Source organism: Dendrobates tinctorius, unplaced genomic scaffold, assembly GCF_039654945.1.
Source record: "Dendrobates tinctorius isolate UK_male_01 unplaced genomic scaffold, ASM3965494v1 ptg000020l, whole genome shotgun sequence".
In the NCBI taxonomy this organism is placed as follows: domain Eukaryota; kingdom Metazoa; phylum Chordata; class Amphibia; order Anura; family Dendrobatidae; genus Dendrobates; species Dendrobates tinctorius.
In genome coordinates this window covers 8,737,301-9,025,658 of record NW_027361688.1, presented here as the reverse complement: position 1 = coordinate 9,025,658, position 288,358 = coordinate 8,737,301, and the positions used below count along the sequence as shown (strand labels likewise).

Below are 288,358 nucleotides of genomic sequence, written 5' to 3'. Positions count from 1 at the left end.
GAGAACCTGCCATAATATCAGTACAATATCATTGTACTACGGCCTCCGTAGTGGGCAATGGCCAATAAGAGATGATCCTAATAGAGCAGACCTGGGCAAAGTGCGGCCCGCGGTCCCCATCCGGCCCTCTGGCTGTCTTTGTCTGGCCCATGGGGCTGGAAACCTGAGGTCCGCGGGCCGCACCGTGCCCGCCCGGTCGCGGTCTCCCGCAGTCAGCATTGGTGGAGGAGGAGCCTCCGGACTCTTCCTCCACCAATCAACGTGTGAAACAGCTGACGCGATGATGACATCATCTCATCGCGTCAGCTGTGTACCGTCGGAGAGTCAGCGCTCTGGAGGCAGAAGCAGAAGCTGGGTGCCTGGGAACAGGACCAAAGTGAGTATGTGGTGGTTTTTTTTTCATGTGTATGAATATGGGGGTGAACATGAGCATTCTATGGGGTGAACATGGGGATTCTATGGGGGTGAACATAGGGATTCTATGGGGGTGAACATGGGGATTCTAGGGGTGAGTATGGGGATTCTATAGGGGTGAGCATGGGATTCTATAGGGGTGAACATGGGGATTCTATAGGGGTGAACATGAGATTTTTATGGAATAAATTCATGGACTTCAGTGCGCTGCTTGACAAATTCACGAATCCAGGTTATGAGAAAAGATTAACTGTTTTATTTCCCAACGCGTTTCAAAGTGTATACCACTTCTTCATCAGGGGATGACATATATGAACAGATAATTTGGACGTGCAGCAAGCTGACTACGGATCTTACATGCCTGAACCTCTCCTGGAAAGGGTGAGTGAATTTTCATTTATTCGTTTAGCAATAACTCGGGTAAGACCCTATTGCGCTTTCTGTTCCTATAGTTTATTTGCATAGGGGTGAACATGGGGATTCTATAGGGGTGAACATGGGGATTCTATGGGGGTGACGTACAGCACATGGAGATTCTATAGGGGTGACGTATAGCACATGGGTATTCCATGGGGGTGACGTGCAGCACATGGGAATTCTATTCGGGTGACGTGCAGCACATGGGGATTCTATAGGGGTGAACATTGGGATTCTATGGGGGTGAACATGGGGATTCTATGGGGTGACGTACAGCACATGGAGATTCTATATGGGTGACATACAGCACATGGATATTCCATGGGGGTGACGTGCAGCACATGGGAATTCTATTGGGGTGACGTGCAGCACATGGTGATTCTATGGGGGTGACGTGCAGCACATGGGGATTCTATGGGAAGGCTGTATACTGTCATGCAGTATATGGGAAGGCTGTGTGGGGCTCATGCAGTATATCGGGAGGCCGTGTGGGGCTCATGCAATATATGGGGAGACTGTGTGGGGCTCAATCAATATATGGGGAGGCTGTGGGGGCCTCATGCAGTATATGGGGAAACTGGGGCTCATGCAGTACATGGGGAGGCTATGTGGGGCTCATGCTGTACATGGGGAGGCTGTGTGGGGCTCATGCTGTACATGGGGAGGCTATGTGGGGCTCATGCTGTACATGGGGAGGCTCAGTGGTGCTCATGCTGTACATGGGGACGCTGTGTGGGGCTCATGCCGTATTTAAGGAGGCTGTGTGGGCTCATGCCATATATAGGGAGGCTGTGTGGGGCTCATGCCGTATATAGAGAGGCTGTGTGGGGCTCATGCCATATATAGGGATGCTGTGGGGGGCTCATGCCGTATATAGGGAGGCTGTGTGGGGCTCATGCCGCAAATGTAGTAGGTTGTGTAAGGCTCATGCCGCATATAGGGAGGCTGTGTGGGGCTCATGCCTTATATAGGGAGGCTGTGTGGGGTTCATGCCGTATATAGGGAGGCTGTGTGGGGTTCATGCCGTATATAGGGAGGCTGTGTGGGGCTCATGCCGTATATAGGGAGGCTGTGTGGGGCTCATGCCGTATATAGGGAGGCTGTGTGGGGCTCATGCCGTATATAGCGAGGCTGTGTGGGGCTCATGCCGCATATGAGGGAGGCTGTGTGGGGCTCATGCCGCATATGTAGTAGGCTGTGTGAGCCTCATGCTGTATATAAGGGGCTGTGGGGGGGGTTTAAAGAAATATAGGGGGTGTCAGCATACTTAATTCTGCTCGATATTAAGTAATACAATTAATATTAATAAATTAATATTGAGCAGAATTAATTTCAAGCTATTGGTTCGGCCCTCCACAACAGTCATGGTTTCTCATGTGGCCCCTGGGGAAAATTAACTGCTCACCCCTGTAATAGAGAGAACTGTAAAGTCAGGAGACACAACCTGTTCCCGGCCTCCTGAATAAAGAAAACCTTTAGGAATTGCCAGTTTCTGGGAAGTTTCAGGCAAGATCGGGGTCGGTTGGGATTTGCTGACTCTTCCATGAGTCCGGATCTTCTCTTCTTATTCTTCTGGTCCTGGTGTGATGGCTGCCCATGAGCCCCCTACAGCTACGCCTCCAGCCCCCACTATATCACAAGGAGACACGTGACAGAGTAGTAATATTACCGGAGGAGAGGACAGTTTATTATACCGAGCGGTTACATTAGATATAATACAGTGTGAGGATTACAATTAAAGGAAAAACACAATCTCCAAAATGATAGAAAACCAGAAATATCCCAGAAGTGACCAACACGGGACATAACGACAACCCTTGTCCTGTGAGATAGAAAGGTGGAATAAGGTTGTCACACAGATTATTGTATGATGAGCAGTTATACATTCTCCTGTTACACTTTATCTATCAATTCCTCACTATGTGCAATATGTATAGGCCACGTCTCTGCACCCTCGGTCCTATAGTACGGGCTAGTTTCTCGCATGAAAACCTGGCACTGCCGCCGGCACTCAGACCAGAGCGTGCGGCTACATGCCAGGCTTTCATGCGAGAGATTTGCACGAGAATCTTGTGAGTCTCTCGCAAGTGAATATGAGCCTTACGGCCCAGATTGTGACTGAGCTTGATAGGAAACTGTCAGTGACTGCATACAGCAATACTGAGATTATACAGTATATAGTACAAGCGAGCAAACAACTGAAAAAGAAGTATAAGGTGGAAATTTAAAAAAAAAAAAAAAAATTATGAACAAAAATGAAAAAAAGAATAATAAAAAACCCAGTTAAAATATTACAATGACAGTTTAAAAAATAAAATATTTTGTATTGCCACATCCACAAAAGTCCAACCTGTTGAAAATATAAAATTATTTCACCCATACGGTGAACATATTGAAGCAAAAAAGGAAAGAAATCAAAACTCCAGAATTTCAGTTTTTTTCAGTCACCACAATTCCCTAAATATATCAATCAAAAGTTATCAAAATATTGTATAGACCCGAAAATGGCACCTATAAAACTCATCATGTAGAAAACAAGCCCTCAAAAGGTAAAACAGATTTCTAGAAAAGGGGACACAGACCAATTTATTTTCAGGCCACGTTCACACATTGAGTATTTGGTGATTTTTTTTACCTCCCTATTTGTAACCAAAACCAGGAGAGGAACAATCAGAGGAAAAGAAAACTAGAAGCATGTCACCACTTCTGTATCTATCACTACTCCTGGTTTTGGTTTATAAAATACTGACCAAATACTGATTGTCAGTATTTGGTCAGAATTTTTTTTTGCCACTAGTCTATGTTTCCACGATGACATTTTGGTTTTGGGGGTCACAGATTTTCTGCAACATTTGTGCCCCCATTTGGTAAAATAGGCTACTTGAATATTTTCAAGAAAGGTGTGAAAAACTCAACAAAAACTCATTGTGGGAAAGTAGCGCAAGGCCATGTTCACAAGTTCAATATTTGACATCAGTATCTATAAGCCAAAAACAGAAGTGAAACAATCAGAGGAAAAGTATAATGAAACACGTAAACCAATAATACACAAGCGTATAAAAAAAAAGTCAGAGTTTTATCCACAAAAGTAAAACGATTATTTTCTCAGTTATCATCTGTGTATAATTACCGTAGTTTTTTACAGCAGCAGCTATTAACCATTTAGTTTCCTGCTATAGAATTGTAATGTATCCATAAAGATCGGACGCTATACTGTGATATGTGATTTTTTTTCTAGCACACCCATAGACATGAATGGTGGAGCCTCATGTAATTTCCGGAGGAAAATCATGGCTACGGTTTTTTTCATACAACGATTTGGTCATCTGCACTGCGCCATGGAATACGATTGGACCAAGTGTGGTTGGGTCAATATAAGATCGTATGCAGGAGCCCTGAGGGTCGTTCTCCAGACGGTGTTTTTGGTATAAGTGATATTGGTGAAAAAAAAGACGGAATAATGTTGGCAGGGGAAAAAAATAACAGCATGCACGAGTGTCTTATGTAAATCGGATGAGACTCATCCATTCAAGTCTATGGGTGCGTAAAAAAATAATAAAAATAAAATGCGATGCCATACAGCGCCATGGTGTAGGATCCGATATTCATGGATACGCTGTAGTTCTGTAACATAGGAAACTTTAAATGGTTGATATCTGCTGTAATAAATTGGATTGTACCCAGAGTACAAGTGAGAAAATAATCATCTGACTTTTCTGGATGAAACTCTGAATGATTTTTTATATGTTTTATATGCAAATTTCTTGCAACAACTATTATTCTTCAACTGCAAATTCTAATCCAGCCATCATCTAAAGCTAATGAGAAATTTACATAAAATGCAGCATGAAGGGGCTCAGAGAAGGTGACCTTGAAGGTGTATAAGTGTCTGATGGGGTCACACAGCTCATAAAAGGACAACTGCCCGGCCTCATAATCCAGACATATCCTGACTCTATATCTGGAGATCTTGCCAGGTATCCGGATCTCTTTCCTGTCATGTATCACTGAATACTGATCATTATATCTCTCCAGACTCCAGGACTTATTATTATCTCCAATCAGTGACTGATCTCCCCTCCTGTCTATACTGGGATAACACATCCCCACCCTCCAACCGTATGATCTACTGATCTTCACATCCCAGTAATGTCGTCCTGAGGTAAATCCCCTCCTGCTCATCACCTGATTATACCAGAATCTCTCTGCTCTTTCTGGACGTTTCTGCTTCTCTCGTGTCCAGCTCGCAGTTTTCAGGTCGTCTGATATATGGACATTATTACCAGCTGTGGTTACATCCAGTAATATGTCTGCAGGATCCCCCACATAGATCCCGCTCCTTATACCTGATATTACGTCACATAATGTGTGTAATGTGTGTGAGATCACAGCCACATCCAGGTCATCTCCATCATGGGGCTGTTTATCATGTCCCCCTGTGTTCTCATCACCTCCCTCCTCCTCAGGATCACACAAGTCACCGATGTCTGGCTCCTGTAGGACAGTCAATGGATCCGTGACGTTACCCAGCTCCTCAATGTGTCTCATCTTCCTGGACAGCTCGTCCTTCTTTATTTCCAGCTGATGGATCAGAGCAGACAGTGACAGTGACTTTTCCTTTTCCTGCCTGGAGATCTCACTCAGGACCTTCTTCTCCAGGTCGTCCACCCGTCTCCTGATGTCTGTACACAGGGCAGTGACTCTCTCGGCTTCTCCAGCTGCTTTTTCTTGAGCTTTTCTCCTGCGCTTTTCCAGACTCCGGACTCTTTCCTCAGTCTCTTCTCTCTTTGTGATCAGTTTCTGAAGAACATTTCTCAGTTTCTTCTTCTTCTTCTTTGATGCCTCATCCAGCATCTCCACCCGGTGTCCCCGATGTTCTCCAGCCAAACTGCAGGACACACAGATACAGATGGCATCCTGAGTACAATAATACTTTATAAGTTCCTTATGGACAGAACATTTCCTTTTCTCCAGATTAGTGCTGGGATCAGATAAGACGTGTTCTGCTGATTTGCTGTGAGCTCTCAGGTGTTTATCACACAGAGAAGCCTCACAGTGTAGACAGGATCTAATAGCAGGTACCGGAGAGTCCACACAGTAAGTGCAGCAGATCCCGGTGATCTCCTCTTGTTCTTGCTGAGTAATCAGGAAGCGTTCTGCGACATTATGGAGATTTATGTTCCTCATCAGTGCCGGACGCACCTGAAATCTTTTTCTACATTCAGGACAGGAATAAACTCCAGACCCGTCCTGTGTATCCAGCACACGACCAATACAGACCCGGCAGAAGTTGTGTCCACATCTCAGTGTTACAGGGTCCTTGAAAACAGATAAACAGATGGAGCAGAGCAGCTCGTCTCTCAGATCAGCAGACGCCATGGCTGACGGAAGTAGTGATGTGTCATTCGTGAATGATCGAGAGACGAAGAGCAGGCTCTTTGATGTGAATGACCACTGGGAGCTGATCCAATTTTTTTTATCTGCTGTTTGCTTAGCTTCTTCCCGCCTGACTGGGGCCTGGGAGGAGTGGAGGAGGAGACAGAGCAGTGTGTACAAAGTGGGGAATGATTGGCAATGTTTGTTGTGACTGGGCTCCTCCCACATGAACACATTTCTTGTGATTGGCTGCTTAGTGTAGTGCGTGCGCACATGATCTGTGATCTATCATGAATGTGCAGTCATAGAGCGGAGGCACTGTGGTGAGGCACTGGCAGCCATCTAAGGTTAATAAAAGTAGGAGGATTTCTACCTCATTAATTTCTGTAATTCCTGGCTTTCTACATTGGGAAAATAATAATATAAATCTGAGTCAGACAAAACCTGTGGACAGATTCAGGTATATGTCAAACATTAGTATAATAAGTCAGCAGCACTGACTCAAACACATGGCCTTTATAGGGAATCTGTCACCCCATTTTTGGACTATCAGCTGCCGGCACCACCATCAGGGGCTTAGCCCCGATGAAACCTGAAAGAGAAGAAAAACGAGTTCAATTATACTCACCTAGGGGCGGTTCAGGTCCGGTTTTGGTCCGATGGGTGACGCGGTCCGGTCTGGCGCCTTCCACCTTCTAACGGGGACGTCCTCCTCTTTGCTTCGCGGCGCAGGCGCACTGCTCTGCCCTGTTGAGGGCAGAGCAGAGTGACCAGGTCAGAGAGGTCCGGCGCATGCGCACTGCAGTACTTTACTCTGCCCTCAACAGGGCAGATAAAGAGCGCCGGAACCGCGATGGGAAGCAAAGAAGAAGACGTCATCGCTACAAGATGGGATGCACCGGACCGCAACACCCTCCGGACCCGAACCGGACCCGGGTTGAGTATAATCTAACTCGTTTTTGTTCTCTTTCAGGTTACATCGGGGGCTTACCTACATCATTACAGAATGCTGTAGATAAGCCCCTGATGGCTGTGCCGGAAGCAGATAGTCCAAAAATGGGGTGACAGAATTCCTTTAACTGACACGGACAATCTTTTAACCCCTTGTTAAGTGTGCAATCATGGAATGCTACTTTTTTTTCTGCTCTTTCATTTTTCCCTCCCCTTCTTTTAAGAGCTGTTAAAGGGAATCTGTCACCGCATTTTAGCCCTATCAGCTGCAGGCACCGCCATCAGGGGCTTATCTATAGCATTCTGTATTGCTGTAGATAAGCCCCCCCCCCCATGTAACCTGAAAGATAAGAAAAAAGAGTTAGATTATACTCCCCGGGGCGTCCGGTCCGATGGGTGTCGTGGTGCGGTCCGACGCCTCCCATCTTCTAGTGATGACGTCCTCCTTCTCCCTCGGCTCCTGCACAGGCGTACTTTTATCTGCCCTGTTGAGGGCAGAGTAAAGTACTGCAGTGCGCAGGCACCGGACCTCTCTGACCTTTCCCGGCAGCTACGCACTGCAGTACTTTACTCTGCCCTCAATAGGGCAGATAAAGTATGCCTGCACAGGAGCCGAGGGACAAGTAAGAAGGAGGACGGCATCGTATGAAGATGGGAGGTGCCGGACCGGACTGCGACACCCACCGCCCCCTCCCCCCGGTGAGTGTAGTCTAACTTGTTATTTTTTATCTTTCAGGTTATATCGGGGGGGGGGCTTATCTACAGCATTACGGAATGCTGTAGATAAGCCCCTGATGGCAGTGCCGGCAGCTGATAGGGCTAAAATGGCATGACAGATTCCCTTTAAATCAAGTATCTCCTATCTGCTAGGTAGCTGATAACTTGGTGATAAGTGGGTGTCCAACCATTGGGACCTGCACCAATTGGCAGAATGTAGAATTTTTTAACTCTACTACTAAATGGAGCAGCAGGTTGGATGCGCCAATCGTTCTCTATGGGGCTGCTGGAAAATTAGCTCAGCAGCTTAAGGGTGTGTGCACACTTTGCAGATTTGTTGCGGATCCACAGCAGACTTTCCGTGCGGAATCACTGCAGATCCGCAAGTGTGAGACCAAACAATGTTAACCAATGGAAAAAAAATTGCTGTGTACATGCTGCGGAAAATTCCGCACGGAATCCGCAGCGGTTTACTTTCCACAGCATGTCAATTCTTCGTGCGGATTCCGCAGCGTTTTCACACCCATTTAATTTTAGAAATCCGCAGGTGTAAAAACGCATGCCAATTCGCAACAAATCCACACAAAAAACACAAAATTCGCACCAAAAACACACAAAATCCGCATAAAAAACACGCGCCTTTTGACCTGCGTTTTCTGGCAAGAGATGCAGAATCCGCTCAGGAAATTCCTGAGCCCAATCCGCAACGTGTGCACATACCTTTATAGCAAATGTGGGTAAACGTGTGACACTGCCCTCATTGTAATGGGGTGAACACCCTGTGATCAACAAGTATCGTCTATCCTGTAGGGATAGCCTATCTTCATTTGACAGCCCCTTTAAACTTGTTAGTGGCACTGCAAGCTTTTGAGTGACCTTTTATTTTAGTTACACTATATACAACAATTGTATGCTGTTTTCTTACACATTGACATTTTTTTTTTTTTTAATTTTTTTTTTAGCAGGGACTCCATAAGCAAAAAATGACTGTTCAAACCAAGTCCCGCTCCTCGGTGCTTCAGGGCAGGGCCAATCATTTATATACACCTTCCTACCTGCTTGTTTTCCCTTAATCACCACCCCCACTTCTTTGAAAGCTTCATATGGCCAGAGAAGGGTGGAGATAGATGGAAACCAAGCAGGGAAGGTGCAGGTGTATGATTGGCCGCCATGGAGCACCAAGCTCCTCTACTTGGTTTGAACAGTCATTCTTTGCTGACAGAGTCCCTATAAAGAGGTTGTCCAAAAATGTAACATTGATAGGCTAGCCTTAGGCCTCTTTCACACTTCAGTTTTTTGCATCAGTCAAAATCCGCCAAAAGGACGGATGCTGGATCCGTTTTAGAACTGACGACAACTGATGCCACCTATCGGTTTTTTTTTTACGGATTCGCAGCCTGGAAAAGAGAGAGAGAGAGAGAGAGATTTGAGGATGGTGACGGACAGCAACTTTTGGCGGATCCTCAAAAAAAACGGATGCAACGGACAGCAATCCGTCACAATCCGCCATTAATGCAAGTCAATGGGGAAAAAACGGATCCTCAAAAAAAAATTGAGGATCCGTTTTTTTTCAAAACCTGGCGGATTGTGACTGATTGTAAAAAAATGAAGTGTGAAAGAGGCCTTAGGGTACCGGTACACTTAGCGATGCACCAGCGATCCCGACAACGATATGGATCGCTGGTGCATCGCTAAGTGGTCGCTAGTGAGCTGCCACACAGTCAGATCTCACCAGCGACATAGCAGGGGTCGGGGGTCGCTACTTACCTGTCAGACGCGGCGATCCTGACGTCCTCCCGCCCGCGTCCACGCCACAGGAAGCGCCCAACAAGAAATGGTCTAGGACGTTCTCGCGCGATCAGCGATAATCAGCGGGGGAGCCGGTCGGAGGTATCAGACATAGCGATATCGCTAGCAATATCGCTGCTACGTCACAAAATCGGGGACGTTACAGCGATATTGCTAGGGATATCGCTATGTGTAACGGGGGGCTTTAGGATAGGTGATCAATATCTTGATCACTGGTGGTGCAACAATCGGCATACTCCCTGATCCACTGTTCTGTAACTGATCAGTTCTGGCCACCGCCAACACAGTATAGCTGATCGGCAGGGGTGCCAGGTTTCACATCACCACAGAACAGACATTGATCCTAAGGCTATCAATGGTAAAGTCGTGGACACCTCTTTACACCTGTTTTACATGCAATACTTCCTCAATGATTGATTATTACTATAATTTCACTGTAACGTCAGTATGTAACCAGTGCTGCAGCCATATTCTGTTTGACTTGCTGGGAATTGTAGTGCTGTGCACAACCAGCAGGAAAAGTTGCCACCATTTAGAGATTTTTGTTTCAAGATTAAATAAACTACATTTAATCTGCTTTGCTTCCATACTTTAATCTGCATGTGTGTGGTGCAGATATCAGAGTTACTCTGTAAGATCACACAAATCACAGATCACAGATAAAGACCCATGCAGGGTCGAAACGCGTAGCTGGTATCTCAGTGCCTCATAGCGCATCCATCTGCTCTTGAGGAGTAAGCCGCTGTACTATTTTAATTTTTTCAATAAAGCAAGAAATTTTATCAGCTGGAACGCCCCTTATGTTTTTGTTTACTCTGTAAGAGCCTGGAACATGTCTCCAAGGATTTACTTAGAAGAATGAGAATCTTATCCAGCGCCGGCAGATGTCACAGCACTGACCAATATCGAAACGACGTGTACAGATATCAGATATTAGAAAATAACACAAGTCAACAATACTGACTAGGAGTGAGGGCCTGTTCCCAGGAGCTTACAATCTGAGAAAATGGCTAAAAAGATTTCACTAGACACCTGTACAGGGATATAATGAGGCCCAGGCGTTATAGTTAATGGACTGGAGTGATAAAAGTGGGAAACATAGCAGTATGTGCAAGAAGAGCTGTTTTTTGAGCCAAAAATTTTTGTTGAGCGGAGCCGAGTGAGCCGGATCACTAAAAAAGAGCCGCACTGCCCATCACTAGGAGGAGTTGAGGAAAAAGTATAACTTCCTGTCTCACTGTCTCTTGAGGGTTGAGCCTAGACTGTATGGGCTCCTTCCAGGTCTTGACTGCAGCCCATACAGTCTAGTCGGCTCACAGGTGAAGATGCTAGACTGTATGGGCTCCTTCCAGGTCCTAACTGCAGCCCATACAGTCTAGCCAGCTCACTACTGAAGATGCTAGACTGTATGGGCTCCTTCCAGGTCCTGACTGCAGCCCATACAGTCTAGTCGGCTCACTGGTGAAGATGCTAGACTGTATGGGCTCCTTCCAGGTCCTGACTGCAGCCCATACAGTCTAGCCGGCTCACTGGTGAAGATGCTAGACTGTATGGGCTCCTTCCAGGTATATTTTCTTGAAGATAGCAGACATTATGGGCTGCTGCCTGGCCCTGACTGCAGCCCATACATGACACTAGAATGTATGTGCTCCTTCAAGGTATAAATTATTAAAGCCAGCCGAATATATAGGCTCCTTCCAGGTCCTAACTGCCGCCCATACTGTCTAGCTGGCTCACTACTGAAGATGCTAGACTGTATGGGCTCCTTCCAGGTATATTTTCTTGAAGATAGCAGACATTATGGGCTGCTGCTTGGCCCTGACTGCAGCCCATACATGACCCTAGAATGTATGTGCTCCTTCAAGGTATAAATTATTAAAGCCAGCCGAATATATAGGCTCCTTCCAGGTCCTAACTGCAGCCCATACAGTCTAGCCGGTTCACTACTGAAGATGCTAGACTGTATGGGCTCCTTCCAGGTATATTTTCTTGAAGATAGCAGACATTATGGGCTGCTGCTTGGCCCTGACTGCAGCCCATTCATGACCCTAGAATGTATGTGCTCCTTCAAGGTATAAATTATTAAAGCCAGCCGAATATATAGGCTCCTTCCAGGTCCTAACTGCCGCCCATACTGTCTAGCTGGCTCACTACTGAAGATGCTAGACTGTATGGGCTTCTTCCAGGTATATTTTCTTGAAGATAGCAGACATTATGGGCTGCTGCCTGGCCCTGATTGCAGCCTATACATAACACTAGAATGTATGTGCTCCTTCAAGGTATAAATTTATTAAAGCCAGCCGAATATATAGGCTCCTTCCAGGTCCTAACTGCAGCCCATACAGTCTAGCTGGCTCACTACTGAAGATGCTAGACTGTATGGGCTCCTTCCAGGTATATATTACTGTAGATATAGACTGTACAGGCTCCTGTCAGGTATATATTATTGTAGATACAGACTGTACGGGCTCCTGTCAGGTATATATTATTGTAGATACAGACTGTACGGGCTCCTGTCAGGTATATATTATTGTAGATATAGACTGTATGGGCTCCTGTCAGGTATATATTATTGTACATACAGACTGTACGGGCTCCTGTCAGGTATATATTATTGTAGGTATAGACTGTACGGGCTCCTGTCAGGTATATATTATTGTAGATATAGACTGTACGGGCTCCTGTCAGGTATATATTATTGTAGATATAGACAGTACGGGCTCCTGTCAGGTATATATTATTGTAGGTATAGACTGTACGGGCTCCTGTCAGGTATATATTATTGTAGATATAGACTGTACGGGCTCCTGTCAGGTATATATTATTGTAGATATAGACTGTACGGGCTCCTGTCAGGTATATATTATAGTAGATATAGACTGTACGGGCTCCTGTCAGGTATATATTATTGTAGATACAGACTGTACAGGCTCCTGTCAGGTATATATTATTGTAGATACAGACTGTATGGGCTCCTGTCAGGTATATATTATTGTAGATTCAGACTGTACGGGCTCCTGTCAGGTATATATTATTGTAGATATAGACTGTACGGGCTCCTGTCAGGTATATATTATTGTAGATATAGACTGTACGGGCTCCTGTCAGGTATATATTATTGTAGATATAGACTGTATGGGCTCCTGTCAGGTATATATTATTGTAGATATAGACTGTATGGGCTCCTGTCAGGTATATATTATTGTAGATATAGACTGTACGGGCTCCTGTCAGGTATATATTATAGTAGATATAGACTGTACGGGCTCCTGTCAGGTATATATTATTGTAGATACAGACTGTACGGGCTCCTGTCAGGTATATATTATTGTAGATACAGACTGTATGGGCTCCTGTCAGGTATATATTATTGTAGATACAGACTGTACAGGCTCCTGTCAGGTATATATTATTGTAGATATAGACTGTACGGGCTCCTGTCAGGTATATATTATTGTAGATATAGACTGTATGGGCTCCTGTCAGGTATATATTATTGTAGATACAGACTGTATGCGCTCCTGTCAGGTATATATTATTGTAGATATAGACTGTACGGGCTCCTGTCAGGTATATATTATTGTAGATACAGACAGTACGGGCTCCTGTCAGGTATATATTATTGTAGATATAGACTGTACGGGCTCCTGTCAGGTATATATTATTGTAGATACAGACTGTACGGGCTCCTGTCAGGTATATATTATTGTAGATACAGACAGTACGGGCTCCTGTCAGGTATATATTATTGTAGATACAGACTGTACGGGCTCCTGTCAGGTATATATTATTGTAGATATAGACTGTACGGGCTCCTGTCAGGTATATATTATTGTAGATATAGACTGTACGGGCTCCTGTCAGGTATATATTATTGTAGATATAGCATGTATGGGCTCCTGTCAGGTATATATTATTGTAGATACAGACTGTACGGGCTCCTGTCAGGTATATATTATTGTAGATACAGTACGGGCTCCTGTCAGGTATATATTATTGTAGATATAGACTGTATGGGCTCCTGTCAGGTATATATTATTGTAGATATAGACTGTACGGGCTCTTGTCAGGTATGTATTATTGTAGATATAGACTGTATGCGCTCCTGTCAGGTATATATTATTGTAGATATAGACTGTATGAGCTCCTGTCAGGTATATATTATTGTAGATATAGACTGTACGGGCTCCTGTCAGGTATATATTATTGTAGATATAGACTGTAAGGGGTCCTGTCAGGTATATATTATTGTAGATACAGACTGTACGGGCTCCTGTCAGGTAAATATTATTGTAGATATAGACTGTACGGGCTCCTGTCAGGTATATATTATTGTAGATATAGACAGTACGGGCTCTTGTCAGGTATATATTATTGTAGATATAGACTGTATGCGCTCCTGTCAGGTATATATTATTGTAGCTACAGTACGGGCTCCTGTCAGGTATATATTATTGTAGATATAGACTGTACGGGCTCCTGTCAGGTATATATTATTGTAGATACAGTACGGGCTCCTGTCAGGTATATATTATTGTAGATATAGACTGTATGGGCTCCTGTCAGGTATATATTACTGTAGATATAGACTGTATGGCTCCTGTCAGGTATATATTATTGTAGATATAGACTGTATGGGCTTCTGTCAGGTATGTATTATTTGAAAATATAAACCACTGATACACACCCATTACTCATATAGGCAAATAAACCTTCATTGAGGATATATAAATAACCACGGAACCTCCACTAAAATATAAATCCTACAAAGAACACGGAGATATAACCCGCAAGTAAGGTAAAAAAGTCACTTTATTGTAACAGACTCTTTAGACAAAATGTACAAAATACAGACAAAAAACAAAATGCTCATGCAGGGCTCATATATGGTAACCGCTACTAACACCCTGTATATAACAGAATGGGTGATATGAAGTAAAGCAAAGAATCTCAAAGAGAGCCATTCATTACATAGTATACAGGCCCTCACTATGAGAAAACAGAGCTAACACACTCCAAATAGAAAGATTCAGTGTAGATAGATAAATTCCATCCAAAATAATAACACTACAATAAAAGGAGTCAAAATCATACCCATGTGTATCTGCAGGTGAGCGCGGCACTAAGGAGAGCAGCCCCGACGCGCGTTTCGCGTGGGCTTCCTCGGGGGGCTGTGTCTGTGTGTTAAGATTGTGGTCATTTTATGCAGGAGACCCAGGTGTGTGGAATCATCAGCGCCATAATCGGCGCATGCGCAGTGTGAAGCAGAGCGCCATGACACAACGCCCACAGCCGCCCATGTGATCGGAAGGCAGAGGGAAAACCCCTCATGACGTCACACACCTCCCACATCACTGCCGGCCGCCTGGGAGATGAGTCATAGGAGCGGCCACACTGGGCATGCGCACTCACTGAGGCCACCATCTTATATAAGGGCAAGAAAGAGGGCTGAAGAATTCTTCACTATTCTTCACTGAAGAATATAGAGTTTTTTATAGTATTTTTAGATTGCACTATTATGAGATGTAGCGATATGCATGCCCTCTTTCTTGCCCTTATATAAGATGGTGGCCTCAGTGAGTGCGCATGCCCAGTGTGGCCGCTCCTATGACTCATCTCCCAGGCGGCCGGCAGTGATGTGGGAGGCGTGTGACGTCATGAGGGGTTTTCCCTCTGCCTTCCGATCACATGGGCGGCTGTGGGCGTTGTGTCATGGCGCTCTGCTTCACACTGCGCATGCGCCGATTATGGCGCTGATGATTCCACACACCTGGGTCTCCTGCATAAAATGACCACAATCTTAACACACAGACACAGCCCCCCGAGGAAGCCCACGCGAAACGCGCGTCGGGGCTGCTCTCCTTAGTGCCGCGCTCACCTGCAGATACACATGGGTATGATTTTGACTCCTTTTATTGTAGTGTTATTATTTTGGATGGAATTTATCTATCTACACTGAATCTTTCTATTTGGAGTGTGTTAGCTCTGTTTTCTCATAGTGAGGGCCTGTATACTATGTAATGAATGGCTCTCTTTGAGATTCTTTGCTTTACTTCATATCACCCATTCTGTTATATACAGGGTGTTAGTAGCGGTTACCATATATGAGCCCTGCATGAGCATTTTGTTTTTTGTCTGTATTTTGTACATTTTGTCTAAAGAGTCTGTTACAATAAAGTGACTTTTTTACCTTACTTGCGGGTTATATCTCCGTGTTCTTTGTAGGATTTATATTTTAGTGGAGGTTCCGTGGTTATTTATATATCCTCAATGAAGGTTTATTTGCCTATATGAGTAATGGGTGTGTATCAGTGGTTTATATTTTCAAGTTTTCTCTGTGTTTTCACAGCTTTTTCTGCTGATCAGATGGATTTTAAAGCGCGTGAAAAAACGTGGCTTTTGCAGCTGGACAAAGTGTTTAACAGTGGTTCATGTGTGGTTGTTGACTCCAAGAGTAGGGACTTGACCGAATTAACAATTAAATATAAAGAATTACTCCAGAGAAGGATTCGCTTATGGTGGAATAAATCCTTTCTAGAAAGATACATCTCGTGTGGCCTTATACCGAGAGGTCTACGTGTTCAAATTTTCCCCTCCTTTAGTATTGAGAGTGACCAATTTAGAAATCAATGGGAAGAAATTGCATCCACATGTTCAAAAGGCTTTATGGGGTTATTGATTTCCAATAATGAAGGAACTCTTAGTGAGATTGATAAAGATCTCATCCTTATTCAGGATGAGATCAACAAGAATCTAACTCCCGAAACCAGTATTAGTTTCAAAAATGAGATTGATAAAGAAATTGAGAAATGGGAAAAAGATATTGTTTCTATTAAAACTAAGAAATATCAGCGTGATTCAATGGATGCCCAAAATAACCGAGTTTATAGATGGAGATCCAACTTAAACAGGAGATCCACATCCAGAGCACGATCTGTTTCATTTTCATCAGTTTCTTCTGTGGATGAGAGATCTGGAACATCTGACATAAATAGAACGGGTTCTGACAGATCTGATGGCAAAGACCGTTGGCAGAGAACGACTAGATTCAGTAACAAAAGGAAAAAAGTTATATCACCTCAGAAAGACAAGAGACCTAAGAATAATACTCTAGAGGTAATTAATTTATCTCGTCATACTCTGACTATGCCTCAGAAGGAAGTCTTGGGTCTCGGTCTTTCCTTTTCTCCATGTAATAACTATGATTATTTTACAGCATTGAAAGATTTGCATCTATTTTCACGAAAACTTGTGTTGAAAAAACTGCATTCACGATCTGCAACAGAAAACTTGAGTATTGTAGAGCAAGAAGCCATTTCTATATTGGAGGAGCTGGAAAAAGAATCTATGGAGTCACCTGCAGGTATTTCTCTTCCTCTTATTTCTGCTAAATCGACCACGTTTCCCCCTTTTTCCCTCTGTCCGCAGGTAGACATCTTCACCAGATTGGTCTCTGCTGACTTAAAAATGGTTTCCAATAAAGGGAAGAGGGATAATCTGACCGCGGTTCAGAGGGAAGCTCTAAAAGAATTAAAAGGATTACATGATATTGTTATAAAACCAGCAGATAAAGGGGGGAACGTGGTCATTTGGCCAGTCGAGAAATACGAGAAAGAGGCTTTTAAACAATTACGTAATAAAGAGACTTATGAACTTCTTTCTCAGAATCCACTCTCCCATTTTCAATGTGAATTATTGGTAATCTTGGAGGAAGCACTTGATGTGGGTACCATACATAAAAAACTGTTTGACGGATTGGTTACTAAAAATCCTGTTATTCCCACGTTTTATCTTCTCCCCAAGGTCCACAAAGACGCTTTGAATCCTCCGGGGCGTCCCATTGTCTCTGGCATAGGAGGGCTTTGTGATCTGATTTGCAAATTTATTGATTATTATCTTAGATCACAAGTTGAGACGTTGCCCTCCTATGTCAGAGACACCACTGACGTCCTGAGGCGTGTGGATGGGGTTGTCCTTGAATCTGATATGCTGTTAGTTACGGCGGATGTTGAGGCATTATATACCTCCATCCGCCATGAAGATGGACTCAAGGCAGCGTCATTTTTTCTGGAATCTAGTAATATTGATGTGGATGTTGGGAGTCTGGTGTTGAGGCTCTTGCGGTTCATTCTTACTCACAATTTCTTTACTTTCAAGGATCGGTACTACCTCCAGAGTAGGGGTACCGCTATGGGGGCGGCCTGTGCACCCTCCTATGCTAACCTCTTCCTGGGAGTGGAGCATTTTCCAGAGGAGTGTACAGTCCGCTCCCCATATTCTGGGGTGGTACCGTTACATTGATGATATACTCTTTATTTGGCAGGGCACTGTTGATCATCTACACGACTTTATGCGGGAATTGAATCGCAACAGCCTCAACATCAGACTCACATATACTTACCATCAGAAAACGATTTCTTTTTTAGACGTTACTTTGTTTGTCCAGAATGATGGTTCTATCCACACTGATGTATTTAGGAAGGAAACATCTGTGAATGCCCTCCTTCATGCCTCTTCGTCTCATACGAACTCTACAATAGGAGCAATTCCTATTGGACAGTTTTTACGAATGAGGAGGATTTGTACTGCAGAGGAGGCATTTGAACGTCAATCGGTGGACCTTGGGGAGAGATTTCAAGCGCGAGGATATAGCAGGAGGAGCATTAGGAGGGGATATTATCGGGCGAGAAATTCTAAACGAACTGAATTGCTCGCAATGAACAAAAAGGTCAAGAAAGAGGATTTAAGAATACGATTTATATCAACATTTAATCATAGGTGGGAGACTATAAGATCTATTCTTAAAAAACATTGGCCAATACTAAAAACTGACCAGGTGCTATCTAGATATCTCTCGGATTCCCCCCTCATGACGGCAAGGAGGAGTAGGAATTTGAGAGATATCCTTGTACAGAGTCACTATGTCCCCAGAAGACCTGATCCTTTCGGAGCTGGCAGACGGAAATGGGGTTTCTATCCCTGTGGAGATTGCCTAGCATGCCGAAATCATGTCCGTACCACATCCTTTATGTCTGCTGATGGCCAGAAAGATTTTAAAATTACAGATTATATCTCGTGCAGTACTACATTTGTAGTTTATGTGGCAAAATGCACTTGTAATTTGTTATATGTTGACTTAACATCACGCGAATTGAGAATTCGCACTCGTGAGCATGTTAGAGATATATCAGCAGCAAAGGCGGTGGAGGATATTGCAGTATTGAAAACTGTTCCACGACATTTCAAATTATACCATAAAAGCAATCCCAGAGACCTACAAGTCTTTGGTATTGACAAAATTAGATGTGGCATCAGGGGCGGAGACATGAAGCGCCTTTTGGCACAGTTGGAATGTCGTTGGATCACTGTTCTGGGGACTATGAGTCCTCTTGGCCTGAATGAGCAGCTCAGTTTTGCATCTTTCCTGTGAGTAATCTCGAATTGTCCCTGTTCTTGGATTTTAATCTGTGTGTTTTTTGTCTTATTTAGTATTTTTGCTCATTCCATCATTGTCTGATGTTCTTGGACATTTTGTGATTGGAGATCAGTGATTCGTGTGAGAATAACAGGCCATTCAAGATACAACAACTCTGAAACAGCCGCCTTGATACTGGGTTTAATATCCTATATGGAAGGGTGTTCTCTTTTGATTTTGTATGTGTATTGTATTTGTGTATGTCTTTATTATTATGTATTATTATACATTTTGTCACTTGTATTTTCCCTTCTGTTAGGGATTCTTATAATATTTATAGCATATCTCTAGGTTCTATCGTTTCACGAGATTGTGAGAAATATATAACAGTATTACGCTCTATATAATGTACGTTCACTTGGAGTGGATTTTCTTATAAACATAGTATATACTGTATGTTCCATGTATGTGGGTCCATTTTTGAGTCTGTGCCCTTATAATATGGCCCTTTTGGGTCATTGCCTTTAGATTCACTGAAGAATATAGAGTTTTTTATAGTATTTTTAGATTGCACTATTATGAGATGTAGCGATATGCATGCCCTCTTTCTTGCCCTTATATAAGATGGTGGCCTCAGTGAGTGCGCATGCCCAGTGTGGCCGCTCCTATGACTCATCTCCCAGGCGGCCGGCAGTGATGTGTGAGGCGTGTGACGTCATGAGGGGTTTTCCCTCTGCCTTCCGATCACATGGGCGGCTGTGGGCGTTGTGTCATGGCGCTCTGCTTCACACTGCGCATGCGCCGATTATGGCGCTGATGATTCCACACACCTGGGTCTCCTGCATAAAATGACCACAATCTTAACACACAGACACAGCCCCCCGAGGAAGCCCATGCGAAACGCGCGTCGGGGCTGCTCTCCTTAGTGCCGCGCTCACCTGCAGATACACATGGGTATGATTTTGACTCCTTTTATTGTAGTGTTATTATTTTGGATGGAATTTATCTATCTACACTGAATCTTTCTATTTGGAGTGTGTTAGCTCTGTTTTCTCATAGTGAGGGCCTGTATACTATGTAATGAATGGCTCCCTTTGAGATTCTTTGCTTTACTTCATATCACCCATTCTGTTATATACAGGGTGTTAGTAGCGGTTACCATATATGAGCCCTGCATGAGCATTTTGTTTTTTGTCTGTATTTTGTACATTTTGTCTAAAGAGTCTGTTACAATAAAGTGACTTTTTTACCTTACTTGCGGGTTATATCTCCGTGTTCTTTGTAGGATTTATAGGTATGTATTATTGTAGATATAGACTTTACAGGCTCCTGTTAGGTCTATATTATTGTAGATACAGACTGTGCGGGCTCCTGTCAGGTATATATTATTGTAGATACAGAATGTATGAGCCCCTGACAGGTATATTTTAGTGATGATATCAGAATGTATGGGCCTGTCAGGTGTATAGTTGTGCTCAAAAGTTTACATAGCCTGGCAGATTTATTGCTTTCTTGGCCTTTTTTCAGAGAATATGAATGATAAAGTCTTGATGTTTTTTCCACTCATGGTTAGTGTTTGGGTGAAGCCATTTATTGTCATACTACTGTGTTTTCTCTTTTTTTAATTATGACAACCCAAAACATCCAAATCACCCTGATCATAGTTTACATACCACATTTTTTGTAATACCATGTATAGCCCCCTCTAATATCAATTGACTACTTGAAGTCGTTTGTGGTAGTTATGGATAAGGTTCTTTATTTTCTCAGATGGTAAAGCTGACCACTCTGACCACCAAAAAGTTTTGATGTTATCATTCATATTCTCTGAAAAAAGGCCAAGAAAGCAAAAGTTCTACGGCGGTATGTAAACTTTTGAGCACAATTGTATCAGTGATGACATCGGAATGGAGTATAAATAAAGAGAGAAAAAAAACTCTGCATCACCATTAAAAAATAGAAATAAACTAAAAACTTTATTCAAAACATTAAAATCATGAAAAATAATGCCCACAGGTAACAGCTCTGTCAGTGATCTCCCGCCCACACTGAAAAAATATTGGAACATTTGTTAATAGTGAGCTGTACTGCAGGTTGTGAGTTCAGAAGCAGAGGATATACAGTGGGGAAAAAAAGTATTTAGTCAGTCAGCAATAGTGCAAGTTCCACCACTTAAAAAGATGAGAGGCGTCTGTAATTTACATCATAGGTAGACCTCAACTATGGGAGACAAACTGAGAAAAAAAAATCCAGAAAATCACATTGTCTGTTTTTTTTTCATTTTATTTGCATATTATGGTGGAAAATAAGTATTTGGTCAGAAACAAAATTTCATCTCAATACTTTGTGATATATCCTTTGTTGGCAATGACAGAGATCAAACGTTTTCTGTAAGTCTTCACAAGGTTGCCACACACTGTTGTTGGTATGTTGGCCCATTACTCCATGCAGATCTCCTCTAGAACAGTGATGTTTTTGGCTTTTCGCTTGGCAACACGGACTTTCAACTCCCTCCAAAGGTTTTCTATAGGGTAGAGATCTGGAGACTGGCTAGGCCACTCCAGGACCTTGAAATGCTTCTTACGAAGCCACTCCTTCGTTGCCCTGGCGGTGTGCTTTGGATCATTGTCATGTTGAAAGACCCAGCCACGTTTCATCTTCAATGCCCTTGCTGATGGAAGGAGGTTTGCACTCAAAATCTCACGATACATGGCCCCATTCATTCTTTCATGTACCCAGATCAGTCGTCCTGGCCCCTTTGCAGAGAAACAGCCCCAAAGCATGATGTTTCCACCACCATGCTTTACAGTAGGTATGGTGTTTGATGGATGCAACTCAGTATTCTTTTTCCTCCAAACACGACAAGTTGTGTTTCTACCAAACAGTTCCAGTTTGGTTTCATCAGACCATAGGACATTCTCCCAAAACTCCTCTGGATCATCCAAATGCTCTCTAGCAAACTTCAGACGGGCCCGGACATGTACAGGCTTAAGCAGTGGGACACGTCTGGCACTGCAGGATCTGAGTCCATGGTGGCGTAGTGTGTTACTTATGGTAGGCCTTGTTACATTGGTCCCAGCTCTCTGCAGTTCATTCACTAGGTCCCCCCGCGTGGTTCTGGGATTTTTGCTCACCGTTCTTGTGATCATTCTGACCCCACGGGGTGGGATTTTGCGTGGAGCACCAGATCGAGGGAGATTATCAGTGGTCTTGTATGTCTTCCATTTTCTAATTATTGCTCCCACAGTTGATTTCTTCACTCCAAGCTGGTTGCCTATTGCAGATTCAGTCTTCCCAGCCTGGTGCAAGGCTACAATTTTGTTTCTGGTGTCCTTTGACAGCTCTTTGGTCTTCACCATAGTGGAGTTTGGAGTCAGACTGTTTGAGGGTGTGCACAGGTGTCTTTTTATACTGATAACAAGTTTAAACAGGTGCCATTACTACAGGTAATGAGTGGAGGAAAGAGGAGACTCTTAAAGAAGAAGTTACAGGTCTGTGAGAGCCAGAAATCTTGATTGCTTGTTTCTGACCAAATACTTATTTTCCACCATAATATGCAAATAAAATGAAAAAAAAACAGACAATGTGATTTTCTGGATTTTTTTTTCTCAGTTTGTCTCCCATAGTTGTGGTCTACCTATGATGTAAATTACAGACGCCTCTCATCTTTTTAAGTGGTGGAACTTGCACTATTGCTGACTGACTAAATACTTTTTTTCCCCACTGTAAGTACAGAGATGCATTGCTATGTACTATGTATCTCTATGTTCCTATATTGTACAGTTGAAGAAAATATTTTTTTCATATAAAATAAACTTTAAAAAATGCCAATTTCAATAACCTTTTCATCCCCCCAGTATTTTTTAACTTTAATGACCAGACCACTCCTGGGAAGTTTCACCACTGTACCATGTTTTCTCCATTTGTGGATAATGGGTCTCACGGTGGTTCGCTGGAATATCAAAGCTTTAGAAATGGCTTTATAACCTTCTCCAGACTGATAGATCTGAATTACTTTCCATCTCATTTGTTCATGCATTTCTTCGGATCGCAGCATGATGTCTACTTTTTGAGGATCTTTTTGTCTACTTCACTTTGTCAGGCAGGTCCTATTTAAGTGATTTTTTGATTGAGGATAGGTGTGGCAGTAATCAGGCCTGGGTAGGGCTACGGAAACTGAACTTTGCTTTTCGAAGATGTGACAAACCACAGTTAAAGAAAAAAAAAGTAGGGGGCAATAACTTTCACACAGGGCCCTGTATTTTCTTCCCAATAAATAATAAAGACCTTCATTTACAAATTGAATTTTGTTTACTTGTGCTGTCAAATATTTTACTTTGTTTGTTACTCTGAAACATTTAAGTGTGACAAACATGCAAGAGAGTAAAAAACTAGGAGTTGTGGGCAAAAAGTATTTCACATCACTGTACACTACCGGGCCACACAGATCTTTATATGAAGATCTCCTGTATATACAGTAATGACCACCTACAAGTAATGACTTAACCCCTTCCCGACCAGTGGCAGCGTATGCGTCATGAAAGTCGGTGCCAATCCGACCAATGACGCATATGCTGTGTCATGGATTTAAAGTCCCCCTGCGGGTCGGGTGCCCGGGGTCAATGAAAGGTCACCTGACCCGCAGATACAAGGGGCTTTGTACTTCACGGGGGGGGGTGGCTTCGCCCCCACGTGGCTACGATCGCTCTGATTGGCTGTTTCACTTTTAACAGCCAATCAGAGCGATAGTAATATTTCATCAATGAAATTTGATGAAATATTACAAACCAGCCATGGCCGATGCTGCAATAGCATTGAACATGGCTGAAGACACCAATCTGACCCCCCCACCGCTGAATGACAGCGGCGATCGGCTGCCGCTGTCATCATCTGCTCCCTCCGCCTTCCGATCACCTCCCCTCCCACCCCCTGGTACCTTTCTGAGTGCTGCTCCCGGTGTCCCGCGGTCCCAGATCATGGGCACCGCCATCTTAGAAAATGGCGGGCGCATGCGCAGTGCGCCCACCTGAATCTGCGGGTGCAGATTTCATTCATTCATTTTGATCACTGTGATAAACTTTAACAGCGATCAAAGTAAAATAAAAAGTAAATAAACCCCCCCTTTATCACCCCAATAGGTAGCCACATATAATGAAATAAAGAACATATTTTTATTTTTCCATTAGGGTTAGGGTTGGAAATAGGGTTGAAATTAGAGTTAGGGTTGGAATTAGGGTTAGGGTGCAACTAGAGTTTCGGATGGAATTAGTGTTAGAATTAGGGTTGGAATTAGGGTTAGGGGTGTGTTGGGGTTAGGCTTGTGGTTAGGGTTGGGATTAGGGGTGTGTTGGGGTTAGGGGTGTATTGGGATTAGGGTTGGAGTTAGAATTGAGTGGTTTCCACTGTTTAGGCACATCACAGGGGGTCTCCAAACACGTCATGGTGCCACCATTGATTCCAGCCAATTTTGCGTTCCAAAAGTCAAACGGTGCTCACCCCCTTCCAGGCCCTGACGTGTGCCCAAACAGTGGTTTACCCCAACATATGAGGTATCAGCGTACTCAGGACAAATTGCACAACAACTTTGGGGGGCTAATTTCTCCTATTACCCTTAGGAAAATAAAAAATAGCGTGCTAAAAAATCATTTTTGAGGAAAAAAAGATTTTTTATTTTCACTGCTGTTATAAACTTTTGTAAAGCACTTGGGGTTTCAAAGTGCTCACTAGACATCTAGATACGTTCTTTAAGGGGTCTAGTTCCCAAAATGGTGTTACTTGTAGGGAGTTTTCACTGTTTAGGCACAGAGGGGCTCTCCAAACGTGACATGGCGTCCAATAACGATTGGAGCTAATTTTCCATTCAAAAAGTCAAATGGCGCTCCTTCCCTTCTATGCACCGAAACAGTGGTTTATGACCACATATGAGGTATCCGTGCACTCAGGAGAAATTGCCCAACAAATTTTAGGATCCATTTTATCCTGTTGCCCATGTGAAAATGAAAAAACTGAGGTTAAAGGAAAATTTTTGTTTAAAAAAGTATTTTTTTTTTTAAGGATCAATTTTGGAAGCACCTGGGGGTTCAAAGTGGTCACTATGCATCTAGATAAGTTCCTTGGGGGGTCTAGTTTCCAAAATGGGGTCAGTTGTGGGGGAGCTCCAATGTTTAGGCACACAGGGGCTCTCCAAACACGACATGGCAACCGCTAAATATTCCAGCATATTTTCCATTCAAAAAGTCAAATGGCGCTCCTTCCCTTCTGAGCCCTGCTGTGCACCCAAAAAGGTATCCATGTACTCAAGAGATATTGCCCAACAAATTTTAGGATCCATTTTATCCTGTTGCCCATGTGAAAATAAAAAAAAAAAAATTGATGCTAAAAGAAAATTTTTGTTGGAAAAATTAAAATGTCCATTTTTTCCTTCCACGTTGGTTTAGTTCCTGTGAAGCACCTGAAGGGTTACTAATCTTCCTGAATGTAGTTTTGAGTAGCTTGAGGGGTGCAGTTTTTAGAATGGTGTCACTTTTGGGTGTTTTCTGCCATATAGACCCCTCAAAGTGACTTCAAATGTGAGGTGGTCCCTAAAAACATTTTTTTTTTTTGTAAATTTTGTTATTAAAATGAGAAATCACTGTTCAACTTTTAACCCTTTTAACTTCCTAACAAAAAAAAAAACTTTGTTTCCAAAATTGTGCTGATGTAAAGTAGACATGTGGGAAATGTTATTTTGTAACTATTTTGTGTCACATAAGTCTCTAGTTTAACAGAATAAAAATTCAAAATTTGCAAAATTTTCGCCAAATTTCTGATTTTATCACAAATAAACGCAAAAATTATCGACCTAAATTTACCACTAATATGAAGCCCAATATGTCACGAAAAAATAATCTCAGAATCGCTAGGATCTGTTGGAAGTGTTCCAGAGTTATTACCTCATAAAGGGACACTGGTCATAATTGCAAAAAATGGCCTGGTCATTAAGGTCAAAATAGGCTTGGTAATGAAGGGGTTAAAATACAATGACCAACTTTCTACTCTGCTTTCTGTGCCAGTTTGAGGCATGGCAGGCACAACGAAGGAATGTTCTCCCATGTGGTCTGATGTCTGGCGTGTACAGTCTCGAAACGTCCTCACGTGTGGTCTGAGGCACGGTCTCGAAACGTCCTCAAGTGTGGTCTGAGGCACGGTCTCGAAACGTCCTCACGTGTGGTCTGAGGCACGGTCTCGAAACGTCCTCACGTGTGGTCTGAGTCACGGTCTCGAAACGTCCTCACGTGTGGTCTGAGTCACGGTCTTGAAACGTCCTCACGTGTGGTCTGAGGCACGGTCTCGAAACGTCCTCACGTGTGGTCTGAGGCAAATGTGAATAACATCTTATACTCACCTACGGGGCAGTCTGGTATTATGTTTGTCACTGTTCTTCTTCCAGTAGTCCTCCTTCCCATGGATGATGCATCCTACATCATCCACACAACCTCCCCCATGACGCTTCGGTGCAGGAACACGTCTCTGCCCTGCCGATCACAAAGCAAAGTACAAAGAGAAGTCTGCACCGGAGCGTGATGGAAGACACTGTGTGGATGGACTTAGGACGCGTCGTCGACTCAAAGAAGGATAGGAGGAGGCACCGGATTAAGACTAGCGAAGCCCATTGGATGGGGCTGCCCCAAGGGCAAATCTAATAAGAAAAAAACAAACAAACAAAGTTATGCAGTTTGGCATTCTAGAATGTTGTGTATATATAAGGGCATTCAGATAGTGGACGTGCTTTATAAAATGCTGTATATAGAGGGTATACAGGTAGTGGTCGTACTATATACACAGCATTCTAGAATTCTGTATATGGCAACATACAGGTAGTGGTAGTACTTTATACGGGGGGGGGCATAAACAATGCTTGAATACACTGTAGTAAACAGCAATAATGCATGAAAATATAAGGTACTTGGTTAACACGCTCGATTTAAAAAAAAAAAAATGCAGAAGCCATAAGCCATCCTACCACTTCACAGTGACCCTAATTGGGACAGTGATAACTAATATTAAAACCCTTTATATATTGATGTGGTTTCCCATTCCTGTGTGTCCACTATTTGGGCCTAATCCTTCTCAGTCCTTATCCACAAGCAAGTCACAGGACAAAGCGGTAAGGTTTTTAATATTAGTTAGGACTGTCCCAATTACGTCACCGTGAAGTGGTGGGATGGCTTTGGCTTTTTTTTTTTTTTAATAAAGAACATGGTAACTAAATCCCCTATATTATTTTCATGCACTATGCCATTTACTGCAGGGTATTCAATCATGTTTGTTTTTTTTCCGTTCAGTGGCCAGTGTGAACGTGCGCTTACACGCTCCATGCACACCAGCTTGTATCGTTTTTTATGGGGAATCCTGGTGACATGTTCCCTTTAGGCAGGCTTACATCTATGCAGCTTGTACAAGTGATCTTTACTGTCTCAAAAGTGGTTTACCTGTCTAAGGCTAGTTTCACACTAGCGTATCTACATGCAGTGCACGGCGCCACTAAGCCCCGCCTCCTCCGGTCATCTCCTACTATCGCACATCACTGCATGCGATCTGCGCACCCTACCTTTAGCATAGGGTGCGCAGACTGTGTGCTAGTAGGATTTTGCGTGCGCTGTGCTCTTTTGACGGTGCGCCGAGCGCACCATGTTGCATTTTGGGGCGCTCGGCGCACCGTCAAAAGAGCGCAGCGCACGCAAAATCCTACTAGTGCAGTCTGCGCACCCTATGCTCAAGATAGGGTGCGCAGATGGCATGCAGCGATGTGCGATAGTAGATGACCGGAGGGGGCGCCGTGCACTGCGTGTAGATATGTTGGTGTGAGACTAGCCTAACCCAGTTATTACAGTACCTTCCATGTGTTACACAGATGCATCATGGGCTTGTCCATGCATGAAATAAAAGGCTAAATTACAAAATGGAGACTTAAAGCAATGTTTTATTTACATTCAGAACCAGTTTAAGAGGAACAAATTAAGATTTCCCACAGAAATCTCAGACTTTTACTTACAGAAATATTGGCTAAATAACATTCTTACATATATAGAAACCTTTAATTTTATAAAAGTGCATTTTTTTGCATTGAAAAATTTTGCTTGTTTCATGCAATGCATTTCTATGTATTGTACAACTGTAATATGCTGTTGGTGCATGCGGGCAGGACTGATGGTAGGGTCTGTGGCTCGGCCCCCCCCCCCCATGGCCTGCTTCCGGTGTCTAGGACCAGATATCATAATACCAGCCTTGAATAGTGAAGGAGACGGCAGCCAACCCTGAGAGACATCCAAGGTGGGAACGCCCCGTCATGCCGAAGGGAGTCTGCTAGATCCAGGCGTAGTAGACCAGCGCTGATGGGTTTATGGACGCCAGGAGGGGGTTGGGCCTGAAGGAAGGTTTCTTTTCCTGGCGGGTAGGAGAGTTGTCCTGTTGGTTGCTTTTTTGGACTGAACATTTCCGAAACCACAATTGGACTGTGCACCTCTTGGGAAGCAGGAGTTTAGTCTTCTGTTGCAGAAGAAAAGTACTCTTACCCTGATAGGTAGAGGGCAGGAAGCACTAGAAAGTTGGCGTGCATGATTGTTCAGGGCGCAGGTGGTGTGGCCCGGCCACCAGAGGCTAGACGAGAGCCTGGATTTTTAAGAGTAGGGTCGCAGGAGCCTCTGTCAAACGTGGAGGCCGCATGAATAGGAAGGTTTCCCCAGGAGATGTCCATATTGCTCAGGGGAAAACTAGGACATATTTGTCTTGTACCTTCATTTTTTTAATGGAGCCCCCTCACTGCCTGGTAGGATATACCTGTCTTGAAGATTTCAAATCCTAACCTTTAGGCTATGTGCACACGTAGCGTTTTAAAACGCTTACTAAAAACCGGACTCCTTCCCAGAAATCGCGCGTTTTTTTCCGCGCGATTTTACCGCGATTTTACCGCGATTATGATCGCGATTTTGCCGTGATTTTCGCGTGCGATATTCAAGCACTTTCCAAGCGATTTGAAGCATCGCTTGGAAAGTGATTGACAGGTTGGTCACACTCGTCAAACATAGTGTTTGACAAGTGTGACCAGGTTTTTACTATTGAGGCCGCCTATGCGGCATCAATAGTAAAAGATAGGACGTTAAAATGCTAAAAAAAATGTAAAAAAAAATCGGTGTATATTTACCTTCCGGCGTCCCGCGCTGCATTCCCGGGCCTCAGCGTTCCCAGTAATGCCTTGCGAGACCTGTGATGACGTAGTCTCGCGTTGCTATAGCTATCTCGCGAGACCGCTAGAGTCACGCGAGACTACGTCATCACAGGACCTTGCCGCAAGGCATTACAGGGAACGCTTAGGCCGGGAATGCATCGCGGGACGCTGGAAGGTAAATATACCCCGATTTTTTATTTTTTATTCTTTTTTTACAGGGGTATGGTACCCAGGGCCTGGAGGACAGTCTCCTCTCCTCCACACCGTGGGTACCAACCGCACATGAGACGCTTAACTTCCCGCATGGTGGGCATAGCCACATGCGGGAAGTAAGCGATTCTCATGCATTCCTATGGGTGCGGAATCGCGGCAATTCTTTGCGATTCCGCACAAAGAATGAGCATGCTGCGATTTTTTCCGCGATGCGATTCCGCCGCGGAAAAAAGCGCAGCATTAGCACAGCATGTGCGGAATGCCATAGGAATGCATGGGGGCGTTCTGTACACGATTTTTAAGCGTTTTCGCGCCGAAAATAGCGGCAAAAACGCTTAAAAATCGCTACGTGTGCACACAGACTTTCTGGCGGCTGGCAGGTAACGGATTTGTCTTCCCTCCCTACTCTATCTGGCTCTGGGGGGCGAGAAGGTAGGGGATTAGTGGCAAGGACTGTCCGCCGGAAAACCGCAAACACTCTTGATGTGTTAGGGCCCTGCCTCGTAGACCACAGATGATATGGTAGTGACAATTCTAGGTAGGAGATCAGAGTGATAACTCCACTCTGTCGCCCTTAAAAGCCATATCTGAAAGAAAAAGGGAACTCATTAATAAAAAAAAAAATCAAGACCTAAGGCAGAAACCAGCCTGGGTGGTCCGGACCTATGTCTGCCTCCTACTGACACTAAGCGAAAACGGATTAGCTTCATGCCAGTTAGTAGTGTTCCCTCCTAGCATAAGCAGCATACAAACATAGCTTTTTGTGTGCCCCAATGAAGCATTAACCACCCCGCACACCAACCAGAGGGCCACACAGGGTAACCCCCCCCTGTCCAATCATAAACCTCCACCTCACACTAATCAGTGGACCCCACAGGATAAACCCATCAAAGCCCAAATGCCCCCTTCCACAGACCCCCATCGGACGTCCACACTCCCCCAAGCCCCCATCGGACGTCCACACGCCCCCGAGCCCCCATCGGACGTCCACACGCCCCCATCGGACGTCCACACGCCCCCAAGACCCCATCGGACGTCCACACGCCCCCAAGTGCACAAGCCCCCATCGGACGTCCACACGCCCCCATCGGACGTCCACACGCCCCCAAGCGCACAAGCCCCCATCGGACGTCCACACTCCCCCAAGCCCCCATCGGACGTCCACACTCCCCCAAGCCCCCATCGGACGTCCACACGCCCCCAAGCCCCCATTGAACGTCCACACGCCCCCAAGACCCCATCGGACGTCCACACGCCCCCAAGCGCACAAGCCCCCATCGGACGTCCACACGCCCCCATCGGACGTCCACACGCCCCCAAGCGCACAAGCCCCCATCGGACGTCCACACGCCCCCAAGCGCACAAGCCTTCATCGGACGTCCACACGCCCCCAAGCGCACAAGCCCCCATCGGACGTCCACACGCCCCCAAGCGCTCAAGCCCCCATCGGACGTCCACACGCCCTCAAGCGCACAAGCCTCCCTCCTGGGAGCCCAAGCAGACCCCACAAGCATGCATTAGTACCCCCCCGAAGTACAAGAAGTACAACCAGAGCCCACAAGCGTGCATTAACCCCCAACCAGACCCCACAAGCGTGCATCATCAACCCCCCTCTCCCGGGACTACCAGACACCCCAAGCGTGCATCATCAACCCCCCTCTCCCGGGACTACCAGACACCCCAAGCGTGCATCATCAACCCCCCTCTCCCGGGACTACCAGACACCCCAAGCGTGCATCATCAACCCCCCTCTCCCGGGACTACCAGACACCCCAAGCGTGCATCATCAACCCCCCTCTCCCGGGACTACCAGACACCCCAAGCGTGCATCATCAACCCCCCTCTCCCGGGACTACCAGACACCCCAAGCGTGCATCATCAACCCCCCTCTCCCGGGACTACCAGACACCACAAGCGTGCATCATCAACCCCCCTCTCCCGGGACTACCAGACACCCCAAGCGTGCATCATCAACCCCCCTCTCCCGGGACTACCAGACACCCCAAGCGTGCATCATCAACCCCCCTCTCCCGGGACTACCAGACACCCCAAGCGTGCATCATCAACCCCCCTCTCCCGGGACTACCAGACACCCCAAGCGTGCATCATCAACCCCCCTCTCCCGGGACTACCAGACACCCCAAGCGTGCATCATCAACCCCCCTCTCCCGGGACTACCAGACACCCCAAGCGTGCATCATCAACCCCCCTCTCCCAGGACTACCAGACACCCCAAGCGTGCATCACCAACCCCCCTCTCCCGGGACTACCAGACACCCCAAGCGTGCATCACCAACCCCCCTCTCCCGGGACTACCAGACACCCCAAGCGTGCATCACCAACCCCCCTCTCCCGGGACCACCAGACACCCCAAGCGTGCATCACCAACCCCCCTCTCCCGGGACTACCAGACACCCCAAGCGTGCATCACCAACCCCCCTCTCCCGGGACTACCAGACACCCCAAGCGTGCATCACCAACCCCCCTCTCCCGGGACTACCAGACACCCCAAGCGTGCATCATCAACCCCCCTCTCCCGGGACTACCAGACACCCCAAGCGTGCATCATCAACCCCCCTCTCCCGGGACTACCAGACACCCCAAGCGTGCATCATCAACCCCCCTCTCCCGGGACTACCAGACACCCCAAGCGTGCATCATCAACCCCCCTCTCCCGGGACTACCAGACACCCCAAGCGTGCATCATCAACCCCCCTCTCCCGGGACTACCAGACACCACAAGCGTGCATCATGAACCCCCCTCTCCCGGGACTACCAGACACCACAAGCGTGCATCATAAACCCCCCTCTCCCGGGACTACCAGACACCACAAGCGTGCATCATCAACCCCCCTCTCCCGGGACTACCAGACACCACAAGCGTGCATCATCAACCCCCCTCTCCCGGGACTACCAGACACCACAAGCGTGCATTAGCCCCCCTCTCCCGGGACTACCAGACACCACAAGCGTGCATTAACCCCTCTCTCCCGGGACTACCAGACACCACAAACGTGCATTAACCCCTCTCTCCCGGGACTACCAGACACCACAAACGTGCACTAACACCCTGTACCCAGCCAGACCCCAGGAGTGTGCATTAACACCCCCCCGGAGACCCAACCAGACCCCTCAGACGTGCATTAACCCCCCCAGGACCCAACCAGACCCCACAAGCGTGCATTAACCCCCCCGACCCAAACAGACCCCACAAGCCAGCCTTAACACCCCTGGGAGCCCAAGCAGACCTCACATGCATGCATTAGTACCCCCCGAAGTACAACCAGACCCCACAAGCGTGCATTAACCCCCACCCCCAACTAGACCCCACAAAAATGCATTAGTACCCCCCGAAGTACAACCAGACCCCCACAAGCGTGCATTAACCCCCACCCCCCTGGCCCAAACAGACCCCACAAGCGTGCATTAACCCCCACCCCCCTGACAAAACAGACCCTGCAAGCGTGCATTAACCCCCCTGGGAGCCCAAAGCAGACCTCACATGCATGCATTAGTACCCCCCGAAGTACAACCAGACCCCCATAAGCGTGCATTAACCCCCACCCCCCTGGCCCAAACAGACCCCACAAGCGTGCATTAACCCCCACCCCCCTGACAAAACAGACCCTGCAAGCGTGCATTAACCCCCCTGGGAGCCCAAAGCAGACCTCACATGCATGCATTAGTACCCCCCGAAGTACAACCAGACCCCACAAGCGTGCACTAACCCCCACCCCCAACCAGACCCCACAAAAATGCATTAGTAAACCCCCCCACCCCAAGTACAACCAGACCCCCACAAGCGTGCATTAACCCCCACCCCCTGCCCCAAACAGACCCCAGAAGCATGCATTAGTACCCCCCGAAGTACAACCAGACCCCACAAGCGTGCATTAACCCCACCACCCCAACCAGACCCCAGAAGCATGCATTAACCCCCCCGGACCCCACCAGACCCGTAAGCGTGGATTAACCCCCTGCCCCAAACATACTCCACAAGCATGCATTAGAACCCCCCCCCAAAAGTACAGCCAGACCCCACAAGCATGCATTAACCCTCCCCGGACCCCACCAGACCCGTAAGCATGCATTAACCCCCCACCCCCCCTTCCCCAACCAGACCCCACAAGCATGCATTAGTACCCCCCGAAGCACAACCAGACCCGTAAGCGTGCATTAACCCCCACCCCCTGCCCCAAACAGACCCCTCAAGCATATATTAGAACCCCCCAAAGTACAACCAGACCCCACAAGTGTGCATTATATATCCCAAGCCCCCTGCCCCAAACAGACCCCACAAGCATGCATTAACCCCCCGGACCCCAAATAGACCTTGCAAGCATGCATTAACCCCTCTGGGAGCCCAAGCAGTCCCCACAAGCATTAACCCCTCCAGACCCTAAACAGACCCCGTAAGCGTGCATTAACCCCTACCCAAAAGCGTGCATTAACACACACACCCCCCCCCCCGAACCCAAATAGAGCCCGTAAGCATGCATTAACCCCCCGACCCAACCAGACCCCACCAGCGTGCATTAATTCCCCCTCCCCTCCGGGAGCCCAACAGCTCCCAGGTAAGCCCCCAAATCCCACTAGTTAGCCCCAAGTATCAGCCCCATCAACCAAACATCTAAGAAGACACCAACCTGTTACTTACTAAACCCTCCTGCCTGTCACCGACGCGGCTGACCTAACTCCACACTGCTCACAGACGCCGGCACCATAGAGACAGTGTGTAATGGCGTCTTCTCTTCCTGCCTTTGCTGTCAGAACACGCCCCCCCTGGTATGACACGCCCCCAGAGCTGACATCACACCTGGAAGGAGCCCATACAGTCTAGCATTTACCGTCTCTTGAGACTCTCTCTTCCTTTTTGCTACCAGAAGAGATGGCAGAATCATATGTACAGCCTCTGGGAGTATAAAGGGCCTGTCACACTAAGCAATATCGCTAGCAATATCGCGATAACTTGTGACGTTATAGCGATATTGCTAGCGATATCGCTATGTCTGATACTTACCTCCGACCGGCTCCCCCGCTGGTTATCGCTGATCGCGCAAGAACGTCCTGGACTGTTTCTCGTCGTCAGCTTCCTGCAGCGCTTCCTGCTGTGACGACGAGCGACGCGTGGAGCCGGGCGGGAGGACGCAGGATCGCCTGGTGTGACAGGTAAGTAGCGACCCCCGTCCCTAGCGATGTCGCTAGTGAGATCTGCCTGTGTGGCAGCTCACTAACGACCACCTAGCGATGTACCAGCAATCCTGACCGCGTCATGTCGCTGGTCGGGATCGCTGGTACATCACTAAGTGTGACAGTACCTTAATACAGGGTTTTTTACCTCACAGAAATGATGAAACTGGACGAATAAGAAACCAACTTCAGCCTCGTTAGATAATGGAGGAGCACAATGTCTGAGGTAAAACTTCCCTCTGTATGTGATGTAGATGACACTACACTACTACATGAGGTAGATAATGGAGGAGCACAATGTCTGAGGTAAAACTTCCCTCTGTGATGTAGATGACACTACACTACTACATGAGGTAAATAATGGAGGAGCACAATGTCTGAGGTAAAACTTCTCTCTGTATGTGATGTAGATGACACTACACTACTACATGAGGTAAATAATGGAGGAGCACAATGTCTGAGGTAAAACTTCCCTCTGTATGTGATATAAATGACACTACACCAGTACATGAGGTAGATAATGGAGGAGCACAATGTCTGAGGTAAAACTTCCCTCTGTATGTGATGTACACTCCATGACAGAAGTTATGTCGCTTATCCATTTTTGGCATGTTGTCAGAGCTCAAGTTGCAGCTCAAGTGAAGGTCTGGGGGGCTGGGTTTCTTTTTATACACACCCACTAATTAACCAATCATTTACTGAGCACAGGTGAGGATGTAAACTAGGATTGGGTGCATTATATGACCAGGCAACAAAACTTTTGTCTTGCCAAAATCTGACCATTCTGTGTCCATTAAATGATCAATATTTCTGCATTCATTGCAATTTATTTTCTTAACCTAAACCACATTTCGGAGGGTTTCAGCTTTCAAAATAATAATTTATACAACCAATGGATGAATTTAACGTCAGGTTATAAGCTTTTATTTACATATTAACACGGATAAGCGACATAACTTCTGTCAGGAAGTGTAGATGATACACACTACACTAGTACATGATGTGAGAAGTGAAATTGCCCATTTCTGTACGAGGCTGAAGTTGGTTTCACATCAGGGCACCTCAGTGCATCGTTTTTTATCATTGTGTTGCTTATTTTTTGTTGTTAAACCTGTAAATACAAGAAAATAAAAAATTGCCGAATAAGAAACTGACGAATAAGAAACCAACTTTAGCCTCGTATGTAGTAGTGTAGTGTCATCTACATCACATACAGAGGGAAGTTTTACCTCAGACATTGTGCTCCTCCATTATCTTCCTCATGTAGTAGTGTAGCGTCATTTATATCATATGCAGAGGGAAGTTTTACCTCAGACATTGTGCTCCTCCATTATCTTCCTCATGTAGTAGTGTAGTGTCATTTATATCATATACAGAGGGAAGTTTTACCTCAGACATTGTGCTACTCCATTATCTTCCTCATGTAGTAGAGTAGTGTCATTTATATCACATACAGAGGGAAGTTTTACCTCAGACATTGTGCTCCTCCATTATCTTCCTCATGTAGTAGTGTAGTGTCATTTATATCACATACAGAGGGAAGTTTTACCTCAGACATTGTGCTACTCCATTATCTTCCTCATGTAGTAGTGTAGTGTCATTTATATAACATACAGACAATGGCGGATCTTAATAGGGGCGGATGGGGCGGTCGCCCCGGGCCCAAGGTTTTTTGGGGGCCCAGGGGCAGAGGCGGGCTGGGCCGGGTGTCAGAGAAGCAAATGCCCCCCGGGCCACTCCCCTAGCACCTGTACAGTGCCGGCCGTGCCCTGTGCTGTGACGCCGCCGGCAGCAGACAGCCGCCCGCGTCACATTCTATGAGGCCGGGAGCTGTGCACGGCCGTCACCTTGACGGCTGCTCAGCTCCGGCTCCCTCCGGCTGTACTTCCGGGTCAGATGTCGGGCGTGCGCGATGACATCATCGTGCACGCACCGACATGTCCCGGAGGATGCTGAAAGCAGAGGCGCTGCTGGGAGCGAGCCGGCTGTGAGGTAAGTATGGGGAACTTTATTTATTTTTTTTTATTTATAAAATGAATTAAATGGGGGAGGGGGTGAGTGGGGGCTGTACACAATGAAGGGGGGGTGACTGGGGCCTGTATATGATGAAGGGGGGTGAGTGGGGCTACACAGGATGAAGGGGGTTGAGTGGGGTTGTACAGGATGAAGGGGGGTGACTGGGGTTGTACAGGATGAAGGGGCGATGAGTGGGGGCTTCACAGGATGAAGGGGGGATGAGTGGGGGCTTCACATGATGAAGGGCGGTGAGTGGGGCTGCACATGATAAAGGGAGGGTGAGTGGGGCTGCACATGATGAAGGGGGGTGAGTGGGGCTGAACATGATGAAGGGGGGTGAGTGGGGCTGCACATGATGAAGGGGGTGAGTGGGGCTACACAGGATGAAGGGGGTTGAGTGGGGTTGTACAGGATGAAGGGGGGTGACTGGGGTTGTACAGGATGAAGGGGGGATGAGTGGGGGCTTCACAGGATGAAGGGGGGATGAGTGGGGGCTTCACATGATGAAGGGGGGTGAGTGGGGCTGCATATGATGAAGGGGGGTGAGTGTGGCTGAACATGATGAAGTGGGGGATAAGGGGGACTGCACATGATGAATTAAGGGGTAAGTGGGACTGCACATGATGAATTGGGGGTGAGGGGGACTGCACATGATGAATTGGGGGTAAGGGGGACTGCACATGATGAATTGGGGGTAAGGGGGACTGCACAAGATGTGGGGGTAAAATTAACTGCACATGATGATGGGGGAGTGGGGCTGCACATGAAGTTGGGGGGAAGGGGACTGCACATGATGAAATGGAAGGGGGGATAAGGGGCTGCAAATGATGAAGCGGCACTGCAGATGAAGTGAGTGGGTGATAGGGGACTGCAATGGATGAAGTAAGGGGACTTCAAATTAAAGTGGGGACATTAAAGTGGATCCCCTATGGCCAGGATCACTTTGGGCGATTTTGTGCGTATTGGCCGTAGGCCTACAGCTTATGTGCAACGTCTTTTTAGGCCATGTCCACACGTGGTGGAATGGTGGCGGGTTTTCCGTATGGACCCGCAGCAAACCAAGTGCTGCGGTCCGTACGGCTGTCAATTCCCGCACGGGGACCACAGCGCTCAGGTGGGAAGGGGGGTACAGGGGCCCAGGTTTTATGAACAGCCCCGGGCCCATAGTCCACTTAATCCGCCACTGCATACAGAGGGAAGTTTTACCTCAGACATTGTGCTCCTCTATTATCTTCCTCATGTAGTAGTGTAGTGTCATTTATATCACATACAGAGGGAAGTTTTACCTCAGACATTGTGCTCCTCCATTATCTACCTCATGTACTCGTGTAGTGTCATTTATATAACATACAGAGGGAAGTTTTACCTCAGACATTGTGCTCCTCCATTACCTACCTCATGTACTAGTGTAGTGTCATTTATATCACATACAGAGGGAAGTTTTACCTCAGACATTGTGCTCCTCCATTATCTACCTCATGTAGTATAGTGTCATTTATATCACATACAGAGGGAAGTTTTACCTCAGACATTGTGCTCCTACATTATCTTCCTCATGTAGTAGTGTAATGTCATTTATATCACATACAGAGAGAAGTTTTACCTCAGACATTGTGCTCCTCCATTACCTACCTCATGTACTCGTGTAGTGTCATTTATATCACATACAGAGGGACGTTTTACCTCATTGTGCTCCTCCATTATCTTCCTCATGTAGTAGTGTAGTGTTATTTATATCACATACAGAGGGAAGTTTTACCTCAGACATTGTGCTCCTCCATTATCTACCTCATGTAGTAGTGTAGTGTCGGGATCCCTCAGATTACTCTTTCATCTGAAGGACCGATGTTCTTAGGTGTGAAGCATCATATGTCTCTAATTAAATCAGCTCCGTCGAGAAGAACTACACAGACACCAGCTGTATAATACCACTCGGGATGCCTGCCAAGACGCCTCTGGCTTATCAGTTAGGCTTCCGTCTTTTATAGTAAAGAATTTAAACATTTTACAGACATGCGCAGTACAAATGATTTTACAACTTGTTTTCGACAAAGAAAGTAATTTAGGCGAAAAAGCAGAGGTATTTGACCTTGGTTCACAAGGGAGATGTCTGAGACATCTCCTCGAAGAACAGATAAGGTTTTAAACAAGAGAATGCAACATAGACAGAACTCAATTTAACTCCTTCAGTTCCTATCATTCCCCCCTTTGACATCTTCATTTTCCACAATCTGGAACACTGGATCCTGCAACAACAGCGGATAGTGGCTCGTTCACCAGGTACTATCCCAGGCCGACGGGTTGCCCAAGGGAGACAGGTCTTCTACCTTCTCCATCCCCCAGATACTGAAGCCACGTCCATCATTGCAAGAGTACGCTCCTTCATGCCAGAAATGAGATGTCAATCTAGGACTCAAAGGAATAATAGTTAAATTCTTGTTGTTTACAGTCAAACTTCCTTATCTATTTCTACATCTTTTCTTGCATACAGAGATACACCAAAAAACAAGTTTCAATAGCACATATATTACGAAGATACAGACAACAATGATTTTGGACAGCAACGGTGGTGTTCAATATATCCAATATATCCCATATTTGGTCATCTAAGTAATCTGTAGCCCTGACTAATTTATCCCACATTTGAGTAATCATAGGATAAATAAAAATAGAGCTGACAATTTTATTGGTCACACTCATCTGCACTATATGTGGTCTCCCAGAGAGGCGAGGTGTATTGTCAGCAGCTCTTTTGTACAACGTGTGTTTAGGTATGCTCTGAGTATTCAACTGGTCATTCGGAATAACAAAGGTAGCTGGAGTCAAACGACCCAGAGTACAAGCACCTTTTACCCCTACTGGCAACCATTTATATGCATTGTCTCCACATACCCAGTACATGTCACTAGGTAGGTCCCATAGGGCTGAATGTTGTAATACCAGTCTATGAACTAAATCTATGAACGCAGATACATTCTGAACCATACACCAATTTGGAAGTTGTCCTAAAGGGCTACAATACCCTACATCGGGATTTCTACAGGTGGGAGTTCCTTTCTCATATCCAGATGACTCGTTGCAAGGTATATTACCTGAAATATTAAAACAAGTTTCATTATTGCCCTGGGGAAATAAATTGGAATACTCCCAGGACGTGTTATGCAACCTTCTTTCTAGCAGTATTGGTTTGAAGGCATCAGTAGAGTGGGAAGTTACATTAAAACTAACTTGTAGGCCATACATTGGAATTTGCCCCAGGTAGGTTAAATATCTATAACGCATCTGTCCGGGATTCCACCACAACTAGAAAGGTCACAAATCTCTTGACACAAAAATGATGTGTGATGATTCATTCATACGTGCTCATTCACTGATTTTTTTTTTTTTTTTTACTCAATTACTCATCTCTCATCTTATTCAGAGGTTCTCATAGACATATATACAAGGATTCACACAGCCTGCCTATCTTGCACTTTGGATTTGATTAATACTTTTTCCAGGTTCTTTGCTGCACTACTTCCATATCTATCCTCAATTATATCACATAACCGATTTCCTTCTTCAGGTATCTTTCCCTGACTGTTCCCCATCTTATCTTTTATTCTTATCCTGTCTCTCTTGTTGTCTTCCTGTTAGTCCCCTGCCTTAGGTGGTGTATTGGGTAAGCTCAAGACTAGGCTCTACTATACCTCGTTACCTTCTTCCTAAGGTGCTAACAGGCTAAATGGAGTGTCTGTTCCTCGGTGTACTACGTGTTTCGTGTACTTATATGCTATGTAGCATCCGAACAGAAATACTCCCACAACACACAGGATTGTAAATAAAGTGTCCATCTACTGGGGTTCTTCAGTCATATCCTGTCACAGGCTCATTTCACGGTCCTGTGCTCATTCGGTCACACTCTTATCTGTCACAAGGTTTATTCGTAAAGGGTGTTGATTTAAGCTTAGGCGGTGACCTCCCCGAAAGGACGCTGTCACATGACCCAGTTAGGCAATATCACCACTCTTTGAACGAATACCTACTGTGCAGCTTATTTTTCTACTTTCCACAACCTTTAAAATCAAAGTAGCCATTCAACAACCTCCTCTATTCCTAGTGCGGAATCGTCTATTGTGAAAAACTTGTCCGTCCGGGCTGCGCAGTATGAACTGTTCACCCAGCCTTATATTCCGTAATGTCAGACCTCTCCCATTTTGATTTGCATCAGCTCTTTTTCTAAAAATAGCTGTGCACAGACAGAACCTACAGTAACCTCTCATTCGAGCAGAAATTACATATGCGTGTCACACCCGATTTCCTCAGAGTTCTTATATGGACCTGATTTTACGGCCCCCTCCTCTACTAGATTCCCCTTTATACGGACCTTAGTTATAATGATAGATTATGAAGAGCAGAGAAGAGAAAAATTGATCTCTTACCTGGCCAGGTGTTTAGGTCTGCTGTTCACAATTTCATCAGTAACTGGAGTGGTCTGTAGATCGGGTAGTCTTGGAGAGGTGCCTATATCAGGTCCCTGTTTCGGGCGCCAGGAAACTGTCGGGATCCCTCAGATTACTCTTTCATCTGAAGGACCGATGTTCTTAGGTGTGAAGCATCATATGTCTCTAATTAAATCAGCTCCGTCGAGAAGAACTACACAGACACCAGCTGTATAATACCACTCGGGATGCCTGCCAAGACGCCTCTGGCTTATCAGTTAGGCTTCCGTCTTTTATAGTAAAGAATTTAAACATTTTACAGACATGCGCAGTACAAATGATTTTACAACTTGTTTTCGACAAAGAAAGTCATTTAGGCGAAAAAGCAGAGGTATTTGACCTTGGTTCACAAGGGAGATGTCTGAGACATCTCCTCGAAGAACAGATAAGGTTTTAAACAAGAGAATGCAACATAGACAGAACTCAATTTAACTCCTTCAGTTCCTATCATTAGTGTCATTTATATCACATACAGAGGGAAGTTTTACCTCAGACATTGTGCTACTCCATTATCTTCCTCATATAGTAGTGTAGTGTCATTTATATCACATACAGAGGGAAGTTTTACCTCAGACCTTGTGCTCCTCCATTATCTCCCTCATGTAGTAGTGTAGTGTCATTTCTATCACATACAGAGGGAAGTTTTACCTCAGACATTGTGCTCCATTACCTACCTCATGTACTCGTGTAGTGTCATTTATATCACATACAGAGGGACATTTTACCTCAGACATTGTGCTCCTCCATTATCTTCCTCATGTAGTAGTGTAGTGTCATTTATATCACATACAGAGGGAAGTTTTACCTCAGACCTTGTGCTCCTCCATTATCTCCCTCATGTACTCGTGTAGTGTCATTTCTATCACATACAGAGGGAAGTTTTACCTCAGACATTGTGCTCCTCCATTATCTTCCTCATGTAGTAGTGTAGTGTTATTTATATCACATACAGAGGGAAGTTTTACCTCAGACATTGTGCTCCTCCATTATCTACCTCATGTAGTAGTGTAGTGTTATTTATATCACATACAGAGGGAAGTTTTACCTCAGACATTGTGCTCCTCCATTATCTACCTCATGTAGTAGTGTAGTGTCATCTATATCACATATAGAGGGACTTTTTACCTCAGACATTGTGCTCCTCCATTATCTACCTCATGTAGTAGTGTAGTGTTATTTATATCACATACAGAGGGAAGTTTTACCTCAGACATTGTGCTCCTCCATTATCTACCTCATGTAGTAGTGTAGTGTCATCTATATCACATACAGAGGGACTTTTTACCTCAGACATTGTGCTCCTCCATTATCTTCCTCATGTAGTAGTGTAGTGTTATTTATATCACATACAGAGGGAAGTTTTACCTCAGACCTTGTGCTCCTCCATTATCTTCCTCATGTAGTAGTGTAGTGTCATTTATATCATATACAGAGGGAAGTTTTACCTCAGACATTGTGCTCCTCCATTATCTTCCTCATGTAGTAGTGTAGTGTTATTTATATCACATACAGAGGGAAGTTTTACCTCAGACATTGTGCTCCTCCATTATCTACCTCATGTAGTAGTGTAGTGTCATTTATATCACATACAGAGGGAAGTTTTACCTCAGACATTGTGCTCCTCCATTATCTACCTCATGTAGTAGTGTAGTGTCATTTATATCACATACAGAGGGAAGTTTTACCTCAGACCTTGTGCTCCTCCATTATCTCCCTCATGTAGTAGTGTAGTGTCATTTCTATCACATACAGAGGGAAGTTTTACCTCAGACATTGTGCTCCTCCATTATCTTCCTCATGTAGTAGTGTAGTGTCATTTATATCACATACAGAGGGAAGTTTTACCTCAGACATTGTGCTCCTCCATTATCTACCTCATGTAGTAGTGTAGTGTCATTTATATCACATACAGAGGGAAGTTTTACCTCAGACATTGTGCTCCTCCATTATCTACCTCATGTAGTAGTGTAGTGTCATTTATATCACATACAGAGGGAAGTTTTACCTCAGACCTTGTGCTCCTCCATTATCTCCCTCATGTAGTAGTGTAGTGTCATTTCTATCACATACAGAGGGAAGTTTTACCTCAGACATTGTGCTCCTCCATTATCTTCCTCATGTAGTAGTGTAGTGTCATTTATATCACATACAGAGGGAAGTTTTACCTCAGACATTGTGCTCCTCCATTATCTTCCTCATGTAGTAGTGTAGCGTCATTTATATCACATACAGAGGGAAGTTTTACCTCAGACCTTGTGCTCCTCCATTATCTCCCTCATGTAGTAGTGTAGTGTCATTTCTATCACATACAGAGGGAAGTTTTACCTCAGACATTGTGCTCCTCCATTATCTACCGCATGTGCCAGTGTAGTGTCATTTATATCACAGAGGGAAGTTTTACCTCAGACAATTGCGTAGCGTGCCGTGGCAACTTTTAGGCCACGCCCCTAGCCACACCCATTTTAGTAGTCACACCCAATTCCACGCCCCAACCGCACCCATTTAGCACTGCTGATCACACTGTTTCATAAACAATAATTATAAACAGAAAAAAAAATGGAGCGCTGATGCCCCGCTGCCGCTTCTCAGTCCTCCTGCGGAGTCCCGAACGATTACCTCCTCCTGAGGTGACATGCTATAAGCTGACCGCCGGAAATGAGGTTAGCAGTCATTTCCGGCGGTCAGCTTAGGCCTGTTTCACACTTCCGTTTGTCACCATCAGTCAAGATCCGTCGATTTGCAAAAAAAGCAGTTCCGCCATTTTTCTTGGCGGATCCGTTTTTTTCCTCATAGACTTGCATTATCGGCGGATCTTGACGGATGGTCATCCGTTCGATCCGCTATTGTATGGATCCGCCAAGATTTTGCCGTCCGCTAAGTGGACAGGACGGTGCATGTAACGTTTTTTTCATGCGTGGATCCGCATTTTGCGCTTGTCCGGGAGATTTAACCCTATATCCCGGCTGCGAAATCTCTCTCTCTCTGACTGAAGGATAAAACACGATGTAACAGCAGAATATTGAGTTCAGCTCTGGAGGATGACACAATGTTATAGCAGAATAATGAGTGCAGATTCAGAGGTGACTGGAGGATAAGACAATGTAACAGCAGAATAGTGACTGCAGCTCTGGGGGTGACTGGAGGATAAAACACGATGTAACAGCAGAATAGTGACTGCAGCTCTAGAGGATAAGACACAATGTTATAGCAGAATAATGAGTGCAGATTCGGAGGTGACTGGAGGATAAGACACAATGTTATAGCAGAATAATGAGTGCAGATTCGAAGGTGACTGGAGGATAAGACAATGTAACAGCAGAATAGTGACTGCAGCTCTGGGGGTGACTGGAGGATAACACAGGATGTAACAGCAGAATAGTGACTGCAGCTCTGGGGGTGACTGGAGGATAACACAGGATGTAACAGAATAGTGACTGCAGCTCTGGAGGTGACGGGAGGATAAGACAGGATGTAACAGCAGAATAGTGACTGCAGCTCTGGAGGAAAAGACATGATGTGACAGCAGAATAGTGAGTGCAGCTCTGGAGGTGACTGGAGGATAAGACACAATGTAACATAATAGTGACTGCAGCTCTGGAGGTGACTGGAGGAGAAGACATGAAGTAACAGCAGAATAGAGATTGCAGCTCTGGAAGTGACTAGAGGATAAGACACGGTATAACAGCAGAATAATGACTGCAGCTCTGGAGGTGACTGGAGGATAGGGACACGATGTAACAGCAGAATAGTGATTGCAGCTCTGGAGGAGAAGACATGAAGTAACAGCAGAATAGAGATTGCAGCTCTGGAAGTGACTGGAGGATAAGACACGGTATAACAGCAGAATAATGACTGCAGCTCTGGAGGTGACTGGAGGATAGGGACATGATGTAACAGCAGAATAGGGATTGCAGCTCTGGGGGATAAGAGATGATGTACAGTAACAGCAGAAAAGTGTCTGCAGCTGTGGAGGTGACTGGAGGATAGGACACAATGTAACAGCAGATCTCTCTCTCCCCCTCCCTCCTCCATTCCTCGCTCACCCGACTTCCTCTATTCCTCGCTCAGTGGTGTAGCAACTGTTTGTGGCACCCGGGGCGGTCGAAAAATTTGCCGCCCCTTTGGTCGTTGATAATCTGGAAGCATCCGAAGAGCCCACACTACACTCAAAGATCTAATTTTTAGTCTGCTACTAACTCTGCTGTTATTATTTCAAAATTTCTAGACTTTCATCTTCTTGCAGTTCTCTATATATATGTATGTATTAGCTTGATGATGCTGGATGAAGACCTAATGGCTTTTTTAATAATAATTTTTAATAATGTGACAGACCTTACATATTGGATTATATAGAGCCCTGTTTTTTATTACATAACGTCCTGTCTTGTTGGCTGTATAATGCAATGATGGCTGATGGAGCATGGGAAAGCTTCCTTTCTAATGGAGGAGCTGATGGACTGGTAGTTTGGTCACCGACTCCTCGATCAGCAGTCATTTTATATCTAAAAAGAGAGGGGACTATGTAATAAAAGAGGGCACTGTAAATAACAAAATTAACAAGAATACACTATGTAAGAGACAGCACTATACATAACAGCAGAGGAATAAGGGAAGGCATCATACATAACTAGAGAGGATGGTACGTAATAAGGGATGGTGTTATACATAATAATAGAGGAAACTATGTAACTAAGGATGGTGTTATACAGAATTAGTGAGTACAATATATACTAAGGGACTGTGTTAGACATAGTGAGTACACTATATTCTAAGGGACTGTGTTACACATAATAAGCGATAATGTCTTCCTCCACCTCCCCCTGTTCCTAAGGCCATTATAAGTCCCCCTTCCTCCCATCCCAATCCCCCACACCCCTCATTGTCCTCCTCCCCTCGCATCCCATTATTGCCCTCTTCACCACCTCCATCATTTTCTTCTCCCCCACCACTATCTTTGCTTTCTCCCCCACCACTCCCATCATTGCCCATTCCACTACCTCCATCATTTCCTCCTCCTCCACCACCCCCATTTGTTGCTCTTTCCACCACCACCATCATTGCATTCTCCCCCACCACCCCATCATCATTTATTTTTCCCCCACCACCCCATCATTGCCCTCTCCATCACCCCCATCATTGCCTTCTCCCCATCACCCCCACCCTTGCCTTCTCCCCATCACTCCCATCATTGCCTTCTTCACCCCATCACTGCCTCCTCCCCATCACTCCCATCATTGCCTGCTCCATCACCCCATCATTGTCTTCTTCCCATCATTGCCTTCTCCATCACCCCATCACTGCCTTCTCCCCATCACTCCCATCATTGCCTGCTCCATCACCCCATCACTGTCTGCTCCATCACCCCATCATTGCCTGCTCCATCACTCCCATCATTGCCTTCTCTGCATCACCCCCCTCATGGCCTTCTCCCATTACCCCCTCATGGCCTTCTCCCATTACCCCTTCATGGCCTTCTCCCATTACTCCCTCATGGCCTTCTCCCATTACCCCTTCATGGCCTCCCATTACCCCCTCATGGCCTTCTCCCATTACCCCTTCATGGCCTTCTCCCATTACCCCCTCATGGCCTTCTCCCATTACCCCCTCATGGCCTTCTCCCATTACCCCCTCATGGCCTTCTCCCATCACCCCAGGCATCATGGCCTTCTCTCCCCATCATGGTCTTCTCATGTCCCCATCTCCTGCAGGGCCAGGCTAACCTACACACACACAAAACTACACACAGACATACACACACATACATACACACACAGACATACATACATACGCAGACATACATACACACACACAGACATACACACATACACAGACAGACATACACACACACAGACACCACCTCTCTCCTCTCACCTGTCCGCAGCATCGCCCGCGCTTCCTCGCTCACACAGCAGCGGCCGCTGAATGATGATGTCATTCAGCGGCGCTCCTCTGTGTCAAACAGGAAGCGCGGCCTCCGGGCAGGAAGCAGGACGGACCCTTGCAGCTCCGCTCCTGCTATTCCCTCTTGCAGGCAGCGGAGCTGCTGTGATTGCTCCCTGCCCGCCGCTGCACTGCACTGTGCCTCACTGCCTCCGCGCTTCTCCCACAGAGGAGAGGAATTGCTGCTGCTATCGCGCCGCCCCCACACGTGCCGCCTGGGGCGGACCGCCCCCCCCCGCCCCCCACGCTACGCCACTGTCCTCGCTCACCCGACTTCCTCCGTATCTTCTCCGCCTCCTCCATTCCTCGCTCACTCGACTTCCTCCCTATCTTCTCCGCCTCCTCCATTCCTCGCTCAACCCGACTTCCTCCCTATCTTCTCTGCCTCCTCCATTCCTCGCCAGATCGCGGTCCCATATCGCAGGATAAATAGCTTCCCGGCCGGGATGGGGGGATACGGCCCCGAAATCGGGACTATCCCGCGAGAATCGGGAGGGTTGGGACCGATGCATCTAGATCACATTCAGTAGCAGGGTCGGACTGGGGTGTCTGGGGCCCACCAGGGGAATGGAATCTAGGGGCCCACCCTACAGCTATATACAAATATCTGTCAGTCGTTATCCCCATTATAGTGGAGCATCGGCTGTAAAACACAGGCGACTCCTGTACATCTACTGTGCACCACCACAAATGGGATGTATAATTACAGTAGTTTACATTAATGGGGTTCTTTGGTTAGAACAAGTTATCACTGATCCATGGGCTCCACAGGATAGGTGATCGCTTAGGTCTGACCATTAGAAACTTCACCGATAGGAAGAATGAAAAAGTTTTATCATTGATAGGACACTTATACCCATTTTAAAATGGAGCGGCAGGTGGGACTTCTGACCGCAGCTCCATTCATTCTCTTTGGAGCGTCTAGAAAAAAAACAAGTGGAGCCACTGAGGGAAAGAATGGATCAGTGGTCAAGTCGGACATGCCACTCCAGTCTAATGGGGATAAAAAGTTCCACAAGTAGTCAGACCCCCACCAATCAATACATTATCACTTATCCGGTGGAGAGATGATTACTTTTTTTCCACAGGAAACCCCCTGTAAGTGCATCTCTGCCGCTGTGTACACAGTATTTAATCTCTAGTTGAAATAAAGAATCTTCTCCTAAATAACATCAGAGAGAACAAATGACTGCCATACACAACACAATCCACTATACCGAGACCAATACCATCACATACAGGAAGAAATACCAAAACACCATGATCAGACCACATGGAGACCGAATAATACTACATACAAGGGACAAATACCACTACACCATGACCAGACCACATATTACCACCACATAGTGACCGAATAATATGACATATTACCAGCATATAGGGACCAAATAATGCCACATACAAGGAGAAATACTGCCACACCGTGACCAGACCACAAATTACCACCACATAGTGACCGAATACTACAATACTGATTATGAATACAAACCACAATACTAACAACACTTATTACCACCAGTGACATTATACACAGTACCTCTGTATAAAGTGTCAGCGTACAGGTAATACAGTGATCACCAGTGACATTCTACACAGGAGCTCTGTATATAATTTCAGTGTACAGGTAATGCAGTAATCACTGCTGACATTATACACAGGAGATCTGTATATAGTGTCAGTGTACAGGTAATACAGTGATCACCAATGACATTATACACAGGACCTCTGTATATAGCATATAGTGTACATTAATACCAGGGCCAGACTGGGACTAAATTTCAGCCCTGGCATTTGAAGTTACACAGGCCCACTAGTCACATGGTGACTATATAATATCTTTGTACACTTGTAGGTTACAAGAAGTGAGCGGAGATTAACACGGCTATATAACATGTAATCAGAGCTGTGCCCAGTATTTCAGCTCAGTCCTATTTATTGCTTTTAGGTACAGTACTCCTCCCAAACCTCTGTCCCCTTTTGTACACACGGTGACAGAGTTCCTGGCAGAACTGCTATCCATTGGGCAACCAGACCCCCTGGTCATAGCCGCCCCTATCATACCTCCCAAGTTTTGAAGAAGGGAAAGAGGGACAAAGACTGCGTCGCGCGCAGCGCGCCGCTGCAAATTTTAGGCCACACCCTGGCCACATCCATTTTGCAACTAGTCACACCCATGTCCACACCCAACCGCACCGATTTAGCACTGCTGATCACACTGACTGGTACTGAGGGCACAGTGGCTGGCATTATGGGCACACTGACTGGCCCTAAGGAAGAGAGAAAACAGAGCGAGAGAGAAAAAAGAAAACAGACGGAGAGAAAGAAAGAACAGGGAGAGAAAGAAGAAAGAACAGAGACAGAAAGAAAGGGGAAAGAAAGAACAGAGAAAGAACAGAGAGAAAGAAGTAAAGAAAAGAAAGAAAGAACACAGAGAAAGAAAGATAAGAAAGAAAAAGAAAGAGGGGAAAGAAAGAACAGAGAGAGAGAAAGACAAAAGAAAGATAAGAGAAAGAAAGAACAGAGAGAGAGAAAGACAATGAGGGAAAGACAACAGAGAATCAGAAAGAAAGAACAGAGAAAGAAAGAAAAAGAGAGAAAGAAATAAAGAAAGATTCTATAAAGATACTGTAGCAGCCCACCTCCCATTGTAGTGTCCACCTGAGCCTCCCGATGCAGGACATATCATGATCCACTCACATGGCCGGCATCCCCGATTCCAAGGCGATCCTACTGTCCGCGCTGTCGGAGGAGGACATGGTGATGGATCTGAAGCATTCCTAGTTCCGTCACAATCTCCTCATGAAATTATCTCATTTCCGGTCACATTCCAGCACATCACTTCAGCTGGCACGTCATGTGTGAGTTTTAAAATGCTCCTCAGGGCTCCACCGTGTACTCCTGTGTCCGTGGGAAAAGCCCGCTTTGTATGCTTCGAACACACTTGGCTCCGCTCCGTACATCCCGTACACATATGGCTCCGCTCCGTACATTCCGTACACACATGCCTCCGCTCCGTGCATCCCATACACACGCGGCTCCGGTCCGTACACCTCGTACACACGCGGCACCGCTCCGTACACCTCGTACACACGGCTCCGCTCCATACACCTCGTACACACACGGCTCCGCTCCGTACACCTCATACATGCAGCTCTGCTCCATACACTTCGTACATACACGGCTCTGCTCTGTACACCTCGTACACATCCGGCTCTACTCCGTACACCTCGTACACACGGCTCTGCTCCGTACACCTCGTACACGCGCGGCTCCGCTCTGTACACCTTGTACACGCGGCTCTGCTCTGTACACCTCGTACACATCCAGCTCTGCTCCGTACACCTCGTACACACAGCTCTGCTCTGTACACCTCGTACACATCCGGCTCTGCTCCGTACACCTAGTACACATCCGACTCTGCTCCGTACACCTCGTACATACGGCTCTGCTCCGTACACCTCGTACACACACGGCTCGGCTCCACTCCATACACCTCATACACACACGGGCTCCGCTCCGTACACCTCATGCACACACAGCTCTGCTACATCTACCCTGTAAACCCTGCCTGACCCCACACATACTTCCCTCATCCAGCACCATGACAACCAGCACAGCAGAGTCCTGCAGACACCAAGAGGCAGGGCTGTGCGCACAGGACCTGTGATGAGGTCACAGGAGTGGCGGAGTCAGGGATCACATGATCAGGGGTCTGGACAAAGGCTCCTGATCATGTGACCCCCTGACTCCTCCCCTCCTGTGACCTCATCACAAGTCCTGTGTACAGAGAAGAGAGCAGCCAAGCGAAGCTGTGAGTGGCTGCGGGGGGGGAGGTCTCATGCTAGGGCGAGGATGGGGTGCGTGGGAGGGGCGTGGTGGCTTATCTCCCTGCAGTGTGGGACAGAAAAATCCCGGGAGGGTTGGAAACTATAACCGCAAGCCCATGCACGCAGAGGGTCGGTGGCAGGAACAACAGCCAGGCCAGTGGCCGCATCAGCTGGCAAGCGGCCAGATGAGCAGGCGCTGCCGCCCGCAGCCCACATGACAGCGGCCCAGCGGGGAAATGCCCAGTTGGACATATTACCAATCCGGGCCTGATTAATACAGTGATCACCAGTGACATTATACACAGGAGCTCTATATATAGTGTCAGTGTACAGGTAATGCAGTAATCACTGCTGACATTATACACAGGAACTCTATATATAGTATCAGTGTACAGATAATACCAGTCACATTATACACAGGAGCTCTGTATATAGTGTCAGTGCACAGGTAATACAGTAATCACTGGTGACATTATACACAAGAACTCTATATATGGTGTCAGTGTACAGATAATACAGGGATCACCAGTGACATTATACACAGGAGATCTGTATATAGTGACAGTGTACAGGTAATACAGTGATCACCAGTGACATTATACACAGGACCTCTGTATATAGCATATAGTGTGCAGGTAATACAGTGATCACCAGTAACATTATACAAAGGAGCTCTGTACACTGTATATAGTGTGTGTGTGTGCATGTAATACACTGACTCACCAGTGACGTCTGTAGTTGAAGTCCTTCATCTTTGCTTTTCTTCAACCAGCACAGACCGCCGTCACTTATTCCAGCCAGGACTCGTCTCTGCAAACAATAACACACAGTCATCAATAGCTGATCGATTCCAGAGCATGTTCTTACTTTTCCCTGACTTCTACACTATGTCAGATGAAGAAGAAAAGCAACATAGTACCGCCCTGCACAGTAACAGGATCCCATTTTGTTCCCTCCATGGAAAACCGTTTCCTAAAAAGTAAATTATATTACAGTAGTAATAATGTCCCTAATTGGACCCTAAAGAAATTATATTCCCCACTTGTCACCATAAACTAATATAGCATGTTCCTCATTCTGGCCCCCAAACAGTAATAATAACTGAACCTGTCAAAGACTGAACTCCCTGTGTTTCCTCCCGCTACTAATGTACCTATACCCGACATTGCCATTTCCGTGTGTGGTTCCACTATTACTCCCCATTAACATGCCCGCTGTCTTGGGGTCATACTTGACTCCGAGCTTTCCTTTGTCCCCCACATACGATCACTGGCTCGCTCTTGTTATCTGCACCTCAAAAACATTTCTAGAATTCGACCTTTTCTTACTTTTGACTCCGCAAAAACTCTGACTGTTTCTCTTATTCATTCTCATCTCGACTATTGTAACTCCCTTCTAATCGGTCTCCCTCTTACCAAACGCTCCCCCCTCTAATCTGTCTTGAATGCTGCTGCCAGGATCATATTCCTCGCCAGTCGTTACACCGATGCCTCTACCTTGTGCCAGTCATTACACTGGCTACCCATCCACTCCAGAATCCAGTACAAACTTATTACCCTCACCCACAAAGCTCTTCATGGCTCAGCACCACCCTACATCCCCTCCCTTGTTTCAGTATACCATCCTACCCGCGCCCTCCGTTCTGCTGATGACCTGAGGTTAGCATCCTCAATAATCAGAACCTCCCACTCCCGTCTCCAAGACTATACACGTGCTGCGCCAATTATTTGGAATGCACTTCCCAGGTCAATACGATTAGTCCCCAATCCCCACAATTTTAAGCGTGCCCTGAAAACGCATTTATTCAGACTGGCCTACCGCCTCAACACATTAACCTAATCTATCCCTATGTGGCACAGCCAAAAGTTTTTACCATAACCAGGTTCTCCGCATTATGTTCCCACATGCTTTATGCATCCAGTAGCCCTCTGCATCTGTACTGTTACACAGTTAACATTATGGCTGGTCCATACAGTCAGGGCAACTGTTACCACCCACCTTTCGTGTCTCCCCTTTTTTCCTCATAGATTGTAAGCTTGTGAGGAGGGCCCTCATTCCTCTTGGTATCTGTTATGATCTATGTGATTATTGTTATGCTGTAATGTCTATTGTCTGTACAAGTCCCCTCTGAAATGTAAAGTGCTGCGGAATATGTCGGCGCTATAGAAATAAATTTTATTATTATATTATTAATAAAGTCCCTCATCCTGGCCCCCTTTATTTAATAATCTCACCCAGCCTGAACCCCTATGTCCCTTGTCCAGACTGGCCCCCAGATATCCATCCCGCTTCCCCAGGTATACATACTGGCCCTCTTATGTCCCTTGTCCTGCCTCACGATATATCTCTCCTGGACCCGCATATATCCTTTCTGGTCCCTCGTCCTGTCCCCCCCCATATAGCCATCCTGGCCCCACATATATGCAACCTGCCCCCCATATATATAACCACCCTGGCCCCTCTCCATATATCTGCATCTTGATCCCTTGCCCTGCCCCCCTCACCCATAAATCTATCTCGTGCCCCCATATATCCGCATCCTGGTCCCTTCCCCCCATATATCCATCCTGGCCCCCAATATATGAATTGTTGCCCACTCATATATATCCATCCTGCCCCCCCTCCATATATTCATCCTGGCCACCACCTTCCCCCATATATCCATCCTGGCTGCCCCATAAATGAATCCTGGCCTGTCATTTATATGCATCCAGGCCCCCCTATATATATGCATACTGGTCCCTTGTCCTGCCCCTCCCCCATATATCCATCCTGGCCCCCTCCCCCATAAATGCATCCTGGCCACCCCCCCATATATCCATCCAGGCCCCCCATATATATACATCCAGGAACCCCCATATATATACATCCTGGTCCCTTGTCCTGCCCCTCCCCCATATATCCTTCAGGGCCACCTCCCCCATATATCCATCCTAGCCGCTCCATATATGCATCCTGACCCACCATATATATGCATCCTGGTCCCTTGTCCTGTCCCCCATAAATCCATCCTGGCCCCCCACATATATGCATCCTGGCTCCCTCATACAGTACAGACCAAAAGTTTGGACACAAAATTGTAGATTCACTCTGAAGGCATCAAAACTATGAATTAACACATGTGGAATTATATAATTAACAAAAGTGTGAAACAACTGAAATATGTCTTATATACTGGGTTCTTCAGAGTAGCCACCTTTTGCTTTGATTACTGCTTTGCACACTCTTGGCATTTTCTTGATGAGCTTCAAGAGGTAGTCACCGGAAATGGGTTTCACTTCACAGGTGTGCCCTGTCAGGTTTAATAAGTGGGATTTCTTGCCTTATAAATGGGGTGGGGACCATGAGTTGTGTTGTGCAGAAGTCTGGTGGATACACAGCTGATAGTCCTACTGAATAGACTGTTAGAATTTGTATTATGGCAAGATAAAAGCAGCTAAGTAAAGAAAAACGAATGGCCATCATTACTTTAAGAAATGAAGGTCAGTCAGTCTGAAAAATTGGGAAAACTTTGAAAGTGTCCCCAAGTGCAGTGGCAAAAACCATCACGCGCTACAAAGAAACTGACTCACATGAGGACCGCCCCAGGAAAGGAAGACCAAGAGTCACCTCTGCTGCGGAGGATAAGTTCATCTGAGTCACCAGCCTCAGAAATCGCAGGTTAACAGCAGCTCAGATTAGAGACCAGGTCAATGCCACACAGAGTTCTAGCAGCAGACACATCTCTACAACTGTTAAGAGGAGACTTTGTGCAGCAGGCCTTCATGGTAAAATAGCTGCTAGGAAACCACTGCTAAGGACAGGCAACAAGCAGAAGAGACTCGTTTGGGCTAAAGAGCACAAGGAATGGACATTAGACCAGTGGAAATCAGTGCTTTGGTCTGATGAGTCCAAATTTGAGTCCAACCACCGTGTCTTTGTGCGACGCAGAAAAGGTGAACGGATGGACTCTACATGCCTGGTTCCCACTGAGAAGCATGGAGGAGGAGGTGTGATGGTGTGGGGGTGCTTTGCTGATGACACTGTTGGGGATTTATTCAAAATTGAAGGCATACTGAACTAGCATGGCTACCACAGCATCTTGCAGCGGCATGCTATTCCATCCCGTTTGCGTTTAGTTGGACTATCATTTATTTTTCAACAGGACATTGACCCCAAACACACCTCCAGGCTGCGTAAGGGCTATTTGACCAAGAAGGAGAGTGATGGGGTGCTACGCCAGATGACCTGGCCTCCACAGTCACCAGACCTGAACCAAATCGAGATGGTTTGTGGTGAGCTGGACCGCAGAGGGAAGGCAAAAGGGCCAACAAGTGCTAAGCATCTCTGGGAACTCCTTCAAGACTGTTGGAAGACCATTTCCGGTGACTACCTCTTGAAGCTCATCAAGAGAATGCCAAGAGTGTGCAAAGCAGTAATCAAAGCAAAATTTGTCTACTTTGAAGAACCTAGAATATAAGACATCCAGTATTTTCAGTTGGTTCACACTTTTTTGTTAATTATATAATTCCACATGTGTTAATTCATAGTTTTGATGCCTTCAGAGTGAATCTACAATTTTCATAGTCATGAAAATGAAGAAAACTCTTTGAATGAGAAGGTGTGTCCAAACTTTTGGTCTGTACTGTATATCCATCCTTGTCTCTTATCCTGCCTCCCATATAGTATCTATCCTGGCCCCCCATATGTATCCATCTGGGCCCCCCACATGTATCCATCCTGCCCCCCTGAATGGGTATCCATCCTAGCCCCTTGTCCTACTCCTGGCCCCCATGTGTATCAATCCTAGCTCTCTCCCGTATGTGTATCCATCCTGGCCTCCCCCGTACATTCATCCATTCTGGCCCCCTTGTATGTGCATCCATCCAGGGCTCCCCCTTCCCCTGTATGTGCCTGCATCCAGGCCCCCCTCCCCTGTATGAGCATCCATCCTGACTCCGCTCCCCTGTATGTGCATCCTTCCAGCCCCCCTCCACCCCTGTATGTGCATCCTTCCAGCCCCCCCTCCCCTGTATGTGCATCCTTCCAGCCCCCCTCCATCCCCTGTATGTTAATCCTTTCAGGGCCCCCCTCCCCTGTATGTGCATCCTTCCAGCCGTCCTCCATCCCCTGTATGTGCATCCTTCCAGGGCCACCAATCCCCTGTATGTGCATCCTTCCAGGGCCCCCCATCCCCTGTATGTGCATCCATCCAGGCCCCCCATCCCCTGTATGTGCATCCTTCCAGGGCCCCCCATCCCCTGTATGTGCATCCTTCCAGGCTTCCCCCTGTATGGGCATCCATCCAGCCCCCCCATCCCCTGTATGGGCATCCAACCAGGCCCCCCCTGTATGTGCATCCATCCACCCCCCCATCCCCTGTATGTGCATCCATCCAGGCCCCCCCAGTTATGTGCATCCATTCAGGCCCTCCCCTGTTATGTGCATCCATCCAGGGCCCCCCCCGTTATTTGCATCCATCCAGGGCCCCCCCCGTTATTTGCATCCACCAGGCCCCCCTGTTATGTGCATCCATCCAGGCCCCCCCCGTTATGTGCATCCATCCAGGCCCCCCCGTTATATGCATCCATCCAGGGCCCCCCCATTATTTGCATCCATCCAGGCCCCCCTGTTATGTGCATCCATCCAGGCCCCCCCGTTATGTGCATCCATCCAGGCCCCCCATTATGTGCATCCTTCCAGGCCCCCCCCCGTTATGTGCATCCTTCCAGGCCCCCCCCCGTTATATGCATCCTTCCAGGCCCCCTGTTATGTGCATCCATCCAGGCCCCCCATTATGTGCATCCATTCAGGCCCCCTCGTTATGTGCATCCTTCCAGGCCCCCTCCCCTGTTATGTGAATCCTTCCAGGCCCCCCCCGTTATGTGTATCCATCCAGGCCCCCCCGTTATGTGCATCCATCCGGACCCCCCCGTTATGTGCATCCTTCCAGGCCCCCCCGTTATGTGCATCCTTCCAGGGCCCCCCCATTATGTGCATCCTTCCAGGGCCCCCCCCCGGTGGCGTCCTCCTCCTCTGCAGGTCGGCGGCCAGCGCGCTCATTGCAAAATGGCCGCCGACATAGCAGAGGCTAGTGGTGGATGTGTGCGCCCATTGCATGAAACTGACGTCATTCGCCGGGCGCACACATGCCACTATCAATCAGAACGCGCACCGCAGCGGTTCAGGTAATGAACGCTGTGTGCGCGCCCCCCTGCTCTTTTAAAGGGCCCGCGCCCTTTTTTTTTCTTTACTTCTCCTCTGGCTGGCTCCTCCCACAGCCAAGGGGAGGTCCCACCGGGGGCTTCCCCGGTACCCCGCCAAGCCAGACCGAGCCTGTACAGTAGGAAGTATTAACTCAGACGTTGTGCTCCTCCATTATCTTACCTCATGTAACAGCTTCACACATTGCCCCTGTATTCACACTGCAGACATGGCTGACATCTCATATAGTGATGGTATTATACTCCACATGTGATGTCTGCAGTTTCTCATAGTCGTGGTGTGATGGTGACTGTGGGGAGTGTGTGAATAATGGGCTCCATATAATGCTCCATACAGAATGGGCCCCATATAATGCTCCATACAAAATAATGGGCCCCATTTAATGCTCCATGCAGAATAATGGTCCCCATATAATGCTCCATTCAGAATGGGTCTCATATAATTCTCCATACAAAATGGGCTCCATATAATGTTCCATACAGAATAGTGTGCCCAATATAATGCTCCTGACAGAAGGGGCCTCATAAAATGCTACATACAGAATAATGGACCCCATATAATGTTCCATACAGAATGTGCTCCATATAGTGCTCCCTACAGAATGGGCCCCATATAATGCTCCATACAGAATGGGCTCCATATATTGCTCCATACAGAATGGCGCCATGTAATGCTCCATACAGAAGAATGGTCCTGATATAATGCTCCATATAGAATGGGCCCCATATAATGCTCCATACAGAATGGGCTCCATATATTGCTCCATACAGAATGGCCCCATGTAATGCTCCATACAGAAGAATGGTCCTGATATAATGCTCCATATCGAATAATGGGCCCCATATAATACTCCATACAGAATGGGCAACATATATTGCTCCATACAGAATGGCCCCATGTAATGCTCCATACAGAAGAATGGGCCTGATATAATGCTCCATGTAGAATAATGGGCCCCATATAATACTCCATACAGAATAGGCAACATATAATTCTCCATACAGAATGGGCCCCATATAATACTCCATATAGAATGGGCCCCATATAATACTCCATATAGAATGGGCCCCATATAATACTCCATACAGAATGGGCCCTATATAAGGCTCAATACAGAATAGGCCCCACATAAATAATCAAATACTTGCCTCGTCATTCCCTGCTGGCTGCTGCTCCAGTCTCCTCAGCATCTTCTGACTTTTTGCACTGCTCAGTTGAGTGCGCGCTGTAGTGACGTCAGCGTGCCCACTGCCCTGAGACAGTCAGAAAATGTGGAAGAGACCGGAGCTGCGTAGGAACAGGGAGAGGTAAGTATTTCAAACAGTTTAAAGCATAATGGGGGGAGCACCGGTGCCAACACCTGCGACTCACGGGCTACATAGTGTGCCGGTGTCCCTCACCGCTTGCTCAGGGCCCCGACACTTGCCCATGTGGTGATGCAGACCCTGCATGTATGTGCGCACAAGATGTAAAGATTGGTCTTAAAAATGTACATGTGTAGATCTCCAATTGCAGTCTATAGAGAGCTTACACTACAACATTAGGACTCCCAGCATTCATATGTTTAATACATACTCCGCAGAGAGTTGACAGTTTTTTTTCTCGCAAGGTGAACCCTCTTGACTGTAATTTTCAAAGCCGGTCTTACTATTTTCATTTGTCAGTATAATAAAGCATGTGTGCACCGGCTAAAATATATTGTCAGAAATCTCCTTTATTGTAGCAAACATCATGTGAACAGTTCAGGTGCTCAAATTATCTAACAGTGCGCCCCCATTTTGTACTAACTAGAAATTAACACTTTTTTTTGTGTAAAGGTTCCCATAAACATTAGACATGAAACTTAACTCAACCAAAACAATCACTCTTTGTGTCAAACTTATGAACAAATGGTAATTTTCAAGTGACCGATCACAGAATGCCATTGCTTAACCCCTTAACGACCAGGTTTGTTTTTTTTTGGTTTTGTATTTTCATTTTTTGCTCCCTTTCTTCCCAGGGCCATAACTTTTTTATTTTTTGGTCAAAGTGGCCATGTGAGGGCTGGGTTTTTTTGCTGGTCGAGTTGTACTTTTGAATAACACCATTGGTCTTACCATGTCTTGTAATAGAAAATGGGAAAACAATTCCAAGTGTGGTGAAACTGCAAAAAAATGCAATCACACACTTGTTTTTTGTTTTGGCTCTTTTACGAGGTTCACTAAATGCTGAAACTGACCTGCCACTATGATTCTCCAGGTCATTACGAGTTCATAGACAATAACATGTCTAGGTTCTTTTTTAAGTTGCCATTTTCCGAGACCCATAGTGTCTCCATTTTTTGTGATCTGTGGCCGATTTAACATTTTTATTGACACTATTTTGGTGTGTATACAATCTTTTGATCGCCTGTTATTGCATTTTATTGCAATGTTGCAGCGACGACCAAAAAAGCGTAATTCTGGCATTTCAATTTTTTTCTCGTTACACCGTTTACCGATTGGATTAATTCTTTTTTATTATTGATAGATCTGGCAACTCTGAACGCGGCATTACCAAACATGTATATATTTCATTTTTTTTATTGTTTTATTTTAAATGGGATGAAAGGGGGGGTGATTTGAACTTTATTTTTTATCTTTTTAATATTTTTAGAAACATTTTTTTTTACATTTAACTTACTTCAATAGTCTCCATGGGAGACTTAAAGATGCACTTGTCTGATCGCCTCTGCTACATAGAGCAGGGCTGCAGTCCTGCTCTATGTAGCAGATACGCTCACTTGCTATGAGCGCCGACCACCAGGCTGCGCTCATAGCGATCCAGCAATGACAAAAACAGAGTTCTCCTGCTGAACCCAGGTTGTCATGCCAACCCGTCGGCGACCCACAGTCATGTGACACGTGCGCCGATGGAAGAAGGTAATGACGCGCTTCCTGCACGTGCATGTTAAATACTGCTGTCAGAGTTTGACAGCGGCATTTAACATGTTGACAGCCACAGGCGAATCGCGATTCCACCCGCGGCTGTTCTGTTCATATGTCAGCTGATCAGATCAGCTGTCATGTGTTGGAAAAGGTGCGGGCTCATCGCCAGAGCCAACACTAAACAGGAGGATGACGGACTTTGTCCGTCATTGGACAGTAAGGAGTTAAAATGAAGTCGATTGTGTTTAAGCTTTTTGACCCAAAGTACTGCAGTGCGCAGGCACTGGGAAAGGTCAGAGAGGCCCAGCGCCTGCGTACTGCAGTACTTTACTCTGCCCTCTACAGGGCAGATAAGTACGCCTGTGCAGGAGCGCGATGTCGGGGGCCATGACGCAAGCAGGAGGGCGGCATTGCAAGAAGATGGGAGGCGCCGGACCCGGACCTGCGACACCCATTGGACTGGACCGCATCGGACCGCCCCCCAAGTGAGTATAATAAAACTTATTTTTCTTTTCTTTCAGGTCAGATCAGGGGCTTATCTACAGCATTACAGAATGCTGTAGATAAGCCCTGAAAGGCAGTGGCCAAAACTGCTGACAGGTTCGCTTAAATTAGGATTTTTTTTCTTGATTTTAAGGGAAGATTCAAAAAAATGATTACACAGAATAAAATAATTAAGGTCATCAATATCAGAATAGTAAGTATCCGACACTCGGTACCCCCATAATAAGCTAAACACAACTTTTTAGTATAGCTCTGTTCATTGTTTACATGCGGCTGCCACTGAACCAAATAACTGGCCTATGCAGGTGCCAGATGTTGGACTCTCTGCTATCTCGCTATTTTCACAGCTGTGTGAGATTTCATGCTTCTGAGATAGGACATAGCAACATTTGAGGAAAGGGTAGCTGGGAGTGTGCAGTATAGAAACACCAGTGAGTTCTGTGTAGTTATCTTCATACTGAATGTATGGTAGTTATGCAAGAAGAACTGTAGAATTGATTCCTGAATATTATGAGTAGGTGAAGAAGGCTATAGAGGTAAATCCTGTCACAACTTCTCCTTAGTGTATTGTAGCTGTTTTTGTACAGTATGTAGCCAGAAGCTCAGATTAACCATTTACAAGCAGATGATTCCTTCTTTTGCAGATTAACCCTTTATAAGCAGCTATGTTCTCCTCATGCCGATTAACCCTTTAGAAGCAGCTGTATCTTCCTCTTTTATCTGGGCTGCATAATACACTGAGACATTACAACACTGAGACATTACATAACTGGGATGAATTAGTGAATTAATTCATCATGTTTGTAATCTTCTTTTGCTTAATTTATAAGAGACATTGGTGAATTGATTCTCTCTTATGTTCTCTGAACCAGTCAGTCAACAAAACAGGCCAAATTCTGATCAGATCTGAGCACAAGACTCCACCTTGACATTCAGATTCTAAAAAGAATCAGGTACCCTCCTCAAAAAAATGTATACTTGCTCTGGTAAAGTCGTAGTAAACGTGCATCCTTGTAATGCTGCTCATCTGATTTCCTTATGACAGATATTTGTGAAAAGTCTTATAATTTTATCTACATTTACTTGTTGATTCATAAAGGGATTTTCAACAGTTGTTTCATGTAAATAATTTCACATTTGAAGTTGCACAAAAATTTTACAACTTTTGGTACTTTTACGCAAGTCCTGGCTAGCTTTGCCAAGGTGGGTGAAATATGGGTGCGATGGAGAAGGGATAAGCCTGACTGTCCAGTTAAGATATTGTTCTGCCTCTTTGGTGACATCAATTTTGCCAGAAATGTGCTCCAGTCCCTGATTAGAATAACATTTTTGCCTGAGGCACACACCAGTTGTAGGATGTCCCTAATTCATTAAGTGGAGTGCGCCTCTTAGTGAACTAGGCTCATCTCACTCTTTGGTCCTGAACATTAGGACTGCCATTCACAATGCTGGTATTAATGAATTGGGCCGTTTATGTTTTACTTATGCTTGAGAAAGGCTTTCAGCAGCCAATACATGAAGTGACTGTTTTTAATGGTTCTCTAACAACTGTGTGTTGCCTTTATTAGGTTCTTTATTCTATATCAGTTTTTCTCAAATTCCAGTCCTCACGGCACCCAACAGGCCATGTTTACAGGATTTCAGTAGTGAGAAAATTCCTGATATCTTGATACTTCCATCACCTGTGCAATACTAAGTAAATCCTAAGAACATGACATGTTTGAGGCCGAGAGGACTGGAGTTTGGGAAACACTGCTCTATAGAATTGTAATAGCCACTACCGCAATCCTGAAGCCACTGTGACTACAGACTACCGATTGACCAAATGATAATATCGAAAAATATGTTCTCTACACTGTGCTGATGTCTGTAATTAGACGTGTAAATTGTTCGTGAATCTGCCTACTTGTCTCCTTCTGAAGACTGTTAGCCAGAAGAGAAGTGAAGAAGCCAGAAGAAGAGAATAATGGAGAGGTAATAAGTACTTATGTATTTCATTTTTATGCCCCACTAATGCTTAACATACACTATGGGAAGCTCATGAGAAATTTGTTTTTGCTTGAGATGTTTTTAGCTGCAGATTTTTAACCAGCTACCTACTTGAAGAAATCCAGATAATGGGTCACCTACACATACTGCAGCATGAAGGGGCTCGGAGAAGGCGGCAGTGAAGGTGTGTAAGTGTCTGATGGGGTCACACAGCTCATAAAAGGACAACTGCCCGGCCCCATAATCCAGACATATCCTGACTCTATCACTGGAGATCTTGTCAGGTAACCGGATCACTTTACTGTCATGTATCACGGAATACTGATTGTTACATCTCCTCAAACACCAAGACTTGTTATTATCTCCAATGTAGGATTCATCTCCCTTCCTATCTACACTGGGATAACACATCCCCACCATCCACCTCCCTGATCTACTGATCTCAACATCCCAGTAATGTCGTCCTGAGGTAAATCCCCTCCTGCTCATCACCTGATAATCCTGGAATCTCCCTTCAGTTTCTGGACGATTCTGCTTTTTTTCTGACCATATTGCAGTTTTCAGGTCATCTGATATAAGGATATAATTAGCAGCTGTGGTTACATCCAGTAATATGTCTGCAGGACCCTCCACATAGATCCCGCTCCTTATACCTGATATTACGTCACATAATGTGTGTAATGTGTGTGAGATCACAGCCACATCCAGGTCATCATCATGGGGCAGTTTGTCATGTCCCCCCCTGTGTCATCACCTCCGTCCTCCTCAGGATCACACAAGTCACCGGTCTCTGGTTCCTGTAGGACAGTCAGTGGATCCGTCATGTTACACAGCTCCTCAATGTGTCTCATCTTCCTGGACAGCTCGTCCTTCTTTATTTCCATCTGATGGATCAGAGCAGACAGTGACAGTGACTCTTCCTTTTCCTGCCTGGAGATCTCACTCAGGACCTTCTTCTCCAGGTCGTCCACCCGTCTCCTGATGTCTGTACACAGGGCAGTGACTCTCTCGGCTTCTCCAGCTGCTTTTTCTTGAGCTTTTCTCCTGCTCTCCTCCAGACTCCGGACTCTTTCCTCAGTCTCTTCTCTCTTTGTGATCAGTTTCTTGGGAACATTTCTCAGTTTCTTCTTCTTCTTCTCTAAGGCTTCACCAAGTATCTCCACCTCATGTCCCCGATGTTCTCCTGCTGAACAATAGACACAGATGCAAGCAGCATCCTCGAAACAGTAATATTCCAGGATCTTCTTATGGACAGAACATTTCCTTTTCTCCAGATTAGTGCTGGGATCAGATAAGACGTGTTCTGGTGATTTGCTGGGAGCTCTCAGGTGTTTATTACACAGAGGAACTTCACAGTGTAGACAGGATTTAACAGCACGTACAGGAGAGTCCACACAGTGAGTGCAGAAAATCCTGTTTTTTATCTGTTTTGGTGGAGTAAACAGGAAATTCTCCATTATTTTACGCAGAGCTAAGTACCTCATCAGTGTCGGCCGCTGATAAAAGATTTCTCTACATTCAGGACAGGAATAAACTCCAGTCACGTCCTGTGTATCCAGCGCCTGATCAATACAGACCCGGCAGAAGTTGTGTCCACATCTCAGCATTACAGGATCTGTATAAGTGCTCAGACAGATGGAGCAGCCCAGCTCTTCTCTCAGATCAGCAGATGCCATGGTTGATCTACTGTAAAAAGAAAGAAATGAAACTGAACGTGCATGACATTCTATAAATAGCAAAATTGTAGTTATATAAGGAACAAGCAGATGTTGACACTGAATCTTAAGGCCTCTTTCACACTTAAGTTTTTTCACGTCAGTCATAATCCGCCAATTTTTGAAAAAAACGGATCCGCCAAAAAAGGGGCGAATCCGTTTTTTTCCTCCATAGACTTACATTATTGGCGGATTTTGACTGACGGTCGTCCGTCACCCCCCGGGCGGATGAGATGGACAATGCAACGTTTTTTCCTCTTGATGGACCGCTATTTTCATGTGCGCATGCCCGGAAGCTTTGCTCCGGGATCATTTTTAACCCAGTAATGCCGTTCCGGGACCGTAAAATATATTCTCTCTCTCATTTCCAGGCACGGGTTCCTTTAAAATTCAACCTTCGCCGGATCCGTCATAACAACGGTCCGGTGCCACACGTTGCTGTCAATCCGCCGACGGATCCGTTTTCCGCCATTTTCGCGGATTACAACTGATCTGAAAATCGGATGTGTGAAACAGGCCTAAGGTGCCTAAACACATTAGGCCAAGGGTGTTGACAATGGACAATTAAAAAAATAGACATAACATAGCAGCGCAACGTTTCCCAACATTTGTAAACAAGCCCTTCATTTTTCTTCAAGCAAGGAGTTTATCTTTGAAAGGTATAGCAACCAGGGGTGGAGATGGAGGGAAAAACGTTTTGGATGGCTTCCTTAAGACCGCCAGGTTGCAGATAGCCTCGACAAGCAGTATCCACACATTGTTGTGTAAGCAATGGTCATGGGAGGGCAAAAAGACAGGCCCAGCATGATGGGTTAATGATATATAGAACATCACAGTCGGGGAAATCGTAGATGCCACTTTGATGCAACGGAAGGTGATCTCTTCCAACAGTTATGCAGACATGTCTTTATTACTCCTTCATAGAGCTTACATTACTCCACATATTAAGTCTAAGATGTCTCCAGTGGGCACATTCACATGCTCCAAATGCGGGATAGGAAACACAGACATATTTCATCACATGTGGGGATGTCCCAAAGTGCAAAAACTATGGCAGTCTATCCACACCCAACTACAGAATCTTGGTTGGATATTATTTCCTTTGACGCCACAATGGGCAATATTTAATATTTTAGACAGCTCTCAACACAAACTCCCAAAACATCTTAAGGCCATGTTGATAATATGGGTCTCAGCTACCAGGAAAAGTATTTTGCAGCACTGGCTAAATCCATTGCCACCACCCAAATCTCTCATATACTCCAAAAATAATGTATATTTTTCGAATGAACTGGCTAGACACCCTGACAAATAAAGAGAAATTGACTGGGAAGTTTTTAAGTACTTGGTCATTGTTCATCCCATCACTGTCTCAAGACACCAGGGACAAACTAAGGACACATTTTGAAAATACCCAGTGGTATCTTCTTCAGAAAATTAGCGGACATAATCCTATTCCTTAAGCTTGTTGATCGTTAGTCAATTGCAGAGTTGCTTAAGGGGTTTATATGTTGGGGGGGAGAGTTAAGGGAGGTGGGGGACAGTTATGAGTATTATGCCTGTCAAACAAGCATCAAATAAGCTTGATTCCTTCAAACCTGTATGACTTACTTTTTGGTAATGTTCTTTAAACCAATATTCTGAGTTTTACACCTGTCAAATAGCTTGTTACTTCAAGACTTGTATGATTATCTTTTATTGTAATGCTCTTTAAATCAATATAACATGTTGGAGAAAAAAAATAGACATTGTTTGTGTGAAATTTTAAGTGTATCTTCCACCAGGTTTTTACTTCCACATATGAAAACAGCATAAAGTACAGATAAGAACTATGAGTCCAATACTGTCACTCTTGCTGTAGTTTTGATAAAATTACTGTGTTATCTGCTGAAGCTTTTCTAGTACGCTTAATGATGAGCTCTATCTATTTATCCACACACACCACTAATTGGTAGATTTATACCTACACTGTGCATAGACAGAAAATTACCATTCAGTGGTGGTAGGAGGGAGATAGGTAGAGCTGTGTTTTTTTTGTGTTTTATCCTTGTGTAGGCTGTAAGTTTCATGTGTGCAAGGGTGGTGGGAGTTAATTGTAGGGCCAGCCCATAATTTGGGGAGGAGTAAGTGTGCACTAGGAGTTAAGGGCCTGTCACACTAAAGCTGGAGTCACACATAGCAACTTACCAGCGATCCCGATAACGATATCAACGTGTCAGGATCGCTGGTAAGTCGCTATGTGATCGCTGGTGAGCTGTCACACAGACAGCTTCACCAGCGATTAGCACAGCGATGCCGAGCGCGCGGCATCGCTGTGTTCGTTAGTGCTGATGCCATATTCATGTCAAAACTAGAATTAAAATAAAAAATATTGTAATTCTCACCTTCCGACGTCCCCCGCAGCATTCCCGCCTCTCTCCACGCTCCGGTCCCAGTAATCCTTTGCGAGAACTACCGCAATGACGTCCGTTCTCGTGGGATCGCGAAGTCTCGCGGTTATTCTTGCAAAGGATTACAGGGACCGGGAGCGTGGAGAGAGGCGGGAAGACTGCGCGGGATGCCGGAAGGTGAGAATAACAATATTTTTTATTTTTTTTATTATTTTACAGCTGATCGCTGGTCTCCCGCCTGTCACACACAGCGATGCGTGCTGGCCAGCGGGAGATCAGCGACAAAAAAATGTCCAGGGGTTTCTTGCAGCGATCAGCGATACCGGCAGGGGGGCCGGTCGCTGATCACTGTCACACACAGCGATCTTGCTGGTGAGATCGCTGTTGTGTCACAAAAGTTGTGACTCAGCAGCAATCTCGCTAGCGAGATTGCTATGTGTGACGGGGCCTTAAGCGTCACTGGTTTTTGTGACATTATAGCGTTATTGCTAGGGATATCGCTGTGTCTGATACTTACCTCCAACCGCTCCCCCGCTGGTTATCGCTGATCGCGCGAGAACATCCTGGACCATTTCTCATCTTCAGCTTCCTGCTGTGGAGACGAGCGACGCGTGGACGCGGGCGGGAGGACGTCAGGATCGCCTTGTCTGACAGGTAAGTAGCGACCCCCGACCCCTGCTATATCGCTGGGGAGATCTGCCTGTGTGGCAGCTCACTAGCGACCACTTAGCGATGCACCAGTGATCCTGACCGCGATCCTGCACCACCAGTGATCAAGATATTGATCACCTATCCTAAAGCCCCAGTTACACATAGCGATATCGCTAGCAATATCGCTGTAACGTCACCGATTTTGTGACGTAGCAGCGATATTGCTAGCGATATCGCTATGTCTGATACCTCCGACCGGCTCCCCCGCTGATTATTGCTGATCGTGCGAGAACGTCCTGGACCATTTCTCGTCGGGGGCTTCCTGCTGGGCTTCCTGTGGCGCCGACGAGCGACGCGTGGACGCGGGCGGGAGGACATCAGGATCGCCGCGTCTGACAGGTAAGTAGTGACCCCCGACCCCTGCTGTGTCGCTGGTGAGATCTGTCTGTGTGGCAGCTCACTAGCGACCACTTAGCGATGCACCAGCGATCCTGACTGCGTCATATCGCTGGTGCATCGCTAAGTGTGGCAGTACCTTTAGTTCCAGTTTAAGTTGGGCTACAGTGAATAACCCACACCCTCAGTTAGTTCTAGCCATATTTGTGTGTGCGAAGAGCAGACCTACAGTACGTTTCAGCATTCAAGTAACACTGGCAGCAATCCTACATACCACAGACAAGTGGCACCTAATGCAAGCAAGTTTTTAGTGTTTTTCAGATTTGGAGGTTTTTGTGAAGAAAATCGGAATCAGCCAGGCTTAGGGACATCCGTAAGGTTTGCCAGCTGGAAAATCTAGTTTACATATTCCACAGAGTGTATTCTGGGTGCGTTGGTCATAGCAAAAGACATCGACCCGCGTGGCCCTCTATTGGGAATATGGAGGTCCTCAGCGTAGTCTGCTGTTTGTTTGCAACGTCCTACACAAGTAATGTGCCACTGTCCGCAACTGCTAAGTGAGTAGCTCTGTCATGCAATACAGATGGACACGTTAAGCAATATTCCTGCTACCTCTTTTTATATCAAGAGTTTATTTTCTTAACCATGCCTATTTCCTTCATCGCGGAGTTAGTCTTCGTATTTCACAAAATGGGGCAGAACATGATCCAAAGGTGTCGTCAGATGTATCAACAATATGTGCACACACCCAGGGACCCCATATAGGGTGCTTGGGGGCGCAAAACTAAATGTTAGTCAATCTCGTCCATTACACCTCAATTAACATAGTCAGCAGGATGTGGTTTCCCTGCAGGAAAATTTTTTGGGCGGGAAGATATGTGGTGCAAGCAAACTATGTGTTCTAAGATGGCCCTCAGAGACATGTGTTTTAAGATGGCGAATGATGGCCTAGGAAAAGTGAAAACCGCCTTTTGTAGGAGTGGAAGACGCCAGGGGGAGCAATAGAATGCCCAGTCCACTGGAACACCAGCCCTGAAGAGGGATTGCCCTGATTCGACGACTCGGCTGGAGATGGGAGGAGCACACCAGAAGAGGGTGTGATGGAAGTGAAAACCCTGCTCACCGAAGCAAGCACAGAGAGCTCAGGAGAAGTGGTCAGAGGTGGAATGACCAGGAGTGCCGACTGACGTGTGTGCCATGCCACAAGAATGGCCCCTGGAAGGGTGGAGCCTGTGGAAGAAGTGTGAGGGGAAGAATAAACTGGCGCCATTATACTACAGCGTATACGTCCCAGCACAGAGATGGCATCTGGTGCATTAAGCAGCAATAGCAAGGAACTGCAGTAATCCACCTGGTGGAGATGTGGTGGAAGAGCTCCAACACATAAAGACTCCTGGAGCCATGGTGGAAATGAAGTCTAAGAGGAAGCTGACAAGAAGTGTGCAACACACAATCAATTTCTGCTGCAGTGGTTGACCATTTCCCATCCAGAGGTAGGCCCACTGCTGCATGAGCTTCGGGTGTGGTGCTTGAGCCAAATGACGGAGGGCAGAGGAGCACCGAAGACCAACGCTGCTACAGCTACTGCAGCTCCAGCTACTGCCGCTCCAGCTACTGCCGCTCCAGCTACCACCGCTGCTCCACAACCCTCTGAGGTCCATGACCTAGAACCACATGGGAAAGGGTGCATAAGAAAAAGGGGATAGTGGAGTGATATGGAAGATGAACTCTCCTAAGCAGCATATCCGTCGGAGGAAGATGTACAAAATGTCCCGACTCCTGCTGCTGCCTGGGAAAGACATACACATCTTTGAAGTTAGGGCGAAGTGTTGGAAGCAGAATGCGGTGAAAGACCAAAAGAGGGACTAAATTCTGGGTTAGGAGTAGGTGTCGGGAAAGCAACATTTTGAGACTGAGGACCAGTGTTCCATGGGCCGCATGACACGGTTTGATATGGCCCAGGGGTTCGGCATCTTCTAGGAATTTAGGACCGGAGACGAGGTATATAATCAGCTGAAGTGTAGTGAAGAAGTACCTACCTCCCTTTCTCCATAACCTCTATGTTGAAGAAGTGGTATCCTTTCTGAAGATGTGGTGCCGGAAGGGTAGTATGCAGCCAAAGTGACCTAACCAGTTACAATAGCTGATGACGAGGAATGCACACATGAAATAGTGAGGGCCAAGGAACAACATGAGAGGTACCGTGGCAAGCAGTCGGGGTTCACCATCAGTGTCGAAGTAGCTTGGGAGGAGAAGAATCGTTAATCAACATAGCAGCGCCACTGCACCCCCGATGTGAGAAGCACCCCATCTGGATTCTTAAAGGGGTTACGGTAGTTAGGCAAACTCATATGCAGACTGGTGGTCTGGTTCATCAGAATATATGGGTGTCCATGTTTGGGCCTTCCATGGTGAACCTTGTTGGTCCAACTAAGAGACCCAGTGCAGACGAGGTACAAAGACCAGCCCTGGAAGTGGAGAAGATCACTTTCCCTTACCATATGGAAGAGTTTGTATGGGTATGATAAGAAACTCTCTGGAAAATAGCAGTGAAAGTGCTGACAGAACTGCACATTCACACATCTAACTCCCTTTGTAGGTCGATAGGCCATGTTGAATACAAGGAGGGGGGTCTGTTGTGAGTTCATTTTCCCCTTCGTCACTGAGGTCTGGTGAACTCCATATTCTGGTAAAGGAAGGTAATGAGCCTGATTATCAGGCACCTGAGCCTAATGATGATGACTGGCTGAGTGGAGTCACTGACTGGATATAAGGCTGCCGACGCCCTTCTGCCCTGCGGGTGATTTCTCTGTGGACTTCTAGGACACCAGTCTGATTCCTGCTCCTCTAAAGCTAAGTTTTCTGCTTTGCCTTTTTGCATTTGTGTTTTGTTTTTTGTTTGCCTTGCTTTTCTGGATTCTGCCATTCCCTGCTGGGGTGAGCTGAATCTCCTTTTGCCTGTTGCTCTGTCTTCAGAATATTCCTGAGTACTGACATAGTCTTTTTGAAGCCTAGCGTCTTCAGGGCCTTTTTCACTGTCAGTCTGTTGGCTCTTATTTTCATAGGGTTTTTCACGGATTGCAGACAGCAGCCTTCCTGTCCTTTCCTATCTAGTTAGCTTGGGCCCCGTCTTTGCTCAGTCTATTTTTCTGTCTGTGTTGTGTTCTTTCTTCTTGCTTCACCGTCATTATATGTGGGGGGCTGCCTTTTGCTTTGGGGTCTGCTCTGGGGCAGTTTAGATTTCCCTTTCTGTCTTTAGGGTATCTAGTCCTCCGGCTGTGATTGAGGGGTCTAGGGCATTGTAGGAACCCCCCATGGCTACTGCTAGTTGTGTTGATAGGTTCAGGGGTCTGCAATCCGATAGCTGCCAACCTCTCTGGTTTTCTGGACTTAGCTTGCATTTCTATTTTTGCCTCCTACGGTGACTCAATCATAACAGAATCACCCGCCATACCGCAGATCCTAGGGTACTCAATAGCAGGAAAGAATTGTGTTTAAAAAAAAAAAAGAGTGTGTATATTCTTTCCTCTATATCTCTGAGTCCATAAGGGGAATTTTTTTTTCTCTCAATGGAGATAAAACAATTGTCTGATCGTGTGGAGCAGCTTGCTGCGGAAGTGCGGGGAATTTCCGCCTACCTTGCTCGTTCACATGCTGTTGAACCAAAGATCCCTATACCTGATGTATTTTTTTTGGGGATCGATCTAAATTTTTGAGTTTCAAAAATAATTGTAAATTATTTTTTGCCTTGAAGCCTAACTCGTCAGGGAACTCCACGCAGCAGGTTAAAATTGTCATCTCTTTGCTGCGTGGCGATCCCCAGGATTGGGCGTTTTCTTTGAAACCAGATGATCCTATTCTGACTAATGTGAAGGCATTCTTTCAAGCCTTGGGGTTGTTGTATGACGAACCTAATGCTGTTGATCAGGCTGAAAAGACCCTCTTGGCATTGAACCAGGGTCGAGATTCTGCAGAGTTGTACTGTCAAAAGTTCCGAAAGTGGGCGGTCCTTACTACCTGGAATGATAATGCCTTGGCTGCTCTCTTTCGGAAGGGTTTGTCAGAAGCTGTAAAAGATACTATGGTGGGATTTCCTGTTCCCTCTGGTCTGGACGATTCTATGTCATTAGCCATTCAGGTTGATCGGCGTTTACGTGAATGCAGGATTGCACGAGAGGTGTTGCCACCGGTAGAACAGACGTCTGAACCTATGCAATGTGATAGAGTTTTGTCTAAGGCGCAATGTCAGGAGTTCAGAAGGCGTAATAAGCTGTGCTTTTTCTGTGGAGATGCCTCGCATATTATTTCTGTTTGTCCTAAACGAGAGAAACGCTTTGCACACACGTTTTCTGTTGGTGGTGTTCAACCTAAGTTTCTTCTGGCAATTACTCTGATCTGCTCCCTGTCCACATTTTCCGCCAAGGCTTTTGTGGATTCGGGAGCAGCGCTAAACCTAATGGACTTGGATTTTGCTAAACGTTGTGGATTTCCGATGACACCTCTGCAGACGCCTATCCCTTTGAGGGGGATTGATGCTACTCCTTTGGCGAAAAATAAACCTCAGTTTTGGACCCAGGTGGTCATGCGGGTCGCCCCAGGCCATCAAGAAAATTGCAGATTTTTGGTGTTGCATGGTCTGCATGATGCCGTTGTTCTGGGGTTTCCCTGGTTGCAAATTCATAATCCAGTTTTGGATTGGAAATCTGTGTCTGTGGTGAGTTGGGGTTGTCGGTGTGCCTTTAGTGAGGCTCCGGTTTTTTCCACCTCTCCTCAGTCGCATGATGTTCCTGACTATTTGGCGGACTTTTATGATGTATTTAGTGAGAATGAGTCTGCGTCCTTGCCTCCTCATAGGAGTTATGACTGTGCAATTGAACTGAGCCCGGGGTGTAAATTTCCCAAGGGTCGGCTCTTCAATTTATCTGTACCCGAGCACGAGGCTATGCGGTCCTATATTAAGGAGGCGTTGGAGAAGGGTCATATTAGACCATCCTCTTCACCCTTAGGTGCCGGGTTTTTTTTGTGGCCAAAAAGGATGGTTCTTTAAGGCCTTGAATTGATTATCGTGCCCTCAACAAAATTACTATTAAATATCAGTATCCGTTACCCCTGATTTCGGATCTATTCTCTAGAGTTAGAGGTGCTTGCTGGTTTACCAAGCTTGACCTCAGGGGGGCGTATAATCTTATCCGCATTAAGCAGGGGGATGAATGGAAGACGGCGTTTAATACTCCGGAGGGACATTTTGAGTACCTGGTGATGCCTTTTGGGCTCACTAATGCCCCTTCTGTCTTCCAGTGCTTCATGAACGATATTTTCCGAGACTTTGTCGATAAATTTTTGATTATCTGTCTGGATGATATTTTGATCTTCTCCAAGGATTGGGATTCTCATGTGGAACATATTCGGACTGTGTTCCGGATCTTGAGGGAGAATTCCCTGTATGTCAAAGGATCGAAATGCCTTTTTGGAGTACAGAGGATTTCATTTTTGGGATTTATTTTGTCTCCGTCAACTATTGAAATGGATCCGGCCAAGGTACAGGCCATTTATGATTGGGTTCAGCCCACTTCTTTGAAGGCCCTCCAGAAGTTTTTGGGTTTTGCTAATTTTTATCGGAAATTTATAGCAAAATTTTCTAGTATTGCCAAGCCATTGACTGATCTGACTAAGAAGGGTGCTGATGTGTTGAATTGGTCTCCGGAGGCTGTTGCTTCCTTTCAGGAGCTGAAGCAAAGATTTACCTCTGCCCCGGTTTTGCGGCAACCTGATGTCTCACTCCCGTTCCAGGTAGTGGTGGATGCTTCTGAGATTGGTGCAGGAGCTGTTTTGTCCCAAAAGGATCCTGTAACATCTAAAATGAATCCCTGTGCTTTCTTTTCCCGAAAGTTCTCTCCATCTGAACGTAACTATGATGTGGGGAATCGGGAACTGTTGGCCATGAAATGGGCATTTGAGGAGTGGAGACATTGGTTGGAGGGAGCTAAACATCAAGTTGTAGTCCTCACTGACCACAAGAATTTGATTTATCTAGAGTCGGCTAAACGCTTGAACCCTAGACAGGCTAGGTGGGCCTTGTTTTTTACACGTTTTGATTTTGTGGTCTCTTTTCTTCCTGGAACTAAGAATGTCAAGGCAGACGCCCTCTCTAGGAGCTTCTTTGCTGATTCTCCTGTGGTGACGAAGCCTGCTACCATCTTAGGCGAAGGGGTAGTTCTTTCTGCCATCTCGCCCGATTTGAGACTTGCTCTGCAAGAGTTCCAGGAGGACAAACCTGAGCGTTGTCCCAGTGGGAAGTTGTATGTTCCTGACCAGTGGAAGAAGAGAGTGATGTCTGAAGTTCATTGCTCTGCATTGGCTGGTCATCCAGGTATTTTTGGTACTAGAGATCTGGTGAGTCGCTCTTTTTGGTGGCCCATCTTGTCTCATGATGTCAGGAATTTTGTGCAGTCCTGTGGGACTTGCTCCCAGTCTAAATCTTGTTCTCGCTCTAGTGGGTTGTTGATGCCTTTGCCGGTCCCCAGGAGGCCATGGACCCATATTTCAATGGATTTCATCTCTGATATGCCGGTCTCTCAAAGAATGACTGTTATTTGGGTGATTTGTGATAGGTTCTCTAAGATGGTTCATCTTGTACCACTCCCTAAGTTGCCGTCTTCCTCTGAGTTGGTGCCCCTGTTTTTGCAACAGGTGGTTCGCTTGCACGGGATTCCTGAGAACATTGTATCTGACAGAGGAGTTCAGTTTGTGTCTAGATTTTGGAGGACTTTCTGTTCCAAGCTGGGAATTCAGTTGTCCTTCTCCTCTGCTTTTCACCCTCAGACCAATGGGCAGACAGAGAGAACAAACCAGACCTTGGAGTCGTATTTGAGATGTTTTATTTCCGCTGATCAGGATGATTGGGTTTCATTTTTGCCCTTGGCCGAATTTGCTTTAAATAATAGAGCTAGTTCTGCCACTTTGATGTCACCTTTTTTTTGTAACTTTGGGTTTCATCCTCGATTTTCTTCAGGGCAGGTGGAGCCTTCTGCCTGCCCAGGTGTTGACTCTGTGGTGGAGAGAATGCACCAGTTCTGGGACCAAGTGGTGGATAAGTTATCTCTCTCCCAGGAAAAGGCCCAGCGGTTTTCCAATCGACATAGGACCATTGGTCCCCAGTTTAAGATTGGTGATATGGTGTGGTTATCATCAAAAAATATTGCTATGAAGGTGGCTTCTCCTAAGTTTAAGCCTAGATTTATTGGACCTTACAAGATTTTGGAGATTATTAATCCGGTCTCTTTTCGTTTGGCTCTTCCTGTCACATTTAAAATCCATAATGTGTTCCATAAGTCCTTGTTGAAGAGGTTTGTTGAACCAGTTGTTCCTGGGGTGGCACCTCCGGACCCTGTATTGGTTGAAGGTAACATGGAATATGAGGTAGAGAAAATACTGGATTCCCGTCTGGCTAGACAGAGACTCCAGTATTTGGTTAAGTGGAAGGGTTATGGTCAGGAGGATAATTCCTGGGTCTCTGCCTCTAATATTCATGCCAAAAGATTGGTGCGTGCCTTTCATCGGGCTCACCCTGATCGCCCTGGTGGCGTGGTTGAGGGTTCGGTGACCCCTCCTCAAGGGGGAGGTACTGTTGTGAGTTCATTTTCCCCTTCGTCACTGAGGTCTGGTGAACTCCCTATTCTGGTAAAGGAAGGTAATGAGCCTGATTATCAGGCACCTGAGCCTAATGATGATGACTGGCTGAGTGGAGTCACTGACTGGATATAAGGCTGCCGACGCCCTTCTGCCCTGCGGGTGAATTCTCTGTGGACTTCTAGGACACCAGTCTGATTCCTGCTCCTCTAAAGCTAAGTTTTCTGCTTTGCCTTTTTGCATTTGTGTTTTGTTTTTTGTTTGCCTTGCTTTTCTGGATTCTGCCATTCCCTGCTGGGGTGAGCTGAATCTCCTTTTGCCTGTTGCTCTGTCTTCAGAATATTCCTGAGTACTGACATAGTCTTTTTGAAGCCTAGCGTCTTCAGGGCCTTTTTCACTGTCAGTCTGTTGGCTCTTATTTTCATAGGGTTTTTCACGGATTGCAGACAGCAGCCTTCCTGTCCTTTCCTATCTAGTTAGCTTGGGCCCTGTCTTTGCTCAGTCTATCTTTCTGTCTGTGTTGTGTTCTTTCTTCTTGCTTCACCGTCATTATATGTGGGGGGCTGCCTTTTGCTTTGGGGTCTGCTCTGGGGCAGTTTAGATTTCCCTTTCTGTCTTTAGGCTATCTAGTCCTCCGGCTGTGATCGAGGGGTCTAGGGCATTGTAGGAACCCCCCATGGCTACTGCAAGTTGTGTTGATAGGTTCAGGGGTCTGCAATCCGATAGCTGCCAACCTCTCTGGTTTTCTGGACTTAGCTTGCATTTCTGTTTTTGCCTCCTACGGTGACTCAATCATAACAGGGGTCAAGTTCCGGAGTACTCCTTACTAAAAGGCTGGAGACGAGATGGATTTCAGAATAGGAGATTGAGTATACGACTGGACCAGGGACGGACTGGAACTGAATTTCAGCCCTGGCAGGCCAATGGTGTTCCCGCCCCTGAGCACCAGATGGGAATATATTACTAATATTGCCCTGCCTGGAGAAATCAAGATTTACTACAAGACTAATATTTCTAATAATACCAATAATATTGATATATAAAATTAAATAATTATAATATCGAAATAATAACATTGCAATATTACAGACAAATACCAACAAACAATAACCAAATATTCCCAGTATATACAATATTGATAATACCACCATACTGATCGTTAAAGGGGTTGAGGTTAAAATCTATGTAACTTCAGACTTCTGAATCCTCATAGCGCACACTGAGAGGATTCTCCAGTGCTGGTATTGGGAGCGGCCGTCATGCGACCACAAGTATGCGATTTTCACACCTCCGGCCACATTCCAACTAAGTGTACTCGGCTTTGTGTGTTTCATTTGTATTGAGCGAGGCCGTGCACGTCTAGTTAGCACGTGACCGCATGTACGCAAATTGATTGCATAATTACAGTAGATGCAAGGGTTGCAATTGCACCCAGGTCCTGGAGCCTAGAAGACCCCAAAACTTTGGACTTTAATAGCATTGGTCTTTTTATACAGGCCAAATGATCTTTTGGGGTCCTCTAGGCTCATTATATAGTATGATGGTACCACTAACAATCCCCCATATATTATGATGTTTTACCTCATAGCCCCCTATATAGTATGACAGTCCACATCACAGCCCTCTATATAGTATGATGGTCCACCTCAAAGCCACTAATATAATATGATGGTCCCTCCAACAGCCACCTATATAGTATGATGGTCCCCTTAACAACAGCTCCTATATAGTGTGATGGTACAACCCATAGCTCCTTATATATTATGATGGTACACATCTCAGCTCCTATGTAGTATGATGGTTTACCTCATAGCCCCCTATTTAATATGATGGTCCACCTCACAGTCCTCCCCATTTACTGTGTTGGTTCACCCCATAGCCCCTTATATACTATGGTGGTCCAACTCACAGTGCTCTATATAGCGTGATGGTCCCCCACAACCATCCAAAGGTTAAAAAAATCCCTATAATCACCTAATTCAGACATGTCATCCTCGGTAGCGTCTGACTCCTCTTCTATCCATTCTCGCAGTGGATGCTGGCAGCGCGGTGCAGTGACATTATTGCAGTGCCGGCGTCACCTGTTGGTGCTGGCCTCCGGCAGGTTGCAGACAGGAAGGAAACCAGCGGCCTGCTGAGGCAAGTGACAGAGCCAGCAACTTTATGCTACGTCAGAACTGTTAACGGTAATGGCGTCTTGAGGATGTAGATTCTGATACAAGGTAACAGATAAGGCGTCCCATGACCAGACAGGCCATTTGCCAGAATTGCCAGATGGCCAGTCCCGGCCCTGGACTGGACGTATCTCTGACTCGCAGATAGCTGCTGGGAGTATTACTCCACTTTTACAGACAATAAAATATACAAAACGGAAGATAGTTTTTCCTGTAAAATCGATTCTATTAGGAAACATTCTATCCTTTATAATGACTTGTATAGTAAGCAAAATTAAAGAGAGAAAGAAAAGCCTCCTCCACCCCTTAATTGCCAGGCCATCTCTCACTGTATTTCTCCCTTGCCTATGACTATAGTAGATGACATAGCAGATGGGGAAATAAAGCTACACACAACAGTAGTCACCGGTAAATATCAATTTAACGTTTTGCTACCTTATCTGAGCATATGGTGTGTGTGACATAGTCAGACAAATCCTGTTTAATTTATGAGGGACTCACAGCCTATGCGAACAATGCAAGAAGTGCCAAAAATTATGAGGAAGAAGGACAGATACACCCTGTATTAGACATAAAGGAGGGCCACATACACATTCTGTTACAATAGTTAGGAAGAGGGACTCCTAAACTCATAAAGCCTATGCACTAAGTGCAAGGGCTGCCAAAAATTAGAAGGAAGGACTGCAATACACTGTAGAAGACACCATTTTTAAGGAATGGGACTCCTAGGCTGGTAAAGCCTATGCACTAAATACCCCTGGGGAGTGTATTGTGCTGCTTTTCCTAGGCGCCGGTATGTGTCACACAGACACATGTATGGCACATGTATGTGTCCCACGGACACACGAATTTCACACGGGTGTTACATAAGTACGTACATATGACACACGGACACTGATTTCACCACTTCTGTTTTTTCCTATACAGGAAGCAACAGGACATGTGAAGGAGGCCTTACACAGTATGATGACCCCACCAAACAGTATCATGGCCCATACATGGTATGATATCACCCAAATTCCGAACAGACAGTATCATGGCACCCAAAACTCCCAACACAGTATCATGGTCCCTACAATCACTCCACTCAGTATCATGGCCTCTAACCACAGTATAGTACACCCACAAGTCCTGGACAACTACGGACAGCATTAAAAGTAAATAAAAACTACTCAGCTCACCTAATCCCTAATACAGATGGACAGGTTGAATGGTGGGACACCCTATTCTACCTTTGTATTCAATTATATTTGCATCCACAGGATGCAGATTCCATTGAAACTTCCGGGCGGAAGGAACCCAGGCACCCTGACTCAAGGGCCCCATAGCAGCTACAAGGTCTGCCACTCAAGAAACTCCTTAAAAAAGGAGCATTTCCTGAAGCAGTTTAAACTTTAAAAACTTGTGGTTTTTGAAAGCCTCAAATAACTCCTTGTGAGCATAGCCTAACACTTCAAGCATTCACAGATGTCTTGAATTAAGACTGAGTCCTGTACCTTCTTCTATGATGGACACCAACTTTTCTTTACTTAGCTGGTTGCAGGCGTCTCAATGTTTTTTTGTTTTACGCTACTTTCTCCTTGGCCTCACACCGACTTCCCAGAAAGATGGATTCTCCAACACGCAGTAAATGCTTCGTCCACATAAGCCTCTTTCTGCAAGATGCTGCCCAGATATTTAGTAGTCACCTGGGGAGACGTCTACACCACTGATCTCTATGTAGTTTCTTCCTGCAGACTCGCCCTCTCTGCTTTCCACACTCCTATCTCCATTTGGGACACATGCCAGGGCCCATCCTATTTCCCTATGTACCATGCGCACAGCAGTCTGAGCATTAAACCTTCACCTATTTACATAAGCCCTTAAAATCACATAATTTTTTTGAGCATTCCAAAAGACATAACTGATTTAGTTTTAATCCATGCTGCAGCCGTAAGAGAGCATTTTTTTAGGAAGACTTTTAACAGGATTAGACCACTCTAAAAACTTGGCTGTAATAGAACGCATATGAAAAGGATGATCAAAAGGAAATACATAGAAAAATACAAACTTTTATTAATGCACAATTAAAATCACATAGCCAGATAGTGGTAAGAAATGGAAAGGTGTAAGATGCATTCACCACTCACGATTCTCAAGGACACGCAGGTCCAGGAAAAACATCACAGATGTAAAATGAAATAATACAAATATTTATACAGCAAATGACTTTGTATTGGGCAATGGAAAATGGGCATTCAATTTGGAGCCAATACCTAGACACACTATTTCAAAACATCATCTGATATATAATATATGATGCAAAATTGGGACGGTAAAGAAAACCAGATTAAATATAAATAAATAAACAATCCCCTATAATGGGGTTTAATACCGCAACAGTATATCCCAATAGAGCAGCATGTATATGTCTCTGGCGCCATAAAATAGACAGAACATTCAGGCAAATAGCATCCGGTGAATATTTATATCATAACAGTGTTGGTTCAACGGAATAATTAAAATATTAGCAATCCCTTATAATGGGGTAAATGCCACCATGTTATGTCCTGATACTTAGTATTGCACAAGTGATGGAAGTATCATCAAGGTATCAGGAATGCTCTCACCTGTGCAATACTAAGGAATTCCTAAAAACAAGACATGTTGGGTACCGTGAGGACTGGAATTTGGGAAACCTGGTCTATAGCAACATTCACATATCCATCATTGATCGCGAACCCGGTGGTCCACAGAAAATCACAAAGATATGCCTGATGTAGATTCGAGGTTTAGGTCAAAATCGTCAAAGCAAGTCTATGGGTCTGTGGAAAAATCAGACCACATGCAGGTGACATCCGAGTGCGTTCCGATTTTCGCGGACTGTCAGAAAGGAGAAAGTGGAGAAACTATTTTTTTTATTTCTCCACGTACAAGAAAAATTGATGATCTCGGATCAAAAAATTCTGTCTATTTTTCTCATACTTTTGATTTTTTGTACGAAAAATTGGCCATCTAAACAAGCCCTAGTACAGTACCTGTGAAATAGATGAGATTTCAACTAATCTCATGTACTTGTTGCGGAAAACATCTACACTGAAATATATTCAAATTCTTTGTGGCAAATTTACATTACACTACATTATGGAAGATCATGACAAAAAACATACGCAGCTCAAACATATAATGCGAACAGATCCCAGAGGATGAAATCAGGAGCTAAATCGACAACAAAATCTGTAGCAAATTTTCAAAGTGTGAACGTACAGCAAGATTCTAAAACTAATGCTGGGGGGGGTTGTTGCTTCACGACAGCAGAGCAGACCACTGGCCTAAACTGATTGCTAAACTCAGCCGATTATTACTATAAAAATTTGCAGGAACCAAAAATAAGGCGTTCTTCCAAGTCCAAAAATAAGGTTTTGTTACTCAAAGATCTTATTATTCTGCGGAGGTTTGTGATCCCTTACAGGCCTCACAGCCTTCCTCCCATGTGTCCTTGTTAGGAAGCTGACATGGTGCCCCCTGACCCATCCCCTTCCCTCACCCGCTGCTCTATTGGTTAATGATAAGCTAGAGTATCTGTGTTTGGAATACAGGACAGTATGGAGGAGGAACCTGTGACGTCCCCACTGTACTGTGACAAGTAGCGTGGGTGCCTGCAGGTAAGATTAGCCCCAAATCAGCCCCATAAGAAACCTGCCATATTGCCTTCATTCATTGTCCTCCTCCGCTATATGGGGAACTTCACGCTGAGTTGAAAACTTTTTGCATTTACTAGAAGTAAACGTTTCACCATTGTAAACCGGAAAGTGTGATGCCATTTTTGCCCATTTTGTTGACCAGTTTTACCACTTTCTTCACTGTACCTATTCACCGGTGAACCCTGTTGATAGCACTTACACTGGGATTATTGTTGGCTTATTAGGAGCAATTAGGAGTAAGTGCCACAGAAACTGGACACGTGACTTGTCCAGTGGGGGGCGCTCAATATCTACTATGGGGGTAGGATGGATTTATATGATGGGGTCCAGGATACGGTCTATTGTGGCAATATGGATAGTTTGTACGGGTAGGTATCTATTATGGGGACATTATGGCCGTCTATTATGGATTGCTGTGGCTGTTTATTATAGGAGCATGATGTTGGCCTTTTGGGGAAATGTGGTAGTATATTATGGGGCCTTGTGGTTGTCTTTTATGAGGTCTTGTGGCAGTATATTTTCGGGTCCTGTGATAGTCCAACATAGGATACTCTTACACTCTAGCAGTTTATAAGGGTACGTGCACACAACATATTTTAGACAAGATAAAGACACTTCATGAAAACATCGGCAGTGTTTTTCTTGAAGTTTAATTTTGGTGTCTTTCATGCTGTTTTTTTGTGGCGGTTTCAAAGGAATTTTTTCCTACATTATGTTTACATTAGTGATGGCTTCCAAGCGGAAGAAGCCTGAAGAATGGTCTGGCCACTTCTTTTAAGGGGGCTTTACACATAGCGATATAGCTAGCAATATTGCTAAAGCGTCACCGATTTTGTGACGCAGCAGCGATATCGCTATGTGTGATACTTACCGCCGACCGGCTCCTCCGCTGTCTGTCGTTGATCGCGCGAGATTGTGCAGGTCCATTTATCGTCGGGCGCTTCCTGCTGGGCTTCCTGCTGGCGCCGACGAGCGACGCGTGGACGCGGGCAGAGGACGTCAGGATCGCCGCGTCTGAAAGGTAAGTAACGACCACTGCTGCGTCGCTGCATCGCTAGTGAGATCTGCCTGTTTGGCAGCTCACTAGCGACCATTTATCGATGCACCAGCGATCCTGACCGGGTCGTATCGTGGTCGGGATCGCTGGTGCATTGCTAAATGTAAAGGGGCCTTTAGATTCTTCATGACTTCTGAAGCCTGAAGTGGTTAAAATAAACTTGAAAAGATTGATCCTGTGCACAGCGAGTCATTTTGAAATTGCAGAGAGCATATCAGTTCTTTTTAGCATCTTTTAAGTGCTTTTTCAGGTGGGATTCGGACCATACCCACCTGAAAAAGATATAGTTTGCACATACCCTTACGAGTCACTATAAGAATCTATTATGGGGCCCTTGCCAATTTTCAGAACGCCTATAAAAATGAACAGAAGAAGCCGGGAATGCACAGTCACCTTTTCTCTGACAGTGGCACTCCGTTTTTGAGATATTTGAGGGTTTTTGGTCCAGATATGGGTCTTGTGCACAAGCCATAAAAGTAAAGCATGAGAATAACGCTTTAATGCCCCGTTCTTTAGGGCAACCTATGTCAGCCTTAATTCTTTCCTCCATCTCCTAGACGTGGAGCTATTTTAGGGTATATGCACACAACATTTTTTAGACGCCAGCGTACCCCCCTTTATTTTTAAGCAGAAAACGGTTTGAAAGACGTATCCGTGGTATTTTCCTGGAAGCGTCTTTTCGGACGTCTTTTGTGACTTTTTTTTTAATTCCATATATAACATAGTGGCGACTTTCAAGAAGAAACCGCCAGAAGAAAGGGCCAATCTCTCCTTTTAGTTACTTCACGCCTTTCGAAGCCTCAAAAGGTGGTCCTGTTCAATCCTTCTGGTGTATAATCCCTCGTTATCATCCGGGATCCCTCCACATCACAGTTTTCTGATTTTTCTAGCATAAACTACAACATGATGGCAACCTCTGGATAAAGTCTACCAGGACGCAGGTTTATAAAGACACTTGCACGTTTCTCACAATATTTTGTCCATTAGACGCTAGTGTCGGTGTCATCTGTCCCAGTTCTGTGTCACTTTACATTGAAAGAGCAAGAAATATGGTAGATTTTTGTGCACTGTGTTTAGTACTGTGCTTCTATTTCCTGCTTTATGCTTTCCGGAAGGAGATAACATTTTGAGTGCTTCTTACAGTTGTGGTCGTAGATTGTTCTATCAGCAGGTTTGTTAATTATTCACTTTTTGGTGTTTGTAACTTTTGATGATTATGTTATAGAGGTTTTATACATTATATTGGACGAGCTAACTTAGGGCTAAGTATGGCTTTTTTAAGATAAGATTTGAGTGCTATAACTTACACATGGAGACCCTACATTCCCAGCTTATAGGTGAATGCTGTACACAGATTTTAATGTGAGAAGCAGACCCATAGACTCTGGGTGGATGTCAGAAGAGACAAGACTCTTCCATATAGTCTCACCCAAGGGCATCTGCCTGATAGATGCAGACCCAGCAGCTGCTCTTGCGCTCTCGAGTTGTCCTATTTCTCTAATTTATGCAGTCCCAGCAATCAGACATATTTTTATGGTGCAGGCGCGAGAGTTGTACCAGCACCATAATTTGTAAGTGCCAACTGTATTATTCTGCTGACACCCTGCTTCAACAGAGTTCAATCCTGACATTTTGGCGTTTTAGATGCTATTGCCAATTTGAACCGTACCATCTAAGTAGTTAGACAGAGGGAGAGAGCTCCCTCTGTTGCTTCATCAGTCCAGGACTGGCGCAATTGTGGAGAACCGATGAATTCCTCCGGCAGCTATGGGACTAACACTAGCCTCCAGGTTTACCATGTACAGAAGCCTTAAATGCCATGCCTTTCTTCAGGCAGACACAATACTCTGCAATATTGGCAGTATTATATGAGAATTCAGAGGATCACAAGTTCCATGAAGTTGAATACCACTTATGAAAACTACAAGCCGTTCTGCAAAATCAAGCACTAGTTCTAACAAGAGTGCAAAATTTTCAGAATACCCCCACTTTTCCCCCCAACTATCATGGGCGATTTATAATAACTGAGTCTTTATACAGCTCTGGCAAAAATTAAGAGACCACTGTACAGTTATTCCATTGTCAGTTGATTTCCTACCAGAGTACACCTCATTCTACTTAATGTGCTTCTGGTTAGGTGATCACCTGAACCAAATCTTATTTAACAAAGGAAAGTATAAAATACCCTGCTGTGGTGTTCACAATCCTCTTGCAATAGAACAAGCTGGATGGCAAAGCAAGAGCTAGTAATATCCCAAAAGTGATAGGAATGAAAAAATAACTTTTTACCATTCCAAAGGAGATGAAAAGAAAAGTCTTGAGTGAGGAAAAGAAGGGTTCAATTCTGGCTTTACTAGCAGAGGGATACAGTGAGTGTCATGTTGCCTCCATCCTTAAAATTTCTAAGACGGCAGTCCATTACAACAAGGTCAAGCAGCAGAAATTGGGGACAACAAAGCTACAGACCGGCAGAGGGCGAAAACGACTCAACTGACCGGGATGACCGTCATCATATTCGAATGTCACTCAGCAACCGCAGGATGACATCAAGTGACCTACCAAAGGAATGGCAAATGGCAGCTGGGGTGAAGTACACGGCAAGAACAGTTTGTAACAGGCTCCTAGAGAAAAGCCTTTCATCAATGAGAAGCAAAGGCGAGCCAGGCTGAAGTTTGCCAAAAACCATAAGGATTGGACCATAGAGGACTGGAGTACGGTAATCTTCTCTGATGAGTCTAATTTTCAGCTTTGCCCAACACCTGGTCATCTAATGGTTAGACAGAGACCTGGAGAGGCAGTGCCGGACTGGGACTAAAAGTCAGCCCTGGCATTTGAAGTTACACAGGCCCACTAGTCACATGGTGACTATATAATATCTTTGTACACTTGTAGGTTACAAGAAGTGAGCGGAGATTAACACAACTATATAACATGTAGTCAGAGCTGTGCCCAGTTTTTCAGCTCAGTCCTATTTATTGCTTTTAGGTACAGTACTCCTCCCAAAGCTCTGTCCCCTTTTGTACGCACGGTGGCAGAATTCCTGGCAGAACTGCTATCCATTGGGCAACCAGACCCCCTGGTCATAGCCGCCCCTATCATACCTCTCAAGTTTTGAAGAAGGGAAAGAGGGACAAAGACTGCAGCGCAACTAGTCACACCCATGTCCACGCCCAACCGCACCCTTTTAGCACTGCTGATCACACTGACGGGTACTGAGGGCACAGTGGCTGGCATTATGGGCACACTGATTGGCACTAAGGAAGAGAGAAAACAGAGAGAGAGAAAAAAGAAAACAGAGAGAGAGAGAAAGAAAGAAAGAAAGAACAGGGAGCGAAAGAAGAAAGAACAGAGAGAAAGAAAGGCGAAAGAAAGATCAGAGAGAGACAGAAAGAACAGAGAGAGAGAAAGAAAGAAGTAAAGAAAAGAAAGAAAGAAAGAGAACAGAGAGAAAGAAAGAGAGGAAAGAAAAAGAAAGAAAGAGGGGAAAGAAAGAACAGAGAGAGAGAAAGAAAAAAGAAAGATTAGAGAAAGAAAGAAAGAACAGAGAGAGAGAAAGAAAATGAGGGAAAGACAGAACAGAGAATGAGAAAGAAAGAACAGAGAAAGAAAGAAAAAGAGTGAAAGAAATAAAGATTCTATAAAGATACTATAGCAGCCCGGCTCCCATTGTAGCGCCCACCTGAGCCTCCTGGTGCAGGACATATCATGATCCGCTCACATGGCCGGCATCCCCGATTCCAAGGCGATCCTGCTGTCTGCGCTGTCAGAGGAGGACATGGTGATGGATCTGAAGCATTCCTAGTTCCGTCACAATCTCCTCATGAAATTATCTAATTTCCGGTCAGCTTCCAGAACATCACTTCAGGTGGAACGACATGTGTGAGTTTTAAAATGCTCCTCGGGGCTCCGCCGTGTACTCCTGTGTCCGTGGGAAAAGCCCGCTTTGTATGCTTCGTACACACTTGGCTCCGCTCCGTACATCCCGTACACATATGGTTCCACTCCGTACATTCTGTACACACATAGCTTCACTCCGTACACACGACTCCGCTCTGTATACACCATACACACGCGGCTCCGCTCCGTACACCAAGTACACACACGGCTCCGGTCCATACACGCGCGGCACCGCTCCGTACACCTCGTACACGCGCGGCTCCGCTCCGTACACACGTGGCTCTGCTCCGTACACCTCGTACACACGGCTCCGCTCCGTACACCTCATACACACACGGCTCCTCTCCGTACACCTTGTACACACGGCTCCGCTCCGTACACCTCGTACACACGGCTCCGCTCCGTACACCTCGTACACACGGCTCCGCTCCGTACACCTCGTACACACGGCTCCGCTCCGTACACCTCGTACACATGGCTCCGCTCTGTACACCTCGTACACACACGGCTCCTCTCCGTACACCTCGTACACACGGCTCCGCTCCGCACACCTCGTACACACGGCTCCGCTCCGTACACCTCGTACACACGGCTCCGCTCCGTACACCTCGTACACACACGGCTCCTCTCCGTACACCTTGTACACACGGCTCCGCTCCGTACACCTTGTACACACGGCTCCGCTCCGTACACCTCGTACACACGGCTCTGCTCTGTACACCTCGTACACACACGGCTCCTCTCCGTACACCTCGTACACACGGCTCCGCTCCGTACACCTCGTACACACGGCTCCGCTCCACTCTGCTACATCTACCCTGTAATCCCCTCCTGACCCCACACATACTTCCCTCATCCAGCACCATGACAACCAGCACAGCAGAGTCCTGCAGACACCAAGAGGCAGGGCTGTGGGCATAGGACCTGTGATGAGGTCACGGGAGAGGCGGAGTCAGGGGTCACATGATCAGGGGTCTGGACAAAGGCTCCTGATCATGTGACCCCCCTGACTCCTCCCCTCCTGTGACCTCATCACAGGTCCTGTGTACAGAGAAGAGAGCAGCCAAATGACGCTGTGAGTGGCTGCGGGGGGGGGGAGGTGTCATGCTAGGGCGAGGATGGGGTGCATTGGGGGGGGCGTGGCGGCTTATCTCCCTGCAGTGAGGGACAGAAAAATTCCGGGAGGGTTGGAAACTATAACCGCCGTGCACTCAGAGGGCCGGCGGCAGGAACAACAGCCAGGCCAGTGGCCGCATCAGCTGGCAAGCGGCCAGATGAGCGGGTGCTGCCGTCCGCGGCCCACATGACAGCGGCCCAGCGGGAAAATGGGCATATTACCAATCCAGGCCTGTGGAGAGGCATACAAGCCACAGAGTCTTTCACCCACAGTGAAATTTGGTGGAGGATCGGTGATGATCTGGGGATGCTTCAATAAGGCTGGAGATGGGCACATTAATATTTGCGAAGGACGTATGAATCAAGCCGCATACGAGGTTATCCTGGAAAAACAGTTGATTCTTTCTGCTCAGGCAATGTTCCCCAATTCTGAGGACTGTTTTTTTTTTACCAGCAGGACAATGCACCATGCCACACAGCTAGGTCAATCAATGTGTGGATGAAGGACCACCACATCAAATCCCTCTCATGGCCAGCCCAGACCTGAACCCCATTGAAAACCTCTGGAATGTAATCAAGAGGAAGATGGATAATCACAAGCCATCAAACAAAGAACTGCTTACATTTTTGTACCAGGAGTGGCATAAGGTCACCCAAAGCAGTGTGAAAGACTGGTGGAAAGCAGCCAAGACGCATGAAAGCTGGGATTAAAAATCATGGTTATTCCACAAAATATTGATTTGTGAACTCTTCCTGAGTTAAGACAGTATTGTTGTTTCTAAATGATTATGAACTTGTTTTCTTGGCATTATTTGAGGTCTGCAAGTACTGCATTTTTTTGCTATTTTGACCATTTCTCATTTTCTGAAAATAAATACAAAATTTATTGCTTGGAAATTTGGAGACATATTGTCAGTAGTTTATAGAATAAAAGAGCATTTTACATATAAAGAGAAAAACCAGACAAACTGAAAATTTTGCAGTGGTCTCTTGATTTTTGCCAGAGCTGTATATGGCAAAAAAAAACCTTTTGGCACCAAGATCTAAGTTGCAGCTGCTACCTCTGTACCCTGTATAACTATGCCTCTGAGTACAGTTTTTCCATCATGGGGTTCTTGGAGCTGTACCACCTGAAGTATAATGATCCCTGTTTTTGTATTAGATCAGATGACCTGCTATGCTGGTTTCTGCCCTGAGAAGATGTTCTACAGGAGTGCAAAATACAATGGTCCGGGTGCGGGGCGCCGTGGCCCACAGACGGTTGGATAGCCAAAGTAAGTTCACAATTTGAGTTATTTAGATTACTTGGAAAGTTGGCTGGAAATTATCAGCAAATTTGCAACAATTTGACCAGAAAATTAAATTCTCATCAAATATATTAAATGTTAATCGACTCAACATTATTCTGCTCTCTAGATGCCAGAGCATTATGAACTCATGTTGAGTAAAAAGATTCATGAGACCCGGCCGGTCCAGCAACCAAGTCGGTAGTTCATGGTCACCAAGGCAGAGCCCAGCGAACCTCCTATGACCTTCCGACATCTACGAGTCCTCTTTTGATAAGTTGGTCAAGCGCAACATGATCACAGGTATGTCGGGTTGACTAGTCAAAAGAGGAGCCATGATGTCGACAGGTAAGATGTGTTTTGTTGGGCTCTGGCTCGGCCCACACATGTCCTACCTCTGCGGTGCTGCTCTGGCCCAGTTGTACCCTTCTGTATGATCATTTTTCCAATCGGAAACTTATGTAACAGGATTGTATTTTTAAGCCTTGACAGAAGGGATTACACTTAAATTTCGTGTCCAGGTTCTGCATTCAGAATACATCCCAGTGTGGAGGAAGCGCTGGCGGAGGGTCGGCCAGTTGTGGCTCTGGAAAGCACCATTATTACACATGGGATGCCCTATCCACAAAATATCAGGTGAAGACTTATACCTTGTGTCATCTCTTCTCTATGCTTGTTTATGGTCTGTAACCATGAAGACAAATTGATCTGCCTCAAACGTTTTTTCTGAAGTTTGTATGTGGCTGTTTAAGTGGATTCATATATATGTATACTGACAGTATGGCCAGTCAAGTGGAGGAAATAGTCCGGACCAACGGCTCTGTACCAGCGACAGTGGGCATCATAGAGGGCAAAGTGCATATTGGCCTCCGCGAAAAAGAAATCCAGTTTCTTGCCACCAACAAAGACTGTGTGAAGGTGTCGAGGAGAGATCTTCCCTATGTGCTCAGCCAGGTTTGTCATTAAGTATTAGATTACATCATAATATATTATACAATACTTGTATAGTTATAGCCTGACGATAGGCCACATGGCATATTTAAAGAAGTTCTTGAGTGTCGGCAAATAAAGATTATTTTTTAGTAAAATGACAAGTTATACGATTTCTCAATATACTTTCTGTATCGATTCATCACATTTTTAAGATTTTTGCTTGTTGTTTTCCCATACCAACCTGGTCATGTGACGGACACAGGAGAGATCAGAGCTGTATCTGGTAGGGAGTCGTGCACCTGTGTGTCCGTATGGGTCATGTGATGGACTCAGGAGAGATCAGAGCTGTGTCTGGTAGGGAGTTGTGCACCTGTGTGTCTGTATGGGGCATGTGACGGACACAGGAGAGGTCAGAGCTGTGCCTGGTAGGGAGTTGTGCACCTGTGTGTCCGTATGGGGCATGTGACGGACACAGGAGAGGTCAGAGCTGTGTCTGGTAGCGAGCTGTGCACCTGTGTGTCCATATGGGGCATGTGACGGACACAGGAGAGATCAGAGCTGTGTCTGGTAGGGAGTCGTGCACCTGTGTGTCCATATGGGGCATGTGACGGACACAGGAGAGATCAGAGCTGTGCCTGGTAGGGAGTCGTACACCTGTGTGTCTGTATGGGGCATGTGACGGACACAGGAGAGATCAGAGCTGTGTCTGGTAGGGAGTCGTGCACCTGTGTGTCCATATGGGGCATGTGACGGACACTGGAGAGGTCAGAGCTGTGTCTGGTAGGGAGTCGTACACCTGTGTGTCTGTATGGGGCATGTGACGGACACAGGAGAGATCAGAGCTGTGTCTGGTAGGGAGTTGTGCACCTGTGTGTCCATATGGGGCATGTGACGGACACAGGAGAGGTCAGAGCTGTGTCTGGTAGGGAGTCGTACACCTGTGTGTCTGTATGGGGCATGTGACGGACACAGGAGAGATCAGAGCTGTGTCTGGTAGGGAATTGTGCACCTGTGTGTCTGTATGGGGCATGTGACGGACACAGGAGAGGTCAGAGCTGTGTCTGGTAGGGAGTCGTACACCTGTGTGTCTGTATGGGGCATGTGACGGACACAGGAGAGGTCAGAGCTGTGTCTGGTAGGGAGTTGTACACCTGTGTGTCTGTATGGGGCATGTGACGGACACAGGAGAGATCAGAGCTGTGTCTGGTAGGGAGTCGTACACCTGTGTGTCTGTATGGGGCATGTGACGGACACAGGAGAGGTCAGAGCTGTGTCTGGTAGGGAGTTGTACACCTGTGTGTCCATATGGGGCATGTGACGGACACAGGAGAGGTCAGAGCTGTGTCTGGTAGGGAGTTGTACACCTGTGTGTCTGTATGGGGCATGTGACGGACACAGGAGAGATCAGAGCTGTGTCTGGTAGGGAGTCGTACACCTGTGTGTCTGTATGGGGCATGTGACGGACACAGGAGAGGTCAGAGCTGTGTCTGGTAGGGAGTTGTACACCTGTGTGTCCATATGGGGCATGTGACGGACACAGGAGAGGTCAGAGCTGTGTCTGGTAGGGAGTTGTACACCTGTGTGTCTGTATGGGGCATGTGACGGACACAGGAGAGATCAGAGCTGTGTCTGGTAGGGAGTCGTGCACCTGTGTGTCCATATGGGGCATGTGACGGACACTGGAGAGGTCAGAGTTGTGTCTGGTAGGGAGTTGTGCACCTGTGTGTCCATATGGGGCATGTGACGGACACAGGAGAGATCAGAGCTGTGTCTGGTAGGGAGTTGTGCACCTGTGTGTCTGTATGGGGCATGTGACGGACACAGGAGAGATCAGAGCTGTGTCTGGTAGGGAGTTGTGCACCTGTGTGTCTGTATGGGGCATGTGACGGACACAGGAGAGGTCAGAGCTGTGTCTGGTAGGGAGTCGTACACCTGTGTGTCTGTATGGGGCATGTGACGGACACAGGAGAGATCAGAGCTGTGTCTGGTAGGGAGTTGTGCACCTGTGTGTCCATATGGGGCATGTGACGGACACAGGAGAGGTCAGAGCTGTGTCTGGTAGGGAGTCGTACACCTGTGTGTCTGTATGGGGCATGTGACGGACACAGGAGAGATCAGAGCTGTGTCTGGTAGGGAGTAGTGCACCTGTGTGTCCATATGGGGCATGTGACGGACACAGGAGAGGTCAGAGCTGTGTCTGGTAGGGAGTCGTACACCTGTGTGTCTGTATGGGGCATGTGACGGACACAGGAGAGATCAGAGCTGTGTCTGGTAGGGAGTTGTGCACCTGTGTGTCTGTATGGGGCATGTGAAGGACACAGGAGAGGTCAGAGCTGTGTCTGGTAGGGAGTCGTACACCTGTGTGTCTGTATGGGGCATGTGACGGACACAGGAGAGATCAGAGCTGTGTCTGGTAGAGAGTCGTGCATCTGTGTGTCCATACGGGGCAGGGATACTCGCTTGGAGACATTTTTTATTGCCGGGGTCACACTTGCGAGTGCAATGTGAGAAACTAGCGCAAGTCTCTCACATCAATGCCCGGCACTGCCGCCGGAACTCGGAGCCCAAGCGTTCAGCTGCATAGAAATACATGCAGCCGCACACTCCGGTCCTGAATGCCGGCGGCAGTGCGGGGTATTCATGCGAGAGACTTGCTCGAGTTTCTTGATCTCTGCTTCTTACAGGGTCTTTCCGGAGGCAGCACCGTGTCTGGAACAATGGTGGCTGCACATCACGCTGGGATCCCTATCTTTGTGACCGGAGGGATCGGAGGAGTACACCGCGACGGAGAAAACAGTACATTTTTTTCCACCTCATTTTATAGCGTTCTAGAACTATCTCTAGTATTTAGTGAATTTAAAGGGAAACTCCATATTTTCCCCTTTGGCTTCAGCTATGGATGTCAGTGCAGATCTAACTGAACTTGGGAGAACACCAGTAGCTGTTATTTCAGCCGGAGTAAAATCCATCCTGGACATTGGCCGCACCCTGGAGTATCTGGTGAGTGAGGCAAAAACCGTCTAAAAGAAATACTGCCTTTGTTGCGTATAGCAACCAATCACAGCTCAGCTTTCACTTTTGAAACAGCTCTGGTAAAATGAAAGCTGCGCTGTGATTGGTTTCTATGGGCAACAGACCATTTTTCTTTTAGACAGGTTTAATAAATCTGCCCCAGCATTTAACAGGCCTTATTGGCAAAACTCAAGCATGACTTGTTGCCGATAGTCCTGAATTTGTCGAAAATGCTCCAATAATTCAAAAACAATCCCAGCAAATTCGGACATGTCCAGTGCAAACTGCTCTGCATAAAACTGTTTCGGTCTAGTAGTCCTTATCTGAGCAAGATACAAAGCCGTCTATGGACGTAGGGTCTTAGACATCCGCTTGCCACCTAACATGGATTAAGACCTCTTGAAGGGATTGTCCAATTTCTCTTGTTTCTCTCCTCACAAACTGACCAGCTGCTATGTCCATAAAATGGCCACTGATGGAGGAGCATGTGACTAGATCAGCCCATCAGTCTCCTCCAATAGAAAAGCAGTTTTTACTATTGGAGAAGGCTGATCTGGTCACATGATCTTTTATCGTCGACCATTTTGTGAGAAAAGTGGACGACCCCTTTAAACCCTACTTCCTTATCTCCATAATAATAGGAGACCCAAGGAGTCTGCGTTTCCACATTTGGAGATTCCCGAGAATTCCCAGCTTTCTTCACCCCACGTAGCGGCTACAAGGCCCCGTATCATGTCCGCAATGAGGAGGAGGCTGCAAGACTTATTGGTAAGATGGTAACATTTAAGACGTGGTTTAAAAGGTTTATGCTGAAATAAAAAAAAAAAGATGGCTGCTTGAGAAACAGCGCCACACCCGTCTACAGGGTGTATGTGGTAAGGCAGCTCGACACCCTTCACTTTAAGAGTTGCTGCAATACCAGACACAACCTATCAATGGGTGTGGCGCTGTCCTCTAAGAAGGCGGCTGGGATGAGCAGTTGTCGGACATCACTGGTGCCAGTTATTGGGCATAGTGAGATGAGTATGACAATCAAAAGACGGAGGATCTATTCAAGAACCAAAGACTAATTTGTGCTTGTGTGTTGGGAGGACGCGGAACATTGACCAAATCGTATTGGGGTCAATATATGATATCACATCCTTCTCCCTCAGCCAGTTCTCTGGAGCTCGGACTGAACAGTGGTGTCCTGATCTCGGTCCCTATTTCTTCGGAGAATGCTTCATCTGGCCAAATGATAGAAGAAGCCATTCACCAAGCACTGGAGGAGGCCAGGTAATAAGAAGGACCAGGGACATGGGAGAGTTGACCCTGATGCCATGGCATTTTGGGCGAAGAGGTGTGGGTCAACTTGTTGGGTGGACATCTTGGCGCATTGAAGATAGGCTTACGCCTGTCAAGTGTGTGACAATCTCTCTAGAGCACAAAGTATGAGCTAGAGGCAGACACATACATTCTAGGTAGGAGCTAGACGAAGACACAGACATTCTAGGTAGGAGCTAGACGAAGACACAGACATTCTAGGGAGGAGCTAGAGGCAGACACAGATATTCTAGGGAGGAGCTAGAGGCAGACACAGACATTTTAGGGAGGAGCTAGAGGCAGACACAGACATTCTAGGTAGGACCTAGACGAAGACACAGATATTCTAGGGAGGAGCTAGAGGCAGACACAGATATTCTAGGGAGGAGCTAGAGGCAGACACAGATATTCTAGGGAGGAGCTAGAGGCCGACGCAGACATTCTAGGGAGGAGCTAGAGGCAGACACAGATATTCTAGGGAGGAGCTAGAGGCAGACACAGATATTCTAGGGAGGAGCTAGAGGCAGACACAGATATTCTAGGGAGGAGCTAGAGGCAGACACAGACATTTTAGGGAGGAGCTAGAGGCAGACACAGACATTTTAGGGAGGAGCTAGAGGCAGACACACATTCTAGAGAGGAGCTAGAGGCTGACAGACATTCTAGGGAGGAGCTAGAGGAACACACAGACATTCTAGGGAGGAGCTAGAGGAACACACAGACATTCTAGGGAGGTGCTAGAGACAGACACAGACATTCTAGGGAGGAACTAGAGGAAGACAGACATTTTAGGGAGGAGCTAGAGGCTGACACACATTCTAGGAAAGCGCTAGAGACAGACACAGAAATTTTAGGGAGGAGCTAGAGGCTGACAGACATTCTAGGGAGGAGCTAGAGGCAGACACAGACATTCTAGTGAGGAGCTAGAGGCAGACACAGACATTCTAGGGAGGAGCTAGAGGAAGACACAGACATTTTAGAGAGGAGCTAGAGGCCGACACAGATATTCTAGGGAGGAGCTAGAGACAGACACAGACATTCTAGGGAAGAGCTAGAGGCAGACACAGACATTCTTGGGAGGCACTAGAGACAGACACAGACATGCTAGAGAGGAGCTAGAGGCAGATGCAGACATTATAGGGAAAAGATATAGACTGACCCAGGCATTCTAGGGAGGAGCTAGAGACAAACACAGGCATTCTAGACATTTTAGGGAGGAGCTAGAGGCTGACAGACATTCTAGGGAGGAGCTAGAGGCAGGCATTAAAGGGAGGAGATAGAGGCAGACCTAAAATCTACTAAAACGACAGTTACAGTTCTCCGTAGAACTTTATAAGCGCCAACTATCATCTCCTTTCTCATTAATGGGAAAATCTGTATTTACTCAGGACGGATTTTACTCATGAATTAAGAATTTTGAGAATGAAATATCAATCCAGGAGGAGAAAGAAGCAGATTTCTTTGATAGGATATATTACAAAGTTTCTTATTTTCACGTGTACTATTGATTTATATATATAAAAAATTAAAATGACGGTTCCACTGTGTCCTGATTTTGTCTTTTGGTAGGCTAATGTCAGTGACAATAGTACTGTAACACGGTTTTATTTTCTGTATTTAAATCAGAAAGCAAGGCATTGTGGGAAAAGAGGTGACCCCGTTCCTGTTGAGCAGAGTAAATGAAAAAACCGGAGGGAAATCCCTAGATTCCAGTATCCTTATCGGTATTGGTACCAATTTTTGGCATATTTATCGTTACAGATGGGTTGTACACTGATCAGTGTTACTCACATTCCCATCTTCTGTATGTTTTATCACTCTCCTCTCTCCTTACCTTTAAAGGGGTACTGTACTATGTCTATCTGTTAGAAGGATTCACTGCTGAGAGACGTGGCGATCACCTGTAATTGGCAGGAATACCCTTTAGCCAAGTGCATTATCTCCCTGCAGTGCCTCCGCAGGAGAAATGATGCATTGCATGATAGCTATAAAAATCATACCATGAAATGACGCGCTGGGGTCTTCACAGAGAGGGACATTCTTTTAAGCCACTTTCGGTCCCATCTAATATATAAGGTTCCTAACCCATGGAACCCCATAAAATAAGCTAAAAAATCATCCAATGCCTACTATTCAGTTCATGTGAAGGTAATAATTCTATAAAATCAACTGCAGATATTTTGCTTTAAGAAAGGGTAAAGTTATTGTTAAGTTTTCTTAATGGACCTCAAGATATTGCTCTGATAAAGAATAACGCCGGAGTCGGAAGTCGTATCGCTGTGGCCCTGAGCAAGATCCGGAAACCTAAAGGAGGCGGAAGGAAGGAATTACGTCATCGCAAGAAATCGGAGGAACAGACGTCTGATTCCGGGCCGGTGAGATAATCCTACAGACAGAACTGCTTCCTAGGACATCTAGAAAGATAGAAACTAGATAAATAATCGATTCATTGATAGATGGAAGGATAGATAGATCTAATATCCATCTATATATTATCTATCTATTATCTGTCTATTATCTATCTATCTATCTATCTATCTATTATCTATCTATTATCTCTCTATTATCTATCTATTATCTATCATCTATCTATTTTCTATCTATCTATTATCGATCTATCTATTATCTATCTATCTATTTATTATCTATTATCTATCTATCTATTATCTATCTATTTATTATCTATCTATTATCTATCTATCTATGATCTATTTATTATCTATCTATTATCTATCTGTTTGTCTGTCTGTTTGTCTGTCTATCTATCTATCTAAAAAAAGCACAGCAGCACCCTGTGAATGCCAAGACATATGATGTCAATGGAAATAAAAACTTCCAAACGCTCCGTCCTCAGCCAGATGTACTTACAAAAGCGAAGGTTCTTAGCGCATGATTTGGCCAATTCATGTGTGCCTGTCAACCGCGGCGGCAATCATGCGCCAAGAACCTTCGCTTTTGTAAGTACATCTTGCTGAGGACGGAGCGTTTGGAAGTTTTTATTTCCATTGACATCATATGTCTTGGCATTCACAGGGTGCTGCTGTGCTTTTTTATATATGTTTTGCAGTCACTGCAGCTTGCACCTATTCACACTTGGAATGTGCTGGTCAGGTTTTTTTTTATCTATCTATCTATTTATCTATCTATCTATCTATCTATCTATCTATCTATCTATCTATTATCTATGTATTACCTATCTATCTATCTATCTATTATCTACTTTATATATCTATTATCTATATATCTATTATCTATGTATTATCTATCTATTATCTATATATCTATTATCTATGTATTATCTATCTATTATCCATCATTTTATCTACCATATCTTCTCTGATTTTCAGGTTGTTATTGGAGGTATTAATGTTGACTTCATTGCAAAAGCAGCTCAAGACAAGATGGAGGTAAAGTTTGGGCTGATACGTTGTTGTTTTAAATGGAAGGATCCGTTTTGAGGTTTCTTACAATACACATTCACGGATTTTCTATTCTGGATACAACTGTAGCAAACATCCAGCTGTGATTATTACTAATCTGGATGTTTTCTGTCTCTGGATGTAAATAAATAAATAAATACTTTTTCTGTTCACTGACAGCATACGGGGATCTTGAAAACTGCAACCATTTAAAATAAAATGCACTTTAAGAAGGATGCAGTTTCCTGAGTGTGCCACATGGGGGCGAGCAAGAGCTTCTCCGTGTTTTCAGTCCTTAGATTACCTTTGTCTTTGCATTCTGCATACAGTTACGGGGAGCTCCACTTTTATGATCTCTTTTTTATCATTAGCCATATTATTGCCACTGCAGACAATGGTGATCTGCAACAAATATCTAAAGATGGTCATAGACCTGTGCCAAATTGTGATGTGGACAAATTTCTCTGTATTTCCCCATGTTCTCACTTTTTTAAATCTGTGCGCAATTCTGTTGCCAATTCTGTGCTGATTAATTTCTTAAAAACAGCAATATTTTTGTAATACAGAGCCCCAATTTCCTTCAGATTGACAGCACTAGATAATATAATTCAAGCAGCCACCACTAGCGGGAGCTCAGGAGCTTACTGCAGACTGCTTATCTATAGAACTCAATACTAACACTGTATGCAGTATACTCCCTCTAGTGGTGACTACAGGAATTGAGCATTTCATCATTAAAATTGAAGTCTATGCAGAGGATTTGGAGCTCTGTATCAGAAAAACTGTGTCCCCGCCTGCTATAAAGATATATTACTAAATTAATCAGCAATGAAAGCTGGACCAAAAAAACAACATGATGATGAAAGGTAAATATCTACTTTAAGTTCCCATATTGGGAATTCATTTATATTACCCTGCTGTATGTTTCCAATTATAACTTGCAGTAACTAAATAGTTTTGTTTTGTTTTGTAAAATCTGCTCAACTCAACTGATCTCAGTTAGAAATCCCATAAATTTCCCATAAACTGTTACATAAAAATAGGAAACTAATAAAAAATGATTGGAAACATAAGCGACCAGCTGAGAAGTCCCGCAAAGTTTATTTATAACGCTCGGATGGCGTAGAATTCAGCTTTTTATGATGGGCTTTGTGACGTCAGCAGAGGAGTTCGCCTTATGGGACCGTTTCTGGCCCTAAAATGGGAAATCCAGAACATTCTGATAATTCACGTGGCAGTAGGGGAACTCGGAAATTCACTTTTAAAAAAGCCATTAATCCTATAATTTGTCTTATTTCCATTATGGTATAATGTTATTACTTTCTGTTATCAGCCATTTAGTTTACCATTCTGGTTTGTGGCTTACCATTGCAGTTTGGGGGACAGACCAATCCGGGTCAAGTCCACCAGTCCTTTGGAGGTGTTGGCAGGAACTTGGCAGGTAAGAAGGGGTATAATGATCTTATTTTGGCATACATATATGATCTTTCTGTGATCTTTCACGGTTTACTGATACAAAGCTCAGAATTCCCTAAATAGGTTGAGTTAGTTAATATTTTTTATTTATTTCCCGTAGTCATCACTAGGGGGAGCTCAGGAGCTACCTGCATACAGTTTTTGTATTGGGTTCTATGTATAAACAGTATGCAGTAACCTCACAAGCTCCCCCTAGTGGCAGCTGCAGGTATCCAAAATGGGAAATTATAATTTGGGACAATTTCCCTTTACTACTAGTGCGTTCTCTTCATCTTCAGATTGTCTGAGCCGCCTTGGTGTCAGCCCCCTGTTTATCTCGGCTGTAGGGCAAGATGACCTCTCTGACTCAGTCTTCCGGTACTGTTCACACATGGTGAGTCCGCCTGATGCACAACCATGTAAAATTGAATTACACTGAAAAATTAGAAAGAAAGAGTACTCGAACTCTGTAGCGCCACCTGTTGGAAGTAGCGATCCAGGTTCCAACAGGTGGCGCTATAGAGTTCAAGTCCTCTTTCTCTCTGAAGAGGCAATTTGCATGTTAAATTTCCCAGAGGAGCATTGCACGGAGCTTTCGGTCAGGTTCACCAGGGCCTGAGAGGTTTTCTGGAGTCCGGGGAGTCTCCTATTATTCCAGAAGAGTTGGCTGATAGGATTTTTAGGTTTTATGGATTTTGCCCTTTAATCAATTGTAAGGTTTATACTTGTTTTGCAGGATATGAGCGGGGTGGCACATCTTATGGGTCACAACACGGCCACATACTGCGCAGTCATCTCTGGCAGTGGAGAACTGAACCTCGGACTGGGAGACATGGAAATTCACCAGCAGATAACAGAGAAACACGTGAGAATTTGTGACTCCACTTATGCTTGTGACCTACAGAAACTTAAAAAAAAATGGAGATGGGATTAGGCTGGTCTGTCGTTGTCTATTTTTTACTAAATTAAGCCACATCTCTTATAGTTAGTCACACCTTGTAGAACTGGATGGGCAGCATGGATCTGAGGCATTGGTGCAAACGGAAATGTGTAACTGGATATGTTGGACAGCACCTGGATCAGCGTGGAACAGCAGAGCTGAGGGTGCAGATAGTTCCTTAGATGTGGTACTGTGGGGCTGGATGGGCTGGAATGCAATTAGGATGTGGAACAGCAAAGTTGATTTTGCTGGATGGCACATGCTCGTGGTAGAGCAGACCTGAATATGCAGAGAGCACTATGAAGGAAGGAGCAGCAGAGCTGGGAATGAAGAGGGCTCCTAGGATGTGGAACAGTAGAGCGGAAAGTAAGGACGGTTTCTAGGATGTGGAACAGCAAAGCTGACAGTGAGAATGGCTCCTAGAAATGTGGTACAGTTGAGCTGAGAGTAAGGATGGCTCCTAGGATGTGGAACAGCAGAGATGGGAGTGGAGACAGCTCTTAGAATGTAGAACAGCAAAGCTTAGATTGAGGACGCTACTAGGGTGTGGAACAGCAGAGCTGAGAATGAGGATGGCTACTAGGGTGTGGAACAGCAGAGCTGAGAATGAGGACGGCTACTAGGCTGTGGAACAGCAGAGTTGAGACTGAGGACGGCTACTAGGGTGTGGAACAGTAGAGCTGAGACTGAGGACGGCTTCTAGGGTGTGAAACAGCAGAGCTGAGAGAGAGGACGGCTACTAGGGTGTGGAAAAGCAGAGCTGAGACTGAGGACGGCTCCTAGAGTGTGGAACAGCAGAGCTGAGACTGAGGATGGTTCCTAGGGTGTGGAACAGCAGAGCTGAGACTGAGGACGGTTCCTAGGGTGTGGAACAGCAGAGCTGAGACTGAGGACAGCTCCTAGGGTGTGGAACAGCAGAGCTGAGACTGAGGACGACTCTTAGGTTGTGGAACAGCAGAGCTGAGACTGAGGACAGCTCCTGGAGTGTAGAACCGCAGAGCTTCAGTGAGGTTGGCGCATAACACATGGAACTGCAGGGCTGGATATGCTGGATAACTCCTCTGTCAAGTAACAGCTGAGTCAAATATGCGGCCAAACGCCTTGGAACATCAGGGCCCAGTGGTGTAGCAGAGCTAGGTAAGTTAGGAGGGAAGTTAACAGAGTTTAGAAACATAGTGGTGTGGATACCTAACTATCAAAAATAGGTGAGTTAGCCAGCCGATAAGACCTTAGCCTGTGACATCAGAGGTGCGCGCCGCATGAGCAACAAACATGGGTGCAGACAACAGAGAGAATCATTCACTGGGAAAAGAGGATGCAAAGCCCGGTGCTGGAGCCGGGACATGTGCATAACATAACCCCAATACAAGTGCCTCATTAATTACCACCAATCCCCTATTCTCTAACAAACTAGCAAAACCAACTAATCATCAGCTCCACGCTCATCAAAAAGAGTGTATCATATCTCAGGTTTTCAGGGTCTTATTAACCTTCTTGCCCCAAGACCCTGATTGCTGATACCGTTATCTGACCTCCTCGGTTATATTAGGCAGATTGCGCTGCAGACATCAGATCTTTGAAGAGTGAGGGGAACATAAATAGTTACAGACCCTCAACAATAGTCGTGTTACCAAGAAGATTTCACTAAGTCTTCCGATGACAAGGTGATGCCGGGGGTTATTGTTACTCAAACCGACAACATGGAAAGAGTGAGAACAGGGATCATGGAAGGTCAGGAGATCGGCGAGGATCAAAACAGGGCTTAGCGGTATGAAAGAGAGAATTTAGGTTCTATGTCAAAGCACCAAATGGCTGGCCCGCCCATGCCTTGTTACCACCAACAGTCCCATAGTAAAAATGTGTCCCAAGGATGAAAATTCAATATCAGCAAAATAGGTTTTACTTTGAAAAATCTGATTAATAAAGCAGGTTGAGAAAAAAATAGGATAGAGAGTAACTGCTTCCAATGGCTATTCTTTAGTTGCCTACATTCGGGTGTCAAAATTGACCACTTGGCCATCCATATACTGCTCGTTAGCCCAAAGATATCGGGGGCCCATGATCTGAAACCCAAACTGTGCACCATAACAGCCTAAATCCATGTTGGTATAAACAAATGAGTATGTCAATTCACTGAGAGATCAGATTACAGCTGCTTATTAAAGTTTACAGAGAGAGAGGGGAGGAGCCAAGTGACAAGAGAAAGGCAGAATGTGCTGCTGGTTTCTTGTAAATCTCAATGCTGGATTCATGACTACACCGCTCGGTACTGAACTTCTGTGTATATGCTACATAGTGACAGGAGATATCAGGAGCTCCTCATGTATGTGTGTGCTGTGGATGGGAGACATCATAGGACATCCTCCCACTAGCTCAGAGACAACTGAAATTTAAAGAGAGCAGAAATTGGGTTATAAAATGGTCGGATATTGTGTTATTCCTCATGTACACACATATGACAACTTATTCCGAACAGTCAAATTAATTTTAACGGGTCTAAATATATTTGACCACGCCCATTTAAATCCAAGCCATGCCCATTTTTTACAGCAACCCGCTTTTCAAATATCCTGCTTTAAGGGACTGTCATTGGGCCAGAAACAGTAATGTCAATATATAATTTATTATGCTATATAATATATTATGCATTTTGTTTATTTTTATAGACTTAAGTGCAGGATTGCCGTGTATCCTCTCGTAATCCCTTTTCTCTCCACTAGGTGTCTCAGTTCGCAGAGCGTCTCCGCAGTTCTCGCCTATTGTGCATAGACGGGAATGTTCCCGTGTCAACCATTCAGTATGTGTGCGAAGTCGCGCGTCGGAGCGCTGTGCCAGGTCAGTGTGCCAACATATCTGTGCAATTAACACCTCTAAACTGCGCAAGCTGAGACTCGCGGCAAATTGTTTATTACATTTACTTGTCACAAAATATTAAATTATGATGTGAAGGTGTAAGGTCACATTCTAATTACAAGTTCTGCAGTTTCCTTACATACTTGTTTCATTTTTCACTTTTTCCTTCCAAATCTCTGCTTGCTGTTATCGTCAGGTTTCCTTTAATTTGGCCAAGTTTCTTAAAATCCCTTTTTTTAGTATAACTTTTTCTGATATTATGATATCCTTACTCTTAGGAACCCCTAAAATCAGCTGTTACCTGTAAAGCAGCTCATCAACAAGTGTTAATTTAACCTACAGCACTCCCGCAGGTGAAATGAATTATTGCACAGCTTATATTGAAATCATTCTCTTCTTTGTGTAGTAAATGGACATTCTGAGTCCCCAGCGAGACAGATACATTTTTGTATTTAGTTCCCCTTCCAGATAAAAGAGCATTTGAAAATAAAATTCTAAACCAGACATACTCTTTAAGTGTGAAAAGTTATTGTATAATGTTTTGCAGTTTGCTACGAACCCACAGATATAGACAAAGCATCTAAACCCTTCACCTCAAACAGCTGGAGGGCTTTGACCTACCTCTCTCCAAACATAAAAGAGCTCCTAGCCATCAATAGGACCTTGGGATATGTGGAAGACATCGGTAAGCGACGCCAAGATGGTGGGTAGGTAGGTGGGCGACATAATAAATCCTAATGAGTTCACTTTTAACGTTTCACAATTTTTGGGAATTCGAGATCTCAAATTTGAGACTGTTTTCTCTGAGGATTATGGGGGATATGGGTTAGCTGTCGATAATTATGATTTCTGATTCCCCATTGAGATGTCAAATACCTTTGTGAAAAAAAAAATCCTTTTAAAATGGGCAAAACAGCATTTTATGCTCAGGATTTTAACGACCCAAGACTGACAAACCCGTTCTAACAAATACAAAATTAGACACAAAAGGTTATATTACCCTACTAGATTACAATTAAATTACAATATCCAATATAAATTCTGAATGTTTCTTCTTGTGAAATTTTTTTTTAAAAGAAAACCTATCACTTCCTATAAATATGTATTTTTTTTAACTTGTTGTAATTGTCGCTGTTCTCCTGATTCTGGCGATGTTTTTCTTTTGTTTCTGCACCTCTCTGTTCCTGAGATATGGCCCCTTCTTGTTTAGCCAATTAGGATTGATTCTCAAGATCACACCCCTGAAGAGCCGAGGCCACACCCCCTAGGTAACAAGATTATATTTATATACAGGGAAGAGGAGGCCATATCTCAAGAATGGAGAAGCGTAGGAACAAAAGAAAAATATCATCGGATTCAGGTGAATGGCAGTATTTACATTAGCTAAAATAACTTCATATTTATGGGAAGTGACAGGTCCTCTTTAATATTTCATCCAGTTTTTTCTGAATTTACTCTATCTCCTAAACAGTACATAAGTGCTGGTAGACTTCACTGCTAGCAATTATGATCCAATTAGGACGATTCCTGTCCGTCTGTGCTATATGGAAATATTGAGGTTAATGGTGCCATTGGTGGGGGATGGGGATTCATAACTACAGTTGAGCAAATTTTTCAAAATTCCATTCCGATTATGATCGGTGGCGAATATTGTTTTTGCATTAAAGCCGAACGTCATTGGCGTCAACGGGAGTAGAAATGAGCGAATATGTTCAGAAATGTTCGTCAAACATAAATACGGCACGAATAGGGTACCAATATGGCGCAAATATGGCAAAATCAGATTCGGCGACCGATTCCAAACATATTCGCCTCACAGAACCTCTGCAAATGCATTTGGTGCTATGTAAGACTCAGACTTCTTTGAATAGTCACCATGCAGTACCATTGTTCTCCACCAGCGGCCACTGCAGCAAATCCTGCTGATTACAGTAGCAAGACTGGTGGCAATCAGTTGATCACCAACTGGTCCTCCTCATCTAGAGAAGCTGTTTTAACGGACTCAATTAACTTTACGTAGACGTGCGCAATTCACGCACGTATAGGAGAACTGGATGCAATGTTATGAGACTTCACACTAGAAGAGACATAGCATAGATGGATCACGTCAGATTCTAAAGGATAATGAGACACATTTTCCAGACATCGACTGTTGAGCTTTTAGATGATGGACAGGTGTAAAGCTAAATTCTCAACATCTCTCATCACGGCTTCATCAGTGGAAACAAGAGTAATACCATCGGTGAGGGTGGCAGTCGTTTACCTGACACGTACGATGCGGTATGTTTCTTTCCATGACACGTGTCTCCTTCCCTAGATATTCCGTGTAAATTAGAAGATCTAGTAGATACGGCCATCAGCCTCTCGATACCTCTCCTGGAGAACATACATTGCGTCATAGTCACTCTGGGGGCCCACGGCGTCCTCTTGTGTGGCCACAGGCGTGACAGAACCGTTTCCCTTCTTGCTAAAGACAAGGTATAGAATATCCACAATTGACAAGCATTGATTATATGGATTTGAGGTAGATTCTACATTCTTAGGTCAAGATGTAGTGAAATATTTTCCAAGTTTTGTCGACAACAACCCGTCGGTCTGAACACGTTCGTCAAGAACTGGAACTCATCCGACAGCTCCGTTATCATTTAAAGGGACCCATGCCTATAATTCTTCATTCTTCAGCCTAATTATCTAGATTTTTCTTTATTTGGTATCTCCAATAAATAATTCAAATCACCATTTTACTGTGGAATGAAGAAGAAAAGTAGAACGTGTTAGTGGGTAGTAGTGGAAAAACTTTTGAAAGACTGGAAACCAAAGAAAATGACCTATTGATTAAAAAAAAGTGTGTTAAATGTCTATATATTTTCTTCTGCAGTAGTTTTTTTCCCCATTTCACAATCTGTATTAAAAAATAACAATTAGAAATCTTGAAGTTCTCATACTGGTCATTGGATTTTTTTAAACTCTACCTTTCTGTTGTTTCAAGGAATGCACACATACATTAGCAGCAGCGAACAGACTCCTCCCCTATCTGGTGTATTGAAGCATTTCATGAGCATGTGCACAGATCACTGTAAAGAAGGAGGTGAGCTGTGACATCACCTCTTGTGAATGGTGGATCATGCATTATCTACTGTATATAGAGGTGTTATCAGTCATTGTACAGGAGGAGGAGGTGAACTGTGACATCACCTATTGTGAATGGTGGATCCTGTGTTATCTACTGTATATAGAGGTGTTATCAGTCATTGTACAGGAGGAGGAGGTGAGCTGTGACATCACCTATTGTGAATGGTGGATCCTGCATTATCTACTGTATATAGAAGTGTTATCGGTCATTGTACAGGAGGAGGAGGTGAGCTGTGACATCACTAATTGTGAATGGTAAATCCTGCGTTATCTACTGTATATAGAGGTGTTATCAGTCATTGTACAGGGGGAGCAGGTGAGCTGTGACATCACCTATAGTGAATGGTGGATCCTGTGTTATCTACTGTATATAGAGGTGTTATCAGTCTGTACAGGAGGAGGCGAGCTGTGACATAACCTATTGTGAATGGTGGATCATGTGTTATCTACTGTATGTGGCAGTGTTATCAGTCATTGTACAGGAGGAGGTGAGCAGTGACATCACCTATTGTGAATGATGGATCCTGTATTATCTACCATTTACAGAGGTGTTATCAGTCATTGTACAGGAGGGGAGCTGTGACATCACCTATTTTGATTGGTGGATCCTGTGTTATCAGCTGTGTAAAGAGGTTTTACTTATTGTAATTCTGCCTCTGCTGATTAGAGCCTGATGAAAACTCTTCTTGAAAAGACAGAAAAGTCTAAAACAAAAGCCCTAGTGGCCAGTGTGACTATTGCAAGATTACATAGTAACATAGTAAGGCCGAAAAAAGACATTAGTCCATCCAGTTCAGCCTATAAAATTCTGTCAGAATAAATCCCCAGATCTACGTCCTTCTAAAGAACCAAACAATAACTGTAAGATACAATATTGTTACCCTCCAGGAAGACATGGCCTCTCTTGAACCCTTCGACTGAGTTCGCCATCACCACCTCCTCAGGCAGGGAATTCCAGATTCTCACTGCCCTAACAGTAAAGAATCCTCTTCTATGTTGGTGGAAAAACCTTTTCTCCTCCAGACTCCCCTTGTGACCGTCACCTTCCTTGGTATAAACAGATCCTGAGAGATATTTGTATTGTCCCCTTATATACTTATACATGGTTATTAGATCGCCCCTCAGTCGTCTTTTTTCTAGACTAAATAATCCTAATTTTGCTAATCTCTCTGGGTATTGTAGTTCCCCCATCCCCTTTATAAATTTTGTTGCCCTCCTTTGTACCCACTCTAGTTCCATTATATCCTTCCTGAGCACCGGTGCCCAAAACTGTACACAGTAGTCCATGTGCCGTGTAACCAGAGGTTTGTACAGAGGCAGTATAATGCTCTCATCATGTGTATCCAGACCTCTTTTAATGCACCCCATGATCCTGTTTGCCTTGGCAGCCGCTGCCTGGCACTGGCTGCTCCAGGTAAGTTTATCATTAACTAGGATCCCCAAGTCCTTCTCCATGTCAGATTTACCCAGTGGTTTACCGTTCAGTGTGTAATGGTGATACTGATTCCATCTTCCCATGTGTATAACCTTACATTTATCATTGTTAAACTGCATCTGCCACCTTTCGGCCCAAGTTCCCAACTTATCCAGATCCATCTGTAGCAGAATACTATCTTCTCTTGTATTGACTGCTTTACATAGATTTGTATCATCTGCAAATATCGATATTTTACTGTGCAAACCTTCTACCAGATCGTTAATAAATATGTTGAAGAGAAGAGGTCCCAACACAGACCCCTGCGGTCCCCACTGGTCACAGCGACCCAGTTAGAGAATATACCATTTATAACCCCCCTCTGCTTTCTATCACTAAGCCAGTTACTTACCGATTTACACACATTTTCCCCCAGACCCAGCATCCTCATTTTGTGTACCAAAAGATTATTAATTTTGATTTTTAATAAAGATTATGATAAAATAAAAAAAAATAAAAAGCCAATTTTTTTTTAAATTCAAGTACCTCAAAAACCTTATTTAAACAATGGGTAATTTGTTACGAAATCTTCCCTTTAAGATGATGTATATGTGTTCACGCCCTGAGATGAAGATGGGGCGGCACGGTGGCTCAGTGGTTAGTGGTTAGGTCCTGGGTTCCAATCCCACCAAGGACAACATCTGCAAGGAGTTTGTATGTTCTCCCCGTGTTTGCGTGGGTTTCCTCCGGGTTCTCCGGTTTCCTCCCACATTCTAAAGACATACTGATAGGGAATTTAGATTGTGAGCCCCATCGGGGACAGTGATGATAATGTGTGCAAAACTGTAAAGTGCTGCGGAATATGTTAGCGCTATATAAAAATAAAGATTATTATTATTATTATGAAGATGAAAAGTAAATAAATAGAAAATCTAAGAACACCCTCCCCCCCTCCAAAAAAAAATCTTTCTTGTGTGAAACAGTATATTGTAGATGTTGCAAGAGGGATACAGCTGTAGTTTCTATCTCTCTCTGAGACTGTGCGCTGTGAGAGGGGAAGAAGAGCTACAGAGAGAGAAAGTCATTAGCTGGACACATCTCTGGCATCACAGGAAGAGCCTGCCTAATCAGAGGGAAGAGACCCAAAATCTGCAGGTTGTTCATATTTTTAACTGTATTACATCGGCAGGGAGTGGTTATATTTTATGTTTCGTAGAAATGTTTTGCATTTTCATTCATTCCGGGAATTATTGCTGCTTCCTCTGCTTCATTAGGTATCAAGGGATGATCTCTGCGCTGTACATTATCCAGCCGCTCCCATTCCTCCAGAGGAAATCATCAATGTTTCTGGAGCTGGAGACAGGTCTGTTATACTAAGACATTCCGGCAGTTTTATATTAGACTTTTTTTTTTTTTCACTGAATCCATTTGTGAAACATATCAAGAATAGAGTTGAGTGAAGCTATTGAAATTTGAATATTCCAGATAAAATTCATAGCGAATCTAAAGTGCTTCAAAGCCCTGAAAAAAACTTGTATGACATAGAGGAATCTTTTCTCTCCTTACGAATTAAATCTGTATTATTCTCTTTCCCTCACACACCAATATTCTTCTCTGCTGTACAGTCTGTCCACTATTTTATGGCTTTTTCTCCCTATCTCCATGGCGAAGCTGTGCGCTGAGACGTTCTCTCACTATCCAGATTCACCACAACGTAGCTGCTGCATTCCCTGCCTCTGCTTTTATACTGGCTATAATAGTCCCTCCATATTGACTGTGTTATACTATGTGATATGATGGCTGCAAAGCGTTATAGGGTCTTCTGATCAGTGTAAGGAATGGGGCGCCAAGGGCTTCTTATGTAGGTGCAGTGGAGATCCGATTTCTGCATGAGGGCCCACCGGAGGATTCTCCTGTTCTCCTGTGGGCCAGTCCGAGCCTGCTTGTGATCCTTCTGTGGCAGATGCAGTTTTCTGCTATGTTTAAAATGGATTCACCCAAAGCAAATCACATATTGTAGGGTTCGGTGAATTCCTAAATAGTCAAAGCAAATTAAATTGCCATCGAATCGATTCGTAAAGAGTACATGTAGAATATATGTATCCCTAGAAGATCAGACATTTCCTTCTCTTTCTTTCGCCTTCTGTCTGGCTGTAAAGTAACTAACTGCAGCAGAAGCCCTTCCCTACTGTTGTCCCTGCAATATGACAGCAGGAATTCTGAGCCATGTCCTCTTGGCAAAAATGATTTTTCCTGCAGTTTCACAGAAAAAAAAGGGGTTTTGGCCATTTCTGATGATTCCTCACTCAGAATTTAGAGTGTAAAGTTGTATGAAGCAGCATGTAACCCGTTCTCTTTCTTCCTCGCAGCCTCATGGCAGGTCTCCTTACAGGGGTACTAGCCGAATATGACACAGACACCTGTGTTAGGATGGGTCTCCTGGCCGCCCGTCTCTCCCTCCGTTCCCGCGGGCCCATCTCTCAGCTCATCTCACCCATCAGCGTCAACTTGCGGCAAGTAACGGAGGAGAAGTGGCCGCCTCCCAGAGTGTGGAGCGTCTCACCATCCAATGGGAAGACTATCCTCCAGACCAGACACTAGAGGATTGTGTCCTAAACACCCCAATCATGAAGAATATTAGTAAAATTCACAGCGTGCCAAAAAGTTCCAACCGATTGTTTTCATTCTTCACCTCTGTCAAGATGTCTGCTATAATCTTTATTGTGGGTGTCCTGATGTCGGGCAACAGTAACATTGAAAAACACCTTAAAAAAAAGGCGAAAATGTATGGCATATCCCCAAAAATATGACATAACTGTAGAATGAGATGTGGTTCCCACAGAGACCTCTCTCGTGATGCCAGGAAAGGCGAGGTGGCTGCGCAGCCTGGCGCATGCACGGCCAACTCTCCATTCCCAAACAAACACAAGACAAGGTCCAGTTTTCCAGATCGGTCTGAGTCGTACAGGTGGGAACCAAACCAACCTCAAGAACCGTGTTCTATTGTGTGCTGAGAGATGACTGCGCATGCGCGAGTATGCGCAGCCGCCTCGCCTTTCCTGGCATCGGGCCTTTTTCTATTTCTTCTCTAAGACCGCAGTAGCTTTTTCTGTGGATAGGCCATAATGAGCTCATTAACAGGCATGAAAAAAATAATCCCCAACGGTGGACAACCCCTTTATCATCTTTTCAACTCAGAACGTTCAATGTCATTACTTGTCCACCAGGTGGCGCCATAGTTTTTAGCTGCTGTAGATTCACGTGATGTTAATCATTGATCGCTCTTAAATCTGATCATTGTCATGTCCCTGAATAATGTGAAATGTATTTTATTTGCCATTTTTTTTATTTTGTAAGAAACTTCGCCAAATGTTAAAAACGTACTGCACAGTAACCCATGTGTTTAGTGTCAAAGAAATACCTGATCCAATATGGCAGCCAATTTAAAGGAACAGTGCGCAACATAACAACTATACTGCAAGAAACCCTCCTGAAGACATCTACCAAGAGGTTCCTACATGGAAATCTCATTGGTGATGGTATCTGAAGCTCTGGCAAGTAGATACAATGTTCTTTTTCGATCTCTCCAATGGACCTCATTGACACTATGAAAAAAAATAAAATAATAATAATAAAAATAATAATTAAGAAAAAAATGCCGAAAAATTCATTTGATTTGATATGTGGACATCAGGAATTTAAGGTATGAAAATTTACCAGCAACAGTTTCCAGGATAAATAAACCAATTAGTCTCTTCGCTGATGATAGCCCGCCGCCCCCCCGCTGATCTCATCACATTGTTACCAGGTCTCAGATGTTCTTCAGACGTAATAGGTGGGACAATCTCCTTATAGATGTAGAGGAGGGGGGTAGAAGACAAGTCCTGGGATGTAGATTTTTTCTTTTTTTTTGGGAAAGTTGATGTCACGACACGAGAAAAGTTTCCATCCAAGGGGCAAGTCCACATGTGCCTCAAAGGTGAGGAAGGCAGGGCAAGGAGGAAAGTGTTATTTAAGGGTTGAGCATCTTCAAGAAGCAGATGGTAAGATCTCAAGAAGGTTTCCTGGAGGAAGGTCAACAGGAAGCAATGAATTTCTTATCTCGTACCTTACTTGCCATCTTGTTGGTTGGATCCTTGGTCAACAGTACCACTGATGGAACCACAACGAGGACCCAGATAGTTAGGAAGGCCAGACAAGGTCCCAGTGAAATAGGTACACTTGTGAAGCCGTTGCCTCTGGTCAAGATGAGGTCTACTTTTAATGAGAAGACCCTAGATGAGAGATTTCCGCTCAATGTCTTCGATGGTAGAAGGAAACGTCAAGCCTTCCGTGATGTGTCTGGAGATCCTGGTCTCATGTTCTTCCACCACCTGAGTGAACACGGAAAGTTCAACCAGGACACGGTAAGATCTGACTTAGAAACTCATTGTTTTAAGACCTCCCCAGTAATCGGTGACCACTCCAGACCTCTCTTACTCTGGAGAACCACCATTGTCACCCACTTTCAGTAGATGCTCTGGAAGTGTGAATTTAGACAACATGTCAGTCCTGACTTCAGTTGTCGGAAAGGACATCATGGCCAAGATAAATGGCCAAGACAAGGGATAGGCAGAACAGGCAGCCGCCTAAGATGCAAGTGATCTTCTAAAGGAACAATCTATTTCCTAGATGGTGTGGAAACATGGAGAGGGGGTGACCGTATGGTTGCCCTCACGGTCTAGCACTGTATGTGGGGACACTTATTGATTAAGTCACTGTATATGGGAGCACTGTCGGGGTCACTATATATGGGAGCACTGTCTGAGTCACTGTATATGGGAGCACTGGAGGAGTCACTATATATGGGAGCACTCGGCGTCACTGTATATGGGAGCACTGTCTGAATCACTGTATGTGGGGGCACGGTCGGAGTCACTATATGGGAGCACTGTCGAGGTTAATGTATGCGGGAGCACTGTCTGAGTCACTGTATATGGGAGCACTGTCTGAGTCACTGTGTGTGGGAGCACGGTCGGAGTCATTATATATGGGAGCACTGTCGAGGTTAATGTATACGGGAGCACTGTCTGAGTCACTGTATATGGGAGCACTGTCGGATCACTGTCGGAGTCACTGTATATGGGAGCACTGTCGGAGTCACTGTATATGGGAGCACTGTTGGAGTCACTGTATATGGGAGCACTGTCGGATCACTGTCGGAGCCACTGTATATGGGAGCACTGTCTGAGTCACTGTATATGGGAGCACTGTCGGATCACTGTCGGAGTCACTGTATATGGGAGCACTGTCGGAGTCACTGTATATGGGAGCACTGTCGAGGTCAATGTATACGGGAGCACTGTCTGAGTCACTGTATATGGGAGCACTGTCGGGGTCACTATATATGGAAGCACTGTCTGAGTCACTGTATATAGGAGCACTGTCGGAGTCACTATATATGGGAGCACTGTCGAGGTCACTATATATGGGAGCACTGTCGGAGTCACTGTATATGGGAGCACTGTTGGAGTCACTGTATATAGGAGCACTGTCGGAGTCACTATATATGGGAGCACTGTTGGAGTCACTGTATATAGGAGCACTGTCGGAGTCACTGTATATGGGAGCACTGTTGGAGTCACTGTATATGGGAGCACTGTCGGGGTCACTATATATGGGAGCACTGTCTGAGTCACTGTATATAGGAGCACTGTCGGAGTCACTATATATGGGAGCACTGTCGAGGTCAATGTATACGGGAGCACTGTCTGAGTCACTGTATATGGGAGCACTGTCGGAGTCACTATATATGGGAGCACTCGGTGTCACTGTATATGGGAGCACTGTCTGAGTCACTGTATATGGGAGCACTGAGTCACTGTATATGGGAGCACTGTCGGAGTCACTGTATATGGGAGCACTGTCGGAGTCACTGTATATGGGAGCACTGTCGAAGTCACTATATATGGGAGCACTGTCGAGGTCAGTGTATACGGGAACACTGTCTGAGTCACTGTATATGGGAGCACTGTCGAGGTCAGTGTATACGGGAACACTGTCTGAGTCACTATATATGGGAGCACTGTCGAGGTCAGTGTATATGGGAGCACTGTCGGAGTCACTATATATGGGAGCACTGTCGGAGTCACTGTATATGGGAGCACTGTCGAAGTCACTATATATGGGAGCACTGTCGAGGTCAGTGTATACGGGAACACTGTCTGAGTCACTGTATATGGGAGCACTGTCGGAGTCACTGTATTTGGGAGCACTGTTGGAGTCACTATATGGGAGCACTGTCGGGGTCACTATATATGGGAGCACTGTCTGAGTCACTGTATATGGGAGCACTGTCGGAGTCACTATATATGGGAGCACTGTCGAGGTCAATGTATACGGGAGCACTGTCTGAGTCACTGTATATGGGAGCACTGTCGGAGTCACTATATATGGGAGCACTCGGCGTCACTGTATATGGGAGCACTGTCTGAGTCACTGTATATGGGAGCACTGTCGGAGTCACTGTATATGGGAGCACTGTCGGAGTCACTGTATATGGGAGCACTGAGTCACTGTATATGGGAGCACTGTCGGAGTCACTGTATATGGGAGCACTGTCAGAGTCACTATATATGAGAGCACTGTCGAGGTCAATGTATACGAGAGCACTGTCGGAGTCACTGTATATGGGAGCACTGTCGGAGTCACTATATATGGGAGCACTGTCGAGGTCAATCTATATGGGAGCACTGTCTGAGTCACTATATATGGGAGCACTGTCGGGGTCACTATATATGGGAGCACTGTCTGAGTCACTGTATATGGGAGCACTGTCGGAGTCACTATATATGGGAGCACTGTCAAGGTCAATGTATACGGGAGCACTCTGTGAGTCACTGTATATGGGAGCACTGTCGGAGTCACTGTATATGGGAGCACTGTCGGGGTCACTATAAATGGGAGCACTGTCGGAGTCACTATATATGGGAGCACTTGGCGTCACTGTATATGGGAGCACTGTCTGAGTCACTGTATATGGGAGCACTGTCTGAGTCACTGTATATGGGTGCACTGTCTGAGTCACTGTATATGGGAGCACTGTCGGAGTCACTATATATGGGAGCACTGTCGGAGTCACTATATATGGGAGCACTGTCGGAGTCACTGTATATGGGAGCACTGTCGGAGTCACTGTATATGGGAGCACTGTCTGAGTCACTGTATATGGGAGCACTGTCGGAGTCACTATATATGGGAGCACTGTCGGAGTCACTATATATGGGAGCACTGTCGGAGTCACTATATATGGGAGCACTGTCGGAGTCACTATATATGGGTGCACTGTCTGAGTCACTGTATATGGGAGCACTGTCGGAGTCACTATATATGGGAGCACTGTCGGAGTCACTATATATGGGAGCACTGTCGGAGTCACTGTATATGGGAGCACTGTCGGAGTCACTGTATATGGGAGCACTGTCGGAGTCACTGTATATGGGAGCACTGTCTGAGTCACTGTATATGGGAGCACGGTCTGAGTCACTGTATATGGGAGCACTGTCGGAGTCACTGTATATGGTAGCACTGTCGGAGTCACTATATATGGGAACACTGTCTGAGTCACTATATATGGGAGCACTGTCTGAGTCACTGTATATGGGAGCACGGTCTGAGTCACTGTATATGGGAGCACTGTCGGGGTCACTATATATGGGGCACTCACAGGCTAGGGCATTATGTATTGGGTTTTTTCTAATTGGGGCACTGTATAGTGATGTACTCCAGTGGGGGTACTGTACTCTGTGGGATTCTCTGGCTGGGTTACTGCATTGAGTTAAAGGAGTAAATGAAGAATATGACCCAATACACACAATGCCACAACCGAAACATCGCTCCATTGGGGCATTCACAACTATGGCACTGTGCAAGGAAGCACTGACTGACTGGTGCCAAATACACGGGGCCACACACTAGCTGTGGCACTGTCTATGGGGACACTCACTGACTGTGGTACTGTCTATGGGGACACTCACTGTGGCATATGAGGACATTCACTGACTGGGACTGTATATGGGGACACTCAATAGCTATGGCACCATATATGTGGACACTTGCTGACTGTGGCACTGCATATGGTAATAGTGACTAGCTGTGGTACTGTGTATGGGGACGCTGGTTTGGTAATGTATATGGGGTCACTCCATAATAGAAGCACTGTATATAGGGTCACTTTTTGAGTTCTTGTTTCTGAGAACAGTCTTGCTGGGGAACTATATACATTTGTTGGGATTTTTTCTTCTATGTCTTGACGGGAACTTTAGGTTCCATCACTGACATATGTTTGTCGTGTGTACAGATGGAGGTGGGTTTAGTGCAGCAGAGTCCTTACTGTTTTTTCTAACATCTTCCGCATTAGTGTACAGGATAAGCACATGCAGAGATTCCAGGGACCAGCGACTGAAACCGGGGACTATTCCGGGTCCACAACACTTGGCCTAATTATTGGGGTTTTTTTTGCACCTGACAGATGTTGCTATGACAATCACTTATAGTAGATGACATCATCACTAAGATCAGCATTCTCCTATATGTTATACAGGTTTAAAAGCAGCCCCCCCCAGTGGCCAAATCATAGAATTTTCGCCAGCCTCATAAATATATATTTTTTTAATTTCTTTCTAGCATTCCTGTGAAGAAGTCATGTCACGTCCCTGTAAGAGACCATCCGACTGTCATGGCTGCCTTGGCTTATTTACATGCAAGATGCCACAGGGCAGGTGTGATTTCAAGAGTGTCTCCAAAAGGACAGGTAAGCACATGGTCAATATTGAGAACGTAGTGGGTTTAAATTAATTTTACGAGGTCTAGAAAGTTTTTCTGACACAAAGCTCCAAATCCCCTGTATAGATATCAAGTTAGCGCACAATTTTCTTTGCCACCACTAGAGGGAGCGCTAACGGCCTTCGCATTAATAAAAAAGTATACAATGTGCTCCCTCTAGTGGTGACTGGAGGCAGCCAGAAATCATCTATGTGCTTTCTTCACAACCCAATTTTTCTTTCTTTTTTTTTTTTCCAATGGCAGGCATGTTCTACCAAAGTTTACAGAAGGACGAGACGTCAGATGTACACACGCCTTAAGGATTTACTGAAAAGGATTCTGGGAATTGTGCAAAGTTAAAGCCCCCCCCCGTGGCCCGAAGTCTCTAGTTCTGAAATATAGATAATATATTTATTACAGAAATAATGATAATAATGAATATTAATGTATTTTTTTTTTGAATCAGATCTTTTTTATTAAACATTCAGGAATCAATACAGAAAGAATATGACATCTTAATATTAATGTATGTAATTCACAAAAATAAATAGATGATCTGATCATTGTGTATTATCTGATGCATATTTAAAGTGGCGGCAGTGGCACGCGGGCCCCAGAGGCTGATAGTACCCAAAGGCTGAGGGATGTACTTTCCCATAGGCAAGAAAGTTATAGCTCCAAAATTTCTGCTTCGGAGTGAGTATAGTAGACGATATTGTGCTTGCTGTCAGTGACTGGAAACATATACATGGCTTTAAAAATATTGACCTTCTCATATTGGCCCCCCAAAAAACTTTTGGGCCCCACTAGGCTCACTGAGATTGCCACCTACACCCACTAAAGTTTAGCGCCTAGATAAGTGACAGCAGAGGGTTTGTTACAATGGGACATCAGGAGCAGAAAACTCTTGCCTTTATCAATGGCTACCATCAGTAATGTGATCCCCCTCCAGTGACCTATGTAAAAAGATGAGAAAAAATGAGTACCCCCTCCCTACTGTGATGCCGGGTTTTATTGTATTTTCCCCTTGGACAAATTTTCTTCCTATCTCTTTCATAGAGGGAAGTCCAGCTGCCACCAAGTAAGAAAAGGTATAGGACAAACCAGGTCTGCCACTATATTTACACCCCTAAAATTAGGGCATCTTGATGGCATCCTATCAAAAATAAACTAGGAGGTGCAATTAAGGAGAGGCTTAAATCAGAAAGGAGGGGTTTACTTCTCACCAGTCAGAAGAATGTCAATCCTTCTTTATAAACTCTTAGGAGTACAGAGAAGTAAAATGCGACCCCCTTGAGAGTGTATAAAGTAATGCGATTGTTAAACCATGGGGCAAAAAAAATAAACTAGGAGGTGCAAATAAGGAGAGGCTTAAAGCAATCAGAATAGAGGGGCTTATTTCTCACCAGTCAGGAGAAAGTCTCTCCTCTCTTACAAACTTTTAGGAGAATAGAGAAGTAAAATGTGACCCCCTTGAGACTTTATAAAGTAATCCGATTGGTAAACTATGGGGCAAACAAAAAAACTAGGAGGTGCAAATAAGGAGAGGCTTAAAGCAGTAAGAATAGAGGGGCTTACTTCTCACCAGTCAGAAGAAAGTCTCTCCTCTCTTATAAACTTTTAGGAGAATAGAGAAGTAAAATGTGACCCCCTTGAGACTTTATAAAGTAATCCGATTGGTAAACTATGGGGCAAACAAAAAAACTAAGAGGTGCAAATAAGGAGAGGCTTAAAGCAATAAGAATAGAGGGGCTTACTTCTCACCAGTCAGAAGAAAGTCACTCCTCTCTTATAAACTTTTAGGAGTGCAGAGAAGTAAAATATGACCCCCTTGAGACTTTATAAAGTAACCTGATTGGTAAACTATAGGGAAAAAAAAACAAAAAACTAGGAGGTGCAAATAAGGAGAGGCTTAAAGCAATTAGTATAGAGGGGCTTACTTCTCACCAGTCAGAAGAAAGTCCCTCCCCGATTATAAACTTTTAGGAGAACAGAGAAGTAAATTGTGATCCTTGAGAGTGTATAAAGTAATCCGATTGTAATACCATGGGACAAAAAAAAAAGTAAAAATAAATAAAAGGAAAATGCAAAATTAAATAACCCAGAAACAGATAAAATAATTAAAGAAATATTTATTTCTAAAATAGGAAAAAAACAAAAAAAAATTCGAACAAATAAGAAATCTCATTATAAACCACAGGCTCATTTTATTGGAATTTTTATACATTTTATATATCATTATATTTTACCAGTTGTGCACAGCGTGGCCCACAGAGGGCGCTCTCTAGCTTTGTCTAACTTGATCACAGGCTTTTAGATTAGTGGTTTCAGTATTCCGCCGGCCCCACCACAGACTCATGGGGATCAGCCTTTGCCCTGCAGTCAATGACTTGTAAGACGTTTTTACAAACTTTTCTTTTTATTCTCCATCTTTGGTATCTTCCTAAGGTGCAGTCATCGCGAGCTGAAGGCATTAAGGCTTGCAGTGGGCCCTCTACCCGTCCCCCTTAATGCCAAACATTCATGTACAAGATGCAAGAGTCCGACAGCTTCTTCATCGACCACATACAGCAATAAGACACATGTGGTTATAATCACTGGCAGTGGGGAAGAGGCACAACATCTGCTGCTTCTTACAGAACTTTGTGTCATGTCTCCAAATACTGCCCACAAGTCACATTGGAAGCAAAACTTTAAAAAGGAAAACTTCACAAAAAGTTAGGGTGGAGTTTTTTACGTTTTTAACAAAAGCGAGAGAGTCCCATCGGTTAAGATCAGAAATAGCATGTAGGAAATTGAGAAAAAAAAATAAGGTACTGTCTCTTTAAAAGGGTTAATGTCCACTTTGGATAGAAGAGTCATCTAATAATAAACTGGAAGACCCAGTGATCAGCTTTGATCTGTATGGGAACCTGAAAGCACCTGTTTCATTTGCCTACAGCTCCCCTGCAGGGAAAATGAAGTATTACACAATATTAATGGAATTCAATAGGCTGTCTGTGTTGAGTCCTCCAGAGACGCTCCACACTTTAGAGGCAGCATATGAAAATGTTTTTCTAAATTTGACAACCTCTTAAAGGGTTATTCTCAAGTTTGATATGAGATAGAGGATTATTTTCCGATCGCTGGGGGTCTGACCACTCGGATTCCCGAAAACCGGGGCTCTAAAGACTGTTCTTATTGGAGTGCTGAGGAAGACTAGACAAGAGCAGCCACCTCCAGTGGTCACATAGAGAATGAATACAGAGGCAGTTGTCTATTATCGACCACCTCTCCATTCAGTTTTCACGATTGGTGGGGAACCCAGCGGTCGGACCTCCAACCATCGGGAAGTTATCTCCTATCCTACAAAACTTTAGAACACCCATTTAAGGCAGTCTATAAACTCATGGGAAAAAAGAAAGGTTAAGATCCAAATCTTCTCAACTTGGAAATAGTCAAGTGGGCATGTCTAAATGACATGGGCGGAGCCTAGCCTTCCCCCTCTCTAGTGCAGCCAGACCTGTAGTGCATATGGAGGACCCCCTGTAATAGATCCATATGGCTTACTAGGGCATAGATATTTGCTGTCTACACAAAAATTACCCCCCTAGATTTGTTCTACTCAACCAGGCCATAGAAAGTTCTTGTCATGGACTGATAGTAGTCACGACTCCACCCATCCATGATTACAGCCAGGACAGGGACTTACTTTTTGCTTTATTGCAACAATGTAACTCCATAAAACAACAACAACCAGAAGTGATTCACAAAATGTCACATATCTAATTGCTCTTCCCACTTGAAAAGTATTTTAAGTTATAGAAAGATTCAAGATTGAAGGTTTCATTAAAAGTCACTTGAAAATTGATAATTGGAGCTCAATCACATATTTTGGCTACAGTCCAGAATATAAACAGTATTAACATGGCGCAAAGTACTCATAAAGTTAGAGTATTCTTAAAGGGGAACTCTACCTTTGGCAATTTTTGCTCACATGACATAAGGCAAATTTTCTGATCTCTGATCATCTAGGAATGACTTTTGGGCGCACTTAAAAATACCAGGCACTTTATTTCTCCACTATGTTGCTGAAGCTACTAAATACAGACATCACTTTTAGCTTTTTATTTAGCTCTATGTTTGTGTAAAGAGAATATCACTTTGGCTGTCGAAATGCCACTGTTCTCCTGAATCTGGCGTTGTTTTTCTTTTTTTCCTGCGCCTCTCCGTTCCTGAGATATGGCCTTTTGTTACATCTAATCTTTTTTACCCAATTGGGCGTGGTTTTTAAGAACACGCCCACAGAGTGCTGAAGGCCAGATTTAAATACAGCGAAGAAGGGGTCATATCTCAGGAAGGGAGAGGCCCAGGAACAAAAGAAAAACAACGTTGTGTTCAGGAGAACAGCGGCATTTACACCAGGTACAAATATTATATATTTACGGAAAGTGACAAATCCCCTCTAAATGACTGTGCAAACAAGGCATCTATGGAAGACACTAGGAGGGAACAAAAATGGTCAGAACATTTAGCTTGATCAAACTACTTTGGATTCTGGAAAGCCAAATCTTAGGTAGAAATTTAGATACTAGGGTCATTTCCATGAAGATTTTTTCCATTTGATTTTCTAATATTTTCTACTTCTAGTGATTACAAACATTAAATATATAACCCACGGTGCAATCTAACCTTTCAATAAAAGCAAAAAAACCCCCACAAACATACAAAAATTCTTCACACGGTCATCATAGATTATGCGTAGAACACTGTAACGACAACAGTACCACAGATATCAAACGTCAGTCGACGCGATGGACCACGGGCAGGTGAATGACGGGGAGGTGTATCGTTACTCATCACAGTTTAAAGTTGCCAGAAAGGCGCCAAGATTTACGCCCCAAATCGGGATTAGCTGGGTTGATTAGAGAAAAACACCTCTAGTTCGAGGATAATAATGGACGTAAGTCTACACGCACATCCTGTAAGTCCTGACGATCGCCATCCGATCGGCCAAAACTCCCCGGACACAGATTTCTTGGGCAGTTAAATATCCCCAATCTTTCGAGGTGATAAATTCAGTCTTTCTTCTTTTACAGAATTTTTTTTTTTTAAATCCTATTATAAATAAAAGTTTTGCAAGAAAAGAAAAAAAATCAACGATCGATCAATGATGATGATTAGGTGGCTTCAATGACAAGCTTATCCGAGATCTGTCCAGTGCATGATACAGAGGAGAGACCACCCAACTGTCCAGTATAAGTCTCCACTGGGGGAGGGGAGGGCGACTCTTCATGGCGAGGGAAAGATTTCTGTGTCGGCTCCAACTTCCTGCTCCCCTTCACTCAACAGTAACAGGAGGGACCAATCCACGGCCAGAGAGTCAGACAGCTGGCTAATAAGTTAAAAAAAAACCACGTCCATAGGGCGAGACTTATCCCCCGCGTTCTACTTTTTGTGTAAAAAACGCATTTTACTTCCTGAGAAGGAAACAAGAAACATTTTTTATAGGACACAGAAATGGTTAATATATCATAATTTACTAATATAGTGCAAAACATCACATTACTGATCCCAGTTACATCCTGTATTATACCCCAGAGCTGCGCTCACTATTCTGCTGGTGCAGTCACTGTGTACATACGTTACATTATTGATCCTGAGTTACATCCTGTATTATACTCCAGAGCTGCACTCACTATTCTGCTGGTGCAGTCACTGTGTACATACATTACATTACTGATCCTGAGTTACATCCTGTATTATACTCCAGAGCTGCACTCACTATTCTGCTGGTGCAGTCACTGTGTACATATGTTACATTACTGATCCTGACTTACCTCCTGTATTATACTCCAGAGCTGCACTCACTATTCTGCTGGTGCAATCACTGTGTACATACATTACATTACTGATCCTGAGTTACCTCCTGTATTTTACTCCAGAGCTGCACTCACTATTCTGCTGGTGCAGTCACTGTGTACATATGTTACATTACTGATCCTGACTTACCTCCTGTATTATACTCCAGAGCTGCACTCACTATTCTGCTGGTGCAGTCACTGTGTACATATATTACTGATCCTGAGTTACCTCCTGTATTATACTCCAGAGCTGCACTCACTATTCTGCTGGTGCAGTCACTGTGTACATACATTACATTACTGATCCTGAGTTACATCCTGTATTATACTCCAGAGCTGCACTCACTATTCTGCTGGTGCAGTCACTGTGTACATACATTACATCACTGATCCTGAGTTACATCCTGTATTATACCCCAGAGCTGCACTCACTATTCTGCTGGTGCAGTCACTGTGTACATCCATTACATTACTGATCCTGAGTTACATCCTGTATTATACTCCAGAGCTGCACTCACTATTCTGCTGGTGCAGTCACTGTGTACATATGTTACATTACTGATCCTGACTTACCTCCTGTATTATACTCCAGAGCTGCACTCACTATTCTGCTGGTGCAGTCACTGTGTACATATATTACTGATCCTGAGTTACATCCTGTATTATACTCCAGAGCTGCACTCACTATTCTGCTGGTGCAGTCACTGTGTACATCCATTACATTACTGATCCTGAGTTACATCCTGTATTATACTCCAGAGCTGCACTCACTATTCTGCTGGTGCAGTCACTGTGTACATACATTACATCACTGATCCTGAGTTACATCCTGTATTATACCCCAGAGCTGCACTCACTATTCTGCTGGTGCAGTCACTGTGTACATCCATTACATTACTGATCCTGAGTTACATCCTGTATTATACTCCAGAGCTGCACTCACTATTCTGCTGGTGCAGTCACTGTGTACATACATTACATTACTGATCCTGAGTTACCTCCTGTATTATACTCCAGAGCTGCACTCACTATTCTGCTGGTGCAGTCACTGTGTACATACATTACATTACTGATCCTGAGTTACATCCTGTATTATACTCCAGAGCTGCACTCACAATGATGACAAAGTTGAAATCATGAGCACGCAGAATATTGAATGCAGCTCTGCAGTATGATACATATTATATGATGATGCTGAGACTTGTAGTCTTAGGTTGCAGACCGCTATGACTGCAGTATATTCGAGCGCCCTCCATAATGGATCGTTACAGACATATTATAGAGTCGTAACATCTCACCTATCCTATTGAAAAACCTGTTGACACCGCTCTGCTCTCCGCCCGGCAGGGTCTCCAGATATTCCTGTGCTCGAACCTCAAACAGACCTGTAGAGACAAACATCCAGCGGGGTCAGGGCCGGAGCTTCTTCCGCTCACACCCCAAGACCTTACGGTAGGGAATGTGCACAGCTGCGTGCGGGGGCTTCAGAGCAGAACTCCCAGCAGAGCAGAACAAAAACAGGGTGGAGACCGCGGACAACACACAGTATGCTCCCGTCTATAAATCTATGGACAATATCGTCATCCTGTAGGGAAATCATCTTAAAGGGACGGCACAGGACGCATCTAGTGCTGACATTTTACCACTAGGGGGCACTGCAGAAAAATCCAACCTTACATACTGTTGTGGCCAAAAGTATTGACACCCCTGCAATTCTGTCAGATAATACTCAGTTTCTTCCTGAAAATGATTGCAAACACAAATTCTTTGGTATTATAATCTTCATTTAATTTGTCTTAAATGAAAAAACACAAAAAGAATTGTCCTAAAGCCAAATTGGATATAATTCCACACCAAACATAAAAAAGAGGGTGGACAAAAGTATTGGCACTGTTAGAAAAATCATGTGATGCTTCTCTAATTTGTGTAATTAACAGCACCTGTAACTTACCTGTGGCACCTAACAGGTGTTGGCAATAACTAGATCACACTTGCAGCCAGTTGACATGGATTAAAGTTGACTCAACCTCTGTCCTGTGTCCTTGTGTGTACCACATTGAGCATGGAGAAAAGAAAGAAGACCAAAGAACTGTCTGAGGACTTGAGAAACCAAATTGTGAGGAAGCATGAGCAATCTCCAGGCTACAAGTCCATCTCCAAAGACCTGAATGTTCCTGTGTCTACCGTGCGCAGTGTCATCAAGAAGTGTAAAGCCCATGGCACTGTGGCTAACCTCCCTAGATGTGGACGGAAAAGAAAAATTGACAAGAGATTTCAACGCAAGATTGCGCGGATGTTGGATAAAGAACCTCGACTAACATCCAAACAAGTTCAAGCTGCCCTGCAGTCCGAGGGTACAACAGTGTCAACCCGTACTATCCGTCGGCATCTGAATGAAAAGGGACTGTATGGTAGGAGACCCAGGAAGACCCCACTTCTTACCCCGAGACATAAAAAAGCCAGGCTGGAGTTTGCCAAAACTTACCTGAAAAAGCCTAAAACGTTTTGGAAGAATGTTCTCTGGTCAGATGAGACAAAAGTAGAGCTTTTTGGGCAAAGGCAACAACATAGAGTTTACAGGAGAAAAAAAAGAGGCATTCAAAGAAAAAAACACAGTCCCTACAGTCAAACATGGCGGAGGTTCCCTGATGTTTTGGGGTTGCTTTGCTGCCTCTGGCACTGGACTGCTTGACCGTGTGCATGACATTATGAAGTCAGAAGACTACCAACAAATTTTGCAGCATAATGTAGGGCCCAGTGTGAGAAAGCTGGGTCTCCCTCAGAGGTCATGGGTCTTCCAGCAGGACAATGACCCAAAACACACTTCAAAAAGCACTAGAAAATGGTTTTAGAGAAAGCACTGGAGACTTCTAAGGTGGCCAGCAATGAGTCCAGACCTGAATCCCATAGAACACCTGTGGAGAGATCTAAAAATGGCAGTTTGGAGAAGGCACCCTTCAAATATCAGGGACCTGGAGCAGTTTGCCAAAGAAGAATGGTCTAAAATTCCAGCAGAGCATTGTAAGAAACTCATTGATGGTTACCGGAAGCGGTTGGTCGCAGTTATTTTGGCTAAAGGTTGTGCAACCAAGTATTAGGCTGAGGGTGCCAATACTTATGTCTGGCCCATTTTTGGAGTTTTGTGTGAAATGATCAATGTTTTGCTTTTTGCTTCATTCTCTTTTGTGTTTTTTCATTTAATACAAATTAAAAGAAGATAATAATACCAAAGAATTTGTGTTTGCAATCATTTTCAGGAAGAAACTGAGTATTATCTGACAGAATTGCAGGGGTGTCAATACTTTTGGCCACAACTGTAAAGTATATATACACAACCGCGGTTGATGGCGACCATATTTCACCGACCTTTGTTGCCCTGTTTCCGCATCTCCCGCTCTTGGGTGAAGCCTCCAAACATTTGCGTCTCCATGAAAACCTCCAGGAAGCGGCGGACACTCTTTGACGAGACAGATTTCCGGAAGGCGTCACGGAGGAGAGTTCTCTCGTCTTGCTCCCCAGGAACCATGAACAAGGAGTAGTGGCCGACGATTTCCACAAAGAAGCGAACAAAGGCCTCCGAAACAATGTCATTCAGGGAGTTGGAGTCTGAGGGACACGAGACGAGGTCACCAAGAGCAAAAGTGACGGGGGCTCATTGTTACTATGCACCGTCCCTTTTGTGAATCTCGGGCTGCGGCATTTACCTTGCTGTCCGTTGGCAGAGCCCTGGATGATTTCTGCAGCCAATTCATTGCGCTGCTCCAAGATCTGCTCCAGAGCCGTCTGCAGTTTTCGGGGCAGGATGGAGTCCTCATCCTCCATCTAAGTGCAGAAGACATAGGACAGGTCATCTAAAGTTTTCAAGATTAGTCACATAAATATGAATGAGGCATTGAAATCTCCAAAGTCGTGGCCATATAATACTGCCATACAATGCCTAAGAAATACCACTATCCTGTGCTCATAGAATACTGCCACAGCATGCCTAAGAAATACCTCTATCCTGTGCTCATAGAATACTGCCACAGCATGCCTAAGAAATACCACTATCCTGTGCTCATAGAATACTGCCACAGCATGCCTAAGAAATACCTCTATCCTGTGCTCATAGAATACTGCCACAGCATGCCTAAGAAATACCAGTATCCTGTGCTCATAGAATACAGCCACAGCATGCCTAAGAAATACCACTATCCTGTGCTCATAGAATACTGCTACAGCATGCCTAAGAAATACCACTATCCTGTGCTCATATAATACTGCCACAGCATGCCTAAGAAATACCACTATCCTGTGCTCATAGAATACTGCCACAGCATGCCTAGGAAATACCACTCTCCTGTGCTCATAGAATATTGCCACAGCATGCCTAAGAAATACCACTATCCTGTGCTCATAGAATACTGCCACAGAATGCCTAAGAAATACCACTATCCTGTGCTCATAGAATACTGCTACAGCATGCCTAAGAAATACCACTATCCTGTGCTCATATAATACTGCCACAGCATGCCTAAGAAATACCACTATCCTGTGCTCATAGAATACTGCCACAGAATGCCTAAGAAATACCACTATCTTGTGCTCATAGAATACTGCTACATCATGCCTAAGAAATACCACTATCCTGTGCTCATATAATACTGCCACAGCATGCCTAAGAAATACCACTATCCTGTGCTCATAGAATACTGCCACAGCATGCCTAAGAAATAGCACTCTCCTGTGCTCATAGAATACTGCCACAGCATGCCTAAGAAATACCACTATCCTGTGCTCATAGAATACTGCCACAGAATACCTAAGAAATACCACTATCCTGTGCTCATAGAATACTGCCACAGCATGCCTAAGAAATACCACTATCCTGTGCTCATAGAATACTGCCACAGCATGCCTAAGAAATACCACTCTCCTGTGCTCATAGAATACTGCCACAGAATGCCTAATAAATACCACTATCCTGTGCTCATAGAATACTGCCACAGCATGCCTAAGAAATACCACTATCCTGTGCTCATAGAATACTGCCACAGCATGCCTAAGAAATACCACTATCCTGTGCTCATAGAATACTGCCACAGCATGCCTAAGAAATACCACTATCCTGTGCTCATAGAATACTGCCACAGCATGCCTAAGAAATACCACTATCCTGTGCTCATAGAATACTGCCACAGAATGCCTAAGAAATACCACTATCCTGTGTTCATAGAATACTGCCACAGAATGCCTAAGAAATACCACTATCCTGTGTTCATATAATACTGCCACAGAATGCCTAAGAAATACCACTATCCTGTGCTCATATAATACTGCCACAGCATGCCTAAGAAATACCTCTATCCTGTGCTCATAGAATACTGCCACAGAATGCCTAAGAAATACCACTATCCTGTGCTCATATAATACTGCCACAGAATGCCTAAGAAATACCACTATCCTGTGCTCATATAATACTGCCACAGAATGCCTAAGAAATACCACTATCCTGTGCACATATAATACTGCCACAGCATGCCTAAGAAATACCTCTATCCTGTGCTCATATAATACTGCCACAGCATGCCTAAGAAATACCTCTATCCTGTGCTCATAGAATACTGCCACAGCATGCCTAAGAAATACCACTATCCTGTGCTCATATAATACTGCCACAGCATGCCTAATAAATACCACTATCCTGTGCATATATAATACTACCACAGCATGCCTAAGAAATACCTCTATCCTGTGCTCATAGAATACTGCCACAGCATACCTAAGAAATACCACTATCCTGTGCTCATATAATACTGCCACAGCATGCCTAAGAAATACCACTATCCTGTGCTCATAGAATACTGCCACAGCATGCCTAAGAAATACCACTATCCTGTGCTCATAGAATACTGCCACAGCATGCCTAAGAAATACCACTATCCTGTGCTCATAGAATACTGCCACAGCATGCCTAAGAAATACCACTATCCTGTGCTCATAGAATACTGCCACAGCATGCCTAAGAAATACCACTATCCTGTGCTCATAGAATACTGCCACAGAATACCTAAGAAATACCACTATCCTGTGCTCATAGAATACTGCCACAGCATACCTAAGAAATACCACTATCCTGTGCTCATAGAATACTGCCACAACATGCCTAAGAAATACCACTCTCCTGTGCTCATAGAATACTGCCACAGAATGCCTAAGAAATACCTCTATCCTGTGCTCATAGAATACTGCCACAGCATGCCTAAGAAATACCACTATCCTGTGCTCATAGAATACTGCCACAGCATGCCTAAGAAATACCACTATCCTGTGCTCATAGAATACCGCCACAGAATGCCTAAGAAATACCACTATCCTGTGCTCATAGAATACTGCCACAGAATGCCTAAAAAATACTACTGTCATACGTCTATACAATAATGTCATACAATGCCTAAATAATACCACTATCCCATGTCTATATAATGCAGCCATATAATTCCTAAATAATACCACTATACCGTGTATACATTATATAATACTGCCATACAATGCATATAATTGTGCCATACAGTGTTCATTTCAAACTATGAAGGAAATCTAAAGCTGCTTTTATATCCTGTAGCATTATGTCTATGAGCAGCTCATTAACCCTCATGCCTCGTGTAGACACTCAACGCCATGATGACGCATCACTCACCTGCCTCAGGAGGCGATTATTACCCAGGTCAACCAGTAGAACCTGCAATGGGAGAAAAGATAATAATGTCACCTCTTATTTCCTGGGGTATTTCCATGCCGCGGCTGAGGCCTCCCTCCCTCCCGACCTTCCTCCCGACCTTCCTCCCAACGTCCCTCCCAACCTTCCTCCCGACCTCCCTCCCAACATCCCTCCCAACCTTCCTCCCGACCTCCCGACCAACGTCCCTCCCAACCTTCCTCCCGACGTCCCTCCCAACCTTCCTCCCGACCTTCCTCCCGACCTCCCTCCCAACCTTCTTCCCGACCTCCCTCCCGACCTCCCTCCAAACCTTCCTCCCGACCTCCCTCCCAACGTCCCTGCCAACCTCCCAACCTTCCTCCCGGCCTCCCTCCCGACCATGTGATGCCCATTCCTGCTGAGTCCACATCCTGGACTGTTAGTTGAGGTTTCCCTCGTGCCGACCAGAAATGACAGATGAGAATCCTGGAGCGCGATCAGAAATCTCCCAACAGTGGACTGACACTCAATGCTGAACAGCTCCTCTAGGGGGCGCCATATGTTACCTCTATAAGAAGGCCTAAAGCCCTGAATATACTGAGATGCTAACTCATAGAATGCCAGGATGACAGTATAGACTGACACTGATAGAAGAAAATCCGCAGGGGGGCACTAAAGGGAACCAGACAGGAAGATTTGGGCACCTAAGCCGCCACCTCTGCCTTATATACTGTGTATAAACAGCTTCTATGATTGAGAAAACAACAAATGAATTATTTGGAGTCATTGAGGCGGAGCCACTCAGGTGAACAGTCATGGGGGCTGTACTCTCAGTGCCCATTCTGGATTGATTGACTTCTCCTTTGTCATCACAAAACATTCTGGATCACCTCCGGCCGGAAGCCAGTGATTATTTCTGCCAATCACAGCCAGACACAACGTCCTTCTGTGACCAGATTTTTTTTTAAGGGGATAGAACAGAAAAATCATTTCGGAGGCTAATAGTAAAAAATCTGGCTACCTGCATCCAACACTAGGGGGAGCTCACTGAATACAGATTTATTTTTTAGCCTATTTTTGTTTTCTCCTCCCCTTCTCCTATAGCTGTAACTCTTGTAATTTTCTGCCCACATATCCGTGTGAGGGCTTGTTTTTTACAGGACGAGTTGTAGTTTAGAATGGCACAATTCATTTTACCATACGATGGACTGGAAAATGGGAAAAAATCAAAATGCAGTAAAAAAAAAAAATTACATGTAAAATTAATACAATAATAAATTGTTTTATGCTACCATTTTCTGGGACCTGTAACGTTTTGATTTTCCATCTCTGGAGCGGTATGAGGGCTTGTTTTTCGGCATGTGGAGGTGATGTTTATGTCGATACCATTTTGGGGTACGTATGATGTTTTGATCAATTTTTATTCCATTTTTTGCAAAAAATGCAGATAAAAAAACAGCAATTCTAAAATTGTTGATTTTTTTTTGCTTTACAACCTTTTTATACATTTTTATGACGATACTAAAAAGGTTAATTTTTTGCTTTTTAAAATGGTAAAGGGGGTGATTATTTTTTTACTGATTTTATGATTATTATTTATTGTTCTTGTGATTAGTTCTTATTGTTTTTATGATGATTATTATTATTTTTTATTGCTTTTATTATTGTTATTAGTTTTTATTGTTTTTAGGATTATTATATATTGCTTTTATTATTCGATTTAATCGCTTTTATGATAAAATTATATTGCTTTTATTATTATTTTTATTGTTTTTAGGATTATTAGTTTATCGTATTTATGATTATTATATATTGTTTTCACTATTTTTTATTGTTTTTAGGATTATTATATATTGACTTTATTGTTAGTTTTTATTGTTTTATTATAATTAGTTTGTATTGCTTTCAGAATTAATATATTTTGCTTTTATTATTAGTTTTTAGTATTATTAGTTTTTACTGTTTCTAGGATTACTATATATTGCTTTCATTGTTATTTTTATTGTTTTTTACATTTTATGGGAAATGTACACACTGTATACAGTGAGCGCCCCCTAGTGGTGACGACAGGAAACCAGCGTTTTACCTTTTAACTCTGTGGTTGGGGATTTGGAGCTTTGTACCGGAGTTTTGACCCCTCCATAGAACTATCATCTGTCAGTGCAGAATATTAGATCTTGTTGGCGGACCCCCCAGACAATAACAACAAACAAAAAAAAAAGGTAACCTTGACCTCACCTCCTCCACCGGCAGCTCTTTGAGACGAGGGAGCGAGCTGGACAGGAGCCCGATGAGGAACGGGGTGGGGGAGCAGACAATGTCGATCATTGATGGCGGGAGCACAGGAATGTAGGTGTGCTGCCAGGCGAATGGGTAAATTAGCGCCACCATGGCATGGCAGCATTTGGACAAGGTGCTGAAAAGAAAAAAGTAAATATGGCGTAAACTCTAAAAGGGGCATTTCTCAGAAATTAGCGAATAGAATGCCAGAGTTACAGTGCAGACTGACACTGTATAAAATATTGCACATTTTCCTAGATGGCGGCATTAAATCTGCCTAAATAAACCCGTATCGGTCCCACATCTGCTCTCCGAGGCTTCGCGGAGTCACTCGGGACGGAGACATTCCTGGCCCGCTGCCCAGATTCCCACTGCCTCTGCGACGCTCCATAATTACACGCTGGGTGACATCAGCGCCCAACGCCGTCGTGTTTACAATGGTCTCCATGACAACACAACAGGAAAAGAACACACAAAAAAAGGAATGCTGCGCACTTAACCCTTTAATTATCAGGAAACGGGACAAAATATGGTCACAGGAAAAAAAAGGTTAATTTTGGAGGAAGTTTCTGCATAGAATTATTTTTTGCGGTAATCAGGGTTAATCGATGCTTCCATCCTACAAAAAAAAATTGATAAAATTTGGGTAAAATTTTGGTCCTTCAGAAGCTACGCCCCTTCCCTCTTTCAGTTCCTCCTGGAAGTCAATGATATCAGATTTCTGTCAATCTCTTATGATTTTCAAGATCTCTGCTTGTTTTCAACAAATAGTAACCGTCATTATTTATTTTCTTTGAAGAGGTATTCCCATTTCCTATGCAGTAGATGTAATAATGATAATATTAGCAAATACCTCCAATTAGAAATGTAGTATAGTTCTCCTGATTAGCGATGTGGTTTACCCCATGTGCAGGGCATTGCAGTAGCTTAGGTATCCATGGTTACGACCACTCATATAGTGACAGTTAGTTGTTAGTGGCTGTACCCATGGATACCTAAGTTACTGCAACGCTCTGCACATGGGGTCAGAGACAAAGCTAATCAGAAGAACTATGCTACATTTCTAATTGGAGGTATTTGCTAATGTTATTATCATTACACCTACTGCGTATTGTGATAGCATCATGGAGATGGGAATACCCCTATAAAAGGAGGATTTATCTTTGCAATAAACATCAGGAGGCCTAAAGGTGTCCTTGACTTTGGACTGGAGGCCTCCCGACTCTCTTCTGACAGTGTGTCCGGGACAGAAGAGTAAGGGAAGATATGCCGACGCCACATTTATCTGGAAGCAACTTACTTTCCTTTCCCTCTCCCTACCCATGCACGCTCAGCGGACCTAAGCATGCATGTACATGTGGGGTTAGGAGGAACACATCTATTGAAGGTGTATGGGCTCCTTTAATTAAAGCCCTACAACCAAAAGGAACTGATATTTATAGTAGGGATCTACCTGAGGGTGTCCGCCATGAAAATGACCCTTCTTTCCAAGAGGAGAGAGGCGAAGACCTGTATGAGGTGCCGTACGGCGAGCGTGGAGAAAAGGGCATCGAAGTCCACGTGCTCAAGCCGAGAGTCCATGGGCCGACACAGCTCGATCACCTAGGAAGAAATCAGGATGAGGAAAAAGCGCCACTCTACTATCTGTGGCTGTGACCGGTACTGCAGCTCTTCCCCTAATCAAGTGAGTTCTCAGTGTCAATAAGGCATTCCCCGACACGGCCCGATGAGTGCTGACATATCACCATCATATATTACATACCTCCGTCCCTGATCCCGGCAGGAAATTCTTCACCGAGATCTTCCGTCCCAGGGCTGGAAACGGGGCGTCTATGATGGCTCTCATGAACGGCTGCACCAGCGCTGGAGAGATGCCTCTTCTTTTCTCCACCTCGTCCAGGATCTACAAAGATTTCATGATTTAATTTCTTTTGTTTTTTCCTCCCCTCATTAAAGAGTTTGTTAATGTAAAAAAAAGTTAACTTTCTTCCAAAACAGCGCCACCCCTGTCCACAGGTGAAACGTTGTATTACAGCTTATCCCCATTTAGTTCTATAGAACTGAGCTGCAATACTAGGCATAACCTGTGGACAGGGGTGGCGCTGTTTCTTTAAAAAAAAAAATCACTTTTTACAATCACATAAATAATTTTTCAATAATCCTAACTTCTTTTGTTCATATCATTACCTTGGAGAACAGATTAAAGCACCCCAGTCGGCTCACGATGCAGTACACCTCGGGGAGGCGCTTCCCTTTACCACTAGGCTGGATGGAAAAAATATATAATTAGAATATTATATATATTTTTATATATTTTAGTATTTATTTATTTTACATTTTTTATTATTATTTTATATATATATATATACATATAAATATATATATTTTATTATATAAGTATATATATTTTGATTGTGTATATATATATATATATATATATTTATTTATTAATTTATTTTTATTATTATTTTATACATATATACATATTTTTTATTATATATCTATATCTTTTTATTATTCATTATATTATATAAGTATATGTATATACAATACAAATGTTATATATATATATATATATATATATATATATATTTATATTTACAAGTGTTAGACATGTGACTAAAAAGTTATGCACACAAATCATGTAAGGGTGTAGTTCATGTGACCACCAGTAGGTGTCGCCATTACTGTCTAAAAAAAAAATCTAATTCAAAATAAAATTAAAAAACTTAAAATAAGTAGAATCATTGACAATAGTATGAAATCTAATTTATTGGAAAGGCCCAAGATTATTTGGTCATCATATAAAAATCAGGCTTTACACTTTAAAAAAAGATAAATGTCGGCCCCCTTAAGGGTGTGTCAATTACCAGGAGTCGCCTACAGTAGCCGAAGCGCCGACTGCCATCCTCACCGGTCAGCACGAAGGAGAAAGTCTCACTGCAAAGTAGAGAAATTCATAATTGTAGGTAAAAGTAAGTATATTTCTAATACTCCCACTAATTAAAGGGCAAGTCTAACAAAAATAAAAAAGATGATTTTCAATCCTGAATACTAGGTACAAACCCTCAGCTGCGAGGTCTGTAAAGATTTACAGCCTTTGGATGTAAACAAGAATGTTTTTATTCGAGAAGAGCAAGCGGGGATCTGATAAAGAAAAGGCCAGATTTATCGCAGCTGCCTGAAAGTAAACCTGTCTCTGTTGCCTGTAGCAACCAGTCACAGCGCAGCTTTCATGTTTCAAAAGCTCCAGGAGGAATGAAAGCCGTGCTGTGATTGGTTGCTATGGATAACATTAGAAACCAGCTGAAATGTTGATTATCGAGACCCCCTTTTAATGGCCAAAATCTTATTACGCACCAGTCCTGATGATATAATGGACGGAAGGCTTTTTTTTTTTTTTTTTCATATCTTACCTTTCGAACTCAGTGACAGGAGACCAGTCCTTGGCGTCCGGGAAGCAGAACTGGGGAATGGCTTTAAACTGGTCGCCGGCTTCTCGCATGAACTTGAAGGATCTTTCCAACTAAGGCGAAAGATCAGAAGATTCAGAGCCGCGCATCACCCGTTACAACAAACGATCCACTGCTCTGTAATTAACGCTGCGCAAACCGCAGCTCCGGATAAAAGCGGTGGTATATATGGGATTTATATGGGATCGCTCCCCTCCCCCAACCGCTATTATACTTCCCTTTTATTACGTTACAATGATTTAAAGGGATTCTCCACCTAAAATTTATTTTTTAGAAAAATGTCCCAAAATGACAGAGAAATGCCTTAAATTGAAGCTGCCAAATTTCCGTACTTGTTATACACTCCTAACGCCATGCAAATCGGTCTTGAACTTGCGTATCTAAGACAAAATGGTTGCTAGGGACATGACTTAAGTTGTCAGGCTATGGATCCCAGGCAATTAGACAGTCTCCAGGAAATAAAAATCCTGCACAAAGTTAGTTTTCCTCCTGGAAATGCAAGTATAAAGATTACGATGTATTGGAGTAAATTTTCCCTTTAAGAGGGTTGTCCAATTTTTTTTTTTTTTTAACTTAAATGGACGTAATGGGGACAAAAAAATAATTTTTGTTATTAGGTTTCGTTAAGAATATTGCATTGTTTTGACTTTTACAGTTTTTTTTATTTCCCTGATGTGGTCATAAATCAGGAGGAGCTCAGAAAACTCCCCATAAGAATGAGCTCCCTGATAAATTCTCAGTTAACTCATTCTGCAAAACAAAAGAGGCTGGACAAGGTAAACCGCAATTTTTCTTTAATGAAACTCAATTACAAAAATAATTTTTAGCCAAAATATATACATTTACAAAAAAAAAATTCCCGAAAGGTCGATCCCCCTCCCTCCTTTAAGCATTTGGAGGGGGGCATAGTTAGGGAACCATATGAGCTTACAAATGGTAGTTTTTGAAGTATACCGTACCTTCAGAGGGAACTGTTGGGTGATCTCGGGTGCGTAGACAGTTCCTGAAGGCTTCTTCTGTAGGGAGACCACCACAAAATACTCAAACAGTTGCCGTTCCTGGTACTCGATATGGTCGCGCTCGACAGTGTGATAGCGCGGTGTCAGGCTCATGCGGGATTTAACGTGTACCAGTCTCTCACTATGAGCTGGGAAGAAACAGACACGAGGTCTTAACACAGCGGCTCATTTTTACATTAGAAAATTTGCCCCTAAGAATATGTTATAAAAAATAAATTAATTAATAAGTAATAAAAATATAATAAATAAATAAAAAAAAAAATAGAGTAATAAAATAAATAAAGTTGAAGTTGAACGAATTAGTGGAATCTGAGTGATGCAGGATTATCAAACATTCTGGATTTAAGGACATTAAAAAAATATTGCTCGGACCCCAATGGTGCAGCGCCATGTATCCTGCGCAGCTGCGCTCCCGACCACCTGGCTGTTGGGAAAGCCCTCCCCAGAGTGTCTGGATTATCAAATGGCAGATAACTGGAATTGTTACTAAGAAGTCTAGACACGTTTGTACCTTTTAGTTTCTCCTCCGTGTCGCTGTCTGACTCGCTATTGTCATCTGTCACTGAAAGAGAGAGCAAATATTTATTCCTTTAATCATAATGGTAGTGACTCACAGCCGCGAAGAGCGAGGAGAGGGCGCGGGCGGCCATTCCTGAAATTATAAAACACATCTACTTTTTTTTTTATTAGCCCCCCCCCTAAAAACAGCACCACTCTTGACCGCAGGCTGTGTGGTACTGCAGTTCCGTTCAAGTAAATGAAGCTGAGCTGCAATACCAGACACAGCCAATAGATAAGGTGGCGCTCTAGAGCAGCCATGTTTTTCTAATGCTGCTCAGCCCCCCTTAAATACATTATGGCCTGATCTTGTCTATTAATCTTCTCTTACCTCGTCCCGAGTTGTTGTCGGTGGCTTGTGACAGTCTCTTGACTCTCTTCTTACCCCGGCGGGCCTCGTAAATGGAATTAATCCTCATCACAAGCTGCGGGGAGGTAAAAATCTCAAGTTATAACCATTATTTTGCGTTTCTCTAATTTGGGCGATAATGGAAGAGACCCCCATTAAATATTTTTCCCTTTGATGACCCCATATGAACTTCGAAGCCATCTGTAATTTTCTTTTCCATTCCCACCTAAAGCAAAAAAATCCTATAGCTCCGCCTCCAAAACCCCGCCCAACCAAAGCACTGCCCCAAACAGTGACATGTGACCTAAAATCTGAGCTCCCACAATGCACGGCGTAAGTTGTCTCTCTCGTTCGTGCAGCCCACCTTTGGGATTTTTCTCCTCCGCCGTCCATTCTGTTGGTCTCCCGTGCTGAAAAAGTTTTCGTCCGGGCTACTGGGAGATGACGGGGGGCTAAGTTTACTGGGGGACGCCACGCCGTCCCTCCCAAGCTTCCTGATATCCAGCAGTTTGAAACTACGACGTTCGGAGTTGTGCCTGAAGAACGGCTTCTGTTGCGCCTAAAGGGGACATATAAAAAATGGCAGCCTTAAAGGGGCGCTGAACTCAAACACAAACCCGTCAGTCTGGGAAAAGGTGAAAAGGTAGGTTCCAAATATGCAAATACGTGATCTACTATTTTTCAAATTGGAAACAGCGCCACTCTTATCTACAGGTTGTGTCTGGTATTGCAGCTCAGCTCAATTTATATGAATAGATGTAGGTTGCAATACCAGACATAACCACAAGGGTGGTGCTGTTTCAATAAAAAAACATATGCCTGTACCTTGATTTGGGCTCCGGTTGCAGGTCCTATAGTGGCTGGTAAGGCAGGAACGCACTTCTTGCTCAGACACCGGCTGTCAGTCTCGATGTCTTCATAGGGATTTTCTTTTGATGGAGGATCTAGGATAAAAACAGAAGAAAAAGTGATAGTTATTTTATACAAATATTAATAGTTATTAAATTTACTGGGAAAAAAAGGAAGGAAAAATTCTAGAACTGTCATTTTTCGTGAGAGGCGCTTATGGTTTTCTGATCCTCAGCAATCAGTTCACTGTAGAGGCCTCCTCGCCACAAGAAGGAGAAATGAAGATGAATCGTTCCAAGTGGACAAACCCCTTTAAGAAATGCTCAAAGTGATCTGCCCCTTTAAGAATTTTGCAAAATGGACAATCCTTCTAAAAAATGTTACGCTAAACAGACACAATTTCATAAGGTGCAATCCCTTTAAGAATGGACAAATAATGTAAAAAAACAAAAATGCTCCACATAGGCGCCTGGTGACATCTGAATCTTATGTCATTAAAACTTGTGTTGAGCTGGCCCTTTAAGAGCTGTCTGAAGCAGACAAACCCTTTAAGAGCTGCCCATAGTCTGCAAACATTTAAAAAAAACATAAAAAGTGGACAACCCCTATTAAACTATCCAAAGTTCACAATCCCTTTAAGGACTTTCTAAAGCAGACAACCCCTTTAAGTACTATATGAAGCAATCACTGTTTAGGAACAGTGGATAACCCCTTTAAAAACCATAAAAAGTGGACAACCCCATTATAACAGTCCAAAGTTGATAACCCCTTTAAGAACTTTCTAAATCAAACAACCCCTTTACGAACTATCCATAGTGAACAACACTTTTAAAACCATAAAAGATGGACAACCCCTTTAAAACAGTAAAAAGTAGACAATCCCTTTAAAAACCTATCTGAAGCAGACAACCCCTTTAATAACTGTCCATAGTGAACAACTCTTTTAAAAGCCATAAAAAATAGTAGGCAACCCATTTATAACAGTCCAAACTTGATAACCCCTTTAAGAACTTTCTAAAGCAGACAACCCCTTTAAGAACTGTCTGAAACAGACAGACAACCCCTTAAAGAACTGTCTGAAGGTGACAACCATTTAGAAAAGTGTCTGAATTGATCTGAAGTGGTCAAACCACTTAAGAATAGTCTATAGAAGACAACCCTTTAAAAAAAACCCTTCAAAATAAACAACCCCTTTAAGAATCATTTGAAGCTGACGAACTTTTCAAACGTTTCTGGTAGAGGTCAACCCCTTTTACACAGTGTTTGTAAATGGACATCCCCTTTAAGAATCATTCACAGTGGACCTCTCCACGGTGACCGCCGCCCGGCAGCACATCTGGCCCCTTCTGGTCACCATGTGGCGGTATATGGTGGATCCTATGGACCGTAAATCATGACATAACAGATATGAGTCATGTGTCAGCAAAGCAAGAATTCCCAGCTAAAATACAAAAAATGCCCCCCCCACCACCCCGCCTCTCTGGGGGTCACGCTCTTCTGGAGAAAACTTTTGTAAAACTTGTTTCGAAACTTTTAGCTGAACTTTCGGTTTGTTATCAGAAGTCATCGGATGCGGCACAAAGTGACACAAAGTGACAAGAGGTGACAAACTAGTCAGAGAGCAGCTCAGCAAGGTCAGGAGGCGGCTGGTAAAGGCCCCTCTAAAAAGGTCGTGTTACCCCAATAGTTTTCTAGCTCACCTTTCTTCCTTGCCATGGTGCACCTAATGCACGGGCTCGCCTGAATGTCACCTGATCAGGAAGTAAAAGCGTGAAGCGCTCAGGTAGGGAAATCAGCGGGGAGGGCCAAGGGTTAATAATATTTGTAATGGAAAGAAGGGGAGGGAGGGCGCTGCTCTGCATCCTGTTAGTACTAGGCTAGGTAACCTGCGGCTTCCCATCTGTTGTCACACATCCGCAGGTTAACCCTAAACGAGGTCAAAAGTGGGGGGTCCGAATAAGCCCCCCTGACCCAAAGATGAGCTCCAGGACGGGCGATGGTCGAAATTTTAGGCCTCTGATGTGAAAAATTTGGATTTTAGTTGAATTTCATCACTTCAAAAATATGTAAAATCATAATAAAGCGAAAAAATAAATAAAAAATAATAGTAAAACAATGGTAGAATATAATAATAAAGCTATGTAAAGTCATAATAAAGAATAATAATAATAATAATAATAATAATAACAATAAATGGTGGAATATAATAATAGAAAAATATGTCAGTCTAAAAAAATAGAATAATATAAATGGTAAAATAACGTAGATGCTAAACAAATATAACAAAAGCAATAAAATAATGGCAGAATATAGTAATAGAAAAATATGTAAGTAGAATAGAATAACAATATAATAGTAAAATGATATAAAAATGTAAAAAATAATATAGTGGTAGAAACAATAATATACTGTAAATAGTGTCATGTAAAAATAAATATAATAAAAAATAGAATGGGATATATTAATGTAAAAAAGTATAAAATAAATATAATAATGATAGATTATCTAATATATAAAGCTCAAGTGTGTATATGTCCGGGAGTGGCATCCGCACCGTCGCAGCTACAGTCACAAAATTTAGCACAGTCACACGTCTGGACCCCGAGAGCGTCCTAAGCTATGTTGTGAGGCAAAATTTTAACCCAATTCACAAAACAATTTTGCCCCTATCTACATAATGGGGAAAAAGTGTGTGTGTATTAAGCCCCGCCCCTCATTATGATGTCATAATTGTTGCCATGGCGACGCTGATGTCATCATAGGTTGCAAGCCCCGCCACTCATTATGATGTCATAATGGTTGACTATGGGATGGAGGATGTGTGATGGGTGTATGGGCACGGGACTATGGGATGGAGGATGTGTGACGGGTATATGGGTACTGGACTATGGGATGGAGGATGTATGATGGGTATATGGGCACTGGACTATGGGATGGAGGACATGTGTGATGGGTATATGGGCATGGGACTATGGGATGGAGGATATGTATGATGGGTATATGGGCACAGGACTATGGGATGGAGGACATGTGTGATGGGTATATGGGCATGGGACTATGGGATGGAGGATATGTATGATGGGTATATGGGCACTGGACTATGGGATGGAGGATGTGTGATGGGTATATGGGCATGGGACTATGGGATGGAGGATATGTATGACGGGTATATGGGCACGGGACTATGGGATGGAGGATGTATGATGGGTATATGGGTACTGGACTATGGGATGGAGGATGTGTGATGGGTATATGGGTACTGGACTATGGGATGGAGGATGTGTGATGGGTATATGGGCACTGGACTATGGGATGGAGGATGTGTGATGGGTATATGGGCACGGGACTATAGGATGGAGGATATGTATGACGGGTATATGGGCACGGGACTATGGGATGGAGGATATGTATGATGAGTATATGGGTACTGGACTATGGGATGGAGGATGTATGATGGGTATATGGGTACTGGACTATGGGATGGAGGATGTGTGATGGGTATATGGGCACTGGACTATGGGATGGAGGATGTGTGATGGGTATATGGGCACGGGACTATAGGATGGAGGATATGTATGACGGGTATATGGGCACGGGACTATGGGATGGAGGATATGTATGACGGGTATATGGGCACGGGACTATGGGATGGAGGATATGTATGATGGGTATATGGGCACTGGACTATGGGATGGAGGATGTGTGATGGGTATATGGGCATGGGACTATGGGATGGAGGATATTTATGATGGGTATATGGGCACTGGACTATGGGATGGAGGATGTGTGATGGGTATATGGGCATGGGACTATGGGATGGAGGATGTATGATGAGTATATGGGTACTGGACTATGGGATGGAGGATATGTATGATGGGTATATGGGCACGGGACTATGGGATGGAGGATATGTGTGATGGGTATATGGGCACTGGACTATGGGATGGAGGATATGTATGATGGGTATATGGGCACGGGACTATGGGATGGAGGATATGTATGATGGGTATATGGGCACTCGACTATGGGATGGAGGATATGTATGACGGGTATATGGGCACAGGACTATGGGATGAAGGATGTGTGATGGGTATATAGGTACTGGACTATGGGATGGAGGATGTATGACGGGTATATGGGCACTGGACTATGGGATGGAGGATGTGTGACGGGTATATGGGCACGGGACTATGGGATGGAGGATATGTATGATGGGTATATGGGCACGGGACTATGGGATGGAGGATATGTATGATGGGTATATGGGCACGGGACTATGGGATGGAGGATGTGTGACGGGTATATGGGCACGGGACTATGGGATGGAGGATGTATGACGGGTATATGGGCACGGGACTATGGGATGGAGGATATGTGTGATGGGTATATGGGCACTGGACTATGGGATGGAGGATATGTATGATGGGTATATGGGCACGGGACTATGGGATGGAGGATATGTATGATGGGTATATGGGCACGGGACTATGGGATGGAGGATATGTATGATGGGTATATGGGCACTCGACTATGGGATGGAGGATATGTATGACGGGTATATGGGCACAGGACTATGGGATGAAGGATGTGTGATGGGTATATGGGTAATGGACTATGGGATGGAGGATGTATGACGGGTATATGGGCACTCGACTATGGGATGGAGGATATGTATGATGGGTATATGGGCACGGGACTATGGGATGGAGGATATGTATGATGGGTATATGGGCACTCGACTATGGGATGGAGGATATGTATGACGGGTATATGGGCACAGGACTATGGGATGAAGGATGTGTGATGGGTATATGGGTAATGGACTATGGGATGGAGGATGTATGACGGGTATATGGGCACTCGACTATGGGATGGAGGATATGTATGATGGGTATATGGGCACTCGACTATGGGATGGAGGATATGTATGACGGGTATATGGGCACAGGACTATGGGATGAAGGATGTGTGATGGGTATATGGGTAATGGACTATGGGATGGAGGATGTATGACGGGTATATGGGCACTCGACTATGGGATGGAGGATATGTATGATGGGTATATGGGCACTGGACTATGGGATGGAGGATGTGTGATGGGTATATGGGCACTGGACTATGGGATCGTGGATATGTATGATGGGTATATGGGCACTCGACTATGGGATGGAGGATATGTATGACGGGTAAATGGGCACAGGACTATGGGATGAATGATGTGTGATGGGTATATGGGCACTGGACTATGGGATGGAGGATGTGTGACGGGTATATGGGCACGGGACTATGGGATGGAGGATATGTATGATGGGTATATGGGCACGGGACTATGGGATGGAGGATATGTATGATGGGTATATGGGCACTCGACTATGGGATGGAGGATATGTATGATGGGTATATGGGCACTGGACTATGGGATGGAGGATGTGTGATGGGTATATGGGCACAGGACTATGGGATGGAGGATGTGTGATGGGTATATGGGCACGGGACTATGGGATGGAGGATATGTATGATGGGTATATGGGCACTCGACTATGGGATGGAGGATATGTATGATGGGTATATGGGCACTGGACTATGGGATGGAGGATGTGTGATGGGTATATGGGCACTGGACTATGGGATCGTGGATATGTATGATGGGTATATGGGCACTCGACTATGGGATGGAGGATATGTATGACGGGTAAATGGGCACAGGACTATGGGATGAATGATGTGTGATGGGTATATGGGCACTGGACTATGGGATGGAGGATGTGTGACGGGTATATGGGCACGGGACTATGGGATGGAGGATATGTATGATGGGTATATGGGCACGGGACTATGGGATGGAGGATATGTATGATGGGTATATGGGCACGGGACTATGGGATGGAGGATGTGTGATGGGTATATGGGCACGGGACTATGGGATGGAGGATATGTATGATGGGTATATGGGCACTCGACTATGGGATGGAGGATATGTATGATGGGTATATGGGCACTGGACTATGGGATGGAGGATGTGTGATGGGTATATGGGCACGGGACTATGGGATGGAGGATATGTATGATGGGTATATGGGCACGGGACTATGGGATCGTGGATATGTATGATGGGTATATGGGCACTCGACTATGGGATCGTGGATATGTATGATGGGTATATGGGCACTCGACTATGGGATCGTGGATATGTATGATGGGTATATGGGCACGGGACTATGGGATGGAGGATAATTATAATTTGTTATAACTAACCACAGTTAGTTACTATGCCCGGGCAGCGCCGGGCTCTTCAGCTAGTATATATAAAAATAAGTAAGGTAGTGTAAGTATAAAATAGAATAGAATAAAAATACTAAAATTATTAAAAAAATGATATAAATAATAAATACATTAGTGGTAAGAATATAATATAATGCATATAGAATGTAAAAAAATATATAATAATATAAAAATATAAAATGAATATAAAATAATGGTAGACTAAAATACTGTAAATAGCTATAAAATAGAAAAATATTAAATAAATAATACAAAATAAAATAATATAAATGGTATGATACAAAAATATATAAGACACGCATAACAGTATGCTATAATGTAAATTGAATAATAATGTAAAAATGTATTGAATATATAATGATTGAATATAAACAGTATATTTAATAACAAAATACCGTATATAATATTTAAATTATATAATATAAAATACTATAATAAGCATAGACAGTATAATATCAGATTTTTGCCATAATAATAGAATAAAGAAATATAATAGTATAATAAACAGCTATATAATAATGGTTTCAACTAAAATAAAAATAATAAAAATTTTATATAATAAATATTTCTAATAAAACTCTTATATGATAATACTAGAGGGATAAAAAATACAGGACTTTAAAGGGTTAGTCACAAATTTTTAAAGATAGGTCCTAACTTTCTGATTGATGGAGGTGCGACTGCTGGGGCCCTGAGGATGGGGCTCTGAAATGCCCCATTAACATGAAGCAATGCCCCCCCCCACACACACACTGGCGGCCTCTTCAGGTTCAGGTTGTGATAGGGGAACATTTGAGTCAGCTCTCATTAGAAAACAACAGGATGTATGTCTGCAATCATCTGACTTCCAGCTATAGTATCCTCCTGACCTGCGCATGTTGTTGGGGAACCACAAGTCCCAGCATGTGACAATGAATGGGGGTTGTTGAGGATGCACATGGGGCTGATTCCTGCAGGGCACTGAGATGAAAGGTAAAACTGAACAGGTAAAAGAATTTGTGTAGTTCAGTGAGGTCAAAACATAGAAATTCCTCCCGGAGGCTGAAACAGTGGAGAATGGTCTGCACAATGCCAGGCTGCAGCTGCTGTCAGCAATAAAGCTTCAGTGTTTCAAGAGTAAGGCTGTGTTCACACGTAGCGTTTTTTCGCTTTTTTTTGTGGTTTTACCAAATAAACTGCGTCAAAAACACTTAAAAGAAGTTTACCATTTCTTTAAATGAATTCCGCAATTTTTGTGCAGATGTATGCGCTTTTTACCACGAAAAAACAGCTTTGCGGTAAAAACCGCAGCATGCTCATTAATTCGCGGAAAATTCCACATTTTTAGCTATTTTCTATGGGTCTGGAAACGCGCGGAAATAGGCGTGTTCTTCGTGCAAAAAAACGCACAAAAACCGCACAGAAAACGCATGGAAAAAAACGCACGTTTTCTGGGAAGGATTCAGGATTTTATGCAGAAATTTTCTGCATACGTGTGCACATAGCCTAAAAGTAAAAAACTTGTAAATATCAAACTAAAATCAGCACAACGATGTAGAAATACCCTGATACTAACATTACGATATCACTGGCACTACCGTACATACACTGCTATGGGCTGTACTGATGTATAGACACTACTATGTCACTGGCACTACCGTACATACACTGCTATGGGCTGTACTGATGTATAGACACTACTATGTCAATGGCACTACCGTACATACACTGCTATGGGCTGTACTGATGTATAGACACTACTATGTCAATGGCACTACCGTACATACACTGCTATGGGCTGTACTGATGTATAGACACTACTATGTCAATGGCACTACCGTACATACACTGCTATGGGGCTGTACTGATGTATAGACACTACTATATCACTGGCACTACCGTACATACACTGCTATGGGGCTGTACTGATGTATAGACACTACTATGTCACTGGCACTACCGTATATACACTGCTATGGGGCTGTACTGATGTATAGACACTACTATGTCACTGGCATTACCGTACATACACTGCTATGGGCTGTACTGATGTATAGACACTACTATGTCACTGGCATTACCGTACATACACTGCTATGGGCTGTACTGATGTATAGACACTACTATGTCAATGGCACTACCGTATATACACTGCTATGGGGCTGTACTGATGTATAGACACTACTATATCACTGGCACTACCGTACATACACTGCTATGGGGCTGTACTGATGTATAGACACTACTATGTCACTGGCATTACCGTACATACACTGCTATGGGCTGTACTGATGTATTGACACTACTATGTCAATGGCACTACCGTACATACACTGCTATGGGGCTGTACTGATGTATAGACACTACTATGTCACTGGCATTACCGTACATACACTGCTATGGGCTGTACTGATGTATAGACACTACTATGTCAATGGCACTACCGTACATACACTGCTATGGGGCTGTACTGATGTATAGACACTACTATGTCACTGGCACTACCGTACATACACTGCTATGGGGCTGTACTGATGTATAGACACTACTATGTCACTGGCACTACCGTATATACACTGCTATGGGCTGTACTGATGTATAGACACTACTATGTCACTGGCACTACCGTACATACACTGATATGGGCTGTACTGATGTATAGACACTACTATATCACTGGCACTACCGTACATACACTGCTATGGGGCTGTACTGATGTATAGACACTACTATGTCACTGGCACTACCGTACATACACTGCTATGTGCTGTACTGATGTATAGACACTACTATGTCACTGGCACTACCGTACATACACTGCTATGGGGCTGTACTGATGTATAGACACTACTATGTCACTGGCACTACCGTATATACACTGCTATGGGCTGTACTGATGTATAGACACTACTATATCACTGGCACTACCGTACATACACTGCTATGGGGCTGTACTGATGTATAGACACTACTATGTCACTGGCACTACCGTATATACACTGCTATGGGCTGTACTGATGTATAGACACTACTATATCACTGGCACTACCGTACATACACTGCTATGGGCTGTACTGATGTATAGACACTACTATATCACTGGCACTACCGTATATACACTGCTATGAGCTGTACTGATGTATAGACACTACTATATCACTGGAACTACCGTATATACACTGCTATGGGCTGTACTGATGTATAGACACTACTATATCACTGGCATTACCGTATATACACTGCTATGGGCCGTACTGATGTATAGACACTGCTATATCACTGGCACTACCGTACATACACTGCTATGGGCCGTACTGATGTATAGACACTACTATGTCACTGGCACTACCGTACATACACTGCTATGGGCCGTACTGATGTATAGACACTATTATATCACTGGCATTACCATACATACACTGCTATGGGCTGTACTGATGTATAGACACTACTATATCACTGGCACTACCGTACATACACTGCTATGGGCTGTACTGATGTATAGACACTACTATATCACTGGCACTACCGTACATACACTGCTATGGGGCTGTACTGATGTATAGACACTACTATATCACTGGCACTACCGTACATACACTGTTATGGGCTGTACTGATGTATAGACACTACTATATCACTGGCACTACCGTATATACACTGCTATGGGCTGTACTGATGTATAGACACTACTATGTCACTGGCACTACCGTACATACACTGCTATGGGCTGTACTGATGTATAGACACTACTATGTCACTGGCACTACCGTACATACACTGCTATGGACTGTACTGATGTATAGACACTACTATGTCACTGGCACTACCGTACATACACTGCTATGGGCTGTACTGATGTATAGACACTACTATATCACTGGCACTAACGTACATACACTGCTATGGGCTGTACTGATGTATAGAAACTACTATGTCACTGGCACTACCGTATATACACTGCTATGGGGCGGTACTGATGTATAGACACTACTATATCACTGGCACTACCGTATATACACTGCTATGGGCTGTACTGATGTATAGACACTACTATATCACTGGCACTACCGTACATATACTGCTATGGGGCTGTACTGATGTATAGACACTACTATATCACTGGCACTACCGTACATACACTGCTATGGGGCTGTACTGATGTATAGACACTACTATATCACTGGCACTACCGTACATATACTGCTATGGGGCTGTACTGATGTATAGACACTACTATATCACTGGCACTACCGTATATACACTGCTATGGGCTGTACTGATGTATAGACACTACTATATCACAGGCACTACCGTACATACACTGCTATGGGCTGTACTGATGTATAGACACTACTATATCACAGGCACTACCGTACATACACTGCTATGGGCTGTACTGATGTATAGACACTACTATGTCACTGGCACTACCGTACATACACTGCTATGGGCTGTACTGATGTATAGATACTACTATATCACTGGCATTACCGTACATACACTGCTATGGGCTGTACTGATGTATAGACACTACTATGTCACTGGCACTACCGTACATACACTGCTATAGGCTGTACTGATGTATAGACACTACTATGTCACTGGTACTACCGTACATACACTGCTATGGGCTGTACTGATGTATATATACTACTATATCACTGGCATTACCGTACATACACTGCTATGGGCTGTACTGATGTATAGACACTACTATGTCACTGGCATTACCGTACATACACTGCTATGGGCAGTACTGATGTATAGACACTACTATGTCACTGGCATTACCATACATACACTGCGATGAGCTGTACTGATGTATAGACACTACTATGTCACTGGCACTACCGTACATACACTGCTATGTGCTGTACTGATGTATAGACACTACTATGTCACTGGCACTACCGTACATACACTGCTATGGGCTGTACTGATGTATAGACACTACTATATCACTGGCACTACCGTACATACACTGCTATGGGGCTGTACTGATGTATAGACACTACTATATCACTGGCACTACCGTATATACACTGCTATGGGCTGTACTGATGTATAGACACTACTATGTCACTGGCACTACCGTACATACACTGATATGGGCTGTACTGATGTATAGACACTACTATATCACTGGCACTACCGTACATACACTGCTATGGGGCTGTACTGATGTATAGACACTACTATGTCACTGGCACTACCGTACATACACTGCTATGTGCTGTACTGATGTATAGACACTACTATGTCACTGGCACTACCGTACATACACTGCTATGGGGCTGTACTGATGTATAGACACTACTATGTCACTGGCACTACCGTATATACACTGCTATGGGCTGTACTGATGTATAGACACTACTATATCACTGGCACTACCGTACATACACTGCTATGGGGCTGTACTGATGTATAGACACTACTATGTCACTGGCACTACCGTATATACACTGCTATGGGCTGTACTGATGTATAGACACTACTATATCACTGGCACTACCGTACATACACTGCTATGGGCTGTACTGATGTATAGACACTACTATATCACTGGCACTACCGTATATACACTGCTATGAGCTGTACTGATGTATAGACACTACTATATCACTGGAACTACCGTATATACACTGCTATGGGCTGTACTGATGTATAGACACTACTATATCACTGGCATTACCGTATATACACTGCTATGGGCCGTACTGATGTATAGACACTGCTATATCACTGGCACTACCGTACATACACTGCTATGGGCCGTACTGATGTATAGACACTACTATGTCACTGGCACTACCGTACATACACTGCTATGGGCCGTACTGATGTATAGACACTATTATATCACTGGCATTACCATACATACACTGCTATGGGCTGTACTGATGTATAGACACTACTATATCACTGGCACTACCGTACATACACTGCTATGGGCTGTACTGATGTATAGACACTACTATATCACTGGCACTACCGTACATACACTGCTATGGGGCTGTACTGATGTATAGACACTACTATATCACTGGCACTACCGTACATACACTGTTATGGGCTGTACTGATGTATAGACACTACTATATCACTGGCACTACCGTATATACACTGCTATGGGCTGTACTGATGTATAGACACTACTATGTCACTTGCACTACCGTACATACACTGCTATGGGCTGTACTGATGTATAGAAACTACTATGTCACTGGCACTACCGTATATACACTGCTATGGGGCGGTACTGATGTATAGACACTACTATATCACTGGCACTACCGTATATACACTGCTATGGGCTGTACTGATGTATAGACACTACTATATCACTGGCACTACCGTACATATACTGCTATGGGGCTGTACTGATGTATAGACACTACTATATCACTGGCACTACCGTACATATACTGCTATGGGGCTGTACTGATGTATAGACACTACTATATCACTGGCACTACCGTACATACACTGCTATGGGGCTGTACTGATGTATAGACACTACTATATCACTGGCACTACCGTACATATACTGCTATGGGGCTGTACTGATGTATAGACACTACTATATCACTGGCACTACCGTATATACACTGCTATGGGCTGTACTGATGTATAGACACTACTATATCACAGGCACTACCGTACATACACTGCTATGGGCTGTACTGATGTATAGACACTACTATATCACAGGCACTACCGTACATACACTGCTATGGGCTGTACTGATGTATAGACACTACTATGTCACTGGCACTACCGTACATACACTGCTATGGGCTGTACTGATGTATAGATACTACTATATCACTGGCATTACCGTACATACACTGCTATGGGCTGTACTGATGTATAGACACTACTATGTCACTGGCACTACCGTACATACACTGCTATAGGCTGTACTGATGTATAGACACTACTATGTCACTGGTACTACCGTACATACACTGCTATGGGCTGTACTGATGTATAGATACTACTATATCACTGGCATTACCGTACATACACTGCTATGGGCTGTACTGATGTATAGACACTACTATGTCACTGGCATTACCATACATACACTGCGATGAGCTGTACTGATGTATAGACACTACTATGTCACTGGCACTACCGTACATACACTGTTATGGGCTGTACTGATGTATAGACACTACTATGTCACTGGCATTACCGTACATACACTGCTATGGGGCTATACTGATGTATAGACACTACTATATCACTGGCACTACCGTACATACACTGCTATGGCAGTACTGATGTATAGACACTACTATGTCACTGGCATTACCGTACATACACTGCTATGGGGCTATACTGATGTATAGACACTACTATATCACTGGCACTACCGTACATACACTGCTATGGCAGTACTGATGTATAGACACTACTATATCACTGGCACTACCATATATACACTGCTATGGGCTGTACTGATGTATAGACACTACTATATCACTGGCACTACCGTACATACACTGTTATGGGCTGTACTGATGTATAGACACTACTATGTCACTGGCATTACCGTACATACACTGCTATGGGGCTATACTGATGTATAGACACTACTATATCACTGGCACTACCGTACATACACTGTTATGGGCTGTACTGATGTATAGACACTACTATGTCACTGGCATTACCGTACATACACTGCTATGGGGCTATACTGATGTATAGACACTACTATATCACTGGCACTACCGTACATACACTGCTATGGCAGTACTGATGTATAGACACTACTATATCACTGGCACTACCGTACATACACTGCTATGGGCTGTACTGATGTATAGATGTATAGACACTACTATATCACTGGCACTACCGTACATACACTGCTATGGGGCTGTACTGATGTATAGACACTACTATATCACTGGCACTACCGTATTTACACTGTAACGGCTGTACTGATGTATAGACAATACTATATCACTGGCACTACCGTACATACACTGCTATGGGCTGTACTGATGTATAGACAGTCACTACTATGTCACTGGCATTACCGTACATACACTGCGATGGGGCTGTACTGATGTATAGACACTACTATATCACTGGCACTACCGTACATTCACTGCTATGGCAGTACTGATGTATAGACACTACTATTTCACTGGCATTATCGTACATACACTGCTATTGGCTGTACTGATGTATAGACACTACTATGTCACTGGCACTACCGTACATATACTGCTATGGGGCTGTACTGATGTATAGACACTACTATATCACTGGCACTACCGTACATACACTGCTATGGGCTGTACTGATGTATAGACACTACAATATCACTGGCAGTACCGTACATACACTGCTATGGGGCTGTACTGATGTATAGACACTACTATATCACTGGCACTACCGTATATACACTGCTATGGGCTGTACTGATGTATAGACACTACTATATCACTGGCACTACCGTACATACACTGCTATGGGCTGAACTGATGTATAGACACTACTATATCACTGGCATTACCGTACATACACTGCTATGGGCTGTACTGATGTATAGATACTACTATATCACTGGCACTACCGTACATACACTGCTATGGGCAGTACTGATGTATAGACACTACTATATCACTGGCACTACCATACATACACTGCTATGGCAGTACTGATGTATAGACACTACTATATCACTGGCACTACCGTACATACACTGCTATGGGCTGTACTGATGTATAGACACTACTATATCACTGGCACTACCGTATATACACTGCTATGGGCTTTACTGATGTATAGACACTACTATATCACTGGCACTACCGTACATACACTGCTATGGGCTGTACTGATGTATAGACACTACTATGTCACTGGCACTAAAGTACATACACTGCTATGGGGCGGTACTGATGTATGAACACAACTATATCACTGGCACTACTGTATATACACTGCTATGGGCTGTACTGATGTATAGACACTACTATGTCACTGGCACTACCGTACATACACTGCTATGGGCTGTACTGATGTATAGACACTACTATATCACTGGCACTACCGTATGTACACTGCTATGGGCTGTACTGATGTATAGACACTACTATATCACTGGCACTACCGTACATACACTGCTATGGGCTGTACTGATGTATAGACACTACTATGTCACTGGCACTACCGTACATACACTGCTATGGGGCTGTACTGATGTATAGACACTACTATATCACTGGCACTACCGTATATACACTGCTATGGGCTGTACTGATGTATAGACACTACTATATCACTGGCACTACCGTATATACACTGCTATGGGCTGTACTGATGTATAGACACTACTATGTCACTGGCACTACCGTACATACACTGCTATGGGCTGTACTGATGTATAGACACTACTATGTCACTGGCACTACCGTACATACACTGCTATGGGGCTGTACTGATGTATAGACACTACTATATCACTGGCACTACCATACATACACTGCTATGGGGCTGTACTGATGTATAGACACTACTATATCACTGGCACTACCGTATATACACTGATATGGGCTGTACTGATGTATAGACACTACTATATCACTGGCACTACCGTACATACACTGCTATGGGGTTGTACTGATGTATAGACACTACTATGTCACTGGCACTACCGTACATACACTGCTATGGGGCTGTACTGATGTATAGACACTACTATGTCACTGGCACTATCGTACATATACTGCTATGGGGCTGTACTGATGTATAGACACTACTATGTCACTGGCACTACCGGTCATACACTGCTATGGGGCTGTACTGATGTATAGACACTACTATGTCACTGGCACTACCGTACATACACTGCTATGGGGCTGTACTGATGTATAGACACTACTATATCACTGGCACTACCGTACATACACTGCTATGGGGCTGTACTGATGTATAGACACTACTATATCACTGGCACTACCGTATATACACTGATATGGGCTGTACTGATGTATAGACACTACTATATCACTGGCACTACCGTACATACACTGCTATGGGGTTGTACTGATGTATAGACACTACTATGTCACTGGCACTACCGTACATACACTGCTATGGGGCTGTACTGATGTATAGACACTACTATGTCACTGGCACTATCGTACATATACTGCTATGGGGCTGTACTGATGTATAGACACTACTATGTCACTGGCACTACCGTACATACACTGCTATGGGGCTGTACTGATGTACAGACACTACTATGTCACTGGCACTACCGTACATACACTGCTATGGGGCTGTACTGATGTATAGACACTACTATGTCACTGGCACTACCGTACATACACTGCTATGGGCTGTACTGATGTATAGACACTACTATATCACTGGCACTACCATACATACACTGCTATGGGCTGTACTGATGTATAGACACTACTATGTCACTGGCACTACCGTACATACACTGCTATGGGGCTGTACTGATGTACAGACGCTACTATGTCACTGGCACTACCGTACATACACTGCTATGGGGCTGTACTGATGTATAGACACTACTATATCACTGGCACTACCGTACATACACTGCTATGGGCTGTACTGATGTATAGACACTACTATGTCACTGGCACTACCGTACATACACTGCTATGGGGTTGTACTGATGTATAGACACTACTATGTCACTGGCATTACCGTATATACACTGCTATGGGCTGTACTGATGTATAGACACTACTATGTCACTGGCACTACCGTACATACACTGCTATGGGGCTGTACTGATGTATAGACACTACTATATCACTGGCACTACCGTATATACACTGATATGGGCTGTACTGATGTATAGACACTACTATATCACTGGCACTACCGTACATACACTGCTATGGGGCTGTACTGATGTATAGACACTACTATGTCACTGGCACTACCGTACATACACTGCTATGGGGCTGTACTGATGTACAGACACTACTATGTCACTGGCACTACCGTATATACACTGCTATGGGGCTGTACTGATGTATAGACACTACTATGTCACTGGCACTACCGTACATACACTGCTATGGGGCTGTACTGATGTATAGACACTACTATCTCACTGGCACTACCGTACATACACTGCTATGGGGTTGTACTGATGTATAGACACTATGTCACTGGCACTACCGTACATACACTGCTATGGGGCTGTACTGATGTATAGACACTACTATGTCACTGGCACTATCGTACATATACTGCTATGGGGCTGTACTGATGTATAGACACTACTATGTCACTGGCACTACCGTACATACACTGCTATGGGGCTGTACTGATGTACAGACACTACTATGTCACTGGCACTACCGTACATACACTGCTATGGGCTGTACTGATGTATAGACACTGCTATGTCACTGGCACTACCGTATATACACTGCTACGGGGATTTACTGATGTCTAGACACTACTATATCACTGGCACTACTGTATATACCCTGCTATGTTGCTGGCCTTACTTTATGTGCCCATCTGTGTGACTGTGTTAATGTGTGACTGTATATATATATATATATATATATATATATATTATGTAATCGGCACAGACCCGGCTATTTTCCTGCCATTACTTTAAGCTGCCGCTATCTGATTTCACACTGCTGTGTTACTGATATTACTCCATTATTGCGTAGGGCCGAGAGGACACATTTCAACAGTTCAAGTATATTCTCCGAACATGACATAACATGGAGACGGGAAAAAGTGAAGCAGAACTTAAATAAAGAAATATATGTTAAGCCCCACCCATATTTGTATAAGACGCTCCCCTTCGCTAAACTTCTTCCTTGGAAAAAGAAATAATAATAATAACTTAGGGGAGACCTAATATATATCTACAAGTATATCAGAGGGCAATACAGAGATCTCTCCAATGAACTGTTTGTACCAAGGACTGTGACAAGGACAAGGGGGCATTCTCTTCGTTTGGAGGAAAGACGATTTCTGCACCAGCATAGAAGAGGGTTCTTCACGGTAAGAGCAGTGAGGCTCTGGAATTCTCTTCCTGAGGAAGTGGTGATGGCCAACTCACTGAATGAATGTAAGAAAGGAATGGAGGCTTTTCTTGTGAGTAACAGTATAGAAGGTTACGAATAACAGAATATTATAGGTAGATGGTTGACCCAGCTTAGGGGAAGGAATTTTTTTCCCTATGGAGAAAATTGTCTTCTACTCTGTGGGTTTTTTGCCTTCCCCAGGATCAACAATGCAGAACAGCTGCACTAAAAATAGGCTGAACTAGATGGACATAAGGTCTTCCTTCAGCCTTCAAAACTATGTTACTATGTTACATCTGTCCTTTGGTTGAGACTGGTATTGCATCTCGGCTACATTAAAGTGAATTTGGTGAGCTGCAATACCACACAACACCTGTGGACAGAGGTGGCGCTGTTTTTTTCTTTTAAAGGAAGCAACCATGTCTTTCTTATTCTTGGCATGCCTTTTATAACTTGTCAAACAAGTAGAAGTTTCGGTAATAAGACATTGCTGAATAATTAATGACAATTAAGGAAAGTACAGGACGTCTAAAAATAAATTAAAGGGGAATTCCACTTTTAATAACCATGCGACTGTTTCTCATAAGTGTTTAAAGAAGATTCCATTGTAATCTGTGCTGAGGGCAAGTTGTACACAGCCAGGTCAAGGCACATAGCTTGTCATGAGAGCTGCATACACATATGTAGACATAGAAACAAGCACTGATTAAGGTCCTTGGTCATTAAAAATGTACTTCCCTTTTAAATCTAACAATGCTGACGAAGGCCACCAGTTCTCACCTAAGATGTCTTCGTAGACGTTCTCCTCGGATAAAGTGCGAGTAAGGGCCAACTTGGTCTGTGCGTACCAGTCTACTCGACCGTTCTCCGACGACTGTAAGAGATCTTCAAATTCGTAGGATTTCCTGTAAGGAAACAGAAATGGTGAAACCCAGTGAGGCAACGGATGAACCTCAAGTCTTCTGATGCCGCCAAAAAAGGAAATAGAACTAGTCCTACAAGAAGGACTGGTATTGAAGATCTATAGTGGGGGTCCTGGGGTGGGATCCCACTGATCAGAGACTGATGTCCTATCCTAAACGGTAATATCCTGGAAAACCACTTTAATCCGAACAGTTTTCTTATTGTGAACCTCTATCTACACCAGCTATATCTTAAAGGGGACCTGTCACCAGTTCAAAAATATCCAGTTATTGCTCCTATTTTATTCTTGCTGATCTCCTGAGTATGCCGCTTTTTATTTTTCTTGAATCCGCCTTACGGTTATAGAGATATGGACCTTTTCATTTGGTGCTAGTTTTTATCATGGAGGCGTGGCTTACAGGTAACAATGCAAAGCAGCCTAAAGCCCCGCCCCGATACTCCTGTGAGTCACGCCACCTTGATAAAGACCATAAAAACTAGCACCAAATAGAAAGGTCCGTATCTCTGGAACCGTAAGGCGGATTCAAGAAAAACAAAAAGCGGCGTACTCAGCGGAGCAGAAAGAATAAAATAAGAGCAATAACTTGACTTTTTTTACCTAGTGACAGGTCCCCTTTAAGATACAGATGACGTAAATAGAGGTTCAGCCTCTGGGGTGTATCTTTAGGCTGTATTGCATTGTTATCCTGTGAACCACGCCTCCTTGAGTAAGATCATAAAAAGTAGCACTAAATAAAAATGCCCCTATCTCAGGACGTGTATATATATATATATATATATATATATATATATATATAAATTTTAAAAAACGTGATTAATAGAGAAAATTAAGACAAACAATGGCGAGAGCTGACTGCTGCCAAGTTGCTTTTCATTTTCTCTGCTTTTCTAAGCCACCAGTTTTCCAGACTCAAGGATGAATCTCACACTTTGCACTGATGAGGGGCAGTACCCCAAAATACAGTGTCTGCAAATTGAGATTCTGGTTTTGGCTTTTATCCTATCGTATCGTATGAATTGATGCTAAGTTAGGAAGGTTGGGAGTATTAAAACCCTTTTTTTTTTTTTTAACTTTTGTAAAAAACAAAAACAAAAAAAAAAAGGAGTAGGATTGTCAGAGGGTTCAGATGTTTGGTCAAAATAAATCCCATATTCATTCATTGTGGCCTCGTAGATTAGGTGTCAACGACGAACCCTCAACCTTCCTAACTTCAATTCTATTTGCCTTATTAATTAGATTTATGAAAAAATATATATTGTAACAACACACAAGGATGTAAAATAAAAAAGAAACAAAAACAACCCAATAAACTTCATTATGGCCCTCTACACTCTTTTGGAAGCATTGAGAGGTCCCCAACCTTCCTTCTTGACTGGTCTATTCTAGTGGTTGTATCATCTATCCAACACACAAATCAAATTTATGTGAAAAGAAAAAAAAAAGATTGTCAGACCACATAGATGTAAGGTTAGAAAAAAAGCCAAAACCTAAAAAAAATAAAAAATAAAATTAAAAAAATTAATTTTATTGTAGTTTTGTAGATCTGAAAACCATTAAACTTCCTTTCTGACTGGTTCTGGAGCTTTATAAATCAGATTTACTGAATGTAAAAAAAAACCCACTGATTACAAGAGCTGAAAGGTAAAGTAAAAAACAAACGAAGAAACAATGCAGCTCAATGTGGCCTTGTAGATTACGAAACCTTCAACCTTCCTTCCTTACTAGTGTATTCTAGTTTGTATCTTCTGCTTGCTATATACGGTACATCAGATTTACTGTGTGTAAAAAAAGATAGACTATGAGAAAACACAGGTGTAAAGTGAAAAAACAAAGAACAACAGACATCAACAACATAAAAAAAAACCAATACAATTCAATGTCACCTCCTAGATTAGGGAGCAACAAGAAGCCTTCAACCTTTCTTCCTGAATGGTTCTAGAGCTTAGATCTTTTACTTGCCTTATAAATCAGATGTACAGATTTACGGTATGAAAAAAAAAAGAAATAGATTCAGAAAACACTGATGTAAAGTAAAAAAAAACTATATAAAGAAACAACAGTTTGTGGTGACCTCATAGATTAACAAGCTAAGAAGCAATGAGAAGCCTTCAACCTTTCTTCCTGACTAGTGCATTCTGGAGTTTGGATCTTCTGCTTGCCTTATATATCAGATTAACTGTATGTAAAAAGATTGATTATCAGAAAATAGACATGTAAGGTAAAAAATACAACCAAACAAAAAAACCAAACAATACACATCATTGTGGCCTCGTAGATTAGGAAGCTACGAGAAGCCTTCAAACTTCCTTCCTGACTGCTAGATCCTAGAGCTTGTATATTCTTTTTGTGTTACTAATCCGATTTATGTAACAGAATAGATTGTCAGATGACACAGATGTGAGGTCAAACAAAGACAAAACCAAAACAATACAATTCATTATGACTTCATAAAAAAGGAAGCAACGAGAAGCCCTCAACTATCCATCCTGACTTTTGTATTCTAGATCTTGTATCTTCTATTCATAGTTCTGAAACCAGTTAAAAATAAAATAAAGTACCTATGGTCTCCGTTATTTCTGTGCTTGCTATTCCAAAGTCTTCTGCTCACGGCTGATGGTGGAGGAGATGTGGGCAGAGGAGGTGGAGGTATACAAGGAAGTGGAGGTAAATCCCTTTTCCGAAGACCGGCTCTAACCGGTCCCACCTCCCCTTCATGTCGGAAAGTCCTCCTCGGTTTGGGTAAAGGGTTGATAGGTAATGTCTTCTCAGGTGCACCAGGTTCCGTGTATACATTGTCCACATTGCTGGTCCTTCTAGACGTTCTCCCCTCTCCCACCACCCCAAAAATCGGCTCGGCGTTCTCAGAATCCGACCCCCATTTTGTTTTTGACCCCGGTTTGTTCTCCTGGTTTTCAGAATCTAATAAACATTGTGGTGAATAATAAGTTCCTGGCAATTGTGGCAGCCCTTCCACCGGACCGTCTTTCTTTGAACGCTCAAACTTCTTCACTTGGCTCAATACCGTAGCTTGGTCCTTCTTGGCACTAATGACTTGCTCCTTAGTTTCCACACTCAGGCTAGTCTCTTTCTCAGCTTTCTTGTCTAGTTTTATAGAGTCTTTTCGTTCATTGTCCATTTCCCAACTGAACATCCTCTTGAAGCTTCCTTTCTGACGGTTCTTGACATCGTCCACATTCGTGTCTCCAAAAGTAGTACCAAAGGAATCCTGTCTCTTCACTTGTATGGACTCCTTCCGGCTTAAAAGAGGGGACTGCGTCTCTCGTTTTCCTTCCCACTCAGAGATTTTATCTTTGATGCTCGATGTTTTCTTCAAGGCTATCTTTTGGGGTAACGGGGAAGACTTGGTATTGGATAACTGTTTCTTTAGCAGAAGGTCTGGATCTTTGACGTTGATCTCCATCATTGGGTCATGGATGGTCATTTTGTTGCTGAGCATGTTCTGCCGTAAACCTTTTATACTTCTTGGCTGGTTCTCCAGACCTTTTAGAGGACTTCTTACCCAATGATCGTCTTGGTTATAGTTTACCGAGTCAGATTTAATTACAGTTTGACTTTTTACACTCAAGTGAAGCTGAGCAAGTTCAAGTTTTTTCCGAGTCCCACAGTTTTCTTTATCTGTTGGCGTCACCCTGGTGAGACAAAACACAAGGCACCATTAATGTAATTGATGTCATTAATTTTCAGGCAATGGACGCTAATCATTTCGGGATCACTGCGGAGCCTAATAACTGCATTAAATAGGTCTTTAAGGGACAACGATAGGGATGAGTCTCAAATAATTGCGGTCACACTCCATAAAACAAAGTTTCCTTGTAATACAGTCAAATGGAGATGACGCTGCAGTTGACATGTAAAAAGATGGTTCTAAGTAGCCACTGAAGGCCATCAGACTTGCCGAAACTACTTCCATATGATCTGTTTTTATACATTTCATTGGCTGGAAAATCCCTTTAAATGGAATCTGTTACCCAGTTTTTGCTATGTAATCTGACAGCAGCATGATGAAGGGGCTGAGACCCCAATTCCAGCGATGTGTCACTTACTGGGCTGCTTGATGTCATTTTGATACAGTTTTCTCTCGTAGATCTAGCAGAGCTTGGAATGCTGAGCTGTGTATAATCCCGCCCACAACACTGATTGTACACTGTACAATGACAAAAAGCTGCCAATCAGTGGTGGGGGCGGAGTTATATAGTGCAGCATGACTAGGAGGCATGAGACACCTAGTCCTGTAGTGATAATCTCTTGCTGATAAAACATTAATTTTTACGGAAATAGCCTAGTAAGTGACACACCTCTGGAATCATGGTCTCAGCCCCTACTTCATACTGCTCTCGGATTATATAGGACACATCTGCTGACAGATTCCCTTTAAGGACTCTAATTTCTCAAAATACAACATCAGTATATCCCCAACATAGACAAAAGTAGCATTAACAAAGCCCAACAGAGTAAAAATAAATATGTATTTGCACCCCTTATCTTGGCACATCTTGAGCCAATTATCAGTAAAAAAAGGCTGTCCATTGAGATAAAAACATTCTTTTTTGGTGTAAATACCACTATTCACTGGCATCTGTTTTTTTTGTTCCTGCACCTCTCTGTTCCTGAGATGTAGCTCTTTCTTCTTTTCATATAAATCTACCCTTGTTATCCAACTGGGTGTGGTCCTCAAGACGAGTTTTGTGGGTCACACCCACTTGCCTAACAAGACTAGTTTAATTACATGGAAGAGAGGACCATATCTCAAGAACGGAGAGGTGCAGGGACAAAAGAAAAACATCGCTGGATTCAGGAGAACAGAGACATTCACACCAAAAATTACAAATTTTGGCAAGTTATAACTCCCCTTTTACGCAACCTTCTCCAGAATCATGTCTAAGGCCTCTTTCACACATCAGTTTTTTGCCTTCAGGCGCGATCCGGCTTTTTTTGGAAAAAACGGATCCGGCAAAATGCAATGTCGGATCCGGTTTTTCCCCATTGACTTGCATTAGCGCCGGATCGTGCCGGATGGCATTGCGTTTCATCCGTTTTTTGCCGGATCCGGCAACTTGTCTCATTCCGGCGTCTTGAAAAAACGTCTACTGTAACGTTTTTTGTCTCCGGCGAAAAAGCCGGAAGCGCCGGATCCGGCGCTTCCAGCTTTTTGCTACAATGAAAGTCTATGGGCGCCGGAATGCGCCGGATCCAGAAAAAGACGGATCCAGCAACCGGATCCGGTTTTTTTAAGTCTGCGCATGCTCAGATCCAATTGGCCAGCCTCCAGGAACAGAGACGGATCCAGCAAAAAAACGGATCCGTTTCTACAGTTCTCAAAAATTTATGCCCGATCCGTTTTTTCTAAAAAAAGCCGGATCATGCCTGACAGCAAAAAACTGATGTGTGAAAGTAGCCTAATTCTTATCCAATAAAGAAAAAAGCAAAGTTACAGCTCTTGGATAAAACAACCACTTTATTGAAGTACTTTAAAATCTATTTCAAAATCCAATCCGAAAACGTGCATGGCAGAAGAAGGTAAAGCTACACGTTTCGAACGTTATCCAGCGTTTTTTTCCCAAACTTCCATGCTTATCCAATGCATTATTCGAAACAAAGCCCAAAACTTAAAACACTCTGGACTTCTTACCTCAAGGTAACCGCCACTAGTTCCACCCTCTCACAATATGGCCACAACAACTGTTCCACCAGGGTTCCAGAAGACCAAACCCAAATCACCACTTAACTTTTATGGTGTTCAGTCCATCAGAAATTTAATGGGTTCCGAGAGCCAAAAACTCTCCAGTAACGTTCAAGAACCACTTACATACTGGTTTCTATATGTTCCACCTACTTGATTGACAGCTTAAACTTTCTACGAGTTGTCTTTGCCCGAGGGTCTGAAGGGCATAGGTCAACCGCCCCTTGGGAAAAGTCATATTTTACTGTCTCATAGCCAGACTACATATTTAGTCTTAGTCATGGATTTACAATTATTGACTCTTTGCTTTCCGACACTTGAAGTTCTTCTTCAACATACACACTACTCCACCGTCATGTCGTAGAAGAAAAGAAGTCTTCCTTTTTTTTTGAGGTGAGGCCCTTTTTTATGCTCCTCAACAAGGTGCCTAAAGTCAGGAGGACTTTTAAACAAGGTGGAACGCGCTATGGAGACTTCCCCTTCAGGAGCTACAGTCCCACCTGGGGTCAACACCTTATCTAAATGGACTTTATAACAAAAAAAGGGGTAAAGGATGGAGGGAAGTGCCCCCTTCTAAATGTATTGGACAAGGGTAAGTGAGCAACTTTTGCTCTTTGTATGCCAAAGATAAACCTTAGAGATCCCTTTTCAAGAGGAACTAAAATAACATGGCTTGTCGGCACTCAGGGGACTTGTCTCGGTGGCCTCCACCCCATGCTATGCCCTATTCATAGTCTTTGATATAAAGGGTTAATGAGCTTTTCTAAACATCTACTTTTTATCACTTCCTGCGGTTCGATTCAAGCAGAGAAAGCTGAGAAAACACGAAACGCGTCGGCAGCAGATCCAATTCTTTAATATGTGTGCGAGTCAGCAAACGGTCAAAGCTAAAGAAACCGCGGTAAACTCTCACATCTCCTGGCTCCAAACTGTAAGAGCACAGTGGAAAAAGAGAAAAAAAAAAAAAAAAGTGAAAACCCTGACTCGGTGAGGTCGAGAAACCACAAGCCACAACCGCGATGGTGGAAGGGAGGAAGAGAAGATCAACAATGGGTACGGACACACGACTCGTAATCTACACTCCACTGGTGGCACAGGATGGACCATACCATTTGTACAGTAACTGGGGGGGGGGATTAGATGTTGTCTAAGCCATATTCACACTATGGAAAAATACGCAGTGTATAATGGTACCAGATGGAGTTGAGCAACAATATTTGCTGTGACTTGATGACTCCAAGGTGCCTCAATAGAGAGAGGTGCGAATATGTGGTTAGTTCTCCTCTTATAGTGAGGTCCAATCGCTAGGACCTACACCTATAGTTATGGCGTATCACGGATAGGCCATCAATGTCAGAGATGGACAACCCCTTCAAGTGAATTAATTCCTGCCGTCATATACATATATACTGTATCTATCAGCAAATCTGTACTGTACCCGAGCTCAGCTCCTGCCCCAAATACATTTTTAGGCTGGCGATTTCCCAAATTTACTATTAACCCCACCCTGCCGAAAAATGCCAAAGACAAGATGAAACCCGTCCGTGATCTAGCCGGTCCAAACGTCAGTGCTCTGGTAATAAGACACTGCCATATCCTGTATTACTATAGGTGCCAGGCATTAGGGCTCCACTCCCTGGACGGGGGGCTGCAGAGATAACAATTCCTTAAAATACCATTTCTGTTGTCAATTTTAATTTTTTTACTACTTTTTATACTAAAAAGTTCTACAATTACTTTGTGTCTTCATTCCTTTTATCAATTTCAAGATCTCTGCTTGCTGTGAGTCAATGGGAAGCGTTTTTTATCTAGAGTTTATACTTCTCGCAGCGGGGGGGGGTTTGTCACTTATGCAGGATCAGGTCTGTATTAGGGGTTTAGACTCTGAATGTAATAATGAATGTCGCCATTCAGTGACACCAGCTCCAGCGCTGGGCTCCTCGCTAGTCTCACGTTCTGACGGTTCCTGCTGTGCCTCAACCTTATAGGACACCTCAAGTGGTGGTAAAACACCTGACTACACAGGCAGCATGAAAACTACTTGGGGCATCACTGGACTCAGGTATACATTGCCAGGCTTTGCTATATCACTACGAGTCTCCTTACTCACTCAACTCTGCTACATTGCTGGGCTGTGCTACATCATTACAGTGAATCTCCAGTCCTACTGGGCTATATTGCTGGACTCTGCTACATCATTACTTCAAGTCATTTTATGTACTTAACTCTGCTACATTGCTGGGTTTTGCTACATTGCTATCAATCTCTTTACTTACATAACTTTGCTGCATTGCTGGGCTCTGCTACATCATCACAGTGAGTCTCCCGATCTACACTGCTGCTTCAAGTCATCTGATGCACTTAACTGTGCTACATCGCTATCGGTCTCCTTACTTACTCAACTCTGCTACATTGCTGGGCTGTGCTGCATTATTACAGTTAGTCTCCTGACGTACTCCGCTACATTGCTGGGCTTTGCTACACTGTTACTTCAATTATTTGATGTACTTAATCCTGCTACATTGCTGGGTTTTGCTACATCACTACCGACCTCCTTACTAACTCAACTTTGCTACTTTGCTAGGTTTTGCTATACCGCTACCGACCTCCTTACTTACTCAGCTCTGCTACATTTCTGGGCTGTGCTACATCAATACAGTGAGTCTCATGACCTACTCTACTACGTTGCTGGGCTCTGCTACAATGTTTCTTCAAGTCATCTGATGTACTTAACTCTGCTACATAGTGGGGATTTGCTACATCGCTACCAGTCTTCTTACTTAATCAACTCACCAACTCTGCTACATTGCTTGGCTCTGCTACAATGCTACTTCAAGTCATCTGATGTACTTAACTCTGTCACATCGTCACCGGTGTCCTTACATACTCAACTCTTCTGCATCACTGCGTTGTGCTACATCATTAAAGCGAGTTTACTGAGCTACCCAGCTCTGCATAATCGCTAGTCTCTGCTACATCTCTGGTTTATGCTACATTGATGGCCAAGTGGTTTTCATGCTCCACTGCTGTGCAATTATTTCTACTCTGCTTCATCGGTCTCCCTTCGCTGAGTCTTCACTTTTCCTCTGGTCGATCGATCTACCTCATCAGATGAGATAAAACACAGGGTAATTTATATGCCTTATGGATGGATTTGTCAATAATCAGTGCAACTGTAACAAAACCTCAGCTGTGAGTATTGCATCTGTACCACCGTCCTTCATGCCACATATCACTCGTAGGACTTACCTGTGGCTAGATAGTTGCACAGCGTGATTCTTATTCCTGGTCACCTCAGCAGCCCGTCTCACAGTCATGGTGTCAGCACGTGACGTTACACCCGCTCCCCTGTAACAAAACAAAAAATCCAATGTTATCCTTCTGGAGGCTCAATACAGGGGATGTAAGTCAATTCATGTTATTTTTTGGCTCAAAAGTTCACAAAAAGCAACATATAGGACAGGAAGTTGTTCAATACAATCAGTGTTTTATCAGAAGGAGATTATCACTACAGGACTAGCGGTCTCGTGCCTCCTAGTCCACAGCTCTGTGTAACTGAGCCCCCACCACTAATTAGCAGCTTTCTGTCAATGTACAGTGTGCTGTCATTCAGTGGTGTAGGCGGAACTATACAGGGCTCAGCATTCTGAGCTCTGCAACAGAGAAAACTTGTGATTGAATCAAAATGACTGTACACAGACCAGCAAGTGAAACATCGCTGGAATCAGGGCCTCAGCCCCTACATCATACTGCTCTCAGATTACATAGCAAACACCTGGTCACAGATTCCCTTTAAAGGGTTACTTCTGTCTACCCATACTGAATAGATAAAAATTGCTGGGTTGGGTCCAACATTTGGAACCCCCATTGATAGGAAGATGGTCACAGGACCGTTCACAACCAGGAGGAGTTGAAAGAAGTGAAGATTACGCATGCTCCATTCTGCTTTATTCCAAGTTGATGGCACTGACAAAGATCGCCATTCTCCACATCACCGGCGCACGCACATGTGCTTCAACGACTAATACCCTTAGTCAGGTAGCTTGATATAAGGGAGACCGATGCACATGCGAAACCTGTGGCTCCTTTTTAAAGTCTAAGGTCCTGGTAAAGATTGTCAATCCCTGTATTTTCAGTACATGAGCATTAATTCCTCCTGACCTTGGTCTGGGAGCTGGAAAAGAACTAGAGAGACAGGCGCATGTGTCCAAGCTATGACACTGAAAAAAGATAGCCAATCTTCATATCACCGGCGAATGTGCTTGAGCTCCTCCTGACCTTGGTCTGGTGCACGGAGAAGAAAGATGGACACATGCACATGTGACCTACAAAGACGAAGATAGACAATCTTCATATCACCCGCGCATGTGCTTGAACTCCTCCTGACCTTGGTCTGGTGCGTGGAGGAGAAAGATGGACACATGCGCATGCGCCGTACACTGACGAAGATAGCTGATCTTCCCATCACTGGCACATTTGCTTCATCTCCTACTGACCTTATATACTTATACCCATATAAGACCCTTATATGCTTATACATGGTTATTAGATCGCCCCTCAGTCGTCTTTTTTCTAGACTAAATAATCCTAATTTTGCTAATCTCTCTGGGTATTGTAGTTCCCCCATCCCCTTTATTAATTTTCTTGCCCTTCTTTGTACCCGCTCTAGTTCCATTATATCCTTCCTGAGCACCGGTGCCCAAAACTGTACACAGTACTCCATGTGCGGTCTAACCAGAGATTTGTACAGAGGCAGTATAATGCTCTCATCATGTGTATCCAGACCTCTTTTAATGCACCCATGATCCTGTTTGCCTTGGCAGCCGCTGCCTGGCACTGGCTGCTCCAGGTAAGTTTATCATTAACTAGGATCCCCAAGTCCTTCTCCATGTCAGAAGGACTTGGGGATCATGTGCTTCAACTCCTTCTGTCCTTGGTCATGTGGCCGGCAAAGAAAAAGAGACATCTGCGCATGCGACATACCACGTCATTCAAACGCCGACAATCTTGCCATCACCAATGCATGTGCTTGAGCTCCTCCTCACCTTGGTCTGGTGCACGGAGGAGAAAGTGGGGCACTTGCGCATGTGGCATACCACTTCATTCAATGTCTGTCAATCTTGCCAGCGCATGTGCTTGAGGTCCTCCTCACCTTGGTCTGGTGCACGGAGGAGAAAGTGGGGCACTTGCGCATGTGGCATACCACTTCATTCAAAGTCTGTCAATCTTGCCATCACCAGCGCATGTGCTTGAGGTCCTCTTGACCTTGGTCTGGTGCATGGAGGAGAAAGTGGGACACATGCGCATGTGCCCGGCCGCTCCATTCAATGTCTATGACCTGGACAAAGATAGCCGATCTTCCCACCACCAGCACATGTGCTTCATCTCCCTCTTGACCCTAGTCTTGTGGCCGGGACGCATGCGCACACACCTTGTTTAAAGCCTGTGAAACAGGCAAAGATAGCCAATCTTCAAATCACCGGCGCATGCATTTCAGATCCATGATCTGAAGACCGGAGGAGAAAGGGAGGGCATGCGCATGTGACTTTCCGATCCTTCAAAATTTGCAGCAGTTGAGGTTACTGGGGATCTCAAAAGTCGACCCCTCATCGATCTAACACTTGTCACCTATCTGGTTAGTTGATCACTTGTATAGACCGATAGACGCCTTTCGTATACCTGCGTGGTGCTATTGCACGTACGGGTCCACCCTCGTGTTAATATGTGTTTTTTTGTCAATTATTTGACCCCATGTCCTCAGCTCAGGAATAAATCACGCTAACCCTATAACTCAGCCAGAATAAAACACATAGAGTGCTCCGGTTACAGCCGGGATTCCTGAGTAACCTCAGCTTCCAGCTGGGTACACGGCTTCTGCCAAATGGATCTTCTTGCTCCGCTGCACCGTTCCACCCAATTAAGAGTGGCAGGGCAAAGCTGAAGTCAGCGCAGGAGGAGTTTACGCTGCCAAAACCTCAATTGTGCCACCTCAGTGCCTCCTGGTTACATAATCAGAGCCCTAAGCCTTATATCGATATACTGGATTATTACACCGAGGGCAGAAAAAACAAGGAATGGGGGGAGAGGGGGATAAATAAAAAGATCACGTTAGAGGACAGAAGACGAAAACAGACGTTTAAGGCTCGACTGCTTGGAAATAATGAGGGACGACTTTAGGATTACACAGCTACTTGGCTATTGAAGACCTTCGAAGTACGAGATGACTCTCCGCAAACCGCATAAAGGGAATTTCCACCACGTCCTTCCTTTGGTCTTGTATTCTGCACTGATTTGGAAATCTTCTCAGTCACCAAAAATATAAATTTAGTGTATTAATGCAGATGGAAGAGAGTGAGGAAAAGGGGTAGGAGGGAGATGCAGCTGAAGATTCTCAAGAAAACTGCATTGGAGGGAAGAAGGAGAGAGGAGGAGCATCAGAGGGAGAAAGGATTGGCCTAGAGCACACAAAAAAACTCTGATATCACTCCGGGAGAGCCACCACTAGAGGGAGCTCACTATATACAGATTTAGTATTGAGTTCAATGGGTGATGTATGAATCTGTCTCTATTATGCTTCCCCTTGTTAAGCAGAGGATTTGGAACTCTGTATCCGGAAAGTGGACTGTTTCAGAAATCTTCTCTGTCATCAAAATTTATAATTTAGTGTAGATAGTAGAGAGAGTGGGGGTAGGAGGGAGATGCAGCTGAAGATTTTCAGGGAAACTGCATGGGAGGGAGGGGAGAAGAGGAGGAGCAGCAGGGGGAGAAGATTCTCAGGGAACTTGCATGGGAGGGAAGGAGAGGAGGAGCAGCAGGGGGAGACGTGATTGGCTGAGAGCACACATAACACCTCTGACATTATACCAGAAGAGCCACCACTAGGGGGAGTTCACTATATACAGATTTAGTATTGCCTTCAATGGGAGCTGTTTAAATGTATTTGTCTTTATTAAGCTTCCCCTTACTAAGCATAGAATTTGGAACTCTGCACCAGGAAAGTGGACTGATTCAGAAATCGTCTCAGTCGCCACAAATATAATTTAGCGTAATACTGTAAATGAAGTGAGTGAAGAAGGGGGTAGGAGGGAGATGCAGCTGAAGATTCTCAGGAAATCTGCATGGGAGGGAGGGAGGAGAGAGGAAGAGCAGCAGGGAGAGACGTAATTGGTTGAGCACACAGAACAGCTCTGACATCACACCGGTAGAGACACCACTAGCGGGAGCTCACTATATACAGATTTAGTATTGAGTTCAAGAGGAGCTTCCCCTTACTAAGCAGAGGATTTGGAACTCTGTATCAGTAAAGAGAAATGCTATGAACAACCCCATTTTTCTAGGGTTCCTCCTGTGTCCCTCACACCCCCAGACTCTGGTATCAGGCCCCCATTTACACGTTTTTCAGGCCAATGCCCCTGAACTGAAGCCTCCAAACAAAATGAGGACCGAAACGCCACATTACAGACACTCGCCTTCCCAAGAGAAATGATTGGGGTTTTGTTCCATGACGAGGCGCAGTCTGCCCATTAACCCCCGAGCTGCCGTCCTACTATGTGACGGGATGTTCATGTCACAGCTGAGGTTATAGAAGGTGATTGGGGTCTCCAGACACCTAACGGTGGGCGCCCCGCGTCCTTGTGGACGGTCCTAAAGCGTTACCATCTGCTGCCTGCAGACAAGACCAGGACCGGACGGAAGGGCAGAGATGGGAACGCGAGGGGCTGAGAGTGATAACACGAAGTGAGAGTATTATAAAGCGATTACGGGCCAGAGGATCACGTGACCAACGCAGAAGTATCCGAACTGCGGTACATTCCCTTCTAATATCAAGTATTCAGTCTGTGGTTGGCGAAGTATGCTGGATCTCATGGCCCACACATTCCTGGAGACAGCGCAGCTCAGCTGTGTATCTAAGCCTGTCCCGTGTGAACACTTCTGCTCAGCTGTGTATCTAAGCCTGTCCTGTGGGATCACTTCTGCTCAGCTGTGTATCTAAGCCTGTCCTGTGTGAACACTTCTGCTTATCTGTGTATCTAAGCCTGTCCTGTGGGATCACTTCTGGATAGCTGCTGTATCTAAGCCTGTCCTGTGTGAACACTTCTGCTTAGCTGTGTATCTAAGCCTGTCCTGTGGGATCACTTCTGGATAGCTGCTGTATCTAAGCCTGTCCTGTGTGATCACTTCTGCTTAGCTGTGTATCTAAGCCTGTCATGTGGGATCACTTCTGGATAGCTGCTGTATCTAAGCCTGTCCTGTGTGAACACTTCTGCTTAGCTGTGTATTTAAGCCTGTCCTGTGGGATCACTTCTGGTTAGCTGCTGTATCTAAGCCTATCCTGTGTGAACACTTCTGCTTAGCTGTGTATCTAAGCCTGTCCTGTGGGATCACTTCTGGTTAGCTGCTGTATCTAAGACTATCCTGTGTGAACACTTCTGCTTTAGCTGTGTATCTAAGCCTGTCCTGTGGGATCACTTCTGGATAGCTGCTGTATCTAAACCTATCCTGTGTGAACACTTCTGCTTAGCTGTGTATCTAAGCCTGTCCTGTGGGATCACTTCTGGTTAGCTGCTGTATCTAAGCCTATCCTGTGTGAACACTTCTGCTTAGCTGTGTATCTAAGCCTGTCCTGTGGGATCACTTCTGCTTAGCTGTGTATCTAAGCCTGTCCTGTGGGATCACTTCTGGTTAGCTGCTGTATCTAAGCCTATCCTGTGTGAACACTTCTGCTTAGCTGTGTATCTAAGCCTGTCCTGTGGGATCACTTCTGGATAGCTGCTGTATCTAAACCTATCCTGTGTGAACACTTCTGCTTAGCTGTGTATCTAAGCCTATCCTGTGTGAACACTTCTGCTTAGCTGTGTATCTAAGCCTGTCCTGTGGGATCACTTCTGGTTAGCTGCTGTATCTAAGCCTATCCTGTGTGAACACTTCTGCTTAGCTGTGTATCTAAGCCTGTCCTGTGTGATAATTTCTGCTTAGCTGCTGTATCTAAGTCTATCCTGTGTGATCACTTTTGCTTATCTGTGTATCTAAGCCTATCCCATGTGATCATTTCTGCTTAGCTCCTGTATCTAAGCCTATCCTGTAAGATTATGTCAGTTGAGATGATGTATCTAAGTTTATCCTGTGTGATTCTTTATGCTTAGCTGCTGTATCTAAGCCTATCCAGTGTAATCACTTCTGCTAAGCTGTGCATCTAAGCCTGCCATGTGTGATCAATTCTGCTTAGCTTCTGTATCTAAGTCTATCCTATAAGATACTTTCAGTTGAGCTTATGTATCTAAGCTTATTCTGCGTGATACAGTCTGCTGACCTGATGTATCTAAGCCTATCCACAATTTCTAGAGATGCAATGCAATATTGGTGTATCTAAGCCTTACCTGTGATATACTAAAAGCTCAAATAATGTATCTAAGCCTATTTTGTGTGATACTAATAACCAGGTATATCTGAGCTTGTACTGCATAATCCTGCTTTCTGAGCGGTATCTAAGCCTATTCTGTGTGAAACTTTCTGCTTAGTTGCTGTAGGTTAGTTTATCTTTTGTGATACTGGTGTATCTGAGCTGTTCCTGTGTGATACTGTCTGTGTGACTCTGCCAGCGTAGCCAGAGTATCTAAGCCCACCTTATACCATGTATAGGTAGTCACTGTATGGCAGTGTTATGTGTGCAGTGTATGACGCTATTATGTGCAGCAGATGATCATGTATTACACTGTTCATATATCATGACACTATAGTGCAGGCAGTGTATAGCAGTTTTATGTCAGCACTGTAATACACTATGGTACAATAGATACTGTATAGCAGGTTTATATGAACGCAATATATCCCTATTATGCAGATGCCATATAGCAGTTTTATATGAGCACTGTATGACAATAATATATAGATACTGTATAGCAGCTTTATATGAGCACTGTATGACACTTATGTTGGTACTTTATAGTAGTTTTACCTGAGCACTGTATGGCACCATTATGAAGATACCATATAGCAGTATTATATGAGCACTGTATGGCACCATTATGAAGATACCATATAGCAGTTTTACCTGAGCACTGTATGGCACCATTATGAAGATACCATATAGCAGTATGATATGAGCGCTGTATGACACGTAGGTACTGTATAACAGTTTTATAGGACAATAATCTCTAGATACTGTGCAGCAGGTTTATCTGAGCACTGTATGGCAATAATATGTAGATACTGTATAGCATCTTTTCCTGTGAGCACTGTATGGCACTATTATTTATTTTGTCAGTGTTATCTCATTGACCCCTTTACTACTATTATGCACACAGCCGTACAATCATCATTCCCACCTCCGAGTATGGACCGCGGTGCACGGACCGGCTGTGGTCTCCTGACCGTTCATGAGGTTGTGAAGATGAGGTCAGGCGGCGGCCGGTGCGTGAATCACGGTCTGTATTTGGATTGGGAAACACCGATGTGTGAACAAGGCCTTACTCGGGGTCACTCATTCTATGCCGTGATGGGAACCACGTGGCCTTTTTTTTTATTTAAAGGGGCCTATGAGCAAAAACTACAAGTTGTATTTTTCGTGACAGTGAGTCATAAAATTGTATTTCCCTTTTCTGCTTCCCAAATCTTATTTATAGAAATAGTAACTCTCCAAAAACACCCGAGTGGGACCGCCGGGTCAGTGGGGTCACACGGTAGAGCTTAAGGGCATCGGACCACGCTGAGCACAAATTAGGGAACCTGGAGCCTGTGTTTCGGTAGATCACCATACTCCTATGATGGACATGTTTCCACATCATGAGTCGGATCACAAAGTTGTCAGACATTTTTTTTTTTTTTTTTGGGGAGGGGGGGGTACTTCTTCATCCATTACAAAAATCTGTCATTTTGTGTGCCCAGCTCTTATTCAAACATATGCGTCTCCATGGTAACAGACTACAAACAAACCCAGTGTAGTCAGATCTATTTTCTCAGTTTCCTCTTCTTTCTAACCTCACGCAGTCCTGAGTTTGCGGGGACCTGTGGGCTCAAACGGGATGGTGTTTCCTCAAAAGTGGGGGGTCTCGAGTGGGGCAGTAATGGTGTTCCTGGGGGTATCGGCAGATGGTAGGATCAAACTACATGGGGTTTGTTTGTAGCCGGTTAATATAGAATTGCGTAGCTCTGAATAGGAGCTGTGTACACAAAACGGGAAGGGATTTTTACTAGAAGATGCACCATTTTTCTTATTTTTGTACACGGATAGAAAAAAAAACCCAAACTTAAAAAGTACTTATACTACTCCGGTCTAGTGCCGACTAGCCGCAGCTTGTGCCATCTACATCAGTGATTGGTTGCAGCGGAGATGTGCGCTGCAGCTAAAACAAAGGCACGGAGGCAATGGCGGGCAGCCAGTGATAGACAGGGGGCGAGGGTAAAAAGTATTGCAATTTGTACAGTTATTTGAGGACCACCGTTTGGAAAGTGGAAAGCCCCTTTAAGCCATAAAAGGAATGATAACTCTAAAGAACGCCGCTGTTATGAGTACGGTACACCATGGTGACACGCGGTGATATTTGACGAGTGCGTGACAGCCGAATTATACACTTTGTGCGCTGCTGGCACGGGTAGCGGCTGCGATGGAGGGGGCTACATCCCCGACATGAAGCCTCCTTGTTTATCTTGTGGGTATTTCTCCCAGCAGGAGACGGCTCGGGGATGAGAGCGCCATTGTTGGTCCGAGAGACCATGAGATATAGTTTACAGGGGTCCAATAGGGTTTCCAGCTGATCGAGGAGGATAAAGAGGGTAGAGGGGATCCGGCAAGGGACTGAGGTCCGGGACGGGGAGGTTTACTGGGATTCTGGGACCTTGTAGTGAATATCAATGCGATGGATGAAAGGAGCTGCTGGGCACAGATGCCCAAAAAACAAGTGTAACCAGCTGTGAGAGCAGAGACGAACTAGAGTACGGCTCCCCCCCCAGCAAGAGTACGGCTCCCCCCTTAGAGCAGCGAACAATACCAGTGCTGAGTAACTATTTCACCCCCCCGGACCCACATAAAAAGTGGCAGAAATGTACCCCGGCCTGACCCCAGTACTCCTTTGCCCCCTTCATCGACTCTGGAGTACAAAATTCCAGTTTTGATGAATCATGTTTTAATTTTTCTGCTTACTCCAGGACTTTACGATTGATGGCCTATCCTTGGCTGATTGGCGGGGGGGGGTGCAGGGTGTCTAAAATGAAAAAAAAAACCATAGCAGCCAATCACAGTTCAGCTTTCATTTTTAAAACAGCTCTGGTAATGTGAAAGCTGCGCTGTGATTGGCTGCTATGGTTTTTTTTTTCATTTTAGACAGCATTAACATTTTTTTTATGTTTCGCATTTGCAAAAATATTTGATACTCCGAGTAACGCTAAAAGGAAAAAAAAAATCAAGAAGTCTTGAAAATATTGGGGTTAAAGGGTTATTCCCATCTCCAAGATCCTATCCCAATATGTAGTAGGTGTAGTAATATTAGCATATACCTTCAATTAAAAATGTAGTATAGTTCTTCTGATTAGCTATGCCGTTTAACCCAAGTCCAGGGCATTGCAGTAGCTTAGATATCCATGGTTACAGCCACTGATATAGTTGTTAGTGGCTGTAACCATGGATACCTAAGCTACTGCAATGCCCTGAACTTGGGGTAAGCGACATAGGTTATCAGGAGAACTATACTACATTTCTAACTGGAGGTATTTGCTATTATTATTATTATTATTATTATTATACCTACTACATATAGGGATAGGATCTTGGAGATTGGAGCACCCCTTTAACTGTGGTCACATTTTAAAGGTGTTGTCCATTAGTTTGTTTCTGATGACCTATACTCAGGATAGGTAATAAATATCAGATTGGTGGTGGCGGCCACATGTAAGCAGTGAACTCCACAGCTCCGTCCACTGTGTACTGGACATTCTTGGTACTGCAGCTCAGCTCCTATGGAAGAAGTGAACATAATCTGAGCTGCAGTACCTGAGAACGGCCACTACACAGTGCATGGAGATATTTACACTTCTTACATACAGCCATTTGCATATTCTCCATACTAAAGATCTCCGCTTGCTGTCAGTGAATGAGAACATCGACTGTTTCCATTTAGAGGCAAGAAATCTAATACAGACCTATTTCTTCTCACGGCTGAGGGTTTGTTACATTGGTTTAGAGCCTAAAATTCTTTATAGCGAAGCCTCAACATGCTTTTTATGTTGCTTGCGTAACCCTAGGCCAAATGTGAAAAAGAATGTTCACATTCACTGACAGTAAGCAGAGATCTTGGAATTCACCTCTCCAAGATCTTACCCCAATATGTAGTATGTGTAATGATAACAATATTAGCAAATACCTCTAATTACCAATCTAGGATAGTTCTTCTGATTAGCTATGTCGCTTACCCCATGAGCCTCAGAGCATTGCAGTAGCTTAGGTATCCATAGTTACGACCACTAAGAAACTAAGCGTCACTATATGAGTGGATGTAAGGATAGCTAAGCTGTAATGCCCTGCACATGGGGTAAGTGACACAGCTAATCAGAAGAACTATCCTAGATTTCTAATTGGACGTATTTGCTAATATTATTATTACATCTACTACATATTGGAATAAGATCTTGCAGATGGGAATACCCCTTTAATCATGCAGGGATTATGCAAAACCAGAAAAAAAAACCTTATCCATATGAAATAAATGTGATGAAAAATTGCAAAAATTTGAGAAGTTTCAACCAATCGGAGCTGGAATCTAATTTTGCAGTAATGTTGATGCATTTCCCAGCCGCCTCTCGATCGGACTTTGTTTTGCTCATCCTGACATAACCGTGCCCTTCCTCGGCGACCTCTAATTGTGACTTTCACCCACACGCCGGACGTGATGCTTTTTCTCACGATGAAGCAAAGGAAGTGACAGTGGTAATAACAGGAAGTGACACAGACGAAGAAATGCTGCAAAGATGTGTGCAAATAGTACAAACACTCAGGCGAAGCTATAGGGGGTGCAGAGATGGCAGTCACACCCGGGTCCTGGTGCTGAACGGCCCACGGCCAAGTCGGAGGACACTAGTATTGTCAATGGCACAGAATTTCCATTAGGACCCAGGAGCCTCATGATTCGCCTCCGTGTTATTCTTAGTCCCATAGACAATGAGTGGAGCAGTACTGCCAAGGGCGTAACAACCGTGGTCACAGAGATCAAGACCGCCGCCCGCCAACGCCAGAACTTTCAGCAGAAGAGTATTGCGGCACAGAGACTCGTCGGGTCCGTACACAGCAATACACACTGACAGCCAATCAGAGGCCAGCAGCTGATGTCGGCGTGCACGTGACTGTGGGCGCATGGCAGTGACGTCGCTTTCACACTGATGTTAGCAGCTGGCTTCAGAAAATGCCGCTTAGCGGTGGGGGAGCGGAGGGAAGGGGAGTATAATGGTTTATTTTTTTCTATGCATTTAAGAACAGCGGCGGAAAGTGGAACATATACCAGGATGGGGGATATATAAACCAGGATGGGAGCATATATACCAGGATGGGGGCATATATACCAGGATGGGGGATATATATACCAGGATGGAGGATATATATACCAGGATAGGGGGCATATATACCAGGATGGGGGATATATAAACCAGGATGGGAGCATATATACCAGGATGGAGGATATATATACCAGGATAGGGGACATATATACCAGGATGGGAGCATATATACCAGGATGGGGGCATATATACCAGGATGGGGGATATATAAACCAGGATGGGGGATATATATATACCAGGATGGGGGACATATATATACCAGGATGGTGGATATATATACCAGGATAGGGGGACATATATACCAGGATGAGGGACATATATACCAGGATGGAGGTCATATATACCAGGATGGGGGACATATATACCAGGATAAGGGACATACATACCAGGATAAGGGACATACATACCAGGATGGGGGACATATATACCAGGATGAGGGACATATATACCAGGATGGGGGACATATATACCAGGATGGGGGACATATATACCAGGATGGGGGACATATATACCAGGATGGGGGACATATATACCAGGATGGGGGACATATATACCAGGATAAGGGACATACATACCAGGATAAGGGACATATATACCAGGATGAGGGACATATATACCAGGATGGGGGACATATATACCAGGATGGGGGACATATATACCAGGATAAGGGACATACATACCAGGATAAGGGACATATATACCAGGATAAGGGACATACATACCAGGATAAGGGACATATATACCAGGATGAGGGACATATATACCAGGATGGGGGACATATATACCAGGATGGGGGACATATATACCAGGATGGGGGACATATATACCAGGATGGGGGACATATATACCAGGATAAGGGACATACATACCAGGATGGGGGACATATATACCAGGATGAGGGACATATATACCAGGATGGGGGACATATATACCAGGATGGGGGACATATATACCAGGATGGGGGACAAATATACCAGGATAAGGGACATACATACCAGGATGGGGGACATATATACCAGGATGGGAGACATATATACCAGGATGGGGGACATATATACCAGGTTGGGGAACATATATATAATGATGGTGGATATATATACTAGGGGGGGACATATATACCAGGATGGGGAATATATATACCAGGATGGGGCCCAGGATAAAGGGACATATACCAGGATGGGGGATATATATATACCATGATGGGGGCCCATGGTAAGGATAATATATACCAGGATTGAGTCCAAAGTAAGGAACATGTATACCAGGGTGAGGGATATATATACCAGGATGATGCCCAGGATAATGGAAAAAAAATTGTAAATGGCACATGGTAGGTGAGGGCCCTGGTTACACAATTTCCATTAAGGCCAAGGATCCTTATGTTACGCCTCGATATGAAAGGAGCCATGGTCACGCATGCGCACACATTGCCATAGACAACGAATAGAGCGGTGTTGCACATGCGCAAACATCGTGTCATTCAAAAAGCGTACTTCAGAGCCCCGACCTGAGGATCGAAGCAGTGGGACCCCAGCAAGTAATCACAGTTCCTGTGGATAGGTTGGGATAATGGTGTATCTTGATATAGCTATGCAGATATGCTATTCTGGATCAGGAAAGCTGGGTGACAACCAAAATATATCAAGCTCAATATTTGTTCAGTAGTCAGAGCTCTGCTTTTGTGATACAGAAAGTTGAATGATAAAATTAAGTCTTCCTGCAGCCACCACTAGAGGGAGCTTAGTCTATGCGGTTTTATTATTGATTTTTCTGTATAAATAGTAGACAGATTACTCCCTCTAGTGGCGGCTGCAGGTAGCTGTCATTTCCTCATAGCTTAGCTTCCAAGTGTGACAGAAGGGGATTGGAATATAGGGCTTACCTGGGGACGCATATGTAGTTTACAGATAAGATAAGAATTAAAACTTAAAGGAACAATCAAAGCAAAACTTATATAGTGTGATTTTTTTCTAAAACACGACACGCTCTTAGAATCCCTCGATGACGACCGCTACCTTGACTTTGCACTGGGAATAACACGGCCTAAAAATGTTACCTAGTTTGTCCTTTTAAGAAAACCAAAATCGTGTAGATTTCAGCACTTGTGACCAGCTCTGCATTCAGGGCCTCATCTCTATTACACCCCACTCCTCCCCTGCGCTCGTTAGTGTATGACGGCATACTTCCCCATCTGGACTGGAGCCAGGATGTGTGTATGGACACAAGCAGCTCCCATAGACAGTGCTCCTTAGATCCCTGGATTAATATAAACAGTGTCCTTATTCCAAGAGACCCGTGAGAATAGAGTCTGCAGCTGGCCTTTGCGAATCCATTGCTCCGTTATCTACACTTAATGCCTTTCCAGATACCTGCTGAGTTGGCATCACTTAAAGGGCAGTTCTATTCACAATTGATATTATCAATGGTGCAGATAACAGTCATGTAGGCTAAACATTATAAAAAAATGATAAATATTTAATTTTTATTATTAAAATCCCTCCTCTATATGAACTGTAGATGAGTTTGGGCCTCAAACCATGTGTGATCTTAATGCATTGATCAAAATTATCTCAGCAGGGTCACGCTTACCAACATTTATCATATGACAGTTAAAGCTCCTATCATTCCATTAGGGAACACTCCAAAAAATATAAATTATCATAACTCACAGCCCGTGTACAAACATATTTGCAAACTATGGTATGAAAATCAGAACTTTTGATAAGATAACAAAAAAAAAGGGTACCGCAATGGGTCTCCACTTCAGGCCTCGTAGAAAAGGTCTCTGTCTACAGTGGTGCAAGCCATGTTAGTGACCACCAAATGGCTCGGGCGTCCATCTGAATGGAATACAGCTGTACATCCACCTAACCACAAGGGTTAATACCAAAATCCTTAAGGATTACTACATCAGATTGTCCAAAATAGAACCCACCTGGGAAAATTTCACAATCGCAAAAAAGAAAAACCTGGAAACTGGAAATGTTTATCACTCCTGAAAAAAACGTAAAAAGTCAGACATTGGCCACGCTGGAAGAGGGCTATTATAATTATACAGACACCAGATCAAAACCCATTGAACTAATACTGGTCCATGACCTAAATACAGACCTCCCACACCAGACCCCTGTCTGCTGCAGACTCCAGAAACAAGGCGAGGTGAGAATTAGACCCAAACCATATTGGATTTTTGTGTATGGCCGATATATTAGCCATACATACTCCACCAGTCTAGACCTTAAAAATGAATATAGGTCCCCCAGACCAGACCCCCTACATAAAGAGTTGCAAAGCATATCCCTAAACAGTTACAGACTAAAGACCCCTTAAATACAGACTCCAGGCCAATCTCCTGTTTGCTGCAGTGCTCGGGAGTGAAATATAGACCAAGGACCATACCCCCAAAATATACACAGCTGCAGAGCTGATCCCTAAACAGTTACAGACCCTAGATCATACTGCTTACATAAATGCAGAACCCAGACCAAAACTCTATAGACACATACAGAAGCCATAAAGGCAAAAAATAGGAACTTAAACCAGACCCTCTAAAATTCACAGACACAGGCTAGATCCCTAGAAAGTGACCAAACTATAAACCATAGGGAACTTATATACAGACTCTGTAAGCAAATACAGTTCCCATATGAGGCTTTTAAGGAAAGGTAAAATAAAATAAAAAACCCTATTGACTGTCATAGTCCTTCACTAAGAAACTATAGGACATCCCATCAGCTGCTGAGCATGATGACCACTTATGAGTCCACGTCTGAACCACTAATTGACAGGAGATGCTCCGTTAAAATCCTCCAGAGCTGCACTTCTATGTATTTTTCCCACCATTTAACTCAAAACATATGATTTACTAGGCAGCATGTGGTTACCAAACAAACCACGAAGTGACCACAGTACGCCGGTCCGGGCACATAACATGAAGCGGAAAGCGGTCATGGCTGGGAACCTCCAATAGCCGGACACCAACTAGCTGAAAATATGGCTGCCAAGCTGATGGATCCAGCCATACCTGAAACTATTGTTCCCTGGTGTCAACCATAAACCGATCACAGACTTTTCTGAAAAGCTTCTACATCAGTCACCACAAGAGGGAGCACTTTTATTTCTAAGAAACACTGGATACCACTCAAAGTTGATTGGATGTCAGACAAAAGACTTTGCTTAAAGGGGCACATCATCTCGCTTTTTTTTACATGTTGATTAGAAAACATAGGGAACTGCTGCCCCTACCGACGTCAGAAATAAATGGCGTGGTGGCATCGGCAGACAGAGTTTCATAGTCTTACTGCTCTTACAGTAAAGAACCCTTTCCATGCCCCTTATTGTTGTAAAGCCAGAGATAGAAAAATGCCAGTTATGATTCTCTGATGTTTGAGTGGTTTAGCAATCACTTCCTCGGGTGGTCTAGGGTCAACGGTAATATCTTATAACCCTTAAAGGTCCAGGGTGGTCTAGTGATTAAAGTGGGTCCTCTGGATAGTCCATAAATATCAGATTGGTGGTGGTGTCAGGACCAATCAGCCGACCTGGTAAGTAATAAGGAGGGATCAGTACTTAGTGCAGCACTGTGGCACCATCAGTTGATCAGCAGTGGTGCCAAAAGTTGGACACACGCTGATCAGAAACTTTGTAGTCCCAACGTTATGTGGCTACAGTATAGAATAAACAAGGCGTTAATGGTGGTCTCCAACAGGACAGACCCCCTAAAACGTATACCGATAGTTCCAGGATTCTTTATAGGGCAGGAGCTCCTTTTTCTAGATACAGCATTAGCAATCTACTAAAATGGAAAAAAAATCTGTCTGCCTCCAGCCACCACTAGAGGGAGCTCAATGCATAGTGATGTACATTGGTTCCATTGGACTCAATAATAAACCTGTACGCAGTGAGCTCCCCCCTAGTGGTGACAGAAAAAATTTTATTATTTAATTTGTGAACCGGTCACAGAAAGTGTCAGGGTTGTAGGAACCCCCATAAATGTACTACTGAGAATAGATAAAGAGTGTTTTAAGGCCAGTCTGGTAGAACTGAGGGCTCCGGGTGTTGAGAGCATAAAATGGACACCAAAATGCACGACAGAGTGACCTAAATACCATGGATGACATCAGATGCAGTAGGACAGATCGTTCCATATGGAAGGCCCCGGCCACGGTCCATTTCTTCACTTACACTATTTCATTTGGTTATAAATTAACAAGATCCCGGCAACAACAGATCACATCACTGATTCTTATTCACCAACCATGGAAAAAAAAATGCCCGATGTGGGTCAGGAGCATGAACCATAGGCTATAACTTATGTTACGTCTGCGCTTGTCTCTTTAAAAAAAATGTCTGCGGCTGTCTCTTTAAGAAAAAAATATTAAAAAGAAAACAGTATTTTTTATGACTATTTTCTTTTAGAGAATCTTTGAACACTTAAAGGAACACGCACGGGTCATGTGATACATTGTGTTATGCCAAGTGGGGGGCCCGAGGGGGCGGAGCATGGTTTATACGTCACCGGTATTGGTCTGTGACTTGTGCTCCGCCCCCTCTGTCCCTGCATTAGGTATAGCACAGGGAGGGCTCCTTACAGTTTATTGATAGGTTTCTCTGGAACATGGCTTCTTAAAGTGAAAGCTGCGGTTTTCTGGGCAGAAAATGGAAATTCAGTGGGGGAAATCTACGTAATTTCCACAATGAAGAGATCTGCGAGATCAGTCCTAGGGAGACGTCAATTTATAATTTGGAAAAGTTATACCACAACATAGATAATAGATCGATAGATAATACTGTAGAGATAGATAATAGATAGATAATAGATACATAGATAATAGATATATAGATAGATAATAGATAGATAGATAATAGATAGATAATACATAGATAATACATAGATAATAGATACATAGATAATAGATAGATAATAGATGATAGATAGATAATAGATCGATAGATACATAGATAATAGATAGATAGATAATAGATACATAGATAATAGATAGATAATAGATAGATAATACATAGATAATAGATAGATAATAGATGATAGATAGATAATAGATCGATAGATACATAGATAATAGATAGATAATAGATAGATAATAGATATATAGATAATACATAGACTAGATAGCGGGGGGCACTCTCGCACCCTTTACTCCTGTCCTACATGTTAACCCTTTACTTTCAGGACAGAGCAGTATGGGTGCGGCGCGGTGGCCCATGTCTGTCCCTGACTGTCTCCTCTCTCGTCTCTTGCGCTCGCAGCATCAGATTTCCACCTTCCAGTGGACTTAAAAAAAAAAAAAAACGAAAAAAGAAAGAAAAAAAAAACCGTAAAAAACCCCAAGCGCCCAATATTTTGGGCTGAATTTATGACACCCTCCTCTCCTCCTCCCTCGTTCCTGGAAGAGATTTGGCCTTCCTTGGGTTTTCCACTTGGGATACTAGTTCTTGGAAAACCTGCAGGTCTTCAATCAGTCCTCAAAACAGTTCCAGATTTTTTTTTCCCCTTTGCAGGAGCCTGAGCAGAGCGATTAACCCTTCACAGGACCGCACGTTGATCGATCGCCAAAATGGCCCATCTAACTGTACAACTTCTGACTTTCTAAGAATGTGATGGAAGCGGATCCCCTTCCTGGCGAGATCCATCTACTTAGTAAATACGTAGGTCCCCATGAAACAACGATCCTTCAGTACCATTTCCCAGAAATCACAAAGCCTCCCTCCATTGTTCTTCCTGTCAGTGTATAGATAGATTGATAATTGGGAGCCACCATTATGCTTGTCCTGTCTAAGCACATCCTCCAGAGCTCGCAGTATGAAGGACACCCTACGTTTCTTACATTTCCAGGAGGAATAACAGAGGAACAACCATTCGGAATACCTCGTGTCGCAATCTATTAATATGGACATGTGGGGAATATAATACAGAGACCATTTTCCGTTACCGCGGGACTGTAGATGTCTTTGTCATGATCGCCTCCTTTACAGCATCCCCACTTCCGGAACGTTTCCTGCCCCATTATGTCGCGGCGGGGGGACGCACATTGTATTGTCTTGTGATACTTTTTTTTAGCTGTTGGGAGTGTAAAATGGGTGTAAATATAGAAACCCAATAAGACAATCAACAAAAGGATGGTCCGCTACCGGGTAACCCTCCTCAGCCCCCGATCAGTTGTGAGAACGCGGAAGCGATTATGACTATTTACGAAGGCATAGAGACCATATCAGATATCACCAAGCTTTCCCAGCCATCTGAATGGCAGATATATTTTCAATTCTTTACAGACTGCAGTACCGGGCACAACCTATGGCTAAAAGTGGCGCTGTTTCTAAAAAAAAAAAAAAAAAATACTCTAATTCACATTATAGGGACACGGACCTTCCATGATTCCCAGTCCCCACTACTCCTGAACTTGGATCTATTCAGCTCAGGAAATCTATCAATTTCCTGCTATTTCAATAAATCCAGCCAATAGGAAGTCACCTTTCTGAACCCGGTGAAGTCACAGCGTTTAGCAGGCATTTCTAATTAGCGGTGAAAGGTTTGTAACATATGGCAGATCGAGTTCCATAGGGAAGAATCTGGATCTGCTTCTCATTACGTAATGTATTTCCTCTTGTAGGGCGCCAAATATAAAAAAAAACCTGTCATATATATATACACTAAGTATACAGCCAAAAGTATGTAGACACCTGACCGCCTGTATGAGCTTGTCAGACATCCTACTACAGGTCCATGGGTGTCAGTATGGAGTTGAGCCCCTGTAACAGCCTCCATTTCCCTGGATTGACTATCCACAGGATAGGGTATAAAGGTCTTATGGTATGAGGTATAGTAGTCAATGAGTAGAGTATCAGTGCGCATGCGCGGGGTACCCTGAAATCATATACATGGCGAAAGCCAACTTGGGAATGTATCATATGACTAGGTGAAACGTTTCTGATCATGTGTAGTCCATCCTATCTCCATCAGTCTCATTGTCAATGAGCAGAGCAGCAGTGCGCATGCGCGACATAGCGCCATTTCAAATAGGGGATGGAAGACCCCCTCCTGATCAGAATAGTTGACACGTCTCCGATCATGTGGGGTAAAACCTATCTCCTATTCATATAATATACCTAAGTTTTCGATCATGGGGCTTCCATCTCATCTATGAATTGTGGGGTCCATCCTATCTCCATCAGTCCCATAGTCAATGAGTAGAGCAGCAGCGCGCATGTGCGACCAACCCTCAATTAATATAGGGGATGGAAGACCCCACCTGAACAGAATAGGTGATACATTCCTGATCATATGGGGTAAACCCTATCACCTATTCATATACTATGATCCCTAAGTTTTTGATCATGGGGCTTCCATCCCATTTACGAATTTTGGGCAGATCGTGCATGCGCATTACTGCTCTACTCGGAAAAAGAAAAGTCTGAATCCACTCGATCAGAAATGTATCACCTACTTATATGATTCACAAGTTTCTAATCGTGGGGATGTCCAACCAATGGGACCCCACAGCAATCACAAGAACGGAGGTCCATGGTCCTTCTTATGAACATAGCGCGCATGCTTCTCTATTCATCGCCTATGAGACTGACAGAGATAAGTTTCTGGTCATGTCTGGTCCATTCTGTCTCCATCAGTCTCAAAGGCGATTAATAGAGCAGCAGCGCGCATGTGCAAATTGCACTTTATTCATAGGAAGAACCTGCATTTTTGTGATTGCTGGGGGTCCAAATGGCTGGATATCTCCAAAATAAAGATAAGTATGAATCATATTATACAGATAGGTGCTAAGTTTCTGATAAGGAAAGGTCTGAACCTGAGCTATCAGTTCCATGAGAAAACAGAGCGCATGCGCAACCTGTGATCAACTCATGAAGGGGACTCAACTGGAGGTCCCAGTGCTTGAACCCCCAACAATCAGAAACTTATAGATAGGTGATACATTTTCGGATCGTGTAGGGTAGGAGCTATTTCTGTCAATCTCAAATACAATGAGAAAAGCAGCAGAGAGCTTTCCCAACCTGCGCTCCATTCATGAGTGGTCTCAGGACCTCCATTTTTGTAATTCCTGGTGGTTCCAGTTGACGGACCCTTCACAATCAGAAACGTTTGGATCATATCCTATGGTTAGGTGGTAAGGTTCTGATTGTGTGGAATCCAACTGATATCTATCTGTCACATAGGCATCAAATAGAGCTGGAGTGCCCAAGGGCAACCAAGGCTCCATTCATAAAGGGGTTTTGTGACCTCTTTCTTGTAATCACTAGGAGTCTCAGTGTTTAGACCCTCCGCAATCAGAAACTTAGGAATCATATCTCATAAGTTTCTCATTGCGGGGGGCCGGACCTCTCTCTCCATGAGTCCCATAGAAAATGAGCATAGAGTGCGCATGCACAACCTACGCTCCATTAATAAAATATCATATGGATAAATTTACATTTTGACAATGTAATATTACTCTTAAAGGGGTTTGTAGATCCGTGGTGAGTAATACAACAGAGGATAACCGATTTTTCGGTGCCAAGTGCCTCAGCACTCTGTGTCCCGCTCAGTGAGTTTTTCTGGTCATCCGCTACATGGCTCAGCTTTTGTCATGCCTACCTAGACTCATCCACTTCACAATCCTATAGCACTTACAGGAGACCGGGGCAAGTCCAGAAGATTAAGACTTTCGCGAACTAACTAGTGGATAAGATGGCATCCTATAACCGTGCAATAGTTTCCAATACCTTGCCCTACAGATGTACTTCCGATCCTGTGCTCCACAAAAGGGAGAATTTCCTGTGTAAGCATGGCTGATTGCTCGTTTCAATAACTAGGCCAGCCCCCTTCTCTGTATATGTATTGGCCGATGAAGGGGGCTGGCTCACATACTTATGGCCATTTGGTGCACATACGATAAATACAGGCTAAGTAGGTGGCACCACATAGAACTAGAGCATGAAGCTTAATAAGAGACCTTCTAAGAACATTGAGAAGATCAGAACTTTATATTTTGGTGAGAACCAATACGAAGTCCCTGTAGCTGCTGTGGAGCCGAAGACTCCACCTTCCACTGGTCTGGAGATGAAGACCCCCTACTCAACTACATCCATAACCTTCCGGGTTTTGCAATATGATAACGAGACCCACAGGGTGATAGATCCAATTACAAGGCTAGACCGACCTTCTCTTCTACAAGGGTTGGTAAAGTTGTTCCAAGTTGGAAGGATGTGGTGATATAAATCAGCACCAGGGGGTCTCTAACTTGTTTTGTTTTTTTGGTGCCCCACCTGACCACGTAAGCTCAAATCTCCATGGTTGGTGCTGACCACCTGTAAGGTCTCCATGTTGACAGATCTCCTTGATGTTGAACCAAAGAACCCAAGAGCCGGGTCATAGTGGGCCGGTTGTCCAACCCATCCAATGCTTGATAACCATACAGAATACCAATCCAGATTGGTAAAGGCCCGTCCATGCCCTGAGGCACCAGTCCAGTGTTGCCTAGCTCTGAAGTTGGACTTTCAAGAACCTATCCACTTTCACCACAGACACAAAATACAGGTCAGTTATTGAAACTGGTCTTCCACACATAGTTTTGGGGAGTTGGTCTCGCTCCCAATCACTCACACTCCTGGGTGGCAAATCGGAATAATGACCTTGACATGTGGTAACAAGGGACATATCAGCGAATAAAAACAGATTTTTCATTTAGGAGTCCTTGACTCTTATAGATATTCACGTACTGTAGCTCTTCAAGGGCTTTTCCCACTACATACCATTGGAGAGGTGATAAATGTATCACCACTGGGGGTCCAACTAATGATGAGAACGGGGTAAGTGTCTACAAAGTATCCTGTGTACATGCGCCACCACCACTCCACTCACTTCTATGGGACTTTTAGCGATAGCTGAGCCACCGGTACCATACAAGTGACTTGAATCCCCTATAAGTGAATAGTCAGAATGCTCATTTAGGACCTCCGCTATCGGGACTGGTGATGGTCCAAGTGGGAAACCCCTTTAATATCTGCTATGATGATTCACTTTTTTCAATACTTCACTGCATGACGGTAAAAGGCACAAGTATACTTAAGGCAAAGGTAAGAAATGTGAGCCAAGTCCTACGTCCACAGCCTGTCTGCCAGGGGATTATACACTGGGCCACAATAACACATGGTCTACCAGCAGGATGTTCTCCAGCGTCATCAGTCAGAGAAGAAGAGAGTCTCGTAAACGGGACGCTGTCCAATTTCAGCTAATTTCCCAAACATGTGATGCAACTCATAACTTAACACTGTAAAGCCTTAAAGGGGAACTCTACAGAAAATCCTCAGGTTTTCGCTTTTTTTAAAAAAAATAGAAATAGTAGAGTTCTTTCTCTGACCAAGGTGCAGGGGTCCAAGGAGCAGGTGTAGTAGCAATTCTGACTCCTGGGCAACAGGTAAGTGCAAAAAAGGGTTAAGGAGTCAGGCTATTTGTGAAGGCATCTTACAATGTGGAGGACTATTTGTGAAGGCATCATACTATATGGCGGACTATTTGTGGGGCCATCATACTATGTGGAGGGGACTATTTGTATAGACATCATACTATGTGGAGGGCTATTTGTAGGGCCATCATACTATGTGGAGGGCTATTTGTAGGGCCACCATACTATGTGGAGGACTATTTGTCGGGCCACCATACTACGTGGAGGACTATTTGTCGGGCCATCATACTATATGAAGGACTATTTGTGGGGCCATCATACTGTGTGGAAGGGACTAGTTGTATAGACATCATACTATGTGGAGGGCTATTTGTCGGGCCACCATACTATGTGGAGGGCTATTTGTCGGGCCACCATACTACGTGGAGGACTATTTGTCGGGCCATCATACTATGTGGAGGGGACTAGTTGTATAGACATCATACTATGTGGAGGGCTATTTGTGGGGCCATCATACTGTGTGGAGGGGACTAGTTGTATAGACATCATACTATTTGAGGGCTATTGGTGGGGTAATCATACTATGTGGAGGACTATTGTGGGGCCATCATACTATGTGGAGGGCTATTTGTAGGGCCACCATACTATGTGGAGGGGACTAGTTGTATAGACATCATACTATGTGGAGGGCTATTTGTGGGGTCATCATACTGTGTGGAGGGGACTAGTTGTATAGACATCATACTATGTGGAGGGCTATTTGTGGGGCCATCATACTGTGTGGAGGGGACTAGTTGTATAGACAACATACTATGTGGAGGACTATTTGTGGGGTCATCATACTATGTGGAGGGCTATTTGTGGGGCCATCATACTATGTGGAGGGCTATTTGTGGGGCCATCATACTATGTGGAGGGCTATTTGTGGGGCCATCATACTATGTGGAGGGCTATTTGTGGGGTCATCATACTATGTGGAGGGCTATTGTGGGGTCATCATTCTATGTGGAGAGCTATTTGTAGGGCCACCATACTATGTGGAGGGCTGTTTGTAAGGCCATCATACTATGTGAAGGGCTATTTGTCGGGCCACCATACTATGTGGAGGACTATTTGTGTGGTCATCATACTATGTGGAGGACTATTTGTGGGGCCATCATACTATGTGGAGGGCTATTGTGGGGCCATCATACTATGTGGAGGGCTATTGTGGGGCCATCAGACTATGCGGAGGGCTATTGTGGGGCCACCATACTATGCGGAGGGCTATTGTGGGGCCACCATACTATGTGGAGGGCTATTTGTCGGGCCACCATACTATGTGGAGGACTATTTGTGGGACCATCATACTATGTGGAGGACTATTTGTGGGGCCATCATACTATGTGGAGGACTATTTGTGGGGCCATCATACTATGTGGAGGACTATTTGTGGGGACATCATACTATGTGGAGGGCTATTGTGGGGTCATCATACTATGTGGAGGGCTATTTGTAGGGCCATCATACTATGTGGAGGGCTATTTGTGGGGTCATCATACTATGTGGAGGGCTATTGTGGGGTCATCATTCTATGTGGAGAGCTATTTCTAGGGCCACCATACTATGTGGAGGGCTGTTTGTAAGGCCATCATACTATGTGAAGGGCTATTTGTCGGGCCACCATACTATGTGGAGGGCTATTTGTCGGGCCACCATACTATGTGGAGGGCTATTTGTGGGGCCATCATACTATGTGGAGGGCTATTTGTGGTGACATCATACTATGTGGAGGGTTATTGTGGGGCCACCATACTATGTGGAGGACTATTTGTGGGGCCATCATACTATGTGGAGGGCTATTTGTGGGACCATCATACTATGTGGAGGGCTATTTGTGGGGCCATCATACTATGTGGAGGACTATTTGTGGGGACATCATACTATGTGGAGGGCTATTGTGGGGTCATCATACTATGTGGAGGGCTATTTGTGGGGCCATCATACTATGTGGAGGGCTATTTGTGGGGTCATCATACTATGTGGAGGGCTATTGTGGGGTCATCATTCTATGTGGAGAGCTATTTCTAGGGCCACCATACTATGTGGAGGGCTGTTTGTAAGGCCATCATACTATGTGAAGGGCTATTTGTCGGGCCACCATACTATGTGGAGGGCTATTTGTCGGGCCACCATACTATGTGGAGGGCTATTTGTGGGGCCATCATACTATGCGGAGGGCTATTGTGGGGCCACCATACTATGTGGAGGGCTATTTGTCGGGCCACCATACTATGTGGAGGACTATTTGTGGGACCATCATACTATGTGGAGGACTATTTGTGGGACCATCATACTATTTGAAGGACTATTTGTGGGGCCATCATACTATGTGGAGGGCTATTTGTGGGGTCATCATACTATGTGGAGGGCTATTTGTGGGGACATCATACTATGTGGAGGGCTATTTGTGGGGCCATCATACTAAGTGGAGGGCTATTTGTGGGACCATCATACTATGTGGAGGACTATTTGTGGGGCCATCATACTATGTGGAGGACTATTTGTGGTGACATCATACTATGTGGAGGGCTATTGTGGGGCCACCATACTATGTGGAGGGCTATTTGTGGGACCATCATACTATGTGGAGGGCTATTTGTGGGGCCATCATACTATGTGGAGGACTATTTGTGGGGACATCATACTATGTGGAGGGCTATTTGTGGGGCCACCATGCTATGTGGAGGACTATTTGTGGGGCCATCATACTATGTGGAGGGCTATTTGTGGGACCATCATACTATGTGGAGGGCTATTTGTGGGGCCATCATACTATGTGGAGGGCTATTTGTGGGGCCATCATACTATGTGGAGGACTATTTGTGGGGCCATCATACTATGTGGAGGGCTATTTGTGGGGCCATCATACTATGTGGAGGACTATTTGGTGGGGCCATCATACTATGTGGAGGGCTGTTTGTGGGACCATCATACTATGCGGAGGGCTATTGTGGGGCCACCATACTATGTGGAGGGCTATTTGTGGGGCCATCATACTATGTGGAGGACTATTTGTGGGGCCATCATACTATGTGGAGGGCTATTGTGGGGCCATCATACTATGCGGAGGGCTATTGTGGGGCCACCATACTATGTGGAGGGCTATTTGCTATTTGTCGGGCCACCATACTATGTGGAGGGCTACTTGAGGGGCCACCATACTATGTGGAGGGCTATTTGTGGGGCCATCATGTAACAGATTACTATTGCGCCCCCTATGGTAAAGAAAACGCTAGAGCTCATTGTGAATTGGCCGCTCCTGTAAGCAGGTGGCCACATAATCCCGACCCTGCCGCATACAACCTGGACCATCACATGAAATAAGAAGGTAGCACAGGTCCTTGACTTCTACTTGACTACGATACATTTACAACACTGGAACAGCGCCATCTAGTGACTAAACTATTGTGAAAATAATCAGGATCAATGGAAGCTTGTAAGATGATAATGTCAACAAAATGTAAAACGCGTCCTATTCCACGCTGACATGCTTTTCATTATGAATGGAAGGAAAGACAATGCCTTGCCATCTTCCCTTCATCTATGCCATGGGTTGATGTGGCCAAAGTATTTAGATGTAGGACTAGGGCAAGAAACTGAACCTTTGCCCCTAGGAGATAGATAGCCTAGCTACACTGTCAGATGTAGCAGAGCAGATTGTATTATGTAGCAGATCTACGACTGTCAGATGTAGCAGATCTACGACTGTCAGATGTAGTACTGGGATTGTATGATGGAGGACGTATGAAGTTCCTGATACAGTACACAATTTTCAAAGTATGCAGTTAGAGGATGGGTGTAGCAGTGCTGAGGTTGTCAGATGGGCCAGGTAAGGGCCGCTCTGCAGATATAAGACAGAGTGGTCTGGAGACTGTCAGGTGGGGCAGTTATAGGTTACAAGTAGCAAAGCAAGGGCTGTCTGATAGAGACAGTCATCTGGAAGGATGGTGAGATGTAGCAGAGCTGGTATTGATGGAGCAGATCTACGATTATCAGATGTAGCAGGGCTGAGTTTGATGGAGCAGGTATTTGATTATCAGATTGATGGAGCAGATATTTGATTATCAGATGTAGCAGAGCTGAGATTGATGGAGCAGGTATATGATTGTCAGTTGAAGTAGATCTAATGCTGCCAAAGTTTAGATTGTATATAGTTATAAGACAGATGTAGCAGAGTTGACTTTGTTGCAGAGCTGAGATTGTCAAAAGCCTAAACTGCTACAGGACTGTCAGTTATAGATGGCCTTGAGATTTTCCTGAAGTAGCAGATATGAGAATGTCAGATTTAGCAAAGCCAAGACTGTCTGATAGAGCAGAGCTGGGATTGTCCAGTGGAACAGATATAAGATTGTCAGACGGAGCAGTGCTGAGATTGTCAGATGTAGCAGAGCTGAGATTGCCTAGTGGGACACATATAAGATTGTCAGATGTAGCAGGGCTGAGATTGTCAGATGTAGCAGAGCTGAGAATGTCAGATGTAGCAGGGCTGAGCTTGTCCAGTGGAACAGATATAAGATTGTCAGATGTAGCAGAGCTGATATTGCCTAGTGGAACACATATAAGATTGTCAGATGTAGTAGAGCTGAGCTTGTCTAGTGGAACAGATATAAGATTGTCAGATGTAGCAGAGCTGAGATTGCCTATTGGGACACATAAGATTGTCAGATGTAGCAGAGCTGAGATTGTCAGATGTAGCGGGGCTGAGAATGTCAGATGTAGCAGAGCTGAGAATGTCAGATGTAGCGGGGCTGAGCTTGTCCAGTGGAACAGATATAAGATTGTCAGATGTAGCAGAGCTGAGATTGTCAGATGTAGCAGAGCTGAGATTGCCTAGTGGAACACATATAAGATTGTCAGATGTAGCAGAGCTGAGAATGTCAGATGTAGCAGAGCTGAGCTTGTCCAGTGAAACAGATATAAGATTGTCAGATGTAGCAGAGCTGAGAATGTCAGATGTAGCAGAGCTGAGCTTGTCCAGTGGAACAGATATAAGATTGTCAGATGTAGCAGAGCTGAGATTGTCAGATGTAGCAGTGCTGAGATTGTCAGATGTAGCAGAGCTGAGCTTGTCCAGTGGAACAGATATAAGATTGTCAGATGTAGCAGAGCTGAGATTGTCAGATGTAGCAGTGCTGAGATTGTCAGATGTAGCAGAGCTGAGCTTGTCCAGTGGAACAGATATAAGATTGTCAGATGTAACAGATATAATGACGCCAGAGCTCAATGGGTCACCAGCAATCATTTCCAACACTCAAAGTTACGATGACTCCAAATAACTCACCTGCAGTCCTATGTAACCCCCCCAAATCCTCCTATGTAACACAATCCCACCCGATTTTGACCCAATTTTCCTTGCTCCCACACGACGGACAAACTTTTCCCAAACTTTCCCTTCCCTTTGTAACTCCACATCCATAAAAGAGATACAAAAACCATAAAAAGGAAACACAATAAGAAACAACACAAAATGATACAAGCGTAAAATAATACAATAAAAAACAGCAGAAATACCTCTGATAAAACCCAGGGAGCCGCTTCCTTCTCTTCCTCCCTCATCTTGTGTAACTTGAGAAAAAAGCAGGGATGGGAATCAGCATCTGGATCCATCTCCTCCTCCTCCTCCTCCTCTTCGTCCCTTTTGTTAAACTTCCAAATCCCCTTAGAAGATGGAAAAAAACTTTTCCCTGCCCTGAAATCTTCTTCTCCTTCTCCTTCAGAGTAATGGCCGGGGGCTGCCTGATCCCTACTCTTCCCCAGCGGCCTCCCCTCCTCCATACATCCTGTAGCCTTTATTTCCCTGTTGATAATGGATATTTTTTTTCCCTCTGTGATTGCTGGAAATTCTTCTGCTCTCTCTGTCTCTGTTTCCTCCTCTCTCCTCCTCCTCCTCCTGCTTCCCACCCTGCAAGCCTGACCCATTCTGACTTCTTCATCTGCAGCTGGCTGGGGAAAGGTTCCATCTCTATGGCAACCGGTAGCCCCCAGAATGCAGGACTGGAATTACAGTTGTGTGTGTGTGGGGTAATTTAACCATTTTTATCCAATAGGGGAGGACACTAAAAAAAAAAAAAAAAAAAAACAATATGGGATATATATATAATTTATTTTTTATTTATTTATCTTTTTTTTTTTTTTTTTGGGGGGGGTGTTAAAGGAACCTAGGGGGTAGTTAAAAAATGATTTAACTATTTTTTTATCCAATGGGGGCACTACAAAAAAAACCTATTTGGGTCAACCCTGGGAGATAAAGGCATTTTGTATATATATTTCTTATTTTTGTATTATTTGGTTGGGGGGATGGGTTAGAGGACCCTAGAGGGTGGTTAGAAAATGATTTAACTATTTTTTATCCAATGGGGGCACCACAAAAAAAAACAGTCAGGGTCATCCCTGGGAGATAATGGCATTATATATATATATATATATATATATATATTTTTTAATATATTTTTTATTTTGTGGGAGGAGGGGAATGGGTTAAAGGACCCTAGGGGTAGTTATCAAAGTGGGGTTCAATAGTCCAACCGGCTGCCTGCTGTAGTGATTGGAAAAGGAAAAAAAATGTAAAACAAAAATAGAAACAAAATTACACAAAAAAAACCCATTAAAAGTGAATATAAAATTTCATTCATAGTTTTCGGAACTGGGCGGATTGCAAAAAAAAAAAAAGATTTTTTTTCCCCATTAAAAAAAAAGAATATTTAAAAGAAAAAAAAGTAAAATAAAAAAGTAACAAAATGACAATAGATAATGAATGAAACTTTTGTCAACTATTTATTTATTTGTCTTCGGAGCTGGGCGGATTCCCCCCCCCAAAAAAAAAGTGTGCTTTTTTTTACTTTCTCTATTTTAATTTTTTTTTTTCTTATGTGAAAATATTTTTTAGGATCGGTAAAAATAAAAAAAAATATAAAATATGCGAAAAAAAAAATGATGGAAATGGAATCATTTGAATTCCATTCAGCGCGTGACTAGTGAAGCCGGTGATTGTCTGCAGCGGTCACATGAATGATCCACAGGTGCGGTGGGGACTGATGGATCAGCTGCTCTGCATAATATTTGATACTCGAATGTCCAGAAAACAATGTGAGGACTCTTCTTTCTAAGGATCGATGGGGGTCCCAACAATAGGAATACCCCTTTAAGGAATAAGTTGCTAAGAATGGGGGGTCTCTATAAGTCAAGAGTGGACTAGAAGACCTGGAGCCTTCCTGGATTACATGCCCATTCATTTAAAGGGGTTGTCCGGGGCTTAATCTGGGCAGCGATCAGTTTCCCTGCAGCACCCCCGCAGGGGAAATGAAGTATTACACAATTAATATTTAAAGGGGTTCTCCAGGATTTTAACACTTAGGATAGGTCATCAATGTCTGATCTGTGGGGGTGCGACACCCGGATCCTCCGCCGATCAGCTGTTCCCGATGTCGGGAATAAAAGGGGTCCATATCAGAATAAAAAAAAAATAAAGGGTTTACTTTTTTCAAGGAAACAGCGCCACCCTTCTCCAATGGCAGCGTCTGGTATTGCAACTCTGTCACTAAAATACCGGTTACGGATCGCATCCATATGTAGGCTTAGGAGGGATTGAGCAATTCCGGAGGTTGTCCCCCAGAAATTAGTGGTACATGGAGGAAGGTAGCCTGAAACGAGACCCCCGCCGTGCGTCAGAGAGGGGTTTTATTGGTCAGGAAAATTTGGAAAAGGACTTCAAGAGATGGTGGAACTTTTTTTTGATGGGGGTTCTGAGATGTAATTTGACAGTGATACAGTCATCCCCTCCCAAAAAAAGGAAAATCTCTGCTGACCCCTAGTGGCAAAAATCAAGAACTACCAAAAACAATACCGGCTCCCCCAGTCATTAGGAAGGAGGCAGTGTACTCCAATATTACTAGCAGGGACCCAGTGCAACCATAGGGCCAAGAGGGGACCGGATCAGCAGCATGCATGGAGGACAGGAGGCCCTACAGTCTGCCATGGGCCGTCCTTATAGGCAGTATTCAGAAAGAGGAAATATTTCACACTCTACTCATGTTCTATTAAACTTCCTATAAAAAGTCCCAGACAATCCCTTTAAGAGCATCATTTACATATATGTATAGATCACCCATCATTATCATTCTTCACTGGATCAACACTACCCTGCACTACAGAGCCCTCTAGTAGCTAATATTTGGAATTATTTTTAGGTTGTATGTTAAAAAATTGAGTGCAGCTCTGGGGTATAATACAGGATGTAACTCAGGATCAGTAATGTAATGTATGTACACAGTGACTGCACCAGCAGAATAGTGAGTGCAGCTCTGGAGTATAATACAGGAGGTAACTCAGGATCAGTAATGTAATGTGGACAGTGACTGCACCAGCAGAATAGTGAGTGCAGCTCTGGAGTATAATACAGGAGGTAACTCAGGATCAGTAATGTAATGTATGTGCACAGTGACTGCACCAGCAGAATAGTGAGTGCAGCTCTGGAGTATAATACAGGAGGTAACTCAGGATCAGTAATGTAATGTATGTGCACAGTGACTGCACCAGCAGAATAGTGAGTGCAGCTCTGGGGTATAATACAGGAGGTAACTCAGGATCAGTAATGTAATATATGTAGACAGTGACTGCACCAGCAGAATAGTGAGTGCAGCTCTGGGGTATAATACAGGATGTAACTCAGGATCAGTAATGTAATATATGTAGACAGTGACTGCACCAGCAGAATAGTGAGTGCAGCTCTGGAGTATAATACAGGATGTAACTCAGGATCAGTAATGTAATATATGTAGACAGTGACTGCACCAGCAGAATAGTGAGTGCAGCTCTGGGGTATAATACAGGATGTAACTCAGGATCAGTAATTTAATGTATGTACACAGTGACTGCACCAGCAGAATAGTGAGTGCAGCTCTGGAGTATAATACAGGATGTAACTCAGGATCAGTAATGTAATATATGTAGACAGTGACTGCACCAGCAGAATAGTGAGTGCAGCTCTGGGGGTATAATACAGGATGTAACTCAGGATCAGTAATGTAATGTATGTACACAGTGACTGCACCAGCAGAATAGTGAGTGCAGCTCTGGAGTATAATACAGGAGGTAACTCAGGATCAGTAATGTAATATATGTAGACAGTGACTGCACCAGAAGAATAGTGAGTGCAGCTCTGGAGTATAATACAGGAGGTAACTCAGGATCAGTAATGTAATATATGTAGACAGTGACTGCACCAGCAGAATAGTGAGTGCAGCTCTGGGGTATAATACTGGATGTAACTCAGGATCAGTAATTTAATGTATGTACACAGTGACTGCACCAGCAGAATAGTGAGTGCAGCTCTGGAGTATAATACAGGATGTAACTCAGGATCAGTAATGTAATATATGTAGATAGTGACTGCACCAGCAGAATAGTGAGTGCAGCTCTGGGGTATAATACAGGATGTAACTCAGGATCAGTAATGTATGTACCCAGTGACTGCACCAGCAGAATAGTGAGTGCAGCTCTGGAGTATAATACAGGATGTAACTCAGGATCAGTAATGTAATATATGTAGACAGTGACTGCACCAGCAGAATAGTGAGTGCAGCTCTGGGGTATAATACAGGATGTAACTCAGGATCAGTAATGTATGTACACAGTGACTGCACCAGAAGAATAGTGAGTGCAGCTCTGGAGTATAATACAGGAGGTAACTCAGGATCAGTAATGTAATATATGTAGACAGTGACTGCACCAGCAGAATAGTGAGTGCAGCTCTGGGGTATAATACTGGATGTAACTCAGGATCAGTAATGTAATGTATGTACACAGTGGCTGCACCAGCAGAATAGTGAGTGCAGCTCTGGAGTATAATACAGGATGTAACTCAGGATCAGTAATGTAATATATGTAGACAGTGACTGCACCAGCAGAATAGTGAGTGCAGCTCTGGGGTATAATACAGGATGTAACTCAGGATCAGTAATGTATGTACACAGTGACTGCACCAGCAGAATAGTGAGTGCAGCTCTGGAGTATTATACAGGAGGTAACTCAGGATCAGTAATGTAATGTATGTACACAGTGACTGCACCAGAAGAATAGTGAGTGCAGCTCTGGGGTATAATACAGGAGGTAACTCAGGATCAGTAATGTAATGTATGTACACAGTGACTGCACCAGAAGACTAGTGAGTGCAGCTCTGGGGTATAATACAGGATGTAACTCAGGATCAGTAAGGTAATGTATGTACACAGTGACTGCACCAGCAGAATAGTGAGTGCAGCTCTGGAGTATAATACAGGAGGTAACTCAGGATCAGTAATGTAATGTATGTACACAGTGACAGCACCAGAAGAATAGTGAGTGCAGCTCTGGGGTATAATACAGGATGTAACTCAGGATCAGTAAGGTAATGTATGTACACAGTGACTGCACCAGCAGAATAGTGAGTGCAGCTCTGGAGTATAATACAGGAGGTAACTCAGGATCAGTAATGTAATGTATGTACACAGTGACTGCACCAGAAGAATAGTGAGTGCAGCTCTGGAGTATAATACAGGATGTAACTCAGGATCAGTAATGTAATGTATGTACACAGTGACAGCACCAGAAGAATAGTGAGTGCAGCTCTGGAGTATAATACAGGATGTGACTCAGGATCAGTAATGTAATGTATGTACACAGTGACTGCACCAGCAGAATAGTGAGTGCAGCTCTGGGGTATAATACAGGATGTAACTCAGGATCAGTAATGTAATGTATGTACACAGTGACTGCACCAGCAGAATAGTGAGTGCAGCTCTGGGGTATTATACAGGAGGTAACTCAGGATCAGTAATGTAATGTATGTACACAGTGACTGCACCAGAAGAATAGTGAGTGCAGCTCTGGGGTATAATACAGGAGGTAACTCAGGATCAGTAATGTAATGTATGTACACAGTGACTGCACCAGAAGACTAGTGAGTGCAGCTCTGGGGTATAATACAGGATGTAACTCAGGATCAGTAAGGTAATGTATGTACACAGTGACTGCACCAGCAGAATAGTGAGTGCAGCTCTGGAGTATAATACAGGAGGTAACTCAGGATCAGTAATGTAATGTATGTACACAGTGACTGCACCAGAAGAATAGTGAGTGCAGCTCTGGAGTATAATACAGGATGTAACTCAGGATCAGTAATGTAATGTATGTACACAGTGACAGCACCAGAAGAATAGTGAGTGCAGCTCTGGAGTATAATACAGGATGTGACTCAGGATCAGTAATGTAATGTATGTACACAGTGACTGCACCAGCAGAATAGTGAGTGCAGCTCTGGAATATTTTGTAGGATATAACTGAGTATTACTATAACTGGTATACTGTATGTATGGAGAGGTTATTTTTGGATCACTGGGGGTCTCAGCTCCTGGACTTCTGGCAATCATACACTATCCTGCACATAGGACATAAGTGTAGATTTTAGAATGACCTCCTTGTAATGATCTGACCGGGGTCATTTCTGGAGGCAACAGATTTATCAGCAGATCCACTGCAGCTCATAATCTTGTAATGTGACCACTTCCCGACCCCACAATATGGCATCTGTGGTGCCTGGCCGACTCCCGCTGCCCACCGGTCACCACCACACTACAGGCTGACATAGAGATCCAGCGATTCCTGGAGCAGAAGACACCAAAATCACCGGAAGGCACTAAAATATAGTGATTTATTCCTTGTCCATAGAATGCTGTGTACAGGATGTAATCATATATTACTAGGATACAACATAGAATTGTGACCTGAGTGTGATGTTACCGGAAAGAGAGAGGAGAGAGAAGAGGAGAGAGGACAGAGAGAAGAGAGAGAGGAGAAAGGAGAGAGAGGAGAGAGAAGAGGAGAGAGAAGAGGAGAGAGAAGAGGAGAGAGGAGAGAAGAGGAGAAAGGAGAGAGAGGAGATGAAAGAGTGAGAGAGAGGAGAGAGGACAGAGAGGAGAGAGAAGAGGAGAGAGAAGAGGAGAAAGGAGAGAGAGGAGAGAGGAGAGAAGAGGAGAAAGGACAGAGATGAGAGAGGAGAGAGAAAAGAGAGGGGAAAGAGAGCGAGGAGAGAAGAGGAGAAAGGACAGAGATGAGAGAGGAGAGAGAAAAGAGAGGGGAAAGAGAGCGAGGAGAGAAGAAAGGAGAGAAGAGAGGAGAGAGGAAAAAAGAGAGGAGAAAGGAGAGAAGAGGAGAGATAGGAGAGAGAAAAGAGAGGGGAGAGAAAAGAGAGGGGAGAGAAAAGAGAGGGGAGAGAGAAGAGAGGGATAGAAGAGAGGAGAAAGGAGAGAGAGGAGTAGAGAGGAAAGATAGGAGAGAGAGAAGAGGAGAGAGGAGAGAGAGAATAGAGAGAGAAGAGAGAGAATAGAGAGGAGATGGAGGATAGACTAGACAGACAGAGAGATGGAGCATGGCGAGCAGAGGCTGGGGCTCCTGTATTAGGACGATGTTTGGGCCCTTGCAGTCCGGTGGCCCCTCATTATGAACACTCCCAGCTGCTTTGGAGGCTCCTGTGGCCCCTTGCACTTCTTGGCCCCTGGATATAAGCATTAGCTATAGACAGTTCCTCACCTCCCCTCTCTCAGACTCTGCAGCCCCCCAGTCTCTGATTAGTGGGGTCCAGGCTACACTTGGGCAGCACTAATGGTGACTGACAGAGCGGTGACTCCGGGCCGGTCATTTAGCTCTGGCTCCTGAGCGCCCCCTGGTGTCGTCTCCTCCTCCCCTGTACACAGAGCTGGAGCGCTGTTATTTCCTCCACCAGAGCTAATAGGAGCACTCTGGCGACGTTAGGGTTAATGGCCGCTCTGACGTCACCGGGAAGGGGCGTGCCCGGGCTGGCGCTCGCCTCTCAGAACGTTGTGTTGCTGCCGGACTGTCGGTCACGTGACCTGCGCCCTTGGCTGACAGCCGGGGCTCGCGGCAGCTCTCTTCTGTCCTGGGGAGCTGTCGATCTGATCGCACGTGCTCAGGGTCGCAGATCACAATGGAGCCTGCAGAGGAAGCAGAACCGCTGCCGATGTTCTGATCTGTGTGTACCTGGCCCTACAATGTCGCAGTGCTTCTATCTGAGAGCAGGAGCCTCTTTCTGCTCCAGGATTTGCTTTTGCAGGGGATCCAGGGATCTGACTAAATGGAGGGACCTGGCAGTGCTGAGACTCAGGGGTACTAATGTCAGGACCCTGTCCAGGATCACCTTCTGGTGCTTTGGTGTTAGATATGTCACAACCACTGGACAATGTGAGTGGCTGGTCCGGGAGGAAGACCCAGGGGAGAAGCTTCTGAGCTTAGGACCTTCAGTCAGTCCACAGAAGCCACCAGAGACGTTCCTGAAGAAGATCCACTTTGTTATCCAAGTGGGGGTCCGCGCTTTCATCCTATTTTGCAAATTCGGACCCCTCTTAATAGTCTATCCCCTCACCTACCTTTCGGGAAGTCTGAATTCTCTTTGGCTTTGTCTTTTGTTGAAGGCCACGGAGTCATCGGGACCAGCGTGCATCAAGCTTGGCCAGTGGGCTAGCACTCGACGAGATCTCTTCTCGGAGGAATTCTGCCATCTGTTTTCCAAATTACATGTTAAAGTGTCTCCGCACCCCTGGGAATACACTGACCTCTGTCTGAGAAGAGCCTTCGGGGACAACTACGCTCACGTGTTGAGGTTCTCCAGCAGAGATCCCGTAGGATCTGGTTGTGTGGCCCAGGTCTATAAGGCCCGTGCCGACCTATCGGGGATTCACAATGTGGAGTCCCAATCTCTGGTAGAGAGTATGGAGCAGGGTTGGGCTTATGAAGCGTGGGAGGTGCTGGGACTTCATGGAATTATTGGACGTCTCAGGAACTGGAGGAATCATAGCCAAGGTTCTCCAAAGGACCGTAAACCACTACATTCTCCAATAAGAGGATCAGAGGAAGATTCTGATCACCTTGTCCCCGTGGCGGTAAAAGTAAGGTATCCATTAAGGTCAGTGGAAGCTGTATGAGCTTCCGGAACTTGAAGGCCCTTATTACCCAACAGACCTAACTAAGTTGACGTTCCTCTTATGACTGTTCCTGTAATTCCATCACTTTCGGTTTTCTTCTCCTATGAAAGACCAGTAACTGAGTTGTAAACTCTTCCTAAACCCTTAGGAGCCGTCTCCCTCTAATCTTGGCTCCAGGTGACCAGAATTTTAGCATTGAAGGGAGCCCATCAGATTTCACCCTACTAAACCAATGTCAATGCTGGGTAGTCAACGGGGTTGTCCACTTTTAGGAATACTTCCTCTAATGTAAAGTAAAACCAGATAGTATTAACCCTCCGTGACTCCAACACCCGTCTCGGTGACCGGCTGCAGTGGTGACCTTACGTCCACAGTGAGCTCAGCTGCTCATGCCATCTACATCTGACCGATGGGAGCTATGGATGTCATGTCAGCTGTCAACGTGAGGCCACCACTGATGCCTAAACACAGAAACCAGTGCACAACAGTGGCGTTGGAGACCAGGAGGGTGGATACACTCATGACTAAGCATTTGTAAAAATGGAAAGCTACTTTAAGGAATCTTGCGTACGTGTAGATCACTCACGGGTCAGCACATGCTCAGTAAGCTTCTGTCCGTGGGCAGCAATAGTTCATGCGCATGTGCAGTAAGCTCTTAGCTGTGAGCATCAACCTTCTATACAGTTGTCGAGCAAAGCCATTGGCCACGGGCGACCGGCATCCTAAACCGAGATAAAAGTGGAAATGTTGCCAAACCAGAGTACTTGCCAGTCTTGGGACTGCCCACTGGACACTTGAAAGCTCATTTGCATACAGATTAACAGTTTGTTTTCTTAGAACTGGTATATTGATAAGTAACAAGATAGGTATCATGTTTTAAGTGGACTCCCTGGTATTGGTTTTATCATAATGGAGACTAAGGGGTAACGTTTCTCCTTGTGGAGAGTGAAAACCCAAGCTTGGTGTGTCAGAGTGAGGAGACTTATAAGTCATGTATGCTCCTCTGGGTGGGAAATTATATATGCAAATTGTCTCTTCAGCGTGAAAAAGGACTAGGACTGTGGCGCCACTCAAGACCTCTTCCTTTCTGACTAGACAACCGGAATAATGAGGAGAAACGTACATTTACCAATACTTGACTTCTCCCACCTGACCATCTGACATGGAGAGATACTTTGTTGATATGGGAACAGTACCACTTGGGGATGATATCGTGCATGGGTCTAATTCTAGTTTTCGGGCCTGTGTATGACACTCTCCAGGGATTACCCGGCCAGTAACATTTTTTACCAATGGCTTAAAATAAGTAGAAAAAATTGAATCCTCTGATCTTCTGTGGCTCCTGTTCCCGTACTGTTGTGGTCTTTAGCCAGTCTCTGTTGCCTTGTCCCGCCTCAGGATCGGTTAGGAAATGCCTTCTCGGCCAATCACTGGTTGGGTCTTAGCTACTAGTTGGCCTAGTGGTATTTCTTAGTGTCTCCTACACGTCAAGATGGGACCATTAAGTAGAAATTGGTGGGATCAGATGACTTTGATGTTGGGAGGATTAGTTTTCATCCAACCAACCACTACTCTGCCGGGTACTGATGAGGGCCAAAATCTTTGTAGATGGTGCTGGGCTTGGCTGGTCTGAGTCAGTTTTCTTACTTTTAGAGCTAGGAAACTTTGCATATTTTTTTTTCCTGGAGCATTGCCTGTATATTCTTGTAATTGGGGCCCTCACCCCAGAGCAATGATCTTCTGTTCTATTTTGCTGGTGTGCTTTTTTGGAAAAGCTCTTTTAACATCTAGTGACTTGTCAGAAGATTACTTAAAGTGGTTGTCTTGTATTGCCTCTGATATAGAGGCGTCCCCTCTTCAGGAGTCATACAGAGGGGAAATGTCAACACCCTCAGAGATGAATCTCTGTCGCCCACTTGGCCTTCTCATAACTTAGAAAAGCTAATTTTTTTCCCAAGGGTGATGAGAAAATAAAAAAAAAGTTTTATTCATCTCTACAGCCGCTATTCCATGATTTGGCCAGTTTAACATGCTAGAAACTGGTGAAGGGTTCTCTTTAAGTCTCGACTTGTTACTAGGTCCTGCATCCAGGTCTTGGCCAGCAAGTGAAGATGGACCTTCTCATCATGAAGACCTGGAGCAGACTTCTTAGTCTGATCCCCGGATTCAGGTGGTTGAGTCTGACGGAGATTGTGGAGGAGTTTGGAAAATTAATGACCCAACAAGTAAGTATATTATACTAGATTTCCTATGTAATGTGTGACTTTGATAGATATGGGTCTCAATTTGTATTAAGCCTGGGTGGCCGGGTGACCAGAGACGTCACCCGGCTCCTCACAGTCTTCAGTATAAAACAGCCCTATCATTATTTCTTTTGGGAGAATAATTAATTGCTGAGGACCAACCATATACCCAAACCAAAAATTCTCACTGTAGCTTTTATTTTTTGGCAGATAGATCTGCGTTTTGAAGCCAGGAACTTAGAAACGTTTCAAGAAAAATTTGAGAAGATGGATTTTATAAAGTTTCCCACTCCTCTACGACCCTTTGTGACGAGGAACATCTTGGTGGAGACCTTTGAGGTGGGCAGTCATTGGAGGTCATGTATCAGTCATGTCATTTTTACTACACGTTTGGTACTAAAATTGATGATGTCTATGTATCTGCAGAAATCAAAAGTGAAAGTTGGTCGACTACAGCGAGGTTCGTTCATAATTCCAATCAGTTAGAGAAAGGAGATGCAAAAAGTGCCTTGACTTGGTGGATCTACCATGTTTTTGTATTACATGGACAGTCCATTGATTCTAAGGAGTATTGTATAATACCTCTCTTCCCCTCCAGTAGTGGTGTAGAAAAATTGGTCATGTTTGATCACTGGAGGTTCCAATGTCGGGACACCCTTAAAGAGGTTCTCCATTTTGGACACTATACTAACTTTCTGGTTTAGAAGTTTTCCTCGACAAGCTGAGATCAGGGTGTCCCGCTGGTGTAAACTACGATAATCTATGTGAGTTCTCAGTGGCAAGTGTTCAGTTTCCCTCTAGTGCCTCCAAAGGAGAAGTGAAGGATTACACCCTCCAGAGGAAGACACTCTTAGAACCTGCAGTCTTTACTGGGGCATTAGAAAATAGGTTTAGATGGTGGTTGAGTTATGTTCCTGGATTTTTTTGTTTCTATCCATTAGGACGGAGAACCGTTATCTCTTTACCTGCAGGAGGCTGGGTCTTCTGAGATCAAACATCGGATCGCAGCAATGGGAATGGACATGTTACTGAAGATGGTAGGAACTGTCTTCATTGGTAATTTAGATCTCTACTTTTTGAAGTCTTTTTTTTTTGCAATGATTGAGGTGTGGACAGTGTTCTCAGTATGTGCTAGTAAGGTCATAGTTGGATGGAACAAGGGTCAAGACTGGCAGGGATGTTTCATAAATGGAGGTCAGACTAAGGCAGCTGGCAGAACGAGGCCTAGAAAATCATGTGAGCAGGAAGGACTAACGTATATCAGCGCAGACTGGGAGCCAAATGGACCTATTTACTCGGGCACAGAGCACTATGGAAGGACTGGAGCCATTTAGGAGTCACTGACCCTTTAAGTGGCTGTTTGTGTCCTAGGAGGTTGTAGGGCATGCACCTAAAGGGGTTTTTTACAGAAGGTAGAAGTGATAGATATGGATAGGGACATATGGCAAGGGATATCTGCATAGCAAGGCCAGTGGCAAGGAGGATGGTTACATGATAAGATTCTGTCTCTTTGCTGCCACCACTAGGGGGAGCTCAGTGCATACAGTTTTATGACTGAATACAATGTATAAACAGTATGCGGTTCGCTCCCTCTAGTGGTGACTGCAGATAGTTTAGACTTTATCATGTTACTTTGTCTACTCTGGGGCTTGGGAGCTCTATAACAGAAAAATGCCTGTAAAGATGGTTCAAAAGGTGGTGATTATTGGTACATTGAAATTAAGGTGGTGACTTCTGTAGTTAGAAACGGATTGAGATATGATAATCCACCCATGATTCAACAATCGTATGATTTGCTAAAACCAAGATGACTTGAAACTTTGACATCTCACAATCCTGCCTCAAGTGGCCAGGATGATATATTGCAGGAATGGTTAGAGTATGGATTCTAACTCATCCCCTAATCTTTCCTCTCAGGTATTTGTGGATAATTTTGTCCACGCTGATCTCCATCCCGGTAATATCCTTGTTCAGGGGGTTCCGGAGTTCTCCCCTGCGCACAGTGATCTGACCACCCTAGTGGACATGTGTGACACCCTGATTGTCGATGTCCGGCCAAGCCGCTGCCCTCTCAGGTTGGTCTTGCTGGATGCTGGCATTGTGGCTGAGCTGCAGGAGAATGATCTTGAGAACTTCCGCTCCGTCTTTACTGCGGTGGTTCTAGGGCAGGTGAGTGGGATGTTGTTCAAGATTATGACCAGTTTGCTTCTTTTCTGTAGAGATTCCCTTTATCACATCTTCTCCTTTCACCAAGACTAGTGGTCAGTGAAGGGCAAAATTTTAATTTGGTGGGCTCTGATTGGTTCCCCCAGGGAGAGGCGGTGGCAGAGTTGATCCTACATCACGCCAGAGCCAATCAGTGTGTTGACGTGCAAAGCTTCAAGTCACAGATGGCGGAGTTGGTGAACGAGGCCAGGACAAATACAGTATCGCTTGGGAAGGTGAGGACATAATGACTGCTAGCAATCCGTTATGATCAGGGGAAAAAGCTGGGAGAAAGTATTTAATTTCTCTGCAGCTCCTCCACAGGAGAAATAAGGCATTACACACTTCAAAAATCTGTAAAAATGTGATGGATCCTCCAGAGGGAGAGATGCTGTTTACGGCCTTTTTCTAGAGGAAGACTTTAAACGTTGTATTCCTAAAAGGGTGTCTATAAAACAGGCATCCCCTTAAATGGACTGTGTTATAGAGCCGTCATCTGCCTGTCTTTACCATTTACATGCCTTTGTCAATCACTGACCGCAGCATTAGTCCCTGGTTTTGGAGAGATGATGGGTTGCCATGAACCCTAGTGGCTTCCATCATTATGATTTTGGTCTTCCCATATATAAAATTATTTATCTTGTGCAAAAAAAAAAAAAATGGAAGTGTCAGAATTGCCATTTTTCATGTCACTGCACCTCCCGCAAAAATTGCAATGGAAAGTGATCGAAACAACTACAGTCATGTCCAACAGTCTTGTCAACCTTGAAATTGTTCCAGAATATTAAGTATTTCTCCCAGAAAATTATTGCAATTACACGTTTTGTTGTACGCATATTTATTTCCTTTGTGTGTATTGGAACAACACAAAAAAAAACAGAGAAAAAAGGGCAAATTTGAGATATTTTCACCCGAAAACCCCAAATATGGGCAAGACAAAATTGTTGGCACCCTCCGCTTAATATTTGGTTGCACACTCTTGGGAATAAATATCTGCAATCAGTTGTTTCCTATAACCATCAACAAGCTCCTTATACTGCTCAACTGGAATTTTGGACCTCTCGCCAGTGCTTTGTTTCCATTCATTCTGGGTGCTTCTTGAAATATGTTTGGGGTCATTGTCCTGCTGGAAGACCCATGGCCAAGGTCGCAAACCCAGCTTTCTGACACTGGGCACTACATTGTAACCCAAAATCCTTTGGTAATCTTCAGATTTCATGATGCCTTGCACTAAGTCAAGGCACCCAGTGCCACAAGTGCAAAACACCCCCAAAACATCTTTGAACCTCCACCATATCTGACCGTAGGTAATGTGTTCTTTTCTTTGTAGGCCTCATTCCGTTTTAGGTAAACCGTAGAATGATGTGCTTTACCAAAAAGTTCTATCTTGGTCTCATCTGTCCACAAGACGCTTTCCAGAAGGCTTTTGACTTGTGTACATTTTTGCAAACTGAAGCCCAGCTTTTTTCTGTCTGTGTCAGCAGTGGGGTCCTCCTGGGTCTCCTGCCTTAGCATTTCATTTAATTCATATATAAACAGACAGTTTGCTCTGACACTAATGGACCTGAGCCTGCAGGACAGCTTGAATTTCTTTGGAAGTTTATTGGGGCTGCTTATCCACCATCTCGACTATCCTGCATTGTAACCTTTCATCAATGTTTTTTCTACCGTCCACATCCAGGGAGATTAGCTACGCTGCCATGGGTTGTAAACTTCTTGATTATGTTGCACACCGTGGAAAAAAGGAACATCAAGATCTCTGGAGATTGTTGATATTTTTCAACTTCTCCACTTTTTTATCTGGTGTCAGGTGTGATATTCATATTGCCCACACCTGTTGCTTGCCACAGGTGAGTTTTAACGAGCATTACATGTTTGAGGCAAAGTTGTTTACACACAATTTTGGAAAGGTGCCAACAATTTTGGGGTTTTGTGTGAAATTATATCCAATTTTTCCTATTTTTTTCCTTTTTTCCCTGGGTTTTTTTTTGTGTTCCAATACACACAAAGGAACAGCATGTGTATAACAGAAACATGTGTAATTGCAATAATTTTCGGGCAGAAATACTTAATTTTCTGAAACACATTCAAGGGTGCTAAGACTTTCGACCATGTGTATACCCCAAAATGATTTAAATTAAAACTGCAGCATGATATGCAAGAAGCAAGCAGTGAGAACTGAAGGCCTGAAAACTTAAAAACTTACGAGTCTCAGGAAATGAGGACACAAAACAAATTTTTTTTCTTTCCAAAAAATTTTTTTTTAATCCACTAAAATAAAAAATGAAAACTTGGTATCGCTTCAATTGTACAATGTTGTCAGGTCATTTTTACCACAAAATGAACAGTGTGAAAACAAAAACGATAGTGAAATTGCACTTTCGTTTATACTTTCGATCACTGAACTCCTTAAAAAGATTGAAAAAAAAATTGTCAGGTACAGTTTTTTCTCCTTGGTCTCATTGGGGGACACAGGTACTGTGGGTGTATGCTACCGCCATCTGGAGGCTGACACTAAGTAAACAACACAAGGTTAGCTCCTCCCCCGCCGTGTACACCCTCGCCCCGATTGCGGGCGGAAACCAGTTTTTTGCTTAGTGTCTTTGGAGGCACACGTGTCTGGGTCTCTCCAGACTTCTTTTTCTATGAAGATGAGACAAGGGCGACGGACCTTATTGAAAGGGGCCGATCTCCCCAAACCAACAACGGGCGAGCACGTGTTGAGTATCTTCTCCACTTATCCTTTCCCGCACCGTGCGACATATCTGGGCCTTTTTCCCCAGACTTCTTTTTTATTTTATTTTATTTTTTTCTATGAAGATTAGACAGGGGCAACGGATCCTATCGAAAGGGTCCGATTTCCCCAAACCATCAACGGGCGAGCACGTGCTAGTATCCCTCCACGTATCCTCTTCCGCGCCGTGGGATACGATGCCGGACTTAGCCCTGGCCACCCCTAGGTATGGAAACCATGGGCTTGTACAGAGGCACAAGACTAGTCTGTGCTGCCCCCACTGCTCCACCAACGCTAGACGGCGATGCTGCAAGGCAGCGGACGGTCCCTCTCCTCAGCCTGGATGGTGACGGAGCTAGGGTGCCTGCACCGTTCTGGATATCACCCCCCTTCCCTCTACCTGGTCGGATCAAGGCAGCAGTATTCAGGGCACGGATGGAGGTACAGGCAGCGGGGAGGGCTCTGCGGCGTCCGAGGAGTTCTTGGCAGGCCAGGTGGAGCGCTTCATGCGGTCAGCAGGGTCCAGCGCTTCCCACCCCGGAGAGGCAGCTGCCCCCGTCTTGCCCCCCGGACGGCGGGACGGACGCTGTTCCAGTACAGCCCCCGCTTGTCCGAGATCATGTATAGAGCCGGGTACTGTCCGGCACCGTCCTCGGGTTGGGGGCCTGTGCACCCCCCCCCCCCCCCCCCCCCGCGGGCGGATTCTAAAAATCCAGCCCGCGGCTTCTCCCGGCATGACGTCACTTCCGCCGGGCCACCCTCCTGGTGAGGAGAGGCAGCTGGGCGGGCACCAGATAAATTGAGCCCCCGACTTCGTGTCGGGGTAGGTCGCGGTCGGGAAAAGACGGTTGGCCCGCCCCGCAGCATATCAGCGCACAGGACCCGCAGCATATCAGACGCATACGTTCCTTTACGCTGCATGCATCTCCTGTAGGGCTTCTTTTCCGCGGGCGCAGAGCAGCAAATTGTGCGAAGCCTGCGACTCCGAACGCGCCCAGGAGCCCTCCCCTTCGACTGAGCCCAGTGATTGAAATCCTCCGGAATGGGCCCTATCACTATCGCAGTCTATGGCATCGCTTACAAGGGCGATTGAGTCTCTTCGCGCCCCAGATGGGGGCAAGGATAGTGGCTCGCGTCCATCACCTCACAGGAGCCTCCGGCCTGCAGGGGCCGCTCTCATTCCAGGCAGGCGCACAGGAAACGAACCCACACAGTATCTCCCGGCCCATCCGGTGCCTCGGCATCCGTGAGTTCGGCATCGCACTCTCCTTCACCAGTTGTCGGGAGCGGACAGAGTTCAAATTGTGACTCAGATGACCCACTGGACCTAGATACCCCGGGGTGTCGAGAAACAGTGGACAGCCTCATTGAAGTGGTTAATCAGACCCTAGGGGTTGAGGATGAGGTCACCCTGGCCTCAAGCCATAAGGTATCCTTTAAGCGGGCTAAGCGACCGCACAGAGTGTTTGGCACTCACCCAGAATTTGAGGACATAGTACAGCCTCACAGAGAACGGCCGGATATTCGTTTCTCGGGCCAGAAGACAATAGAGGCGAGATATCCGTTTTCCCCGGAGCTTCGTAAGAAATAGGCGGAATCCCCAGTGGTGGATCCACCAGTGTCACGCCTGGCCTCGAAAACCTTGTTATCTGTTCCTAGTGGCTCGTCCATTAAGGACCCCACTGATCGTCTCATGGAGAGTTTAGCTCACTCCGTTTTAGAGGCGTCAGGATCAGCTCTCTCTCCCTCGTTCGTGGGTAGCCAAGGCCATGATGTCATGGTCAGAGTCATTAAATAAGATCTTGCAGGATAGAGACCTGCCTGCGGAGGTATCAGAAATAGCAAGTCAGATTGCTATGGCTGGGGATTACTTAATCAATGCTTCCTTGGATGCGGCCAATTGTACTGCACTTGCGGCCGCAAACGCAGTAGCCATTAGGAGAGCCCTATGGTTAAGAACATGGCGGGCTGATTCTATTTCCAAGAAATCCTTGACTTCCCTGCCTTATCAGGGAGACCGCCTGTTCGGGGAAAGGTTGGATCAACTAATCTCCGATGCTACAGGGGGAAAAAGTAGCTTCCTCCCGCAGCAAAAGATTAAGCAGCCATTTCGGCAGGCTCCGGCGCGGTTTCGGGCCTTTCGTTATCCCGGATGGTCGGCAGGAGCTAGCTCTGCCGCTCCAAGTCGCCCCAATCAGGATAGGGAGCGACAGGTCTCATGTAGAGCCAACCCATTGGGGAGAATGCTGGCTCGCCAGCCCAGGTTGAGGGGAACCAGGGCCCAGAAGGCCTCAGCTAAATGACTCAGAGCGCCATTTAGGCGACATCAGCAGGGTAGGTGGCCGCCTGCTCTGGTTTCGCCATGTCTGGGTCAAGGTAGCACACGACTCACGGGTGGTGGAACTGGTATCTGCAGGGTGCAAGATAGAGTTTATCAGGTATCCCCCAAAACGTTTTTTTATGTCCCGACTTCCCAGAGGGGAGCCCCGGGCCAAGGCACTGCTAGGGGCCATCAATTCACTCCAGCACAATGGAGTCATCATTCCCGTACCAGAGCACGAGAAGGCTCAGGGTTTTTATTCCAATCTGTTCTCAGTCCCCAAAAAGGACGGGACAGTCAGGCCGGTTTTGGATCTAAAAATCCTGAACAAGTTCATCAGGATCAAACATTTCAGAATGGAATCTCTCTGTTAGTTATATCGGCCATGGGGCAGGGAGAATACCTGGCCTCGGTCGACATCCAGGATGCCTACCTGCACATCCCCATATTTCCGCCGCATCAAAGATTTCTACGGTTCGCCATCAATGGCCAACATTTCCAGTTTGCAGCACTTCCCTTTGGGCTAGCCACCGCCCCCAGAGTATTCACGAAGGTTATGTCAGTCGTGATGGCCGTGTTACACTCTTGGGGCATAGTCGTCCTGCCATACTTAGACGACCTCTTGGTGAAGGGCCCCTCTTTTCGGGCATGCGAGGAGAACGTCAGCATCACGCTGGATACACTCTCCCGCTTAGGGTGGTTGGTCAACCAGAAAAAATCATCCCTTGTCCCAGCCCAGAGGATTTCCTTCCTAGAGATGATCTTCGACACCTCCCAAGGGTTGGTAATTCTCCCTCAAGACAAAGCCATAGCGCTCTGGCAAGATGTCCAGAAGCTTCGACAGCTAGTCCCTCACACCATTCGGTTCGGGATGAGGGTACTAGGGAAGATGGTGGCAGCAATGGAAGCAATTCCGTTTGCCCAATTTCATCTTCGTCCCCTACAGCACGCTCTCTTGCCGTCTTGGGACAAGAGCCCGTTCACGCTTGATCACCAGTGCCGCCTATCCTTGCAGGTCAGACAGTCACTAGAGTGGTGGACGATCAGGTCCTCCTTTCTTCAAGGGAAGCCATTTCCCTCGGATCGGTGGCTAGTGGTCACAACCGACGCCAGCCTCCTCGGCTGGGGAGCAGTGTTTCGCCACCACACGGCTCAGGGACAATGGTTGCAACAGGAGGCACGCCTCCCGATCAGCTTGTTGGAAATGCGAGCGATCCGGCTGGAGCTGCAGCATTTTCAGCACCTTCTAGGAAGACGCCCTGTTTGGATACAATCAGACAACGCCACGACGGTGGCTTACATAAATCATCAAGGGGGCACGCGCAGCAGGGCAGCCATGCGCGAGGTGGGGCACGTGCTTCACTGGGCCGAGAGGAACCATTCGGTAATATCGGCGGTCCACATCCCAGGCGTGGAAAATTGGGCGGCGGACTTCCTCAGCCGGCAAGGTCTCGCATCGGGGGAATGGTCTCTGCCTCCCGGGGTCTTCCAGCAGATGGGGAACACCGGATGTGGATCAGATGGCCTCCAGAGTGAACGCCAAGGTGCCCGTGTTCGTCGCCCTATCTCGGGACCCGTGAGCGTTCGCCGTGGATGCGTTGGTTCTACCATGGAGCCAGTTTCGCCTTCCATACTTATTTCCCCCGCTGCCACTACTTCCGAAGGTTGTCACAAAAGATCAAGACAGAAGGGGTTCCAGGAATTCTGCTGGCCCCGTCGGGCTTGGTACGCAGACGTCCCATGGCGACTACCAGAGCGCGCAGATCTACTGGCCCAGGGGCCGATCTTCCACCCGAACTCGGGCCCTGTGTTTGACGGCATGGCTGTTGAATCTTGGATTCTGACCCAGGCGGGGTTTGGGCGCAAGGTGGTTGCCACAATGGTTAGCGCCCGGAAGCCCACCTCGGCGAGGATTTACTATCACACCTGGAAGGTCTTCTTTGCTTGGTGTTGGGATCATGGTCTTTCTCCGCTGACATTTTCTATTCCTAACGTCCTGGCCTTCCTACAGTTAGGCCTAGACTCGGGTTTAGCCCCGAGCTCTCTCAGGAGACAGATATCGGCGTTGTCTGTCCTCTTTCAGCGAAAAATTGCTACCAACATGCAGGTGAAGACTTTCATCCAGGGAGTCTCCCACTTGGTACCACCCTATAAGGCGCCGCTGGACACCTGGGACCTTAACCTGGTCCTGAGTGTTCTGCAGGAAGCCCCTTTTGAGCCGCTGTAAGATATTTCTCTGTCATACCTTTCCTGGAAGGTGGTATTCTTGGTAGCCATTACTTCCATTAGGCGAGTTTCGGAGTTAGCGGCCCTGTCTTGCCGAGCACCGTTCCTCGCCTTCTATAAGGATAAGGTGGTGCTTAGACCAACTCCCCCCTTTCTTCCAAAGGTCGTGTCCTCTTTCCACATTAATGAGGATATTGTCTTGCCTTCGTTTTGTCCAGCACCCGTACATCGCGTTAGACCTGGTGAGAGCACTCAGGAGGTACGTGTCGTGGACGGCACCCTTTCGTCAGACAGACACGCTGTTCGTGCTTCCTGAAGGACGCAGGAAGGGACTCGCAGCCTCAAAATCGACCATAGCCAGATGGATCCGTCTAACTTTTCAGGAGGCCTATCGCATCAGGGGTGCGCCGATTCCATCAGGGATCAAGGCGCACTCTACTAGGGCAGTGGGCGCCTCTTGGGCACTTCGGCACTAGGCCTCGACGGAACAGGTGTGCAAGGCAGCAGCCTGGTCCAGCCTGCACACATTTGCAAAACATTATAACATCCATACTTAGGCCTCGGCGGATGCGAGCCTAGGTAGAAGGATTCTCCAAGCAGCGGTGGCGCACCTTTAAACAAGAGGTGCATGTAGCCTGGATCGGTGAGTCAATCTCCCACCCAGGGACTGCTTTAGGATGTCCCACAGTACCTGTGTCCCCCAATGAGACGAAGGAGAAACATGGATTTTTGTGATAACGCACCGTAAAATCCTTTTCTCCGAGACGCTCATTGGGGGACACAGCACCCACCCTGTTAGCCAAGTTGGCTCTGGTTTATTTAATTAATGTGCATATTTTTTGTTAATGTCAGGGTGGATCTTTGCCAGACATATTGTTATCTGCATTAAGGCTGATTTTTTTTGTTATTCTCCTACTGCTTTTTGCACTAAACTGGTTTCCGCCCGCAGTCGGGGCGAGGGTGTCTACGGCGGGGGAGGAGCTAACCTTGTGTTGTTTACTTAGTGACAGCCTCCAGATGGCGGTAGCATACACCCACAGTACCTGTGTCCCCCAATGAGCGTCTCGGAGAAAAGGATTTTACGGTGAGTTATCACAAAAATCCATGTTTTTCCACAAACAATGACTCCATAGGCTTTTTCTCGCACCATACTTTGATCCCTTTGCGTGACCTTTGGTGGATGATTTTGGTGTCATTAGATTGGTTAGAAATTAATGGACGCTGTGCCGCGATTGGCTGCTGTGGGCAAAGAAGATCTTCTTAACCGATCTTCCAAAGAGTGTGGTGGTGTCTATAGCATCCATTCATAGCACAGCTTTCATTTTACCTCAGCGATATGAGAAATGAAAGCTACGCTGTGATTGGTTGCTATGGGGAGCAAAGGCAGATAGGAGTGTTGATAAGGGTGTGGTGGTGCGCTGCTTACCATGATTCCTTCCAGTATTTGGTGGTTGTGGTGGATTAAGTTGTTTTTTCTAAACAACGTGACCGAAGTGACTACAAGGGGGTGACGTAATTCGCCTGACAACTTTTTCTACATTTGCAATTGTTTTGTAGTGAAGAAACAATGAAGGAACAATACGGGCTAGGTGATCAGGACAATTCGTGAGCTCCACATGTAGTATGTTGTTTGTGTAGACGAACTACGAGAGTGGTCTACAGGGAAGAAAGAGCTTTTGTTTTGGCGGGCCAATAATCTGGAGGGAACTGCAAAATCATAGTGATGACTGCTACTTCTCTATGTGCAACATGGAGGGATTCAACCTTAAAAATAAGAGAAAAATTTTATACCCAGACCTCCTGTCAGCGAATTGCCCTGTTCCTCACAGTCCAGGAATATCTGACCCTTCATCTCCAGAGTAACTTGAAGTTACAGTTTTGCTCAAAAGTTTACATACCCTGGCAAAATTTTTGCTTTCTTGGCCTTTTTTGAGAGAATATGATGAATGATAACACCAAACCTTTTTCTCCACTCATGGTTAGTGGTTGGGTGAAACCATTTATTGTCAAACTACTGTGTTTTCTCTTTTTAAATCATAATGACAACCCAAAATATCCAAATGACCCTGATCAAAAGTTTACATACCCTGGTGATTTTGGCCTGATAACATGCACAGAAGTTGACACAAATGGGTTTCAATGGCTACTAAAGGTAACATCCTCACTTGTGACAAATGCCAGGAAAATTGTTTCGGGATGCAAAGAAAAACCCCACAAATAACATCATGTGAAATACTGGACTCTCTGAAAACTAGCGGCGTGGCTGTTTCAAGATGCACAATAAGGGGGCATTTGAAGAAAAATGGTCTGCATGGTTGAGTTGCCAGAAGAAAGCCAAATGACCCTAATCAAAAGTTCACATACCCCATTTCTTTATACCGTGTATTGCCCCCTCTGTCATCAATGACAGCTTGAAGTCTTTTGTGGTAGTTGTGGATGAGGTTCTTTATTTTCTCAGATGGTAAAGCTGCCCACTCTTCTTGGCAAAAAAACCTCCAGTTCCTGTAAATTCCTGGGCTGTCTAGCATGAACTGTGTGCTTCAGATCTCCCCAGAGTGGCTCAATGATATTGGGGTCAGGAGACTGAGATGGCCACTCCAGAACCTTCACTTTGTTATGCTGTAGCCAATGACAGGTCGGCTTGGTCTTGTGTTTTGGATCGTTATGTTTGAACATCCAAGTATGTCCCATGCACAACTTCCGGGCTGATGATTGCAAATTTGCCTCCAGTATTTGCTGATAACATGCTGGATTCATCTTTCCTTCAATGACTAAATTTCCTGTGCCTTTGTAGTTCACACACCCCAAAACATCAGCGATTCACCTCCATGCTTTACAGTAGGAATGGTGTTCCTTTCATCATAGACCTTGTTGACCTCTCTAAATGTAGCGTTTATTATTGTGGCCAAAAAGTTCAATTTTGGTCTCATCACTCCAAATTACCTTGTTCCAGAAGTTTTGAGGCTTGTCTATGTGCTGTTTTGCGTATTGTAGGCTATATACTGTGTGGCATTTGCACAGTAATGGCTTTCTTCTGGCGACTCGACCATGCAACCCATTTTTCTACAAGTGTCTCCTTATTGTGCATCTTGAAACAGCCACACCGCTAGTTTTCATAGAGTCCAGTATTTCAGCTGATGTTACTTGTGGGTTTTTCTTTGCGTCTCGAACAATTTTCCTGGCATTTGTCACAAATCACAGATGAGGATGTTACCTTTTAGTAGCCATTCAAACCCATTTGTGTCAACTTCTGTGCATGTTATCAGGGTATGTAAACTTTTGATCAGGGTCATTTGGATGTTTTGGGTTGTCATTATGATTTAAACAGCGAAAACACAGTAGTTTGACAATAAATGGCTTCACCCAACCACTAACCATGAGTGGAGAAAACACCGAAACTTTATCATTCATATTCTCTGAAAACAGGCCAAGAAAGCAAAACTTCTGCCTGGGTATGTAAACTTTTAAGCTCAGCTATACACCTGATTCAGAACATGAAGGCCAGGATACTGATGAAGATTTTCACGCTAGTCCCAACGAGTCACAGGTTTTTTACAGCTCAGATTAAATGATTTAGTCAGGGACTTGGACCTTCCTAAACATTCTGCAGAACTTTTAGGCTCTAGACTAAAGGAAAAGAACCTGCTAGCTCCTGGTACCAGTTTTTCATGGTACAGAAGCTGAGAACAGGAATTCCTTCCATACTTTTCTCAACACGGTGATCTACTGTATTGCAGTGATGTTCCTGAGCTGATGGAAAAATGTAACATTGAGTACAATGTGAGCGAGCAGAGACTCGTTATTGATGCTTTCAAAAAATGTGTGAAGACTGTGCTACTGCACAATGACAGCAAGTATACTTCAGAGCCTGTAGGGCATTTTGTGCACATGAAGATACGCTATGAGAATTTGGACTTTATTGTTAGTCCATGCTTTTTGTGTGAATGGGACATCCAGGATAGGACTCATCACCGGAGCCAAAAAAGTGGGTCAACGAGAACATCTTTCCAACCTGGACTCAAGAAAGTAGTTGCGGAAAGTTTTTAGTTGATCCCACTAAAGTTCTTCTGCTACCACGCCACATTAAGCTTGGACTGATGAAGCTGTTTGTGAAAGTTGTACTGAAGGACTTTTAAGTTCCTGTGTACTTAAGGGACTAGCCAAAGCAAAACTGAAGGAAGGCATTTTTGTGGGTCCGGATATTGGAAAACTCATGAAGGATGGAAGCTATTGAGAAAAAAACTTGGGATTCTTTTAAAGGAGTCATGAATAAATTTCTAGGTAACACCAAAGATCCAAAATGTAAATCCATCGTGGAGAACATGCTGAAACATTTCAAAGCCTTGGGTTGTCTGATGAATTTCAAGTTACACTTTTTACATTCCCATGTGGACTATTTTCCTGAAAACCTTGGGGCTGTTAGTGAAAAGCAAGGAGAAAGATTTCATCAAGATGTCAAGGAGATGGAATGTGAATATGATGGGGGGAGGGTCTACTGCTAGATACCTCACAGAGAAGATCCACAAGCCTCCTATAAAAGAAAAGGCATAAAGAGAAGCTTTGAAGAGAAAAGGCACAAGAACTAATTTTCAATACAGCTGCAGAATGAATGTTCAATACATTTTTATATGTAATATTTTTGGCTTCAGTGAAGATTTTTCTTGTTCATCTATCTTGTACGTAATTTCACTTGTGTTTAGTGCAAAATTCATATGGGATGATTAGAAATAGAAGTGTTTTTTTTGTTTGTTTTTTTTTAAATCGGGGCATAAGAAAGCATAAAAATGAGTCATTGGATTTGAAAAAATTTTCATAAACCCAAATTTTGCATACCTGTGTAATCAGTGGGAAGTTATGAACCAATAATGGAAGGAAAAGAACATTCCAGTATTTCAGGAGATAAGTGATTCTATACTGTGGAATTTATGAATTTATTGAGGATTTATTTATAAAATTAAAATATTTTACTTCCACCCCCCCAACTCTCAGCTCCAGGTTGCAAGTTTGCTTTCTCGGGTCTTCCATCTTCTGATGACACATAAGGTACAGTGCTTACTTACATTACTTATACTATGTTCTTATCTGGTCACATTGAAAGCTGCGATCAGCATTCAGCTTCCTAGACACATAAAAGTCTGCATCCTGAGTGTTAACAGGAGGTCAGCAGGATGTCGTATGGAGCTCAGCTTATGACTGGAGTAAAAATATATATATATTTTTGTTATTTTACTTCCAGGTGAAGCTTGAGAGTAACTTTGCCTCCATCGTCTTTGCCATTTTGGTTTTGGAAGGACTTGGCCGCTCGCTGGACCCGGAGATCGATATACTGGAGGCAGCGAAGCCTCTGCTGGTAAAGAGCGCTGCCTCTCTGATCTAGACAAGACCCGGACGCTAGAGGCGTCTGGAGATTCTCATTCCTTCTTTAGACGGCCGGCGCAGAGGACGTTTTTCTAGCCCGTGAGAATTATGTTTTAATAAAAAAAAAAAAAAAATAATGAAACAGAACCGGCATCAGACTTTTTGTGACCATTACAGAACAGATTCACGCTCCTATCTCTGTGGTTCATCCAGAGCTTTCTGGTTTATATGTAGAAAACCAGAACTAAAGTAATGTAAAGCATGCTGGAAGAACGGTCAGCGAGGCGCGGCAAACACTGAGGGACGCTCGCTGACTATAGACCTACAGTCGCCTCCTATTTTATTGTGTTGACCAGAGATGAGTGGATCAGGCAAAATTCGATTTTTGGAGACGTTATTCTCCACAAATTTAATGCCCCTTATTATGTTCTAGATTTTTTTTTTCCAGACCCCAGAACATAATAATTGTCATATGTAAAATATAAAAAAAAAAAAAACACCTTTATACTCACCGCTCACCTCTCTTCACCGTGACCTGTCCGGTTCTCTCCAACTCTTCTGATCACCACTGTTAAAGATTAATGTGGCTAGGACCAGACGGGAATGTGAGGTGAGGATCAGGAATTTTTATATTTTCAATATATTTGTGGACTTTTACGGTTCTGAAAAATGCTGGTCAGCGAACGCCATTGTGCTGAATCTGCACGGAAGCAAATTACAAAAAGCCTGGAGGAACTATCAATTCTCAATGCTACATAAAGACGCTGAAAGCTCGAACTTCCGGAACCAGGGCAGAGAAGAGGACAACTTTTCGCTTGAAACATGATAATGCTGAGCCCCATACCACTGAAAACGGTGCAAAATTTGGCTGTAGTGTCCTATCACATCCACAGTACAGTCCAGATTTGGTGTCTTTAGACTTCCATTCCTTTGATAGACTTCGTAAGCAACATTTTCCAAAGATGCAATCGCTGGTGTGAAAGAGTGGATTACCTCTAATGGTTCCGAGTTTTACGACCGCGGCATGCACGCTGTTTATCATTGCTGGCGATAATGTATAACCTCCGGTGGTGACATGGTGCAGCTGAAATCTTGCTCTATTCAACTGCGTTCTTATGCTATCTGCATCTGTTGAAGTTTTCATGGTTAATAAACAGGAGGCGTTGCTTTCGGATCAACCCTCATATATGGCTTTTACTCCCTTTCCCCTTATGACAATTCTCTAAAACACCAAGTTAAAACCTGCAGCTGCATCCCCCTCCTCCAGGGTCCACTATTTACCATTTACAATAGTTGGACTTTTTGGGAAGTTCTTCAGTCTGCAGGGAGGAAAGGGGGATCCTACAAGCTCCTGGAGGATGAGTAAGATAATGCTGCAGCCTTATAAGACGTATAATACAAAACTTCCACAGATTTAAAAAAAAAACAAAAAAATCATATTGATACCCTTTAATATTACGCCTTCCTTTTTCATTTTGAACTGATGGTAAAATGTTGGCACTAGCCTCAATGTCTGAACATTTTCCACCTTTAGTGCAAATGAAGGGACGGGGAGTAAAGAGAAGGTAAAGCAGTATTACACTACACACCTTAGTTGTGCCACCCTATGTTGCCCCCTAGTGGTAAAATGTGTTACTGACTTTTTGTATTAAAGGGATTGTCCATTACTGAACAATCCCTGCTAAATCACATTAGGGCACCATGTACAATGCAGCGGAGCTTTTCCTGCATTGTCGGTGCTGCTATGTCGGCTGCAGCCATTTCTGTTTCCTCAGAATGGACGTCCGCGCTAATGGAATAATGATGAGTTACTGCTAATCGGCGCCCAATGATTGGCTGGATCAGACCCATGACACAACAATGTCATGTAACCCGTCAGGAAAAGTGCCACTGACATCACTGGAGGTGAGCATCCTTTTGTCTTTATTTTAAATGGAGCCCTGAAGTGACTGAGCTACTGGATAACCCCTTTATGGAATATTTATACCCATTAGGACATTATAGAAGAAGGGTTTCATGCTCGGGACCTTCTTTTACTAGAAAAACCAGCTCACTAAAGCGATATGTTCTCCTCTGGAGCTAAGAATAATGACCCCGCCATGTATGGAAACAAATGAGGAAACAGGAATGGATCCAGCTCGAATGGAGGAAAATCCTAAACTTTTATTAGTAGACTGTAAAATTATAATTACATCTGAGGACTGTCCATAAAAGATATCATCAACGCGTTTCTGCTGCGTGTGGCCCCCTTACTCCATTGGAGCTGGATCCGTTCCTGTCTCCTCACTTCTGTTACTATGCAGAGCTCCGGACTTGCTGGCTTAGGTAAGATTAGAACAAAGCGGCAAGGATCCGTAGACTCTGGAATAGAGTGTATGTATTACACCGGGACACGTCTGACACCGTATTCCTACAGATTACACAGGAAGATACAGTAGATAGAGAAGATATAGATAATATACAGTATCCACAGTGTATTACAGGAGCAGCCGAGAACATGAGATTTTATTCTCATCTGCCCTCCGTGTAAAACATCGGTGCACAAACTGTCCTGTGCCAGGGACTACACCACAAAACCAGAGAATTCGGACAAGTGTCACCAGCCCAGGCACTCATAGTCACCGAGCTAAAAATGTCCCAGAATCTCCGTCACTGCAGAATTTCTTGGAATAAGCACTATATCCAATATACAGTGACCCACACTTAGCTTAGGATCAGACTCCAGGGAAGGCCCTACTTGTCAGATGGCCTGGCAGGGTAAAGCAGTCTGAAATTATTCTCAGAGGACCAGCAGATCGTCCACCTCTCCCCTTCAGTAGCACACGTCATTGCTGCACCTTCTAATGGTTAGCGGAGTTTGAATAGCACAGACGACTCTGCGCCTCCCAACATCTGTCCAAAATCGTACTCTTCAGAATGTGAACAACATTAAAAGGAGAAACCCTCAAAACAATCTATGGCTTCCCAAACTTCATAACAACTTCTCAGTTGCTTCCAATGTTCACCACCAATTTCAATGGACCATAAGGATACTCTAGACCAGGGTTCCCCAACTCAAGTCCTCAAGGCCCACCAACAGATCACGTTTTCAGGATTTCCTTTGTATTGCACAGGTGAAGCAATTATCACCTGAGCAATACTAAGGAAATCCTGAAAACATGATCTGTTGGTGGGCCTTGAGGACTGGAGTTGGGGAACCCTGCTCTAGACCATCTACATTAAGCATGACTGTAAAACCGGTCATGCTGAAGGATGTTGCAGGCAGCAGATCGCTCTCCACGGCGTCTCCAGACTCTCACATCGGTCACATCTGCTCAGAGTAAACCTGCTTTCATCTGTGAAGAGCACAGGTCACCAGTGGCGAATTTGCCAATCCTGGTGTTCTGTGGCAAATGCCAAGCGTCCTACACGGTGTTGGGCTGTGAGCACAACCCCCATTTGTGGACGTCGGACACTCAGAAGATCCTCTTGGAGTCGGTTTCTAACCATTTGTGCAGACACATGCACATTTGTGATCCGCTATAGGTCATTTTGCAGGGCTCTGGCAGTGCTCCTCCGATTCCTCCTTGAACAAAGGCGGAGGTAGCGGTCCTGGTGCTGGGTTGTTGCCCTCCTACGGCCCCCTCCACATCTCCTGGTGTATTGGCCTGTCTCCTGGTAGCGCCTCCAGCCTCTGGACACTACCCTGACAGACACAGCAAACCTTCTTGCCACAGCTCGCATTGATGTGACATCCTGGATGAGCTGCACTACCTGAGCCACTTGTGTGGGTTGTAGAGTCCGTCTCATGCTACCACAAGTGTGAAAGCACAACCAACATTCAAAAGTGACCAAAACATCAGCCAGAAAGCATTGGTACTGAGATGTGGTCTGTGGTCCCCACCTGCAGAACCACTCCTTTATTGAGGGGGTCTGGATAATTGCCAATAATTTCCATCTGTTGTCTATTCCATTTGCACAACAGCATGTGAAATTGATTGCCAATCAGTGTTGCTTCCTAAGTGGACAGTTTGATTTCACAGAAGTTTGATTTACTTGGAGTTATATTCTGTTGTTTAAGTGTTCCCTTTATTTTTTTGAGCAGTGTACTTTGTTCGTGAGAAAATACCTTTAAGATATACAAAATATCATATGATCCACAAAATAGTGGCATTCAACTGTCCTTAAGGGGTTAACAAAATGGGCGTAACAACAACTCAGGGTGAGGCAAGTTTAGTTTCCTTTCCTCCTTCTTCCGTCAGCCATGGCGTCTGCTGACCTGAGAGACGAGCTGCTCTGCTCCATCTGTTTATCTACATTTATGGACCCTGTAACGCTGAGATGTGGACACAACTTCTGCCGGGTCTGTATTGATCGTGTGCTGGATACACAGGACGGGTCTGGAGTTTATTCCTGTCCTGAATGCAGAGAAGAGTTTCAGGTGCGGCCGGCACTGATGAGGAACATAAATCTCCATAATGTCGCAGAACGTTTCCTGATTACTCAGCAAGAACAAGAGGAGATCACCGGGATCTGCTGCACTTACTGTGTGGACTCTCCGGTACCTGCTGTTAGATCCTGTCTACACTGTGAGGCTTCTCTGTGCTATAAACACCTGAGAGCTCACAGCAAATCAGCAGAACACGTCTTATCTGATCCCAGCACTTCTCTGGAGAAAAGGAAATGTTCTGTCCATAAGAAGATCCTGGAATATTACTGCACTGAGGACGCTGTTTGTATCTGTGTGTCCTGCAGTTTGGCCGGAGAACATCGAGGACATCGGGTGGAGATGCTGGATGAGGCCTCTGAGAAGAAGAAGAAGAAACGAAGAAAAGTTCTCCAGAAACTGATCACAAAGAGAGAAGAGACTGAGGAAAGAGTCCGGAGTCTGGAGGAACGCAGGAGAAAAGCTCAAGAACAAGCAGCTGGAGAAGCCGAGAGAGTCACTGCCCTGTGTACAGACATCAGGAGACGGGTGGACGACCTGGAGAAGAAGGTCCTGAGTGAGATCTCCAGGCAGGAAAAGGAAGAGTCACTGTCACTGTCTGCTCTGATCCGTCAGCTGGAAATAAAGAAGGACGAGCTGTCCAGGAAGATGAGACACATTGAGGAGCTGTGTAACATGACGGATCCACTGACTGTCCTACAGGAACCAGACACCGGTGACTTGTGTGATCCTGAGGAGGAGGGAGGTGGTGAGGACACAGGGGGACATGATAAACAGCCCCATGATGGAGGTGACCTGGATGTGGCTGTGATCTCACACACATTACACACATTATGCGCTGTAATATCAGGTATAAGGAGCGGGATCTATGTGGTGAGTCCTGCAGACATATTACTGGATGTAACCACAGCTGCTAATAATCTCCATATATCAGACGACCTGAAAACTGCAACCGGGACACAAGAGAAACAGAATCGTCCAGAAACAGCAGAGAGATTCCAGGATTATCAGGTGATCAGCAGGAGGGGATTTACCTCAGGACGACATTACTGGGATGTGGAGATCAGTAGATCAGGGGGGTGGAGGGTGGGGATGTGTTACCCCAGTATGGACAGGAGGGGGCAGCAGTCACTGATTGGATATAATAACAAGTCCTGGTGTTTGGGGAGATATAATAATCAGTATTCAGTGATACATGACATGAAAGGGATCCAGTTACCTGACAAGATCCCCAGTGATAGAGTCAGGATACGTCTGGATTATGAGGCCGGGCAGTTGTCCTTTTATGAGCTGTGTGACCCCATCAGACACTTACACACCTTCACTGCCGCCTTCTCCGAGCCCCTTCATGCTGTAGTATGTGTGTCTTGGAGAAAGCTTGATGGAAGGTATGTGGATAACTGGGTGAGGATTACAGGATAGGAAAGGACACCTTTGAGGTTCCCTCTCACCATTGCAGTTGAGGACCGCACCGCTCCATATTTCATGCCTCGGCTCCTGATTTACAGTTTGGATTATCTTTGTGCCCCTGGATGATACAATCAGGGTCAGTTTTGCCTTTTCTCCATCAGAGGAGCGCAGTTGCACTGAAGCAGATCCTGAGATCAGGCATTTTCCCACCATTGCTTACACGTTCTATAGAAAAGAGCTTGATAGACGCAGTGGTGGTCGGTTTCCTAACCACCAAGCAGTAAACAATAACATTCATAGAGAATTTCAAGAAGTAAATTTCAGGTCCTTGCTTTTAAAGTCACTTTATAATTTTCACCATTTATAATGAGAATAAGACTTTAGAGTTAAGATACGGGGGGTTGTCCAACTTTAGGGACATTTTATTTCTACTGAAATGCTTGTATTTAGGGTTAAAAATATTTTTTATCAAGTGGGTTTGATTAAAAATTTTGCACCGTTTGGCTTTTACAGGCTTTTTGTTTTTGTGTTCAACTTTGATTTTGTCTGTGGCTCAGTGCATTGTTTTTTATTATTGTGTTGCTTATTTTTTGTTGTTAAACCTGTAAAAACAAGAAAAGAAAAAATTGCCAAATAAGAAACTGACGAATAATTAACCAACTTCAGCCTCGTATAAAAGAGCCACAAACTGTCAGAATGGGCTCACAGCCATAATAGTGCAGCACCGACACTATGGAGGGCAAAGGGGGCAAAAGAAGGAAAATGTTCCTGCAAGTAAGAATGTTACTTTTCTCAGGTGTCGGCACCAAAAACCACAATAGAAATCTACTCTGATTATTGTGTTTTTAATGCTTTTTATATTTTATCTCTTTTTTTAGTTTTTGGTGCAGATTTGATGCAGTTTTTATGTTGTATTTTTTTTAGTGCAGAAACACTGGGATTGTACAGATGGGTTTATTACTTGGGTTATTTCAGATTCCCAAGAGAAACGTAAAGGAAATAAAAGCACAAAAAATACACAATTCAGCAGCGTCATATATAAATGTTTGGTCCATACGGATGTAACCGTAGAGCCGCGCTGGGGTCCTCATGTGCGCTGAGGGGGATGATCTCAGATACTCATAGGCGCCATCATGCCTCAGTATATACTGCAGTATATAGTGTATGGCATCATGCGATCACAGGTTGGAGCAGGGTCTGGTTGGGATATTTTGCCTTGTGGGGCAAGCACCCAGCAGCGGCCATCTTTATTGTGTTTACCTCTGGCTGCTTTATAAGAGGTGACAAGGCTGTAATAAGATAAAGCCGGAGTAATGATGGGATGGCTGTGGTCGAATGCCGACTACATTTTCTTCCCTTCTATCGGTGTCGGTGTGCCACTGAGAGAGGTGTCTGAGACTGGTCGGCACGTGACCATAACTATTATACACATTCATACTTGTGATCACTATGCTGGGAATACAGGGGAATCCTGACAGTGTGCACAGCGCTCTATCACGATTCAGCGATCTGCAGTGTCGGAGTGACTACGAGAATTCGTCTAGAGCTCTGAGGACCGTGCTGGAAACATAAAGTGTGCAGCTGGTTAATTACATGTCGCCTTCAGAATTTATTCACATATGATTGCCTCTATTGTAAAATCGATAAATCAGTGTAATGAAGCCGCACAGTAACGTTTTCTTCTCTAAACCTGTGTAAATGTCGGTGTAGTGTATGTCAGTGTATTAATGTCCTCAGCTACTGCCGCCTTCTCCGGGACCAGCGCCATTTCGCTCCTCTTCTCAGTGACATCACCGCTCTGCAGACTCTGTGGGTCACGCTGCGCTCTGTCTGACCCAGAAGTGACTTTTACAATGTAAGTCTATGGAGCGTAAGAACGAGACTCATAACGAGGGTCCACAGACTCACATTGTAAAAGAGACTTCAAGCATAAAGTGAGGCGGAGAGTCTGAAGAGCGGTGACATCACTGAGAAGAGGAGCAGAGCGGCGCTGGACACCGGAGAAGAGGCTTGACTTTTGGATATGGGACGGACCCTACTCCATCTTAAAACCACCATCACTACAGTAAACCTAGGCACTAGAATAAATACACAACACATTATTTTGGTTGTCAAAAATGGCCACAGCTTTATTAAATCACAGGATTAAAACCATCACAGTCAGGCGAAGTGCTAGTGCATTGGGATTCACAAGTCCTGTGATATCCCCAGCTGTCTGACATCCAGCACCAGGACAGACAGCCATAAAGGGGCGGCACGCACTGGCTTCCCATTCAAGCAGAGCCAGCAAACTTTCAGGGCACCAATGACCCTATTATCCTCACTCCTGTGCTTAACCACTGTGCCCGCCCCTGACTGACGTTACCATTACAACGTCCTTGAGGCTGGCCACCAAAGCCGAGCCTGTTCACCACCATGAGGTTTTACATCCTCTATTAATTAAAATGAGTCCCCCTTAACTTGTCTGCAATTTCCACCTGACTCCTAAACCGCCACCAGAGAGGCCATTTGACACCTTAAATGGACTCGACCCCCATCAACCATGCCTAACAAAGCCATCAACCATTTCTACATGCTATGGAAAGACTGTGCACACAAGTAACAAAATTCCAGAGCTCCGACAGATTAATTTTATCAATGCCATGCTACCAAGTTATGATCGATAATACGGTAACTACTGCAAAATAGCAGTTGCTAAACATCCTGCAATGAGGATCCCATAATGGGGAATGTGGAAAGTAAACCATAATTAAGGAGGTAGCCACTATCTGAATACCTGTATAATGACATCTGTCATGCCTCAAGAAACTATAATACTGCATGTACTGTAGTCAGCTCTAATAATTCACCAATTCACAGATTTTAGTTCTAGAAACCACCATTATTTACAGTAGTTGTGCAGTAAAAATTTCTTAAACCCACTTACTATCACTACCCGAAAAGTGATGAACATATCAAGAGAAAGATATTATAAATAGGGAGTAATTAAAAGTTATACACAATATAACATCAACATTATAACCGACCATAAAATAACGTTCAGAATTTCTGGAAGTAGTAATTTTAATAAACCTATAGCAGAAAAAGTCTACAAAGGCATTAATAATAACCCTGCCACTCCATTGTTATTTGTTTTTCAGGCACTTGATAACATTTACCGTTGACCTCTCCAACTGGGTCAAAGCCATTGGGAGTAGGCATATTGCCCTTCGTATTAATGCACTTGATTACTTTACCCTTAGCCGATCCCACTGGCTCAAGGGCATCAGGAATAGGCATATTGCCCTTCGCATTAATGCACTTGATTTCTTTACCATAGTCGCTCCCACTGACTCAAGGGCACACAGATTAGGTACATTGCTCTTCAGTTTCATGCACTAGATAACTGCATTGACCAGACGACAACCTTGAAAGAAACATTATTTGGTCAGTATAAACAGTCAAAAACCGTGCCTCGGCATTCTCAAGTCACATGAAAGAAGAGAGAGGGTCCTTGAAGCTATAGATTGTATTGAAAAGCATGCCTATCATGTTCTCTTCTCCCCTCCAGCCACAGTTCCTGGCTCAGAGGAGCCAATTTATTCTGTAGGCATGCAAAATATGATTGCCATGACCCCAGGAGTAAGGACTGGGATTGCATATCTGTTTTGTCTGCTCTTGCCCTTACTTCTGATGGATTCTGCCCTTAACCAAAATGGAGTTGCTGGCGTCACGGGGGCCATCTTGTTTCCTGTCTGAGACTCCTTGTTTGCTGTATACATAAGGGAACTCTGCACACTATGCATTGCTTGTGTATCTTGTTCTTTACTTGCTGGAAGGACTAGCAACCTGTTTGCCCCTTCTACTCTTCGGGATACCCCGCTTGTTCCTGTATCTACGTACCACGGAAGGACTCTGCTGCTATACCTGCTCTGCAGCCACCTCTACTACGGTCTGCTCTCCATTAGGCCCGGATTCTGGGTCCTGGATTCCGCATTGCTGGACTGGTATTCGCACCCTCGGTCTGTACTACTACTTGTGCATACTACTGAGACTGTCTTATTGTCTGCTTTTGCATCTGTCAGCTGAAGTGCATATTTCTTCAATAGATATATACATCTTGAACTGTGATATACCGTGTCTGTCTTAATTTCTGGCCCACGTCATCGGGCTCCATAGAGTTCTAGTATAAACTTAAAACACCAGGGACTTTACCCTAACAGGGTCTTATGACATATAAATGCTTCTGAAGATCAGGGGGCCATACCGTGATGATCACCCCTCCACAGCAGGGGACCATACCCGAGATGGTTACCCTTCCAAACCCAGGGGGTCATACTGTGATGAACACCCCCCCCAAACCAGAGGTCCATACCTGAGATGATTACCCCTACTGACCAATTTATCAATAACTTCAAGGACCCACTAAAAGGAAAACAAATAAATTCTTTTTTTTTTTTTTCATTTTAATTCATGTTCTTATTAAAATAAACATCAAAGCCTAAATAACATTAACACGCTGGGAGGAGTCCTTGAAGCTCCCAAAATCTGGTGATTACCAAACATAAAGGGTACATTTTATGTTCAAACAGTTACTCGCAGCCGTTACCCCACAGGCTCGGGAGCACCATAACCACAAGGGTTCCAATGTTCACTTGAACTTCCTGGGGATCTGACAAACCCTTGCCTAATCTCCCCTCCACCTTTCACCAGATCCAGAACCATATTAAATTCCAAAAGGAGGAAACCATATCCCAATGGATCCCCCAGACCAATATTTAACAAACTTCAAGTACCCCCCCCAACCGCACAAGATGTGGGATAAGTGAGGATGAAAACACCGTGCAGGTTTACAACCAAGGTATACAACAGGTTAATAATGGAAAATATCCCATCGTAAGGTCCGGAAATAGACAGAGATGGGCAATGCTGTGTTATATGCTGTAATAATAAATGAGAAGCCGCCTGCTCCTCTACAGCAGTTACAGCCTCTAATCACCAGCTGCGCATAAATGGTAAGAAATATAAGATGTAGGTCTGGTATAAGCTGCAGCCAAAGGTGTGTGAGCAGAAAACTGCAAGTTCTGTATCCCAGTCACTCTACTACATACAATAGACGAGACAGGGCTGAAAACTGGGCCCATGATGTGTCCTCCAGAGCAAGGTGCAGCATCACACTAGGAGTGCCCACTCACTGCCCGCCATGTGCGGAGTTATTAGTGCCCACTCAAATGTGCTGAGTTACTCCCCGATTATTTATTTGACATATGATAAAATATAATCCATTCAGGCCGGTGCTATCCACATCTTAGGTAATGTAAAATAAGCACTTGTTGGGTATACACCGATCCTGCAAACATATGATGGGGACAATATACAGAAACAGGATGGATATATCCGGCAGGACAGCATGTAACATAAGAGGACTAAAGGCAGCAATAGCTACAGAAATAAAGCACCAAGCTGGAAGTCATGTCCAGATTATATGTACAGCCAGGACAATAACCTGGAGACACAGGATGTCTATACCCAGCATGATCCGCATACAGCAGAGTGAGGAGTGATATCATGTATACAGACCTGTGGTACAGGTTAAGTATACAGCACAGGAATAGAGCCTTTACACATATACCATATATAGTGACAGTAACCTGGTTACACAGGATCTGCACACCCAGCCTCACAGTATGTAACAGAGATGAGGTCACATACAGATCAGACTCCATAACTGGGAAGGGGGGATAATCCGCACACAGCAGGGTCAGTATACAGTGCACTGACATGAAGTGCAGCCTCCCATCATTATACATATACCATCCCCCGCCTGCTCCTCTCACCAGTGTCTAATACATGGGACTGCCCAGCAAAACCATAGTAATGGCAGACACTGGATGTGTCCCTGCTCTGTCCTATCATACATATACCCAGAACTCATGAAGACTCTGTATAACACAGCAGTAATGTGGTATATCAGAAATGTCTGCAGGGAGGTCACACAAAAGCTGCAATAAGTGAGGGAACATGGCAGCTACATGAATTTCTGAGGTAATCTTGATCCCATATATGATGTAGGAGCTGATACTATTATTATTATTATGCATTAATCCCATGGCACTTTACATGTGAAAAGGGGAATATAGACAAGTATAATAAACATGTGTAAGACAAGGGACACACAAGTACATAAGGAGAGGGGACCCTGCCCGCGAGGGCTCACAGTCTACAGGGATGGGTGAGGATACAGTAGGAGAGGGTAGAGCAGGTCGTGCGGTGGTTCAGTAGACCGAGGATCATTGCAGGCTGTAGGCTTGTCGGAACAGGTGGGTCTTCAGGTGTCTGAGGTGAATGCAGAGTAGTATATCAGCCATAAAATAAATACCTATATGGAAAAAGATACCAACAATAGAAAAATATATAATCAAAAAAACTCAAACTATCGAAAAGATATGAAACCAAAACCAAAGATATTCAGAGTGCTGACTTTTTATTACTATAGTACACATCCAAATAAAAGATACTAAAGACAATACATTGTCACAAGAAGTTTATTTGTATCTCACAATTTTTTATATAAAAATATAATTAAAAACCAATGCACAAATGGTGTACAGGGGGCACGAAGAGACAATATGGCCAACAACAAAACACACATAGCATTCAGTAAATGATAGAAAGTCAGTGATATGATCCAAATCAATATATATCATAAAAATAAAGTACATACATATTCACCCAAATATGCAGAAAATATGTGAAAATATATAAAATATAAAGTGTCCTGCCCCCTGCACACACCACACTCCGACGCACGTTTCGCCCTTGCTTCGTCAGGGAGTGGAAACGTGCTTTGGAGTGTGGTGTGTGCAGGGGGCAGGAGGAGACTCTGGTCAGTAACCACATGAAGTGATATTATTCCATTCACTTAATTATACCGCAACATTTGTGTTGGTAGTCAGCAGAGATCCAGCAGTGTTAAGTCATTCTTTTTGCACTTAAATATTTTATTTTATTGTTCATTTCTTATTTATATGCAATGAAGGCTATATAGCCCCTTATATATTTTCTGCACTGAGCACTTTTTTTTTTTTAAGGTGGTTGCATATTGAAATAAACATTTTCACACCATTTTATGGGATATAATTAATAAATTGTTTATGTATTTGTGCACAGGACACTTTATATTTCATATATTTTCACATATTTTCTGCATATTTGGGTGAATATATATGTACTTTATTTTTATGATATATATTGATTTGGATCATATCACTGACTTTCTATCATTTACTGAATGCTATGTGTGTTTTGTTGTTGGCCATATTGTCTCATCGTGCCCCCTGTACACCATTTGTGCATTGGTTGTTAATTATATTTTTATATAAAAAATTGTGAGATACAAATAAACTTCTTGTGACAATGTATTGTCTTTAGTATCTTTTATTTGGATGTGTACTATAATAATAAAAATAGTCAGCACTCTGAATATCTTTGGTTTTAGTATATCAGCCATGTCTGCAGGGAGGTCACACAGAAGCTGCCTCGCAGTCTGTGAGGAAAATGTAGCATGCACATGAGGGAACATGGTGGCTACATGAATTTCTGAGGTAATATTGATCCCATACATAATGTAGGAGCTGATACTACACTAGTACACGATGTCTGAGGTGAATGTGGAGTAGTATCTCGGCCATGTCTGTAGGGAGGTCACACAGAAGCTGCCTCGCAGTCTGTGAGGAAAATGTAGCATGCACATGAGGGAACATGGTGGCTACATGAATTTCTGAGGTAATATTGATCCCATACATAATGTAGGAGCTGATACTACACTGGTACATGATGTCTGAGGTGAATGTGGAGTAGTATCTCAGCCATGTCTGTAGGGAGGTCACACAGAAGCTGCCTCGCAGTCTGTGAGGAAAATGTAGCATGCACATGAGGGACATGGCAGCTACATGAATTTCTGAGGTAATATTGATCCCATACATAATGTAGGAGTTGATACTACACTGGTACATGATGTCTGAGGTGAATGTGGAGTAGTATCTCAGCCATGTCTGTAGGGAGGTCACACAGAAGCTGCCTCGCAGTCTGTGAGGAAAATGTAGCATGCACATGAGGGAACATGGTGGCTACATGAATTTCTGAGGTAATATTGATCCCATACATAATGTAGGAGTTGATACTACACTGGTACATGATGTCTGAGGTGAATGTGCTCCTGTCATCTGTCGTGTGAGGTGATAACCCCAGTATTACACTCCCTGAAACTGCAGATATGCTTCCTCCTGTGTAAGAAAGTGAGAGAGAGACAGATTTCCTGTTCTATATAAGTCCTGCCCTCCTCACAGTAACCCACCTATTTAGGCCTTTGGGGGATCCATTCATTCATTGTGATAAGGTTGTTATTCCTCAGTATTTGTCTATTTGTATATAACCACTCTCATTGTTTGGTCCCTTTGATTACGATAGCACATATGAGGTTATGACTAACTGGTTACAGGATCTATATATGATTGACTGGGTTGGATTCAGGGGGATTAAACATCTTATGGGGGCTTTTTGTCCTGATTTTAACTGTTTTTAATCTTTTTGTGGTGTGTGTTTTTCTAAGGTTATCAGAATAAAATTATGATATATTTCTTGCACAATTTGATGATCCCTGGTGTGTAGTATGTCTCTGTGATGAAGGAGCAGCCGCCATCTTAGATATGGGGCCACATGTCTGAGCTTGGCATCCATTGTGGTCTAAGTTCAGGAATTACAGGCAGCTAACATACCCCCAGGTGCTGTGTACTTAGTAAATACAAGCAGGATTTAGTGTTCCAATGCTAAATAGCCAGGGCCATTGGTGTGATAATGAGGATAGGCCCAAAACAGAGCTTCAAAGCTCAGGTATGGAGCCGTGCCAGCAGGGGGCCAGAAAAAAGCCTAGGGCTTCAATTAGAATGTACCTGCTAGCAGACACAGGAATATACGTCCCTTGTGTGTCCCAGACGCTTTGGCTCCATCCTAGGAGCATGGATTATTAGCCCACCCTCTGACACGGGGAGGAACCTAGCATGTTTAAGGACTCGCAGCCCCTGACAGACATTCATTCCTTCACACAGAAGATCCAGACGATGACTATCTAAGAAGGACCTGGGGACAGAGCTGCCGAGGGGAGCAGCGGCCCATGCTTTGGGGGTCTGTCCAGCAACTAAGATTCTTGTACCTGTGGACTGCAGAGCTCCCCAGCACCCACATGACCCTACAATTGGGTAAATTGACCTCCAGCTTAATATCTTAAGTCTTGTACCCTTATTGCTATATCTTTTCTCTGACTGCAAATTTACTGTATATTTCTGTAATTATCTAGTGCGCCCTTAAGGCAATTAAACTATAAACTTAATCTTGGGCTGATGCTTTTACTCTGATCACGAATCTTAGAACCCCCAGCAGGTAACAGGACCTCCTCCCCGGCGACCATTTGCTCTAGGTGCAGTTCCCTTACTGACCTGAGAGACAAAGGGGGCGCCGGAGAGCTGTGCCTGTGTAGTTACGTCATGGTGGTGACGTGGGAGGAACGGGTCTGTGTGCGTTCCTCCACACTTGGTGGCAGAGGTGGGATCAGAGTAATAGTGTGCGTGGGACCCCTACTCCCAGACACTAGAGACTACCAGCGGTAACTTTCACTGCTGGGGTCTTAAGGTCAGCCCAGCACTAGACGGTCAGAGTGCAAATATAATAAGATGTGTGCGAGGCCAGGGTTGCAGCTGTGTCAGTAACCAGAGGTTCCCAAGATGGTGGAAGGCACCAGGAGTAAGGCAAAGGGGAAGGCCAATGCTATGGTCTATGAGGAGGTGGTGGAGGACAATACCAATGAAGGCAAGGGGGAGCTCAGCCAGGGCTCCCCAAGGAGCCAGACCCCCATGCTCAGTCCCGCAGTGGACTGCCCACCACCTGCCCACCCCAGCCTGTCCAGATCGGAGGCCCTTTTCCAAGCGGCTATGGCACAGCTCGAGGCTGGTAACGCCGCCGCCCATGATAGACTCCTAGCGGCAGCAGAGAAAGCAGCGAAGCGTGAGCAAGCGGCGGCCGAGAGAGCAGCGGAGCGTGAGCATACTGAACGCCGTGAAGCTGCGGAGCGCCGGCACCGACTGGAGATGGCTCAGCACGGGTTCCCACTGGACGCTCCAGCCCCACCAGGGACCAAGGCTTCCAAGGTCCGGGCGGAGGACTTCCCCTTGCTTGAAAAGGATGGAGACCTGGATTCCTTTCTGCTGGCCTTTGAAAGAACCTGCCTCCAACACCATCTGGCTCTGGATCAGTGGGCAAGGTACCTGACCCCCCGTTTGAGGGGTAAGTCCCTGGAAGTTTTGGGGGACTTACCTGCCGGGGAGGAGCAGGACTACAACAGCATCAAGAGGGCCCTGATCCAGCACTACAACCTCACCCCGGAGTCGTACCGCAGGAAGTTCCGGAGCCTGCAGTGGGGCTCAAAGGACACCTGGACCGATCACATGCGGGCACTGCTGAGAGCTGCAGAGCACTGGACCTCGGGTCTAGAGCTCACCACCCGCCAGGAGGTCCAGGAACTGTTTGTCTCAGAGCAGTTCTTGTGGAACTGCCCAGAGGACCTCCAGCAGTTCCTCCATGACCGGAAACCAAAGGGGGCTTGTGCTACAGCCACCCTGGCAGACGAGTATGCCAACAACAGGACCCCTGAGCCGAAGAAGCCTGCCAGCAGCACCTGGAGAGGGGGTAAGCCCAGTCCTGCCCCTGTCCCCCCAGCCCCCAGAGTGCAAGGGGTGTACCCCCCCTGCTGCCCTCTCCAGGCCAGGAGCAGAACCCAGACGTCATCATTGCAACTAACCGGGACACTTTAAGGCTGCGTGTCCCCAGCACCATAAGGCCCCATTCCTGTCCCAGAAACCGTCCACTGTTTTGTGTGTAAGGTCCCTGGACAATTACCAACCCGTCACCATCGGCCGCTCAGCGGTCATGGGACTGCGGGACACAGGCGCTGAACGAACCCTGGTACGTCCTGAGGTGGTGTCCCCTCAAGACTTGGTGCTTGGGAAAACCCTTTCCATCTCCGGAATTGGAGGTGTTGAACCGGCGCTGCCCGTCTCAAAGGTGTTTTTGGACTGGGGCGCCGGGAGGGGAATGCGGGAGGTGGGAGTAACGCCAAATATTCCTGACAATGTGTTGCTTGGGACCGATTTGGGGCGGCTAGTGTCTCAGTATGTGGCCACTGAACCCCCAAGTCTGGCTCCCCATGAATGTCATGACCCTACTGTGACTGCCAATGCTAATGTATTGAATGTGCCTCCAACAGTGGAGGTGGGAGTAATGCCAAATTTTCCTGCCAATGTGTTGCTTGGGACCGATTTGGGGTGGCTAGTGACTCAGTGGGTGACCACTGAACCCCAAAGTCCGGCTCCCCAAGAATGTCATGACTCTACTGTGAATGCTAATGTTAATGTGTTGAATGTGCCTCCAACAGTGGAGGGAGTGAAACCTGATGGTAAGCCATGCACTGACACTACACACACAGGGCTCACAGTGAGGACAGGTGAGAAGCCTGCAGGGGAGAGCTCAGAGGTGGAGGGAGGGGCTGCTATGGGCAATGTAGGGCCCCTAAGTGAATTCAGCCTGCTGACTCGAGGGCCTCTGCAGAAAGAGGAACAGGCCATGGGGGGGAGGGGGCGTCCCGGGAGAGGAGCCATCAGGTAAGACCCCAGGGCAGGAGTTCCCCACATCCGGGATGTCAGGAGGCGAGGGAAGTCTGCCTGACCCGGTGACTGGGTCGGGGGCCGAGGGGAAGCAGGCGCTACCTGTGGTCTCAGCGGTCGTGGCCACTGTTACCAGGAGTAGGAGCGCCGGAGCCCAAGGAGCCTCGCGGAGGTCCGACGGTTCCCCTCTCTCCGACCAAGTGGCTGCCAAGTCAGACAGCGGCCAGGAGACAGATCCCGGGGAGCTGACAGAGGAGGTGGCAGTTTCGTCAATTCTTGCCACATCGAGTCAGGGATTTCAGGCAGTGTTGGAAGCTGACGCTAGCCTGAAAGCTCTCAAGGAGCAGGCGGCACAGCCTCCCCTGGAGTCCGACCGCGAGCGAGTGGTCTGGGACCAGGGACGGCTGTACCGGGTAACGGTCCAGCAGGGTTCACCGGAGGTGTGGCTCAGGGACCGACAGTTAGTGGTACCCTACCCATTCAGGGCAGAATTGTTGCGGATCGCACACGAGATTCTCATGGCCGGACACCTAGGGATCGCTAAAACCAGGGCCAGGCTAGCTCAGCATTTCTACTGGCCAGGAATGAGGACCGAGGTGATTGCCTACTGCCGTTTGTGTGACACCTGTCAGAGGATGGGGAAGGCGGGGCGGCACCCCAAAGCCCCACTGGTAACTCTGCCCATCATCGAAGAGCCTTTCTCGAGGGTGGCTGTGGATCTCATTGGACCTCTGTCCACTCCCAGCCGCTCCGGGAAATGCTTCATACTAACGGTAGTGGACTATGCCACCCGGTACCCGGAGGCGGTAGCTTTGTCGTCCATTCGGGCCGACAAAGTGGCCACTGCCTTACTGGAGATTTTCTCCAGAGTGGGGTTTCCCCAGGAAATGCTCACCGACCGAGGGACCCAGTTCATGTCGCAGCTGATGGAGTCTCTCTGTAAGCAGGTACAGGTGCAACATCTGGTAGCCAGCCCGTACCACCCACAGACCAATGGCCTGTGTGAGCGGTTCAATGGCACCTTAAAGCAGATGCTGAAGATGTTGGTTGACTCCAATGGGAGAGACTGGGAGCGGTATCTCCCACACCTGCTGTTTGCCTACCGAGAGGTCCCACAGGCCTCAACAGGGTTCTCCCCCTTTGAGCTCCTGTACGGGCGAGGTGTACGGGGGGCCACTTGCTCTGATGAAGGAAGCATGGGAAGGGGATTTGGCTACCCCTGGAGTGTCGGTCATTGAGTATGTCGTGCGCTTCCGGGACAGAATGGCGGCCTTGACACGGCTGGTGCATGACAATATGGCCCAAGCCCAGGCTGACCAGAAGCGGTGGTACGACCAGAATGCTTGTGAGCGGACCTATGAGGTGGGTCAAAAGGTGTGGGTACTGGTCCTCGTACCTCAAAACAAGCTTCAGGCGGCCTGGGAGGGTCCATACCTCGTGCACCAGCGGCTCAACGCTGTCACCTATCTGGTCACCCTGGACCACGCCCGTGGAAGGAGGAAGGCCTACCACGTGAACATGATGAAGGCCCATCATGAGCGGGAGGCTTGTGCCCACCCAGTGTGCAACCTTCCCGAGGAAGGAGAGGTAGAAACCCTCCTGGATCTGCTCACCCAAGCCAAGGCGGATGGATCCATCGAGGATGTGGGGGTTGGCCACCAGCTCTTGGAGGAGCAACGTTCCCAGCTAAGGGTCACCCTACACCCCTTTAGGGAGCTGTTCAGCAGCCTGCCCGGAAGGACTGAGACAGCCGTCCATGACGTGGACACCGGCAATCACCCCCCAATCCGGCGTTCAGCATATCGGGTCTCTCTTGAGGTGCAGCAGCACATGCGCCAAGAGATAGACGAGATGCTGAAGCTGGGGGTGATCCAAGTGTCCAATAGTGCATGGGCTTTGCCTGTAGTCCTCGTCCCTAAAAAGGACCGAACTACGCGGTTCTGCGTGGACTACCGGGGGCTCAACGCTGTGACAGTCACCGATGCGTACCCAATGCCGCGCATCGATGACCTGCTCGATCGGCTGGCCGGGGCCAAGTACCTGACCATCATGGATCTGAGCAGGAGGTATTGGCAGATTCCCCTGACCACTGGGGCACGGGAATGCTCTGCCTTTATCACCCCATTCGGACTGTACGAGTCCACAGTGATGCCATTCGGCATGAAGAATGCCCCTGCCACTTTTCAGAGGATGGTCAACACGCTGCTCGAGGCACTGGAAGGGTATGCGACCGCGTACCTAGACGACATCGCCATCTTCAGTCCCACCTGGGAAGATAACCTAGAGCACCTGGCGCAGGTGCTCGGGCGGATCCAGCGAGCAGGCTTGACCATTAAGCCCGAAAAGTGCCAGCTGGGTATGAGTGAGGTCCACTAGGTGGGGGAGCTCTGAAGCTAGAGCCTGGGATGGTGGATGCCATCGCATCCTGGCCCACCCCAGGACCAAGAAGCAGGTGATGTCCTTCTTGGGGACAGCTGGGTATTATAGGAGGTTTGTTCCACACTGTAGTGCCCTGGCCAAGCCCCTGACGGACCTCACCAAGAAGAGGCTGCCCGTTGCAGTCGACTGGACAGTCGCCTGCGAGACAGCTTTCCAGGCGCTCAAGACCGCCCTTTCTAGTTCTCCTGTACTACAGGCAGCCGACTTCACGCGGCCGTTCGTAGTGCAGACCGACGCCAGCGACTTCGGCATCGGAGCTGTGCTCAGCCAGGTCGACACTACGGGCCATGAACACCCCATTCTGTACCTGAGCCGGAAGCTCCTGCCGAGGGAAGTGGCCTATTCCACGATGGAGAAGGAATGTCTAGCAATTGTGTGGGCCCTGCAGCGTCTGCAGCCATACTTGTGAGGACGCCAGTTCACCGTGGAAACAGACCACAACCCCCTCAGCTGGTTACACACGGTCTCTGGGACGAATGAGAGGTTGCTACGCTGGAGCCTCTCTCTCCAACAGTATCACTTCACCATTCGCCACAAAAGAGGCAGGGACCATGGTAACGCTGATGGGCTGTCCCGGCAAGGAGAGGGTGCGGAAGGGCGCATGGGGGATGACAGGAATGTGATACCCCTTAGCGCCCTCTAAAGCAGGGAGGTGTGATGAAGGAGCAGCCGCCATCTTAGATATGGGGCCATATGTCTGAGCTTGGCATCCATTTTGGTCTAAGTTCAGGAATTACAGGCAGCTAACATACCCCCAGGTGCTGTGTACTTAGTAAATACAAGCAGGATTTAGTGTTCCAATGCTAAATAGCCAGGGCCATTGGTGTGATAATGAGGATAGGCCCAAAACAGAGCTTCAAAGCACAGGTACGGAGCCGTGTCAGCAGGGGGCCGGAAAAAAGCCTAGGGCTTCAATTAGAATGTACCTGCTAGCAGACGCAGGAATATACGTCCTTTGTGTGTCCCAGATGCTTTGGCTCTATCCTAGGAGCATGGATTATTAGCCCACCCTCTGACACAGGGGGAGGAACCTAGCATGTTTAAGGACTCGCAGCCCCTGGCAGACATTCATTCCTTCACACAGAAGATCCAGATGATGACTATCTAAGAAGGACCTGGGGACAGACCCGCCGAGGGGAGCAGCGGCCCATGCTTTGGGGGTCTGTCCAGCAACTAAGATTCTTGTACCTGTGGACTGCAGAGCTCCCCAGCACCCACATGACCCTACAATCGGGTAAATTGACCTCCAGCTTAATATCTTAAGTCTTGTACCCTTATTGTTATATCTTTTCTCTGACTGCAAATTTACTGTATATTTCTGTAATTATCTAGTGCGCCCTTAAGGCAATTAAACTATAAACTTAATCTTGGGCTGATGCTTTTACTCTGATCACGAATCTTAGAACCCCCAGCGGGTAACAGGACCTCCTCCCCGGTGACCATTTGCTCTAGGTGCAGTTCCCTTACTGACCTGAGAGACAATGGGGGCGCCGGAGAGCTGTGCCTGTGTAGTTACGTCACGGTGGTGACGTGGGAGGAACGGGTCTGTGTGCGTTCCTCCACAGTCTCCTTTTCTTGTCTATTATTATTATTATTTATTTACATAGTGCCATTAATTCCATGGTGCTGTACATGATAAGGGGGGTTACATACAAAGTTCTAAATATCGTTAACAGTAAACAAATTTACAGTGACAGACTGGTACAGAGGGGACGGGACCCTGTCCTTGCGGACTTACATTCTATGTGATGGTGGGGAAGAGACAGAAGGTCGAGGGTGCAGCAGCTATGGTGGTGATGAGGTGGCAGCTCAGGTGGTGGTGAGGCGGCAGAATAGTTATTGCAGGCTGCAAGCTTTCCTGAAAAGATGGGTTTTCAGGTTCCGTTTGAAGGATCTGAGGGTGGTGGATAATCGGACGTGTTGAGGCATGGCATTCCAGAGGATAGGGGATATTCAGGAGAAATCTTTGAGGCGGTTGTGTGAGGAACGAATAAGTGTGGAGGAGAGTAGGAGGTCTTGGGAGGATCGAAGATTATGTGAGGGAAGATATTGGGAGAATAGTTCAGAGATACAGGGAGGGGAAAGGTTGTGGATGGCTTTGTAGGTCAGTGTTAGTAGTTTGAACTGGATTCGTTGGGGAATTGGGAACCAATGGAGTGATTTGCAGAGGGGGGAGACAGGAGAGTAGCGAGGAGAGAGGTGCATTAGTTGGGCAGCAGAATTGAGGATAGACTGGAGTGGTGCAAGAGAGTTAGCAGGGAGGCAACAGAGGAGAGTGTTGCAGTAGTCAAGGCGGGAGATGATGAGAGCATGTACAAGAGTTTTAGTAGATTGAGGACTGAGGAAGGGACGGATTCTGGAAATATTTTTGAGTTGGAGGTGGCAAAAGATTGGACGTGTGGTTTGAAGGACAGGGTAGAGTCGAGAGTTACTCCAAGGCAGTGATTTTCAGGTGCGGGAGAGAGCGTGATGCCGTTTACCATAATAGATAGATCGGGTAGGGAAGATATGTGAGATGGAGGAAAGATAATGAGTTCAGTTTTGTCTACGTTGAGTTTTAGGAAGCGAGAGGTGAAAAAGGAGGATATGGCTGATAGACACTCCGGGATTCAGTACAGCAGAGGGGTGACATCTGGGCCAAAGAGGTAGATCTGAGTGTCATCTGCATACAGGTGGTACTGGAAGCCATGGGACTTTGAGTTGTCCTAGGCCAAGAGTATAGATGGAAAAAAGTAGGGGCCCCAGGACAGAGCCTTGGGGGACTCCAACAGAGAGGGGGCGGGATGAGGAGGTAGTGTGGGAGTGGGAAACGCTGAATGTGCGGTCAGAAAGGTATGAGGAAATCCAGGACAGGGCAAGGTGCCAAGGGAAGAGTCTGTAGCAGTAGGCAGTGGTCAACTGTGTCAAAGGCAGAGGACAGGTCGAAAAGGGGGATGGAGAACTGACTGTTAGCTTTGGCTGTGAGTAAGTCATTAGTAATTTTGGTCAGGGCAGTTTCAGTGGAGTGGTGGGGCGGAAGCCAGATTGCAGGATGTCAAGGAGGTAGTTAGATGAGAGGTGGGAAGAAAGTTGAGCATGGACATGCTGTTCAAGGAGTTTGGAAGCAAACGGGAGCAGTGATATGGAGCGATAGCTGGGCATAGCAGTTGGGTCAAGGTTTGATTTTGTGAGGATGGGTGTTATGGTGGCATGTTTGAAGGCAGAGGGGAAGGTACCAGAAGTTAGGGATAGGTTGAAGAGATGGGTTAGGGCTGGAATGATCATGTTAGTGAGGTTGGGAAGCAGGTGGGAAGGGATGGGGTCAAGTGCACAGGTGGTGAGGCGTGATTTGGAAAGGAGATGCGTAAGCTCTCCTTCAGTGATGTTGGAGAGGGAGGTTATTAGGGAAGGGCAGAGGTCTGGAATGTGGAGTGGTTGGGGTGGTGGAACTGTAAAGGTTTGCTTTGTTTGGTCGATCTTGTTTTTGAAGTAGGTGGCAAAGTCCGCAGCAGAGATGAGTGGAGTTGGAGGTGGTAGTGGTGGGCGAAGGAGAGAGTTGAATGTGCTGAACAGTTGTTTTGGGTTGTGGGATAATGAAGATACAAGGTTTGTGAAATAGGTCTGTTTAGCAGAGGCGAGGGCTGATTTAAAGGCAAGTGTAGCTTGTTTGAAAGCAGTGAAGTCGTCTGGCAGGCGTTTTTTCTTCCAACGCCGCTCCGCGTCTCTGGATGATTGTCAAAGTTTTTTGGTGAGGTTGTTGTGCCAGGGTTGCCTATTGGTTTGTCGCACCTTGCCATGCATGAGAGGAGCGACTGAGTCTATGGCTGATGTGAGGGTGGCGTTTTAGAAAACGGTGGCACTGTCCGTGTTGTGGAGTGAAGATATGGAGGACAGAGGTAGAAGAGAGTCTGAGAGTCTGTGGATGTCTAGGTGTGCGAGGTTTCTGCGAGGATGTGCTAGTGGCTGGGCATGGGGGGCAGGTGAGAAGGTCAAGGATGAGAAGGTGAGTAGATGGTGGTCAGATAGGGGGAAGGGAGAGGTTGTGAGATTAGATAGGGAACAGAGGCGCGTGAAGATGAGGTCTAATGTATGTCCATCTGTGGGTGGCTGTGGAGGACCACTGAGTAAGTCCAAAGGATGAGGTAAGTGACAGGAGTTTGGAGGCTGCTGGCTGGTGGGTGTCAATGGGGATGTTAAAGTCCCCCATGAAGAGGGTGGGGATGTCAGCAGAGAGAAAGTTGAGTAGCCAGGTGGAGAATTGGTCGATGAAGGCAGTGGCTTAGCCCGGTGGTCGGTATATGACAGCCATTTGGAGAGTAGAAGGAGAGTAAATACGGACAGAGTGAACCTTGAAAGAAGGGAGGATAAGGGAGGGTGGGGGTTGAATAGGGTTGAAGGAGCAGTTTTTAGAAAGGAGGAAACCCACTCCTCCACCTTGTCTGTTACCAGGGCGAGGAGTGTGGGTAAAGTGGAGGCCGCCATAACTCAGTGCAGCCGGGGAGGCCGTGTCAGGGGGTGTCAGCCAGGTCTCAGTGAGGGCCAGGAAGGAAAGGTTGCTGGAGGTAAAGAGGTCATGGATCATGTGGAGCTTGTTGCAGTTGGAGCAAGCATTCCAAAGAGCTCCCGAAAGAGGGAGGCGGTCAGTGGCACAGGTTTTAAGTGTGAGGGATTGCGGTATTTTCTCTTTGTGTGAGAAAGATAGGGATGAGGATTAGTGGGATGTATGAGGCAGGGAGGGGCCAGGAATTGGGGGATATGTCACCAGCAGTGAGAAGAATCAGAGAAAGGGAAAGCAGGTGGGTGAAGGAGAGTGCTCGTCTGGTATTGTATTTTAGTGGGAGAGGTCTGAGGTTAAGGAGTATGTCTGCAGATAAAGTGAGGTGGGGGGTAAGAGAGAGGGGGAGATAGTTATTTGGTTTGAGGGTGCAGGGGTTTGGGGATAGTGAAGGAGAGTGAAGATTAGAGGAGCAAAAATGGTGATGGCAAATGTGAGCATGGTTAAAGAGCAGGGAAAAAAAGCAAGTAGAGTAGGAAAGCAGTGGTTAGTCTTACCGTCTGACCGATTTCTGGACTATTTCTGGTATATTTCTCATGTATCACTTTAAAGATGTTACTTCAAATGATGTCACATCTAACCAAGGTCATACCAACTTATACAAAGTAACCCACCAGGGTTATTCTATACAAAGTATCCCATCAGGCACATACATACTGTGCTTCTTACTCTGAAAGCAACAACACTCTTGCTTAAAATCTGCACCACTGCACCAACAAAGCTGCAGGAGTAAAGGCCCACCCATCCCCAAGTCATGCCCTCCTACGCCTATGGCTCCAGTAGTTTCTTGACTCCAGGAATTTCATTCTTCACATGCTCCACATCCGGTGGCCTTTTTCCCGAAGCCCACCACAGGGAAATCAATGGGAAGTGGACTCTGCTCACTGCCGATATCTCATGAAAGCCCAGGGCCCTCAGCCTCGCACCGCTGGGACACCTTCTCCTCCCAACCCGGGGTCCGCAGCATCGACCCACTCCTGCCGCCACTGGCCTCTTGCAGCTGCTATTCTGCCTCCTGTGACCCTGCTCCATTGTTGCTGCCTCCCGATACGCTATCGTAAAATCGGACTATAAGACGCCCCACCATTTACTTTAAAAGAATGTTTTCCCATTTTCCTCCCTAAAATTTGGGGTGCATCTTATAGTCTGCAAAATAAGGTAATATACTATGATTACAGAACCATCACATACTCTCCAATATACTGGATGTGTTGTATTACATGTACAGACATCAGATGGTATGTAGAGGAGTCACTCATGACTTTTTCCTATCTAATTCTCTTAACCTCCTGGCTCTTACTGAAACCTGGATCCAGCAGTCAGACACTACCGCTGCTGCTGCTCTTTCATATGGGGGACTACACTTCTGTCATACCCCAAGATCAGACAATAGAGCAGGTGGAGGTGTTGGTCTGCTCCTATCACCAAAATGTACCTTTCAAGTTATCCCTCAACTACCCTCACTAGTCTTCCCTTCTTTTGAGGTCCATACCGTCAGACTCTACACCCCCTTCTCCATGCGAGTGGCGGTGGTGTATCGTCCTCCCGGCCCCTCCCATCAGTTCCTGGATCATTTTGCCACTTGGCTTCCACATTTTCTCTCCTGTGACATCCCTACCCTCATCATGGGAGATTTCAACATCCCCATTGCTCTTCCCCTCTCCCCATCTGCTACTCACCTTTTATCTCTAACCTCCTCGTTTGGCCTTTCGCAGGTTACTAATTCTCCAACGCATGAAGACGGAAACTCCCTCGACTTGGTCTTCTCTCGGCTTTGTGCAGTGGATGATTTTGCAAACTCCCCTCTCCCGCTCTCTGACCACAATCTTCTTTCATTCTCTATCAAGAACTGCCAGACTGCTCAGGTCACCCCCACTGTCCAGACTTATAGAAACATACAGGCCATTAACACCCAGAAACTTATGAAGAACTTGCAGTCTTCATTGGCCCCTATCTCCTCCCTCTCATGTCCTGATTCTGCACTGAAGCATTACAATGAAACACTTCAAAGTGCCCTGGATGAATTTGCTCCTCCTATACATAGAACACCACAACACAGACGGCGACAACCCTGGCACACGGTGCAAACACGTTTCCTGCAGCGGTGCTCCAGGTGCGCCGAACGTCTGTGGAGAAAATCCAATCTACACGAAAATTTCATCATTATAAATTTATGCTTAGAACATACAACACTGCCCTTCACCTCTCCAAACAAACCTATTTCAACACCCTCATCACCTCACTGTCCAATAACCCAAAACGTCTCTTTGACACTTTTCATTCTCTACTCAACCCAAGAGTGCAGGCCCCAACCACGGAGCTCCGAGCTGACGATCTGGCCAATTACTTCAAAGAAAAAATTGACCAGATCCGACAGGAAATTATCTCCCAATCATCTCATACCATGTACCGTCCTCCCTCCCCCACTGTATCTAGCTCACTCTCTGATTTTGAACCAGTCACAGAAGAAGAAGTAAGCAGGCTCCTTGCATCTTCTCGCCCAACCACTTGCACCAGTGACCCATTTCCGTCACATCTACTCCAGTCCCTTTCCCCTGCTGTCACTCCTCACCTAACTAAAATATTTAACCTCTCTCTCTCTTCTGGTATCTTTCCCACCTCATTTTAGCATGCCATCATACATCCACTACTTAAAAAACCATCCCTCGACCAAAACTGTGCCGCTAACTATAGACCTGTCTCTAATCTTCCCTTCATCTCAAAACTCCTGGAACGCCTGGTCCACTCCCATCTGATCCGCTATCTCTCTGAAAACTCTCTTCTCGACCCTCTCCAATCCGGTTTCCGCTCTACACTCTACTGAAACTGCCCTCACTAAAGTCTCTAATGATCTACTAACAGCTAAATCTAACGGTCATTACTCCATGCTAATTCTCTTGGATCTCTCTGCAGCATTTGACACTGTGGATCATCAGCTCCTCCTCACTATGTTCCGTTTTTTGGCCTCAAGGACACCGTTCTCTCCTGGTTCTCCTCCTATCTCTCTGACTGCTCCTTTACTGTATCTTTTGCCGGTTCCTCCTCCTCTCACCTTCCCCTTACTGTTGGGGTTCCTCAAGGATCGGTTCTAGGCCCCCTCCTCTTCTCCTTGTACACTGCCCCTATTGGTCAAACAATCAGTAGATTTGGTTTCCAGTACCATCTCTATGCTGATGACACCCAATTATATGCTTCTTCTCCTGACATCACGCCAGCCTTTCTAGAAAACACCGGCGATTGTCTAAACGCTGTGTCTAACATCATGTTCTCACTATTTCTGAAACTGAACCTGTCAAAGACTGAACTCCTTGTGTTTCCTCCCGCTACTAATGTACCTACACCCGACATTGCCATTTCTGTGTGTGGTTCCACTATTACTCCCCAGCAACATGCCCGCTGTCTTGGGGTATTACTTGACTCCGAGCTTTCCTTTGCCCCCCACGTTCGATCACTGGCTCGCTCTTGTCATCTGCACCTCAAAAACATTTCTAGAATTCGACCTTTTCTTACTTTTGTCTCCGCAAAAATTCGTACTGTTTCTCTTATTCATTCTCATCTCGATTATTGTAACTCTCTTCTAATCGGTCTCCCTCTTACCAAACCCTCCCCTCTCCAATCTGTCTCGAATGCTGCAGCCAGGATCATATTCCTCACCAATCGTTACACCGATGCCTCTACCTTGTGCCAGTCATTACACTGGCTACCCATCCACTCCAGAATTCAGTATAAACTTATTACCCTCACCCACAAAACCCTCCATGGCTCAGCACCACCCTACATCTCCTCCCTTGTTTCAGTATACCACCCTACCCGCGCCCTCCATTCTGCTGATGACCTGAGGTTAGCATCCTCAATAGTCAGAACCTCCCACTCCCGTCTCCAAGACTTTACACGTGCTGCGCCAATTCTTTGGAATGCACTTCCCAGGTCAATACGATTAGTCCCCAATCCCCACAATTTTAAGCGTGTCCTGAAAACGCATTTATTCAGACTGGCCTACCGCCTCAACACATTAACCTAATCTATCCCTGTGTGGCACAGTCAAATGTTTTTCCATAACCAGGTTCCCCGCATCATGTTCCCACATGCTTTATGCATCCATTAGCCCTCTGTGTCTGTACTGTTACACACTTAACATTATGGCTGGTCCATACAATCAGGGCAACTGTTACCACCCACCTTTCGTGTCTACCTCTTTCCTCATAGACTGTAAGCTTGCGAGCAGGGCCCTCATTCCTCTTGGTATCTGTTATGATCTATGTGATTATTGTTATGCTGTAATGTCTATTGTCTGTACAAGTCCCCTCTGAAATGTAAAGTGCTGCGGAGTATGTCGGCGCTATAGAAATAAAATTTATTATTATTATTATTATTATGAATATGTGGCTGGTGTAATATCTGATGTCTATGTACATAGTAAACCACATACCATATACAGGAGAATATGTGACTGATATATATTACACTGTGATTACAGACATCCGATGTTATCAGTGCAGAATACCAGATATTATACAATCACCTATTATATAACATCGGATCTCTGTGCACATAAGATACCACATATAGCGTACAGATTACTATATGACGGGGCTGGTCAATTTTCCTGAGGGGACACATGAGGGACCCTGACTGTTGTGGACCCTGAAGTAATAGGCGGAAATGAATTCTACTCAATAATAATATTAGCATATTAATTATAATTATTATTTTATATTAATATTAATTGTATAGAGCAGAACTAAGTATGCGGACACCCCCATATATACAGCATGAGCCCATACACAGCCCCCTATATAGTAGGAGCCTCCGCATAGCCCCCTATATACAATAGGAGCCCCCACATCCCATAAATATATAGTTACTGTATATGTATGTATATAGAAAAACTCATACTCGTCTCGCTCCCGGCGCTCTGCTTGTTCCCTGAAGCTCGGACTTTCTGCAAAGCAGACATGATATAGTGATGTCATCACGTCAACTGGCCCAATTGCACTCGCTTGGTGGAAGTAGGAGCCGGTGGCCCCCGTCTTCCACCAATGTATTCATTGCTGTCTGCATCCTGAGGATGGAGATAGTGGTGATATCTGGGCGTGGGATGTGGGCAGCAGAGGGCAGGATGTGGCCCGCTTTTTACCTAGGTCTGGTGTATGATATACTGTGATATGTATACATATATCATTTACAGACATGAAACATAATCTATGTACTGATGTCTTGAACTATGTTCACATATATACAGTTTTATACTTAGGGGGCTTTCACACTGCATTCTGGAATCCATTTGTTGGTTCCGTCGGAGCTTACATCCGAACCCCCTTCAAAACGTGATTTGGGTACATGCACTGACGGGGCCATAGACTATCATTTTCGGGCCTATACACCTAATGGAGGTGGACACTCAGACGTAGTAGACTGCATCTGGGTGTCCATCTCCAGTAGACGTACACTCCCGAAAATAACAGTCTATGGCCCCGTATGGTACATACTGTTTGTCTGAGTCTTGTTTTGCTCGGGGGTTCAGACGTACGACCAGATGGGACCAACGAACGTGTGCCAGAACACAGTGTGAAAGCCCCCTTACTGATCACACCTGGACCTGGCTACAGAACTTCACATTATAATGTATAGTACTATATATGATATACAGGGGGACATTTGCCCCTCTGCCCTCCGGCCCACTAGAGGCGCCTGGAGTTTCTTATCCTTTCCTCTTTGGATGGCACAGAGACAATATTTTTTAGGCTAGTTTCACACTAGCGTTTAATTCCTGCAGCGCACGGCGCCGCTAAGCCCCGCCCCCTGCCGACTCCCTGTCCGCCCCATCCGGTCATCGCCGCCTACTAGCGCACATGGACGCTTGCGATCTGCGCACCCTATCTTTAGCATGGCCATGCGCTAGCAGGATTTTGGTGTGCGCTGCGCACTTTTGAAGGTGCGCCCGTGTGCGCCGAACGCAGCATGTTGCATTTCAGCGCGCACGGTGCACCTTCAAAAGTGCGCAGTGCACACCAAAATCCTGCTAGCGCACGGGCAGTGCACGATCTGCGCACCCTATGCTAAAGATAGGGTGCGCAGATCGCAAGCGTCCATGTGCGCTAGTAGGGGGCAATGACCGGATGGGGCGGGCTGGGAGACGGGAGGGGGTGGGGCTTAGCGGCGGCCGTGCGCAGGCCGTCGCTGCGCTATAAAGCGCAAATGTGAAACTAGCCTAACTCATGATAATTATATGTTTTAATTTAAAAAAACTAAACCGGCATCAGTCTTTTTTGTGACCATTAGACAACAGATTCACACTCCTAAGCTACAGTAATGTAAAACACGCTGGAAGAACGGTCAGTGAGACGCAGCAAACACTGAGGGGCGCTCGCTGAATACAGACCTACAGTCGCCTCCTATTTTATTGTGCTGACCAGAGATGAGCGGATCAGGCAAAATTGGAAATCTCCTGTTCGTGTGGATTTTCCCGAGACGTTTGATTTTCGGAGACGTTATTCTCCACAAATGTAATGCCCTTTATTATGTTCTATGGTTTTTTTCAGACCCCAGAACATAATAAATGTAATATGTAAAAAATAGAAAAAAATCCTTTATACTCACCGTTCACCTCTCCAGGACGTCTGCTCTTCATCGTCACCTGTCCGGTTCTCTCCACATCTTCAGATCACCGCTGTTAAAGATCTAATGTGGCTAGGACCAGATGGGAATGTGAAGGGACCAGAGAGGGGAGCGGTGAGGTGAGGATAAGGAATTTTTTATTTTTAACATATTGATGGACTTTTACAGTTCTGAAAAATTTCTGGCCAGTGGACGCCATTGTGCTGAATCTGCTCGGAAGCAAATTACAAAAAGCCTGGAGGAGCTATCAATTCTCAATGCTACATAAAATGCTGAAAGCATGAACTTCCAGAATCAGGGCAGAGAAGAGGACAACTTTTTGCTAGAAACATGAAAACGCTGAGCCCCATACCACCGAGCACATTGCAAAATTTGGCTGTAGTGTCCTATCACATCCACCATACAGTCCAGATTTGGTGTCTTTAGACTTCCATTCCTTTGATAGACTACGTAGGCAACATTTTCCAAAGATGCCATCGCTGGTGTAAAAGAGTGGATTACCTCTATTGGTTCAGATATTTTATGACCGCGGCATGCACGCTGTTTTTCATGCTGGCGATAATGTATAACCTCTGGTGGTGACATGGTGCAGCTGAAATCTTGCTCTATTCAACTACGTTCTTATGTGGGTCGCCCTCACACGCAGGGCTGTGGGGTACTCGGTACCGGGTCGGTGTCGGTGGGATGTGTCACAGCAGCGGGGACCCGGTCCGTGGCCCTGGGCGCCCAAGTAATGGTTTGAATGAATAGTTCGTGACGCCACCTGTGGTGCTCGGCAAGGGAGGTGTTAAGCCGACGCTGCATGCAGATCCGCTGGGACTGATGGTATGGTGCAGCAAAGATGTAAAAGCTCCCCACAGGTGAAGCTGTAATCCCAGGGCAGTGTAGATGTAGTGACACTTAGATGGTGTAGTGTCTGGCGCAGGGAATGTAGCAGTGCCAGGCAGGCGGACGCAGGAATGAATGGAGGACACCAGGGCATGTAGTTCCAAAGCTTTACTCACAGTCTGTAGTGCCCGCTTCCGTGCCGTGTCCTCCAGGTCAGGGACTCAGTCAACCTCCAGGCAAGATGGAATGCTCCCTTCCAACACTCCGCCAACATGTGCCTTTCCGAATGTCTCCTCTATAGCGCCTTTAAGTGTGAAGATCTCCTATTACTGAGTTACACTGGAGTGCCTCCTGACAGATGCTCCCAAGAACTCTACTTGTACGGCAGACAGCTGTAGCCTGCTTCGGGGACTCCCTGCTCCTGACTCCAGGCTCACTATCCAAGTTGCGGTTGTGCCCCAAGTCTTAGATGGGGTAGTGCATTTACAGCCCACTACTCCACCGGTGTCTGCTGCAGAACCACTAGTGTCCATACAATCTCGGGGACCGGGCCCCGACCTTGTGCTTAGAACTTCTAGGCAGGGTTCTTCCTCTAACCCACGTCCTCTGTGTTCCCGTTTACTCCTACGTTCCGTACTTGTCTTTCTTTCTTATGGAAGCTCAGGTTTCAGTTCCATGTCTTTCTCCTTCTTTCCTTTCCCGTGCCAGCTGGCTCAAATCACAGAGGCAGCTGCAGCACTCCTTCCTCCATCTCTCTTCCAGGGATCCCCACTCCTCTCCGAGTGGCTTTCTTCCTCAGACTCACCTACTGACTGACTGACTGAAATTCTAAACCTTCCCGCTCTTTTATGTATTCTCAACTCCACCCACCTCCCAGCACATTTCGTGTTCCAAGCAGGGAGCCACCAAAGGTGCTCTGCTACTCTCTAAGCAAGGAGCCGCAATGTGGCTTTGCTGAACTATTCTATTGTGTGGTGTGCGAGTGTTGGAGCGTGGTCAGGAGTCTCCAACTTACCTGGATGGTGGGGCACCACACCTCAGGAGGAGGTGCAGTACCTCTGTGGCGACTGAGCCTCAGGGGCGCCACATACCCCCTGTTAAACACAGCACTTCCGCGGGCTGCAAGGCAAACAAAGTTGACAACACAGGAACATACAAAATTTTGTAATGCTGAACTTCCTTATACTAAACTTCCCAATGTGGGAGGCACTCATTCTTGAACGTTGCAAACAATTCTTAATTAACTATCTAAAATCTTAAGTCAAAAGTGCAATTTTCAATACAATGCGTAATTCAAAGTGCTATTGTCTGTTACTCACTATCACTTCAGTAGTCTTCATCAACACATTTCTTTCTATCTGTAGTGCACATTTTCTACTTTCTTTTAACTCTGAGTGACAACTGTGGTGCCTGGTTCATCACCTACATTTTCAATTCTTTATTCTTCATTCAAATCTCTCATCTCTTTTTTAAAACATTCCTCCATCTTATATAAAAGTTATCATAAGACACATTATCAAATACTTCACATTAAAACTTTCAATAATTCTTGTAAGTGCTGGACACCGCTCTCAGCTGGGATCTCTTGCAGTGTCCTTTGATTGGAGTCATGCTCCAGATGAGGTAGACCTTATCTTCGCAAAGTGTCTATGTAAAACCAAGAGAGGGCACCTAAAGAGGTGCAACTATTTACAAACACAGTCCTGGATCATTCAGCGTCCATGATCTCCACAGTTCAAATGGAAAGGCTGCCAACAAAACAGGGCAACACTGGAAAAACCAAAACTAAAACATAATAGAAAGAACAAAGCACAACTGTGCAAATACCCTCCTAGATAACGAGAGTTATATTAAAGTAGCAATTTGACTAATGGTGGTCCCCTCCTGGGGTTTCTGGACTGGAACCGCTTCCAGGGGTGATACTTTGGGTGCCTTCATCTTGTTGCTGGTTGCTTGCTAAGTGCATATACTCTGCCTCCCACAGAGATAGGGACTGGTCGGGGTAATTGAAAGGGCCATGGAAATATCAACTGCCTGCGGGGACGGCATATCCGCTACCACCGATGACACTGCTGCTGCCGGTGATTCAGCCGGTGTTGACGCTGCCACCTCGGAGTCCGATTCTTCTGTATCCATCGGGACCTCAGCCAGCGGCACTGCTTTCGGGGATCGCCGGCAGAGCTCAGTTGGGCCTTCCCTATTCGTGGGTTCCGCTCCCAAAACTAGGGTCAGACCTGGAGCGGTAATCATACCTGGCGCTCCCAGCCGCGGTTCCGGCCCCGGTACCTGGTAGTGGACGGCGGCAGCCGCAACTCCCAGAGTTGTTGATGGGGTGGACCGCAGCTGAATTCGGGCAGGGGCAAGACCGGTCTCCGCCGGCGTCATCGGTGGAGGCTGGTGCAACCGCGTCCGGTCTAGACGGGAACGCGGTCCCAGCCCTCCGTTCTGCTCCAGAGCCCTCATATATCTCCTCCAGACGGAGCACATCCAATGGCAATATCGGTTGTAAGGTGGTGGCGGGCGCTGCAGAGGATGTATCAGCGGTCGCAGCCTCCGCAGGGGTGGCCTGGGGGTGAGTGACTTCTCCTCCCCCGTTCTTCTGACTTCTTTTCTCTTTTCATCATGGCGTTCTGGCGTTCTTCTTCCTGCCTTGGCCCCTTTCCCGCCACTGGCTTCTGCCCCTCCTTCTTGGGGCGGCGTCTTCTTCCAGCGCCTCCATACCAAGCCAGTATACGAACCCCTCGGGGGGGTGGGCCATGTTGCTGTCACATAGTAATTCAGGCAGGGGAGGCCCAAGACTGTTCGCGGTCCTTTCCTAAGACCTCCCATATCGTCACACCCTTCTTCTCCGCGCCAGCGGCCATTTTTAATGTTCATTTTACAGTCTATTAAATTGGGTCTTCTGCACATTCTCAAAAGTTTTAAGTCCAAAAAATCTTAGGCACACAGAACCCGATGGCATCGGGTCTCGTCATCCTGTTCCTGACGCCAAGTTGGGTCGCCCTCACACCCAGGGCTGTGGGGTACTCGGTATCGGGTCGGTGTCGGCGGGATGTGTCACAGCAGCGGGGACCCGGTCCGTGGCCCTGGGCGCCCAAGTAATGGGGGAATGTAATGGTTTGAATGAATAGTTCGTGACGCCACCTGTGGTGCTCGGCAAGGGAGGCGTTAAGCCGGCGCTGCATGCAGATCCGCTGGGACTGATGGTATGGTGCAGCAAAGATGTAAAAGCTCCCCACAGGTGAAGCTGTAATCCCAGGGCAGTGTAGATGTAGTGACACTTAGATGGTGTAGTGTCTGGCGCAGGGAATGTAGCAGTGCCAGGCAGGCAGACGCAGGAATGAATGGAGGACACCAGGGCATGTAGTGCCAAAGCTTTACTCACAGTCTGTAGTGACCGCTTCCGTGCCGTGTCCTCCAGGTCAGGGACTCAGTCAACCTCCAGGCAAGATGGAATGCTCCCTTCCACGCTCCGCCAACTTATGTGCCTTTCTGAACGTCTCCTCTATAGCGCCTTTAAGTGTGAAGTACTCCTAGTACTGAGTTACACTGGAGTGCCTCCTGACAGATGTTCCCAAGAACTCTACTTGTACGGCAGACAGCTGTAGCCTGCTTCGGGGACTCCCTACTCCTGAGTCCCGGCTCACTATCCAAGTTGCTGTTGTGCCCCAAGTCTTAGATGGGGTAGTGCATTTACAGCCCACTACTCCACCGGTGTCTGCTGCAGAACCATTAGTGTCCATACAACCTCGAGGACCGGGCCCCGGCCTTGCGCTTAGAACTTCTAGGCAGGGTTCTTCCTCTAATCCACGTCCTCTGTGTTCCCTTTTACTCCTACTTTCCGTACTTGTCTTTCTTTCTTATGGAAGCTCAGGTTTCAGTTCAATGTCTTTCTCCTTCTTTCCTTTCCCGTGCCAGCTGGCTCAGATCACTGAGGCAGCTGCAGCACTCCTTCCTCCATACCTCTTCCAGGGATCCCCACTCCTCTCCGAGTGGCTTCCTTCCTCAGACTCACCTACTGACTGACTAACTGACTGAAATTCTAAACCTTCCCACTCTTTTATGTATTCTAAACTCCACCCACCTCCCAGCACGTTTCGTGTTCCAAGCAGGGAAACACCAAAGGTGCTCTGCTACTCTCTAAGCAAGGAGCCGCAATGTGGCTTTGCTGAACTACTCTGTTGTGTGGTGTGCGAGTGTTGGAGCGTGGTCAGGAGCCTCCAACTTACCTGGATGGTGGGCACCACACCTCAGGAGGGGGTGCAGTACCTCTGTGATGACTGAGCCTCAGGGGCTCCACATATGCTCTCTACATCTGTTGCAGTTTTCATGGTTAATAAACAGGAGGCATTACTTTCGGATCAACCCTTGTACATGGCTTTTACTCCCTTTCCCCTTATGATGATTCTCTGAAACACTAAGTTAAAAACTGCAGCTGCATCCCCCTCCTCCAGGGTCAACTATTTACCATTTACAATACTTGGACTTTTTGGGAAGTTCTTCAGTCTGCAGGGAGGAAAGGGGGATCCTACAAGCTCCTAGAAGATGAGGAAGATAATGCTGCAGCCTTATAAGACGTATAATACAAAACTTCTAAGGATTTATACAAAAAAGTACATATTGATAGATATCCTTTAATATTACACTCTCCTTTATCATGGAGCACTGATAGTAAGATGTAGGCACTAGCTTCAATGTCTGACTCACTTTTAGTGCAAATGAAGGGACGATGAGTAAAGAGAAGGTAAAGTCGTGTGCGCACACATCAGTATTACACAAAACACCTTATTTGTGCAACCCTATGTTGCCCCCTAGTGGTAAAATATGTTACTGAATGTTTTTGTAATAAAGGGATTTTCCACTACCGAACAATTCCTGCAAAATAACTTTAGGACGCCATTTACAATAAAAGAAAAGGATACTCTCCTCTCGCAGTGGCACTTTACCTGCGTTGTCTGTGCTGCTATGATGGCTGCAGCCTATTCAATTTCCTCGGAATGGATGTCCTCTAATGGAATAATGATGATTCGTTACAGCTAATCGGCGCCCACTGATTGGCTGGATCAGACCCATGACACAACAATGTCATGTAACCCGCCAGGAAAAGTGGCACCAACATCACTGGAACAGCGGCTCTTCTGGCGGTGAGCAGCCATTCTTTTTATTTTAAGTGGGGGCCTGAAGTGACTAAGCTACTGGATAACCTCTTTAAGGAATATTTATGCCCATTAGGACATTATAGAGGAAGGGTTTCATGCTCGGGACCTTCTTTTACTAGGAAAAACAGCTCACCAAAGCGATATGTTCTTCTCTGGAGCTCGGAACAATGTCCCTGCCATGGACGGAAACAGGTGAAGAGACAGGAATGGATCCAGCTCGAAAAGAGGTAAATCCTAAACTTTTATTTGCAGATTGTAAAATCATAATTACATCCAAGGACTGTCCATAAAAGATATCACCAACGCGTTTCTGGTGCGTGTGGCCCCCTTACTCATGGTGTCCAGAAATGCGTTGGTGACACCTGTTATGGACAGTCCTTGGATGTGACTATGATTTTATCATCTATTAACAGTTTAGGATTTTATCTCCATTGGAGCTGCATCCATTCCTGTATCATCAATTCTTTTACTATGCAGAGCTCCCATCTTGCTGGCTTAGGTAAGATTTAGAACAATACGGCAAGGATCCATAGACTCTGGAATAGTGTGTGTTCACTGCACTCAAACAAGCAACACTCGCATTCAAATCTGCCCTCACCTCTGCTAAACAGGCCTACTTTACATCCCTTGTATCTTCCTTATCTCACAACCCCAAACAGTTTTTCAATACTTTTAACTCCCTCCTCCGCCCACTACTACCCCCTCCGACTTCCCTAATCTCTGCCGAGGACTTTTCCACACACTTCAAAAGCAAGATAGATCAAACACAGCAAGTCTTTATTGCTCAACCACCACAACCCCTTTGACCACGACACCAAAGCCCAAACCCCATAACCTCCCTATCGAACATCACTGAAGGGGAGCTTGCTCATCTACTCTCATCTACTCTCCAAATCACATCTCACCACTTGTGCACTTGACCCTATCTCATCCCACCTCCTTCCCAGCATCACCACTACTCTTATCCCATCCCTAACCCACCTCTTCAACCTATCACTAAATTCTGGTACCTTACCTTCTGCTTTCAAACATGCCACAAGCACGCCTATCCTTAAAAAGCCAACCGTCGACCCAACAGCCATGTCCAGCTATCCCCCAATATCGCTGCTCCCATTCGCTTCCAAACTCCTGGAACAGCACGTCCACGCTGAACTTTCCTCCTACCTCGCATCTATCTTGCTCTTTGACAATCTAGAATCTGGTTTCCATCCCCATCATTCCACTGAGACAGCCCTGACCAAAATGACCAACGACCTACTTACAGCCAAAGCTAACGGACATTACTATATACTCCTTCTTCTAGACCTGTCCTCTGCTTTCGACACAGTTGACCACTGCCTCCTACTACAGATCCTCTCCTGCTTTGGCATCAAAGACCTCGCCCTATCCTGGATCTCCTCATACCTTTCCAACCACACATTCAGCGTCTCCCACTCCCACACTACCTCCTCATCCCACCCTCTCTCTGTTGGAGTCCCCCAAGGCTCTGTTCTAGGACCGCTACGCTTCTCAATCTATACACTTGGCCTGGGGCAACTCATAAAGTCCCATGGATTCCAGTACCACCTTTATGCCGATGATACTCAGATCTACCTCTCTGGCCCAGACATCACCTCTCTGCTCTCCAGAATCACGGAGTGTCTATCAGCCATGTCCTCCTCCTTCTCTCGCTTTCTCAAACTCAATGTGGACAAATCTGAACTGATCATCTTTCCCCCATCTCACAGATCTTCCTTACCTGACCTATCTATAACAATTGACGCTTTCCCCCATACCAGAGGTCCGCTGCCTCGGAGTAACCCTTGACTGCCCTGTCCTTCAAAACACACATCCAAGCTCTCTCCACCTCCTGTCGCCTCCAGCTCAAAAACATTTCCAGAATCCATCCCTTCCTCAACCCTCTATCTACTAAAATGCTTGTGCATGCCCTCATCATCTCCTGCCTCAACTACTACAACATCCTTTTCTGTGGCCTCCCTGCTAACAACCTCGCACCTCTCCAGTCCATCCTTAGCTCTGCCACCTGACTAATCCATCTCTCTCCTCGCTACTCCTCCGCTTCTCCTCTCTGCATATCTCTTCACTGGCTCCCATTCCCTCAGCGTATCCAATTCAAGTTACTAATACTGACCTACAAGGCCAGTAACCTGTCTCCTCCATATATCTCTGAGCTAATCTCCCGATATCTTCCCTTACGTAATCTCTGGTCCTCCCCAAGACCTCCTCTCCTCCACACTTATTCGCTCCTCAACCAACTGTCTTCAAGACTTCTCCCGAATATCCCCCATCCTCTGGAATTCTTTGCCCCAACACGTCCGACTATCAGCCACACTCGGATCCTTCAGACAGAATCTGAAAACCCATCTTCAGGAAAGCTTACAGCCTGCAATAATCCCCGCTGCCTCCTCACCACTACTGGAGCTACCACCTCACCATCACTGGAGCTGCTGTAACCCCCCCAAACTACTGTCTCCTTTCCCACCATCCTGTAGAATGTAAGCCCGAAAGGGCAGGGTCCTCTCTCCCCTCTATATCAGTCTGTCATTGCTAGTTTACTTTAAGTGATATCTGTAATTTGTATGTAACCCCTTCTCATGTACAGCACCATGGAACCAATGGTGCTTTATAATAATATGTATTACGCTGGGACACGTCTGACACAGTATTCCTACAGATTACATAGGAAGATACAGTAGATAGAGATGATATAGATAATACACAGTATCCACAGTGTATTACAGTAATCGAGAACATGAGGTTTTAATCTCTTCCGCCCTCCATGTAAAAACATCGGTGCACAAACTGTTCACAAACTGTCCTGTTCCAGGGATTACACCACAAAACCAGAGAATTCAGTCAAGTGTCATCAGCCCAGGCACTCAGTCACCATGCTAAAAAAACTCCCAGAATCTGCAGAACTTCTTGGAATAAGCACTATATCCAATATACAGCAACCCACACTTAGTTTAGGATCAGACTCCAGGGAAGGCCCTACTTGTCAAATTGCCTGGCAGGGTAAGGCATCTGACATTGTTCTCAGAGGACCAGGAGATCGTCCATCTCTCCCCTTTAGTAGCACACGTCATTTCTGCACCTTCTAATGGTCAGTGGAGTTGGAATAGCACACATAACACTACGCCACCCACCCTCTGGTCCAAGATATGCATAAGAATGTCTCAGTTTCTAAAGACACTGTCCAAAATCATACTGTTGAGAATATGAACAACATTAAAAAGGAGAAACCCTCAAAACAATCTATGGCGTCCCAAACTTCATAACAACTCCTGATTTGCTTCCGTGTCTGCTGTACTGTGATGGTGACGGCAACAGACACGGCATTATGCATCAGTTTACCTCATAAGCAGCAGACCTCGGCTTCTGAGACCTCAGCATGCTCTCGCAGGTGGGACGATGACCTCATTGTCTCGCGCTGCTCTACAGGCCAGAAGATAAGACAGAGGCTGTGGTACCGGGAATCAGTATTTTTTATATGAACAGGCTGTGGGCCATCATGCTATATACCGTGTATATGGAGAGAACTGAGGCCATCATACTACATATATGGGGTAACTAAGTGGGAACTAAAGCATGGGGATCTGTATGGGGACATAACTACAATATGGGGACATAACTACAGTACAATATGAGTGCACATTTATCACCACATGTATACAACTCAAGCTCTAAAAAAATAAAATAAACACGGCAAAAATGTTCAAAAGTTGTATAGAAAAAAATGGTATCACTAAAAATGTCAGTCTGTCCTTCAAAGAATGTGACCCCCAAATTCAAATTTTTTCTACATACGTCCCATATACTCAGCCGAGTTTGAAACCCCTGATCTACATCAAGCGTGACTGTATTACAAAGCACCAAGAAAAGTCATCTGCCACTGTCATGTAAGGGCATGACCTTCGGTCGGCACACGGCTATCCCATGCGTGGGGGGGCTTATCTTAGTTATTCCACCGCTGCCACAATGTGATGAAAAACAGCAAGCTAGTGTTGACCTATCAATTTACCGCAGGGGCTTATTTTAGTTATCCCACTGCCGCCAACAATATGTCACGAACTACAGGGATTTATGTATATCCCACTTTCCAGTTCCACTTTGGAACTCGCAGCTCTCTGGTGCCCCCTTTACCCTCAGATCAGTCTGGGAACTACACCTAGGATAATTGGTCGCTGGATGGGCCGCTTGGCTGTGTCTGGCTATTAAGCACACTGCAATGAGGGAATTATAACTATTCCTAGCCGCAGCCAGACAAATCAGCTTACAAAACCCATTCTGTCACTGCCAGCATTGCCCAACTAGCCAAGAACACACTTCTCCGCCACCAGCTCCGATTGCTCTATTAATATTTCTAAATTAATAAAGGAGTTCCGAAGCCAACCCAAATTAGTAGCGTAATTCACTTCAGGCACATGCAAATTCGTTATAGAGCAAGGAGGAATGAAACTAGTAATTTTATATTTTACTCCAAAAAGTTAGGCAGTGTTTACAGATGGTATAAAAAGATTTTACAACATGAGACAATTAAATTATGTACAGACAATTACAAAAAAGCAGGATTAAAGAAGAAAACACAATTGCTTAAATCATCTCAGGCAGACCAGGCTGGTGGGAAGAGCCATACATCGCAATGCATCACAGAGTTGGCTCTGTATCTCAGTTTCTCCCAGGCAAGACTGACTGCAGACTGAGGGACAGTAACTTATACTTCTGGATCATGACATCACTAAAGGGGCTGAGTTATGGTCGCCCTCCCCTTTCTGCCAGAGAATGGAAGACTTGCTAAAAACTCATAATTATCATATCTCGGAGGGGGAACCTCGTATAGTGACAAACAGGGTATCATCTTATTCAGCTTCATGCTGGGGTCCATTCAAGTCCAAACGCAAGGCATTGGGCTGCCTCGGCTGTGCAGGAATCCACTTCTCAGATTCCGCTGAAGCTGGAGGCTGGAAAAACAGGCCCAGTAGCTATTTATAACATAAACTGGCGTCCAGCTATGTCGAATGGTTAGATTCTAAATCTATGTTATGGAAGACCCAAAGCACATGTTCGAGACAAAGAAAAGGAGTTTACAAACTAGAGTATTGGGTTACAGGCAAGCGAGTGGGAGAAAGCAGCAGCTGCTGGCAGGCTAGCAGGGGGGAAGGGGGGGGTCGCTTGTCTCTGTGCAGCTATGAATGCAGCAGAAAGTTCTAGAAAAGCATGTGAATAAGGAAAACCATTCGTCATATTTACATTATCGTGACACCTCCCCCTTCTGGTGTGCGATACGGAGGCAGGACCTCTCGGTACTCCGCCATGTGCACCCAGCGGATTCGCCCTGGCGGGACAACCCATCTGCATTTCCATACTCGCTGCTGTTATGAATGTGTCACCAAGGAGAAACAACAAAGCAAGCTAAGTCTCAGAACACCAGAGAGATTGGTAACTATACAGATTGCAGATCCCTGATCCTAATCACAACAACTAGCAGCAGTCGTGGAGCGTTCCTACGATGAATCTAGACGCCTCGTCTCAAGCGGAGGACTAAATAAGCCTAAAGAAAGAAAAGGGGAAAACTAACTGCCCCAGAGCAGACCCCAAAGGAAAGACAGCCCCCACACATGTATTGACGGTGAGAAAAGATGAAAACACAAACACAGGCAGGAAAATAGACTGAGCAAGCGATGGGGCCCAAACTAACTAGAAAGGACAGGAAAGGAAAGACACTGTCTGCAAGCTGCCAAAAACCCTACAAAAATAATGTCCAACACTTCTGATAACAAAACTAACCCTGAAGTCACTAGACTTCTCCTACTATATCAGCACTCTGAAATATTCTGAGACAGAGCAAAAAGAGGCCAATCTAATAATGGAAGGAAAAAGCAAATTAGCAAATACAGAAAAATAAGAGTGGAAATTCAGCACAGCCCCAGCCGGGGCTGGCTGACCGCACAAAAAACTGAATAGACCAACAAAATCATGTGTGAACATTAGCAGAAAAACTTAGCTTGAGATGACTGGAACAGAGCTGAAAACCAAGAGCTGAAAAGCCAGAAGGTATCACCAGCACCAGAATAGGGCGTTGGCTGTCTTAAATCCAGTTTAAGATTCCTGAAGCCCAATCTTCATCCTCATTATCAGGTGGCAGATCACTACTGATTAAATCAGCCTCACTACCTCCTGTCACCACCAGAGGGAGCCTGGCTGGTGGACCAGAAAGTGAACTCACAACAGTACCCCCCCTTAAGGAGGGGTCACCGAACCCTCATCCACGCCACCAGGCCGATCAGGATGGGCCCGGTGAAAAGCACGAACCAATCTATTGGCATGAATATCAGAGGCAGAGACCCAAAAATTATCCTCCTGGCCATAACCCTTCCATTTGACTAAATACTGGAGTCTCCGTCTAACCAAACGAGAATCCAATATTTTCTCCACCTCATATTCCATATTGCCTTCAACCAACACAGGGTCAGGAGATGCCGCCATAGGAACCACTGGCTCAACAAACCTCTTCAACAGAGACTTGTGAAATACGTTATGGATCTTGAACGTAACTGGAAGAGCCAATCGAAAAGAAACAGGATTAAGAATCTCCAAAATCTTATAAGGTCCAATAAATTTTGGCTTAAATTTTGGAGATGCAACCTTCATAGAAATATTCTTAGATGACAACCAAACCAAATCACCCACTTTAAACCGGGGACCAATGGTCCTATGCCGGTTGGAAAATCGCTGGGCCTTTTCCTGAGAGAGTGACAACTTATCCACCACTTGGTCCCATATCTGCTGCATTCTCTCAACCACAGTGTCCACACCTGGGCAGGACGAAGATTCCTCTTGCCCTGAAGAGAAACGAGGATGAAACCCAAAATTACAGAAAAAGGGTGACATCAAAGTGGCGGAACTAGCTCTATTGTTCAGTGCGAATTCGGCCAAGGGCAAAAATGAGACCCAATCATCCTGATCAGCAGATACAAAACATCTTAAATAAGACTCTAAGGTCTGGTTTGTTCTCTCAGTCTGTCCATTGGTCTGGGGATGAAATGCGGAGGAGAAGGATAACTGAATTCCCAGATTGGAACAAAAGGTTTTCCAGAATCTGGAAACAAACTGAACTCCTCTGTCGGACACAATGTTCTCAGGAATCCCATGTAACCGAACCACCTGTTGTAAAAACAAGGGCACCAACTCAGCGGAAGATGGCAACTTTGGGAGTGGTACAAGATGGACCATCTTCGAAAATCTATCACAAATCACCCAAATAACAGTCATTCTCTGAGAGACAGGAAGATCAGAAATAAAATCCATTGAGATATGGGTCCATGGCCTCTTGGGCACCGGCAGGGGCATCAGCAACCCACTAGAACGAGAACAGGGTTTAGACCGAGAACAAGTCCCACAGGACTGTACAAAATTCCTGACATCACGAGATAAGGCAGGCCACCAAAACGACCGACTCACCAAATCTCTGGTACCAAAAATACCTGGATGACCAGTCAATGCGGAGCAATGAATTTCAGACATCACTCTCTTTCTCCACTGGTCAGGAACATACAATTTTCCCATAGGGCAACGCTCAGGTTTATCCTCCTGAAATTCCTCCAGGGCGAGTCTCAAATCGGGCGAAATGGCAGAAAGCACTACCCCCTCACCTAGGATGGTAGTAGGCTCGGTCACACTAAGAGAATCGGCAAAGAAACTCCTAGAAAGGGCGTCTGCCTTAACATTCTTAGTGCCCGGAAGAAAAGAGACCACGAAATTAAAACGTGTGAAAAACAAGGCCCATCTAGCCTGTCTAGGATTCAAACATTTGTCCGACTCCAGATAAATCAAATTCTTGTGATTGGTGAGGACCACAACTTGATGTCTAGCTCCCTCCAACCAATGTCTCCACTCCTCAAATGCCCATTTCATGGCCAACAATTCCCGATTCCCCGCGTCATAGTTGCGTTCAGATGGGGTGAACTTTCGAGAAAAGAAGGCACAGGGATTCATCTTAGAAGTCACAGGGTCTTTTTGGGACAAAACAGCTCCTGCACCAATCTCAGAAGCATCTACCTCCACCTGAAATGGAAGTGAGACATCAGGTTGCTGTAAAACTGGAGCTGAAGTAAATCTCCGCTTAAGCTCCTGAAATGCTGAGACAGCCTCAGGAGACCAATTCAGCACATCAGCTCCCTTCTTGGTCAGATCAGTCAGTGGTTTGACAATCCCAGAAAAATTACCTATAAATTTACGATAGAAATTAGCAAAACCCAAAAACTTCTGGAGAGCCTTCAAAGAAGTAGGCTGAACCCAATCATAAATGGCCTGTACCTTGGCTGGGTCCATTTCAATAGTCGACGGAGACAAGATAAATCCCAAAAATGAAATCCTCTGTACACCAAAGAGGCATTTCGATCCCTTAACAAACAGGGAATTCTCCCTCAAAATCCGGAACACAGTCCGGACATGTTCCACATGAGAATCCCAATCACTAGAAAAGATCAAAATATCATCCAGATAGATGATCAAAAACTTATCCACAAGGTTACAGAAAATATCATTCATAAAGGACTGTAAGACAGAAGGGGCATTAGTGAGCCCAAAAGGCATCACCAGGTACTCAAAATGTCCCTCCGGAGTATTAAACGCCGTCTTCCATTCATCCCCGTGCTTGAGGCGAATAAGATTATACGCCCCCCTGAGGTCAAGCTTAGTAAACCAGCAGGCACTCTTAACTCTGGAGAATAAATCAGACATCAGGGGTAACGGGTACTGATATTTAACCGTCATCTTGTTAAGGGAACGATAATCAATACACGGTCTTAATGAACCATCTTTCTTGGCCACAAAAAAACCCCCAGCACATAAAGGTGATGAGGATGGTGTAATATGACCCTTCTCCAGCGACTCCGTAATATAGGATCGCATAGCATCATGTTCGGGTACTGATAAGTTGAAAAGCCGACCCTTGGGAAATTTACACCCAGGCATCAACTCAATTGCACAGTCATAACTCCTATGAGGCGGCAAAGACGCAGACTTACTCTCACTAAATACATCAGAAAAATCGGCCAGATAATCAGGAATATCATGAGACTGAGGAGAGGTGGAGAAAACAGGAGCGTCCCTAAGAACACACATTGACAACCCCAACTCACCACAGACACAGATTTCCAATCCAAAACTGGATTATGAGTTTGCAACCAGGGAAAACCCAGAACAATAGTATCATGCAAATTTTGCAGCACCAAAAATTTACAATATTCTTGGTGGTCTGGAGCAACTTGCATTATCACCTGGGTCCAAAACTGAGGTTTATTCTCCGCCAAAGGAGTAGCATCAATACCTGTCAAAGGAATAGGCGTCCACAGAGGCGTCAAGGAAAAATCACAACGTTTAGCAAAGTCCAAATCCATCAGATTCAGAGCTGCTCCTGAATCCACAAAAGCCTTAGTGGAAAATGTAGATAAGGAGCAGATCAGAGTAATTGCCAAAAGGAACTTAGGTTGTACACTGCCCACAGCAAATGTGTGTGCAAAACGTTTCTCTCGTTTAGGGCAGACAGAAATAGTATGAGAGGCGTCTCCACAGAAAAAAAACACAGCTTATTACGCCTTCTAAACTCCTGACGTTGCGCCCTAGACAAAACCCCATCACATTGCATAGGTTCAGACATTTGTTCAAAAGGTGGCAGCGCCTCCCGTGTAGTTTTACGTTCACGTTAACGCCGATCAACTTGAATGGCTAATGACATAGAGCCATCCAGACCAGAGGGAACAGGAAATCCCACCATAACATCTTTTACGGTCTCTGATAAACCCTTCCGAATGAGAGCTGCCAATGCACTATCATTCCATGTAGTAAGGACCACCCACTTTCAGAATTTTTGACAATATAACTGTGCAGATTCCTGACCCTGGTTTAATGCCAACAGGGTTCTCTCAGCTTGATCAACAGCATTAGGTTCTTCATACAACAACCCCAAGGCTTGAAAAAATGCATCCACATTAGTCAAAATACAAAATAGGATTTTCAGGTGTCAGAGAAAAAGCCCAATCCTGGGGATCGCCGCGCAGCAAGGAGATGACAATTTTAACCTGCTGCACAGAGCTCCCCGATGAGTTAGGCTTCAAGGCAAGAAATAATTTACAATTATTCTTAAAATTCAGAAATTTAGACCGATCCCCAGAAAACACATCAGGACTAGGGATTTTTGGTTCAGCAGCATGTGACCGAATGAGGTAGGTGGAAATTCCCTACACTTCAGCAGCAAGTTGCTCCACACGATCAGATAATTGCTTAATCTCCATTAGGAAAAAAAAATCCTCCTACAGCCCCCCCCAAAAAAGAGGAAAAAATACATTAAAAAAAAAAAAAATCTGACACTTTTTTTTTTTTTTAAACAATTCTTTCCTGCTTTTGAGTACCCTAGAATCTGCGGTATGGCTGGTGATTCTGTTATGAATTGGTCACCGAGGAGAAACAACAAAACAAGCTAAGTCTTAGAACACCAGAGAGGTTGGTAACTATGCAGATTGCAGATCCCTGATCTTAATCTCAACAACTAGCAGCAGTTGTGGAGCGTTCCTACGATGAATCTAGATGCATCATCACAACTGGAGGACTAAATAAGCCTAAAGCTATAAAAGGGGAAAACTAACTGCCCCAGAGCAGACCCCAAAGGAAAGACAGCCCGCACACATGTATTGACGGTGAGAAAAGATGAAAACACAAACACAGGCAGGAAAATAGGCTGAGCAAACGATGGGGCCCAAACTAACTAGAAAGGACAGGAAAGGAAAGACACTGTCTGCAATCTGCCAAAAACCCTACAAAAATAATGTCCAATACTTCTGATAACAAAATTAACACTGAAGTCACTAGACTTCTCCCACTATATCAGCACTCTGAAATATTCTGAGACAGAGCAAAAAGAGGCCAATCTATTAAGGGAAGGAAAAAGCAAATTGGCAAATACAGATAAATAAGAGTGGAAATTCAGCACAGCCCCAGCCGGGGTTGGCTGACCGCACAAAAAACTGAATAGACCAACAAAATCAAGTGTGAACATTAGCAGAAAAACTTAGCTTGAGATGACTGGAACAGAGCTGAAAACCAAGATCTGAAAAGCCAGAAGGAATCACCAGCACCAGAATAGGGCGTTGGCTGACTTAAATCCAGTCTAAGATTCCTGAGGCCCAATCGTCATCCTCATTATGAGGTGGCAGATCACTACTGATTAAATCACCCTCACTACCTCCTGTCACCACCAGAGGGAGCCTGGCTGGTGGACCAGAAAATGAACTCACAACACGCTGCCCTTTTTGTGTTGTACTGTAAAGTCGTACTGCTGGAGGGCAAGGCTCCAGCGTAGCAACCTTCCATTGGTTTCGGACACGATATGCAGCCAGCTTAGAGGGTTTTGTTCGGTTACCACCCCAGACCATGGCCAGGCACTCCTTGATGGTGAAGTAGGCCACTTCCCTCGGCAGAAGTTTCTGGCTTAGGTACAACACGGGGTGCTCTTGGTTTCCTGAGTTAACCTGGCTGAACACAGCACTGAGGCCAAACTCGCTGGCGTCGGTCTGTACTAGGAGCAGCCAACTGCTGTCGACTGCTTTCAACACGGGAGGGCTGTTTTCAAAGCCCGGAAGGCCGCCTCACAGCTGTCTGTCCAGTCGACTGTTTGGGGTAGCTTCCGCTTGGTGAGGTCCGTCAAGTGTTTTGCAAGGCTGCTATAGTCCTGTACAAACTGCCTATAGTACCCTGAAGTGCCCAAGAAGGACATCACCTGTTTCTTGGTCCTGGGGGTGGGCCACGACGAGATCGCGCCCACTTTCTCCAGCTCTGGATTCATGGAACCCCGCCTTCCCGGTGCTTCAGGTAATGGACCTCGCTCATGTCCATCTGGCACTTTCCCGACTTGATAGTCAGGCCTTCCTGGTGAATACGCTTGAGCACCTCCTGGAGATGCTGAAGGTGTTCATCCCAGTTGGAACTGAAGATGGCAATGTCATCCAGGTACACCACCACGTACTTCTCCAGTCCCTGAAGCAGGTGGTTGACCATCTGATGGAAAGTGGCAGGGGCATTTTTCATGCCGAAGGGCATGATCGTGGACTCGTACAGTCCAAAGGGGGTGATAAAGGCGGATCTCTCCTGCACATCAGGGCTCAGGGGAATCTGCCAGTATCCCTGACTCAAATCCATGATGAATAGGTATTTAGCGTTTGCTAACCACTCAAGCAGATCCTCGATGCGCGGTATCGGGTGCGCATCAGAGGTTGTGATGGCGTTGAGCCCTCTGTAGTCCACGCAGAACCAGTGGTCCGATCCTACAGGTGAGGCCCCCGTGTCTTGGACCTTTGAATCACCCCCAGCTGCAACATCTCATCGATCTCTTGGCGCATAACCTGCTGCACCTCCTCAGAGATCCGATAAGGCACTCGCCGTAGTGGGGCATGATTCCCAGTGCCCACTTCATGGACAGCTAATTCAGTCCTTCCAGGTCGGTTGGAGAACACGGCCTGGAAGGGTTCCAGCATGGTCCGCAGCTGTGACCGCTGGTGATCGGTTAATGCAGCACTTTCCTCCATGTCCTCGATGGACCCACCGGCCTTGGCTTGGGCCAGCATGTCCAGGAGGGGGTCTTCCTCCCAGTCCTCGGGCAGGTTGCAAACCGGTAGGACGCAGGTTTCACGTTCATGATGAGCCTTCATCGTGTTGACGTGAAAGGCCTTGCGCCTACCCCGAGCGTGGTTAAGCTTGACCACGTAGTTGACTGGGTTGAGCTGTTGGTGGACGACATACAGGCCTTCCCAGGCTGCCTGAAGCTTGTCCATTGGTAGGGGGACCAGCACCCACACCTTTTGACCCACCTGGTAGCTTCACTCCCGGGCATTCTGGTCATTCCAGTGCTTCTGGTCAGCCTGAGCCTGCACCATGTTGTCATGCACCAACTGTGTCAAGGTCTGCATCTTGCCATTTAAGCGCATGACATAATCCACGATGGACACTTCACAGTGGTTTGGCTCATCTTCCCAGGATTCCCTTACCAACCTAAGGGGTCCCCGGACTCGCCTGCCATACAGGAGCTCGAAGGGGGAGAACCCCGTCAAGGCCTGCGGATCTTCTCGGTAAGCGAATTGCAAGTGTGGGAGGTACCGCTCCCAGTCGCATCCTTGGGTCTCAACCAGCATGCATAGCATCTATTTGAGGGTTGAAGTGCTCACACAAGCCATTGGTCTGTGGGTGATATGCACTCGATACCATATGCTTCACCTGCATCATTTTCTTACAGAGAGCCTCCATTAGGCGATACATGAATTGGGTCCCTTGATTGGTAAGCATCTCCCTGGGAAATTCTACCCTTGAAAAGATGGTCACCAATGCATCCACCACCTTATCTTTCCTACTTGAGGAGTTACTGCTTCTGGGTCCCGGGTAGTGTAGTCTACCACAGTGAGGATGTATCGCTTTCCAGAGCTGCTGGGGATGGCCAGCGGGCCCACAATGTCCACCGTGATTCTCTGGAAAGGCTCTTCTATCTCTGGCAAAGGGATCAGGGGAGCCTTAAGAGCAGGCCCCGCCTTTCCCACTCTTTGGCAGGTGATACGGGAGCGGCAGTAGTTTGTTACATCTGTCCCCATCTTGGGCCAATAGCAGTTTTGAGAGAGCCTTAGTTTTGCTGACCCCCAAGCGTCCAGCAAGTGGAATCTCATGGGCAATCTGCAACAATTCACCCCTGAATTGATAGGGGACGACCATCTGTCTTTCCCTCAACCACTCCTTTTGGGATTCTCCCGGTGCAACCTTTCCCATTCCCAGAACACCCTCTCCTTATCAGTTACGGAGGTGGGCGTCTCGGCGAGGAATCTCAATTTCTCTAGGCTCGCATCTGAGTGCAGAGCGGCCTGGAACTCCTGGCTGGAGGCAGCCAGAAGTGACGTCAAGGTCCCTTCCTCACTGGGACCCTCTGGAACAGCATGCGCAAGGGGACTTATCTTAGTTATCCCACCACTGCCACAATGTGATAAAAAAACAGCAAGCTAGTTTTGACCTATCAGTTTACCGCAGGGGCTTATTTTGGTTATCCCACTGCTGCCAACAATATGTCACGAACTGCAGGGATTTATGTATAGCCCACTTTCCAGTTCCACTTTGGAACTCGCAGTTCTATGGCACCCCCCTTACCCTCAGGTCAGTCAGGGAACTACACCAAGGATAATTGGTCGCCGGATGGGCCGCTTGGATGTGTCTGGCTATTAGGCCTGCTGCAGCGAGGGAATTATAACTACTCCTAGCCGCAGCCAGATGAATCAGCTTATAAAACCCATTCTGTCACTGCTAGCATTGCCCAACTAGCCCAGAACACACTTTAACGCCACCAGCTCCGATTGCTCTATTAATATATCTAAATTAATAAAGGGGGTCCGAAGCCAACCCAAATTATTAGCGTAATTCACTTCAGGCACGTGCAAATTCGATATAGAGCAAGGAGGAACGAAACTAGTAATTTTATGTTTTACTCCAAAAAGGTAGGCAGTGTTTACAGAAGGTATAAAAAGATTTTACAATGTGAGACAATTAAAGTATGTACAGACAATTAAAAAAAAACAGGATTAAAAAAGAAAACACAATTGCTAAGCTCATCTCAGGCAGACCAGGCTGGTGGGAGGAGCCATACATCACAATGCATCACAGAGTTGGCTCTGTTTCTCAGTTTCTCCCAGGCAAGAAAGACTGCAGACTGAGGGACAGTAACTTATACTTCTGGGTCATGACATCACTAAAGGGGCTGAGTTATGGTCGCCCTCCCCTTTCTGCCAGAGGATGAAAGATTTGCTAAAAACTCATAATTATCATATATTGGAGGGGGAACCTCGTATAATGACGATCAGGGTATCATATTATTCAGCTTGACGCTGGGGTCCCTTCAAAGTCCAAACGCGAGGAATCCGGCTGCCTTAGCGGCGCAGGAATCCACTTCTCGGATTCCGCTGAAGCTGGAAGCTGGGAAAACACAGGCCCATAGCTCTGTCGAAACACGTTCCAGATAGGTAATTTCCATATTTATAACATAAAATGGCATCAAGCTACTGTATGTCGAATGGTTAGATTCTAAATCTATGTTATGGAAGACCCAAAGCACATGTTCGAGACAAAGAAAAGGAGTTTACACACTAGAGTATTGGATTACAGGCAAGCGAGCGGGAAAAAACAGCAGCTGCTGGAAGGCTGGCAGGGGGGGAAGGAGGCTTGTCTCTGTGCAGTTATGAATGCAGCAGAAAGTTCTAGAAAGGAATGTGAATAAGGAAAACCATTCATCATATTTACATTGTTGTGACAGCCACATACACTTCAATACTATCAATAATTGATTGTACAAAAAGTTCAGCAGCAGACTATATCTTACAATAGATCCCAGCTCGACATCACTGTACGTCACTGCCTAGATTTATGATGAGCTCAGAGGGCTGGTGACACGGCAGAAACACTCGCTCCTGTGATAAAACAAACGGAAATGTACTCCCTCACACAATCACACAGCTGAGAGTCCCTCCTGTATCATCAGTATATTCACTTATGCTTTATCACCTGGCCAGGAGCTGTGCATGCAGGACCCCGCAAATAATTCAGTACATATCGGGGCAAAATGATAAGATTATCTCAGCACAGGAACATTTTTTTTAAACACATCCAATTGTGGAACTTATTAATATTACAAGATCTATTGATGAAAATATACTTTTTTCATGAGACATCTTTAAGTTATACAATATATTATATGTTCCACAAAATAGTGACATCAAACTGTCCTTAAGGGGTTAACAAAATGGGTGTAACAACAACTTTACTGTATATTAAGGGTGAGGTTTCATTTCTTGAATCCCTACTTGTACACATTGCTCTAAGGGTGTGTGCACACGCTGCGGACTTTGCTGCGGTGTACAGTACCATGATTCCCTATGGGAATCAAAAACTGCAGTGCAGACGGTTTTCAATCCGCAGAAAGAATTGACATGTCAATTCTTTCTGCGGATTCTGCTGCGGTTTGCCATCTCCTCCATTGAGGAGATGAAAAACCGCAGGGCAAAACCGCAGAGCAATCTGCAGGTAAAACCACAGGTCTTTTGACCTGCGGTTTCACCTGCGGATTTTACAAAATCTGCACGGCCAAATCCGCACTACAATCCACAGCGTGTGCACACAGCTTAAGTCTCCTCCTCAGCTCCTCCCAGCCCCCAGTCAGAGGGAAGAAACAAAGCAAACATTGCTGTATATTGATTCAGGGAGAACTCAGTTTCCTGTCTTCCTTCTTCCATTTCCTCCTTCTTCATTCAGCCATGGCGTCTGCTGATCTGAGAGACGAGCTGCTCTGCTCCATCTGTTTGTCTGTTTTTAAGGACCCTGTAACGCTGAGATGTGGACACAACTTCTGCCGGGTCTGTATTGATCGTGTGCTGGATACACAGGACGGGTCTGGAGTTTATTCCTGTCCTGACTGCATAGAAGAGTTTCAGGTGCGGCCGGCACTGACGAGGAACATAAATCTCCATAATGTCGCAGAACGTTTCCTGATTACTGAGCAAGGACAAGAGGAGATCACCGGGATCTGCTGCACTTACTGTGTGGACTCTCCGGTACCTGCTGTTAGATCCTGTCTACACTGTGAGGCTTCTCTGTGTGATAAACACCTGAGAGCTCACAGCAAATCAGCAGAACACGTCTTATCTGATCCCAGCACTTCTCTGGAGAGAAGGAAATGTTCTGTCCATAAGAAGATCCTGGAATATTACTGCACTGAGGACGCTGCTTGTATCTGTGTATATTGCTCAGCCGGAGAACATCGGGGACATCGGGTGGAGATGGTGGATGAGGCCACGGAGAAGAAGAAGAAGAAACTGAGAAATATTCTCCATAAACTGACAATAAAGAGAGAAGAGACTGAGGAAAGAGTCCGGAGTCTGGAGGAACAATGGAGAAAGGTACAAGAAAAAGCAGCTGGAGAAGCCGAGAGAGTCACTGCCCTGTGTACAGACATCAGGAGACGGGTGGACGACCTGGAGAAGAAGGTCCTGAGTGAGATCTCCAGGCAGGAAAAGGAAGAGTCACTGTCACTGTCTGCTCTGATCCATCAGCTGGAAATAAAGAAGGACGAGCTGTCCAGGAAGATGAGACACATTGAGGAGCTGGGTAACATGACGGATCCACTGACTGTCCTACAGGAACCAGACACCGGTGACTTGTGTGATCCTGAGGAGGAGGGAGGTGGTGAGGACACAGGGGGACATGATAAACAGCCCCATGATGGAGATGACCTGGATGTGGCTGTGATCTCACACACATTACACACATTGTGTGAGGTAATATCAGGTATAAGGAGCGGGATCTATGTGGTGAGTCCTGCAGACATATTACTGGATGTAACCACAGCTGCTAATAATCTCCTTATATCAGACGACCTGAAAACTGCGACCTGGACAGGAGAGAAGCAGAAACGTCCAGAAACAGCAGAGAGATTCCAGGATTATCAGGTGATGAGCAGGAGGAGATTTACCTCAGGACAACATTACTGGGATGTGGAGATCAGTAGATCAGGGGGTTGGATTGTGGGGATGTGTTATCCCAGTATAGACAGGAGGGGAGATCAGTCACTGATTGGATATAATAATAAGTCCTGGGGTTTGAGGAGATATAATAATCAGTATTCAGTGATACATGACAGTAGACAGGTCCGGTTACCTCACCAGATCTCCAGTGATAGAGTCAGGATATGTCTGGATTATGAGGCCGGGCAGTTGTCCTTTTATGAGCTGTGTGACCCCATCAGACACTTACACACCTTCACTGCCACCTTCTCCGAGCCCCTTCATGCTGCATTATGTGTGTGTTGGAGAGAGGTTGATGGAAGGTATGTGGTGGATAGCTGGGTGAGGATTACAGGATAGGAAATGACACCTTTGAGGTTCTCTCTTACCACAAGTAAGAAATGTTACTTTTCTCAGGTGTTTGCACAAAGAAAACAAAATAGAATTCTCTGATTATTGTGTTTTTAATGCTTTTTATGTTTTATCTTTATTTTAGTTTTTGGTGCAGATTTGATGCAGTTTTTATGTTGTATTTTTTTTAGTGCAGAAACACTGGGATTGTACAGATGGGTTTATTACTTGGGTTATTTCAGATTCCCTAAAGAAACTTAAAGGAAATAAAAGCACAAAAAAATACACAATTCAGCAGCGTCATATATAAATGTTTGGTCCATACGGATGTAACCGTAGAGCCGCGCTGGGGTCCTCATGTGTGTTGAGGGGGATGATCTCAGATACTCATAGGCGCCATCATGCCTCAGTATATACTGCAGTATATAGTGTATGGCATCGAGCGATCACAGGTTGGAGCAGGGTCTGGTTGGGATATTTTGCCTTGTGGGGCAAGCACCCAGCAGCGGCCATCTTTATTGTGTTTACCTCTGGCTGCTTTATAACAGGTTACCAGAGTGTAATAAGATGAAGCCGGAGTAATGATGGGATGGCTGTGGACGAATGCCGACTACATTTTCATCCCTTCTATCGGTGTCGGTGTGCCACTGGGAGAGGTGTCTGAGACTGGTCGGCACGTGACCATAACTATTATACACATTCATACTTGTGATCACTATGCTGGGAATACAGGGGAATCCTGACAGTGTGCACAGCGCTCTATCACGATTCAGCGATCTGCAGTGTCGGAGTGACTACGAGAATTCGTCTAGAGCTCTGAGGACCGTGCTGGAAACATAAAGTGTGCAGCTGGTTAATTACATGTCGCCTTCAGAATTTATTCACATATGATTGCCTCTATTGTAAAATCGATAAATCAGTGTAATGAAGCCGCACAGTAACGTTTTCTTCCCTAAACCTGTGTAAATGTCGGTGTAGTGTATGTCAGTGTATTAATGTCCTCAGCTACTGCCGCCTTCTCCAGGACTAGCGCCATTTCGCTCCTCTTCTCAGTGACGTCACCGCTCTGCAGACTCTGTGGGTCACGCTGCGCTCTGTCTGACCCGGGTGTGACTTTTACAATGTAAGTTTATGGAGCGTAAGAACGAGACTCATAACGAGGGTCCACAGACTCACATTGTAAAAGAGACTTCAAGCATAAAGTGAGGTGGAGAGTCTGAAGAGCGGTGACGTCACTGAGAAGAGGAGCAGAGCGGCGCTGGACACCGGAGAAGGCGCTAGGCTCCCAAAATCTGGGAGCCTCGCACCGCCATGACACCTCCTCCCAGCCCAGGGCCCACAGCCTCGCACCACCAAGACACCTTCTCGTCCGCAGCATCGACCCATTCCTGTTGCCACCGGCCTCTTGCAGCAGCTATTCTGCTTCCTGTGACCCTGCTCTATTGCTGCTGCCTCCCGGTAAGCTATCGTAAAATCAGACTATAAGACACCCCACCATTTCATTTAAAAAAATGTTTTTCCTATTTTCCTCCCCAAAATTTAGGGTGCATCTTATGGTCTGATGCTTCTTATAGTCCGCAAAATAAGGTAATATTCTATGACTACAGAACCATCACATATTTTCCTATATACTGGATGTGTTGTACTATATGTACAGACATCAGATGGTATATAGAGGAGAATATGTGACTGGTGTATTATCTGATGTCTATGTACATAGTATACCACATACTGTATACAGAAGAATATGTGACTGATATATATTACACTCTAACTACAGACATCCAATGTTATCAGTACAGAATATCAGATATTATACAATCGCCTATTATATAACATCCGATCTCTGTGCACATAAGATACCACATATAGTGTACAGATTAATATGACAGGGGTGGGCAATTAATTTTCCAGAGGGGACATATGACAGACCCTGACTGTTGTGGAGGCTGAAGGAATAGGCTGAAGTGAATTCTGCTCAATAATAATATTAGCATATTAATTATAATTATTATTTTATATTAATATTAATTGTATTGAGCAGATCTAAGTATGCTGACACCCCCATATATATAGAATGAGCCCATACACAGCCCCCTATATAGTATGAGCCTCCACATAGCCCCCTATATCACTTAAGCCTCCTATATACAGTATGAGCCCCCACATCCCATAAATTTATATATAGTTACTGTATATACTGTATGTATATAGAAAAATTCATACTCCCCTCGCTCCCGTTCCGGCGCTCTGCTTCGCTCCCTGAAGCTCGGAATTTCTGCACAGCAGACATGATATAGTGATGTCATCACTTCAGCTGGCCCAATTGCACTCGCTGATTGGTGGAAGTAGGAGCCAGCGACCCCCGTCTTCCACCAATGTATCCATTGCTGTCTGCATACCGAGGATGGAGATAGCGGTGATATCTGGACGGGGATGTGGGCAGGATGTGGCCCGCATTTTACCTAGGTCTGGTGTATATTCTGTGATATATATGTGATAGACATATATACAGTATATATATATCACATACCGTATATATTCGTGTATAAGCCGAAAACTGGGAAAACTTATTGACTCGCGTATAAGTCTAGGGTGGAAAATGCAGCAGCTACTGGTAAATTTCAAAAATAAAAATGGATACCAATAAAAGTAAAATTAATTGAGACATCAGTAGGTTAAATGTTTTTGAATATCCATATTGAATAAGGAGCACCATATAATGCTCCATACAGTTCATGATGGGCCCCATAAGATACTCCATACAAAATACACCCCATATAATGCTGCACAAAGGTTAATAATGCCCCATAAGATGCTCCACAGATTATGCCCCCATAAGATGCTCCATAGATTATGCCCCCATAAGATGCTCCATAGATTATTCCCCCATACGATGCTCCATAGATTATGGGGGGGAAGCCAGCACTGCTTAAGGTTAGAACGCATAAATTGGAGTGCATATGCACATAATGTCTAGCTGTATTCAAAAATGAGATATTTAGCAAAAAAATTGATCAATTCAATTGAGCCACCCCGCCGCGCCAAGGCAATCTTCATCTATGTTTGCTGGTCAGGCAATGTGTGGAGGCCATTCCTGATATGTCTGTGTTCAGACCTGGTTGGCCTTCATCTGCACTTGCTTCATCTGGCTTCATGGGAGCGATCCAGTAATGTTCAGGTACAGTTTGCACTTGATGTGGTCATGCTCTAAGTGTATTTAGGAGGCCGTAATGGCACAGCATTTATTAAAAATATATAGAGTAGGACCCCCCATATGAGATTGCCTTGGCGCGGCGGGGTGGCTCAATTGAATTGATCAATTTTTTTGCTAAATATCTCATTTTTGAATACAGCTAGACATTATGTGCATATGCACTCCAATTTATGCGTTCTAACCTTAAGCAGTGCTGGCTTCCCCCCCTATTTTCTCCATAGATTATGCCCCATAAAATGCTCCATAGATTATGCCCCCATAAAATGCTCCATAGATTATGCCCCCCATAAAATGCTCCATAGATTATGCCCCCATAAAATGCTCCATAGATTATGCCCCAATAAGATGCTCCATAGATTATGCCCCATATGATGCTCCATAGACTATGCCCCCATATGCTGCCCCACAGAATATACCCCCATATGCTGCTCCATAGACTATGCCCCCATATGCTGCTCCATAGACTATGCCCCCATATGCTGCTCCATAGAATATGCCCCCATATGCTGCCCCCATAAGATGCTCCATATATTATGCCCCCATATGCTGCTCCATAAAATATGCTCCCATATGCTGCCCCATAGAATATGCCCCCATATGCTGCCCCCATATGCTGCTCCATAGAATATTCCCCCTTATACTGCCCTCAAAAGATGCTCCATATATTATGCCCCCATATGCTGCTCCATAAAATATGCTTCCATATGCTGCCTCATAGAATATGCCCCCATATGCTGCCCTATAGAATAGGCCCCATATGCTGCTCCATAGACTATGCCCCCATATGCTGCTCTATAGAATATGCCCCGTATGCTGCTCCATAGAATATGCCCCCATATGCTGCCTCATAGAATATGCCCCATATGCTGCTCCATAGACTATGCCCCCATATGCTGCCCCCATATGCTGCTCCCTTGAATATGCCCCCATATGCTGCTCCATAGAATATGTCCCCATATGCTGCCCCATAAGATGCTCCATATATTATGCCCCCATATGCTGCCCCATAGAATATGCTCCCATATGCTGCCCCATAGAATATGCCCCCATATGCTGCCCCATAGAATATGCCCCCATATGCTGCCCCATAGAATATGCCCCCATAAGATGCTCCATAGACTATGCCCCCATATGCTGCCCCATAGAATATGCCCCCATATGCTGCTCCATAGAATATACCCCCATATGCTGCCCCATAGAATATGCCCCCATATGCTGCCCCATAGAATATGACCCCATATGCAGCCCTATAGACTATGCCCTCATATGCTGCCCCCATAGATGCTCCATAGGATATGCCCCCATATGCTGCTGCTGCAAAAAAATGACAAACTCACCTGTCCTGCTCAGGACCCGGCACTTGAGATATTTACCTGTCCCCCGGTGCATCACTGATCACCACTGTCTGCCATGTCGTCTGTCAGTGACGTTCAGGCAGCAGAGGGCAAGGCATGCACTAGCCATGTCACCACGCTCCCTGCTGGCTAAACGTCACAGACAGAGGACACAGCAAAGAGCGGTGAGCAGCGATGCACCGGGGGACAGGTGAATATCGCTATACTTACCACCTTCTGGCGCGGTCTCTGCAGCCCCATTTCTCCACGGTCTCCCTTCCTGCCTTCAGCGGTCATGTGATACCGCTCATTAAACTTATGAATATGCGCATATTCATTAGCTTAATGAGCGGTACCACGTGATCGCTGAAGGCAGGCAGGGAGACCGTGGAGAAGCGGGGGGGGGGGCTGCAGAGACCGCGCCGGGGGGGTCAGTACGATCTGTGACGTCTGCTCTTCACTGTCGCCTGTCCGATTCTCTCCACATCCTCAGATCCCCGCTGCTAAAGATCTAATGTGGCTAGGACCAGAAGGGAATGTGATGGGACCGGAGAGGAGAGCAGTGAGGTGAGGATAAGGAATTTTTTTCATTTTCAACATATTGATGGACTTTTACGGTTCTGAAAAATGCTGGCCAGTGGACGCCATTGTGCTGAATCTGCGTGGAAGCAAATTACAAAAAGCCTGGAGGAACTATCAATTCTCAATGCTCCATAAAGACGCTGAAAGCTCGAACCTCCAGAATCAGGGCAGAGAAGAGGACAACTTTTCGCTTGAAACATGATAACGCCAACCCCCATACCACCGAGCACATTGCAAAATTTGGCTGTAGTGTCCTACCACATCCACCGTATAGTCCAGATTTGGCGTCTTTGGACATCCATTCCGTTGATACACAGCATTTTCCAAAGATGTCATCGCAGGTGTAAATGAGTGGATGAGCGACATGATATTTACAGGGGGCACGTTCAGAATTTTACGACCGCGGCATGCAGGTTGTTTTTCATTGCTGGCGATAATGTATAACCTCCGGTGGTGACATGGTGCAGCTGAAATCTTGCTCTATTCAACTACGTTCTTAGGCTCTCTGCATCTGTTGGAGTATTCATGGTTAATAAACAGGAGGCGTTACTTTTGGATCAACCCTTGTACATGGCTTTTACTCCCTCTCCCCTTATGATGATTCTCTAAAACACCAAGTTAAAATCTGCAGCTGCATCCCCCTCCTCCAGGGTCCACTATTTACCATTTACACTAAAAACCATAAAGGGGTGACCTAATTGCATAAGGCACTTCCAAAATACCATTAAACCTATAAATTACAAGAAGTATATGCCAAATAAATTTAAAAAGTCAATCTTTATTAACATTATTGACAAACAATTGGTAAAAATGAATTCTAATAATATAGTAGGTAGACACACAAATGGACCTGAGAACACAGGATCAGTAATACCCAATTAATGAGCTAATGATCAAAGTAAATTAAAAAAAAGCAAAAACATGAAAAAAATAAATACTAATACAAAAAATTACTGTCTGGTACAATTGGTGCTTATATGGTTCAATGTATATGAAAACAGTTATTTTCCAATCAATCTTTTACTAGGAAGGTTTCATGCTCGATACCTTCTTTTACTAGAAAAACCAGCTCACCAAAGCGATATGTTCTCCTCTGGAGCTTGGAACAATGCCCCTGCCATGGATGGAAACAAGTGAGGAGACAGGAATGTGTGGCTTCAGTCGCCACAGAGGTACTGCACCTCCTCCTGAGGTGTGGTGCCCCACCGTCCAGGTAAGGTGGGAACTCCTAACCACGCTCCAACACCTGCACCCCTCACCACAAAGTAGTGTAGCAAAGCCACATTGCGGCTCCTTGCTTAGAGAGTAGCAGAGCACCTTTGGTGGTTCCCTGCTTGGAAACACGAAACGTGCTGGGAGGTGGGTGGAGTTTAGAATACATAAAAGAGTGGGAAGGTTTAGGATTAAAGGTCAGTCGGAGAGAGTCACTCAGAGAGGAGTGAGGACAGAAGATCCCTAAGAGAGGGATGGAGGAAGGAGTGCTGCAGCTGCCTCAGTGATCTGAGCCAGCTGGCACGGGAAAGGAAAGAAGGAGAAAGACATTGAACTGAAGCCTGAGCTTCCATAAGAAGGAAAGACAAGTATGGAACGTAGGAGTAAAAGGGAACACAGAGGACGTGGGTTAGAGGAAGAACCCTGCCTAGAAGTTCTAAGCGCAAGGCTGGGGCCCGCTCCCCGAGGATGTATGGACACTAATGGTTCTGCAGCAGACACCGGTGGAGTAGTGGGCTGTAAATGCACTACTCCCATTTAAGACTTGGGGGCAGAACAGCAACTTGAATAGTGAGCCGGGACTCAGGAGTAAGGAGTCCCCGAAGCAGGCTACAGCTGTCTGCCGTACAAGTACGAGTTCTTGGGAACATCTGTCAGGAGGCACTCCAGTGTAACTCAGTACTGGGAATACTTCACTTAAAGGCGCTCTAGAGGAGACGTTCAGAAAGGTACATGTTGGCGGAGTGTTGGAAGGGAGCATCCTATCTTGCCTGGAGGTTGACTGAGCCCAGGATCCGGAGGACACAGCACGGAGGCCGGCACCTGTGGGTACTACAGACTGTGAGTAAAGCTTTGGAACTACATGCCCTGGTGTCCTCCACTTATTCCCGCACCACTACACCCCGCACTACTACATCTGGGCACCAGCCTCTACACCGCCTGTGCCTCTCCGCCATTGCTACATCTACACTGCCCTGGGACTACAGCTCAACCTGTGGGGAGCTTCACCATCTTGGCTGCAACACACCACCAGTCCCAGAGGATCTGCATGCAGCGTCGGCCTAACACCTCACTTGCCAAACACCACAGGTGGCGTTACGAACTATTCATAAACTTTATTTCATTGTTCATTCATCCCCCTTTTGCCATGGAGCCCCAGGGCCACGGACCGGGTCACAGCTTCCGTGACAACTCCCATTGAGATCAACGGGCCCGGTACCGAGTACCCCGCTAGGCCATGGTGGGGTGCTCCAAATGGATCCAGCTTGAAAACAGGTAAATCCTAAACTTTTATTTGCAGATTGTAAAAACATAATTACATCCAAGGACTGTCCATAAAAGATATCACCAACGCGTTTCTGGTGCGTGTGGCCCCCTTACTCATGGTGTCCAGAAACGCGTTGGTGACACCTGTTATGGACAGTCCTTGGATGTGACCATGATTTTATCATCTAATAACAGTTTGGGATTTTATCTCCATTGGAGCTGGATCCGTTCCTGTCTCCTCACTTCTCTTACTATTCAGAGCTCCGGACTTGCTGGCTTAGGTAAGATTAGAACAAAGCAGCAAGGATCCGTAGACTCTGGAATAGAGTGTATGTAATACACTGGGACACATCTGACACCGTATTCCCACAGATTACACAGGAAGATACAGTAGATAGAGAAGATATAGATAATATACAGTATCCACAGTGCATTACAGGAGCAGCCGAGAACATGAGATTTTATTCTCATCCGCCCGTAAAATATCGGTGTACAAACTGTCCTGTGCCAGGGATTACACCACAAAACCAGAGAATTCAGACAAGTGTCACCAGCTCATGCACTCATAGTCGCCGTGCTAAAAATGTCCCAGAATCTCCGTCGCTGCAGAATTTCTTGGAATAAGCACTATATCCAATATACAGCAACTCACACTTAGTTTAGGATCAGACTCCAGGGAAGGCCCTACTTGCCAAATGGCCTGTCAGGGTAAGGCAGTCTGAAATTATTCTCGGAGGACCAGCAGATCGTCCACCTCTCCCCTTTAATAGCACATGTCATTGCTGCACCTTCTAATGGTCAGCGGAGTTTGAATAGCACAGATGACACTACGCCACCCACCATCTGTCCAAAACATTAAAAAGAGAAACCCTCAAAACAATCTATGGCTTCCCAAACTTAATAACAACTTCTGAGTTGCTTCCCATGTTCACCACCAATTTCAATGGACCATAAGATCCTCAAAGCCATCTACATCAAGCATGACTGCATAGCTCCCAACCGTCCCGATTCTTGCGGGACAGTCCCGTTTTTGACACCCCCCACCCAGGACACTGTTTTTCCCGCATTGCACTGAGCTGCCACGCCCCACCCCCATGCACCGACGCCATCCTCACCCTTCCAGATAGACCCACTGCAGCCTGCAAAGATATTGCTGTGCTGTGTGTTCTGTGCGCACAGGACCTGTGAGAGGGGAGGAGTCGGGGGTCACATGATCAGGGGCCTCCGTGTCTGCACTCTGCAGGACTCTGCTGTGTTGGTTGTCATGGTGCTGGATGAGGTAAAGTTTCTTTGTGGGGTCAGGAGGGGTTTACCTTCTGGATGTAGCAGGGCTGTGTGTGTACGAGGTGTGCGGAGCAGAGATGTGTGTGTACGAGGTGTACGGAGCAGAGCCGTGTGTGTACGTGGTGTACGGAGCAGAGCCGTGTGTGTACGAGGTGTACGGAGCAGAGCCGTGTGTGTACGAGGTGTACGGAGCAGATCCATGTGAGTACGAGGTGTACGGAGCGGAGCCGTGTGCGTACGAGGTGCACGGAGCAGAGCCGTGTGTGTACGAGGTGTACGGAGCGGAGCCGTGTGCGTACGAGGTGTACGGAGTGGAGCCACATGTGTACGAGGTGTACGGAGTGGAGCCACGTGTGTACGAGGTGTACAGAGCAAAGCCGCGCGTGTATGAGGTGTACGGAGCCACGTGTATGAGGTGTACTGTGCGGAGCTGCGTGTGTACGAGGTGTATGGAGCCATGTGGGTATGAGGTGTACAGGGCAAAGCCGAGTGTGTACGGGGCGTACGGAGCAGAGCCGCGTGTGTACGGAGCGGAGCCGTGTGTGTAGGAGGTGTACGGAGTGAAGCCGCGTGTGTATGGAGCGGAGCTGTGTGTGTAGGAGGTGTACGGAGCCATGTGTGTATGAGGTGTACAGAGCGAAGCCACGTGTGTATGGGGCGGAGCCGCATGTGTCCAGTGTGTACGGAGTGGAGTCGCGCGTGTATGAGGTGTACAAGGTGTACGGAGCCGCGCGTGTACGAGGTGCATGGAGCCACGTGTGTATGAGGTGTTCAGAGTGGAGCCATGTGTGTACAAGGTGTACGGAGTGGAGCCGCGTGTGTATGAGGTGTACGGAGCGGAGCCACAGGTGTACGGAGCGGAGCCACGTGTGTATGAGGTGTATGGAGCGGAGTCGTGTGTGTACTTGGTGTACGGAGCGGAGCCGCGTGTGTATGGGGTATGTGGAGCAGAGCCGTGTGTGTACAGAGTGGAGCCATATGTGTACGGAATGTACGGAGTGGAGCCAAGTGTGTACGAGGCATACAAAGCGGGCTTTTCCCACAGACAGAGGAGTACACGGCGGATCCCCGAGGAGCACTTTAAAACTCGCACATGACGGTCCACCGGAAGTGATGTGCTGGAAGCTGACCAGAAATGAGGTAATTTCATGAAGAGATTGTGATGGAACCAGGAATGCTTCAGATCCATCACCATGTCCTCCTCCAACGGCGCGGACAGCAGGATCGCCTTGGAATCAGGGATGCCGGCCATGTGAGTGGATCATGATATGTCCTGCACCGGGAGGCTCAGGTGAGCATTACAATGGGAATCGGGCTGCTATAGTATCTTTATAGAATCTTTCTCTCTGTTTCTTTCTTTCTCTGTTCTTTCTCTCTGTTTCTTTCTCATTCTCTGTTCTGTCTTTCCCTCTCTTTCCCTCTCTGTTCTTTCTTTCCCCTCTTTCTTTCTTTCTTTCTTTCCCTCTGTTCTTTCTTTCTTTATCTCTCTGTTCTTTATTCCACTCTTTCTTTCTTTCTATCTCTGTTCTTTCTTTCTTTTTTCCTCTTTATTTCTTTCTTTTTTCCTCTTTATTTCTTTCTCTGTTCTTTCTTTCCCCTCTTTCTTTCTCTATCACTCTGTTCTTTCTTTCCTCTTTCTTTCTTTTTCTTTCTCTTTCTCTCTATTCTTTCTTTCCCCTTTCTTTCTCTCTCTGTTCTTTCTTTCCCCTCTTTCTTTCGCTCTCCCTTTGTTCTTTTTTTCTGTCTCCTCTTTCTTTCTCTGTTCTTTCTTTCCCCTCTTTCTCTCTCTCTGTTTTTTCTGTCCCCTCTTTCTTTCTCTGTTCTTTCTTTCTCTCTCTAATCTTTTTTTCATTCTCTCTCTCTGTTCTTTCATTCTCTCTCTCTGTTCTTTTTTTCTTTCTTTCCCCTCTTTTTTTCTTTCTATTTCTTTCCCCTCTTTCTTTCTTTCCATTTTTTCCCCTTTCTTTCTTTCTTTTTCTTTCCCCTCTTTCTTTCTATCTGTTCTTTCTCTTTCTTTCTTTACTTCTTTCTTTCTGTCTCTCTTCTTTCTTTCCCCTCTTTCTTTATCTCTTTGTTCTGTCTTTCTTTCCCCTCTTTCTTTCTTTTGCTCTCCCTATGTTCTTTTTTCTGTCCCATCTTTCTTTCTCTCACTGTTCTTTTTTGTTTTGCTTTCTTTCTCTGTTCTTTCTTTCCCCTTTCTCTCTCTGTTCTTTCTTTCTCTCTGTTCTTCCTTTCTCTTTTCTCTCTGTTCTTTCTTTTTCTCTCTGCTCTTTCTCTTTATCTGTTCTTTCTTTCCCCTCTTTCTTTCTCTCACTGTTATTTTTTGTTTTGCTTTCTTTCTCTGTTCTTTCTTTCCCCTTTCTGTATCTGTTCTTTCTTTCTCTCTGTTCTTCCTTTCTCTTTTCTCTCTGTTCTTTCTTTTTCTCTCTGCTCTCTCTTTATCTGTTCTTTCTTTCCCCTCTTTCTTTCTCTGTTCTTATTTTTCTGTCCCCTCTTTCTTTCTCTGTGTTCTTTCTTTCTCTCTGTTCTTTCTTTCCCCTCTTTCTCTCTGTTCTTTCTTTCTTTCCCCTTTCTTTCTCTCTTTGTTCTTTCTTTTGCTCTCTGTTCTTTCTTTCCCCTCTCTTTCTGTTCTTTCTTTCTCTCTCTGTTCTTTCTTCTTTCTCTCTCTGTCCTTTATTCTCTTGCTGTTCTTCCTCTCTCTGTTCTTTCTTTCTCTCTCGCTCTCCTTTCTTTCTCTCTCTGTTTTCTTTTTTCTCTCTCTTTCTTTCTTTCTTTCTTTCTTTCTTTCTTTCTTTCTTTCTTTCTTTTCTTCAGTATCTGTCAGTGTGCCCACAGTACCAGCCACTGTGCCCATAATGCCAGCCACTGTGCCCTCAGTAACAGACAGTGTGATCAGCAGTGCTAAATGGGTGCGGTTGGGTGTGGACATGAGTGTGACTAGTAGCGAAATGGGTGTGGTCGGGGGGCATGACCTACAATATGCCACGACGCGCTGCGCGCACCACATTCTTTGTCCCTCTTTCCCTTCTTCAAAATTTGTGAGGTATGATGACTGTATTACAAAGCTCAAAGAAAAGTCATCTGCCACATACACTTCTATGCTATCAATAATTGATTGTACAAAAAGTTCAACAGCAGATTATACCTTATCACAGATCCCAGGTCTACATCGCTGTACATCACTGACTAGATTTATGATAAGCTCAGAGGGCTGGTGACACGGCAGAAACACTTGCTCCTGTGATAAAACAAACAAAAATGGAAACGTATTCCCTCACACAAATACACAGCTGAGAGTCCCTCCTGTATCATCAGTATATTCACTTATGCTTTCTCACCTGGCCAGGGGTTTGTATGCAGGACACAGCAAATAATAATACAGTACATAGGAAGGAGCACAATGATGAGATTCTCAGCACAGGAACAATTTTTTCAACACATCCAGTTGTGGAACTTATTAATATTTCAGGATCTGTTGATGAAAATGTACTTTGTTCGTGAGAAAACACCTTTAAGTTATACAATATATTACATGATCCACTAAATAGTGGCATGCAACTGTCCTTAAGGGGGTTAAAGAAATGGGTGTAGCAACAATATTACTGTATATTCAGGGTGAGGTAAGTTCAGTTTCATTTCTTCCTTCTTCTGTCAGCCATGGGGTCTATAGATCTGAGAGACGAGCTGCTGTGTGCCATCTGTTTATCTACATTTATGGACCCTGTAATGCTGAGATGTGGACACAACTTCTGCCGGGTCTGTATTGGTCATGTGCTGGATACACAGGACGGGTCTGGAGTTTATTCCTGTCCTAAATGCAGAAAAAGATTTCGGCTGCGGCCTACACTGATGAGGAACATAAATCTCCATAATGTCGCAGAACGTTTCCTGATTACTCAGCAAGAACAAGAGGAGATCACCGGGATCTGCTGCACTTACTGTGTGGACTCTCCGGTACCTGCTGTTAGATCCTGTCTACACTGTGAGGCTTCTCCGTGTGATAAACACCTGAGAGCTCACAGCAAATCACCAGAACACGTCTTATCTGATCCCAGCACTAATCTGGAGAAAAGGAAATGTTCTGTCCATAAGAAGATCCTGGAATATTACTGCACTGAGGACGCTGCTTGTATCTGTGTCTATTGTTCAGCAGGAGAACATCGGAGACATCAGGTGGAGATGCTGGATGAAGCCTCAGAGAAGAGGAAGAAGAAACTGAGAAATGTTCTCCAGAAACTGACCACAAAGAGAGGAGAGACTGAGGAAAGAGTCCAGAGTCTGGAGGAACGAAGGCGAAAAGCTCAAGAAAAAGCAGCTGGAGAAGCCGAGAGAGTCACTGCCCTGTGTACAGACATCAGGAGACGGGTGGACGACCTGGAGAAGAAGGTCCTGAGTGAGATCTCCAGGCAGGAAAAGGAAGAGTCACTGTCACTGTCTGCTCTGATCCATCAGCTGGAAATAAAGAAGGACGAGCTGTCCAGGAAGATGAGACACATTGAGGAGCTGTGTAACATGACGGATCCACTGACTGTCCTACAGGAACCAGACACCGGTGACTTGTGTGATCCTGAGGAGGTGGGAGGTGATGAGGACACAGGGGGACATAATAACCGGCCCCATGATGGAGGTGACCTGGATGTGGCTGTGATCTCACACACATTACACACATTATGTGACGTAATATCAGGTATAAGGAGCGGGATCTATGTGGAGGGTCCTGCAGATATATTACTGGATGTAACCACAGCTGCTAATAATCTCCTTATATCAGACGACCTGAAAACTGCGACCTGGACACGAGAGGAGCAGAATCGTCCAGAAACAGCAGAGGGATTCCAGTATTATAATCAGGTGATGAGCAGGAGGGGATTTACCTCAGGATGACATTATTGGGATGTGGAGATCAGAAGATCAGGGGGGTGGATGGTGGGGATGTGTTACCCCAGTATGGACAGGAGAGGGCAGCAGTCACTGATTGGATATAATAATAAGTCCTGGTGCTTGTGGAGATATAATAATCAGTATTCAGTGAGACATGACGGTAAAGTGATCCAGTTACCTCACAATATCTCCAGTGATAGAGTCAGGATTAGGGATGGGCGAATCCTGAAATACTCGGAATCGCTAGACTCTAACGAGTCCGACTCGGAAACTCGCTATTCGTTGCGAGTCTAGCGAGTCCAATGTTAATGAATGGGGATGCGAGTATTGCAGCGATTCCTGTGCTGCCATTTTTTTTGTTCCGCTTACTTCCCGCATGTGGCTGTGCACACCATGCGGAAAGTAAGCAGAACAATTGTGGATGGTACCCACGGTCCGGAGGAGAGGAGGAGACTGTCCTCCGGGCTTTGGGTACCATATCCCTGTAAAAAATAGAATATAAAAAATATTGTTATTCTCACCCTCCGACGTCCCGCGCAGCCTTCCCGCCTCTCCACGCATCCGTTCCCAGTAGTCCTTTGCGAAAATGCCCGCGATGGCGTCCGTTCTCGCGGGATCGCGAAGTCTCGCGGTCATTCGCGGGACG

At 45.2% G+C, this 288,358-nt stretch overlaps 7 protein-coding genes and 1 pseudogene across 12 annotated transcripts; 5 read left to right on the top strand and 3 right to left on the bottom strand.

Moving 5' to 3' along the window:
- Window positions 1-2,491: 2,491 nt before the first annotated feature.
- Window positions 2,492-6,342, bottom strand: LOC141083391 (E3 ubiquitin/ISG15 ligase TRIM25-like). Its single transcript, XM_073567614.1, has one exon. The coding sequence runs from the start codon at window positions 6,208-6,210 to the stop codon at window positions 4,615-4,617; it is 1,596 nt and encodes a 531-aa protein (XP_073423715.1). The 5' UTR covers window positions 6,211-6,342; the 3' UTR covers window positions 2,492-4,614.
- Window positions 6,343-58,876: 52,534 nt separating this feature from the next.
- LOC141083390 (E3 ubiquitin/ISG15 ligase TRIM25-like) lies at window positions 58,877-79,272 on the bottom strand (annotated as a pseudogene).
- A 9,123-nt stretch (window positions 79,273-88,395) lies between these two features.
- Window positions 88,396-110,426, top strand: LOC141083389 (uncharacterized). The gene is made up of 18 exons (XM_073567613.1): window positions 88,396-88,561; window positions 89,095-89,209; window positions 89,353-89,527; window positions 92,191-92,302; window positions 92,400-92,506; window positions 93,160-93,286; window positions 93,673-93,793; window positions 95,447-95,532; window positions 96,053-96,195; window positions 97,168-97,227; window positions 98,614-98,680; window positions 98,994-99,088; window positions 99,431-99,559; window positions 102,355-102,469; window positions 103,035-103,172; window positions 104,805-104,965; window positions 108,308-108,396; window positions 109,403-110,426. The coding sequence occupies exons 1-18, from the start codon at window positions 88,465-88,467 to the stop codon at window positions 109,632-109,634; spliced, it is 2,169 nt and encodes a 722-aa protein (XP_073423714.1). The 5' UTR covers window positions 88,396-88,464; the 3' UTR covers window positions 109,635-110,426.
- Window positions 110,427-118,017: 7,591 nt separating this feature from the next.
- DENND2A (DENN domain containing 2A) lies at window positions 118,018-200,541 on the bottom strand. Of its 6 annotated transcripts, none has more exons than XM_073567610.1 (20): window positions 200,408-200,541; window positions 165,093-165,191; window positions 158,701-159,792; window positions 155,998-156,122; window positions 136,862-136,980; window positions 136,401-136,595; window positions 136,019-136,112; window positions 135,641-135,691; window positions 135,070-135,257; window positions 134,054-134,163; window positions 133,508-133,577; window positions 132,825-132,902; window positions 132,400-132,540; window positions 132,091-132,239; window positions 130,596-130,773; window positions 128,358-128,399; window positions 125,383-125,500; window positions 125,045-125,284; window positions 122,977-123,063; window positions 118,018-121,294 (listed from the first exon to the last, which is right to left on the bottom strand). In XM_073567610.1, the coding sequence occupies exons 2-20, from the start codon at window positions 165,158-165,160 to the stop codon at window positions 121,263-121,265; spliced, it is 3,177 nt and encodes a 1,058-aa protein (XP_073423711.1). In that variant the 5' UTR covers window positions 165,161-165,191; window positions 200,408-200,541; the 3' UTR covers window positions 118,018-121,262. The 6 variants fall into 6 exon arrangements, with proteins under 6 accessions (XP_073423711.1, XP_073423709.1, XP_073423707.1 ...); XM_073567608.1 differs by lacking the exon at window positions 200,408-200,541 and adding an exon at window positions 193,355-193,683; XM_073567606.1 differs by lacking the exon at window positions 200,408-200,541 and adding an exon at window positions 180,409-180,459.
- A 78-nt stretch (window positions 200,542-200,619) lies between these two features.
- Window positions 200,620-219,049, top strand: ADCK2 (aarF domain containing kinase 2). The gene is made up of 8 exons (XM_073567612.1): window positions 200,620-201,780; window positions 203,895-204,041; window positions 204,270-204,398; window positions 205,001-205,096; window positions 205,977-206,228; window positions 206,372-206,500; window positions 218,534-218,587; window positions 218,781-219,049. Exons 1-8 carry the CDS (start codon window positions 200,635-200,637, stop codon window positions 218,919-218,921), a joined length of 2,094 nt encoding a protein of 697 aa, XP_073423713.1. The 5' UTR covers window positions 200,620-200,634; the 3' UTR covers window positions 218,922-219,049.
- Window positions 219,050-222,994: 3,945 nt separating this feature from the next.
- On the top strand, window positions 222,995-228,848 carry LOC141083385 (E3 ubiquitin/ISG15 ligase TRIM25-like). The gene has a single exon (XM_073567603.1). It carries the CDS (start codon window positions 223,146-223,148, stop codon window positions 224,748-224,750), a length of 1,605 nt encoding a protein of 534 aa, XP_073423704.1. The 5' UTR covers window positions 222,995-223,145; the 3' UTR covers window positions 224,751-228,848.
- Window positions 228,849-272,313: 43,465 nt separating this feature from the next.
- Window positions 272,314-275,146, top strand: LOC141083386 (E3 ubiquitin/ISG15 ligase TRIM25-like). Its single transcript, XM_073567604.1, has one exon. It carries the CDS (start codon window positions 272,341-272,343, stop codon window positions 273,943-273,945), a length of 1,605 nt encoding a protein of 534 aa, XP_073423705.1. The 5' UTR covers window positions 272,314-272,340; the 3' UTR covers window positions 273,946-275,146.
- An 11,320-nt stretch (window positions 275,147-286,466) lies between these two features.
- On the top strand, window positions 286,467-288,071 carry LOC141083155 (E3 ubiquitin/ISG15 ligase TRIM25-like). Its single transcript, XM_073567333.1, has one exon. It carries the CDS (start codon window positions 286,489-286,491, stop codon window positions 287,713-287,715), a length of 1,227 nt encoding a protein of 408 aa, XP_073423434.1. The 5' UTR covers window positions 286,467-286,488; the 3' UTR covers window positions 287,716-288,071.
- The last annotated feature ends 287 nt before the right edge of the window (window positions 288,072-288,358 follow it).

Excerpts from the sequence above, each read along its gene's own strand:
- LOC141083391 (XM_073567614.1), bottom strand. The coding sequence starts at position 6,210 with ATGGCGTCTGCTGATCTGAGAGACGAGCTGCTCTGCTCCATCTGTTTA.
- LOC141083389 (XM_073567613.1), top strand. The coding sequence starts at position 88,465 with ATGCTGGTTTCTGCCCTGAGAAGATGTTCTACAGGAGTGCAAAATACA. Across the intron at positions 95,533-96,052 it reads AGGGAAATCCCTAGATTCCA|ATATTGCTCTGATAAAGAAT; the intron begins GTATCCTTATCG and ends ATGGACCTCAAG. Across the intron at positions 103,173-104,804 it reads GGGATATGTGGAAGACATCG|ATATTCCGTGTAAATTAGAA; the intron begins GTAAGCGACGCC and ends CTCCTTCCCTAG.
- DENND2A (XM_073567605.1), bottom strand. The coding sequence starts at position 178,565 with ATGCCGTCATACACTAACGAGCGCAGGGGAGGAGTGGGGTGTAATAGA. Across the intron at positions 165,192-178,440 it reads TTCTTAAAAGGACAAACTAG|GGGAGCGGGTGTAACGTCAC; the intron begins GTAACATTTTTA and ends GTTTTGTTACAG. Across the intron at positions 156,123-158,700 it reads AGAAATAACGGAGACCATAG|GAAATCCTACGAATTTGAAG; the intron begins GTACTTTATTTT and ends GTTTCCTTACAG.
- ADCK2 (XM_073567612.1), top strand. The coding sequence starts at position 200,635 with ATGGCCGCTCTGACGTCACCGGGAAGGGGCGTGCCCGGGCTGGCGCTC. Across the intron at positions 205,097-205,976 it reads TGGACATGTTACTGAAGATG|GTATTTGTGGATAATTTTGT; the intron begins GTAGGAACTGTC and ends CTTTCCTCTCAG. Across the intron at positions 218,588-218,780 it reads ATCTTCTGATGACACATAAG|GTGAAGCTTGAGAGTAACTT; the intron begins GTACAGTGCTTA and ends TTTTACTTCCAG.
- LOC141083385 (XM_073567603.1), top strand. The coding sequence starts at position 223,146 with ATGGCGTCTGCTGACCTGAGAGACGAGCTGCTCTGCTCCATCTGTTTA.
- LOC141083386 (XM_073567604.1), top strand. The coding sequence starts at position 272,341 with ATGGCGTCTGCTGATCTGAGAGACGAGCTGCTCTGCTCCATCTGTTTG.
- LOC141083155 (XM_073567333.1), top strand. The coding sequence starts at position 286,489 with ATGGGGTCTATAGATCTGAGAGACGAGCTGCTGTGTGCCATCTGTTTA.